Source organism: Silurus meridionalis, chromosome 21 (assembly GCF_014805685.1).
Source record: "Silurus meridionalis isolate SWU-2019-XX chromosome 21, ASM1480568v1, whole genome shotgun sequence".
In the NCBI taxonomy this organism is placed as follows: Eukaryota; Metazoa; Chordata; class Actinopteri; order Siluriformes; family Siluridae; genus Silurus; species Silurus meridionalis.
In genome coordinates, this window is record NC_060904.1 from 12928490 (window position 1) to 13213027 (window position 284538).

At 37.0% G+C, this 284538-nt stretch overlaps 2 protein-coding genes and 1 long non-coding RNA gene across 5 annotated transcripts; 2 read left to right on the forward strand and 1 right to left on the reverse strand.

The window, feature by feature from the left end:
- The first annotated feature begins 11456 nt into the window (after nucleotides 1-11456).
- LOC124375661 lies at nucleotides 11457-70930 on the forward strand. Its single transcript, XR_006923714.1, has 3 exons — nucleotides 11457-11574; nucleotides 42118-42225; nucleotides 70513-70930. It is a non-coding gene; the product is annotated as an uncharacterized LOC124375661 (long non-coding RNA).
- Nucleotides 53309-181764, reverse strand: LOC124375660 (zinc finger protein 804B). Of its 2 annotated transcripts, none has more exons than XM_046834202.1 (4): nucleotides 181490-181764; nucleotides 84408-84551; nucleotides 58862-58992; nucleotides 53309-57504 (listed from the first exon to the last, which is right to left on the reverse strand). In XM_046834202.1, exons 1-4 carry the CDS (start codon nucleotides 181601-181603, stop codon nucleotides 54174-54176), a joined length of 3720 nt encoding a protein of 1239 aa, XP_046690158.1. In that variant the 5' UTR covers nucleotides 181604-181764; the 3' UTR covers nucleotides 53309-54173. The 2 variants fall into 2 exon arrangements, with proteins under 2 accessions (XP_046690158.1, XP_046690157.1); XM_046834201.1 differs by having other exon boundaries at nucleotides 84408-84554.
- A 42370-nt stretch (nucleotides 181765-224134) lies between these two features.
- steap4 (STEAP family member 4) lies at nucleotides 224135-234199 on the forward strand. 2 transcript variants are annotated; one of them, XM_046833840.1, is made up of 6 exons: nucleotides 224135-224499; nucleotides 225075-225520; nucleotides 229025-229552; nucleotides 231065-231229; nucleotides 232587-232894; nucleotides 232988-234199. In XM_046833840.1, the coding sequence occupies exons 2-5, from the start codon at nucleotides 225077-225079 to the stop codon at nucleotides 232857-232859; spliced, it is 1410 nt and encodes a 469-aa protein (XP_046689796.1). In that variant the 5' UTR covers nucleotides 224135-224499; nucleotides 225075-225076; the 3' UTR covers nucleotides 232860-232894; nucleotides 232988-234199. The 2 variants fall into 2 exon arrangements, with proteins under 2 accessions (XP_046689796.1, XP_046689795.1); XM_046833839.1 differs by having other exon boundaries at nucleotides 232587-234199.
- The last annotated feature ends 50339 nt before the right edge of the window (nucleotides 234200-284538 follow it).

Below are 284538 nucleotides of genomic sequence, written 5' to 3' on the forward strand. Positions count from 1 at the left end.
GCAGTGTGTATGGTTTTAAAGTTGAAATATTAAATATTAAAGTGAAAAATATTAAGCCTAAGCTTGGCTCAGTGCACTGCTGTACAGTGTGATCGCTGTTGGAACCATCAATCTTCTGTAGCTCTTCTTTCTACAGCCAAGCTGAATGAGTCTTCTGCTAAGGAGCGGTGCTGTTTTTTGTCCAGAATGGCTGTATAGGGTGTCTTTGGATGTGGTAGCATTACATTTTCTCTTCAATTAAACTAATAGACCGAACCCTGTTCCAGCATGAATGCTACCGTGCACAAATCCACCTCCATGAAGATATGCTATTGATGGGTCTGTATGGAAGATCATCCTTGTGGCTGAATTATCACAAATCTTAACAAGCACACTGAAAAAAATACTAGTGAAACATATTCCCAAAAGAGTGAAGGTTATTAAAAAAGCTAATAAAACTAAATGGGAATTGGGATGTTTCAAAAGCACATATGACTTACAGTCAGATGTCCACAAATGTCTACCAATATAGTGTCTTTAATACTGTATATAAATGCAATAGACTGTTGGAAAAGAAAATCATGCATAGAAGATAATTTTTCTTTTAAATGCATTGCATTGGCAAGCATTCTATTCTTTAGCCATAAATATATATATATATATATATATATATATATATATATATATATATATATATATATATATATATATATATATATATATATATATATACATACAATTTTTATATTTCTATTTATTTATTTATTTATTTATTTATTTATTTATTTATTTATTTATTTATTTATTTATTTATTTATTTTTCTTTAGAAAATAATGTCTGAAATATATCAGTCATGGGTCGCCACAGCGGATCATCCGTCTCCATACCACCCTGTCCTCTACATCTGCCTCTTGATAATATGATGAGAGTAACAATGACTAATTATGGAAATTAGACTATTGTAGAAATTGAAATTGTAGACTGTTGTGAAAATAGGAAAAAAATACCAACAAGCCTGGAATAACCACAGATTGGACAGCTTCATCCCTAACGCTAATGGTAAACATTGGAAAAAAATGTACATGTCCCTCGGGCGGAGTAGTGCATGAGTACCCCCTGTTGAAAGTAATGAGCACCTTAATGCTCCTCTGCATCCATCTTCTTGAAAAGAGAACAAAAACCCGTACCGGCGTCCGCGAGGGAAACGAGCCGGCGTCAGGAACAGGCTAAGGGCACGCGCACACCGCGCTCCCTTACCTAGTATCCTGTTAGCCAACGTCCAGTCACTGGAGAACAAGTTCGATGACCTCAGGGCAAGAGTCAAGTTCCAGAGAGACATTCGGGACTGCGACCTTCTCTGCTTCACCGAGACATGGCTGAACCCAGCGGTACCGGACCACGCCATCCAGCCGGCCGAGTTTTTCTGGGTTTACCGCATGGACAGAACACTGGAGTCGGGGAACTCAAGAGGAGGTGGAGTGTGTCTGATGGTGAACAAACACTGGTGCGACAGCGCGAGCATTGTTCCTCTTTCACGCTCCTGCACACCAAACCTGGAACTACTGACCATCAAATGTCGGCCCTTCTATCTACCTCGGGAATTCAGCCCGTTTATATTCCACCTCAAGCGGACACGGACACTGCAGTATGGGACTTACATGAGTCACTAACGCAACACCAAACACAGCATCGGGACGCTGCGCTCATTGTGGTCGGAGATTTCAACAGTGCCAACCTCAAGCGCGCATTCCCGAACTTTTATCAGCACATCACCTTCCCCACCAGGGGCGAAAGAACACTGGACCACTGCTACACAACATTTAAGAACAGCTACAAGGCACAATCATGTCCACCGTTTGGGAAATCGGACCATGCTGCCATCTTCCTCATGCCTGTTTACAAACAAAGGCTGAAACAGGAAGCTCCGGTTCAGAGGGAGGTTGCGCGCTGGACTGACCAATCGGTGGCCGCTCTGCAGGACGCTTTGGATGACGCAGACTGGGACATGTTTCGGCGCAGCTCTGATGACGTCAACATGTTTATGGAAGCGGTTGTGGGATTCATCGGGAAACTAACGGATGATACGGTGCAAAAAAACACTATCAGAACGTTTCCCAACCAGAAGCCGTGGGTGGATAAAACCATCCGCGACGCTCTAAGATCCCGCTCCGCTGCCTACAACATGGGGCTCGCCACCGGGGACATGGATGAATACAAGGCTGCGTCTTACAGTGTTCGCAGAGCGGTGAAGGATGCAAAGCGGTGCTACGGGAGGAAACTAGAGTCACAGTTCCAACAAGGTGGCTCCAGGAGCCTGTGGCAGGGACTAAGGACAATAACGGACTATAAAACACCATCTTCCAGAATGGTGAATGCGGACGCTTCTCTGGCAGATGAGCTAAACACCTTTTACGCTCGTTTCTAGGCTGCAGCTAACCACGCTAGCGGGGCTAGTGGCACAACCAGCATGCACGCTGAGAGAGCCAGAGAGGTAAACACATTCACCATCTCGGAGCATGACGTGAGGAGGGCATTCAAGAGAGTGAATACCAGGAAGGCAGCAGGACCAGATGGAATCACAGGTCGGGTTCTGAAAGCCTGCGCTGACCAGCTAGCACCGGTGTTCACTGAGATATTCAACCTCTCTCTGGAACAGTCTGTTGTCCCCTCATGCTTCAAACAGTCCACCATTGTCCCTGTCCCGAAGAAACCCCAGCCCGCCTGCCTCAATGACTACCGCCCTGTAGCTCTGACCTCAGTAGTGATGAAGTGCTTTGAGAGACTGGTCAGAGACTTCATCACTGCCTCACTACCGGACACACTGGACCCACTACAGTTTGCGTACCGTCAGAACCGTTCGACTGAGGACGCAATTGCACATCTTCTCCACACTACAATCAGCCACCTGGACCAAAGAAACGGGAATTACACAAAGATGTTGTTCGTGGACTACAGTTCAGCGTTTAACACCATAATTCCCTCCACACTCACCTCTAGGTTGGAGGTCCTGGGCCTGCCGCTGTGTCAATGGATCTCAAACTTCCTGACGGACAGACCACAAGCTGTACGGGTGGGAAAACACACCTCATCCACCCTCACCCTCAGCACTGGAGCTCCCCAGGGTTGTGTTCTGAGCCCCCTGCTGTACTCACTGTACACATATGACTGTGTGGCCACTTCCAACTCCACAATCATCATCAAGTTTGCTGACGACACCGTTGTGGTGGGCCTGATCTCCAACAACAACGAGATGGCCTACCTACAGGAGGTTAAAAACCTGGAGAGATGGTGCCAGGAGAACAACCTTCTCCTGAACGTCAGCAAGACTAAGGAGTTGATCGTGGACTTCAGCACGAAGCAGGAGCGGTCATACCAACCGCTAAACATCTGCGGGACTCCAGTGGAAAGAGTGGACAGTTTCCGGTACCTGGGTGTTCACATCACACAGGACCTGTCTTGGTCCTGTCACATCAACACCCTGGTGAAGAAGGCCCGGCAGCGTCTGTACCATCTGAGACGCTTAAGGGACTTTAAACTACCCTCTCACACTTGCACCATTGAGAGTGTTCTGACGGGTAGCATCACTTCCTGGTTTGGGAACAGCACCATGCAGGACAGACGAGCCATCCAGAGGGTGGTGCGTTCAGCTGAACGTACCATCCACACCGAGCTCCCTGACCTGCAGGACATCTACGGCACGCGGTGCAGGACCAGAGCCAGGAAAATTGTGAAGGACCTCAGCCATCCCAACAATGGACTCTTTTCTCTGTTGCGTTCGGGGAAACGCTTCCGCTCCCTGAAGGCGAACACAGAGAGAATGAGGAGGAGCTTCTTCCCGCAGGCCATTCGGAGTTTAAACCAGGAAACACCCAGGATCTAAAAACTGGCCCACTCTCTCCATCATCACCCTTTTTTCCCCTGCACAATCACACTTTTCGTGCTACGGCACATTATACAATTATTCAATGTCATTTGACAGCGTTTTGGTCTTGCCCATGGTGGTGGAGAGGTTTGAATGGAAGAGGGTGATTATCTGACAGATGTCTTTTATACACATCATGAGTTGATATTAGAAGTACTTTCTTAAAAAGACAGGACTAATTTGGTTCTGTAGGAACCAGAATTCTTGCTGGTTGGTAGGGGATCAAATACTTATTTTACTTATTCAAATATAAATTAATTTATAGCCTTTTTTTAAAGTTTTTTTAATGGATCCTTTTAATATTCTGTCTCTCTCTGTTAAAATAAACATAGCATAATATATCTAAATTGTTCATTTTTTTGTAATGGGTTAACCCACAAAATCAGCAGGGGGATTAAATAATTATTTCCCCCACTGTATAGACTGAAAAATGTACACCTGTTGTGAACTTCAAAATCTCCCAATAGTTTTTTTTTTTTTTCATGCCTAAGAGCTTAAAGTAGAATTGCTGAAAAAATAAACTATAATGACCTGTACACTCTGAAATGGATGCAGTGACGATCAAGTCTTTTGTCTATATCCAAATAATGATAAGGCACCAGAAATTAATATTGTTTTGCTCCCACTTTATTCCATATTGAATATATGAAGACACTTTGTGAACTCACTCTGTTTTATTTGTATTTTTTTCTCTTTTTCTTTTCTCTCTTCTGTACTTGTTCATCTCTCACCTCCTCACTGTACAATCTGTCACGCTTTGTCCTTTGCTCCTTTGTCCTCATTCTGCCTCCTGTCTTTAGTTCTAAAGTAGAACTAAAGGATCTGCTACATTTTTGTCCTTCAGCTGGTCAGGAGTAATTGTTGGCACATACACACATACTTCTACACCTACACACAAACACACACACAAACACACACAAACACACACACACACACACACACACACACACACGCACACACACAAACACAAGCACACAAACACACAAACACACAAACACACACATGGTCTGGGTAGCTCTGTTCATTCGCTATTTTCTATATTATTCCTCCGCATTTGAAATTGTGTATAACTTAAGTGCTTCCTTTAAAGCACATATATTCATTAGTCACACCTGTAATTGCATCTGATATGAAAGAACTGCAATAGAAATTCTGCAAAAGAAACAAGTGGAAAGTTGGAAAGATCATCTGCTTGGTTAGACTTTCCAAATCCTTCTTAGAAAATGCCCAGAATTGATATATTAGTACTTTAAAGCAAAGCATTTTACATTTGTAGGGATTTGACTCATTTTGCTCATTGAGCATCTCAGTATATTTAGCAATTATTTTTAAATATACAGCGACCATAAAATCTTACTAGTGAATAGCAATATATAAATGTGGATTGCATAAGAATAAAATCAATGTTTATTTACTGCATATTTTGTCTAAAAGAGTGAAAATATCAAAATTGTACTCAAATTTATCTGGTATTTCATATTCCAAAAAAGAGTGCAGCTATAAGACGAGGTCACGGGTGGAAGAGAAGCTAGCTGGCTATCTCTCCCCAGGTGTAGCGTCGTCCCTTAAAGCCCCGGTATTGCCCACTAAACCGTTGCAAGTCACTTCGCATTTAGTGGCCAAGGCTTACGCGGCAGCGGGTCAGGCTGTGGGTTGCCTCCACACAATGGGTGTGTTGCAAGCATAACAGGCTGACCTACTCAACCTCATTACATGGTGCCCATCCCTCCTCAGCACCACCGGGAGGTCAGACTCCTAACCCTGCCACAGGCTGTGCTTCAGGTCGCAGCCACCTCTAGCGGCTGTCTTCCTCCACCTCCGCTCAGTTTCGTAGCGGATGGAGGAAACCCGCCGCCTTTCAGGAGGCCCCAACAGATGCAGGGCACTGCTCAAGCTCTGGATGGCTCAAGAGGCTGGTTCCCTTAAGAGACTTCCTGGCAGCCTGGGGAAGCCTGCCAGACGTGTCTCAGTGGGTCCTGCGCATGGTGGAGAAGGGCTACCCGATTCCGTTCGGGTCCTCTCTTCCCCATTTCAACAGGGTGTCCCCCACTCTGGTGGGTCCCAAGCAGGCTCTGATTCTGAAACAGGAAGTATGCACTCTCCTAAGGAAAGAGGCCATCGAGGTGGTCCCTCGTTAACTCAGAGAGTCCGGCTTCTACAGCCAGTACTTCGTGGTTCCGAAGAAGGATGGGGTGTTGCGTCTGATTCTAGATCTACGCTCCTTGAACCACTCGCTTATGAGGCTCAGGTTCAGGATGCTCACTCTCAAGCAGGTCATGTCTCATATCAAGTCAGAGGACTGGTTTGTCACGATAGATCTAAAGAACGCGTACTTCCACATGTCCATTCTTAATGCTCACAGGAGGATTGTGAGGTTTGCTTTCAGGGGCGAAGTTAACCAATATCGGGTCCTCCCATTTGGCTTGCCGCTCTTCAGAAAATATATGGATGCAACTTTGACTAAGGCTTCGGGGCATCCGCATCATGAACTATATCGACGATTGGTTGATATTAGCTTGATCAGAGCTTTTGGGAGTCCGGAATCGAGATGTCTCCCACCTGTATGAAGGAGCTGGGGTTAAGACTAAACACCAAGAAAAGTGTGCTTTCTCTGGTACAGAGAACCACCTTTTTAGATATGTGGATAGAACCTGCATTCCTGTCTCAAGGTCCCGTCCTGGGAGATCCTTATTGTAGCGTAATGCTAATGACGGATGAATCCCACACGGGGTGGGGAGCGCCATGTGCTGGTCTGTATGGACAACACATCAGTGGTCTCTTACATCAACCATCAGGGGGGTCTCTGATCTCGCCCCCTATATAGGCTGGCCCGGCAGATCCTCCTGTGGTCCCAGGGGAAACTTTTCTCATTGAGAGCAGTTTACATCCCGGGCCGGTTGAACTGGAGAGCAGACGCCCTTTAGAGGCAAGGGCCGAGGCCTGGGGAATGGAGGCTTTACCCCGAGACGGTAGAGCAGATATGGCAAAGATATTACAGAGCCCAGGTGGATCTGTTGCCGACTCAGTAAAGGAAATTGCACTGTCCCCTCTGGTTCTCTCTTACTCACCCAGCCCACTTGAGCTGGACACCATAGTGCAGACGTGACCAAGGCTATACCTGTATGCCTTTCCCCCTATAGCACTGCTCCCGGTAGTTCTGGAGAGAGTTTGCCAGGAAGGAGTCTGTCTCCTTTCGGTGGCACCTCCATGGCCGAGCAGACCATAGTTCACAGTCCTGGTGTGGCGTCCAAAAGCTGAAGCCTGGGACGTGACCCAGAGTGCCTGTATGGGACTTGGCCGTGGTGCTGGCAGCTCTGTCAGAGCCCCCCTTCGAGCCATTGGCTGAGGTGGCCCTTAGGTATCAGTCTATCAAGACTGCTTTCCTTCTAGCTATATCCTCCCTGAAGAGGGTTGGGGACCGTACAGGCTCTTTCCGTGGCCCCGTCTCTCCTGGGGTTTATCTCTGGCATGGCTAGTGCCTTCCGTTACCCTAAACCAGGTACCTACGGCTCCCCCACGACATGTCGTGCTGCAGGCATTTTAACTGCCTCCTTTTCAAGCCCCTATAGGTCCCTATAGGAAAGGGTTTCCTGCAAACAAGCAGACTTTTAGTAGGTGGATTGTGGATGCTATTTCATCTTCATATGAGTCCTCTGGTCTATACACTCTTAGAGTGTGGCAGCTTCTATGGCCTGGTCCGCTGGAGTCCCACTCCAGGACAGTTGCAACACTGCGGGCTGGTCCACCTTACTGACCTTTGTCAGGTTCTATGACCTCGACCATAGAGCCACTCACAGCTCCTCTGTCCTCTGCTTTATATGTGCTCTCACACACTAGACAAGGACTGGTCAGTGTGGCATGACTGGACACTCGTTCCCAAAGCTTTGTGACACAGCTCGAGTTCCTGAAAGGCTGTGCTTCCCTTCTCATTTGCAGAAGCTAGCGTCGGTTTTACTGCAAACGCATTTTGTAGCTTCCTGGTATGATGTCACACTGCCGGTGACATCGCGTCTTGCCATTGGCTGGATTACACATGTGATTCAGAGCATGAGCAACACGGAAGCATTCCCAAAGCGTTGTGACGCAGCGTATCGTTCCCTCAGGGAACAAAGATTACATACTTAACATAGAGATGTTTTGTTTTACTTCCTAAAATAGTTAGAAGATTGTATTTTTTTTATTTTATTATATCTGGCTTTGACAGAGCATAAGTTCAAGTGGACTTCTGACAATTCATTATTTGTAACTCCTTCATTTGTAAAATGGGGACAATTAGAAATAGTTTAACCTCTTTTTAAAACTATTGCAACATGATCACAGTGATTTTGAACACTTACTATGCAAACAAAAAGACCAAGCACAGCTGAATAGAATATGAAAAACAACAACAACAACAAAAACACTTCTGGCTTTTGGCTATATTCCAGCCCAATAAATATTTAATTAGATTTGGTAACTTTGCCACTCACTGCAGTTAGTATTGTCACCTCACAGCTCCAGGGTCCTCAATTCGATCCTGAGCTTGGTATTGTGTCTGTTTTTATAATGCTATGTCTGGATTTTCTTCTAGGTAACTCCAATCTCACAAGCACATACCTTGAGCTGAAATTAGTAGTCTAAATTACATCGAGACTTAGCAAAAAAGGGGCTTATTCCAGAGTTTAATGGACATTGAAAACAAGATAAATGTGTTTCAAGGTTATTTTTAACTTATATAGTGAGAAACTATGATTCTTAAAAAATTTATAAAATTATTATTATACAACATAAAAAAGTAACATTTTGCTTTTTCAGCAAAGAAATTACGCACACACTTGTTCACAATGTCCTTCCTTTAGTCAGATATATATAAAAAATAAAAAGTCGACCAAAAACTTTTTTTTATCACTAAACATTTGTTTTACTGTGCCAAGTCTCAAATCAAGCACCAAAATCCATAGATGCCTACATTTGGCAATTAAAACCATTTGTTTGGAAACATAGCAAAAGTTCTGTTTGGTGTCCTGATAATTTACATAGTTTAAAACACCAAAATTAATTTAAAACATTTACAAAGTATATTGTCTTCTACTTTTAAATATGTAACACCATTGAAAATATAAGTGGTCAAATAATATTAATGCTTATAGTTGTCTAATCATATAAATGTTGATATATTTTTAAAGAATTATAGTTTTTCACTATTATTATAATTATATAATACTTAAACATTATAACAGATTCATACTTACAATGTGACCCCAGTAAAAAAAAAAAAAAAAAGACATGCTCTTCTTTCTATGGTCTTCAAGAAATTTTGACCTCGAGCAAACACTGAACAAATATTCCAAACATTTCATAGGGGTAAAAGTGTTCAGGTAAGTCAATGTGTTTATTTTATTAAAAATCAAATCAAATGTAATCTATAATAAGATGATTATGAAAAAGGATATTTTAAGGATAGGATGCTATATTGACACACATTTATACAAAAATGACTGCATTTTAAGTCAAGTCACGTCATGTGGATTTTTATTGTCATTTCCCTTTATAGCTAGTATACACCTGATCAGAATGGCATTTCCACAGGGACCATGGTGCAACACAGAAGAGTACACAAGCCGACATAAAGTGCAAGTATACAATAGTGTGAGAGAAGTTCAGAACAACAAATACACCAAACATTAGATACACAGGGCAATAAATACCCATCACATGAGTAAAAACTGTATACTAGTTTGTAGTGTAGCAGCAAGAAAATGTGTTTCATAATAAAAAGGGAGTAGTAAAGATATGGGCTGGATACTGCAATCTTATCTGCTTTGAACTACCTTCTCAACGTTGCTGTTCCGCTTCTCTTACTTCTACCCCAATTCCTTTCCTATTTATAACTTTTCCATTTCTTGCTTTCACTCACCTGGCTTTTCTTACATTGCAATCCATCTGTCTTCTATCTGTGGCTCCAGATAAAACTTTGAATTCCACTGCAGCCGTTATTCATTATTGATTTTCTGTTTTCCATTCATAACAAGTGTTTCCCGAGTTCCTCTTAAGATGCCCATTAGGTGTCGATTTTGCATTTGCAGCATAAAAATGTTACTCAGCACATTTGTGGATGGATTGGATTTTGTCATTTTTGTATGAAACAAACATAGAAGATCACTTTTATGCAGATTTACATTTCCACTTACTGCATTAGGCATACTCTAAATAAATATCAACTAGCAATCATACTATCAGTAAAGATATCCTGATATGGGTTCACTAGGTCAGGGATAAAGAACATTATTATGCTAAATCTGTGGTAGGAAATATATTACAGAACAGCACAGACAATACAGAAAACAATTCAACTGCTAATTTAAGTACTTCAGGACAAGTTTGAAGACTGCAAAGGGCATCTAAGAAAGATTTATTCCATCACTTTGCCAAAACAAAGTAGAGTGTTGAGGCATGCCTTTCTTGCACCCTGTGCAATGGTGGGACTAGTTGAACAGTGCTAGAAGATCAGAGGGAGTGCTGTGCAGTGTGGGGTGTGATAAGTCTTTTAATGTCCTTTTTTGGCTTTGTAGACAGGCAATAATGTAGACAGGCAGCCACATGAAACCAGGAAGGAGGTTTAGCAATAAAATGATGAGGGAAAATTTAGGAAGGTTGAAAGCAATTCATGCAGCTGCATTCTAGATCAGTAGGCCAGTCGTGAAATGACAAAAGGACCAAGCAAGCATCAGAATGGACGGTGTGGATTTAAATGGACAAATCCATCTGTGTTCTTCCTTGCTGGAAAGATTTTTATCATATTCATTTAAATTATTTTATACTGAGCAGTTGAGGGTTAAGAGCCTTGCTCAGGAGCAGCAGTGGCAGCTTCGTGGTGCTGGGATATAAATACAACCTTTTGATTAGAAGGCAGACATCTTAACCACTGAGCTAAATCTTCCCATTATCACTTTTAGTACATTACATCAGTTATACACAATAGATTTTGTATAGAACTGTAGTTCAGTCAGTGTTGCATTTCATCCCAAAGGTGTTCAAAGGTTTAGATCAGAGCTTTATAGCAGGCCACTCAAGATCTTTCACTCAAACCCACATAACCATATCTTCATAGAGCTTGCTTTGTTAAAGGAGCATTGCCATGCTGAAACAGTTTTAGGTCTGCTAGAAATCATTTATCATTACTGCATCCAAGGACATCCTATGCAATTGTCTGCCTCTAAACTTTGTGTTAATAGTATGGAGAAAAACATATATATATATATATATATATATATATATATATATATATATATATATATATATATATATATATATATATATATATATATATATATAATACTTTCCCAATACTAAAAGAATAAAATGTTATTCAAATCTATACCAGTACAATTAAAGTTTCTCCCTTATCATAGTATATATACATAGTATATATTGACTCAGAGTAGGAATGTAAGATATCAGTGCAGCTTAATTTAAAGGGAGAGGGTGTGCAGAGTGTTCTGATATAAATGGCCATCTGTCACCTGGACATTAAGGTCACTTGTGGATCAGGCTACTCTAGCCCAGTAGTCTATCAGAGAAGGAGAATGCGAGACAAAAAAGGACAATATTGAAAGAGAGAGACAGCGAGACAGAAACAAAGTGATAAAGACTTGGAGAAGGTGATTTACGTGGGATATTACCTTCCCATGAGGTAAGGATGAGTCCTTGATTATCATCTGACTGATCAGAGTAAAGGACAGAGTAAAGAGAGAGTGACAGAAAGAGCGAGAGAGAGAGAGAGAGAGCGAGAGAGAGAGAAAGAGAGAAAGAGAGAGAGAGAAAGAGAGAGAGAAGAGTCAAAGATCAGACGATCATTTTATTCCTTAATATTAATAATAAGATTTGGAGTGTAGGTTGATGGATTTATCCAGTGTCCGAGAAACAGAAATTAAATCTATCTAAGTGATGAAACTATCAGATCAAGCGATCACATTTATTTATTTATCTATCACACATTTTGAACTATGCTTCAGGTCACTGTAGATCCACAGTGCAAAGCATGAATCTTAAGCAGTAATATAGCTTTAAACCTTTCATCATTCATCTTCTTGTTGTTTGTCAGTTCAGGGTAGGTTATATTTGGATCATAAGCAGTTCCTTGCCTTCTCAATAGTTTTTTTTATTTATTTTGATACAATATCATGTCTTAACTGCCACTGGATGTTGTTTGGAAAGTTTGTTTCAGAAACATTTTTTAAAAATGCGCTGCAGGCTGTAGGTGAAAATTCCATCCAACACATTGTGTTGGTATTAGTATTAGCAATATTAAAATTGGAGTGGTGTCAACCATTCTTTAAGCACACATACACACACATCGCAGCTCTAAATTCTTGTGTGGGTACATTTGTCTGCATGCCATATTACCTATAAATATTTGCTCTTTTAGCATGAACTGGCCTATTAATTTGTGCACTGGCTCTAGGCAGGTGTGACACCTTCTATCTTTCTGGCTAGCGGAGTGCCAAACAGTTTAAAGAGACATTTAGCTGAGCAGCTGAGCACCTGAGGGTCTGCAGGACCCAAATAGCAAAATCTTGCCTTTTATTTGCTATTAGCCATTCTGGACCCTGGTTCAAGGTTCCAGCATTTAAAGAAAATAAAAACAAACAGATACAGTTATAAAATTGATTAATCCTGATCACAATAGATATTCAAATCTGAGGTATTTTTTTTACCAAAATGCCACTTTCCTTATTAATTTTATCCATTACTAATGGCAACTGACTACTTGCCAATATTAATGCCTGTATAATTCAGTTTTTTATTTTGTCTCTACCTAGACATAGTGTGGTAGTGAATCTTTTTGGCTGGTCAGGTTCTCTAACCTCCATTTGTACAATTTGCTCAGACGGTTAAGGCTCCAACTTGCATGGCATCACTGCTATAACTGCATAAAAACCATGTTGCATTTCGAAACTGAGCCCATCATTTCCTTTCTGATGGATGCAAAAGTGAATAAAGCAGTCTTTGAAAAAATTCAAATCAGAAAGACTAATCCAAAATCATGAATCAAACTTTGTCAATAAATAGAACAGGGTCAGGCAATCTACAAGCAATCAACACTAGGCTTGGCAAGAATCGTTAAACGAGAAACAAAACAGGTCAATATAAAAATAACAATCAGAACAAAAAGGCTTGGTAATGTCAGGAGTACAAATTATGAGAACTAAGCAAATACTTTGCAGTTTCTTTTAATAGTGTTAGGTGAGTGTGTATTTGTGTAATTGCATGCAGGTATGAATTAGTAACTGAGTGATTTGAGTGCTGAGGAGTATGAGTTGCACAATATTTACTGGAAGGTAAAGTTTTGATTTGCTGTGACCTGACACCAATACTGCTATGCAGGATTTCTTATGAATTTGCTATTAAATGTTGCTGGAAAATGTTAAGTGAGAAAATAAGGTTCCCTTTCAGGAACTCTAGAAAAAAAAAGGTGTGTTTATGGGACGATCCACTGGGTTGTAGAGATGCCAGTTAGGTATCTCTCCCAGGTGCTGCATCATCCTTAAAAACCCCAGTGCTGCACACCAAATCCTTTCTTCACTGAGCTTCTCTGTGCAACAGCTCTCAGGACATCAAAAGACACTGCTAGGCTCTTATAGTCACTCTAATAGCTGTGCTCTCGAACCCATGGCTGCTTTTGTGTCTAGTGAAAGGCACCTGGTATCTCCCACGTGGCTCTCGTGGAGCTGCTAGGTGAGCGCAGTCCCAAACACAAAAACAAATAGCAGAGCATTACAACTCACACTCCCCCTGCTAGGGATCCTGTGTGACACTCAAGGCCGAACCCCTGTGAGCTGTGAGCGCTCAATAAAGGAGCTTTGGCCAAAAAGTCCTGATACTGGACCATCTGAGGCCTCCCCCGGGAAGAGGCGCTGTGCGCCTCAGTATACGGTGCCTTCCTCGCCTGGTGCCCTCAGGGAGCTGTTAACCCTGCCACTTTCAATGTTTCAGGGCATGGCCAGCTCCAGCTCCCTCCTTAATGGGGTGTGCCTCACCCTGGTGGGCACGAGCAAGTTTTGGTTATGGAACAAGAAGAAGATACTGTCTTGAGGAAGGAGGCCAGCAAAGGTGGTCCCTTTGTCAGACAGAGAGCACGGGTTCTACAGCCAGTACTTCATAGTTCCAAAAAAGGATGGAGGGTTGGACTGGTTTGTCACAATAGATCCGAAGGATGCATACTGTTATGCATCCATCCTTCCTGCAAGCTTGTCTGTTAACCATGCCACACTCAATGCTTCAGGGCATGGCAAGCTCCAAGCGAAAGCCCTCCCCATTTTTGCCCAGTACCGCAATGAATTTTAAGGGTTCGCCGCCTCTCAGGAGGCACCTAGAACTGCACCAGTGCATAGCTCTGGCTCTAGGCACACCAGAGGACAGTCTTGAGAGACTGATTCCTTTAACGGACTATCTAGCGATCTGCCAGGTGTGTCTTGATGGGTCCTGCAAGTCTCAACACTCTGGTCATGAAACAGGAAGATTCCTGAGGTTTGCTTTCGGGGCCAAAGCTTACCAATACCAGGTCCTTCCGTTTTGTCTTGCTCTCTCACCCGGCACCTTCACAAAGTGAGATAGTGACACTGACCCAGAGACTTTGGTGCGCCTGTTCATGGCATGGCGCGATCTGCACCAATTGGATCCAGTTAACTGCCCAGTTGGTTCAGAGCTGGAATTCCTTTAGGAACAGTTCACCAAAGAGTTGGCTCCTTCCACTCTAAAAGTCTACGTGTCCGCTATTGCGGCGTATCTTGGCAAAAACCGTTGGTGACACGTTTTCTCCGCGGTACCTAGAGTGCATGCATGTGATTTGGCTGTTGTCTTGGAGGCCCTATCGGATCTTCCCTTCGAGCTGTTGGCCGAGGTGCTTTGGAGGTTCCTCACAGTCAGGATTGTGTTCCTCCTGGCCATTTTTAGCCCCCTCTTTCCTGGAGTTTACTCCAGGCATGGCCAGTGCCTTCCTTTACCCTAGACAAGATTTCCCAAAGTACCCTTGGTTATGCCACGACCTGTTATGCTCCAGGCATTCTTCCTCCTCCATTCCAGGTCTAAGACCAGGGAAAGCTAAACCGAATGTGTCCAGTGCAAGCAAGTTGTAGCAACTGTTCGTTTGCTATGGCCCTCCGAGGAGAGGCCTACCTGCGAACCAGCAGATGCTCAGCAGATGGATTGTGAATGCTATTTCATCCTCCTACGAGTCCTCTGGTTGCCCCACTCTTTTTGTGTGGTAGCCTTTAAGGCTTTGTCCTCGAATGTTTCTCTTAAAGACATCTGCAATGCTGAGCGCCGGTTCACCCCACTGTCAGGATCTTAGCCTTGAACTTAGTGCCACTCCTGGCCCCTCAGTCCTTCAACATAGCTGTGCCCATTCACACTAGGGAGGGACTAGTCAGTCTGGCGTGATTGGACTCTCGTTCCCAAAACATTGTTAATGCAGCTCGAGTTCCTGAAAGAGAACGTCTGCAGTTTATGTATATAACCTTGGTTCCCTGAGGGAACGAGACGCTGTGTCTCCATGCCACAATGCCTGCATCCCTTCAGCAACCAAAGCATTGTTGAGGCAGCGTTTCATTCCCTCAACATAAGGAAGTTAGCATCTTCACAGAATCTGTAAAGAACACAAACATTGTCATAGAGACACAAAAATACTTTGAGAGAAATAATTTAAGGAAACCTACTCTGGGGCCTGTGTTTCAAAGTGGGGTTTTCCTATAGGATTTTGCGAGGTTTAGAAGCATGTAAACACAAAATATTAAAGTTGCATGATTTGGAAGGACAGAGAGAGTCTGTCTTGAGTGCACATGCCAAGTTTAAATAAAAAACCCAAGTTGGATTGTTTCCCCAAGTGTGCATTGATGTGTGGGCTGGTTGGGTTTCTGTGTTCTCAGTTTGTGTGCGTGTGTATGTGAAGGTTGGGCCTTTAGTCTGTGCTGAACTGTCAGACTCTCTGGAGTTTTTATCTTCATTCCATAAATGAGCTCCCTAGTGGCCCAATAAGGCCTGTCATCACTGACTGTCTCTGTGTGCGTCTCTGTGCAAGTGTGTATGTGTGTACACGTGTGCAGTGACCTGAATACTCGGAGCTGCTTCAGTCCCAGCAGACTTAAAAGCTTGTCCAGTACTTAATCTCAGTAATGAGAGATGCTGCAACTGTTGTGTCACTATCTGCAGCTTCTTACAGTATAAACAATCAGCCAAAAGCAGTTTTATGCCCACTGCTCTCTTGATTATTAGTGTGCAAACTGGCACTCCCCATTCATCAGCAAAGTATGTTAAATTATGCTTTGACCTTTAAGAGCTAATTGGTCATAACTCTGTTAGCCAGAAAGCAGATTATTGCATCTTTGCCATCCTTTTTTTTTATTGTCAGCCTTAAAACGGGTTATCAACTCAACGGCAATTTTTTTTTAATGATATCCATCACCACTTACCATGTTTTCAGTTTATAATTACTATGGAAATGTTCTTTCAGAACAATTACTCGACTTGAACTGTCTGGCTCTGGTGTAAATGTGCATGCTTATCTTTATCACGTAATTAACTTTCTGTGTAAGAAATGTAATTTATTTTTAGTTTAAACATATTTTATGGTAAACTATTTTCATTTTTGTTAAAGGTTTCTTTAGGTTTCAATGTCACACAAACTTGTACCTGCTTATACATTTAATACATTTACATTTAGGGCATGTGGCAGATGCCTCTATTCAGTGTGACTTACAAAGTGGTCTGAAGTCTCAATACTATACATTCTAATACTGGTTCATAGGACTCAAACTAAGAATACCATCAGTCTAAAGGTCTATTTAAAGAGAAAATGGTTTGCATTTTAAGCACCCAAGAACCGCTAATTTAAGAACATCATTTGCTAAGTATGTCTTCAAGCTAGCCACGAGTTCAATATACAGAGGTGGAAAGACTAATAAAATATTCAAATCAAGTAAGAGTACTGTCACTAAAAGGAAATTTAAATCACAAATACAGATTCAGAATTCACATTCAACATTTACCAACTTTTGATTCAACAGCGTTTTGCTTTTAGCTGGGTCTGCATCACTGGTGCTGTCTTGTCTGTCTCCATCTTTCTTTCTTGCGAATTTAGCATGTTTGTTACCCCACTAATCAATCAATCAGTGCAGTATTTTCAGGGGCCTGATTTTTTCCACTTTGCATTATTATTATTTTTTTTATTCAGTAACAGATATGATTTAATATGTAGTTAAGCACAATACTTCAAACAAAACATTCTTTAGTAGTAGTACATTTTTAAATTTTAAAAACTAAGCAAGCATCAGTATATTAAATCTGAAGACAGTTACAGGAAGCCAATGAAGGGAGCATAGACAAAAGCGTAGTGTGAAAGTACCTAGGAGGGTTGAAAACAAGTTGTGCAGCTTCATTCTGTATCAGTTACAGTAGTGGAATGTCTTTCAGAGGCAGACCTGCCAAGAACATGTTACAGTAGTCCAGTCTTGGGATTGTAAAAGAATTAATAAGCACCTGAGTCAACTGTGTAGATGTGTGACAAACTCCCTTGATATTGTCTAAGACAATGTAACATGAGTGGTTTAGTGTTTTTTCTAATCCCTTTAGGGGTCACCACAGCAGCCCATCCAGCTCAAAACCACCTTGACCTTTATGTCTGCCTGTTTCAAACCAACCACCTGCATGTCTTCCCTCACCACATCCATAAACCTTCTCCATAGTTTTTCTCTTTTCCTCCTTCCTGGCGGCTCCATCCTCAGCATTCTCATACCAATATACCCCCTTGTCCCTTCTCTGCACATGACCAAACCATCTCAATCGCGCCTCTCTTACCTTGTCTCCAAAATGTCTCTCTAATTAATTCATTGTTAATCGTCACTCCCAATGAAACTCTCAGCATCTTTAACTCGAGCTTCAGCTCCACTTCCTGTCTTTTGTCAAATTACTTATTCTCTATCCAAACTGATAAAATAACACATTTACAGCAATCACTTTCTTTAACCCACACACAGCTGAAGTATTATAGTATAGCTATAAGACAAGACACAATGTAAAAAAATAAATGAATTCACTCCCGTTATTGGCAGCGATTCTGTCACACATTGTGCTTTCCAACTAATGTGGAAGCAAATTCATTTCAGATAGGGAAACCAGGGGCTAATTTGTAAAGTTTGCCAACTTCTCCCTATGACTGGAAACTCTGAAAAAAGGGAACCGAGCTAGGGAATGAAAAAGGTATGGGAAATATGTGAGCCGTTTGATAGAAGGAGACAGAATGGAAGTCTGTGATACTATGTTCTTCCAAAATTCTGTACCTACACTGCAGTGGGGGTTTCTTGTGTTTATGTGAACGAAGGCGCGAATAAAAAAAGCAACAATTTGTGAAAGTGTCTTCATTTTTGAAATTTTAAGTGTTGTGGAAGACTAAAAACAGTTTGTGGTGTTCTGATGATGATGATGATGATGATAATGATGATGATGATGGTGGTGGTGGTAATGGTAAATTAACTATATAACTTAATCACTCATTTACTAACTCATTCTTGCATGTGTAATAGGGGAGTCTATTAAGAATCTCGTATAGAGATCTACATTATAAAGCGGGAGATGTAATAGTGCAGATTTCAGCAGATATCCACTAGAATGGGCACAAAATTTAATGGGGACTGAAAAATAAAAATAGGGATGAACTTTATGAGATTCCCATGGGGATGATAATAAAATGAATGCTAACATCACAGTAAATACAAGGAATTTATAAATACATGGCAGACAATGAAGCTCATTCTACACTAAAAGCAAACAGCACTGTCTCTTTTCATGTTCTTTGCATGTTCTTCCAGATGTTTTTGTCCAGTGCTGGGTCAGGTGAACTAGAGTCTTCACAACCTATTCATGGGTTTACAGATATTTGAGAAATAAATGATGTAACAGGTTTTGTTGCTGATCCCTGCAAAAGCTATGTTTTATAATTCGCTTAATCGCCTGACTGAAGAAGGCATTGAGCATTTCTTGCCATGTCTCCTTGTACACCTTTGTACCGTTCTAGTATTACAATAAATACCATATTGTCAGTATTGTCTGTATCTATAATCCTCTACAGACCACTGCTGAACTACTTTTTACATTGTAAATTTTTTACATTTTACTTTTTCTGTGTCTCCAGTACTGTGATAACAGCTTAGGATAGAACCGGTGGTGGACATTAACGAAGTAAATGCTATTCGTTACCATACTTAAGTAGCTTTTTTACATATCTGTACTTTCCTAAACTATTTCTATTTGGGGAAACTTACTTTAACTCAACTACATTTCAAAGTCAAATATCTCACTCTTACAATTTGTGATTTGTCTTTCTTTTTTATTCATGAGTGGATAAAAATCACAAGCATGCAGTTTAGCATCAGTTCAACAGCAAGCAGAACATTTTGAGAGTAATAAATGAAGAAACTCCTGACTCTAACTCACCACAACACCCCTGGGCTTATTTGCGTAATGTTTTTGAAGTAGTTGAAAAGAAGGTTTTGGGCTAATGATCATTTTATTAGATATCAATCAGTGGTTGACTCAATAATATCATTCTATTAATAGAGTGGTGTGCTAAAATGAACAGTTTAGAGTCTTTTCACATAAACTGAGTTTTTAAAGCAAGAGTCTTGTGATAAAAATGATAATAGGAACATTATAGCCATAATAAATCATTCTATTTTGAATTCTTAAGTACATTTGAAGGCAAATACTTTTGTATTTTTAATCAAGTGACAGTTTAAAGGGAGCCCTTTTACTGGAATATTTTACATTGAGTATCTCTACTTTCACTCAAGTACATATTTGGTGCACTTTGTCCACAACTGGAAAGAACCGCATATGACTGAAGAATTCATGTCTTCCAATACATTTGTCCATATAGTGTATGTTCCAACAAAGTCAGCAGTGGCATTGCTAATAAGCATTGAGAGAGAGCCCTTAGTGTGGCACAGTTTAACAGAGATCATCCCAAATATCTACCAATAGAATTGCACCTGCTTTTCTGGGAATCATGGATAATAATCAGAAAATCCACAGTTAACATAATTGGGTAAAGAAAAAAGTGGGTCAAGTATTATGAGAAAGTGCTTATTTATAATTCAGATGGCAGATTAAGTGGCCTTTAAGGCCTCTGTGACTCATTGTGAAGTGCTATCTTTACTGTAGGGTCTACTTTTCTACCATCTTGCAACAGTGGTCAAAAGCATTAACAGACAGATTTAAAGCGAGAGTAAAAAACATGACTCTGACATTTGATGAATGGAGTTCCAGGTAGATGAAAATCTAATTCTCACCTCAGAAATGTTTCAGACTTTTTGTGATTAAGTGGGTAAGGATTCCTGACCCCCTCATTCACTGGAACAGATGTGTTGCCATTAAAAATTTTGGGTAGGTTTTGGGGATCGTTTTTACCATGTTCATAAAATGCATAGATTATTGTTTTGATATTCAGTGATCTTTCTCCAAGCACAATAAACATGACACCAAGCATAACCTCATTCTCTTATGTCTTTAACAAAACAGGGTCATTACACATTAATAGAGTTTAAAATTCTCAGACAAACGATAGTATATATAAAAAAGGTTATGCGTGTCATGAGCAATTCTCCTATTTAATGCTTTATCATTCATGAGTTTGTGTAAACAGGTGTCCTAACAGTGATTGTCCTAACGTTAGACGTTATCGGTATGGTTTATGTGCTGGGAAAGGCTATACTTTAGGTGTTATGTTGCTTGCAAATTTCCAATATCTTCCTTACAATTTATTTGAAAAATGTTAATCAAATTTGGATTATATACACTATATGGACAAAAGTTTATGGACACCTGACTCTATGGACACCTGAACAGATTTGTATTTGGTTTTTGAATGCTCCATTCCATTGAATATTTAGTTACTATTTGCTTGTTGTATGACCTCCACTGTTCTGGAAAGATGTTGCACTAGATTTTGGAGTGTGGTTGTAGAGATTAGTACTCTTTCAGTCCCATAAGTCAGAATCAGTGTGGGCTGATGAAGTCTGGGGTGCAGTCAGGGTTCCAATTTATTGCAAAATAGTGTTCAGTAGGGTGTTCAAAATGTCAAATAATGTTGTTTTGAACAGTAATTTGGCAGTAATTGTGTGGTATAATGATGTTTTTAAAAGGCTAGCAGTGTCATTCATGAATACGATTCCTCTTTGTTCATCCACTCAATATTAAACAGATGCATCTGCAATACATATTTTACTGGTTCATCATGGTCATGGTTTTAAAAGCTACTAGCCAGCTAGCTACACTTAATAGAGGTCAGAGCCAAGAAAAGTATTAGATGTACTTTGCTAAATTGTAGTTGAAAAAAGGTAAACCTTTTTATACAGTATATGCAGGTACATGGCTCATTCCGGATGGGCGGTGTTGCTTCTTCTGTGCAGTTGTGTACCTTTGTATGAAAGACAAAGGATACACTTTTGAGGATGATAAAGTACACATCTTGGACAGAGAAAACAGATGGTTTGAGAAAGGAATGAAGGATGTCCACTATGTCCATGCGGAAATCCTTCTCTCAACAGAGGTGCTCTCATGCTGCTTTTTTATCCATGCCCAAGAAGATCAAGACCTCTTCACCATTCCACCAGGAAACCACACCTAAGAACCCTCTCATCTACTCTCGTATTCACTGATCGTTAACGCTCTATACTTCTATACACTCACCCTTACTTTCCTTCTTTGGGGTAGTTACAGTATATCCCAATGACCCCCTTACTCTTGACACCTCCCTCCCCACTTTCAGCTCTTCTTTGTCTCTTAACGAGGCTATCCAGGGAGGGGAGGATTCCTGATCCTGGAGAATACAAATTTGTGGAATACTGCCAACTTTGCCTAGACTGAAAAAGCTGCTCGGAGTAGTGAAACATTTCAATCCAACCAGATAGAAGTCCAGTTGACATGACTCAACTTTCAGATAAAGTAACATGGCCATTTCTAGAATATTATGTTAATCATTTCCTATATAACTGTCATAGAGATATTAAATGCTCTCCATATGGAAAGGTTTAAGGCAGAGCATGTCTTACATGATTACATTATAAATTCTGAATACCTGCGCTCCTGCTACTGTCAAGGGAAAATGAGCTGTGATGTGAGGCCCTCTGTGCTGGAACGCCCTTTCACTCCCGAGTTTCAGAGGGCTAGAAAACAAATGGATTTGTCATAGCACCAAGAAATACTGGCAGCAGAAATTGTTTTGTAAGAATGTTTTGAAGGCTGCACTTACACTGTATGACAGATTTAGACAATGCCAAGGTGTAGTACCCTGCCATCACTTAGAGCATGAGTCACGTTAATGTTCCTGATTCTCGCAGTAGCAACACATACAGGTGGGAGGGTCCTGAACCTCAGCTTTTTAGCTCTACTTTCATGTAGGTTTCTGCAAAAGTTGTTTAGCTCAGTGTGTCTGTTCACAAAGGAGATTATTAAGTTGAATTACCTTTTTATGAGCTTATTAAAGGTGTGGTGTTTATCTCTGTTGGTTAGCTGTACCAATTTATTTAAGTACATTCTGAAACATTTTAGCTTTTTTTTAATAAAAAGAAAAAAAAAAGAAAAAAATCATTTCATAACCACTCTGCAGTCATTTGCTCAAATGAGTCAAAGAAAGCAATTTAGCATTTTTGTAATTCTTGATGCCATTTTTAAGTTCTATTTGCTTATTCTGATGCTAATTTAGTCTCAAATCAAAAGATATTAGACATAGAGATACCAATAACAATTGCTTAGTCATATAGTTTATGGATATAAAATAAAAACATGGTGAATAGGACATGTGGCTTTGCATGGCTAAATTACGTACAGCTATTACTTTTGTTTCCAGCTATTACAACAATAAAGTTGTCCAACTTTAATTTCTATAGTATTGTCCCTTGAGAAGATATACTTAAATGGTTGCTGAAATGTGAGGGGTGTACTCACTTTTGTGAGATACTGTATATAACTCCTCCCTCTAAGGGTTAAATAGCCGCTCCTCTATATTAATGTTATACACTATAGATAATATATATATATATATATATATATATATATATATATATATATATATATATATATATATATATATATATAGTTATATTAATATGTTATATTTATAGATATTAATGCCAGACTTATATTGTTTAGACCTTGGGCAATTATATGCAATTATATAGACCACCAGGGAACCACTGTCAGTGCAAAAAAATAAAAATAAAAATAAAAATAATTATTATAATAATAATGATGATGATAATAATAATAATAATAATAATAATAATAATAATAATAATAATAATAATAATATATCTATTATTTTAGTCTGTTTTTTTCTGCCATCTGTTTATTCACTGCTTCTACAAAGTCCATTTCTTGCTGCCATACATTCATTTCTCTTAATATATATCTTAATATTTATAATTTATTATATTATTTTCATTTTTCTTATTGTTACTTGAATCTTCACTTGAGTTTTTCTTTTACTGTGAGCAACTGCAACTAAATAATTTTCTTATGGGATCAATAAAGGCTTCTGATTCTTTTTAGCTTACTTTGTATTATACAACTTCACAAAACAAGTAAATGTTGCGGTGTATATATACCTTATATATCTAATTTTCCTGAAACTATAAAATACTATAATTTATGTTTTTAACTTCTCTTTTAGTCAGGTAGGCTGCATTTTTCTGCCATTACATCCCCTGAGGTGGATTTCATTTTGACAGATCCTGCAAATCCAGCCAAGCGCAGCATTCATTTTAGAAAGATAAACAATTTTTGCATCCTTTAGCACCCTCAGTCCATCACATGTAAATTCTAAAAGACATTTTGAAAAATGGAAGCTGGCAGAAACAGCAGTGGAGACACATGGCCTATCAGCAGCTGAAGTTTTTATGTTGAGTTGTAGAAATTATGCACACTCATAGGGCTATTTACTTAGGAACACCTGTAGAGTTAAACAGACACAGATACAGATAGAATGCTGTTCATACAAATAAAATGCAGTTCAAGAGATTCAGTTCATATCAAACCTTATGTAGAAATTTGGAAAAATATCAAACCTTATCTTATTGAGTGGCCTGCAAGAGCTCTGACATCAATTCTACTGAACACCATTGGAATGAATTGGAATGCTGACTGCACCCTAGGCCTTCTCACCCTACATCAGTACCTGACTTTACTAACACTGAATAATAATTTGCTGGCTGTCTAAGCACAAATCACCACAACCATACTTCAAAATCTAGTAGAAGATCTTCCAAGAAGAGTGAAAATAAATGTAAATCAGGTCTAAAAGAGGATGTTCAAAAAGCACATATGAATTACAGTCAAGTCCACAAATGATTGTCCACATAGTTTTCACAGTACATTTAAAAAGTTTTCAGACCCCCTCTAATTATTTTTGGTTTTTTTTGATACTACAATCATTTAAATAGATTTTTTCCCATTAATCTACATGCAGTACTGCATGATAAAGTGAAAACAGAACATATACATACTAAAAGTATTGACTCTTTACTTAGTCAAAGCACCTTAAGTAGCAATTGAGTCTTACAGCTTGGAGACTTTTGGGGTATAATGCGAAAAACTTTGCAAAGTTCATGTTGTTGCAAAGAGTCTAAATATTTAGTAACGTAATATTCCGTTTTTGTTTTTTAATGAATGTACAGACATTTCTAGAATAGTTTTCACTTTGTCATAATGGGGAACATAGTATAGATTAATAAAAAAAAATCTATTTCAACAATTGTAATATAAGGAATTAACATAAAATTGAAAAAAGTAGGGCTTTGAATACTTTCTGAAAGCACTGTACTTCCATCATTATAATGTGTCAAACTTCTTAAGTAGTTCCATGAATATAGAACACCTTTGAGATGGAATAGAATAGTAGATTTACAGCATAAATGTGCATTTAAGAAACCTGCAGCAAATCGTATGGGCCAGAACTGCAAAGAAGAATTTCTATCACGTTGTAAAAGAATTCAATGAACGATTCAAACTGTTCCGAGAGCAATAAAGGTCCTTACCCACTAGCCAGTGAGTGTACTATAAAATTGGTCAAGTACAAATTTAGAAGTTAAAAGATATAATGGATACAATATGGAGAACACTACTTGGATGCTGTCTTTTTTTAATGATTATTATGATCATTTTAATATTTAAATAAATAGTTATTGTAATGACAGGATGCAAAGCTTGTGTTTTTTTCCATTTTGCTCAACTTTTGCACATTATCTATTTATCTATTCATTGCCTTTAATTAAGTCCAAAGACTGAATAATTAAAAAAAAGGTTGCTAAGAGAACAGGCTTTCGATTTCCAGCCCACGTAACACAATTAAAAGTCCAGACTTTCTGTGGGGTTACATTTGAACATAATCAAACTTTAATCTTATTTTCATCCACTGATCCCACCAATTCCACAGCTGCTGGTAAACTAACTACTCTCAAGAGAGCCAATAGATTAAGAGTGAAAAAAAGCTAATTTACTTGAATTATTGCCAACTTTGAAACTCTGTCAGCACTAAGCTGCTTTCAGAAGAATATAGCGGAAAAATATCTGGTCTGTCTGTTTAAAAGATTTTAAGAGTCAGTCAAATGAGAAAATCCCTAACTAAAGATGCATGGATTAATTAAAGCTCCAAGCTACTGGTTCCAGTGGGAGTGTGCTTCTTCTTTGCCTAAAGAGATGCAGCAGCCCTTTAATCCTTCGATATTGTACAGTTCTTTCACCTCTTCATCTTTACACTCTGCCCAGAGCTTCAGCTTTCATGTTAATACCAATATCAATGCAATCGTACTTTACATCTTAAAACATTAACTAGCTGAGTTGAGTCTTAGTCTCATATAGCAGCATTGCATTTTAAGACTTGGAATTAAACATTTGCTGTCTATCCAAACTCAAAATTCAAATCCAAATACAAAATTCCAAACGTCATTGCAACAGACATCACAAATATTTCAACATAAGCATATTTAAAGTCTTTCAGGGTGGAGTTATCCTTTAAGGCTTAAACCCAGTCTGAACTATAAGATGTGTGAAGATAGACTAGTGGCTAAATGTGTTCCAACAGTGCAAAATTATCTGATCTAGCTCTGTGTAAACAAAGTAAGCTCTGCCTTAAGTATCCCACAAGCTGATGTTAATCTCTTCATTGTGCCCTTAACCTTTAAGTTTCATGTTTTACAAGCTGTTTTTCTTCACTGAGAGGTTCAGATACGGGGCTGGTGCTAACAGTCTACTGGGAGCAACATTAAGGGTTCTTCAGTTATTAATTTGAATACATTATATTTAGGAGTTATTCCCAAACCACTGTGAAATTAAAAACAAAGTTACATGAGTGATTTGCGCAAATCAGAACTCAATGACGGCACATGGGACCTTAACCTGGGGGTTAATTGTAAGGAACAAACAAGTTTAATACATGTATAAACAGGGTTGGGCAAAGATACATTAAAAAAGTATTATTAAAAAAACTACCAAATACCCTAATTTTAAGTGTAAAAGAATTAGCTACAAAATAGAGCTGCCACATCATGTATCAAAATAACCTACTGTATAAATCTGACTTATGCAACCAGTAAACAGATCAAATATTCACATACAAAATCCCTGTGATCTCCAGGATGAAGCTTAGTTTTAAAGTAACCAACATTTTGTTTTTGCGAATGACTTGTAATTGTATCCTAATTTAGGTACTTAGTGTTTGAAGGGCTATTTTACATCAGCAACACTGAGTCAATGACAAACATGTCATTCATAAGCAGACAACTGATGGCACCTGTATTCATAGCAACTAGTTTCTAACTAATAATCATTTGATTGTTAATCATTAATATATTATTATATTATACCAGTAATTCATGCAATTATGTGCAATATCAAGCTCCTACTAAACAGCTACTTCAATTAGGCTACAATATTAAGGTATATCAAATATTTATTTATCAATCATTGGACACCTATTTGAATGCTGGCTGCCTGCATGTTTCTTACCTTCACCACCTTCTTCCATATGGATCAATTTTCTGTTCTGATCTCAAGAAGTGTGTGCAAACTACTAAGTATGTGCCAATCAGAAGCCGCATTTCTATGATGTCATCATGTAGACTTCTTACAAAGTATTTTACAGTATTTTAAAACTACAAAAATACAAATCACTAAAGTATTCTGATACAAAATATGACGCCATTTACATCGACTCTTGTAAATACAAATTACAAAATCCTATTTTAGATTTGAAATATGTAATTGTAATACATATATCAAAAATATTGCCTATCCTTGTGTACAGTATAAATAAGGGGTAAATAGTGCACAGAAAAGATTAATACTAACAGCAGTATTTCTTGCTGGCATTTATTAACACATTTTGAAGCAAGATGTGATTTAAGATTGTGTTATTTTTATCTCTTTTGACTTGGAACTGTAACCTCTATAATCAACATTGCTGATTAGATATTGCTGACTATATCTTTTAGAAAAGTCAGCAATATCTAATCAGCAATGTTGATTATAGAGGTTACAGTTCCAAGTCAAAAGAGATAAAAATAACACAATCTTAAATCACATCTTGCTTCAAAATGTGTTAATAAATGATCTATCTATCTATCTATCTATCTATCTATCTATCTATCTATCTATCTATCTGTCTGTCTGTCTGTCTGTCTGTCTGTCTGTCCGTCCGTCCGTCCGTCCGTCCGTCCGTCCGTCCGTCCGTCCGTCCGTCCGTCCGTCCATCCATCCATTTAACCAAATCTTATTAGGTGTAGCAACTAATTATAATAAATATTTTATTAAAATAAAATACAGCTTTTACAACTAGCATCTTTAGTCAACATGCTGATTCCCCAGAGCAGTCCATTACATGAACTGTACAGGAATTTACATTTTCTGAAGAAAATATGTGCATATTTTTGAAGAAAATGTGCATAGTGCCTGCCTGTGCAAAATTCAACACTGTCATGTTCCTGCACACGGTTAGTAGGGGAAGCTACATCGGTGCACATTTGTTGAAGCATGGCTAATTTGCAATTAGTTATGTGCTGAAGTGTTCCTGTGGAGATGGTAAATTGAAATAGTTTCTGTTTTTTGTCTTTATTTTTCTAGATTTATATTACATAACTATTGATTATAATCCTAATGTGAAATCCCACATGATATTGATGAAGGATCAGTTTGCAAATGGTGTCCTGTTTCTCTGGACCAAACCGAACTGTGTCACTATGACTGTCACTGACAATGAGAAGACAATGACAATGAGAGGTTCGTAAAAAGTCCTACGATTGACTATAGGGCCAGATTTATTCGATTTTCCATACAATTCTAAAATGTTATTTGTCTATGCTAGATTTATTCCTTTAGATATATGAGGGATAAGGCCATAAGAGCATGTCAGCCATACAAAACCAAACATCTAAACTCTGAAACCAATTTCCATTTATTCCCAATGGACCAAAAAACATGCAAAAACCTAAACAGACAATTAATACATTGCTGTCAGAGTAATAGAGTTGCATGTACACACACACATATATATATGCTCATGCGACAGGCTAATGCGCAATATATCCACGTCAGCGTTCGACTTTGAAGGATCTACTTCCACTTTGTTTTCATGTTTTCTTTGATTTGAATAGTCAAATCAAGGAAAACATGAAAACAAAGTGGAAGTAGATCCTTCAAAGTCGAACGCTGACGTGGATATATTGCGCATTAGCCTGTCAGCACTCCCAATACTGTTTTGATATATTGAATGATTCATTTTCTTTTTAATCCACAAATGCTGACTGGTTCTCTGATATGATCATTTCATTTCCTGAAAGTCTCATATTGGTCGTAATATTGGATCTGAAAACAAGACAAAAATCACCTTATGCATCTGATCTAGCACTCAACCAGCTGTCTTCTCTTGCTTTAACTGCTATTTCTGTGCTTCTTTCCTTCTTATTTTTGTTTTTATATTCTCTGGCTTTTCTTATAGTTTGATTTCAAAATACTTAGCAGTTTATTTCAGAGTAAGTTAATTTTACAGTGTTTTGTGGTTAATTCTAATATAAAATCCATCATGCACCAATCAATTACTAACAACAAATGTCACAAGATATGACTGGAAAAAAATGAAAGTAGTTTTTGTCAGTCTTTGCATGACTTCTAACTTATAAATAAAACACAAATAAATAAATTTAAGCAGTCAAGGAACATAAAAATCTTTTTAGTGATTTCTGGAACCATACTGTTCACTCCTGGGAATTTGCAAGGAGACATGATGGTTGAGCAGTAAATTGTAAAATGTAGAGAGAACTCTCTGTGAAGGCATAAGAAAGTAGCTTTCATTATTAATTAGTTCAAAGGAAACACATAAAACAAAAATAAAATGATGAGTAAGGGGAAATAACAGAGAAGACAGTGAGTCCATAATTTTTTTTTTACATGAACTGTGTAGTAATATATAATATTAATAGGAATACAGCTTTAAAAATTATGTTTTACTAACAGAAACTCTATATAAACATTTGGAAGGTTCTGGAAGCTCTGGACAGCGCCTTTATGGCTTGCTGTGCTGTCTGATAGAAAATCAGTGATAGGAAATACTACCCTGTGCACAGCAGAGTTTGGATTAAGAAGAACATCCTGGTGCGTGAAGAGAACAAAAGTGATTCCTGGAAGGTTACACACTGTAGGAAAGACACTAGAAAGGCGGAAACATTCGCCAATTGGACACATGCTGAAATGTAACAAACAGGAGATTGATCAAGTGTCCCCTTCACCGTAACTTCTCTATGGTATACCACTAAAACAAGAAAAGACTTCTGATGGATCACACTAATGCTTGGACCCACAGCTGTTTTGACTTGTGGAAATGGGTGACATCATTACAGCATTATTAAGCTTATTTTTAGTATGTATATATGTATATATACAGTATGCAAACTTGAAAATTTCTTCAAAAACAAAGAAAGAATCAGTCTCTATTTGTATCTGCATCTATTCTGAACTGTAATGAATTCCCCCTCTATGCATATGCCACGCTGCCCAAAGTGCGATTTATGCTTTGTTTTTTATAGGAGTCCTTGGCTACTAGCAATTTCCATCCATCTGCTCCTTTGTTTGCACTAATGTGTGCTTTGTTGTGATTCTAGTCCAGTCTCCACCCCTGTCCCTTCTCTGGTGTTTGTCCAACAGGCTTTACTTTCCAGTTCTCTCTTTTACCCTTCAATATAGTAGTTTGTCTATGCATACCCTATTGTATCTTTATCACACTTTAAAGTCTTGTTATTGTAGTTTTCCAGAGAATTGTTCAACCATAGTTTCTTGTGTATTGTTTGTTCTGTGTGCTTGTGCTTCTTGTTTTCAGAAATTGTGTTTTGAGCTTGATTTTTTTTCTCTTATAGTGTCTGTCTGTGCTGTAACCACTGCCTGAGATATGGTCACTGATTTGAGCTAAAAAAAAAATACTGATCTACATTTACTTGCTTTCTCCATCAATATGCAACTTATTTTAGTAGAAAACCTTATTAAACCTAACAACGCATTAATGTAATGTATGTAATGTAATATATGTAAGAATATGTATAAATTATGGCTGTCAATTGATCGAAACATTGGATTGCATGATTGTCGCAACTAAATAGCAAAATTATCTGTTATAACTGTACCTTAAATTAATACTTTTTAAGTTTTTAATACTACAATCAACATCGGCACAGACAACTGTGGATGCCTAATATAGGTTTATTATTAGAATAACCCTACTAAACATAAAACCTCAAAACTAGACATGTTTCAAAAGTCATAGATGTTTTTTAAAGTACCCTATTAGACACATAGAACATACACACAAAATATTAAAGATTTTTACAGTGTGCCTGAGAATAAGCAAAAAAAAAAAACTAGCTTAGTTTTAAAAATCCCAGCTAGACCATTTTCTACTTTCTGAAACCGTATAAGACAATAATGTGCTATGAAGGATTGTCTATAACTATAATTTTGCTGTTATTTCAGTTCAAGAGCTGTGGCCTCATTGTAGTTTTTAAAACTAATCTATCATGTGTAATACAATAATTTCTTTATTAAAACAAACAGGGAACAAGAATAAAATAGAGTTGACTGCGTTTATTATTTTATATAGGGAAATCGTAGTTTAGTAGCTAAGATGTTGGACTCCTGATCGAAAACTTCTTTCCTGGAGCAATAAGCAAAAGCCCAACATGCTATCATTGGCTCTACACCTACAGAAAAGAATGGGAAACAGACGGAGCATATCAAATGCTCAGCACATAAAAAAAAAAAATGCATCATGCACTTTGCACTGAAAACAAAAAGCAGGATGACTTTATGTTTTCTATAATTTTAGAGGTATAAAAGGTAATTAAAAAACCTTTTTTATTAATTATAACTTCACATCTAAGAAAAGTGAATATCCCTGTTTCGAGATTTTCCCCAAACAGATCACTGCACTAAAGGTTAATAAGCAAATGGTGGCATACAATGTTTTACAACTAGAAATTATTTGTTAAGAATATAAATTTTTTTATATTTTCAGTATTAATTTATAATGAATAATTATTTGGGTGTTTCTTTTAGAAGTTCCTCTCAACTGAGGTGTAAAGGGTAGTAAAATAGTCTACTCAAGTAAAAGTACTTTTTCTTCAATATAATTGTTACTTAATTACAGGTAAATTCATCAGTCTAAAAATCTACTCAAGTAAAAGTAAAAAGGAGCTTGTTTAAAATGTACTCCGTGTGGGGGTGGGGTGGGGATTCTAGTGTAGTTCAAAACGGAAAAAGGGATAGAAATGTCAAAGTAGTTGTTTTTAATTGGAGAAACACCTTTACAAATTAAAGTACAAAATTAAAAAATAAATAAAATAAAAATAAAAACACTACAGTCCATAACACTTCTAATGTGTTATGCACTTTCTCAGCAAAAAAAAAAAAAAAGACCACGAGAGTAAACGCAACTGCAAATTCAGAATTCGTACAGTGAGCGGATGCACTAAAAAAAACTTAAATTCGATGGCATTTCACTTTCAGGGTCTGTCCTGTCCATCTACATTTTTCTTTCTTGTGAGTTTAGTGCGTTTGTTCTCGACCCATAAGTCAATCAATGCAGGAGTTTCCAGGGCGTGATTTATTTCTCCCTTGCACTATTTATTTATTTTTTACTCAGTAACATAACGAAAATGATATAAAATGTAGTTAAGTACAATACTATAAACAAAACCATACTTAAGTAAAAGTAAAATTACAGGTTTTAGAAAACTGCTTTAAAAAGTAGAACACAAAAAAATCTACTGCAATATAATTCATTACTTTCCACCTCTGCCTTCAATATTATTCATTGGATATCATTGACAGATGCATTTCCATATACAATTATATGGATTGTAAATTTTGCCTGGGTGTCTTCAACTGCCACATTCATGATACTATGGAACACAGAATTGGCTAAAGACTGCGGCTTGCTCTCCACAATGACTGAAGGCTCTGGCCCATCATATTGTGTGCACAAAACCAGCTCCAGCTTCACATACAGTGTTGTGGAAGATCTTGAATGGCCTGTTATAGAGCTCTGACCTCAATCACCTGAACACCTTTGGGGTGAACAGGAACGCTGACTGCACCTCAGGCCTCGTCACCCTTCATCAAGTTAATGACTTCACTAACATACTTGTGGCTAAATTATCACAAATCTCTACTGCTGTCTCTCCACAATGACTGGAGGCACAGCGGCCTTTTTGGCGTGGTGGCCATTCTGGAACGTGGCTCTTGAACAGGGAGTGCTGAAAACACTGGCAAAGCTACCCTAATAACTGAACCTGTTGGTGATCTAACAGAGTTGTGCTCTTTCCACTGGAGCTTGGTGTGTTCTGCCCCAAAAACTTTTTTAGAGGCTTTTACACCATCCTCTGCCTCTCCCACAGTGAAAAGCGAACCACTTAGCCTCAGGACATAGACCATATAGTCCTCCAGTGTGCATTTGCACTTCCCTCCCGGTAACCATGATTTAATTGGCTCATTGAGTCCAAAGAAAACGTATTTTAAAGTGGTTCCGTTGAAAGGTATCTTGGTTTGATAACTCACAGAACCGGTGCACATATTCCTCTATGGATGAGCTTACTTGCCCAAGATGGAGTAGCTGGTGCACTGTGTCCATGGTGTCCTAGAGATCCGGAATTGGAGATTCTGTATTCTGTAAACTACGGTTTGACTTGATGTGCCAGGTGTGGGGACAGAGTAGGATCCAAATGTAGGCTTTAATAGAGGGAGTAGTCAAAACAGGAAGGTTGATTAACAGCAAACAAAACAGTCCGAGGTCAATACACATAAAGCCAACAGTACAGTGACCATGAAAACTGGGCAGATGTGGCAAGCCAAAATGTGACATGGACAGAACATAAGACCCGTTAATACGTCAATACACCAATACACAGCAATGTGTTTATTTGATTGTGCCCCATACATAGTCCTCCTGCTGTGAACTAGGTGGAGTCTGTAATTAGTTCCCAGGTGTAACACATTACTTGACAAACTGCCATTGTTCAAGGTGCCTTTTTTACTTTTTTGGAATACATTTAATAGTAAGCTTTATTATAAATCTAAATTTTAAAATATTACCTGTAAAAGTGTCACTGAAAAATTTTATATTGACGAGTGTATGAGTGGATGTTAGAAATATGTCCAATCACTTTAGCTATCCTCATTGAGTCCACTGATTTCACTTGAGCATAAATATCAAGGTTTAATTAAAACATGAATAAATACATTAGGGACTAATGCAGTATTACAACATTCAGATAACTAAATCTAGTTTCCCCAAACTTTATTCATGCTAGCTTGTGGTAATAAAATCAAAGAGCTAATTACCAAACTAATCACTGCAGCCGCTGCAGGGATTAGAAACTTGGATAGCAAATCCCCATTCAAATGAAAACCCAATACCTGATAAATGAAGAGCGGAGAGTAGAAATCAGCCTTCCTCCACACCATTATTAGTGTTGTAAGGAACTGGAAATTGGAGTTTGGAATTTACACTAAGCACACACACTTAGTCTCTGTCTCTGTAACCCTCGCTCTCTATTTCTTTCTCCTTTTTTTACACACAGTCACACACACACTGTGCATAATATAGAGTATATGACCCTTAATCTCATTGTAGTTAATGACATAATTACTTATTATAAATAACACTAATTAGGTTTATTAATGAAAGTGAACACTGAGGAAAAGATGTGATTGTGTAGCTGGTGGATTTTAGCCAGATCTTGAAAACAGCTTAAAATATTCATTTGAAGATATATATATAGTAGAATTATTATTTTAAAGGTTTTCAGGAATTGTTTCATACAGTACAAGAGAACCTATTGACTGTAGGTGGAAAAATGAGCTTTAAAATTCATCAGACATCTTGCTATTCTAAAGCAAAAATGCTGCATAAAGGTAAAGGTAACATTTTTCATTAAGTGGGTGTCGATATTGATACTGATAGAGCGTGAACTGATTCATGTCTGGTTCTTGTCATTGCTCTAGTGACTGAGATTTCTGAAGAACTGTCTACCAAGACAGAAACATGAACTGTGGAATGAGTTCCAGGATCATTTATAATATGTCAAAAATCCTCCATTTCTTGATGTCGCTTTGATTTGCAGAATAGCTGTATCAAACTGGCGTAAAATATGAGTCAAGCAGCTTATAGACCACAATATTAAAAATAGTGATATAATGTGCATTTTTGTTGGACTATCATTAATACTATTCTTAATACCATATAGTTTTACTTAAAATAAATTGCATCTCTAATTAGCTCACTTTGTTGTTGTACTGTACAACTGCTATAGCTCTGGTCATGTGAAATCTAAAGGGTTGATGGTAAAGGACAATCGACCACAATGTGTTATTTCCAACCCGCTAGTAATGTTTATTAGACATTTTAAGTAATAAGTGGATTATAAAAATCATCTTGTAAATTCATACAAATCAGAATAATAATAATTATCCAGTTACGATTAAACATGGTGGGTTTATGTTCAACGTTTGATTGCAATTGCATCAAGGTGTGAAATCATAATGACAGGGTTCATTATGTTGAACATAAACTGCACAATTGGGTGGTGCATTTGTGAAAGGAATTATAATTTCGTTTTTATAGTGATACTCTTGGTATTTTGTTAGTATACCATAGTTTGAGCATTTTAAGCATTTGCTTTTACTGTGCATGCTGCAATGATCATGTGTCAACATCTATTGTCTTAGAGTGTATTATTTAGTGTTACCTTTTTAAACTTGCTGCTGATGAAATTAATTCTTATTACATGATTCAACCACCACTAAGCTTTTTCCCATCCAATGGTGGTCCAATGATCATATACAATGTTGGGTTTGTATGTACTGTACTATGTACCACTTTTGTTCTCATCAGATAAATTAAAAAAATAAAAAAGATAATTGGTTTTCCTAAGTCCAGCATTGGATTGTCTGGGCTATGAATATCCTGTAAACTGCAGCTTCCATCTAAGCTGTGGAGCCTTTCTGTTCCTTCAGAATTACCCTCTTCTACTTTTACTTTTGATCAGCCTCATCTTGGCCAATAGCTTTGGCTATGCCATAATCTTTGCATCCTTAATAATCGATTAATTGGTGCTGTGTAGGACATTTTGAGACATGTTTATAACCAAACATTAGAAAAGATCTACTTTTTTTTATTGATGTGGTTTATTTAGATATGTTCTCTACCAAACTCTACGTGTTTCATGAAGCTAGGCTCTACCTAGAAAAGTGTGTACATTTTTATTTGTGAATGATTTTGGCTGCTATTATGAACATTTTTGTAAAGATTCAGAACATGGAATCCAATCCCACCAATTTCAGATCCATTGTTTTATCAGTAAAAACACTTTAACCACTTGTGTAAGTACTATCAGTTCTATACTATTTAATTATAAGTTTTTTTAAGCAATTTAATTGAGCAATGTGATTGAGCAGAGCACTTCCATTGCTGGCAGTCTTAGTAAACCATGGAAAATGACTGTTAGTCTGAGCAATTACATTAAATAAAGACTTCCCAGAATGCTACACCAAAAGTCTTCCGGTTTGTCCATTCTAAATATCCAAAGCAAAGCGATTTAAATGAATCATTACTAAATTACTATAATAAACAATGTTGGGCTCTGACAATATGCCCACTCTGAAAGAGCTCAGCTCTTTTTAAATTATCATCAATTCCTGAGTGAACACAATCATTTTTCCATCATGTGTTAGACTTTTAATGCCATTGCCCGAAGGCCAGCATTTTAATCCTTTAAATGCTTTGCTATAAGCCATTTAAACCAAGAAAAAAAAGCAGATGGAAAGAGGTCAAAGAATAGTCCTCGCTGACATTCAGGAGATCGGGAGAAAGTTTAAATGAGTTTTGTGGTTTCGAGTGAAACTTAGATGAGCTCAATTGATTGCAATAACTAAAACTATTGGAAAGGAATGTTCAGCATTGGTCATTTTATAAATATTGCAGGATTGCATGGTAGAAGGTGAAGCTTTACTTCTTTTTCTCATTATTGCCTCATTATTTTCATACACAATGGATCTGGAGTTGAATGTGCCTGGGGCTGAAATTGTAATTTATACCCTAAAAAAAATAGACGAAATTACTTAAATATGGCCATCAGTAACAAATTAACCAGGTTAACAAACAACTCAAAATGAGTCATTTAAATGCATTTTGAGCCAAAGCTACAATTAGTAGATGTCTAAATTGAATCAGTGAAATGTTATTTAGTCTAAGGTATAACTTAACAAACCTTTGGCTTCTTTTTCTTTTTCTTCTTCTCCCATTAGGGGTCGCTACAGCGAATTATCTGTCTCCATACCACCCTGTTATTATAATTATAACAGCTCATCACCTCATGGGAGTGTTGTCGTATACAAACAGAATTAAATCACAATATACACAATCTATACACAACCTTTTAAAAAAAAGGATTAAAAAGTGGTACCATTTCACTCCTAATCTCCTCAAGGCACCACCAAGGAGGGAATGTTCAACTTATTCTGGCTTCTTATGTCTTCTTTTTCAAAAGCCCAACTCCAGTTTTTGGCAGGTCCTAGATTTGGCCGATTCTTTATAAACTAAATGAACCTGTTCATTTAAACCATCACCTTAACAAAAAATTGCAAAATATCTAAACTATTAATGCAGCTATAGTAGTATCTCCCTTATCTCACATACATTGAGGTTTGACTTCTAAGACGATGCTTTCGAGGTCAGAGTTCTTATGTTCAAATCCTTACTAGTGGAATTGATGCTTCTGACTTTAGGAGACTGCCTTATTTGGACAACAGGTTCCTATACATCCCATTAAATAAGTACATTAATTGAGATATGTCTTGCTGACTTGTATATGTTATAGTTTTAGATCTCACTGAAAAATTAAAAAAGCTCTCTAACACCAAAGCAAGCCACATAATGTATTTATTTGAAGATAATTAAAATAATAATTAATAATAATTAAAAATGCTATCCACTCTGTCCCAATGTGCATTTTATACCAGACAACACATTTTAAGCAGCCAAAGCTATGACGGTATTTTTTAAAGGGCTTGCTGATATTTAAATGACAGAAGAGGGTTATCACTCAGTGGTTGTACCCCAAATAATATAAACAGAGAAATGTCTATAGCTTGCTGGATAATTAAAACTTTATTAACAAAATATCTTGTTGCCTATTGGAGTGAGGTAGTCTTTCACAGATCTGTTCTTTTAAGGCTGTGGAGGAGTGTGTCCTCACAAACTGCATAACACACAATAGATGAAATTGAGGGCAGTTCATGTGACCCTCAAGATTTAATTACTAGTTCTAAAAAATTGCCATAAGATGGTCCAATTGAAAAATCCACAACAGTGAGTTAAATCAATAGTCAAGGGGGCATGAGGTCAGGCAACTCTCTTCCCTTTGCTTTGAAGAATGATCTGTCCGTCCATGATTAGCCTCACAACTTACCTATGGAGTTAATGCAGTGTAGGACATTTGTAGTCAAGACAGTGTATATGCGCTAACAAGTGACAATAGCACCCAAAAGGCAGCTTCTTGGTCTGGGAAAGGTTTGTAGCAGACACAGGTGGATTGCATATGCCATGTAAACAGAATGACATTATGATTGTTTTGGTGATTTTTTGGTTGATGCACTGGCACACTCTTAGCCTTACCACCTCCTGCTTTACCTTTCCACATTTTTCTCTGCCCACATTAACCACAATTCAGCAGTTATAGACTCCTCCTGGTTGAAAACCATTGCTTGACTTTGCTAGTGGAAGTTCCTCATTGGGTATGACCTAGCAGTTAAAAAAATACTTCTGCATGTGAGAGATCCTTCTACAATATATATATATATATATATATATATATATATATATATATATATATATATATATATATATATATATATTGTTCAATTTCCTATTTATATAAGGGACAACTGGATAAAAGCCAGCTCTCGCAGCACCATGGATAGCAACTCTCTGTGGGCTTATAGAGTTATTCCGACTGCTCTGAAAAGGGGCAAGTTGCCTCAATTTAAAAATATTCCCAAAGTATGTGACTTTCTCCGTTATACCGAACTCTCCTGAGGCCCCTCCTTAAAAGCCCATGTAACACGAGATATAAAATGTATGTCTCTAAAGATCTTCTTTTCACTATAAATAATTTAAACAGACATAAATTGTAGAGTTTCTGCTTGAATAAACTGTTTTGCAGATAGTGTGACCTTATGACTACACCCAGGTCCACTTCACCAAACAAAACAAACCAAACCAACCTCACTAATAATTTTGTGTTTAAAATATCAAGGTTATTAGAAAAGAAAAGAAAAGAAAAGAAAAGAAAAGAAAAGAAAAGAAAAGAAAAGAAAAGAAAAGAAAAGAAAATACATAATCTAGAATGGCTATGTATGTTTTTTTATTTTAAACAAACATTTACAATCAATGCATTTCCCCTTTCACTAGCAAGACAAACATTATATCAGGTAAAATGGTATATCCATTCCTATAACCTAGATCGGTTGTCCCAAACTGTAATGTCTGACATTACTCGGTCCGTGGTGCAAAAAAAGGTTGGGGACCACTGACCTAGATCATTATCAGATCCTTATTATTTAAAATCACTGCAGACTTGGCAATAACTTGGCAAATCCTAAGTCATATGAAGGTTCTGGCATGCATGCCCTTGCAAACAACAAGGTAACAGGTCGTTCTTCCATCTCTGCTGGATATCTTGGGGTACATAGCACTTCAGTTACATATGTAATTATCATTCTATAGCATACTAATGTTTTTCAAATGCTATGGTTATATAGTGCCAGTATCAAAGGGACACATGCCCAACTGGCAACTGATTCCTTGAAACAACACTCCTGCATCTCACTGTTCCTTGGACATTTCTCAGAGCTTTTTGCTGAGATGTTAGATGAGTCCAAAATACACCCACAGCCATTAGTAGCACACAGAGCACACAAATTGTAAAGCCTGAGCACTCACTCATATTTTGTTTGAAGAGAACTGTAGCAGGGTCAGGCAATCATACCATAATTATGTCTGTGATGGCAGAAGATACACTAAATCAGTTCTCTGTTAAAGCCTGCATGGTCATCTGTCAAGACCAAAAAAGTGCACTGTGTGTGCATGTTTGTATTTGCCCATCTATCGATATTTTTGTATTTAAAATACAGATTCAAGTATTATAGGAAAATCCTTTTAGGGTCCCAAAGATTAACCATTTTGTAAATAAGTTTGTTTAGTTTCTTTAGTTTCTTTCTTTTTAACAAAATCTTCTCATGGAAATCTATAGTTTAGCCTTAGCATGAAAAAAACCCATCTCTTTGAAAAGAGAATACATGCAAGCTCTAGAAATTGGCTTTTCTGCTTTAGCTAAACAGCTCTTGCACCAAATCTGAATTAAACTCACCTGGTGAACAGGCAAATTCACTTAAGGGAAAACGGCACTGGCATGACAGATAAACATAATTATCATTTGACTGAAAAAAGATTGGATGTTGTGTAAAATAAAAAATAAAAACAGAAAGCAACAGAAATGTTAATAACCCATATTTTATTCACAATAAAACATAAACATCAAAATATTAAATTGAGGAAATCTTATGTACCATTTTAAGAAAATATGGCAGTTTTAATTTTGATGGCTGCACCACGTCCCACAAAATTTAAGACAGGGAGACAAAAAAATGGAAAAGTAGGTGTCAATAAAAAGAAACAGATGTAGGAACATTTAGCAACTAATTTTGTTTAATAAGCAACAAGACAGTAACATAAAAAAGCATCTTAGAGAGACAGAGTATCTTAGAAGTAAAGATAGTTGATAAAGGTTCACCAATCTGTGAACGACCAAATCTACAATTTGTGGAACAATTTCAAAATAATGTTTATCAACATACAATTGCAAAGACTTTGAATATGTCATAAATTACAGTACATAATATCATTAAAAGATTTAAATAATCTAAAAAAAATCGAAAATCAATATTGGAAGCCTGTGATCTTTTGACCCTCGGGCTGCACTGCATTATAAACAGATACAATTCAGTAATGGAAACCACTGCATGGGCTCAGAAACACCTCCAGAAATCACTGTCTTGAACACAGTCCACCGTGTCATCCACAAATATAGGTTGAAGCTCTAGGTCTTCTCCAGGTCAAAGCGCATTTAAAATGTCAACGTGGAAAACTGTTCTATGTTCAGACAAAACAAAATTAGAAATTATTTTTGGAAACCATGGGCGCTGTGCCCTCCCAGCTCCCAGAACTCATTTCAAAAACCTGCATCTCTGATAGTATGTGGGTGCATTATGTCTATTGAACGGGGAAGCTTGCACATCTAGAAAGGCATCATCAATGCTAAAAGATTATATATAGGGTATTAGATCAACATACTGTTCTGTATAGTCAATGTCAACAATGTATTTCTCAAGGAAGGCCTTGCATATTTCAGTAAGACAATGCTAAGTGTTATACTGCATTATTTACAACAGCATAGCTAGAGGAATCCAGGTAGTCCAGGTAACCAGCTGTCCAGACCTTTCATTAGGTGAAAAGATTTGGTGCATCATGAAATGAAAAAAGAAGTCCTAGGACTGCTAAGCAGCTGGAATCCTGTACCAGGTATGAATAAGACAACCTTGCTTTCCTAAAAGTCCAGCAAATGGCCTACTCAGTTCCCAGACATATACAGACTATATCTAGGGAAATGAGGGAATGCTATAAAGTGGTAAACATGGCCCCATCCCTTCGCTTTTGGGACCTATTGCCGCCATCAAATTCAAAATTACAGATTTTCTCCCTTGACATGGTATATTTACTCCCTTTAAACATTTGAAATGTCTTCTATTATGTATAAAATGTGTGTTTATAAGCCTTGCAAATCATTGCATTCTGTTTTTTATTTACATTGTGCACAGTGACCCAACTTTTTTGGTGTTGGGGTTGTAGAATCTTGTTGGCATTGCTGGCATATTTGAAACTGTAAGTGTATTTTTCCATTATTTAAAAAAAGAAAAATTAATAACACCTTAATTGTATATAATGGTGCCTGCATGTCCTTTAAACATTTAATAACATAGCCATTCATGAAAGCCCAGACCCTGAAAAAAAATATGAAAAGTATAATAATAATAAAAAGATATATTTTTAGTTATTTGAATTAAATGAGAGAATGAGAGAAAAGTCTGAGATTTTTTTCTAAAGTTGATCATCCAGAAGGTGCACAAAGCTAATATGTTCCCAGAACCTCATCTTTTATTTTTCGAGGCTTTGTGATGCATGAAAAAAAAAAAATCTATTTAGGTGCCAAGGATAAATCTGCCCAATCATGTACATGAGAAACAAGAAGTTATGCAGAGGATCATAAGTATGCAGTGAAAAGATTGCACTTGTGCTGAGGGGCCCATTGTGGTGTTTCCAAATATGATTTAATCAGTCATCTGCAGGCAGCAGGAAACTCATTGACAGCATAATTTATCTCTCTCTCGGCCCCTTACTCCCATATCCCTCCACCTATCCCACTTTCATTCTTTGTATTTCTTTATCTTTCAAGCATTTAAATGTTCTGCTCATCTTCTTTTGTCCTGATCTTTTTCTTTCCTTTTCACACTTGTTTTTTTGTCTTGCAACAAGCTGACAAGAAAAAAGTGAACAATGGCGAATGAGACAAACAGCGAAGCAGCAAGTGTGAAGAGTGACAGCAAGTCAAGCAAAACATGACAGGAAACACAGCAGCAAAAGGTAAAGAGACTGTAAACCGACAAGTAACAGAATAGAAACGATGATATAAATAACTTTGAGAAACGGTGTGGAGAAGGAAAAAAACGAACAAATAAACATTAGTACGAAATCCATAGAGGGATCACACAGTGAAGAAAAGATGAAAGGGGGAGTAGTGAGAAATAGAAGTGCCTACATGATGTGTGATTTATGTCACCGCAAAAGGCCCATTCCTGTGATTAGGCACTTTGGGCAGTAAATTGCTTCTGAAATTTAATGATGCAGAACTGAAGTTGGGTATGTGGCACATTGTCAAAAAAGAGTCAAGGAAAAGAAGATTGGTGTCTAATAGCATTTCCTTCTCTGCTCTCCACTGAAAAGTGCTGGGGTTTGCACCATTTTGTTTGTCACATTGAAATGTAAAATGTATAAAGAATAATTCTGGTGATATAAACGGATCTGAACCAAATGGCTGCTGGGAAAATATGACTTGACAAATGAGGTGAAGGAGGAAGTGTGTGTGTGTGTGTGTGTGTGTGTGTGTGTGTGTGTGTGTGTGTGTGTGTGTGTGTGTGTGTGTGTGTGTTCTTATGAAAGACAGACTCCAAAGTTAATTTAGCATTATAAGGATCGAAATGTGTGATCATCAGAAAATAATAAACAGCTGACAAGAAAGATGTGGGAAGAAAAAGGGGGTTGGAGTACAGTGGTACATTGGTCATGAGTTCAAATCCCAGCACCAAAAAGCTGCCTTTGTTGTGCTCTTAAACAAGGCACCTAACGCTCAACTGCTCATTTGTATTAATTAGACTATTTTATGTCCCTCTGGATTAGTGCATTTGCCAAGTGCCATAAATGTAAATATTTCTTGATATTAAAGAAATCAAGACCTCAATAAATGTGAAACTGTTATACTGAAACATTTGAAATGCGGTTTGTAGTTCTGGTCTTAATTTATTGATTTATGTATAGGTTATTTCCTTGAAAAAGTTCCTATTTGTCAGGGAACCACCGGCCACGCCTTCCCTCCACACCCAGCACGCTTGCAGCACCTCACTTACTAATCACCGTCACCTGTTTCCCATCATCCCTCCCCCTACTTAAGGCCCTCACTCTCATTCACTTATCGTCCATTCTACAGTGCATTCTGGAGATCATTCATGGACTACCCATGCTATGGACTTTACCCGTTTCTTGGTTCTATTACATACTACACCCGTTTTCCGGTACAGCTGCTTCCTGGCTGTTTGTATTCTGTTTAAAGACTAGTAAACCTCATTATAGTTACTTCGGTTTTGTCTGCTTGATACCAGCCTGTCACTATTACAGATACAATGTGTCATATTGTGTAATCTAACAAACACAATTTTATCTTAAAAATGGCCAACATGAACTTCAACTACCAGCATGTTGACCCAATCACTGGACTGGAATTCCCAATCACTGTACTGAAATATTGTTCACCTGTTTCCAAGTTATATATTTGTTTTGCATTTATAAGTTTGAGACATTTTTGCCAAAATTTTTAATATCCTTTTTTTTTACTTTCATTTTGCTTGTTTAGCTTCTTATCAATGTTTGCATTTTTCATGTCGTTTTGCTTTATCAGCTGAGCCTGTCTGTATGTCCCATTCCTTTTACATGTTTCAATACTTTTCAGTATTCCTAATATTGTGACTGTTCCTATTCTTTTGCCTTCCTTGTTATTGATACTGCTTCAACATTTCTGCCTGTGCCACCCTCTGTATCCATTTAGGTTTTTTCTTTTACGTCTTTTATGTCTATTTTTTACATCTAACAGGATACAATATATTCGATCATTATGGGAAAACAGTTGGATTTTAATTAATGCTCTTTAAAAAAATGACCCTATTTTCCACCTGCGTCGCATTTAAGACTCAGTTTGGCAAGTTAACAGTTTGATATGACAAGCACAACTGTGATCAAATCAGGTTGATCATTAAATATAAAGCTTTGTACAGCTGATAAGTAAGAGTGTATAGACGAAGAAGAGAGAGAGCTCAATAGTCTGCTAGAATAAAGCACTGCTGTATTACTCTCTTTAGACTGGTGCCAAAATCAGCACATAATCAAGAAGCATTATGGAAACTAACGTTCATGAAAGCGCTTTTGCATTTAATTACTGCTGTCTGAATAAACACCAATGAAAAGTAACTCTTAGTTCTGGCCCTGTGAGACCCTCTACTACTGTACATCATTTAATTGCTAATATGTCATGTTCACTAAATGGATAGAATGTTAATTAGGCATGCTTGAGCACAGAAACCACTAAACAACTCAAATAGAAGAATGTTTAAATGTCAGTGCTTTACAGGAAATGTAGCATGATGAAACATCTTTTAGGACGCACCTTAAAATGAACACTGCCGATTTCTGGTGTGATTTCTCATTTATACTTTTAAGAAAGACGTATGAACAAAGCATCCCAGAAAACATTATTTTTCTGATGAAAGGTTTTGCTTTGACAATTCAAAATATTCATCTTTGTCACTGATGCTTGTGCAGAGTTCCCTAAGACAAATATTAGATAAAAGATGTATTGGCATTAAAGATATATTTGGCTTTTGAGCTTTCCTCTGTGAAATGTATTAAACACTGTAGATACAGCACTGTGTACATGTTTTTTGTAGAAAAAATGCTAAAAAAAAAAAAAGTAACTGCTTCTTATTAAGAAAATGGAAAGTAAATAAACAGAAGAAATTTACAAATCAAATAAATATTTTGGTGTGATCAATTCTTCTAGGTAAATTTTTTTTGCACAGTTCTGCACAGTTTTTGAAGGAAATCAGCAGGTAGGTTGTTCCAAACATCTTGGAGAACTAACCACAAATCTTCTGTGGATATAGGGTGCCTAAAATTCTTTTGTCTTTTAATGTAATGCCAGACAGACTTAATAGACCAATATTTCATATTTTGATTTTTCATTCCAGCACATCTGCTGCTATTTTCTCTTCACCACATGTTTTCATGCATAGTCAAGTTGCTTAGCCTTGTTTCATTGCTGGAGTTATTTTTATGTTTGGGTTTTTTTTGTATCACAATTCTTCTGCTCGTTCTTTTGCCACAGCCAAATATTTCAGATTTTGACTAATCAGACCAGAGTGCCTACTGCCATTTTTCTTAACTGCAGGTTCTATGTTTGTGTGCATAGTTGAGTCGCTTAGCCTTTTTTCCATGTTGGAGGTATGGCTTTTTAGCCACTGTTCTTCCATAAAGACCACTTCTGTTCAGGTGTCTCCAGACAGTAATGGGTGTACCTAGGTCCCACTGGTTTCCACCAGTTCTTTGCAAATAGCACTACTAGCCATATTTTGATGTGAATGGGAAGTAAGCATGATGTGTCTTTTATGTGCTGGAAGTTAAACTTCCTTGACTGACCACTGCATCTACGGTCCTCAGCGTCCTTTTTATGTGCTGTTTCAAAATAGCTTGACCAGTACACTTTGAAACACCAGTCTGCTTTGAAAACTTCAAGACATACCTGATGCAATATAGCTACATTGTGTTTTGTTGCTGTGATATTGTGTATGACTTGTGACAAGAAACTGTCTTTCACAGCCTCACATTTGACTAAAACTTTTGTACAGTACTGTAGATGTCCATCATGCCAGAGGTTAATAATTATAGCACTAGTTGATAAGAATGAGACTTAAATGTAAGTGTTTCTGATATTTTTCCATATCAGTTATATCTATAAAAAATGTAACAGATAACAAAGAAATCGTCTTCCTTTCAGGAACTTGAGCTGCGTCGAAAAGCTTTGAGAACGCGATCTGCGATACCAAAGTTGATGATCTTATGGAGGTTGTAATACGCACCGTTGCCAAGCTCGATATAACTTGCCCGGTTTATGGGCAGAAATTGCCTTTATCCAGTAAACTAGATGAGCGCTTTCTGACACCCGTGTCGGAACCTCCACATTAGGGTCTCCTGTTCTTTCCCGACCTGCACACTGAGGTTTCCAGGTCATTGGCTAATGCTTTTTTGGCCTGCCCCTTTACCCCCTGCCTCGATGGTGTATTCTCAAGTCATTGGGTGGAAAGAACATGGGTACGGAGCGATGCCACAAGTTAAATAGACGTTTGCCAGCCTCCCTTAAGCCCTGACACTACCCATGAAGCCCTTACATAATATGTCGCCGTTCGTGGGTAAAGCTTGTGCTTCAGCAGGTTACAGATCAAGCTGACCGGCTGCATGAGCTGGATGTGGGAGGTGCCTTGTGCAGCCATGTTCACAAGCTCCATTGCATGGTGGATCTGACTCTCAGAGTCACCAAAGAGACCACTAGGGCCATTGGCCAGTCTATAGTTGCCTTGTTGTCTACAGAGAGGCACCTGTGGCTCACTCTATCAGATATGTCTGACTGAGACAGGGCCGTACTGCTAGATACCCCACTAACCTCTACTGGCCTCCTCGGTGATTCCGTATGCATGATGGTTAAGAGGTTTAAGGAAAATAAGAAACAGGCAGCAGCGTTCCATCAGTACCTCACATGGGGCTGATCAGCAAGCACAGCCCCAACCGCAACCCTCCACCACTCGTCGAGAGGTACAGAGACGTAGCATCGCAACTTGCACTCCACTGTGAGGGAACCTGCATGGCGATCAGTGTCAAAGCCCTGTGACGTGATAGATCTGAGGCCTGTCATCTTCAACAAGGCTTCAACAAAAAAGTCCTGACACGGGACTTTCTTGGGAACCGGCCGTGAAGCAGTGCATTGCACCGCTGTATCTGGTGCCCATCCTGTCCCGGCCCCCCCAGGGACCTGGACCATTAACCTTGCCACCTATGGTGCTTCAGGGCATAGCCAGATTCAGCGAGCTCTCTTCCGGTTTCCACACAACATCATAGTGGTCCAGGAGATCTCCTCCTTTGAGGCTCCTAGAGTCATTTCAGGGCACTGCCCTGGCTCTAGGCATCCCAGAGGTCAGTTTAGAGAGTCGGATACCCTTAAGGCACTTTCTGGCAGCTTGGAAAGCTTATCTAGAAGGGTCTAGACGTGACCTGTGCTGGGAGTCCCCAGTTGTCATGTCACGCTAAAGACGGATGCGTCCCTCATGGGGTGGGGATCAATCTTAAATGGTCGCTCCACCCAAGGTCTATGGGAAGGGCCCCATCTAAGTTGGCACATCAACTGCCTAGAGATGCTGGCTGTGCTGCTTCTAGCACTAAAGCATTTTCTCTTAGACCTCAAAAATCACCATGGCTGATCCGTACAGACAACACAACAGTGATCTCCTACATCAACCATCAAAAAGGTCTGCGCTCGTGCAGGCTTGGCCGAAGCTCCGTCTGTACGCCTTTTCCTCCATAGTGCTGATGCTTTTCCTGGAGTTTCCTGGCTGCATCAAAAGCTTGGTCCTCTGGAGTACCCTTCCAAGATATTTGCAACGCTGCGGGTTGGTCCACCCCGCTGACCTTTGTGCGGTTCTATCACCTGGACCTCAGTGCCACTCCTGGCTCCTCTGTCCTCCTATAACTATGCTTGAACATACACACTAGTCAGGGACTCTGGTGTGATGAGACACTTGTTCCTAAAGCGTTTCGACACAGCTCGAGTTCCTAAAAGGGTATGTCTCTGGGTTACGTAGAGGCGTCTCTACAGCGCTTTCCTATCTGTTACAGAAGCTGGCCCTGGCTTTACTCCATGTGTGTTTTATACTTCCTGGTCATGATGTCACCGCACCGGTGATGGCCAGCGTCCAATTTTTGACTGATTACACACATTATTTCAGTGCAAACACTCGTGAACATTCCTAAAGAGTTTCAGTATATTTGGAACAAGCTACCTGCTAAGTTTCTTCGAATTTTTTTGTGCAAGTCTACCTAGAAGAATTAATCCTGTTTCGCAGCAAAGGCTGGTCACACTAAATTTTCTCCTGTCCATTTACTTTCCAGTTTGTTCTATAGTAAAAATAAAAATTAGCATTTTTTAACTATTAACACATTTTAAAGAATTTAGCATTCTTACATTACAGCATTTTTCTCATCTGCATCTTTACACCCTGTACATCCAACACCAACTTCAATTAACTTTGGCATAATAGCACACAGCATCATAATGATCACTGACACCTGTACACAAACACATCCACAGTATTTTTTTTAAGAACTTCCACCCTACCAGATCACTACAAAGTATACATTCTGTGTCTGTTTCCAGTCAATATGACGCCTTGGTATTTTGTTATTCTGACACTCTGTTTTTGGTTTTGGTTTTCTGGCTTTTGATTCCTGTTTTCTGAATACTGTTTGCCGATTGCCTGACTTCTGCGGGATTCCTTTTTCTGATTTTTATACATGTTGTATTTGTTGCAAGCTTTTCAAATAATGCTTTTTGTGTACCTGCACTCCTATCCACCTTTGCTCCCTGACAAGTAAACAACCGAACAAAATAGGCACTTTTTTGTTGTTGTAAAGAAAGTTTAATAATAAAGTTTAAGTTTAGTAAAAGAGAAAATAGGACATTTCATCTAAAAGTAATATAGTATTATAACCTAAGAAATAGACCTTATATTCGGTTACAATATATTAATGAAGTCTGTAGATCTACAATATAATTGGCCTAGACAAAATCTGTGAAAGAACCCTTGCAAGTTTTCCAAGATACTTTGTCCAATTATTGTTTTCCAACTGCACAAGAATACACATAGGAAAATGTACTTTTGTTAATATAAAAACAAACATTTTATTAAATTCTTTCTCTTTATAGATTTACAAAGCAGCAAAAAGAACAGCAGAATATGTCCCCACCTTGCCAGAAAGCTCAACGCTAAAGAGGATGTTGCTATATTGAACAAGCTGCCACTCAGCCTGTCATGCGAAATAACCTTAGAACCGAAGTGTGAAGAAAAACTAGAAATCGCAACATTTGGCTGGGACTGAACTGAGTGAACTGCACAACACTGCATGCTGAGCTATCCTGAGCAACAATAATTTAACAAGCCTGTCAAGGTGTATATCTGTCTCAGGCAAATGTGTGATGCTGTAATGAATGGGTTAAATAAACATCTGATGTGATTGCTAAACATTTAATTAATTAGATAACAAGACCCTACTAGTATATAGTAAAAGCTTGTTTGTCTTTACATTCTAACTGGAAGTAGCAAAAGGAGACATTTGTAGTTTAATTCTTACACTAATCCAGAAGACATTAACTTAAAGGCCAAGGTGGGTAGCTCCTCTTCAAAATACATTGACTGAGTCATAAAATCAATTATAAATTCATGTTTCAATACAGCTTGCCCATTATCTTTTTATCTTTCAAGGTAGATACAATAACCACAAAAACAAAGTGATTCAACAGATTTAATACATTAAAATTGAAAAAAATCTAATATAGTGCATGCTAATTTTACACTATATAGCAAAAAGTGTAGCGAAGGAAATGTTATGCTACAACGTTTTTTTCTTCCAAATGTGATACCTGTTTGGGAGAGACCTATATATGGGTGTGAAGATTCGGTGCTTACATACTTCTGGCCATATAGTAAATATTAGAGATGCTAAGATTCACCAATATGCATCGGTGCATGGGCATAAAATTTAACAATGTGATGCATTGAATTTAAAAAAGTGTGCATCGGATATCCCTTGGCATTTGTATCATGATAATGACTTGTTTGTACATCTGTCAAAACATTATCTATTTATATACAATTATTAGGAGATGCACTACACTTTTATTATTTAGAAAGTGACCATTATTTTATACATAGATTGATTTCTACTCGCTAAAGAAATATGACATATTACAACACTTCAGAGACCAAGCTGTGTACTGAGAGTCACACAGAATGTAGATTAACATGGCAGAGGTAGAGTTGCATCTTCCTGGAGACAGAAAAGGAAATGTGAGGTTTATAAAATTAATTTTTCCTTTTTTTTGCACTACAAAAACCTGTCTGAACTAAAGAAATCAAACTATCTGTTCAATATTTATTTTTTTTTCCCATTGCATCGTAATGTATTGGATCCAATCGGAATCTGATCACACTGCATCATAACAGGGTTACATTTGTAGCGTGGCATGGAGACGCAGTGTGTCCTTCCTTCAGTTGACCATGGTTTCATACGTAACCTGGAAACGGTTCCTTTTCAGAGCTCGAGCTGCTTCAACAATGCTTTGGGAACAAGAGTCCAATACTGGCAGACTGACCAATTCCTGCCTAGTGTGTGTGCACAGCTAGGCCGAAGGAGAGATGGGCCAGGAGTGGAACTGAGGTCAAGGTTGCAGATGTCATGGAGTGAGACTCCAGAGGACTGGAGCATTACGTGACGTGAAGCGGACCGGAAACTCCCAACACGGAGCCCTGAGACAGGAACCCGGGATCTCTTCAAACATCTAAGACCGCGTGACCTTTATAGTACGGAGGGGATTGCCCTTCCATGAGAACCCTTGGGTCCTGAGCCACCACTGAAGGGGTCTCATGTGCAGGAGGCCAAGTGAAATCATATTGGATGCAGCTGCCATTAACCCGAGCAATCTTTGAAACTGTTTGACAGTGACTGCCCTTCTCTGATCCTCCTGAAGGCCGAATGGACACAATGCGGGTAGGCAATAGCTGCGCACGCATAATGGTCAAATCCCATTCGACACCCAAATAAGTGGCTCTCTGTAGTGGAAAAAGCACACTCTTTTTTTGTTGTTTAGCCGAAACCCGGGTCCTTCATGTGAGCAAGAACGACATCTTGTTGACGGACCTCTAACTGCTCTGATTAGGCTAATATCAACCAATCGTCGATATAGTTTAAGATACAGATGCCCTGAAGCCTCAGGGGAACCAGAGCCACATCGTGTAAAGATCTGCCATCTCCTGGGACTTCGGGCCAGAGTGTTGCACATGATCCCTCACGGGAAGTGCAAGTAGCCACACTCTGTTTTCTTTTTGGTAGCCTTTATTTTGGACAAAAAATTGACAAACCATTTAACAGCTCTCCATTGAACAGATTACACACGTGATTCAAAGTGTGGACAAAGCGTTGTTGACGCAACTCGAGTTCCTGAAAGGGAATCGGATTGCATCAGTAGCAGCTTCATATGTATCTTTAAAGTATCGTATTGTTGGCTATGCATCGAGATGTCAATCGCATTTGTCTTAGTTATAGAGATGCACATCTCTAGTAATATACCTTAATTTTAATTAAATACCAAAAATTGAGTATTACATTATTATATTTTGGTATTACAATTGTACCGAATAATTTTCCTAATACAATGGGATGAATGAACAGAGATTAGTAGAGTGAAGAGATACAGCAATGGTGGTTCATGTTGTTTAAAGAACATAAAGGACTTTTCTCAGGTGATGTGACCGACACTGATCTAGATACTGCTTGTTCTTGAAAATGTGTTTATGGAAATGTTTTCTACAAATTGTAAATATTTTTATTAGATAATTGTAAATGTAGATAGTGTGTTATAGAATAAGACCCTTAAATCGGATGGTCTCGCTTTTCACATTAGAGGTAACAGCATCTATCTGACATTATGAATGTTCTTCCCACTACAAATGAATGAGATCTTTTTTCTTTTATTAGGATAAAGCCAAGTGTGAATCTAATTGTATGTCAGTCATAGGAATGCACCTCTTGCTGTTCCAGCAACAGCTTCTTTATTTAATAAAACTTCATTCATTAACATTTCAATCTCTTAGTTACTCACATTTCCTTCCACACTCATATTTTGTCTCCAGCTTTCCATTGCCAACATCTCACACACTGTACTTTTCACTATGTGGTCCCGAGTACGGTATGAGTGATGAGCATCATTTTTACTAAATTGAACATCAATTTTAGACAGCGAACACATTTTGCACTGCAGCTTCTTTCATACATACAGTAGATGTGGCTCTTAATGTGGAGTACATCTTTATCTATGGATTTTCATTTGCTAAAATATGTGACTATTCTTTATATTATATATTTGCTAAAGCACAGCAACCTCGGTTCATGCTCTAAATAGACAAAGAGCTGTATGACTCTTATTTAGATTGGAGGGTGGAGGTTCGGTAGCTGGAAAAAAAATGAAGTGCTTTAGGGAAATTGCAGTCCCAGTAACTGTTTCAAAGAACTGGAGTGTGACTAAATTATGTTTTTACTAAAAGAGTGCTGACAGGATTCTCTAAAGCAGTGCCACCTGGTGACATCTAAAAAAAAGGCTGAGTGAGGGGAAAAAAATTTGTAGTGTTGCTGCTTCACTGGGCTCTGGTACAGTTCAGAGATTGTCGTACTGTCAGTGTGGAGTATTACATGTCCTGCCCATGTCTGTAGGGGTACTTCTCAGTGAATACATTCATCCATCTGCAATAATCACTATATACAGGACCAGGATAAAGTGATTACTGCAGATGGATGAATGTGTTCACTGACTCTGCAGTCAATGCCACCTTATCATCTCTGTTTATTGTAAATCATGAAAATAACCATTGTTTTTTATATTTAAATTCTATTTAATGTTTACATATCAGTTGCTCATGATAATCCAGTCGGTGAACATTTAGGTTTGACTAAAAGACAGGAGGTGAGCTGAAGGTAGAAGAGCTGAATATGTTAAGGTTTTTGTTGGGAGTGATGAGGATGGACAGGATTAAAAATGAGTTTATTAGAGGGACCAATGTAGGACCAATGTAGGACCATGTAGGACGTTTTAGAGACAAGGTGAGGGAGTCGCGATTGAGATGGTTTGGACATGTGCAGAGGAAGGACATGGAGTATATCAATAGGAGAATGCTGAGGATGGAGCCACCAGGAAGGAGGAAAAGAGGAAGGACAAGGAGGAGGTTTATGGATGTGGTGAGGGAAGACATGCAAGTGGTTGGGGTGAAAGGGCAGATGAAGAGGACAGGGGGGTATGGAGATGGATGATCCGCTGTGGCTACCCATAATAGGAGAAGCCAGAAGAAGAAGAAGAACAAGAGACATATTTATTCAGGTCTGTGGCATTTAGCCATGGTATGATAGGTTGGGCCATCATGACAAAACATTTGATTAAACAATTTATTTAATAAGGTGAACAATGAAAATCATATAATACAGTCATTCAGTCATATTTTTGAACAGCAGCAATGACAAGATACAGAGTTTTCTTCAAATTACATTAAATTTATTCTTAGGACATTATTGTACAGGTCACAAAATGTTTGGCTCTAACAAAATAAGAGTAAATACAAAGTCTCTGGAACATACATAATTCAGACAAGTGCAGGTTGTACACACCCTATGTTTGTTAAAATGTATATATATATATTTTTTTTTTTCGTTTTTTTCCCATTAGAAAGTACAGTACATCATAATATTTAAGACTTTAGACCTTTAAATAGATTGAAAAACGGTATTATTGCATTATAACAACTCTGTATTATAGTTTATTTAGTCAGTCTTTTGCCTCACTTGTACTGAAAGATAGAATAGAATATGCTTCCGTATCAGGACAAAACAAATCACTTGCAGCTTACATGTCAACGCACTGTATATCCCTCCTTTTTATTTTAATACATGCTCCAATTTTTACATTGGTGTTGGCGCTTGGACATCTCTAGATAAAAAAAATTACCCCTCAAAATAATTGCAGTGCATGAATAGAAAGGGACTTAAGTTCAATTACTAATTAACCAAAAGATAAATCTTAGATTAAGCCAGGTAAATATATTTTCCCATCATTTAAAGTTATCATTTACAGTAATGGAGGATAAGACTTTTGAAGAAGGCCAGTGCTTGACTGCACTGCCATTCACATAAATAGCAGACAGACATTCAAACAATTATAGTACAAAATAAATGAGAGGACAAGCAAGACATCAAAACCTTTGGCCAAGTCAAAAACAAACATCACAACGTGCTAGACTGTAGTCTACACTTCTGAGTATCAAGGATAGACTTTTCTCTATTTTCTCACATTATATTATTGTTCTTTCCCTTCCCAATTTGTTCTTATTTCTTCACCAAATCTAGCTCGCAATACCATGGTGGTGCTGAAGATCCTGATGTGGGAACAGGGGCTGCAGTGTGGGGTGGATTTGCAGACTCCTGCCAGCCACCATGGCTGATGGGGTAAGCACAGAGGGGAGCAATGAGGCGTGTGGTGGGGGGTGAAGTGTTAGGCCAGCAATGTGAGAATGAGGATGTGTATGGTGGAGGGGTGCTGCTGAAATAAGGTGTAGAGGGTGTGTTGCCAGCATTACTGCAGGGGAAGCTTGATAGAACACAGTAGGAAATGGAAGAGGGGTGAAGTGGGGCTGTGGGAGAGTGGGACGAAGAGAAGGATGGGCAGATGGGGAACCGCGGGATGCCAAGCAGGCTGATGGACAGGAGATGAAGGAAGAGAAAGCTGATAGTGCCCCATGCTGATGTATGGTGTATGAGAGACAGGGACCTGGGACAGCCTGGTTTGAAGGCTCAGGAACAGGAATAGGGAGTTGGTTCATTTCAGAAGCAAATGAATTTCTTGGCATGTTGTGTTGCTCTTGTAGATGTTTCTGCTGCATATGCTGCTGGGCCTGAAGTTGTAGGAATCTGTACTTGTCCATCTCTTCCTCAGTGAATGTTATAGGTTTCTCTGTTAAGGAAGAGATTGAACAACTCTGAGGCGGCTCATCGTGGGTTTTGTGTGACGTGTCCTCCAGAACACTGATGAAGTTTTCATGAGACATGGACCTATCTGTCTGTGTTTTTAAACTTGCACAAGAATTTGAAGTTCTCAGATCAGTTCCAGATGGACAATCTGGGGGAGAGGTTGACTTATGCTTGGCTATACTTGCAGTCTGAAAGTCCGCTTGTCTTTCACATTTTGATTGATCATTTAGAAATGTATTTACTTGGTTACCACAATTGCTACTGGTATGTTTCTCTTTGGGCATTCTTGCCTGTCTTATTCCTTTCCTCACTGAGGGTAGCTTGCCAATCAAGGGGAGTGATAGAGTACATATTCTGTTTGACACTTTTTTATCATTTGATGTGCTTTGCTTTGTCAAATCACTGGATTTGGCGGTTTGTGCAACAGGATCAAGTTTTCCTCTGGAATCAGAAATAACAGTTGGGGTGTCTGATTGCACAGCCTCTGACCTATCAATAGATGATGATGTTGGTGATGAACTCTTTTTTCTTGGTGTGTGTTTTCTTGAATGGACATTCTTGGCCCTAACTGAGCTCTCTGCTGGCCATTTTAAGTCACTTTGCCCCGAATCTCTACTAATGTCTGAAATACTGGTGATACTAGAGGAAGCAGGACTATGTCTGAACCTAGGACTGGACTGCTCATTCTCCCTCTCATGATTCACCACTGTTCTTAACCAGAACCTATTTCTTCGTTTTCTACTCCTAAGATCAGGACTTGGCCTCTTGCACCACCAGTCTTGTTTTGTGTCATGCGAATCATCACCATCCTTGTAGACTCTATAAAAACAAATTCTTTTTCTGGCAGGGTTATGGCAATCTCTATATCTGTTCTCCCTGATGTGTCCTTTATGTTTTCTTATACCATATTGTTGCTTTATGATACAGCGTTTGCCACAAGCCCCATAGTAATTCCTCTCCCTGTAGAGTTCTGAATCTTTGTAATTACAGTATTCCACTCTGGGTTCAGTGTTTTTATCTGGACTCTCTGACATGTGTGTGTAACTATAGCATGGGAAGCTGTAGCTAGAATTTCTGATGAAAGAACAAGGCTGGTTATATCCTCTCCTCCTAGGATAGTAGGAAGTTGACGCAGAAGAAGTATAATGCCTTTCCCATTGGCAATCGGGCCATTCCCGCTCAGTCCTCAATCCTGACAAGACACCCCATGAGTTTGCCTTGAGTGGGGTCACATTATCATCCTGCTTTGATGTGCAGAAGTTGCCACACCCCTGGTAATTACCTTCACTCCCAGCTTGAGACCGTATGGAAGCATGCAAAAGAGCTTTGCGCTTTGCCAGACGGAGAGCAGCAGGCAACCTCTGGCGCTTTCGTCTTCGACGTTTTGGGGCAGAGAAAGCACTTACAATTATACTTTTCAGGTTTAGTTGCTGTGTTACATCCTGTGATTTTTTTCTCTTTCTCAGTTTGTTCCTCTTCCCTTTGCAATTCTGCTTGGTGCGCAGTTTGCTGGCCAGAGAATTGAATTCAAATTGTCCTTCAGCAGGTGACTGGGCAAAATTACTGAGTGCACAGGCCACTCGATGTCTCCTAACAGCATCTATTTTACACATACGAATTCGTCCTCTCCTCTGGTGTTTGTGTTTCTTTGGTTTTAAAATGCCCAAGTTAACTTTATTAACATTTGGTGTTTGCTCCTCTTCTCTGTTGGGATTAAATGGGATGGTGCACACATCTGTTTTTTCTGCATCTGTGCTTTTATCTTTGCCTTCTGTGCATTTAGAATTCAAAAACAGTGGATTGCAGCTATAGGACACTCTGGGTTCATCTGAGGTGTACTGCACGAGCTCGCAAGGCCATTTTAGCTTAGTCCCATCTTTTCCAAGAACATCTAGGAAAGGTTTGCTGCTTAGGTCACCCACAGCTAAAAAGTTTCCAGCCACTAAATTATCCTGTTTGCTACTTTCTTGTAAGTCATGTTTCGAGTTCTGTGAATCGAGTTGCCCAGAAGCCATATTGTCATATCCATCTGTATGAGCAGTTGGACTTGGGTTCTTCGGGCTCCTTCTCTCCATCATTCTGTCATACATTCTTTCATGTCCAGATTTTTGGCCATTATTATCTGCCTTATCTTTTATACCATGGGTATTTGGACAACTTTGCCTTTGTGGCTCTATGGCACAATACATCACCTGCATCTCCAGACTACTTTCCTGATTGGACTGATCCGACTGTAGATCTCTCTGTGGTGAAGTGTTCAGTGGCATTGGATCCAGAGGGACATGGTGATCACTCTGTATGGGTGAAGGAGATCGGGACAGGAGGGCTTGCAATGCCAGTTTATGCTGCTGGTTCTGGATTTTCTGGTGGTCACTAGTTTCATCCAAGCTATCAGCAAACACTGATGCACAGGAGTCCAGCTTCAGGTGAGCCCGTTTTGAGAAACAGAATGAGATCCCTGTCTTAGCATGCCTGTGACCTTTTTGAGCTAGTAGTGAAGAACACTTAACCCGAAGAGAGCACTGATTTGTAAGCACTGGTGCAGGTGGAGGGATTTTAGTTGTAAAGTCTGGGGAGGCAGAGCTCTTATTTTGATCCTCACAAAGCGTGTTCCTGGATCTTTTTTGTTCATTGCCATTGATACTTGTTTTCTCTTGCTGATGCTCTTGAGCTGCTGCTGTTAACTTTGTCTTCTTTTCTCTGTCACTGTAAAAAAAAAATATATATATCAATTATTACCAAACATTATGTATATATTAGAGATGGTAAGATTAACTGATTTACAGTGATTGGCATAAAAGTTAACAATGTGATGCATCAGTGTAAAAAATGAGTAAAAAAGTTGGTATTTGTATCACTGAAACTAATGAACTTTACACAGGCTTTAATAAAAGACAGTGTCTGTTACACGGTGTAACGGGTGAAATATGTTGTGGCTCCTTTAAGAGCAGAGCGGCATTTTGGGAATAGCCTGCCGCCACATTTTTCCGCTATTACTGCATGTGTGCAAGACAGAGGAATATGTCCTTATTATTTTCTGATGCTCATTTCTAAGTTTCTTTGACTAACCCGTAACGCTGTTGCCAAGAGAAAAAAAAAGCACAAGTTTTGGAAACCTGTCTGTGCTTATATGATTTCTGTTGCAACTGGAGTTAGCGAGCTCTCCCTTCACCCAGACTCAACGCGTTACAACGGCTTGTATCTAAACAGTAGCCTACCAAGAAAGTCATTGTTTACTGTCTTTCTCCTTCATTTCACAACTATTTCTCTCGGGAGTTTATCTTTTGGCATCGTCGTGCGTTTAAAAAAAAACCGTTTTTAGAGTTACATCTTTCTTCAAACAGAACAGGAAAAGAATGTCTGGTTTTATTTAATATTTTTTCTTTCTCTTTTGCACTACAAAGGCCTGTTAATGAAAGTGCCATGTGTTTAAAGTCAGAAGGCACTTAAGAAAATGTATAATTTGCTGTCTGTCTGAACCAAAGAAATAAAAACCATCTGTACCATATTGAATTGCATAGCATATTTTTTCCAGTGCATCGTGCTGCATTGAATCTCATTGTGTTGAATCAAATTGAAATTGTATTGCACTGTATTGTAACAGGTTCATATGTATCTTTAATGTATCGCATCATTAGCTATGCATCAACATGCAAATTTCATCGGCCTCAGTTATGGAGATGCACATCCCTAAAAAATATATCGGTTTAGCAACCTACAGATTTGTAGGCACTTGCTTGCATGGTGATGGAACTTTTTATCTTCTATCCTATTTTATTTTCTGTGTACTACACCTAATCCTTTACTACATTCATATCAAACAAATTAAACTGCTTGAAAGGTAGAGGTAAAGTCACTATACTGTATGTAATCTTTATTAGAATATATTGTGTATTGTATTATATTCCTAAAATTATGTATTTTAAATATTGTTTAGCGGTTAAAAGTAAAAAAAAAAAAAAAAAGTTTATGAAGTTGAAGTGAACTGAAGTGTTGTATTATAAAGCTTTGTTCTTCAAATACTTTGAGAAGCATACTATATGGCAAATATTACGAGTCTCACCCATCCCTTTGCTGCTTGAGCAGGGCAATTTGATGGAGGCGTTTCAGTGCTTTCTCCTGTTTCCTTTCATCCTTCCAGTTCTTAGATGAGACATTGCGTGCAAATTCTCTTTGCTTAAGCTCCTTTAGTCTCTGCCAAGACAAACACATGAAGGACAAATTACACACAGAACGCAATGTCTGCAAAAAACTAAATATTAAGAAGACACCAAAAGAATGTGCTGTTTAACATTTCCTAACAAAATATATAGACGGATATCTATCTTGTTAATAGTTTCTTCCTCTGGGAAGAAAAAAGGGGAAAATGAATCAAAACAAAATAAACAAGATATCGACAATGCTTACACTTAATCAGAAACCAATAAAAATGTCAGCAGCATGTGGCTGACATGAAGGGGAGTTTTCAAATGCAATGACTTTATACAGTGGGGAAATAAAGAAATTTGACTATTTGATTAGACTTGGGAAATGACAAAAGAATAGCTTGCTCTCCAGCACTCCTTTCTTTTCAGGGCCGCTTTTTCATGTCAATCCACATCTCCCATGTCGCACTTCACACTAATGGTCCTAATTGGCATTTAATAGTAATGACACCTTCAGGCTTGCTATTTTGGCTGCATTCTCAGAATAAAGGAACAATACATAAAAAGGAACTTATTCAGAATATATTTAGAAAGCACACAGAAGAGACACAGGGAAACTGTATTACAATGTCAAATCCCCCTTTTTTTTCTGCCAATGCTCACCCACTCTCTCTCCTATAACATGACAGAGGGGAGGGTGAAGGAGAACCAGAGCTTCCTCTGAGATATGTGAATGCCAGCCACTGCATCGTTTTGAATGCTGCCGCTTATGCTATGTCACAGGTCATCTTAACCCACTTAAAAAAACACACTAACTATTCTATGCCATATAGAATAGTATACATTACCAGTTTAATTACATATCAAAGATATAAGCAACTTTTACACCCTACTCAACTACATTTATCATTTAGTATATGTACTTTTTACTCCATTATATTTTAAACAATTATGTTTTGCACCTCTGCTGCCCGTGAGTGACTTTTTTAGTACTGCATTTTTATCCAAACAGATCTAGAAAAAAATTCCAACAACTTTGAGACCCAGCTTTGGTTGAAGTTGAATAACAATATTGCCTTTGTTTGAGAGTGAGAGCTGCATCAAATCACAGTCAGCTCTAAATATTTGGTTTTCCTTCATCGAATGGTTTTAGTACTTTGTGATACTGTTATTTTATTTAGTAATTGAACTTTTGGAAGGTTTCATTCAGGCATTTTTAAGAAACTGTTGTGTTTATGGTTAATGCACTTCAGGTTTACAATTTGATTTGTAGTTTAGGCAATAAAACCTCACAAATCAACTGTTTTTAGCTTTTCACTAACATGTGTCTTGGTGTTGACTAATGCATCTTTGGGTCAAGTATGATTTTCATGTACTCTTTACACCTCTGGCTTATAGGCATCCATGATTTGTTAGTAAGAGAGAAAGAGTATGCCAATGTTGTGAGATTAAAGTAAAAAAATATATAAGAAAATTAATATAAAAATATTTTATATGGTTTTCATAAAAAAATTTTTAATTTTGTTCATACAGGTTAATATTATAATATTATAACTAATATTAGAATAATATATTATCAATCTATCCGGCTTCCCTTTTTACTAGTTTTGAACGCAAGTCAAACTATTCCGACCTTTTTCTTTACTGATGCTTGACGTCACTATGGTCCATCTATTTCCTGAACTTGATGAGCAAACATAAAAAGCAATATGTGTAATTATCTTGGAACACTGTCATATTCATGATTTTAGACTTTGTCCTTGAAAGACAATTTGAAATGTCATTGAAACAGCTGCCTCATGAATAATTGACAGATTTACAGAATGGTTTGAACTATTCAAAGGCACAGATTTACCACGTCCTTTTTTTCCCGTCGTTTTATTTCCTGACAAAACAAAAGGAACTCATGTTGGAATGGGAAACAGGAAACTAGGAAACCTATGACTTAAAAAAAACACTGAATCTGAACAAGAGTTTATGATTTCAGGAATGTTATGCAGTAATCTGTGCTGTACTTTACTTCCATATATGGGACAGGGGTCCTGCTTGAATAAGCAACGATAGAAGTACCTGTAGCACTTACTGAGCAAGATTAAATAGCAAACATACTGTTGCTTCACTATTCACCTTGTTCTGTTAAGCTATACAATAACTCTTATTTTGTGCTGAATGACAAGTATGGGATAAAGGTTTATGTCTTCATGGGTTGCATGAAGACATGGGAGAAAAAAACTATATAGTTCCCATTTAGGCAGATGTGCTTAGTCCAGGGATATTTAAAATGCAACAGAAAGGCAAATAAAAAAATTTATAAAAATGCTGTACATGAGAAAAAAAATTAATACTACAATATTAAATGGTTAAAGAAATGCCCCTGAACACTGCAAGTCTGTTACAAGTCTGTTTAGCTAGTTTATGAGTATTTAAAAATAATTTCTGACTAAATGTTAATTAGATTAAAAACTGATTTAGGCTATTTTATTAGTGTAGATAAATGCGGATAAACAACAGCAAAGAACATGTCCAACTGCATCTTAATTAACAATACAGGCTTTGGTGTTTTTGAGCACTGACAAGAAAAATAAATATGAATAAATACATAAATACAATTACAACTAAATATTACACACACACACACACACACACACACACACACACACACAAAACACACATCATTGAATCATCATTGAAGCATTTTTGTCAACAGCCAAGCTCAATCACTTGGCTTACAGAGTTCTACAACTGAAATGATTCTGACTCTAGAGTTAAACAACCATCATTAACTACATCCTAAAAAGTACCCCAAACCCAGATCAGCATCTTCACCTGTCACTTTAAACAAGCTAAGTGAGGTTGGTAGTTGTGTGCAACACACATGTTCAACTCGGTATTGTATTTAACACACACCTTCCAAATCACTATGCAGTCTGCCAGCTCTGCTTGTGATAGACATAAATTGCAGCATCCCCCCAAATGTACAGTTGTTTATTTTAATTGGATATTGTATTATGTTATGTTTTCTCTGGGCTGCCCTGCATTTTGAAAAGTGGAAGCTGAATTTCAATGGAAATTCAGGAGGCAGTATAAATGCTCTACTATTTATGCAATGAATCATCTGGACAACAAAGATGCTTAGTGACAAATGACTAATGAGGCACACATATAATATATAATACATATAGATAAAACTGTTCTAACAGAAATGTTCTTATTATTTTTCTTTCTTAAAAAACCCACAAATTATCACAAAAGGTAGTAGGAAGGTCCAAGGTAGCAGCTATTGTTTTTGGATTCGGGTCCCCTTAGTGGTTTTCTTTATGATGGAACTATCCTACATTGTGTGAAACCTGACTGAATTGCATGAGCACAAGCATGTTCCAAGCATGTTCCTGATCACCTGTTTTTTTAACAACCAGTCTTTGATTAACAATGTATCTCAACAACTAGTTGCTGATCACCATTGTTTCCAAACAACCAATCGCCAATCATTATTGTTTATTCATGATTAATCATTGATCATTATTCTCATGTCTAACATTGATACCATGAGCAATGGTATTTTTTTTTTTTTACTTAAAAAAAAAAAAAGATTTCTGTTTTTTTAGACCTTAAATTTCCATGCAACATTTTCAATGCAAACATTTCATGATGATTCAATCAGTGGTGAGCTGTAAGGGCCTTCTTTGCTGATCAGAATCACTAACTTACATTTTAATATTAATTTGTCTATGAATATTTATTACATTTCTCACAATAGTCTATTTTTTACATTTTATATCGTTTCTCTCAAGGATGCTTCTGCAAGAAGCAGTGACACCAAGTGAATTTTACGTTGGAGTGTCTATCCAATCAGATTTCAGCCATCATGTCTGATATTGCCATTAGGCCATCAGCTATAAACAGTACGATCTCTTAGTAGCTTCTAATCCATGTTGCTTGAAGCTGTTGCTTTAACCATATTTTAAGTTGGTCACTCCAATGCCCTCTAGAAGGCAGAGAATCTTGTCAATGTTTACCAATCAAGCATCTTTTAATTAGATGGTCAGAGAGCGCACTAGTCAGAGCTACCAAATCACATTTGTTGCAAAATGCACAAGCTCAAATGTAATTTGTGTGGATTTGATAGCTGTTTTTCTATTGAACAATGGCTGACAGAGGAGAAGAAATTAATTTAATCACAGAAACACTTTCAAAGAAATGTACAAAACAGACTTTTCACGAAAAGCTGGACATTGTGAGGAAAGGTAAGCCAAAATAGTTCTTAAGTTCCTAATAGTTCAAAAGAATTCTTAAGCTTTTTCATGAACCATTTATATTTTTGTGTTTTCTTTCCAGTAGAAATTGAACAAAAACACACACTTTGCCTTTATTTCAAATCCCCAGGAAAACTTTAATGCACAAAAAATGCACAAAATTGCACAGAAAAATGGGTTATTTTATGACTTTTTATGATTTTTTTTTTATTGATGCTTCTGCTTGAGATGATGTATGTGGGCGGTGCAGCTGTGGTTGCAGTCTAAGGAGACTTGTTGAATTGTGTTCATTGGGTTTCTTGCTTTAGTAATAACATTTATTCTCGCTGCATGAGTCTGTGATGCATCACTCAGTTATACTGTTTTTCTTTATAAAATAGTTGGTTTTTATAGCCAGGGTGTCAGAATGATGGTATTAAGAGGTGAATTTGTTTCATGCAGGACATGACTAGGACACGGCCTGCATCTGAATTCAATGAATGTACAAATGACTTGGTGAGTTCTAGTATCTTGAACATGTATTAGCTCACAAATTAAAAAAAGAAAAAATGGTTTAGTAGGAGAATCAGCTAAACAAATCTACCAAATTTTTCGGACTATATATTTTGAACCCGTGGCTTAAACAACGAAGCGGCTAATTTATGAATTTTCCTGGGTTTTTTCTGGTTTCACAAACTTCAAGCCAAAAAACTGAACCCCATAACATTAGACCAATGAAATTTCTGAACGGAAACGAAAAAACGCACCTCACCTGTGTTCTGAGCTGCACGGCATCGGGAGAAAAAACTTCCATCAGGTGATTTTTAAACGCACGACGATGCCGGACAATAAACTCCAGAGAGAAATAGTTGTGAATAATAATCTATCAGTAATAAGTGCATATTATATTTAATAAAAAACAGTAGTGATAATAGTGAACATGTACATGCACAGCACATATTGTGTCTTACAACATGTTACATTCGAAATGTACTGTGAATTTTGAACCATAATTTATTTAATATATATGTATTTTCCACTATAACCCATTATTGTTTAAATAGGTGCGGCCACTGCATTTCTATTTTTTTTTAATCTGTTGATTCTGTATAATTATACCTCGCGAACAGATTATGTATGGGTTGTGCTAAACCGGTGTTGTTAAAAATCAGCAAAGCGTATATACGATTTTGTCTACACCCACACACAGGGGCAGGTCAGTGTAAAATGTCATCTGACAGCAGAAAATAACCATGACCTCTGCCTTTCAGGAGACATTAGGAGCTTTTCGAACACATTAGCTCCAGGACGAAAACAGGCAACATCGAAATCAGCTTAAAAATGACTCAGAATATGTGACTAGGAGAGGATGTGTCATTCACCTGTACAGTATGCTTCACAATATTAAAAGATAAAGACCTGGGTTAGGAGGTATGTAAATTCGATCTTATCTTTAATGCTACTTAATGCTGTTCAAATGAATTCTAGCTGTGTGTTAGGGGTGTCACTAACCGTACCTACTGTATGTAGCATATAGATACATACAGTAGTATGTCTTTCTTTTTTTGTTTCTTTACCACTTCCAACCAGGTGGAAACAGCATCACTGTAAGCATCGTCTGTGAATTCAACACTTACAATTCTTCCAAGTCAGTAACACTTAGGAGACTGATATTCAATGGAATGCAATTAAAAAAAAATTTGTTTATAGTAGCCTAATTGAAACCTTGACCAGGCAGGGTGATGTAAGGATGAGTGAACACTACAGGCCCTTGCATGTTAATGAATGTTGTGTTTGTTTCCCACGTCTGACGCACACACACACACACACAATTCGCGACTGTATGAACCAAGACTCAATCCCTTGTTTCACCTTTCTAAAGCTTTCAAAATAAACAGAGCCAAGCAAGACAAAAAGATAACAGTGGCAAAAGTGATAGCGCCCCTCCGATTTGTTTCTGGTTTTATATCTGTTTAGAACACATTAGCTGTTCATTCTGAATAATTCATTTCCAGTTATATCCCCTGTGTGTGTGTGTGTGTGTGTGTGTGTGTGTGTGTGTGTGTGTGTGTGTGTGTGTCTAATTACACATGCTCTAGTTCTTCTGTTTTATCATACTCCTCTGTGACAGGCTGCTTTAAATCTAAGCCACAAAAGCTCAGGTGCACAAATGAACTCAGCTGACCCCCTAAACCCATATTCACTCAATCTACAGATGGGACTTCTTTCGCCATGTTCTTCGACTCTGCTCTATACGTATTTGAAATGATGCCCTATTTATTAAACAGTTCACTATTTTGGGCAGCAATTTGCAGTCATGTCATAAGGCATGTTCCAGAAATAGCTGTACTGCGATAACATATCAAATGTGACAAAGCACTGAAATAAGCCAAATAATGCACTTCAGAATGTTACTGGACCGAAGCAAACCAATATGCAAACCAGGTACTGTACAAAATCAGTTTCTTTAATCAAATATTTCATTAACGCTGACAATTCAGTGTAACTGGTTCAAATCCCGGTTCAAGTTTTTTAATTAATGCCATAAATCTTCCCCTATTAAAGATTCATCTATCAGGCAGACACACTATCCACAAAAACAAACTAAAAGAACCACAGATAGATTTTTTTTTACTTAACCCAAAGGACCAAGGAAATTGAATAAAGGGATCTGGTGTGTGAAGTGAGAAGAAGAGAGTGAATGTGCGTGTTTGTGTGCAAGGTGTCTTAACACGGTTCTTCCCTTAGGTATGGCTGATCCTTTGAGAGTCTAGCAATGAGTCACCTCTTTCTCTCGTTCCTTGTCTGCCTTTTTTTTTAAACGCCACACTCACTTGTCCTTTTGCCAGGCTCTGGCAGGTGCAGATAAATGGAGAGGCTCAGCTGGGCTACGGATGCTCTAGAGAACTCATAACTTTTGACAAGACCAGAAGACAAAAGGAAGCTTTTCAGGATCAGAGCTTGCATAGAAGAACTTTCTTTTTTTTTTCCATTTTCTTCTCTCTCTCTCTCTCTCTCTCTCTCTCTCTCTCTAAAATGAGAACACTGGTGAACATCAATATGTTTTCTTATTCTTTATTTTCAGGTCTATGCAATTATTTTATTTCTTATTATTATAATTGATATTTTGGCATCTTATAATATATTCTCTCTCTCTCTCTCTCTCTCTCTTTCTGTCTCTCTCTTTCTTTCTCTCTCTCTCTCTCTCTCTCTCTCTCTCTCTCTCTCTCTCTCTCTCTCTCCACTTCATCCACTTCATTCCAAAGATGTTGAGAATGGTTGAGGTCAGATCCACAAAGTTACCATTGCTCTCTCTCTCTCTTTTTTTTTTTTTAGTTAAATTTGTTTTACAATAATCACTATAGTCGGTGTTTGGCCCAACATGTGCACAAATAGTCCTGTAAAAAGAGGTCCTTTTAAAGGGTGCAATAAGTGCAAAAGAAGGCAATTTCATGCAAAAAAAGGAAAACTAATCGTGACGCAGTATTTAGGAAAATGAAATCCCATGGCTATATGATGGAGTGTGACAGCTTTTTTTAAACAAGTGGGGCAAAAATGTTGTTTCTAGGTGTCTCTAAGTAAAAAAAAAAAAAAGTAATTAATGATTTAAATTAATAGCCTAAAATATCAATACAAATAATAGACACTTTATCTATATTTAAAATGAATTTACATTTATTTAAGTATTATACTTACCAGCTACATTACCTATTGCTTTTGAAGAAAAAAATAAAAATAATAATAATAATTATTATTATATTTTTACAGTCTGTAAAAACTGTCAAGTTTTAGCGAGTCTGTGCCGACTATAATATCGTTTTCCAGTTTTCAGCTGACAGGAGTAGAACCTAATGTGGTCTTCTGCTATTGTTGCTGATCCTTCTCATGGTTCAGCATGCTGTGCTTTTAGCACACCACAGCTGTGAAGAGTGTTTATTTGAATTTTTTTATGCTTTCAGATGGCTCAACCAAGCATTATCCTCCAACCTTTCTTATTACCAAGTCATTTCTACTATCAGAAATTCCACTCACTGAAGTTTTATACTTTTTTTTTTCTAACCTTTTTCCCCCATTATTGTGAACCTTCTATAGACTATTGTGCAATAAAATCACAGGAGATGAGCTGTTGCTTAAATAGTTAAACTAAACCTGTCTAAACCTACCAACCATGTCATGCCATTGTCAAAGAAATCCAGATATATAACTGAAATTTAAATGTTAAATTTGTCCCTGATGATCAAACCAAATGCGACATTGTTAAGAAAAAAATATGGTGTTGCAAAAGGTCATGGATGACAAATTTGATTGAATAATTTTCCTGGATTCTAAGGGGTCCCTGGTAGTCTAGTGGTTAGGATGCGCCGCTCTCACCGCTGCGGCCCGGGTTTGATCCCTAGTCAGGGAACCAACCCTAGCCACTCTTAGTGCCAGTCCCAAGCCGGGATAAATGGGGAGGGTTGCGTTAGGAAGGGCATCCAGCGTAAAAACATGCCAAATCAAACATGTGGATGATCTGCTGTGGCGACCCCTAACAGTAGAAGCTGAAAGAAAGTTTTAATTTTTATGGATTCTAAATGCTAACATTTACAGTAATCTCAGGCATCACTAGGCTGTCCGTGTGGGGCTATCCTTAGCTCAGCATGTGGTTTCCAATTGATGTGATCTCTATCCAGAAGTAGTGCATCACAAAAGATCAGGTTAAAGGGTAAGGGGTAAAAAACGTATCTATTGTACATGATAATGCATATAATGTTAGATTTTTCTATTAGCTGAGGCAAACATTAGCATATTGCAGCAGAGAATGCCTATTTGATGTCTCCAAAGACATTCACATCTGTCCTGTAAGTAAGAAAGAAGGAAGTTCAAGGAAAAGTAAGACTTCTAAAAGCATACATATATTGACACAGTGCATAGAGTTGGTGTAGAAAAAAACCTTTCGGGAAACAGCTGAATACCAACATTGACAATGCTGTTTTAACCTTAGGAGCCAAAACAACAGGTCTATACAACTTCCACAGGCTATGCCACTAAAATGAAAAGAAATATATATATATATATGCTGTTGCAAATTCTTTTTATTTATTTATTTGTGAGTGCAAAGCTAAGGAGTGTAAAAGGAGGTCATGGGGTGGCGTAAAGTCACCATATGGGGTTTGAATTTGTTTAGATTTGTTCAAATACGAACACTTGAAACTGTAGTGAACTTGAACTGGGAGAATTTTTGTAAGTAAAACAGACACTGTGCTGACTATAGCTCTTCCTTACTGTTCTTATGGGATCATTTTGACAAATGGTGCTTACTGGCTGCAGCGACACCCCTGTTCTAGTGTACTTAATGACAATGCAAGCAGAGTGTCAGCAGGTTTTTTCATCTCCTCCCCTCCTCCAAACACATAAAGAAATTCTCATTATGCATCTTAAAGACACTGCTGTAACAACACTTGTAATCTGGTCCAATCAAACTTGGACTAAATCTCATCACAGAGTGAAATCCTTGGAGGAGGTAGGATGCAGCAATAAGCCTCAGGCATGTACTTGCAAAGCAAAATTAAAAGCTGTAACTTACTCCCTCGTCACTATAAACAGCACCTCCAAGGACTCAAACGCATATCCAGGTTCTATGTGTTAACCTTGTTTAATTCAATAAAAAAACAAGAATGCATTAAAAAATAAAAGTAAGATGTGTTAGTGTGGACAAGTAAACAGACAAATATGTTTTGTAGTTGTTGCTACTGAGTGATTCTTACACTATAAGGTCAAATGTATTAGAACACCTGACTTTTTCAGCCATATGTGAAAAAGTCCCCAAGTTATAATCACAAAGTAGGAGGCAAAAAATGTTATAGAATGTCTTAAGATGTGCTAGCATTTAATTCTTCCCTTGACCCAGACCAAACCTGTTTCAGCATGACAATAACCATGTGCACAAAGCCAGCGCCATGAAGATATGATTTACATGAGTTGGAGAGGAAGATCTTGATTGGCCTGCTTTAGTGGCCTGACCTCAACTCAAATGAACACCTTCGGGATGAATTGGAACGGTGAATGCACCCCAGGCCTCCTCTCCCTACCAGAGTACCTGATTTTACCAACACCCTTGTGGCTAAATGAGCATAAAACTCCACAAACACACTCCAAAATCTAGAGGAACGTCTTCCAAAAAAAGTGGATGTTATTAAAACAGCAAATGGGGAGGATATGTTATTGACAAAAGAACATATAAATCTTATAGTCAGGTGTCTACAAACTTTTGTCTATATAGTCGATCAATTACTGACTTGCTACAACTATGAAATATAATCTTGGCTTATTGGCTTCTTTATCATTCATCATAAGATGACCAAGTCCTATACAAAAGCCACAATCATCAGAGTCTACATTTATAAATACTTTTTAGGAATAGAAAGAATTATCTCTATTGTATACAATTTCATGCCTCAGGCATCCTCTCACCTCTCACTGACTTTCCACTCTTCATTCTCTGAATACTTGCTCTCACTTCCTCCTTACTAATCCTATCCACTTCTTGCTTCACCATCTCCACCTCATCCAACCTTCTTTCACTCTCATTTTCCTCATTCATTAGCTGCTCAAAATACTCCCTCCATCTTCTCAACACACTCTCCTCACTAGTAAACACATTTCCATCTCCATTCTTTATTGCTCTAACTTGTAGCCCATCCTTCCCAGCACGGCCACTCTGCCTGGCCAATCATAAAATCCTTCAGGTATAAATTATTTTCTCCTTCCTTCCAACAGTAGTGTCTCATATAGCTCCTTAAATGCCTTTTCCTTTGCTTTCGCCACAAACCCCTTTTCACCTGCTGCTGCATCTCCTTGTACTCCTGCCTACTTTTCTCAACACTCTGTCGATCCCAATTCTGTTTCGCCAACCTCTTTCTCCTTATGCTTTCCTGCACTTCCTCATGCCACCACCACCACGTCTCTTTGTCTTGCTTTCTATTTCCAAAAGTCACAGCAGGTACCTTTCTAACTGTCTCCCTTAACACTTCTGCAGTAGTTACCCATTCAACCAGCATCTCCTCACCAAAACTGAGCCCCTGTCTGACCCTTTTTCTAAATCTCACAATAGTCTTCCTTCTTCAGATCCACCATTTTTTTTATTTATTAATTTGCCGTCACCCTATGCTCCTCCGTCTTCTTAAAATAAGTATTTACCACTGCCATTTCCATCCTTTTATCAAAATCTACCACCATCTGCGTTTCCACATTCCTCTCCTTAAGGCCATACCTACCCATCACCTCCGCATCACCTCTGTTCCCTTCACCAACATGGCAATTGAAGTCTGCTCCAATCAACAATCTTTCTTTCCTAGGTACACCTTCTACCACTTTGTAAGGATGGTCAGATCCTTTTACGATCCCAGACCCCGAGAACTGCTATGCAACTTCATGAGGCCAGACCCCGAGAACTGCCTTGCAACAAAACAATAAACTTTGTAATCTGAGGAGAGGATCTCTTCAATCTGAGGAGAGAAAGCCATTTGTTTAGCTGCCTGCTCACCCATCCTTGAGCCCCCTCTGTCCCTCCTGGGGAGATGACCGGGTCATGGAAAGGTGACAGAAGTTCCCGAAATTCAAGCTACCATACTTGCATAATGTAATAATTACATTATAGGAATGTATGCATTTTTACCTCCACATGTTTGGTATCATTTTAAAGGTCTAAGTGTGATTGGAAATATGATTGTTCTATTATTTGTTTTAGATGTGACATTTGTTTATTGATTATTGCCTGGGAAATAAATGTAAAATTCTTGATTAACTCTGAAATTTCCTGAAATCATTTATATCTAGTTGATTATGTAGTCTGATGTTACCGCAAATCTATGACCAGGATGGTACAAACTGAAGGCTCATGAACAGATGGAGCATAGAGCACAACGTCTGGGACCTTCTGATTTCTGACTTTCACTGACTTAGCAAGTTATGACCAAGTAACTAAATCAAATATTCTTTATGAATGAGCAAGCATTGAGCGGTCCACTTAAAGAATATTAGTTTACCGTTATATCCTCTGACTAAGATTCTGACTGGCCCATGAGCCTCCGTGAGCAGGTATCGTTAACCAAGCACAAGGCTCTAAGCGACTCTGGGTCCATAATGAATGATTATTTGAACATAATTTTTCAAATTATTTTTGTGTTTAGAACAATCTATTAAAATGAAAGAAGAAATACAACCAATAAAGTGATCAGGTTGAATTAGATATATTCAAGTTAAATCTTTATTATAAATTCGAGTCAGATTAGAGGTAAAAAAAAATTGGATTCATGTAACAAAGTGCAATCCATTCTAGTAATCTTTTACAGCAGCTCAAGAAAGACTAACATGCAGCATACCTTCACCCACACCAGTGGATTCCGTCATTGGTCCATTGGGTGTACCCTTACAAACTTCATCTTACTCACTCCAGAATTTTTCCTTCTCCTCCATCTTACTACCCACTTATGAAGCATAGGCACTGAAGACATTTATCATCACCCCTTCAACTTCCAGCTTCATGTTCATCACACTATCAGAAACTCTCTTCACCTCCACTACACTCTAACTAAACTCTTTCTTCCAGATCACCCCTATACCATTTCTCTTCCCGTCCGCACCATGATAGAAAAGTTTAAAGCCTCCTTCAATGTTCCTGGCTCTACTCTCTTTCCAATGGTCTCCTGAACACACAACATATCTACCTTTCTCTTTTCCATCATATCAGCTACCTCTCTCTCTTTACCAGTCATAGTACCAACATTTAAACTGCCCACCCTAACTTCCACTCTGCTACACTTTGATCGACCCTATGGAGTCCTGTTCTGAGTGGAACCCCTCTTGGAAAACCGCTGTATGACCCTGGCCACTGCACTGTATCTCAGTTTTAGAGTGTTACCGATCTTCTTAAAGCCTTTGTGGAGAGCAACAATTTTCATTCTCAAATCATCAGAGAGTTCTTTGCCTTGAGGTGTCATGTTGAACATCAAGTGGTCAGTATAAGAATTGCACTCGAAGCACCAAACTTTAACTGCTCTAAAACAAGATTCACACATTTGTATGGTCCTGTCAAGCAGACAAAAGCATGAACATGATGGATAGGACATGTGGTTTTGCATGGTTAAACGATGTACAGCTGTTATCACTTTTCTTGACAGCTATTTTGACAAAAATGGCTATATGGTAAGTTATTTTCAGATGACAGTAAATCTGTGCTACTATACTATACACTATACACTATACACTATACTGCACATTCACTACTCTAAAATACACTGCCCATCCAAAAAAAGTCACCACCTGGTTTTTAAACAAGTGGGTAAGAGCCTCCCATTGAATATTTTACAACATGGATGATTATGTTTCAGCTGAAAACAAGTTATTTAACCCTAACTGATGCAGTGAGTAGCTTTTCATTTCTTTAACAACCATATCGGAAGACACGTCCTGTGGTCATGGAAAAGATGTTGATCTGTTTCAGAAATTACATTTCATGATTTCATTTTATTGGTATGCATCAAACAAAGAAAACATCTAAGAAGATTGCTGAAACTACTAAAGTTGGATTAAGAACTGTTTATTAAAAACTGGTAGGATAGTGGGGAACCATCATCTTCAATCACTTAAACATTTGGTGAAATCAAATCATAAAACAACAACAACAGTAAAACTCATGGATATGTTTGAAAGTAAGAGCACTTTCACACGCACAATGCAGAAGGAACTCAAGGGATTGGGACTAAATTGCTGTGTAGCCTTAAGAAAAACACTTATCAGTGAGGGTAATCAGAAGAAAAAAGACTTCAATTTGCTAGGGAGCATAAAGATTGGACTCTGGAGCAATGGAAGAAGGTCATCTGGTTTGATAGAGGCAGTTCATTTTAAATTTAATAATTCCACTAGTCCATTTGACATATTATTAGGGGTGCAAGCACAGAGTGTGTTTGCTTGTGTTTTCTTATTCTTTATCCCAAAATATGAACTGTGCAGGCACCAGTCTGTCAAATCTCTAAGTGATATGGGCAATTTGTTCATATGGAGGCACAATGTTTTAACCAATGTCATGCTGTTTACCAAATTCACCTAGCAAAAAATAATTCAAATAAATAAGCCATCCTGTAGTTCAGATGGCTATATTTATACCTTTACCAATTATGCGCATGCTGATCATTGGAAAAAAAAAAAAGATGATAAAATGTGGAGCCGTTTGTCCTAATGCTGTGGTGCGATCAAATACAACCCCTGAGCTAAATATGATTCATGAAGTCTGCTTGCATCGTACAGGAGTAATCGATCTCTCTGAGATGTGAGCTGAGGTTGGGGATGGGGAAGCAATTTCAGTGGCATCTGTCAACCGTTTGCACTTAGTGACACAGTGCTGCACAACTGAAATTTATAATAGAAGCTTTTATTAAAGGGTTACTAATCTATCTATCTATCTATCTATCTATCTATCTATCTATCTATCTATCTGTCTGTCTGTCTGTCTGTCTGTCTGTCTGTCTGTCTGTCTGTCTGTCTGTCTGTCTGTCTGTCTATCTATCTATCTATCTATCTATCTATCTATCTATCTATCTATCTATCTATGAGCACTTTATCAGATTGTTATTTTTTTGTATAAATTATTTATTGGTAAACTTTTAGAGCTCCATATGAATTTTCTATGCAGTCTCTTTTTTATCGTTATTTTCTTTTATCCTTTCCTGTATGTGACAACCTGCCACAAGATTTTGAAAACAATACAACTTTGTTCCATCTCCGTCCGAAACAAGCATTATTTCTTTTAATTACACTTTTTTTTAGGATTTTCAGGAAACTCAGGGTCATGCGTATTATGTGTCTTAGTTATTTAATGCTTAGTGTTGCTTGAATATGTTCTGAATAAGTTGCAGTACCCGTTGTTGTACTTTACTCATAAGGCAAATGAGTAATGTTTTTTATCGAACAGCCAATAATACTTAATGTTGCATATACAATTCTTAACATTTTGACATATAGGAGTTGGGAGAAGTTGCACAGCAGGCTAAATTATAATTATATTAAGAATTTCAACTATTGCGCATGTAGATTATTGTAGGATTTTTTGGGCCCTTTTCTTCCATTTATTACCTCAATTTCTTACTTTTTTCGCTTTGAGTTTAAGTTGATTATAAGTTGATTATAAATTTATAAGTAAATTAAGTTGTTTTTTTAGGATGTACCTCTTGACATTCACTGTACTGTATAAAACACTAGCATTTTCTCCCACCATCATGGTAAAATAACTATAACCTATCATTCTGAGCTCAGCATTTCCTTTCTCTCTCAGTCGGTCAGGGTTCTTAAAATGTTCAACAGCTCCAGCATTTCTGAGTAATGATCATGTATTAGGCACAGAGTCATGATTCCTGCTACCCATTTCAGATTTAAGCCTAGAGCAGCACGTCAAAAATTGAACATGTCCGTAAAGCAATTGATGTCTCACAGTAGGAAGAACCACAAGCCAAAGTTTCGTATTTTAATTTTGGCAGCAATGATAATGTTCCCTTTCTCTCTCACAACACACGCACACACACACACACATCAAAACACAGCAATGTTTAGAGCTCGCAAGGGGGAAAAAAGCACTCTAAACATTAAAATAGCAGCACCAAATCACGCAAGCAAAACAGTAACATATGTATATGGTGTGTATGTTGATCATTATTTTGAAACCATTAAAAAAACAGCATTGAGAAGTTACAAAGGACTTCAGTGAAAAACCTTTCATTTATAACAAATGTTTCAAATGAAAATCCATAAAGGTAGACATTTGTGAAATTTGGAATACTAAAATCCATTTGGACAGAAGGTCAGCTATTTTGTGAACACAGCAGCTGTAACTCCAGCAATAAAAAAAAGTGATAAAATATAAGTTTCTGTAATAAAAACATACAAAGGGATGCGCCACAAAAATGAGCTTTCAAAACCATGTAATCAGAGAAATGGTAAAGTCTATGAGGAGATGTTTACTCTGATTTTTAAAAGTTGTCACCTGTGTCAGCAACATTAGGAGATAAAGGATTAAATTTCCACACATGGGAAAGCCTTGAGGACTTTGGAGAGTTTCTTGGCAACATGAAAAACAATATTTTTTTGTCTTTATTAACTTCTCAAGAAAGAAGGGGGGGGGGGGGATGAGGTACTGGCGGTTTATAGCTTTTAGGCATGGGCTTCTTGTAGTTGTTTTAAGGAAGTACCTTTTGTGGATTTCAGGGCATATTTGAAAAGAGTGTAGCATTCAAATCTCATCTCAATTATAGCCTTCAAATTATCATATCTATGTGTTGGGAAAACCTGAGTACTTGGATTTGAGAGCTGCTTCTAAACACCCTACATGAAAGTTCTGTGAATGAATAGGCTATCATCATCTGACCTTTAACAAATGAAAAACAGCATGGGGTTATAGGGTGTAACCCATGATTTCAAAAATAATTATGAATTTCTGAATAATGATAATGAATCCATTATGAACGTCGGGATTATCTATGTTTCCCACAACCTTATCATCCTTAGCACTTACCCATGGTTCACTGTTCTCTTTTGTCAGTCTATCCATGCTCATTGTCTTTAACACTTGGTACCTGTTCGTGTTGCTCAGGCTTATGTTTATTTAGTTTTGGCTTTTAGTTCTTTGTCTTTGTTTGGACAAATTGATTCAACATCCTATTCTTAATATCATCAATCATAACTGTTATGATTTTTTTATGTGTACATGGTGAAAGAAAGGTGCTTTAAACTTGTCTATTTTACAACACAGTGAATTTTTTTCTTTGCATATCCCAGCAATGTTAGCAACCTGGGGTCAGAGTGCAGGGTCAGCCATGATAATACAGAGGATTAAGGGCCTTGCTCAAAGGCCCCAATAGTAGCAGCTTGGTGACACCTAGGCTTGAACGCCTGACCTTCTGATTAGTAACCCAACACCTTAACATTTGAGCTACTGTCAGGGAGAGGCAGGACACGATGCAAAGCCAGATTATTCTGTCAAAAAAGCAGGTGAGTTGAGACTGGATGGAAGGACCTAAATGCAGGATGTGACAGAGGGTAAGAAAATACAGGCTTTAATAAAAAGGCAAACTGAGCAATGGGGCAAGGCAAAAACAAAGTCCAATAAAACAGTCTAGGGTCAAAACACAGGCAAACAGGGCAATGCAGGCCGAGACACCAACAAATCCAAAAACAGTCCAAAAACAAAAACAGCGATTACAAATTAGAGCTGTTTTGCTCTACTTTTGGTTTCAACTCTGGACTGTGTTTTTGTTTCTGCTCTGCCCTTCCTAGTTCTGAGCAGAAACAAAAAACGAAAAAACTGTTCAGAGTCCAAACTAGAAGCAGAGCAGAACAGGGGTCAGGATCGGGATCAGGATCAGGATCCAGAGCAGGCAGGGTGGCAAGAATAATCTCAGGGGCAAGGGAGCCAGTAAGATAATGTGGCTTTGAGCTAGAGGAGTTGCGCACCATGTGCCCAGAAGATCCTGACAGCTACCACTTCACCTGAAAATGATTTGCCCATAATTCAAAATTTTGACTTTATCCAACTTGTTCTATGTTGTAGTTCAAGTTAAAGTTTATTTCTATAGCACTTTTCACAATGTACATTGTCTCAAAGCAGCTTTACAGAAACTAAGAATTAAAGGGAATGATGTTTGTTTATCCCTGATGATTAGCCTTGGGCCACTGTTGCAAGGAAAAACTCGATTACATAGTGTGACGAAGAAACCATGAGAGGAGCCAGACTCAAAAGGGGAACCAATTCTCATTTGTGTGATATCAAGAGTGTGATTATATATCATTAAAACAATACAAAACACTGGAGAGTGAGAATTTTGTACCATGCAATAGCATAGCCAGTCTTATTGCCATACTAGATTGGCAAAGTTTTGAGGACATCTGGTCATAAGTATGTTATGTACTATTTGAGCATCACATTCCACATTTAGTCCCAGTTTGCTCTTATAATTCAATCCACTCTTCTGTAAGGATGTTTCACTAGATTTTGGAACGTGCTTGTGGACATGTGTTCATTCAGCCACAAGCGTGTTAGTAGTCAGGTACTGATGTAAGGTGAGGAGGCCTGGTGTACATTGATGGTTTCAATTTATCCTAAAGGTGTTTAGTAGGGTTGAGATCAGAGCTCTATAAGAGGCCACCCAAGATCCTGTCCAAACCAAGTAAATCATATCATCATGTAGCTTTTTTGTCTACAGGGCCATTACTATGCAGGAACAGGTTTGGGTTTCCGAGTTCGAGTGAACACATTTTATTATACCACATCCAAAGACATCTAATACAATTGAGTGCCTCCAGCTTTGTGGTAACAGTTTGGAGAAGAAACACATATGGCAAGAAAGGTCAGGTGTCTCACTACGTTTGTCCATATATTGTACATAAAATGTTTTACCTTGATACTCAAAATTCAGTATCATATCATAAGTTTTGCACCCCTACAAAGCAGATTAAAGCCAGTATTAGAGATTAGAGCATGACAAAGGTATACGTGATAACGGATTTACAACACAACAGGAGCCTCCATTTTGGGATTGACACCCAAGTAGTTCTTCGAACTAAATGTGATTCCCAAAAAGCTTTTAGCTAAATGGCTGGTTAAAAATCCATTTCATTCAATCCCCATGCCTGGATTTTCTTATTCTTCCTTCTACGTAATGCTGATTGTACACTAAAGCTGCCAGTGTCACTTTTCTTCGTCTTCTTTCCAGAAGCCAAACGCCAACATGAGGATTATCCTAAACCCATCTGCTACAGCAAAGATAGGCACATGAAACACTTACCTTTTTTTTTCCACCTCTGCCTCACGCTAAAAGAAATGCACACTCACAAATATATATATATATATATATATATATATATATATATATATATATATATATATATATATATATATATATATATAGTGATCGCTTTGGAAAATGACAGCCTGTCAAGTTAAGTGTTTCACTTCTTTCGCTTCTTCATGGGAGGCCTGCTTGTGCTTTAATGAATTTGTGCGTTAGGGCCTGAGAGGATAATGACGTGCGGATGTTTAAAGCAGGTGACTGAGTGTGTGTGTGTGAGAGAAAGAGAGAGAGAGAGAGAGAGAGATTGTGTGTATATGTGTGTGTTAAGGAGATTTAGAGATTGCAGTAAGGTGCACTGAGCAGCTTTTCTCCAAGGCTTTGATCCAAGAGGACAGTCGGCGCCAGAGAAGCATCACTCGTGTTCAGTGATGTTGACAGGCTGAATAATTTAGGATTGAGGCCCTCTGCTGTATGTGCTGTTTCACCCAGAGGTGTTTGTTAACCTCCGTGCTATCTCCTGTTCTGCAGATTGAGGATCTGCAAGCTTTAGGCTAGGAGATTGATGGGGTGTGATAGGCAGAGGGGAACGAGAGGGAGAAAAACAGGAGTGTTGGTGGTTGCAACAAATTTGTGTCAACCTACATGCATAGTATATATGAGAAACAGGATTTTTTTTTTGACAATAGCATTTTTACACATATTATTGTGAAACCTATTGCATTTTAAGTTAACCTAGAGACCGGAAAGTCATGTCTGCTTCATAAAAAAAAATTAACAATTTTCATATAATCCTCAGTAAACATGAAATGATACACCCAGTCACATGACCATCACTATTTGCTGCATCCTTCCACATCCCCACCACAGACTTCTAATTAAAACCACCTGTTCCCAATTAGCACAATCCCCATAAATATCCCAGACATTAATTAAATCTATGCAAAAAACTCTCTGCTAACATTTCATCAATGATGATACTGAGATGTTTGTTTGTGTAAGCTTTTCCGGGTATTAAGCCTGTCTGATTGTTTATTGAGTTCTGTCTAACGTCATTAAATCTGTCTGCTGATCAGCTGATATTTTGCCTGTTTTTCTGTTCAACTTTTTATTGATTACATTCACATTTATGACATTTGGCTGATGCCCTTATCCAGAGCGACTTACAAAGTGCTTTGAGATCTCCATCAATCGATACATTTAGATGCTGGTTGATGAGGACACAGACCACCATCAATCTAAAACTCTTTTGGGAGATAAATAGATTTTTTTTAATAAAGAAAATGCTCATTTAAGAACCTTAGATATTTGGATATCAAATGAAACTCATCAGTGCCAGAACAGATATGAGTCTGGAAGCATGTCTACCCTGTATGCTAAGAGATGATGGGACCAGTTGAGTAATTGCTGAAAGGGTCCTTTTATTGGTTTTGTATCAAGCAAATCTGATACAGGCACCTACAGGAAGTAGGGGAACCTCTAATGGAGGACGGTTGAAAACAAGTCTTGCAGCTATCTTCCTTTTGTTTGTTTTTGGTTTGTCTTTTTGGTTGTGAAGCCAGGGACAAAACAAAATCCCTTGTGTTGGAAATGTTTTAATCTTCAAACTGTCAAAAAGTATAGGCTGGAATGCCATGTAAAATTCTTTTTAGATCACGCACTGTGTGGGCAGAGATATGTTTCTGTAAGTTCATGAAGTTGTGTTTATTTTGGTGGTGGAAGGACAAATTATGCAATCATGCATGTATAAAATGCTAGCTCACTTTCAGAGATAAAAAATAAATGAATATAAGGTTGTATTTCTGTCATGCAGGTTATATGCTCTTAATAAAGTACAGAATTATGGTGGATTTATTTAGATTTCTCTGAAACCAAGTGCAAAAAAAGTGACTGGCCAACAGGGACAGCAAGACCTTCTTTGCTGACATAAACACTAACAGACTTATATTTTAATATATTTTTGTCCAAGAATATGTATTATATTTTCCTCAATAGTCCAAATCTCTTCATTTCAAAGTGTTTCTCTTGGGTGTCTGTTTATGTTGGAGTTTCTCTCCAATCAAATTTCAGCCATCACATGTCGACAGGGTCAAAGGAATCGAGGCCTTCAGAATTAGCAGTGTGGGTGCCCACAGTGTTAAGTACAAGTTGCTTAAAGCTGTAGCTTTAACAAATCTGATTTTGAGTTGGCGACACCGAGGTCATCTAGCGTTCATACAGTAACAATGGCATTATCACATCTGTAATTGGATGTGTCTGTGATGCAGCTCTCTGTTATACTGAGTTTCTGTATAACATTGATGGTTTCTAAAGCTGTGGTGTTATAATAATGGTATCAAGAGGTGGACTGATTTAGGTAGGACAAAACTGAAGCTCTGGGTGTGAAATCCACTGCAAAGTGAGCCTTGGACTGATTTCTTTCTACCTTAGTCTGTAGTTTTGTGTAGTTTATTTGGGTCAGTCATGTTAAGTGCTTACATACCATCAAGATTTGAATTCAGTTTGCCTTAATTTGATGGCTGACTTTATATTTGGAGAAAATATGGTGTAGACTCAAATAATTTTAATGTGTTTATTAGTGTAGTTGGCTCTATATCTCACTGATCATTTCAATCAGTTATAGCATGTAATATAAGGCATTGTTTAACCCTAAGCGTAAAATGCATTTTATATTGCAAAGCTGTCTTGTTTAAAAAACTGAAAAAATTCTGTAGAAAAGGGGGTGTATGGGAAGGTTCATATAATGTACTTCAATGCCATGTTTATGCTGCATTATGACTACACTACCCATCATGCACATCACATGGCCTGAAACACATAACTATGCTTTTACACCTGCTCTGTTATCATCAATTTGCCCTCCTGCTTATGCTCTGATGTGTGTATGTCTCATTGTCAAGCATTTTTGTTTGTTTTGTGTATGTGTCGTTCATGTTCCATAATGTTTCTCGCCCACAGGTGCCTGTTTTGTTGCATTAATAGTTCTATTTCTTGCTTCATGGTTTATACATTTACATTTGGCAGATGCACTTATCCAGAGTGACATACAATTATCTCAGTCATATAACTGAGCATTTGAGGATTAAAAGACTTGCTCAATGGCTCAGCAGTGGCAGCTTAGTGGTGGTGGGATTCAAACTCATGACGTTCTAATCAGAAGTCGATCTTAACCAATGAGTTCCTGGGTTCTGTTTGATTGTTTGTTCTTGTTTACCCCTCCAGAGCTAAGTATAAGACAAAGTTCTCTCCAGGGATCAGAGACTTAGTTTGATAACATGCAATTTTATTGATTTTAGCCAATTTAATTTTCAATGTCTAAAGCTTTCTGGCACTACAGAGTGGGTGTCTGCCTGGTTGGCTAAAAAAACCTTGGAATTGCGAGAAATAAAGTCGGATTTGCGAAAAATAATATCAGAATTGCGAAAAAAAAAAAAAAAAAAAACTGGAACAAAGCAAAATTTTTATTTAATGTGGGGAAACAGGCTTACATATGAATCTTCTCCTCAACCCTCATTGTTTTCTCACGTATATATATATATATATATATATATATATATATATATATATATATATATATATATATATATATATATATATATATGGTGTGAGACTTTATACAAGAGATTGACAGAGCCACTCATCTCTGTCAGGCTTGCGCACACACATGCACATATGCATACATATTTCTGCATCTAGAAAGGGATTAGATTATATTTTCAGGGCTCACTCCAACAAGATATCACTCACTGGTGACAAGTCAAGACAAGAAAGTGTTTTACAATGTGCTTTAATAAAATCTTCTTACTAAGAGGGCACTGTGAAGCCCAAAGACAGAGCGTCGCAACTTGTACTCCCCCTGCACGGTGCTCTAGAGTCTAAACCGTGACGGGTCAGGGGTCTCCGTTGGGGGGGACAGAGTGTGGACCTCAGTATATGGTGCCCCTCCCTCCTCGGTGCCCCCAGGAGGTGGGCTCGTTAACCCTGCCACATATGGTGTTTCAATCTCCAGCTTCTGCCCAGGAATGAAAGAGGGAGGCTGACCACCTCTCAGGAGATCTCTAGAGCAGCTGCAGAGCACCGCCCCTGCTGCTCTAGGCATACCAGAAATCAGTCTAGAGAGACTCGTTGCTTGAAGAGACTATCTGGCAGCCTGGAAAGTCCTGCCGGACGTGTCTCAATGGGTCCAGCACACTGTTGATAGGGGCTACTCGATTCAGTTTGGGTCTCGTCCCGACCAGTTCAACAGGGTGTGTCCCACTCTGATGGGACCTGATCAGGCTCTGGTTAGGGAACAAGAAGTATACACTTTTTTAAGGAATGGGGCCTTTGAGATGGTCCCTCCGCTAGACAGAGAATCCCGGTTCTACAGCCGGTACTTCATAGTTCCCAAGAAGGATAGGGGGTTGCATACCATTTTGGATCTACGTCAGCTAAACCACTCACTAGTTTACCCCAGGCATGGCCAGTGCCCTCGGTCCCCCCATGACCCGTCGTGCTTCAAACATTCTATACCCCTTCCTTTCAGGCCCCTAAACAGAAGAAGCTTAGCCGTCTTCTAATACATCCATAGAACGGAGCTGTGGAGAAAGTCGGAGCATCTCTTCGTTTTCTACAGTCCCTTTAAAAAGGGCTTTCCTGAGAACAAGCAGATAGCTTGTAGCGCACCACTCCACTGCACCATTATAATTAATGGCAAGGGGTTCTAAACGAAGTTGCACCAGTTTAATACAATTGCCCAAGCCACAGGGTGGCCAACTCGTAGTTGCAAATTTTCTCATTTCCCTGTGCCACCCTGTACTTTGCTGTTATATTAACCTCCACTTTTCTGAAAAGATTTTTCACTAAATGTTGTGTTCTACTAGATTTCTGCCTGGGGTGCAGTCATTGCTTCTTTTCATCTTAAAGGTATTCAGTAGGGTTGCAGTCAGAGTTTTATAGTAGGTCAATAAAAAGCTTCCAATTCAATCAATGTAAACCATATCTTTATGACATTGTCATGATGGAACAGGTTTGGGTCTCCTACTTCAAATAAAGTGAAGATAGGATCTAGAGACCTCCTTTACAATTGTATGCCCGACCTACCCTAATTTGAGTTCTGTGTTGATGTTGAAAGCCAGTTTAAGCATCACACACATGAAAGGTCTGATGCAGGTTTTGGTTCTACAATGAAACTTTAAAACCCAAATTGACAAACCGATTAACTAATATACTGTAGCTTTTTTGTGTTTTCAACATAGCTTAACATAATAAATATTTTTCGAAAATCGCATACTACTTACAACCATACAAATCCACAGTGTTGTGCAGCTGATCTAGAGGCCTTTGTAAAAATAGATAGTATCATGAATATTGTTAAGTACCATAAAAAACATTGTAGGGTTGGGTCTGACAGGAGGCTACGAATTGGCCATAAATAGGCAGTTCAATATATGATATAATAATTCCAGTACACTGAAATCAACAGAAGAATGGCTGCAGGAAGACAGTATTAATGCCTGTAGGCATCTCAGCTTTGTATGTTAAGCTTGTAGCTTCTGAACGAAAAATCGAACAAGCTTGCTGCTTGGTCTAAAAATCATCAAGGCTTTGGATGCCTTCACAGCAGAATTTGGATATTCAAATATTAATTTTGGGTGCCGTTAATTTGAAAAGCAGCTATTTTGGGGAAAACGCACACCGACATGTCTGGATCCACAGGGAACGAGTAAAGGCAGCCATCCGTAATGAGCGCTCTCCTCCTATTTTTCTCGTTTCAAACTTTGGAAAATCTCTTCCACTTCTCTCCCCCACTTACTTTTCAGTTCTGTCAATCTGTTTCTCTCATTTTTTTTGCATATGTGTGTGTGTGTGTCATTCAGTAGCTAAAATACCACATGTCACATTAACGCTGTGCTTATATAACTTTTTAATTTATACGGCAATGACTCAGCAGCCCCAATTCCTGTCAGAAAGAAGAAATGTGACACAGCAGAGTGTGTCAATTCACATTTCTAATGTTAATGCTTCTGCTGACTGGAGCACATTCTATACACGTTGGGATTTCTATGGGGTTTAACCGCTTTGCCTCTGGACTGTATATGGTAAATAAGTGAAGTTGTAGGTGTTGCTCACAAAAAAGCACAAGAAGATCACCTTTATACCCACAAAAATAACCTGGAAGCAAAACAAACACAAAATCTAACATAAGATAAAAACTCAGAAATGCGACAAATCGAGTGCAGGCAAAAGAGTATTTTATTAAACACTGGGGATTTAAAAACAAACTATACCAGGCTAAGCCAGAATCAAGAACTTAAAAGAAATCCAAGTCAGTATTAACAAGGCATTTAGAATAACAAGGCTTTGTATTGTTGAAACAAGAATTCGGCATTTACTTACTAGTTTCTCTTACATTTCCCCAGTCTTTTTAGACTTACCTGTTTGTGTGCATGGTCATATGAGTTGATGTGGTTGTCGAACTCTTGATGCTTGTGGTACTGTTTGTCGCAAAGCTCACAATAGAAGTTAGCCTTCAGATGCTCTAGAGCTTTAGTTATGGCTTGCTCCTTTTCGGCATAGTCCTGCTTAGATAGAAAAAAAGAGAAAGAAAAAGAGATTGTCTTTAAGTATGTGAGTATTCTTATATCCTTATACTATACTTATTATGCTTTCAGTTAGACACTTTAATCAAAATGCACTGCTCAATCTCAAAAGATTGACTATGGAGTTATTGCTATATATTACATTTTAGCTCCCATCTGGAGTAGTGTCACAAGTAGCCATCTACTGCACAAGTGCATCGTAAAACTGATTAAATAATGTCAGTAATGTCTGCTTACATTGTGGGTGTTGTCTTTTATTTTACAGTATTTGTTATACTGTTTAATAAGTTCATGTTTACGTTACTGTAATTACTGTACAGTAAAACCCTGTTGTACAAGCAATAGTACGATAGCACTAATAGTACGAGCAAACAGAGATACAAGCAACCTTGCTCGCTAAATTTTACCCTATTTTGCGAGCAAATTTCAAAGGCACGAGCAAACCCACGCTGCCGGTTCCCCACTTTCAGCCGAGGGTAGCATCAGTCACTTAGTTGATGACGTATCGTTCGGTCCCTCTTGTTGTTCAATGCAGCAAAAACTTAACTTTTTTAGTGTTATATTTTTATTTAACTAGAAATCTTGAAAATGTCTCCCAAGAAAATCAGTGATGGTGCTGGGAAAAAGAAAGTAAATAGAATGACCATTGAAACCAAGAAGGAAATAGTCGAAAAGTACGAGCGTGGTGCACGTCTCACACTCGCAATCAACCACTACCACATGAGTAAGTGTTAGATTATGTTTACATTATGGTAATTTACGGTGAATTTGTTTGTTAAAATAGGCTACAAATACTTTTTAAGTGCAGAAATAAGCAATTGAATGAGATCTCGGAATGGATTAACCCGTTTTACATTCATTCTTATGGGGGAAATTAGTTCAAAGGTACGAGCAAATGGACCTACAAGCAATTTTCAAGAATGAATTATTCTCGTCCAATGTGGTTTTACTGTATATCAGTGGCAGGCCATCAGTGCCAGTATGGCCTTCTGTGTTGGCCAAAACTCAATCAAAATTAGTGACTTACTTTTAAATATTTTTTTTGTCCATGAATATGTGTTAAATTATACCCAATAGTCTATTCACTCCATATCACAGCGTTTCTGTGTAAGTTCAGGTTGGAGTTTCTATCCACTCAGATTGCAGCTGTCACACCACGATGTTGCCGAGGTCAAATGTATGTGTCTGATGTTGTTCCTTTCAAATACCTACTTGCTTTTTTAGCATAAATGTCGAAAGTTGAAGACTGCGATCTGGCCACTCTGAGGCCCTATAGAAGGCATTTAAAAACGTCTGCATTTTCACGTCCTTTAATTGGATAGTCAGAGCGCACACTAGCCAGAGCTAGCAAATTGCATCTGTAGCAAACTACACAAGCTCAAAGATATTTGGTGAATTTAATAGCTGTTTTTTCATTCCACAATGACTGACAAAAGCGATTTGTTCACAAATACACTTACAAGGATATTTTTCAAGAAAAGCTGGACATCGGGAAGAAAGGTTGGCCAAAACAGTTCAAAACAGCTGTTAAGCTTTTTAATGAACCATTTATTTACCGTTTTTTTCCAGTAGAATTTGACAAAAATATATTAATTGCTTTAATTTCAAAGTGGGAAAAAATGCAAAAGAATGCATAGAAAACCAGGGGTCATTTTATAAGGTTAATATTACTGCTTCGACTAGAGATGATCTACAGTATGTGGGGGTGCAGCTGTGGCTGCAGTGAAACGAGACTTGTTCTATTGTGTTCACTGGGTTTCCTGCTTTAGTAATGCCATTTATTCTGTTATGCAGCACTCTGTTATACTGCATTTCTATATAATATGAATTGTTTCTATAGCCGTCGCATGATAATGATGGTATTAAGTGGTGAATTGATTCAGAAAGGACACCACTGAAGGTGTGAAATGCACAGCCCATCACTGCTGTATATAATATGCTTTACCTCTATATAACGAGTGCATTTTAAGAAACAGGCTCTTGAGTTGAGCAGGTCATACTCTGTTACTATCAACTCAACACTTCAAGCTTAAACACGTAGATCTGCGGTTTTTCAGCACACAGCAACTATTTTTGCCACACATAAACAAGCTTGATATACACATGTATTGAGAAAGAAACTCTCTGAGGAAGTGAGGTTAATTGATTTTCTTTAAGGTTAATTGAGTCTTTTGCAGTTAAGCTGTGATTCATTATTGCAAATACAAACACAGACAATTTTCTGTATTTTTTTTTTAACCAAAAAAGAATTTAGAATTAAACAGACACGAGTGTTTATACTGTAAATACACTCACACACCTATTTTTGGCCCCACTGGCACACTAGAAACAGCATTGTATTTGCATTTTGGCCTCTCATTTACACATAAATGGTGTCACTGTGTGAATAAACAACAAATTTATGTGCTAACAGTATCATGACTATTAAAAACAGTTTTCACTTTGTGGTCAGTAATTTCTTATTCAATAATGTGTTCGTAATTTAATTTTAACATGTACAATATACAATATGCATTATGATGATGCAAACTACAATGCAAAAGGTAATTCTGCAAAAGGAAATTTCATATACTACAGTATATTGTTTTATTTAAATCTTTTTTTTTAGAACCTTCAGCCAATCCTGATGATGACCAGGATAACCAACTATTTTAGAATTATATGTGTCAACTGAGACATCCAGTTTTGACATATCAGTTTTGGACACATGTTTGGGCTGGGGTGGTGCTGGCAACTTCACAGATGCTGTTGTAGACATAGCATCCTCCTGCAGACATGACATAGCTGCACATATAGCATGCATAGCAAAGCATGCATAGCAAAAGGCCACTCATTGAGCTTTTAGGTTGAGTTTTGGAAATATTTTGTTTGTAGACATGAGCATCCATACTGTACACACTCACTTCCAAAATCTATTTCAACCAATAAATCTATTTTAACCAGTAAGGAATGGACAGTTCATTAAATTTTCTAAACATTCTGTAATTATACAGTGAATTTTTTTTTAGGGGGACATTTATTTTGCATTGATTTCCTTATATCTAGGTTTTACTGTAGCTAAAAATGTTAAATGATATGCAATTATTCATCAGCATTTAACTGATCTTAAAAAAATAATTAAAAACATAACATTCTTTCATTTTTTTTTACTTCATCTACAGTGCCGGCCAAAAGAAACACATTAATGTTCCTTTTGTTCATATGCAACAGATATAACAGTTTGAAGATTTACTTTGATATAAATTTACAAATGTTTTACAAATGTAACTTTATTATCATTCAGAAATATTCCATTTTAATGAATAACAGCTTTACAGGCTCTTGACATTTCATTTCTCCAAACATTCAGCTGAAATACTTAGCCTTTTTTAAAAAAATAAATAAATAACACAATATTGTCCCTCACTAGTTGGAGATTTCATTCTGACCTTGTGATCCAGTTTATCCCAGAGCAGTTCAATACAATTGACATTGCATCTGGAAAGTATTTACAGCAATTCAATTTTTCCACATTTTGTTATGTTACAGCCTTATTCCAAAACTAATTAAATGAATTGTTTTAATTAGAATTCTACAAACAATACTGACAACGTCAAATACGTTTGTTTTTAATTTTTGCAAATTTACTGTATTAAAAATCACATACATAAGTATTCACAGCCATTGCCATGACACTCAAAATTTAGCTCCGTTTCCACTAATCATCCTTGAGATGTTTCTACAACTTGTTCGAAGTCCACCTGTGATAAATTTAGTTGATTGGACATGATTTAAAAAGGCACACACCTGTCTATATAAGTGTCCACAGTTAACAGTGCATGTCAGTGCAAAAACCAAGCCATGAAGTCCAAGAAATTGTCTGTAGACATCCAAGACGTGATTGTATCGAAGCACAGAAAATATTTTGCAGCATTAAAGGCCCAAATAAGTACAATGGCCTTAATCATCAATGAACAAGAACCTGATGGTCACTCTGAAAGAGTTCCAGCATTTCTCTGTGGAGGGAGAAGAACCCACCAGAAGAACAACCATATCTGCAGCACTCTACCAATCAGGCCTGTATGGTAGCGTGGCCAGACAGAAGCCACTCCTCAGTAAAATGCACATGACAGCTCACCTGGAAGGCTCTCAGATCATGAGAAACAAAATTCTCTAATCTGATGAAACTCTTTGGCCTGGATGCCAAGCATCATGTCTGGAGGAAACCAGGCTGTAACATTATAAAATGTGTAAAAAGTGAAGCACGGTGAATACTTTCAGGATGCACTGTAGGTGCAGTGACCGGGCACTCTATTTTATGATAGATAACGCTCAAGCTGACTGGTAACTCTCTAAGAGCTTGCATGTATGCTTCATTTTATTGTTTTGTTGTATGATGTAGTTGGTTCCAATTAGACGCAATCCAGCATGGTGCTAAAGTATGAAATGGTTCAATATTCCTTTTACCTGGATTAAGTCTCCAACCTTCCCTGCTCCCAAACTATTAAGTTTTTACCTCCATGTTTGACTGTGGGTGTGAGGCGGTCAGAGTGTTTTCTGTCCTACATTAGTTCTTCCATTTGTGCAAAAAATGTCAAATCTATCAACATAATTTTCTTCCAGTCAATCACCTTCCTATTCTTACCTGTTTTTACCTTTTACTTTTTGTTTGGTGTATTTAAACAAAAGGAACATGCATGTGTCTCAAAGAATAAAAAACTATGTTTCCATACTTTTGACAGGTTCTGTATGTACCTGAGTCTGGAAAAGATTCAATTCGTAAGGAAAAAGTCATGCAACCTAATAAAAGTTGGCATATCTAGTCAGACAAACAGTCTGCATTTAGAGTATTTCCGAAATATTTTCGCAAATACGTTACTGTAAGATGGGACATTCGATTTGATTGTGAGAAATATAATAGATAAGAAACACGTAACTGACGGTGAGGGCTGGTCCATGTGAGCAGATTATATGTCAAAGAGCCTATAAATCTCCATTTGTGCCCCCAACCATTAACCTGAGTGATTTCACGTGTATACCAACATGCACGTGTGCGCTCACACACACATATACACACAGCAGACCTAAGGGCTTCATCACTTATCCTCTTTTCATGGAGCATGTCATCTCCTTCCTCCTTGCTATCCACTGCTCTCCTCCACTTGATCACAAATCTAAATTTAGCTTTGCAGATGTATGAGAGTCTGAGAATATGGAGGTCGATTTGTCACTTTAACACATCCCCATGGCTCAAAACAACAGATGTTAGCTCTTAGCATCTCCCCATGGTTTCTTGAAAATATATGACCAACAGACATGTTGCCAGGGTTATTTAATAATGCCGCAATGCTCCATAACTATGCAGCCTTCGTTATGACTGATTCATAATTTAGCTATTGGGGGAAAGGACAGAGTGGCAGACATTTAAACACAGAGCCGTGTATTAAATATTGGAGCCTGTAGCCTTGTCAAGGTGTCTGTTAATGATTTGCTTTGGTGTCATATGCCTCTACCTACTTCTGCATAATTGAATTTTAATCCATATAAAATGAATACATGCTCATAGTTAGTAGTGCAGCAAACCTGTTGGGAATAATTTGTGTAGTGATACCTAATCTGGCAAAGAGTGAAAAGGAATGGACGGACTTCAAGCCTGCGGTTGTTTGGGTAGCGTATGAAGGACAAGACTGAAGACTCCACAAAACCAGGTTACTCCATCCACATGCAGTTCAGTTGCTGCAGGGCTCTAACCCCATTTCCCATACGATATTACAACCTTCAAACATGGTTGCCCTGGACTCAAACTCCCAAAACACACTTGCACACTTGCAATCACCCTTGTACTGATTATTATTTACAATTGAATTGAATTCAGTTTTATTTGTATGCCGCTTTTCGCAAAACATTTTCACAAACCAGCTTTACATAAATAGAGAGGTTATACAGTAAACATTTTATATTTATATGTTTGTTCCTATAGGTTTATCCTTAATCAGCAAGCCAGCCAGGGAAAAAATTCCTGAGATGGAATGAGGAAAAAAAACTTGGAAAAAAAACCTTGAGAGGAACCAGACTCAAAAGGGAAACTGTAGTCTTAAGCCATTGTGGCAGACTTTTTATGTTAATTACAGTCCAAATCCATATATGCTTTTTTTGAGCTGCTCATTAACGTATGGATCTATAGGTTGTGTAACCATCTTCAGCTGCACAGAGTGGTTTTCAAGTGAAGAGAACTCCATCCAGAGAAAGACAGAAACACTGGTCATTGGTACCTCAGGAGCATGTTAAACCTTGACAGATAGGAAAAGAGTTAGACCTGATTCTTCACTCACTCACAGCCACAGTTTAAAACAACTTTGATTCCTTTTGCTCACTACAAAGTAGTACCCTCAGTAGCTTTAGTTCTTGCTATTTACCAAGCCTTAGTTCTTAAGGTTTACTCCCAGTTCAAATTTCAGGTGTTGTTTTACTCTTGCATTGCCTTGTTTGTGTTGTTCGCCTGTTTTCTGTTCAAGATTTTGGAACCTGATTGGCATGTAGCCACCATGGACATTAAGTCACTTCCTTATACTGCAGTTGCATCCATGTCTACTTATATTAAATAGAACTGGGCATAGGTTCTATACCTCGGAGTGGGCACAAGGTAAATATCTGAGAGCTTTGATGAAAAAAGTGCTCTTTCTATCAGCAAAAACATGCAGGGGGGTTTAGAGTGGACCAGGAAATTAACATATTTTTTTCCCTTTGCTTTTCAGTGCCTGTGCAAACATTCAGGGAGATGGGGCACCATTCCAGTGGAGCTGAGAGTTGACAGCAAAGAAAGAGAGAAAGAGCATGAGAAAGAAAAAGCAAGAGAGAGAGAGGGAAAGAGAGAGAGAGATCCCTATGGCTCTTAAATTAAATTCCTATCGTGTCCGTGCAGAAACAGAATCCAGTGGTGCTTATTGGCATCCTCCAACAAGAGGGAAATTAAATTTCCCTGGCCTGTTTCATGTCCGCTTCTGTTTCATTTTACTTTACCCCTTTTACTCTGTTTTCAGATTGTGCCTTTTTTTTATTGGTGGGTTAAGTACCCTCCATTGCCTCTAATTTGCTTTGGTATAAAGTGAGAATATAACAATCCTGATGTCAAGAGCTTTTCTCAAAGGCTTACCTGACAGATTGGAGCATAAATGCTTTATTTCACTTTTTATTAAGAAATATCTTTCGATATATAATAATATCTTTTTTTGGCTATATGTACGGTTCCTGTCAAGAGTTTCGGAAACGCCTAGTCCTTTTTGTTTGTATGCAACAAACTAGGTAATTTTACAGTATAAATATTACAAGATGGTTAACACAGATGTTAAACTTAATATTTTTTTAAATCCTCACTTAGCATGAATAAAAGCTTCAAAATCTCATGGCATGCTGAGAATTTGTTTCTTCAGACATTCAGCTGAAATTTTTTACATTTATGCCATTTGGCAGATGCCCTTATACAGAGCGATTTTTTATTTCATTCATACAACTGAGAATTTATGGCGATAAGGGCCTTGCTCTGGGGCTTTGCTGGGGCTGGGATTCAAACTCACAAACTTGAGATTCAAAGTCTAATGCCTTAACCACTAAGCTACCATCTCAATATAATTGCTATGCTTCTTGTAAATCTTTCCGAAGGTATTTTATGATAATTGGAGATTATCCTTCTTTTTTTCCTGATAGGATTTAGGGTGTTACTGGGCAGGCCATTCCATGAAAGATACAACACAACACTTCAGTCAGATGGAGTGGAACTTAGCAGTTTAAGTTTGATTAAACTTCCAAATCAACAAATTATTTTTTAAGCATTTTGTGCATTTTTTTTATCATGTTTCTTTTGCCTGTGTGCAGTGTAAATCACGAGTACAATAATCCAATGGCAAAAACAAACAAACAAACAAACAAACAAACATAGCAAAGAAAACAGCGGCCTCAAATTGTACTTAGCAATAGATGTTAAAGTGCATTGTCGTTAGGTTTGATGCTCAATGCCGTTCGAGTGCATTTGCGTAATTATGCAAGTAATTATGTTTTATATAAAAAATGGCACATCAGCCTTTCAAACCTTTAAGCACAGTGTACATACGTACGCCAAATTCCTCCATCACCCTCTGTGTACATTATTTTATAGCGACAAGTAATTTTTTTTCTGGCTCATATTTTTTGTTACATAACTTTAACTGACATTTTATGCAGTGCTAAAGTGAATTTCATGCCTTCTGCATAAATTAGCACAATGCTAATATACCCTCATCCATAGCAAGTTCCAGAGCAAGTAACTGCTGTATAAAGACAAGACTGCAGGGCAACACGTAAAGATAAATGCAAAACTGAAAAATACGTGTGTTACCTGCAAAAGTGTGTTCTATCACTGAGCTGACGTGGAGTTCAGCTTACTTCTGATACAGACTTACTTTAAGATGGAGTTCGAGTGGGAAAAGTTCGTCACAGGAAGAAAGAGAGAGTGGTGTAAGTATGGCGCGGCAGTGTGTTCGGCCCATATGCGTCCTCGATGATGTTGTTTATCTTTCTCACTGGGTTGAAGAGCCAAGCCATCTGGTCTCAGCTATGGACAAGCTGATGACTACAGCAATAACACACACCCAGATGGGGCAACACCTGTTAGACTCAAACACACACTTTGTCGTTTGAGCGCAGAGCCACATTGAAGGAAAGTTGATATTAAGTGTTATACATAGCAAATTAAACCAGAGATGCACCTTGTGGCGATGAACACCATAGGATAAAAGCTCGCCTAATAATCTGTTCTATCAAAAAACCTGGCAGATTTCTCCTACTGTGGTTGTCAATGCCCCTGATTCATCCTGATTTGAGCTTGAGTTTTGGATGCTCCTAAATCTGCATTTTTCAAATAAAGTAAGCAATGAAGTAACATCCCTTATTCAGTGCTAAATTTTTAAATCGAGTCTTGTTTTTATTGCATCATACTACATTTGATATTACAGAGAAAAATAATGCTATTTCATACTTCAGGCCTAAACCTTTTTTGTTCAAACCCTAAACTTTGAAAAAAGGTTTGGGATTTAAACAAAAAAAAAAAAATCAGTAGTGACCTTTTACCCTCCCCTATAACATATTGACCCATACTTGATTATGGTGGTACACACACTATATTAATATATATGCTATAAAATCCATTATCATTGTTAATTTTTTATGCTAAGCTGAACCGTGCAACACTGAACCTTAAAGCAACGCTCAAACGGATACTGTTTTATTTATAATATATATCTGCATGCGGCTTGCTACCCAATTATGTCTTCTATTTTTCCTGTTAAAAAAAATGGACATTAGAATTTTAAATTGAATGCCTCAAACTTGGCGCTCTCTTCGCTGGTTAGATTTATGGCAATAACTTTGAATCGAGCAATACTAGACATTGCTTCTGCAATATGTGATTGTATCACCACAGTATGAACTTGTTTCTATTGTCACAATGTTTCTTTGTGCCTTTTGCTGCCTTCTTGTCCAGGTCATTGATTATTAACTAATATACTAACCTCAGCAGTATAACTACATATTGGTGATTTGAATAATGTGAATAGGAAACCTAAAGACCCAACTCTGACACATTCCCAACCCAACACTTACTGTGTTTCATTTTTCTGCACATCATATATTTTTATAAGTTGGTTTTCTATTGTTAAAGGCACACAGTGAGGGAACCCCCTACTTCACACAAAACTGTGAAGAAAGTGTTGGGTTATGCTTGTAGTCTCATGACGGATTCTCATTTAGAATACTCGATTTATGTATTTAATTTAAAGTAGCAAGGAACAGCATATATTTCTGAAATGTACTGAAAAGAAAGATATTATACATAATATTGTAATGAGAAAAAAATTCCCAAAATTAAAAATTGCACAGAAAAATTAACAAAAGTACAGATATTTAAAAACAGTTACATAAATACCAATAAGTAACCCACGGATTCGTCCCCAGACCCAGGGCCTTACTCTCAAACAACTCATAATAGCCTGATTTGGCTTTACAAAAAATATTTTCAGGTTGTAAACCAGTCCAAACTAAGATAAAAATGCTTACATGATTGTGTAAATGTAAACTAACTGCATTAGCTATATTGACAGTTTGTTAAACATTATGATTATTTGGACCGTGTTTGTTTGGGACTTGGGATTAAAGATTTAGCTACTGAAAAATGAATGAATGAATGAGTGAATAAAATCATCAATTACTAGATTCATTTTATTTATCAATTAAACGCATTTTTTGATCCGTGTTAATACTACATTTGTAGTCAAGGGTGGACAAAGTACACGGTTCTTTCATTTGAGTAATTGTCCAAAAGTAAAAGTATTGATCTGTCATAGTTATATTTTAATTAATAATACAATTCAGTATGCACATCATGCCTTTTTTAAAAAATGGGTTTTGTATTGTTTAATGCATACAATAAGAGAATCCTTACTCTTCACAGAACTCTAAGGAAAGTGTATGGCTTTAGTTGTGGTCTCATGACAGATTCTCATTTAGAGATGCAATTTATGGATTTAATTCAAAGTAGCAAGAAAAAGCTTTTTTTCTTAAATATAGTGAAGTACAAAGGAAGATATTATGTATTTTTAAAAAATTTGAAAAATATACAGAAAAATGAAGAAAAGAACAGATATTTTAAAAGATTTACATAAATACAGGTAAATATGTATTGCCTCAATTCACCACTGTCTTAACACTGTCATTTTTAACTTTGGAAAGTTTTCATTTTCTTTTTGCACCCTTTTAATACATTCTACAATGGCACGTTATGCTAGAAACTTTGAAAGCGCCTCAGAAGAACTCTTAATAGAGAGACAAATGTTCAGACAGAATGTGTGAAGAGATAAGGATAAGGGTCCTTATCTGAAAAGGCTTCATTTCAAACCATTGTTATTGATGGCGTATTTTTTTAAATAAATGCCTTGATTAATAATAATCCCTTTCCTAAAGATCAGCACGCATTAGAAGGCAATAATAATTGAATATGAGCATACACTACTACACCTACAACTACAACTACAAGGTGTGAAAAAAGAAATACTGATTGCTATAGTGTACACAAAGGAAAGGGTGTATAACCGGTCAAATGCAACCTGATCAAACTGGACATGTTTATATCAAATGACACATTAACTTAAGGTGTGAGAACGAGAGGCTTCTAGCGCTACTATTTATATCATGAGATTTTTGTATGGCAGTTTAAGTAGATAAAGTGGTGACTATGTAGGTGAGAATAACCTGATATTCTAAATTTTCTTCATTCTGGCAAAAGCTTAACATTTTAAAAAAGACTTTTCTTCCATATGACTACTTTATATAAGTAATCTTTTAGCTGTCCAAGCATTTACGCCTCATAAGATTTATACAACCTTTCATTTATTTAGTTTTATATATAAAACTGATCTCTTATTGCCTTTCATATTGCAGCTGATCTTTTTAATCTTTCTGTGTGTTTGTGTGTGTCTGGCTGTCTGTGAAGGAACTACAGCTGGATTTGCTCATTGTCTTGGGTTTTAAGGGGCAATCGATCACCGAAAGAAGCACAAGACCCAGGAAATGAGCCAGTTATCCAACAGCATAAGTTGTCTCCCAGGAATGCATTGTGTTTGTGTGGAGCATACCACTAGACTGTGACCTTTACCTCTACAAAATATATGCCAGAACAAAAGTAACAGCAAACAAATACTACAACAAGAAAACCTGGGCAGTGTTAATTCTATATCAGCAAATTATGCTTGCTATTTAATGCATGATGATCTGTGCAGACATGCTAGCAGTACCTGTTAGTATTTAATGTGCAGTGTTTCAGTAATGAGTTGAATATGAAGTTCAGCCAAATATGAAGTATGGAGGATATTCTAAATATATAGCGTGGAGTGTAAAAATTCAATGCTTGTAGCTGTAAAATATCTGTATGTGAATTTTGACTTAAACTTAATTCCCACTCACTCTTTTCTATTGCATGAAAGCTACCAACCAGGGAGGATCAAGGCTGAGTTGCTTCCTCTAAAACACACACACGAAGCCAGCAAAACCTTTTAGGGCAGCATAATATGAATAAAAGAGTTATTTGCCATCTGCTGCATACATGAGCTTGCATAAGCCCATGATTGGACAAGTCTCTTACCTAGAGATTAAGGCCATTTTTGCCATTATCATCAGATTGTACATTGAACATCAGATTGTGTATGCTAATATTCTGATTGTACCTTTCATTAAACAAATGCAGTAGGCAATATGTACATATAGTAGGCAGGATGTCTTGGAAGCAGGAAAAAAGTTGGCAAGAGTAAAACTGTGTGACTTTGATCTAAGAAAGTTTTTCCTTCCCATAGTCGCCCCAGGCTTGCTCATCAGGGATAATTACACATCATTCACCTTGATTCTTTAACTCTGTAAAGCTGCTTTGAGACAATGTTCATTGTGATAAGCGCTATAGAAAAAAACTTGACTTGACTTTACTTTGAGAAGGGAAAATTGTGATTTGAGAATGGGCAAATTTTACAAAGAGGAAAACAAATATGAAAGTTTTACTGATTTCATACTACATGAAATAATCTCAATAATATACAATTGCTTACATGGTTACTGTGAACGTAAATTAAAATACAAACCATGTGCATGAGCTATATTGACTGTTTGCCAAATTTAAAGTTTATACCAATCATTTTTGTATGATTCTTAATAGGGATTGAGAATTTTGGTTACTGAAAATGAATGAATGACTAAATAAATGGAAAAGTCTGTATTATCTATGCATATTTTCTAGCAGTTCAAAACACATGTAGCTGTTCATCCCATGTGTTTATACACTATTTCCTTACTTCCTTGATCACATATCAAAGGAAGAGAAATACCCATATACTAGTGGCGGGCCTTGCATTTGGTACCTGGGCCTTCAGTGGGGACTTACACGACTTAATCCAACACTTAATACCACCACTATCACGTCGCAATTGTAGAAACAAAAACACAATTTAACAACGCGTGGCATTACAGATAGAGAGACATTTTACATATGGAGGGTGAATACCATTTAACTAAAGCAGTGGTTGTGCTCGTATTCACTGGTCTGGAAGTGGTGAACGAACCCTTCTTGAGGTGACTATGGTAAAAGGGCCAGCAGTACAGACTTTGAAGGCCCTGGGCAGATTAGATTTACATGGCAGCAAATAGAGGCTGAAATCTGATTGGACCAAGTACAGTTACAATTGTACATTCTATGTAAAGATCAATTGAAGGGGTTCTAGTGGCTGATCCAGAATTAATAATTCAGTTATACCCTTTGGTTTTTTTTAAATTTGCTTTTAAACTGTATTTTCATGCTTTTCAGTAATTGTTTATTGGTCTTTTTCATCTACCAATTTCAAAAGATAATAGCCCCTAAAATAATAGAATGTATGCTTTCTTTTTATGGTAATGTGTGTATCCATGTGTGTGTGTGGATGCTGTGTATGTGTGGGCATGTACAATAAAGCTGTAACACTTTCTATTCACCATTAACACCCACATGTATCTGTTCTAGGGGTGGAATGTTATGAAAGATTCATTGCATAATCTGTGTATAAACAAGTTGTTGGTATATTGCGATATCTCCTTATAAGTTAAAAACCGTTAACCACATCTAAAACATGTATGAAGTCTTTTTTACATTTTGGCATTCCTATTTATTTATTTAAGTGTGAGAAACATGTCATGAAAATTTGGGGTATTTCTGAGAGTGCTGCCTCTATTACATTGTTTATATTGATTTGGTTTGGCAGTCTGGAAAAAACCTGCCATTGTGGATGAATTCTGAAAGATGATGTAATTGGAAAAAAAAAAACTTTGACTCTAAGGAAAAAAAAATACACTTTATGGACAAACATTTGTTGATACTTAACCATGAGATGCTTTTTGAGACTCCAATTTAAAATTTCGTCTCCATTCACTATTATAATAACCTCCACTCTTCGGGGGAATATGTTCCACTAGAATTTGGAGTGTGCTTATGGAAATCTTCTTCTTCTTCCATATAATCATTACATTTAAAATTTACATTTATGAAAATTGCCAGGTGACCTACAACTAAGAAGACTTGGCCCAGGAGTGGAAGTTTGGCAGTTCTGGGATTTGACTATGTGACCTTCAAATCCAGAGTCCAATGCATTAACCACTGAGCTACATGTACCACCTACCAAATGAGTAAAGTCAGGGTACTGATTTACTGCAGTGCAGTCAACAATTTAATTCATCCTTGAAGTGTTCAATAGGGTTTAGTTTAGAGTTCTATATTGGCGTACTCAAGATATATGGTAACAATTTGGGAAAGAAGCACATGAGGGTTGAAAAGTCTGGTGTCTGGAAATGTTTGTCCATATACTGTTATTTATCGCTGTAGTAATATTTTATTTACTTTCTAATTGTCCCTATTAATGCTTTCCCACTTGATCCTAAACTATTATGTAGTGTATTTTTAGAGTAACCCTGGAACAGGAAATTCAGAGTAGGCAGTATACAGTCATCAAGCATACAGTCTAGTTTTAGATGTACCTTTTGTTCAACTGTGTTCAACATTGGATACAAATCCCAACCATAGTATATCTCAAAAACAACACCAATGACTTGAAACTAGCCCAAAAGATTTGGCCAATAAAAATATTGGAAGTGAAAAACATTTTTCTTTTAGTTTTTCACAATCTTTGTGGGTGGGAAACAAGGTCACCGTGGTGCACACACATGTCTGATGTACAGCCATTATTCAATTCCTTATACCATTTCCCCTTTACTTCTCACAATCTTTGTAATAAATCTAACAATAGAAATGATTTTGGTCTTCACAGACACGCTGACTACACTTTCGGCAAAAAGTTTTAACTTTCCTAAATTCGGTTTAACTTATAAAAAAAAAAAAAAGAAAGAATATTGGGGTATTTTTAAACTATCCCAATCTGGCAACTCCATTATCTATCTTGTCCACTGCTACTCTCCCAAGCATGGGCAATGTTATTCATTTATTAATGGGCCCCTATTAGAACTATTATAAAAACTCTATGCAATATAATTGGAGTAGCATCTGTACTGGCCCACTACTGTGCATCATGTAGAACAGGGGTGTCAAACTCAATTGCACAGGGGGCAAAAACTCAAAGCACACTTTAGGTTGCGGCCCCGAACAGGATAAACATTTATTGAAAAATAAGTGTTTTTTTTTTTGTACATAAATATGAATAAAAACAGACAGAAATATTATTCCAGAGTAAATAAACTTTAAATAACTTAAAATATTTTGTTCTCCATAAAAATATATCATGTCAAAATAATACAAATTTAAAATATGAACATGCTGCAAAAAACCCTGAACATATAAAATTACAGTTTGTGCTTTTCAGCAAAAATTAAAATAACAACATATTAAGACATTCAGTTTTCTTTGCTCTTATGCCATTTTGTCAAAGCTGGATGCTTGGCATCTTTTTTGGCAATTTCACAGCAGCTTCACTTTGTGATTTTGCTCTGGTAAAAACATCTGCTGAAATGTCACATTCTTTTTTAACTCTTCTATTTTCTGTATCTTCCACTCTGCATTCAGGTTTTTCAGATTATCCTGATGTTTTGTCTCGTAGTGCCGTCTTATATTCAATTCCTTAATTACAGCCACATTCGCTCCACTAATAAGACACACGGGTTTACTGGCAATGTCAGTAAACATATACTCAGAATCCCATTGGTTTTGAAAAGCTCTGTTTTCAAAATCAACTTTTCTCTTCGCCATTGTAAGGGGCTAGCTTTGCAATAACTTTACAATAGGGTTGTATACTTCAACAGAAGCTCGACTTGATTGATGCAGGAATGTTCCCAGGTAGCCTAGCGTTCAGCAAGTGAGCTGAAGCACTGCATTATGGGATCTGTAGTTTGTGTGTTATCAGCGCTTCATATCGCCGGGCCATTAATAACAATAATAATAGATCTACATTAAATGATCTCGCCTTAAGTTTGACACATATGATCTAGAAAGACAAGACGATCGACTAAACGTTGTTATATTTGTCAAATAGCAATGTTCTGTAAAATTCTGTACATTTGTAATCACTCAAACAAGGTATTTACTATTTTAAAGAAATTAAACTGTTAAATACTTGGCTTCAATAATTGCTCTTACTGTGATTTGCTAGATCCTGGCATGATTTATTTTGTCAGACAGGTTCTGTTTAAGTGATTTCTTGATTCAACAGGTCTGGCAGTAATCAGGCCTATGTGTGACAGTTGAAATTTAACTCAGCTTTCCAGAAAATCCAGGTTAATCACAGTTTATTCATTATCTAGCAAGAGGGCAGTTTCTTTTTCACAAAGGGACAGCCAGGTTTGGACAGCTTTTTTTCCCATAATAATTTAAATCATCATTTAAAAACTGTATTTTGTATTTACTAATGTTTTCTATATGTAATATTACAATTTAGTTAGATGATCTGAATCATTTAAGTATAACATGCGAAAAAATAAAAAAATCAGAAATGGGAAAATGATTTTTCACAGCACTTTAATGGATGCTCTGTGGGCCTTTTTGACAACTTTTCTGAACTCAATTAATACATTTAGTAATAAAAAAAGAGCACATTCTGCCTCATATCTATATTTGCATTTGTTGAGAATACAGCCTAGAAAAATATTTGTGTTTAATTACATTTTAATAAAAAGACAATAATTTTGTACGAACAGCTGAAGGCTAAGAATAAAGGCGAGTATAAAGATGTAACATAGCTTTCATGATGAAATTATTTTAGATCATATTTTATTTAAGACCATCTGTGTGGCTTTCAATGGAATGAAAGCATTATGTGAAATTTGGTCCCCTTTCACTATTATTTTCTGCTTATATAGTAGTCACTTATACAGTGAGCCCTGCGAGGTTATTACTTATTTCATATATTTAATGCTGGGTCCTTCTTGGTTCCTTCAGCCCTTTTTTATACTGGCTCATTATTAGAAAAATGGCTGCGTCTGACATCTATAGGAAAATTATTAATCAAGTAGAAAGACTCCATAATAATCCTAACTTTTTTCATTTAATGAAAGGATTATGGGAGATCAGAGAAAATTACAAATTAGAGGTAGGAGTCATTTTATTTGGGCTGACAGTAATAAGGGTCTGTGGCATACAGACGGTGTAATTGACAGGAGAAAAATGAATTTAAAAGTTTTCCTGGAGTGAAATACCCCATGGTTCAAAGTTCTTCTTTTTTTTTTTTTAATCATTTAGTTAAATATGGGGTCATTCAGTTTGTGTTGTATACCCTTGCACACCAGATGGTATGTATTAAGTGTTACGGGGGTCAGCTCACAGGTAGACTCAGCAGTCAAAGGCATGTTGCTATTCAAAGTCAAATACATATTCAGACAGAGGTCAAAACAGGAAAGCATGTGACTAGAGAACATTAAAGGGAAAAAAATCCAACCTGTATAATAACCTTGGTAATTCACTTCAATGTGATCTGCAACGACGTCCAAGATTTTCTTTTCAACAACATGTTGAGACATGTTGAGAGCTAGACCGACTAGTGGGTAAAAGTATCCTGTGTTACACACAATGCATTTCACCTGTTGGAAAGTAGCCTTAAAGGAATTATTCTTTAATCTATATAATAAATAGTAATTTAATCTAGCTCTCAAAATCATCATAAACTTTATCCTAATACACTGATTGTGTACAACCTGATTTTACCAACATTTTACAAAGCTTTCTTAAGGCCAACATCTTCATGTCAAAAACTTCAAGTCAATTCAAGTCAAGTCAAGATTTCGAACTAAAGGTTCAACCAGCACCAGCTAAAAAACATGCTATATTATTATTATATATAAACATATATAGACATCAACAGAAGCCTTCATTCATCCCTTGTGGATTTATGTGACGTAACATAATCTGCAATGTTGTCTGCATATGTTACAATTTTATTTAGTATAATTTTTTTATTATTATTCAACCAATCTGGTTATAGAAACTGTAGGTTGCTGTTATTATAACTTGCACTTACTTTAAAATTGTGCGCTATAAGAATTATTGAATATAATGTAACTACTAGGTGGTATTAAATAGTTTCGACACTGGCTTGGTATACAAGAAATTACTTTTTTTTTTACTTTATCAGCTTCAAAATAATTCAATGGCACAGCACTACAGTGCTCCCAGTGTTTCTGCCACTTCTGGAATATGTCCTGGAAGTGTCAAGCACTTTCTGCGATTCTCAATGGTGTCAAAATGGCGACCTTGGAGCCGGACCTTCATCTTCGGGAATCGAGCGAATTTCGCAGCCAAATCTGGCAAATAGGGTGGGTGCGAAAGTGAGATCATGTGGGTTGTTCTCCCTGGTTTTGATATTTTCAGGGGTTAAGCTCATTAAAGGTCTTCCTGATGTTCTTCTGCTCTTGAAGTGCGTGTCACTCAAAACACCTTGAACGACTCTTTGGAGCATCGCCGTGTGCCAAACGTATGTCATGTCAAACGTCTCTTTCGCAGATTTGCCCAGTTTCATGCAGAATATCAGGTTTGCTCTTTGTTCTAATTTGCTGTCCATAATGAAATCGCAGACACAGTAAGGCACGTAGTAAGAATAGCACCAGTTACAGTAGCACAATTAGTCTTGAAACTTTTTAATAGCACCTCCTAGCTAGGATTAGCAACTAGTTTATGTTGCCTTACCTGAAATTACTGACTGAATGTCTCCATAAGAACACTCCTAATCTAGTGTAACATCTTCCCAGAAGAGTGGAGGATATCGTAACAGCAATTGGGGACTAAATGTGTAATAGGATATTCAAAAAGAACATCCAAACCTCATGGTGAGGTGTCCCTAAACTTTTTTTCCATATAGTGTAGCAAGCTATGAAAGTCAGACATATTATGTGTCTGCTTGTTTTTTTGTTTTTTGTTTTTTAAACCAGACAAAATTAAGGAGTAAATATACAGAAGTTAATGAGACATACATTCTTCTACTTTTTCTTCTTCTCCTTCTTCTTCTTGTTTTGGCTGCTCCAATCCCTGCCAGCCCTATCCTCAGCATTCATCTTCCTATATACCCCATGTACTTCCTCTGCACATGTCCAAACCATTTTAATCTAGCCTCCCTCACCTCGTTCCCAAAATGCCCTACATGCGCTGTCACTCTAATAAACTTGTTTCTAATCCTGTCCATTCTCATCACTTCCAATGAAAATCTCAACATCTTCAGCTCTGCTACCTCCAGCTCCACTTCCTGTCTTTTACTCAATGCCACGGTCTCTAAACCATACAACATAGCATGTCTCACCAGAGTCCTATAAACTTTCCCTTTCACTCATGCAGATACCCTTCTATCACAAATCACTCCTGCCACTCTTCTCCACCCACTCCACCCTGCATGCACTCTTTTCCTCACTTCTCTAACACACTCTCCATTACTTTACACTACTTGGCTCTTCTCAACTTGCTCCCTACTCTCACCACAAATCTCAATATCAATATCTCGATATCTTACCTTGTCCGTCAACCTGTCTGTGGTGCTCTTCCTCAGCATGAAACCATACTGTTGCTTACTGTTGGTCACCTCATCCCTTAGCCTGGCTTCCACTACTCTTTCCCATAACTTCATGGTGTGACTGATCAACTTTATTTCGCTGTAGTTACTGCAGATCTGCACATTATTCTTAAAAATCGGTACCAGCACACTCCTTCTCCATTTCTTAGGCAAAATTAGACATACAGTATTGAGACTTATTACAAAAAAAGAAGTTCAAAAGAAGATCTGAGCCATGATCAAAATGTAACTACCGAAAAGTTGAGGGGAAAAAAATAGGAAAAACTAATTTGTTGTATTGAATAACATCTTTCAATGTACTGAGCTGATTTTGAGGTCTTTAAACAAAAGTATATCAGCACCAGTGAGAATATGTGAGAGTGAGAGTGAAAGGTGAATGACCCGACCCAAGGCTGAATTTGTTTTTCCTCCAAGAGTTCATACATGACATCCAAATGAAGAACACCCAGTTCTCACTGAAGAAAAAAATAGTTAATTAAAGTAGGCAAAAATCATGTAAATACTGTATTTTTTCAAAAAGGTTTTGAATTTGGACAGCATGCCCCATGCGATCAATGTCATTAGATCATAATATATGCATAGAATGTATAATACTTTCATCAGACTGTGAATTTGATAATGGCATAATGCCAATATTCCTTGCTCGTAAGAGCAGTGTGCTCCCAAAGCAAAAATGCTACTTCTAATTCAACCCATCGTTTTATTGGTTAAAAAGAAAAGAAATCAGTTCTCGAGATAAGCCATGTCTCTGATTAAGATCAGCCTCTTCCCATTTGCTCAAGGAACATCTAAATCCAGTTATGTCTGAGTTCTGAATACAGATGCAAGCCATTTTGGTATTAAATCCTTAACACAACTCAGAATACAAATCATGACGTATTGATCAATTGCAAGACCTTTTCCTTACATTAAAAACAGAAAAGAAATGTTGCATTTCTGCAAATTCTAAGCTAGAGATCTGATATCTCATCCTAAAAAGAAGTAAAAAGTGCTACTGCTACTTTTCTACTAAACTACTAAAGTCATCTGATCTAGTGTATTGCTAAGAGTTAGCGTATTACAGAAGCATCTGTCACCTAAATATGTCACAACAGTATTTTTGTTTTTTTAACTTTTTCTCAGTTCTATGATTTTGTTTATCAAATTTGGCTTTACTCGCCCAACACTAATTATCTGGCTGTATACTTTTTATTTTCTATATTTTACAAACACCTTTACAACAAAGTAACATATCTGGTGTGTGGTCATGTTGTTTTATGATATGATATAGGAACCAACCCCAGCCATTAGGGTTGCACAAGCCTTAGTGCCGGTCCCAAGCCCGGATAAATGGGGAGGGTTGCGTTAGGAAGGGCATCCAGCGTTAGGAAGGGCATCCAGCGTAAAAAAATGCCAAATCAAACATGCGGATGGTCCGCTGTGGCGACCCCTAATGGGAGAAGCCGAAAGAAAGTTTTGTAACAGGTTGCATGATTCAGCAACAGGTCGCTCGTGGAATATTTCCTGTGAATAAATCAGTGTTTTCTCACCTCACTGATTATAAACACTTTCTTTAGTTCAACCCCATGATGGCAGAATGAAATATCACATAAAAAGGTGTACGGTTTAGAACAAGCAAGGATTGTGTTAGGAAAAGCTTCCAGTGAACTTTACGCATTTAACAGATGGCTTTTGTTCACCTCATCTACATAGAGCCATAAAAATGCGGCGCTAGACACTTGGGGTCCCATTTATCAAACTCGTGCTCTGAACAAGTTAGAATTCTCTGCATAAGAATGACTAGTATGCACTACAATATAGCAGCCAATTTTTGTTTTTAAATAACTCCAAATTTGCATATATGGTTAAATTTTTATGGCTCTGTATATGCAATCTATTAACCTCTGTTACATTTGGAGAGTGTGCAGTGGTGGGAAAATGTCTCATTATTGTCTTCTCCACTACTGTACTAATGTACTGTGTTCAGAGTGATACGAATGGATGTAAGACATGTCATTATTCGGCTCATAGCTGGTTGGGAAATGCCAGACTTGTCTCCAATGCCTCGTTGAAATGTGCCTGTGGCTAAAAACCATTGTGTAGGAAAGACTTCAGTGTGCACACAGATGCTATTGCTGCTTTTTGTCCAGCTTTCCAAAAGTTGCCCAAGTTTCTGGCAGAGGTTGACATAAAATTGCAGTAAGGCAGAAATCGGAAATCAGGCCCAAAACTTGAATCAGGTACAAAATCTGGAATCTGATTGAATGTTATCACATTCAAAGAAATGTTTTCTTTCCTAAGTGTGAATCATTCCTCCATACTCTGTGCATCCTTTTTATGATTTCATAGTTTGCCAACATTACTATTTCTATTAGTTTAAAAAGATAAGTGCAGAAGAACAGCACTTTTGGAATGGCAGGCATTTCATTGTGCAGTAATACTTTTTAGTAATAATTGCTTCTAATCCTATAAAAGCCTAATATTCAATTGTTAATAACGAAAATAACATTTTTAACAATCGGTAATAAGGAATCAAAATGACAAACTGAATTATTTATGCGACCGTCACTTGATGTACAGAATACTTTGCATACAAACAGCTGACATTTCTTGATATTTTCTACAAAACAATTTACATAAGCAAATGATATCCCAATGACATCTATCTATGATACATATTTTCGATGATCAAGCAAACTAAACTTCAAATCATGCTTTGTTCACTAAATTACTGTATCTCTCATTTAGTAGAACAAGAACAACAGAAAATCCAGTGTGCTGGTTCAAAGGTGTACCCTTGTAGCCCTTGAAATACCAAAATGCATTGGGTTGTTTGGTTTGATTTAAACTCTCCTTTACCTCTCTCATAGGAAGATGAAGTTACTATAGCAACATCCCTTTAGACATCTCTCTTAAAAAAATTTACAAACAAAAGGAGTGGATTAAATGCTTTGGTCTTCGATCAAACCCACAAAATGTGTATGAAATCATTCACTTTAATTAAATAGTGTTTGAAATGTTCCAGTGTACAGTAAAGACCATTCATGACATTGGAATAAAATGTTTTTCTTCATAGATAAGTAAGTCCTAAGGCATAAATATTTGAAGTTATCTTGTATTTTAACAATAGGATATAACACGTGCAATCCCAGCTCAATGTAACTATTCTACGAATGGTCCCTGAGGTATGATGGTTCGGCTTACAATAATGAGAGTGATACGAAAAATATACAGTATATATATATTTTTTTTATTTCGCGCAACAGGCAGAGGCAGCAGCGTCCGACGTTGGACGCGCAGCTGGGATAAGCGTATCTCTCACCCTGTGAGATGCCCCACTCACGCTAGGGGTCGACAGAGTAAAGTTGTCTCAGTGTGTACTTTTCTCTGTTTCAAACTGCAATTTTAGTGATAAAAGAATGTCTTCCAAGCGCCCAAGTATGTCTCCTGCTTGTAGTGAAAAAAAGAAAAGGAAATCCATCAGTTTAGAGCAGAAAAATTATAAATCAACATGAAGCAGGAAAGGCTGTCACAGTGATAGTACCATCTTCGACTTACGATATTTTTGACTTATGATGGGGTCGTCGTAACATATCTCCATCGTAAGTAGAGGACTACCTGTATATTCAACTAATACAATTGGTCTTTGGACTAATATGGGACTTTATTGTCATTGCCCTCAATGGATCAGTTATTTTCAAATCAATAAAGTTTGCAATGTTGAAGCGCATTTATTTTGCCTTTACATATTGCTGCAAGTAAATAATAGTAAACTGTGTAGAAGAAATACTTATTAATTAAATATTTCTTAAGGCAGTAATGATTCCAGTTCTGTACCCATATTGTTAAAAACAAATTGACCAAATTGGACCCTATGCTGGATGGTTAGTGATGGACTCGAGCGGGCCGCTTGAATCAAGCCGGTGCCAGGCAATCATTTAAAATGGTTTTGGGCCAAGTCTGTCAACTAGATGATTAATTTTTGTCCTGTAGGCAGCAATCAGATTGGGTATGGACAAATAAGTTTTCGCTATCTGGCTATATGGATTGCATCATTTGGGCCTTCGAATTTCTTGTTTAATATCTTACTATTTTAAGCACTTGTGGATTTTATTTGACTTATTTATGGCATGCTTGGTACTTGCTGCCATACTTAGTATAAAGTTATGTGTAATTACACTATGACCTGACTGTAAGATTGTGCCATGTGCTATCCCTGTAGCTGTTATATTAACATCCACTCTTCTGGGAAGATCTTGCACTGAATTTCTTTTCAGTGCTTGTGGAGAGTTATGCTCATTCATTCGCAAGGATGTCGGGTACTGATGTAGGATGAGGGGGCCTGAGGTGCACTCAGTGTGTGTCCTCTGGCTGGTCTTTCTCAGACAAATTCAGCAGCTTAATGTGATTTGGATGTCTAAGGTCAAATTCAGTCTGCTGCATTAACATAGGGAAAACACACACATAGACAAGCACAGGTGGGCTTAAGTCTATTAGGATTCAGCACCTGTCAGTATTTTAAAGACGGTGATTATCACAGCAGGTGTGATGGCGATGGTCTCAGTGGGAGACAGACTTGCGAGCCAGGCTGAATTCCCCCAGAATGCTTTGCTAGAGTATTATTGTCAGCATAAATAATCAGTGCTCATTGTTATTATATATATATTATTCCCCCTGGAAACCCAGGTGTCCAATTAAACAGGCTTTTTACAGCTAGCTAAACATTACCCTGCCAGGGCTTGAGGGTTTTATTGTTTGTGTGTTTGTGTAGGTGAGAAGTGTGTGGTCATGTAATGTGTTCTTTATTTTCAGCAATGAAAGTCACGCTGGTAACACTACCAGATGTTTCACCATTGTTTCAGCAACGGTGATCAGCAGCTTTTTCTACTGCTCACGGATTCATTAGTAGATGCTGGATTATGTTTGTTTTGTATAAAAGTATTGGGACATCTGACTTTTCCAGCCATATGAGGTTCTATCCCAAACTATTACCACAATGTTAAAGGCACACAGTTGTATATGATGTCTTTGGATACAGTAGCATTAGAGTTTCCCTTCACCAGAAGACCCATGAAGACATTGAGACAAAGCGAGCTCCCTAAAAAAGATGCTTTAGTTGGAGTGAAACATTTTGAATTGCCTGCTGTAAAGCTCTGACCTCAACTCTATTGAACACCTTTGGGATGAATTGGAACGCTGACTGCAACCAAGCCTCCTCACTTGACATCAGTACCGGACTTTACTAACAACCTTGTGGCACAACACAAATCTTCACAAGCGCACTCTAAAATCTAGCATTCTCCCAGAAGAATGGAGGTTATTATAACAGCAAATAGAGCTAAATGTGGAATAAGAGGTTAAAAAAACACATGCAAGTGTCCATTAACTCTTTCTATATAGTGTATCTCACCTCACATTTGAAGCCTTAGCATCATGTTGGATGCTGTTCTTTAAATCGTTTGTAGTGCACATTCAGCAGCTACTAAATGTAGAAAGTAGCTATGGTTGTCACCTGCACAAGACAAATGAGACATATCATACTCATACCACAAAATAGTTCTGGCCCTACCTACTTTTCTTACTTTCTCCCATACACACACTTGCTAGTTGTGTCCTCTTGTGTCTGCAATGCAGGAGTTCCCCATTTGGGAACTCGAGCTGCGTCGCAACGCTTTGGGAACGCCTCGCTTTGTCCACGCTCTGCACAACGTGTGAAATCTGGCCAATAGGCAAGTCGTGACGTAATAGGCAGGCGACGTCGCATCAACCAGGAGCTACAAAATGGCTGCGCGGTGGTAGCGACATTAGCTTCTGTTTGTTCAGGTAAGCACTTTGTGTGGGAGATTCTGTTCAAGCATGGCTAACAAACAAAAATTTTGGCTGTGTATTCATCCTTGCCCCCGTTTCATTTACGGGAAAGGATACGCATGACCGTTGCGTTGTTTGAGAGGAGAGCATGCTCAATCGGCTCAAGGTGCTCCACATCTTAGAGCCACCAAAAACACGGTGCGGGCCGTTGGTCAGTCCATGGCAGCTCTAGTAGCCACAGAAAGGCATCGGCCATGGTGCTTAAGTACTGATGGCTTACATCAAGTAGCGCAGTGTACACCTCATGCTACAGTGCCTGTCCCTCTGCAGCACGGATGGGGGAGACCCGCCGCCTCTCAGAAGGCTTAAACGGCTGCAGGGCAATGCTCCAGCTGCTCTGGGAGGGTCGGAGGCCACCTCGAGAGGCTGGTTCCCTTAAGAGACTTAGTGAAGGCTTGGGGAAGGCTGCCAGATGTTTCTCAATGGGTCCTGCGTACTATAGAGAGGGGCTCCTCGATTCAATTCGGGTCCTCTTCTCCCCAAATCAATGTGATGTGTCCCACCATGGTGGGACCTGAACAGGCTCTGGTCCTGGAACAGGAGGTGTGCGCTCTCCTGAGGAAAGGAGCCATCAAGGTGGTTCCCCCTTCGGTCAGAGAGTCAGGCTATTACAGCCCATCTCTTCCCATCCCGAAACATCCTGAGGTTGCTCCAGCCCCAGTCACGCCACCTTATGAAAATTGTGGACCTTTAAAGAAGTAGATGCCGACCCCGGAAACATCCCAAAGCATCTAGAGATGTACCAGTGCCAATTGCATCCCACTTCATGTTGAGTTTGGACACTGGACCTCCCAATTGCGCCCTCTCAATTCCTCCCAGGAGGGATCTCCTCTCGCATAGTTATGGAAGCTATGGCTTTGGCCCCAGAGGTAGCACAGTTTGTAGCAGCTGGTCTCTCTACTGAGGTAGTAAAGACCATCCTCCATTCCAGAACTCCCTCCACGAGGAGGCCGTATGCTGCAAGGTGGCGCCTGTTCATGTGGTGTGAGCATCACCAGTTAGATACAGTTAACTGCCCGTTTGGTTCAGTTCTGGAGTTCTTGCAGGAACAGTTTGCCACAGGGTTGACTCCTTTAACCCCGAAGGTTAACGTGTCCGTTATCGCAGCTTATTTTATCCCTGCCTGTGGGTCAGTCGCTGGGTAGGCACCTTCTGGTGACACGTTTCCTTTGCGGTGCCCGGAGGCTGAGGCCCGGGACGTGACCCAGAGTGCCTGTCTGGGACTTGGCCGTTGTGTTGGCGGCTCTATCGGAGCCTGTTCCCAAAGCGTTGCGACGCAGCGTCTCATTCCCTCTGGGAACTAGGGTTACATACGTAACCCAGAGACGTTTTAAAGGCATTCTAGTATATCTGACAAATTTTGCATTTCCTTACACCCAGTGACTATAGAATTTGAACTTATTTTTCTAGTTATACTGTTATGTTTTGGTCAATTTTATGGACAAGTATGCATTTTTTTCACATTTAAAGTATATTCTTTGTATCCTTTTTTATGTTGATTGTTGACTGTTTTATTTTAAATATTTAATTTGAATTTTAATTTGACTTGATCTGCACATTGTACATAAACTAAAACATTGCAATATATATATAATATACAATAGATATATAAAAACATATAATGCTAATGATAGTAATAATGACAAGAATTTTATAAAAATATTTTCGACATTATTATTATTGCTGTTGGTGGTGATGGGGTGATGTTGCTGATTTAATATACAAATATACTTGATTTATGATATATAAAACATAGTTTAAAATAACTACTATAAAGCTTGATAAAAGATCTATTATTTCCTATACCCTAGGCTTTTCTGAGCAAGGTCACATGACATATAGGTATAATATCTCACAGTGAAGGGCACGGCCTTACATCGTCCTTGTTATTTTTAATTAAAACCTTTTCACACCATAGAACAATTGTTTAAATTAATTGACCCTGGGTGGTGTGATGGATTTAAAAGTGTATTCATTTGGTTTTGCTGAGGGTTATCCAAATATCAGTGCCAAGGCACATAGCAAGGCTCGAGGCAGGCAAGGTCATTCACCGATAATTCATAATTGTAAGCTGACTAAACAAGCAGAACGCAGCAGGTACAAGTTCCATGAAAAACAAAAACAAGACTAGGATTATACTAGACACCCAGCTCAAACCTGTCACAGAGACCGTAGAGACCTGAAAGCCCGAATCGACAAGAATAACGAAGTAGTACAGATGAGCGCTTAAGGGCAATCTGTTGCATCACATGTTTTGCTCTCATCTCAGACAGAAGAAAGCAATCATTAAATCTTCCTGGGGCTTTTCATCAAAGACCTGTTCAGGTACTAGCGTCAGCTGGTGCAGCGTGCTTTTATCGGGCTCTGGCAATGGCGTATGAGCCAGTTAAAGTTGACTTCTTATCCACGTTAACAACCCTGTTGCTATGACTTCCACAGATTGAAGTTCAGTCTGCACAATATAATATAGGTACCCCTTGCTCATCTTATTGCAGTGCGTTACTATATTGGCTATACAATTCACAAGTGCATGCTTTTCACACAAACATACAAGATCGATTTTCAGTCCACTCACTCTTAAAGATAAATGAGACATTGCCCTTAAGTATTTTGGGAGCTGCTGTTCCATTTCCTGTTACAACTTCTGCATTTGGCATCTGCCCTCTTTCCTGCACAAGATTTCTACAGTCAACTTCCGTTCTTGCTGCTGCAACAATGGGGCTTACCTTAAATTTTGGCTGTACACACACTTCTACCAATTTGTATTTTACACATACGAGTATACAGTGTACTACACATTTACTTTCTACGAAATACTCTCTACAGAACTTACTTTATGAATTCGGGGATAAACTGGATCGTAAGCTCAGAAAGACATATTAATAACTAGTGAAGGACACCTTTGGTAAATTATACAAGAGACATGGCAAAGATGTTTTGAGAAACAAACTGTCCAGGTGCCAAGAGTGTGTAAATCTGTTATTCATACTAGGGTTTTTCTACAAAGTTTAACATCGGTACATTTATATACTCAAAGTCAATCTTCATACTGTTTAATTACCTAGTTTGTTGCATAGAAACATAAGGAACAAAAGGAACGTGCATGCATCTTTTAATCACAAAAAAACGACTAGGAGTTAGCAAAAATTTGCCAGGCATTGTATAGTTTGCAGGCTATGTTTCAGAAGAGTAATTCTAGATACAGCACAAATTTACAATATAATTCTAGATTTTATTGTACCTTCTGTATTCACCTCCATTAATTATACCTGCATAAGCTGCAATTTATGGCATCCAAGCATCCTTTGCAATAAGAACCCCCAGTTGCCAGTTCGTGCCAAGTTTCATAAGGCACTATTCAGAAAACAGATGAACATAACATTTTTGCTATCATACCTCAATTCAACCAGTCAAAGGCCTGCAGAATTTAAATAGTCTCTATCAGCCATGTTTTTTACGTTACTGAATTATTATCAGACAGGCATTTATAGACTATGACCAAGCAGCAATTTACTAATTTTATTATAATCTACGCTACTTTTTACATTTTTTGTAAATTAAGTTAACTTTGTGAAGTCCTAGAACTAGTCAGACTTGCTAAATGGTTTAAATAGCAAATATGATTGCTTTTAGTCAAAGAAGTCAGGAATCCGAGAGAAACAAAAACAAATTAAATGAAAATAATGTAAAGAAAAAAGTATATTATTCATGTTTTTTTCTCTTTGGCTGCTCCTGTTAGGGGTCATCACCTTAGCAGATCATTAGTCTAAATATATTTGATTTGGTACAGGATTTACAAGGGATGCGCATCTCCATAATGTGATACGCATCTTGATGCATAGCCAACAATGCGATACATTAAAGATACTTATAAACAGTTACCGATGCAATATGTTAAAATTCATCCTGGGACACGCCTTAGCCTCCGTAGTGTTGTTATACGTCATATCACGTAGTAGCAGAAGTGCTGAGAGAAAGCACGTGAGAAACAGTTTGGAGACATGCAGTGGGAGTGTGCTGTTGGTTTTGTGGCTAGTAAATCGAACCCCAATGAAACCATTAGTCCTACATGGACCCCCAGGTGAAACCCTTGTGTGGTACTGAAGCAAACAAAAAGTGATTTAGATCAATTGGATTCATTTTTAAAGTGCATCTCTCTCTAAAAAATGCATTCCACTTATTAAACAGCTTCTGCATTATTTACAAAGCTTGTAATTTTCTAAAGAAATTTAGAGTGCCTATTTCATATGAAAGTATCATTCATCATTTAAATGACTTCAAAAATATAACTGCTTTTGAAAGGATTTATGAAACAATCATTCACTTGTTGTTGTGCACACAGGCTACTAGAAACTTCTCAGAATGCTATGTTGGATTTGATTGATCACAAGTACTCTATTTATGTGCTGGATCGTTGCATAACAGATTTTTTCTATTGTGTTTCTATTGTTTCCTGCCACGAATGTTTGTTCTGCAATCAACTTTTGAACCACCCATTGTCTCTTTTCTTGAATTCTTGTTATTCAGAAGTTGCTAAGGATGTGCTGTCGCAATAAAGCGTATCATTATCATTAACAAGCTGCATTTTCAATACATAATTGGGAATGTGTGGGGGTTTTGGTTCTCTGAAGGAGAGCCACTGTTGTTTTCTCTGTAATTGCTGTATCCAAGCTAAATAATAAAATAAAAAGAGTTTAAGACAAATAATAAAAAGTCATAAAACCTTTCTAGGATAATTAATTTCATAATGATTTCAAATTTTTAATGAAAAAGCAAAAATTGCCACCTAAATGACTTACAAAGTAACATGGTTTTTATTATTAAAGCAGTACCAACAGTAACAACAACTTCCTGTTAAGTTTTTGTAGGAAATGAAACAAGGCATGTTTATTTTATTTTGTTGCTTTATTCCTCTTATACTAACACAATTTAAACAACAATGATGCTCAAACAAAGGTTTGTACATACCAGAACATAAGATTCATGTGTGCATCACTTTCCACATTTAGTCCCCATTTGCTGTTATAATAACCTCCACTCTTCTGGGAAGATGTTCCACTCAATTTCGAAGTGTGCTTGTGGAGTTCCCTTTCAGTAACTTAAGCTGCGTCAACAACGCTTTGGGAACACTTCCGTGTTGTCTACTTCCTGGGGCTCACAAATGGACTTCGCAGAGGGTTTCAAGACGGGCTTGGCCCTTTCTCCCACATCACCTGCCTGGTCCAGCACTCATTTGCATGCTCCACCTCTATCCCTTTGAGGAGGTAGGGTGCTCTTTGCGAGTCAGAAGTCAGAAGCTTATGGAGGTTGTAACCCGGGCCGTTGCCAAGCTGGATCTGGCTTTCTGCAAACCATATCGCAACCTCCATGTCGGAGTCTGCCGTTCTTTCTAGGCCTCTTTAGTGCCAAAGCAGCGTTGTACTCCAAAGTTATGGGACTGAAAGAACTAGGTTATGAGTCGGTGCACCGGGTTGAAGAGACGCTGACCAGCTATCTTTCCCCAGGTGTTGCATTATCCCTCAAGACCCTGACATTGCCCACCAAGTACCTACGTAATATGCCGGTGCTGGTGGGTAAGGCTTACGTCTCAGCGGGTCAAGGTGCAGGCATCACCGCCATGAGACAGGGCCGTGCTGCTAGACGAACCTCTATTGCTGACTGGCCTGTTGGCGACTCCGTGAACAACAAGTAAATTCCAGGAGGCCAAGAAACAGGCGGCGGCATTTCAGCGGTTTCTCCCACGTTGCTCTCATGGGGCTGCTCGGCGTGTGCAGCCTCAAGTACAACCCAGCATCTGCCATCATTGGGAGGTACAGAAACAGAGCCTTGAGATGACAGATCTGAGGACTGTCATTTTCAATGAGAGGGTCAAGGCCAAGAAGTCCGGACATAGGACGTTCTGGGGATCATGCCAGGAAAGAGGCGTGGTGCACCTTATTACACTGTGCCCGTTCTGCCACGACACCCCAGGGACCTGGTTTGTCAACCCTGGCACGGCCAGCTCCAGCTAGCACTCTCCTCAATTTCCGCCCCGCATCGCAGAGGACCTGGAGAACTTGCTGCCGCTTTTGGTGTAGCCCTGGCTCTAGGCATACCAGAGAAATAGACTACCTAGAAGCCTTAGAAGCTCTGCCAGATGTGTCTAGATGGGTCCTGCATACTGTAGACAAAGACTACACGATTCAGTTCAGACATAGAGTCCAGGTTCTACAACAGGTACTTCATAGTTCCCACAAAGAACTTAGGGTTGCGTCCTATTCTAGATCTACATCAACTGAAATGCTCACTAATGAGACTCAGTTTCAAGATGCTGACCCAAAAGTAGATCATTTCTCAGATCAGATCCGAGGACTGGTTTGTCGTGATAGATCTAAAGGATGCATACTTTCATGTATCTATCCTCCCTTCTCACAAGAAGTTCCTGAGGTTTGCTTTCAGGGCCGAAGTGTACAATTCCATGTCCTTCCGTTTGGTCTTGCCCTTTTACCCTGCACCTTCACAAAGTCTGTGGATGCGGCTCAAGCTCCCCTAAGACTTCAAGGCATCTGCATCTTAAACTATTATGACAATTGGTAGATATTAGCTCAATTAGAGCATTCAGCGGTCCGGCATCAAGATGTTGTTCTCATTCACATGAAGGAGCAGTGTGTGGCTGCTCCGCCCAAGGTCTAGGGGAATGGCCTGCTGTGGCATATCAATTGCCTAGAGATGTTGGCCGTGCTTCTAGCTCTGATGCATTTCCTCTCAGACCTCAGAGCTTACCATGTGTTAAACCGGTCAGACAACACCTCGGTGGTCTGTTACATCAACCACCAGGGGGGTCTGTGCTCATGCCTCCTGTACAGGCTGACATGCCAGATCCTCCTGTGGGCCCAAGAGAAGCTGCTCTCCTTTCAGGAGGCATCTCCTCTCTCAAGCTGGGAGCACAATAGTACACTCCCACCGAGAGTTGTGGAGGCTGTGGCCCCTAAGGGGGCACAGCGCCAAGATTCCGGTCTCTCCACTGAGGTTTTAGAGACCATACTCCCATCCAGAGATCCCTCTAAGAGGAGGTCAGCACCGATTGGATCCAGTTAACTGCCCGATTGGTCCAGTGCTGAAATTCCATTAGGAACAATTTGTCAAAGGTTTGGCTTCACCCCAAATTTACGCGTCCACTATTTCGGCGTATCATGCCCCTGTGGTGGGGCAATCACTAGGCAGAGACCAGCTAGTGACATGCTTTTTCTGCAGCACATGGAGTTTACTCCAGGCATACCCAGTGCCTTCCTGTATCCTACAACAGGTTACATTTCTAAGGTTTGCATCCTCCATCCTCCTACAAGTCCTCTGGTCACCCCGCTTCCTTCGGGGTCAGAGCACACTCGACCCATAGTATGGCAGCCTCTAAGGCTTGGTCCTCACGAGTTTCACTTCATGACATCTGCAACGCTGCGGGTTGGTCTACCCCGCTGACCTTTGTCAGGTTCTATAACCTTGACCTCAATGCCGCTCCTGGCCCTTATGTCCTTTAACCTAGCTGTACCCCCACATACTTGGCAGGGACTGGTCTGTCTGGTGGTATTGAACACTCGTTCCCAAAGTGTTGTTGACACAGCTTGAGTTCCTGAAAGGGAATGTCTCCAGATTAAGTATGTAACTCTTATGTAAGGTGTGCATACTTTTATATAAGTATGTAAGGTTAAGTATGTGACCCTGCCACCCTGCCAGCATCCCTGCAGCGCATCCTTCTCCTTACAGAAGCTAGTGCCGGCTTCACTCCATGTGCTTTTTATAGCTTCCTGGACACCCCGCCGTTGACACCGCATTTTCCATTGGATGAACTGTTGTATGTTTTATAAACCAGCACAGTAGATCCCAGCTGTAAACTATGCTTAAGGAAGCAACAAGATCACAGCTCTAACTTTGATGTGTGTCTGTCGGTATGTGTCTATGTTTGTAAGTGTGTGAAGCTCACACAGCAGCACAGATACTTTCACTTTAATAACTCCAACCGGCACAATCGCAATAGGAAATATTTCAACCTGCCAAGATGAATATGAATAATAATAATTTAAAAAACTGTCTTTATGACCAATTTCAATTTGTAATTATGTGTGGAATCGTTTCCTGCTGTATATTGGTTTGAAATGATCATCATAGCTCGAGCAGATTGGGTGAATTTCTCGACAAGCTGTGATAATTACACATTAAGTCAAAGAGAGAGGGCTAATGCACAAAGCGTCACGATTATCCACTTAAAAATACCAATCTTATTCACCATGTGATCCTTTTAAAAAAAGCGCCAGTCCATTTGGGACCGGTGATTAAAAATGACTGCGTAAGTAAAAGTAAGACAAAAGATCGTTATAATAAAGAATATTAATCTGAAGCACTCAAATATCCTCGAGCAAATGTGTTCTTAACTGAGTGTCTAATAAAACTACTGAATCTTCATATAATAGTCATATTAAAAAACAAAAGGAAATAAGTTGGCTTTGAAAAAGGACCCCAGTGATTCTTGAGTAATACTGCCTGGATTCCTGTAATAGAACAGAGAATAAGGAAGGGCACAAATGCATAATTTTACCATAGGCTTCCTTTATAAAAATCCATAAATGTCTATGGCCTAAAATAAAATGCAGGCAGGTAAAATTGTCTTTGGATAATCCGTAATTGAAACAGAATACAGCGTAGATTTGGAAAAACAAAATGCACACGAAACAGAAAACCATGAGATCCATGAATCAAGAGCACAACATTTTACAAAGATGCTGAGACACACAAAGCATCCTTTAGCAGAGCATAGTAGTATATATCGTATATCAATTTTTTCTTGAGGGAATCATTTACCTGATGAATTTTTCTACCATCTTTAAATGTTCCATTCTTCAGGTACAGTATAAGTAGTAGTAATTATAATTTTGTAGAAATTTCTCTAAAGCCACGTGTTCCCAAGTTCTGACATTAACTTCTGACAATAAGTTCTGACATTAAGAAAGAAATAAGTGAAAACAAAACTTGTAAAAAATATAACATTGAAGAACATTACATATTTAATTTGTCAGCAACTCTATGCTTTCAGACAGTCAGTTTGTTTTCTGCTTGTTTTTTGTATATTGTTTTCTGCTACTTGCATAATGTTTTCAAATTCTTTATAACCTTCGAACAATAACTTTTGCTCTATAGCAGTAAAAAGCTGTGCACACTCTTTGTCCATTGTACCACTGAAGAGTCAGTTGTGTTGATATATATAAATACACTATACATTACATTATATTTTTTTTTTGTCTCCGGCTCGCACATTTAGTGCACTGTGAATTTAGTCACTGTGGCTCCTGGATCTGTACCGGAAAACATGATTTGTAAAACACCCTACAAGAGCTGCAGTTTTAGAGATGCCCTGATGCCAGTCATCTAGCCATCACAGTCATCTCTTTTCAATCAAAAAATGGTCATAAAAAATGTCACACAAGTTTAGTGCCTTTTTTAAAATATTATTGTGACAAAAACTGAATCCTTTATTATCTGCCTATATATATATACATCTTTCCTCAATATCACTCAAGTTGAAAGGAAGTTAAGCTTATATTAGGATTAAAATTGATGCTATTGTGCACTTTTATTATACAGTATGTAACATCCAACAATTTCCCTGTTGGGACAAATTTCTCATGAAATCACATCAAACGCCGTTTTTTTTACAATTACAGATGTATTTTTTATTTTGTAAATGTGTATACAGAGGCATTCTCGCTCAAACAATAAAAGTAGGATTTTAAACTTGTGCAAATTGTCTTTTACAAGCACTGTTATATCGTAATAAAGTGCCACCATGTGCTTCATAAAGTGCTTAGGAGAAGCATTTGCATTTATAGCCAGTTTAAAGCTTTGTCTGAGTATAAAACCACTGACAATCTCCATCTTCCGAAATCTCTTAAAAGTCCTCCAGGCATCATTCAAGAGGTTTATAATAAAATGTTTATACTTAAACACACAATGTTGATGCTGGGCACGTACTTATTAAGTTTATACTCATTAGTGAACTTTCCTTTACGAATTTAGAACTGTAACTTATAGCTGGGTTTGTTCATATGTGAGATTATATACTGTACTATACAGTATATCACATGTACTGTATGTGTGTATATATATATATATATATATATATATATATATATATATATATATATATATATATACTGTACATACTGTTGAGTTCTTGAGTCCGATTGGTCAGAAGATGTTATTTCAATTTCTTTTGACAGCAGCTCTGACAGAAGATCCATAATGGGGGATGTGTCACATAATAATAAAGAAATGTATTAATGTAAAGATTTTTCTTCAAATTTTCCAGTAATGACAGAGTGTGGTGATCGACTAGCACCCCACTCACCAGCACAATATTTATACATAATATTACATAAAACAACAGGAAGTAAAGTAATTTGCATATGTTCCACAACATTAAACAAAACTACATGCTTGAATAAATAAAAGAACAACAATAAATTGCAGTAGTCAGAACACTGTCTAATAATCTAATAGGGACATGTTGTTTTTGGAAATTAATTCTTCAGCATTAGAGAGCCAGTCAAATTAGATGCTTTTCTAGGCTATTATTTTGATTTTCTTTTCAGCAAATTGAATTAGTACTGCATTAACAGACAATAATTATCTTATTGGCAGCATGTCTAAACACAAAACTATTATTTGCTAATTACATAAATTAGTAAAACCAACATTGATTGCAGTGTGTACCAGGAATTTTGAGTTGGACCTGAGTGGGTGTTCGAAAGTGATACACAACCTGAAACACTGAATGCTCTGTCTTACTACAATGCCAGCCTAAACAGAATTTGTTGTGCCTCAGTGCAAGAACTGTATTATTATAAGCCATGAAACACGCATTGGTGCACATTCTAGCTCATATGATGAACCCCTAGCAGGTCAGATTAGTCCACGTGTCAGATGTGCACTAAATTCAGATACACTAATGTCATTATATTAAGGACTTTAGCATATAACATTGCTTTGTGTGTGCACTAGAAGTACTGGTTTAATCTGCAGAAGTTGAATGCCCTGATATCTGTATATATATCTACAGTGGAACCCGGTTTTGTCGATGTCCTAGGGGGTTGCCAAAAAGCATCGAGATAACCGATGATCGAGATAAACGAAAATCAATATGGCGGCAATATATTAACGTGCTTAAAATTTCTTTATGTACATGATGTGCGTTAATAAATGAGAATGTGCATGCACATGTTTTTGGAGGATTTTTTACACAACAGCGTTGCCGAGATTTGTTTGATGAAGGCATGCTATAAAAATTACATGTTTGTTAACTGTCAGGAATCCACCTGCCACACCCCCTTCGGCTCCCGGCTTCAATCGCGCACATATGGTGCTCATTTAGCACTCATCACCAGCTCCTATTTAAACTTCCACACTCTCACCCTCCGTTATTGTTGGTATATGTTGGTTCACGGCGGTCGTTGTTATCGCTCATGCATATCCCGGTACGTGCCTTCCCACCGGCACTCTCTCAACGGCTGCGCTTTTCTTCCCAAAGCACATCGCGGATTCCCCCCGATCCTGCTGTTGTTAATTCTATGCTTTTGCTGCTCATCCCACGTTCCGCGCCGCGCTCTTACCAAGCGCCGCGCTCCTACCAAGCGCGGCTTTCGCCTCCCGTTCATCGCATAACATTTAACAACAAAAGGCATATGTGCACTAACTAACAGCAGAGATTCACCAGTATACAATACAACACCTGTAGCATCTGTAAGGCTTGATTTTTCCGCCACTTTCGCAAGTTCTTCTGCGGCTGCACAGTGCCGATCGAGATAACCGACATTAAATGGCAAATTTTCCCCCTCTTGTGCTCGAGATATTAGGGTTCGGCGACATAAAAAAGTCGACAAAACCGATAAAAAATGCTTAGACAAAGCGAGAATTTGGCGGTTCCACTTCAATAACGTCGACTTAATAGGGTTGCCGAGTTAACCGAGGTCGAGATAAGTGGGTTCCACTGTATATATATATTATTTGAGTCTTGATTTGAGAGGTTGATCAGGTTCATGATCCCCAATTATTCATATACTTTTTAATGTTTACCTTTCAAGAAAAGGTATTCCAATGCAAAGCCCTAACTTTTGGCTACTCTCTAGAGCCATGTCTGCTTTCCAGACTTTCAGGTAGCAGAAGTCATCAAGATATTAATGATTATGCATGCCAGTAAGATTCAGCCTGGTCGCTAGGTGCACAATTGTTGTTGAGGATGATAGTATTGTTGGTGGAAGGTGCAGCGGTGATTTCTCAAGGCTTACTGGAATGTCAAGCTTTTCAGAAGGTAACTGCCTATGGTTAGTTTCCATATATGACAACCAGAGATGTTCTTGTTAAATTAGGAGGAATGCATGCTGTAACTTGCTGAGAGGCAAGGCTTTACTTACTCATTTTTGCTTAGAAGCACCATCAGAGACAGATAGAAACTTTAAGGGGTTTCAAATCTAATCTTTCTTTTTCTAAGATGCTAGGTTGCAAAATAATTTATAGTCTGTCTAAATATATGAGATCTGAAATAAAAAAACGTAACCTCAGTACCAAGAGGAAAGCTAAAATAAGTGAAAACCACACTGTTACTATAATTTTGCTGAATATGTTTTAAAGACTAGCCCTATGCCCTTAAATGTGTACATTTTAGCAGTATTTCCTTGCCAAAGCCTCAATCCCATTACTGTCCCCTTTCTGTAGCATTTCCCAGGTGATACACATCATAATCCATCATTTCTTAGACTTGTCCCAATAAACGGCAGGGTTGGGACTCAGGGTTGGGAACTTTATAATTGACGTTACACAAGAGAGAAGGGTCAGCTTAGTTGTCTATCATTTCATGACCCAGGAGAGACAAGAGTGAGCGTTAAGGAAACAGATGGCTGGCTATTGATCCAGACCAGGCAAAGAAAAAACATATTCTTGCAAGAGAGTAATAGAAGAAGAAGAAAACCAATCATATCTGAACAGCATTCTGTTGGAATACTGCCGTGATGCAGACAAGGGCTGATCTATTCGTCTAATCCTCTGCACTGCTCGTGTATACTGTAAATAGAAGCTTTTTCTATCAGGTAAGCAAATAAATCATGCGTTGATGGCTTTGTTCCGGCATCAAACTCCCTTCAACACCTACAGGATCCAAACCACAGAGCACAAAACAAACCAACAGAAACAAAACGATTTTATGACTTCAATTTAAGTATTCATAACTCATGAATGAGACTAGGAGAGCATGAAACTGACAAATGGATTGGGTCAGCGGAGACGGTGTTATAGCCTGGCATGATGGTCTGCAGTGGGGAAACACAAGTTCAGTTTGTGAATAAAGCTCTCTGTTTACCAGTAAATCTACATTTCTGTTCTCATGTATGGGTAATGATCAGGAGAATTGGTTTGTGAGTACAGGAGATAGAAATTGCCTTACTAGACAGGATTACTGATTTTATTCTCTATGATGAGCTCCAAAATCTGTTGGAGCCTCTGAATAGAGCTCCTGTACAGCTGTATAAGGCAGTAGCGGGCCATGCATTTCTCACCCAGGCCTTCAGTGGTGTCCTACCTGAATTATTTCACCTCCCAATACCAAATTACGGCTATAAAAACAATCAGTATAATAGAGAAAAGCAGCACAACTGAGCATTAATATTAAACTCATTAAATAAAACCAAGTTTTCCATGCATTTTTGTGCATTTTTCTGTGCATTACAGTTTTCCAGGGAGATTTAAAAAATTGCAAATTGTGTATTTGCATCAATTCCACGGAAAAGAAAACGCAAAAGTATAAATGCTCCATGAAAAATCTTAACAAGTGTTTTGAATTGATTTGGCTGACCTTTCTTCACAATGGCCAGCTTTTCTTGAAAAGTCCACCTTGTAAACATCCTTGTAAGTGTATCTGCAACCAAATCAAATTCTTCTCCTCTGTCAGCCAGTGTGGAATGATAAAACAACAATCAAATCCACACAAATATATTGAGCTTGTGCCGTTTGCTACAGATGCGCAGCTCAGACTACTGCGCTCTCTGACCATCCAGTCAATGTACTTGTAAATGCCAAGGTGATTAGATGCCTTCTAGGGGGCGCTAAAGTGGCAAGATTGCAATCTGATTAACTAAATTCAACAGCGTCAAACAACATGGATTGTAAGCAATAGGACACCTGCAGTGTTCACAATGATGGCTCAAGGCAGACAGATAACTTTTACTCCAGCAACACGTGATGTAATTGCTTTTCTGATTGAATAGAAACTCAAACTGAAACGTACACTCAGAGATGCTGCTCCTTGTAGCAGCACACCCAAGAGAAAGCAGTGAAATGAAGAGAACAGACTAATGGGAATTTTATACACATTTGTGGACAAAAATTGATTAAAACATAAGTCACTGATTCTGGTAGAGTTTAGGCCAGCAGAGAAGAACTTGCTGGCCGTAATGGCCTGCCACGCATATAAGGCATGTTCTTCCAGTTGAAGATCCTGGGGCAGACCCAGAACCCTCTGGGGAGATAATATCTTGCAACTTGTTTGGGAGTCTGTAGCTGAGTAATAAGATGCAAGGAAATGATCTTCTTCACCTGTAGCCACAATGACCCCCACCAGGAAACTGAATAAAATGAAAATACTCTACTATTATATATATGTAGATATACAATGTTAGTTAAATGATTGCACCACCACATATGGTGAAATTCCAAGGGCCTCTAAACAAGCAGTACATAAACATTGTGCAATAAATGTGTATGCAAAATCATAGTTTCAGTGAAAACAATGACTACATCACAATACAATAAATCGAAAGTCGAGTGCAGGTAATAACTCAGTACACAGGAAATAGTCAGCAGGACAGCTCAAGCAGCATCATGATATATTGCCTGGAATAAATGCATCCCCAAATAAAACCATGCAAATTATTTGACATTGAACCTTACAGACCTTGGAAGCAATCACTTATTCCACCATTATCAACTGCACTATATTCAGCTACACCACCACAGGGGGTAGTTTAAACATTTTTAGATCATTTAGTATTTAATATTGTTTAATGCTCACCTAGTTATGGCTTATTCATACTTTTAAAAGAGGTATTACTTATCCTTTTGTTGTAAGGGTTCTACATAACCCTACATTCACATTAGCAAGCAAAATTAAATAAAAAAGCGACCTTTGAAAAGGGTTTGAGACAGAACCACAATTTTGGCAGCAGCAATATTTAATTATGGAAAATGAAAATAACGCATGATACGAAAAAGCAAAAAAACAGTTTACTGATATTGTGCATGGGGTCTGATGTTTTGTCAATTGCTTGCTTATAACTTCGGCAGAAACTGAAAGAAAAATTATATATTGTCAAATTCATACATCACAACTTAATAGGGAAAAGTAAACCTTGGAAACAAGTATTATTGATCAGTGGTGCCTCAGTTTAATGTACTTGACTTGTATGTTAAAGATTTGTGAACAGACCACACCGATAAGCCCTTTAATGTACTAGATTTATACTGCATGTGGAACCTTTTGACCACCACAAACGAAAATTCTACATGGGGTAGTGCACATAGGGATTTATCAATGATTACTACATTTCACTGACATTTATATCACATCGTGGTGATTAAACCAAGTGCACAAATGTTAATGAAATTCATGAAGCAGTCCTTCCATTTCCTTCATGAAGTATAAAGCATTATTGATCAGGAGGTCTTGGGTTTAAACCCGAGCCCTGCCAAGCTGCCACTGTTAGGCCCTTGAGCAAAGCCCTTAAACTTTCTGCTCCAAAGGCACCATATCAGGGCTGACTCTGTGCTCTGACCCAAACTACACTGGATTTTACAGTATAACACAATGTAATGTATATGTGACAAACAACAGTTCTTCTACTTCTCCTAAGATTATCCATACCGCAAAGGATTTTTAGCTAGATTGGTAAAATACTGGAGATGAAAGGAATATTGCGATTGAGCTTTGTCTAAGTTTTCTGCTACCATCACCATATTATATCACTAACACCAACATTATACTCGGTCTTAGTCTTCAGATGTAAATGCAATTTGTAAGACGTCATTCGTCTTAAGTGGCAGCAGATGGTACACTTCAGGATTCGGAGAGGATTGGCCATGTTTCAGTGAGCACTCAGAAATGTAGAAAGAACATATCGATTTACCTCGCATAACCTTCACTGCAGACATCTCTCTCATTCGTGTCTTCGCTCTCTCTCTTACTCTCTATCTCTCTCTCTTTTTTCCCCACCTTTTTTTGTAATGGAGTGGAAAGTGGTTGACAGGAAATATGGCCGAGCTTCTCCAATCCCTTGGTTCCATTTAATTTGGCAGACTGAAAAGAGGAGGACGGCTGACAGATCATTCGTCTCGAGCACTCTTCCTCTGTGGAAATCATTACAAGCCAGTTTACTCCTCGGACTTACGCTCTGCCTCCCAACCATATGCTGTTTATATGCGTTCACACAGTTGAGCAATAGCACACACACACACACACACACACATACACACACATGCACACACAAACACACACTTCTGTCTGTGCATCATCCTTTCTAAATAGGAATTCTGTTACAGCCTTTCTCGTGTTGGACAGCAGTGCTTTGTTACCAGTCAGCACAAGGACACATCTGAATTTCAAAGGTAGACAAGTGATAAGTACATTGTTGAGTGTGTGTTGGTAGCGCTCCTTCATTTTTCACTTTTTATTTTATGGATCTTTTACTTACCACCCAGTAAAATCCCTCATTTTGCCATGAAATCATTTTGGTTAAAAAAAATATTAAGACTCATTTTATGTGTCGATATTTAAACTTATATATTACATTTCTTAATCAAATGCTTTTAAAAGCAACTATGAAAAGTCCATTGCACTATATTTAGTTAAATCTTGTTATAATCTATCATGCTTCATGGTGCAATTCCATGTTGCTGCAGAAACACTTTCTTCAAAGTGTAATTCTAGAAAGTTTTTGTTAGACGCTGCTTTCCAATCTTATAAAACATACAAGGATGTTTCAATAAATGTTTTGTATTCTTATGCCCCTGGAACGTCAAGAGAACCAGACATCCCAAAACAATATACAAGACAAACAAATAGTACCAAATATAAAGGTTTAAAATGCAGTGTATGTGCTAAAGATTTGTGGATACCTGCCCATAAGATTGATATGTGCTTTTAAAATATCAAATTCCACATGTAGTCCCTATTTGCTGTTACAATAACCTCAACTCTTGCAGTCAGCGTTCCAATTCATCCTAAAGGTAATAAGGTTGAGGTCAGAGCTTTATAGCAGGCCACTCAAGATCTTCCACTTCATCCCATGTAAACCATATCTTCATGGAGCTCAATCTGTCATGCTGGAACAGATTTGGGTCTCCTAGTTCAAGTGAAGGGAAAATCCATTGCTTCCACATCTAAAACCACCCATTTATAATTGTGTGCCTCCAACTTTAGGGTAATAGTCTGGGGAAGAGTGTGTGTGTGTGTGTGTGTGTGTGTGTGTGTGTGTGTGTGTGTGTGTGTGTGTGTGTGTGTGTGTGTGTGTTTGTGTGTGTGTGTGTGAAAAATCAGCCATTCCAATATTTTTGTCCAATTGCTCCATTTAAAAAGCTCTTTTTCAATCCCAGTCTTACTTTTTCTAAAATGCTAAAATACAGCACTTCACCAGCATAACACACACACACACACACACACACACACACACACACAAAATTAGGATAAGCATAAGCATTACATATCTAAATCATCTAAATCTAAGTACCTCTTCTCCTCTCACCATTACAGAGGGGTGTATAACTTCCCAACCCTTTTTTTTATTCTTTCATACAGCTCTCTTTATTTATAAGTCCATATCGGAATATTGTGTATGGGCCATCGAGTTATTCATGTTTTAATGAGTAAAGGAGAAATTAAGCACAATGGAATCCAGACCTCAGATATTACTACTGACTTTCACACTGCATAGACGTTCTTGTGTAGGAGTTTCTGTCCTTGGATTCAAAGAATTTATTCAGAATTATTGTCTGAAGGATGAGCAGTTTAAGTCCAGTGTCATTGTCTTCAGAATAACCACGGTATATCAAGCTGAATACAATTTAAAACTATAACATGTCTTTATAAATAAAATGTCAATATATTGTAAAATATTTGAAATATCAAAGTATTGATTCATTTATTCTATTCATTTAAGTTCATTGAACGTTTCAGGTTTTTTTTTTACATACATCATATTAAAACAAACAAAACCATGCAAAACAACAAAACTGACATGCTACTTCAGTCGATTTTTTCTATCCCATTTTTTTGGCAAGTGGTTAACATTAAGGCCTTGAATCTAGACGCAGAAACACATCAGCTCTGACACCTCTAATCAATAAAATCCTGCAACCTTGGAGGCGTGAAATGCCTGCATGTAGCACAGACTGTAAATACTGAAACTGGATATATAATACTGGAAATACTGGAGTAAATAACTCCAAATAATAAATGCTGAAATAATGCAATAGCATGGCCCACACTAGATAATAATTATTATTATTATTTTTTTTACAATTTACTATCATATTCACCTTTATATGTTTAATTCAGTGATTATCACCTTAATAGCACAGACTCCCCTCCCCCATACACACACTGCCGAATTCCTCTCATTCCCGTTCTTGTGCATGTGAGCACTCAACAACTATTGGTGTTTTGCAATAAATAGATTTTTCTCTCACTGAATCTTTGACAGGATTCAAGTCCATATCTTACTGCCTCAGCCAGCACATTTCCAAAGGCGCAGCTGCCTTCGCTTTCTATTGAATGAAAAATGAAGCTTAAATTGCATGAACCCATGACTTTGCATTTGCTTTTATACTGCACCCACTAAATCGCATACAAATCATTATGTCTGTCATTAATAGTAGCACTGTGTTAAATAGATTACGTCACTCGGGCCATATGAAGAAAAGTTTTCAGCAAATGTTATTGGTTGATGGAGCTTTTGACAGACAGACAGACAGACAGACAGACAGACAGACAGATGGACGGACAGATAGATAGATAGATAGATAGATAGATAGATAGATAGATAGATAGATAGATAGATAGATAGATAGATAGATAGATAGATAGATAGATAGATAGATAGATAGATAGATAGATAGATAGATAGAGACAAAACACACAGAAAAACAGAGATGATTTCCAGCTGGCTACCTTTTGAGATGATCTGTATAATGTCTAATAATGGATTTATTTTTAATACATTACACATGCAAATACTAGTTTGCATAGTTGACTATTGAAATACAAAAAATATATAAATATTTAAATAGATACATTTTTGTGTATTTAGAGTAGGCTTATGCAGGTACTTAAGTTGATTATCTATTATGGATTATTAAAAAAAAAGTAAACACTGCTGACTATAGATTTGTGATTGAAATGTATTATTATTTAAAAAATTGGAATCGGATTATAGATTGTAGGCCATTTTGGCCCTACTGCGCAAACCTAGGAAACTAAAATGTGGGGTTTATGGCTGATTTGTTGAAAGTCTGATCATCAACCACCACTAAAATCAGTTTTAAGTCACATGCCAACTGTCAATACTGAGGTTGCATCCCTGCAAAATCTATCCAAAGCACCCACTCAACACAATTTTTTATTTTAAATTATTTGTTAAGTGCATATGCACTATAATACTGCTATTATACTATTATACTATTACTACACATTATTATACAACTTATACTGCTACTGCTGAAATATAGAATGAGGTACAGCACAGCAACTTGTAATCATGGTTCAAATACATGTGTTCTTGTTAAAACGCCTTTCTATGCTTTTTTTCCTTCCTTAGTCAAGACAAAAAGGAGAAGAGAAACAACAAAGGCTGGGCCTAATTTAGGTCATGGTGCTTGCAGAAGAGTGCTTTAGAGAAAGAGACTGACAGGTAAGCTAGTGTTAAGGATAATTATGAAAGACGTGTGTGAGTGTGAGGAGGCGAATCCCACAACACAACAGGCGGCTTTACCAAATGCGGCACTCGGATAAACAGACGAGAAGAGGGAAAAATTGAGCAGAAGTGTTTAACAGCTGTCCACTGCGTGTTTATGAGGAGTGCTGCAAAACAGTCCGGATTGTAATGCGTGATTATTACAATGCATAAGATAGTAACAAGTCCATGGAATAGGTCTCAAAAGAAAATGTAATTATATAACAAAAAAAATGTAGGGAATCATAAATAATGTAAACCTTTTATTTTAAGATAATATAAGTTAGTATAATGCAATCAAGGTATGTATTTTTTTTACTCTTCATTAAAAAAAAAAAGTTTTGACACCTCTGGTATACACTAATGGGTAAAGGGACTTTTCACTTGTTACATGTTAAGGGTCAGCCATGATACAGCAGCCCAAGAATGGCAGATTCACAATACTGGGTTTAAAACCTCAACCTTCTGATCAGTAACTCAATGCCTTAACTACTAAGCTACCAATTGTAAGTAGATGTGAGTAACACTGATTATCCTGTTACAGTGACATCTGTCCAGGGGTGAGAACTATTTATTGGCAAGTAAGCTGTAAGATCTTCAAGTTGATGTCTTGGAAGCAGCAAAAATGGTCAAGCGTAAGCATCTAAGGAACTTATATATATATATATATGGATAAACTGTGAGGACTAAATGACTGGTTCAGTGCATCTCCCACATGACAGGGTAAGATTGTGAGGGTGTTTGTGAGTAGTACCTACTAAAAGTGGTCCATAAAAGGACAATTGGTAAACTAGCCACAGGCTCATGGGCACCCAATGGTCACTGATACACACAGGGAGTGAAGGCTAGTAGATAATGTTGGCTATGATGGAAAGGTACCAGAACACACAGTGCATAACAGCCTTTTTGTGTGGGTCTTCGTAGCTGCAGGCTTGTCAGAGTGCCCATATTGACCTAAACCCAGCACCAAACATGTCTACAATGGGGATGTGAACATCAGAACTAGACCATTGAAGAAGGGATTAAGGTGGCCTGGTCTAATGAATCCCATTTTCTTTTACATAATACAGACAGCCAGATGTTCATGTGACACTTAACTGGAGCAGAGCTGGCACTATGGGAAAGAACATGTACCATTTACCTAAACACCAAATACACCTATCCATGGTAACAATACTTCCTTGATGGCAAATGCCTATTTAACAAGATAATACATCCTGCCACACTGTGGGATGTGCTTTGACAAACACATTTAATCAGTATCTGCTGATAATGTCTTATCAGCAGTGCCAGATATCAGAGCACACCTTAAGAGGTCAGAGCTTTGATAAGTCAGAGCTCAATGGGGCCCCTTAACAAAATAAGACTGGTGGTTTGAATGTTATGGCTGATATGTTATATATTACAAGAATAATTAGGGAAAAAATAAATAAAGCGATTTATATTGTTTTCCCTTTTTGCCCTTTTCTAGATTGACATACAGATGTGCTTTGTTGTCTTCTTTAAAAACATATAATCATAAGAATACCTGATTTGAAAAAATGGTGTTAAGGTAGTACAGCAGCAGTTAATGCGTTTTAACAGTTATTTAAATCTATAATAAGGAAGTTATTCCTCTATAAATAATATGTTTAAGAATAAATAAAGGTTATTTGAAATATTTGTAGTATTGAATTATATCATATTACATTTTAACATTATAAATTTACAATAATAGCATTTAGCCTTATTCAGAGCAACTTATAATTATCTCATAAATAAAAACTAAGCGGTTGGGGGTTAATGACATTGCTCAAGGCCCCTGCTGTTGCAGCCTGGTGGTGCTCGGATTTGAACTCAAAACTTTCTGCAGTGCTCGAATTGTGTTAAAGCTCTTGGGGGTCCCCCTAAAACATGCCCTCCCCCCAGCCCTGCTCACATACCCCAGCTCTTTTAGAAGCATTCAATAATAGAAAATAAAACATTTTGCAGGGCAGCACGATAACTCGAATGTATCTAATGTCCTAGTTTTAATGAAAACCAGAGGAACCACCTTAGTAAAAATTTTTTTTGCACTTTGAGCAGGGGTCCCTTATTGCTTCTGGAAGGTCTGGACCCCCAATCATAAAGTTCATTTTAACATTCATACTTACAGGAACATAAACAGATACTTTCTTTTGCATAATAAATTTATAATATAAATAGTAGGTACAAACAGTAGATAAATACAGTATACAGTACATCAAACCTTTGCTTATACAACAAAGTGTACTGTTCAAGCTCAAGTTTCTCTCCTGGCAGTAAGGAAGTCCAGAGAATTATAATGTTCATTGAAGTCATATCGATAATGCCTCTCATGTCACCAAACCTCCATTTTACAAGATTAAAAAACATCCGGGAATTTAATATTGAAGATTTTATAAAAAAGAAAAAAAAAAAAAAAAGGCCCTTGGCAGCCACTGGAATCAGATCTTCTTTCATTCATTCAGAAAGAGAGAGAAAGAGAAAGAGAGAGAGAGAGAGAGAGAGAGAGAGAGAGAGAGAGAGAGAGAAATACAGTATGGTAATATAATATAATTATGGTTATTCACCATTGGCCTGATTCAGATTTGGCTTCTCAAATGGGTGACTTGCATTCAAAAGATATATCCGTTTTCACATGGGGAAAGGTCTGTGTTTTCAGAGATGAGTTTAAATCACGTGTGTGCTAATATGCATCTCAGCTAATTCTGCCCTTTATTGGCTCATTCAACACAGTCACTCATCAAAACCAACACTGATAAATAACCAAAATAATCTGCATAGCATTAAACAAACAGGGGAGCTCCATAATAATATTCACGATGTTACAGCATTCAATCAGCAAGTATAGTCGTTAAAAATGGGTACAAGGTGCCATTAATTTTTCTCTCACTAATAGGCATAGACCATAAACTCCAAACTGTGCACTGATCAGTGCTTGCTGATGAGAGCTGCTCTCATATTATCTGCTTGTCCAGAGCGACTTACAATTATCTCAACTGACCAGATGATTGTTAAGAGCCTTGCTCAAGGGCCTAGCAATTGCAGCTTGGTGTTAGGGCATTGGACTTTGCATCCGAAGGTTGTGTAGTCAAATCCCAGCCACTCCTAAGCCCTTAAACAGGGCCCTTCACCTTCAACTGCTAAGTTGTATGAATGAGATCATTGCAAGCCAAATGCTATGAATAGAAATGGTGCTGGGATTTAAACTTACAACCTTCTAAGCAAATGGCCGACATCATTACCACTGAGCTACCACCTTCACTTCCATGCTTGTGACATCTTAGTCTCATTTTATTGACCATCTGATATTGCTGCAAGCTCAGCTCAGGGGTCCTCATGCTCTCATAAGCAGGTTATTTGTTTGGTAGAAAGAGGCCATATTATTATTATTATTATTATTATTATTATTATTATTATTATTATTATTATTATTATTATTATTGTTGTTATTATGTGTATTAATATTATTATTATTATTATTATTATTATTATTATTATTATTATTATTATTATTATTATTGTTATTTGTATTATTATTATTATTATTTTTATTATTATTATTGATATTACTATAGCTTGTTCTTTATTATATTATTATACCAGGAGGTATTTTGATTTTATTTAGCAGTAGTAAGGAAAACATGGGCTGTATGGAAGACTGTGATGTTCTGCAGTTAACTAAATAATAAATAAATAAATAAATAAATAAATAAATAAATAAAATTGTTCTTCTTTTTTCTATCATCAGCGTAAATTTTTCCTCTTCTTCTTATAATGATGATGGTGGTGGTTATTATTATTGTTAATATCATCATCATCCTTCTTTATTTTCTTCATCTTCTTTAAATTATTAATTACCAAGCATTATATAAAGAATTATGTGCAAAAACTTCAATCAAAGTTTCTTAAATTATACTGTAAGAGGAGTAGCAGAGGGCAAATTTATAGCTAAATAAACAATATAAAAATAACAGTGTGTCCTTCGAGTGCTGCCTGCCTAATGCACTGGATACAAATTGCAGTCCCGGAGGGCTGGATCCATGCAGAGATTTGTGTTCTGCATTATTTAACACACCATTCTCATCCCATGAAGACCTCATTAGCGGATTAACTGATTGGATTGAGTTGAATCAGGTGTGTTGCGTGAGGTGGAACGATAAACCGCAGCGCTGCTCGTTTCTAAAACATGCTACAACTTTTTAATGACGCAAAAAAAAAAAAAAAAAGTCGTCTAACGAAGCCAAGAAATCGTTGAGAATCAGTGTTTCATGCGTAGCTTTGTAAAGAACAGACAATGAAAGATAAACATCAATGGAAAAATGTGTGTAGGTGAGAAATATTCCATGGTAAAATGAATAATAAAACATAAGAATGTGAAAATGTGTAAAAAGGAAAAAAAAAAAAAAAACAGTGTCAGAGGGTAAAAAATAGAAGAGGGACATCAGAGATATGTCTGATCTATATTCTGGACCAGTTTCTCCACTTCTCTGTGGGTAAGAAAAAAAGAAGGAACTCAAAGAACATTTTGGTAAGCAGGCAGAGAAAGAGTAAAGAATATGTGAAGAAAAGTAGATTGATGGTGAAAGACGGAGAGGTGTTTTGCTGTCACTCTTCTGTATATGCAGTGCATGCGGCTGTGTCTAAAACCAGTATTACAATATTAATGGACATTTAAATTGGATGCAAATTTTGAACTGTGTGATGCAATGATCTCAGTTAGGTTAGGTTATGTATATTGAGGACACATGCCACCCTGGGGCGATAAGTAACGCTGCTGCCTCGCACGTCCCCGGGTTTTTGTCCTGACATCCTCCAGCACAGTCTGCTATAACAATCCTGAATGGAATAGATTGCATGCAGGGCCTGTAGATATTCAGACAAGAACTCCCATCAGTGCAATCTCAGTACATCAAATCTATTCTGAAAGCGGTTTTAAGAAAGTCCTCTGTTCTCTCCTACCCAGAACACCTCATATTTCAGCACCTTCCCTCCAGCAAAACATAAAGACAAGAACAAGCTGCTTTAGAAACATTGCTTGAGTCATCAGGGAGTTCGGCTCGTAACTGCTCTTCTGAGGCAAACGCACAAAGCCCTGACGCTTGAAGTCTGAACTGTCATAATGTTTACAGACTATATTTATCACCCTGGTGCATTAATGGGTAGTCATCACCGTTACACATCGACTTCAATCCAGGTTGCGCTGCTACTGCAAGTTCTATTTTTACTTATACTATGTAAAGGGGGTGAGAGTGGTTAAGGCATTGGACTTTGAATCAAAAGGTCAAGTTTCCAGCACCACCAAGTTTCCACTGCTGGACCCTTGAGCAAGGCCCCTAACCCTCAGTTGTAAGTGGCTTTGGTTAAGGGTGTATGCACACATGCCATAATTATAATATAATCTGCATAATAAAGTGTATAATCTGCTTTACCTTAAACAAACAAAATCTAAATCAATAGCAAAGTCATAGACAGTGGACACAGCATAAGCATTTCTGGCCTAATGAAGTATCTTCGGTTATAAATGTTTCAAAGGAAACACCATGATAATGATAACATCATGCTTTCCCCCAGCTGATTTTACAGCTGAACATCTGACCTGCAAAAAACGTCTATAGGTAATAGTAAGCTAGATGATACAAAATGACAGCTCTGCACAGCCTATACAGTCTGTAAAAGTCAAAATAATTTGCAAAGTGGAATATTTGCTAGCATGCTATGTAGAAATAAACACGCATTAAAAAGCTCCAACAAGAGCTTATGAACCTAAAAGATGATACTACAACTGCATTGGGCTACATTAGCTAGCAATTTAATATGTGCCTTTCTTCTTTTGTGCATAACTCACTGTATATTGTGTTTCAACAATGCATTTGACAGACACAGAATTTTCACATTTTTAGATTAGTCAGCTGTAGACGTGAGAAAAAAGCAGTTTGCAAAGCAAGTCATCAAGCTGTTTTTCACCAGGCACCTTATGTAATCTTACTTGAGTACTTTTCTTGGCAATACAAAAAGCTTTGATTTTGATTGATAGCTAGAGGTGGGCATGGGAATTTATTTCATTTATTTTTTATAATATTCCTGCCTGTTCCCAAAAGAACTCTGACTAATCCCTTACTCGCCCGTGGATACTCTTAGACAATCCTCCCCCTGGTAACTATTATTTCCACTTGCGGGCTATATTTTCTGAGCTATTTTCTGATGAATGGCAACAAATTATTCATTTAAACCACCATGACCTTTAGCAGGATAAATCAGTTACTGAAGATAAATGAATGTAAACAGTTACTACATCATGTAAAGCCTTGAAAGCACAAAATATAGACCATGTTTATTTCCAGGCTGCATGTATGGACAGGGGTTTAAACCCAGTGATTTTGGAATAGAATCTGGAGGCAACATATCCATAACTAAGACACCGGTATTACTTAAGATGAGTCAAGAAATATGTACACTAAATGGAAAAAAGGTTAGTCCCTATTTGCTGTTATAACACTGTTGTTGGGAATTTACCATTGTAAATTGCAAACTGTAAATTATGATCTATCTATCTATCTATCTATCTATCTATCTATCTATCTATCTATCTATCTATCTATCTATCTATCTATCCATCCATCCATCCATCCATCCATCCATCCATCCATCCATCCATCCATCATCTTCCACTAAATGTTCGAATGTGATTGTGGACATTTGTGTTTATTCAAATTCATAAAAAGGATACATTTAATGCTTCCATATCCAAACGCATACAATTGTGTGCCATCAATAATGTGATAACAACATGGGGAAGAAGCACATATCCTTCGAAAAAATGTGAAATGTACAAATACACTTGTCTATACAGTGTATTTGCTTTATTCAGTGTCATTATTCAGTAATCAGCTTTACAAATGCCACATAACACCACAAAGTCATCTAAAATTGCTTTAAATCTTACAACACATATGTGGAACACTGCAATTACAGACCATCGTTTCTAGGCCAGTGCTAGAGACTATATTGTTTTGACATTATATACACTTCACGATGCAAGCCTGACGATATATGGAGAGAAACCTATGACAAACGACCTGGTACCCATGGTATTGGTAGCACGGAGAGAATGTCAGGCACCTTTTCTATATAAAACATAATAAGCAGTGGAGTATTTATCACCAGTTCTGAACCGTCTTGAATAATAAACAGCTTTCAGAGAAGGTAGCCTGCCTATAAATTACCATCACCATCGTCAATAAAAGGAAAGAGGAACAAAGGCTCAGTAACCTTGTTGAGATTTTAGACAAAAAAATGCTTTGTTTTTGGATCCATTGTTGACCCTTAAATAAAAATCTCAAAGTTTAATTAAAAGAAACAAAATAGTGAAAAATCACAAAAAAGTGATTAATGTGTGCATGTTTATTTTCATCTGTAGTTAGTAAAGTATATCTCTGTAAATCTCCGGCACATCAATATGAATCAGTGTGATCCACTGGTTTCCAAATAGATTCAGGAGCAAGCATTAATTAATTAGCAATTTGATTCACTTAAATAAAAGAAAAGTCACAGAAGTTAATTCTGTGATTCAGGCTTCTTGAGGCATACAGTATTATATAAGAAATAACTCAAAGCAGGGTATTATTTTTCAGAAAGAGCACATTCTGCACAAGCCGAAGCTGCTTCCTATACCACAGTATTTAGTCAACAATTTAAATTATATAAATAAAGACAAACCGTGTTTTTCGGACTATAAGCTGCTACTTTTTTCCCACGTTTTGAACCCCGCGGCTTAAACAAAGAAGTGGCAAATTTATGAATTTTTCCCGGGTTTTTCCCGGTTTCACAAACTTCAAGCCAAAAAACTGAACCCCATAACATTAGACCAATGAAATTTCCGAACGGAAACGAAAAAACGCACTTCACCTGTGTTCTGAGCTGCACGGCTTCGGGAGAAAAAACTTCCATCGGGTGATTTTTAAACGCACGACGATTTCAAAAGATAAACTCCCGAGAGAAATAGTTGTGAAAGGAAGGAGGAAGAGAGTAAACAATGACTTTCTTGGTAGGCTACTGTTTAGATACAAGCCGTTGTAGCGCTTTGAGTCTGGGTGAAGGGAGAGCTTGCTAACTCCAGTTGCAACAGAAATCATATAAGCACAGACAGGTTTCCAAAACTCGTGCTTTTCTATTTTTTCTTGGCAACAGCGTTACGGGTTAGTCAAAGAAACTTAGAAATGAGCATCAGAAAATAATAAGGACATATTCCTCGATCTCCACACATGCAGTAATAGCGGAAAAATGCAGTGGCATGCTATTCCCAAAATACCGCTCTGCTCTTAAAGGAAGCGCAACATAACACCGTGTGTAACGTGTCTTTCGTTAAAGCCTGTGTAAAGTACATTAGTGTAGACACCTGTGGCTTATTTATGTTAAAAATAAAAATATTTTTAAAATTCAGTGGGTGCGGCAATTACGGTACTCTCAAAATGTTATGTTATGACACTGAACTATACTAGGTGGTTTAAAAAAAATTCCAAAATAGCTCTGTGTACAAGAAAGTACTTAATTCATCTACATATACACACAATCACCTTCAAAATAGTCTGACTGATTTTGCAGAAAAAAAGAGTAAAAATAAAATATATTTGACTTTGAAATGTAGTGAAGTTAAAGTAAAAGCCTCCCTGAATAGAAATACTACATTAAAGTACAGATACACGAAAAACTACTCAAGATCAGTAACAAATTACATTAAGTTCGTTACTCTCTGCCACTGCTGCAAATCAATAGCTTAAAACTTCGTTACTAGTTGTAAAGTGACGTTCTGCAATCAGCAACAGAAGCTTGAAATGAGATGCAAAAAAAAAAATTCTGTTTTACCCACAAGAGCGTTTAAGGGCAAAAAAATTCACTTATGTTGTGAAATAAAACACCTGAACAATATCTTGAGGTACATCGTGGCTGCATTACTGTTTTGGTAGTGTAGTACTTTTGGATAATTCACGAAGGTAAATGATTCCTAAGGTAAACAATTAAATTTTACATGCTTTTTTACTTCTCAAAACAGAAAAAGCAGTCTGTCAAGAAAATAAAGAATAACATTGTCCTGTAGAAATGAATGTAGAAAATAAATCAGAATCAGAATCATCTTTATTGCCAAGTATTACGGGTTGCATGTACAATGATTTTGTAATGGAAAACTATATAAAAAAACTAGGACAAAAAATATATATACATATAAATAAAGATTAAGAAATTAACTATACAGTACTTGAAGGGTATGTAAAGTGAGGCAGTGCAGAGAAACAACCTTCAACCGTTTGACCAGTCAAAATTTCCATGCTATTTGTTACCATTGTCCATGAGAACGCAACAACAAAACCTTCAATATTAATACAATATTTCATGCAGTATATCACATAGTGTTTAGGCAGTTTCTCAGCAGGAGATTACTCTGACAAAATACCCAATGCAATCGGAATTTAGTCCCCAATAACAAGCAAGCACTATGTAATCACAGGTCTCTTTCAGAAAATGCACTTAAACCTACAATAATCATCCTTTCCCCACAGTCTTTACAACAGCTGAACTATTCCATATAAATAAATCACACACAGCAAACACTTTTCCCCCCCAAACACCTGGTTTATAAATCCTGATAAGAAAATGGAAATGGAAATGGAAATAGTGGGAAGTAGATGTATAATAATATTTATATTTATATACATAATTAAAGCATTACCTCTGCATAAAAAAGATTTTAATAGAAACTTGACAGGTTGTCCCCAAAAGCTGAGGATGCTTTTTTCTTTATTTAGTGAATACTGATGACGCAGAATAGTGTCTCGGTTTTAACAACCTATCGTTTCACAGAATGCAGCAGGCTGCGATTTTTTTTTCTCTCCAGTAATGGAGGTTGTTGGTTATTGAGCACATGCTATGTTCAATTTTTCCTGATATTTTTACAAAGTTAGAGGACAGTGGTGTATTAAACAGTGTCAATAGTTTTAGGGAAAATAAAAATGCATCTTGTACTTCAAAATTCATGAAAGTTAATAAGATGATATTAAGAGCATGTTGTAAAAGAAATCATGTTATGGCTTTAGTCTTATATCCATATTAAACAATATAGGAGCAAACAGTTAGTACTGTACAGACAGACAAACAGACAGACAGACAGACAGACAGACAGACAGACAGACAGACAGACAGACAGACAGACAGACAGACAGATAGATAGATAGATAGATAGATAGATAGATAGATAGATAGATAGATAGATAGATAGAATGTTAGCAACTGTTAGTGCCAAACTGTGTGGCTATACAGAGCATCTCCAAAACTGCAGCATTAGTGAAGTGTTCCTGGTCTGCAGTGGTCAGTGTCTATCAAATGTGGTCCATTCACATAATGATCAGTCACACCTATTTCCAATTACACACTAATCACAGCCAGGGTTTAAATGGGCTTTCATTCATTCAGCAAGCTTCAGTTAAAAAGAAATAATCTAAGCATGTTGTAAAAAAAAAATTAGTGTTTTAACTTTAGTCTCATTGCCATATTAACCTATATAGAAGTAAACAATTAGCACAGTGACATCTGAAAATAAATGAATTAATATGTTGTTGCCTCAAGGCCATTAATGTTGGTAAAACCCAATTTTGTTCTTGTAGATGAGGTGTCAGCTAACAATGCAGAAAAAAGTAAGCAATACCGGTAGGTTAAACTATAGCCTTCTACAACAGACTCTAAAAGCTTGTGTAACTATTGTATGTGTGTGTGTTAGCACTGAGCAGACACGTTAAACTTTGTTGTTAGCTATAAACCTGAATCCATTACAGCCATTGTGCACATTTCTCTCTGACCTCCTGCTTTTAAGCTCATCGCTATATGAATGCTCACTCACTGCCCTGTGCTTCCTCACACACTTGCTCATAAAATGCTTAGTCTTGTTCAAATGTATTCCATTTTAATGTCTCTTTAATATAGTGTTCAATTTTTCCTTGGTCCCTCATCCTTTTGTTCTCATACTACAGGTTCAGCATAGTACATACTACAGGTAGAGTTTGGTGGGGGTGACTGGGGGCTTGGTGATATAGGAAATTGATCAGTAATAGTCTTGTTTGATGCCATACATCAAATTATTATTTTTTTTCCTCATCACAGCACACCTGGTCATATTTTATTATTCTTATACCACAATCAAGTCAATGATTATAACATGTAATTTATTAAGGTACAATTACAGTGTACAGTATCGCAGCTAAAAACCTTTGTTTCCTTACCACTTCTAATTTTACTGCGTTAACAAAAATTTATGGAAATTTCTAGAAAAGTCCTGGGAAAATAAATAAATAAGTCTTACGATTACCATTGACAGCACATACTAATTCAATAAAATCCTTCAAATTAAGCGTTAGTTTATTTTGTATTTAGAGTTTTTGATGTTTTTTTTCATTGTGCGTCAATATTTTAATTGCTTAAATAAAAAGTGTTACAGCAAAAAACAAACAAAAATTGGAAATTTGTACCAATTCATTCAATCTACAGGCTACTGGAAAAAGAGGTGAAGAACGCATCATGTTTGTCATTTCAGATTTTTTTTCATTTTTATAATTTTTTTGCCACCTCCTTCCTGTGTTTTGAGGAGTAATCATCCAGAAGACTGTACAAAAAAAACCTGTTAACAGACACACATACATACACACACATACACAGTATTTCATAGCCTGAGAACACTGCATCCGAGCAATCAGACCTGACTGGATTGCTTAACTAAACCAGAATATACTGACTTGTACAGTTGTGTGTGTGTGTGTGTGTGTGTGTGTGTGTGTGTGTGTGTGTGTGTGTGTGTGTGTGAGTGCTGGCGTGTGTCTCAGCATTTTAAAAGACCTCCTGTTGCGTTTATATCTGACTGTGTGAGGTTGGCTGAGTGTGTAATTTAACACTCTTATCGCTTGTAAGCAACAAGAACAAAACGGAAATGAAAAAGTCAGGAGGGGTTCGCACATTCGGGAGAGATAAAGATTCAACAGTCGACTTTTGTAAACCTTTCATTAATCACAGAGGTTGGTGTGGGGATGATTTTTTTTTCTCTCTTTCAAAATTTCTTGCACATACACACGACTTTTATCAGTCTGTTGAAAGATTAAATATATTTGCAGACATACAGTACTGAGGGGAGTCTTTGTTTCAAATCCATCATTGTATGTCTTTTTGTGTGTGTGTATATATAAATATATTATGGTCACATAGACCTTGAGGTTGTTGGTTATTACATAACGTCATTTTCCAGCAAACACTTTCAATCCTTCAAACATGACTCCACCCTTCACTTCAACTCCCAACATATTCACAATCACCCACATACTGATCAGTCACACCTATTTCCAATTACACACTCATCACAGCCACAGTTTAAAACGGCTTTCATTCAGCTCACTACAGAGGTTTAAATTCAGTTGACTTTGTTTACTCTCGCTGCTTTCCCAGTTGTTGATCTCGTTTTGGTTTTGTGTTCTCGTTGCCTAGTTTATGTTGTTTGCCGATCGGCTGACCCATGCTGGTTTTACATTTGGGTTACCATTAGTTTTATTTAATAAACATGCTCTTCATCTGCATTTGCATATGTCATATTCTTTATTATACGACAAAGTGTGTGCTTGGGAAATGCCATTCAGATGTCACTGTGATTTATAGCCAAATAAGGGCCGAGCAAGAGCAATACATAGTTTATTTTTCTGCATTTCACATGCTTTGACACACTAAGAAGATACATTTTACCAAAACAATCTGGCCCTCCAGCAGAAAATCGTATTGGGTAAGGAGACAGTTTAACAAAATCAGTGGTAAATTCTGTGTCTGCTTTGTGATTACATAAGCTGCTTCAATTCTGATTTGGACTGTCAAAATTTCCATGATGCTCCTGTGGCACAGTCAAGCCAAAATCTTTAAATGCAATTTTCTCACTTTTCTCACAAGGAGAAGTAATGCTAGGAAAATCCTTCTAGCTAATATACATGCCAAAAAGGAAAAAACACTGAGTTTAGGAAAGTAATTAAACACATATCAATACAGCTTATCTTGATTATGTACCAAAGTTAACCTATAACATGACATTCATACTGTACATGGCCAAAATTCAGATCTGGGAGAAAAGATTAGTGTACATGGCCTTAATCCATTTCAATGTTGTCAGTGCACCACCTCAAATTAGAGTCCTATTAGCTCTGAATGCTAGCTACAGTTTAACCTTCAGCCCTGCACTCAAGCGGTACATCCTGTGAATTTAGACATTGCAGGAAAATTATACTGGATGCTTGCCACGATTCGGTTTAGTGACTAGGTAGCTATTAGATATGCCAAAGTCATAATCAAATCTTAAATGGGCTTTTAGGCACATTTTCATGATGTAATAGAAATCAAATTCAACCAAATGGAGAAAAAAATAGGAATTCGAATCAATTAGAAAAGGATAGAATAGGATATGATATGAAAGAACAGATCACATTAAAGGGTTAAGTAAGGGGCTTGGTTAAACAATTACATTGGTTGCTGGATTACAAATCCAAATATACATGTGTAATCTACTTTTGTTGCCCAGTTAAACCTACCTTCAGTAGAAATATGGCTGAATCAATCATGTATCAGTGCTAGTCATAAGGAAAACATCAGCAAGACAAGAAAAACAAAGCACTAATGGTGTAACTGTTTTACTACCATTTTCAAAAGTCTGATTTTCCACTTATTTTATCACCTTAATAGGTATTGTTCAGTCACATATAGTGCAATAGAGTTGTTAGTTTGGCCAAATATAGGAATGAAAGTTAATAGAGGCCTACCGAGGCAGGATAGACACTGCCCCATTATCAGCACAGAAGGTGCAGCAATAGGACAGTTAAACAGGTTCTCAGGGGAATGTTTTTTTGTGCCAAACTGGGCTAGTTTAAAAATACCACCAAGATCCTGTTTCATAGCAAATAACCAATATAAAAAAAGGAATTTCCTATAAAAAAAGGCAAAGTAAAAGTAAATTTGTGTCCACATGTCCAGAACAATTTATATTAAGATATAAATAAATATCTAAAATATATTATATTTGTAAACTGGGGATTATGCAGTACAGATGCATCACAGTGAACTTGTTTTTGGTGCAGTCAAAGGAAAGGCAAATCTGAGGAAATGATTTTCAATGCACAAATATTCTGTGTTAGTTTCAAGTCATTTGTGTGATTTTTGTGAAGTAATTGGGCTGGAACTTGATTAATGACAATAGCTCTGTTGTGTGTGCTCAGATAGTCTAAAACTGCTCAAGAAGTTGTTTGACATTGCAGTGGATGACTGCTTATTAGTCTAATCATTTGCCTAATACACAACTGTATATGGAAAAAAGTTTGTGGACACCTAACCAAAAGATTAGTTTGTGCTTTTTTAACATCCCATTCCACACTTAGTGATTCTTTTCTGTTATAAAAACCACCACTCTTCTGAGAAGATGTTCCACTAGACTTTAAAGTGAATTTGTGCTCATTCAGCCATAAAGGTGTTAGTAGAGTCAGGTACTGATGTAGAGTAAGGAAGCCTGCGGTTCTGTCAGTGTTCCAATTCATCCAAAAGATGTTTAATTGGGTTGAGGTCAGAGCTCTATAGCAGGCCTCTCAAGGTCTTCCACTCCAAATCATGTACAACATAACTTCATGGAGCTGGCTTTGAGCACAGGGGCATTGTCTTGCTAGAACACGTTTGGGCCTCCTAGTACAAGTGAAGGGAAAATTAATGCCACCACTTTTAAAGATGTCCTATACAATTATTTGTCTTGAACTTTGAGGTAACAGTTAAAGGAAGAATCACATATGGCTGGAAAAGTCTGGTGTCCCAATAGTTTTGAAAGATAATCAATTGTCAAAAACTGAGGAATTCTAGTCAAGAGAGAAATGCTGTCCTTTCCACTCAGAGAGCATGGACAGCTTCGCCTTTGACTCCTATGCATAGGTGGCTGTAGCATTATTGAGATATGAATTTGTGATTTACCAAGAATAGGTCTGGTGTTATTATCAGGAGCTATATAGGGTTTATTTTTCAAACTAGAAAAATTTAATTTCAAGCTTTTATCCATAATTTGAATTGTCACGATCTTTAACTTTTCTCTATAAGCGATTTCCCCATTTGGAAGATATGCTTGGCTCCATCTGAAAGCTGTCACATTCTTGATGAGGAAAGCATTCTGAATGAATAGAAAGTGTTTTTTTCTGACAGTGAAAGCATCAAATCACCCAGGAAATTGTCAGTTTTCCCCTGTATGTGGCAAAATAATATCTTTCTCGTTCTGGATTCGCTGTAGTCTTGGAAAGTGCAGACTATGCCTTTGAAGATTAATTTGAAAAACTTTAGATTTCCTGAAAAGCATGGACAGCTGTTATCTGATCACAGATTGTCGGATTCTTTGACTGTAGCTTGACACTGAGTGCAGCGAGATGTGATGACAGCCAAAAAGCAGACAGTTTCAATTTAGCTTTTTCATACTTAAATAACTTGCTTTCTGACTTGTTTGTTGTGATAGATAAAATGTATTCTTAAACAATCCAAAAGTTAGCAAGAACTCAAGATGTTGCATAACCGTCTTACATTGTCATACCGCCACAAGATATCTGGATCAGCATTGACTTTTTAAAGAACAGCTTTTCAGATAAGGCTGGAGAGAAAAGCCTTATCTGTTCTTCTACACCAAACTCACGCATCCATGTCCTTATAGGTCTTGCTTTGTACACTGGTGCACTGTCATGTTGCAACAGGAACGGGCCATCCCCAAACTGTTCCCACAACATTGAGAGCATGAAATTGTCCAAAATGTTTTGGTATGCTGAAACATTGGGAGTTCCTTTCATTGGAACTAAGAGGCTGAGCCCAACACCTTAAAAACAACCCCACATCCTAATCCCCCTCCACCAAACCTTCTACTTTCCACAATGCAGTCAGACAAGCACCGTTCTCCTGCACAGTGAAGAGTGATTCGTCACTCCAGAGAACACGTCTTCACTGCTTTACACCACTGCATCCGATGCTTTGATGATGTACTGCTTGGATGCAGCTGCTCAACCATGATAACCCATTTTATGAAGCTCTCTATATACTGTGCTTGAGCTAATCTGAAGCCCACATTAAGTTTGGAGGTTTGTAGCTATTGACACTGCAGAAAGTTGGCAACCCCTGTGCACTGTGTGTCTGTAATTTTACGTTGTCTAACACTTAGTGGCTGAGTTGCTGTCGTTCCCAATTGCTTCCACTTTACTATAACACCACTAACAGTCGACTGTCAAACATTTAGTAGCGAGGAAATTTCAGGACTGGACTTATTGCACAGGTGGCATCCTGTCACTGGAATTCACTGAGTTTCTGAGAATGCATGCCCAGGTGCTTGATTTTATACACCTGTAACCATGAAAGTGATTGAAACACCTGCATTTAATGATTTGGATGGGTGAGGGAACACTTTTGGCAATATAGTGTATATGGCATCATTAAATATGATACCCTTGATTTTCATTATTTTCAATAAAAATAAATTTTATTTGTATAGCACTATTTACAATAGGGATTGTACCTTGCGCACAGAAATTACACCAGATTTTTTCAAAAGTTTTGATGATATTAAACTTTTTTTCGGCTTCTCCCGTTAGGGGTCACCACAGCGGATCATCAGCATATTTGATTTGGCACATGTTTTTACGCTGGATGCCCTTCCTAACGCAACCCTCCCCATTTATCCGGGCTTGGGACCGGCACTAAGGTTTATGCAACCCTAATGGCTGGGGTTGGTTTCTTGACCGGGGATCGAACCCGGGCCGCAGGGGTGAGAGCGCCGCAGCCTAACCACTAGACCACCAGGGAACCCAAAAGTTTTGATAATGTGTACTGTAAATCAGTGGTCCCCAACCCCTGGACCGCAGACTGGCACTGGTCCGTTGGTCAATTGGTAGCAGGCCACACAGAAAGAATACATAACTTACATTATTTTTGTTTTCTTTATTATCTGATTCTAAACGTTTTTTTTTTTTGGAAAATTACCGGATTCTCTCCGCCACATCTGTCTCTGATTTACTCTTGGTGCATGTCATGACTCCTCGGTCACATGTCTTACCAACATCCACTACCTTCTTAAAGGGGCTGCTCCGGCCGCTAACACGTAATACATTACCGCTAAATTGAAACCCCCAAAGCTAGCAAAATGAACAAAAAGCAACACAGTGGATTCATGTTTATTATTAGTTTATTATTGTTGCTTAGTTAATACATTTTATATGTTTTCTATGTCTATTGTGATTAAAATTTTACATTTGCAAATAATTGCATTCTGTTTTGATTAAAATTTTACAGAGTCCCAACTTTTTTGGAATTGGGGTTGTAAAAAGATTTAGTATTTAGGTTTTAAATGTATACATTTCTCCCTATAACTTTCTCTCTATCCATTTATCCCAAAGAAATGATCAATGATGAGTGAGCCAGAAGTGAAGGTGGTAAAAAGTAAAAAAATGTTAATTATGTGAGAAACCCATCCTCATCTGACTGACACCAGATATCCATCATTATCGTTTCATCATTGTACTCAACGGTTCACTGATTGGAGACTTGATTGTAAAACCGTATGTATTGTTTAAAACTACATTAATGGATTCTAAGTGGTACAATCCATAGACGTTCACAATAATGTTTATATCCTTTCTAGCAAAATTGACTTGAAATGAATTCGAATATACGTCTTGATCAATATAAATCCTTTTCAATCTCTTTGGGGCCACATTAGCTTACTTCATAGATTCCCAAATGAAGTACAAGATAGTTGAAATCAATTTCCTACAGTACATTACACCATTGCCAATATATTGCTACATGAATAATTCTAGTTGTATAGTTATAATCACTCCAAATTTGGGTTATAATTGAGCACTTAATGCTCTTGCAATCTTTAATCTTCTGCATATTATGTGCAATTTTGGCATTACTCACTGCATGCTTAATTCCACTCTTAATACAAGCATTTGTGCAATTATCTTTACTCTGCTTTCCAAACATATACATTATACCATTATGCATGATTTTCCCCCTTTTTCTCCATAAGTTAAAGTAAATTGATATGTAGATTACACTGAAAAGTGTCATTCATCTTTCAATGAAGGTTATGTGAACAACATATTAAATAAAGCAATGGACCCCCAGTGTATATAGATGATGAAGAGAGGATACACTGTGAATATGATAAATGAAATGAATGATTTTTTTTTTATCTAGCAACCTCACCGAGCCATTTTTACTTGACTGACAGATGAGCTAGATTCATGGCTATGTTTGTCTTCCTTGGCACATTGCAAGAAGCCATTTGACCAATCAAGTGACAGTCAACAACAGATCTAATCAGGGACAAACAGCCTTTCTGATACTGGCCTGCGAATGCCTCCATCATATGGTGGTGTGTAATGATTGGCGGAATGTCAACACGCTTACAGTTTTTTTTTTTTTTTCCCCCAATCCTTGGTTGTGAATTTTTATTCTTATATGCACAGTTTTCTGCTACTTTCCATTCGAATTTTTCGCCGTCTTTATGGTCATGCCAAGTAGCTGTCACAGGGATGAGGGCAGCCAGCATGCTTTCACAATCAATTTGCAGGATTCTGCATAAAGTAGAGCTAAATGAAGAAAGAAAGCCAAAAGTGTCATGGGTCACTGAAAAGATTTTGTTGTGTGCTGTCAAGAGTCCTGATGTTCATGGTCATGAGGTGAGGGTAGAACAAGGAACAATTTGGTGAACATATTTTTTTTTTTGCAAGCTTATTTGAAATAAAACATTCAACTGTTTTGTTCTTCAAATAATGTAATGTTCTGGATGTTGTTCTGGACTATTTGCTACCTAATTTCTGTTTGCTGTCTTGTTTCATATTCTTAAAATTGCCTATAAAGGCTTGTGCAATTCTCTTCCCAAACTGTCTCAGAGCCATGTAGGAGAGATGATCCACCATGTTAAAAAAAGAAAATACATTTGTATTATTTTTTTTTTTTTAAATGGGCTTTGTAATTAATTTTCTAATGTATAATCGGTATAAAGTATTTGTACACCTAATTCTTTCAGCCATATGTGATCCTTTTCTACAAGGTTACCACAAAGTTTAAGGCACACAATTGGATGCCTTTGGGTTCGGTACCATTAATTTTTTACCTCACTTGATCTAGGAGACCCAAATCTGTTCCAGCATGACATTGTCCCTGTACACAGGCCAGCTTCATAAAGACATGCTTTACAAAATTTAAAATGGAAGATCTTGAGTAGCCTGTTATAGAGCTCTGACCTAGACCCTATTAAACATCTGGCATGATTTGGAGTGCCTGCTGCACCCTAGACTTCCTCACCTTACATACATAAGTACCTGACTTTAATTACACCCATGTGTCCTAATGTCAAAATCTAGTGGAACATCTTCCCAGAAGAGGTTATCAAAACAGCAAACTAGGTCTAAATGTGGAATGTTCAAAAAGCACATATTAATCTTATGGTCATAGCCACAAATGTTCATCCATATAGTCTATATAGCCTCATACATACTGTATGTTTCCTTGTTTTACTGTCCAATTTTTCCATCACGTACATGTGTTATTTCGATTATGGACTCTCTTTTTGATCGTGCCTGCATGTTTATTGACTCCTGCATTGAACTATGACTACTTTCCTTGGATTGCCCACAATAAAGCCCACGCTGAATACACACACTTGTGTCACGCCTCATTACACAGCACAATGTGAAAACTCACAATGTGAACATCTCATACAAATCAAACCAAATGCAATCTTTTTTTCCTCTCTCTCTCTTTCTATATCTTTACTCTTATACTTCTGTATAGTGCATTATTTTCTTACTCTTTTTCTTTCTTCATCCATGTATCAGACAAACCTTGGATTTTTTTAAAGCAAATAATTCAAAAATCAATACAAGATAGTTATTTGCACTATGCTCATTTAACTGAATCTAGGATTGTTCTACTTTTATCCTATTTAGTTGGCTTACTTCCAGGAAACACTTTCACAGAATTTACTCCGATTTACCAATGGTAGAAAGAAAGGAATGGCAATACACATTGTGGACCAGTTAAAATGTTTAAAATCACTACCAAGTTGAAACTTTTTTTTTTGGCTTATCTAGAATTATTTTTTCTATATTTTTTAATTTCTCAAAAGTTAGTAGGTAGTAAAAATCCTTATATGAAAGTACAGTGCTTTGCATCTTATCTTATCTTATCTCATTCATCTTATCTCATAGAGATGCTGAGAGTCAAGGGCAGGATGGATGGAGCCCAATAAAGGAAATCCTAAAAGAAATCCTACAAAAAGGTTCACCTTTCAACAGGACACTGTCTTTAAGCAAACAATGTCATTCTAGAGTCGTTTAGAACCAAGGACGCAAATGTGTTAGAATGGTCCAATCAAATCCTAGATCTCAATCTGATTGGGAATCTGTGGCAAGATTTAGGGAAATTGCTGCACAGCGATGGTCTCCATGCAATCTGACAGAGCAATTTTGCCAAAAAGAATGGGCAAAGGATTTCAGCATCCAAATGTGACAATGTCCCAAAAAGACTTGCCAAAAAGGGCTTTTTTTTCCTTCTTGGATACGCAACAAAAATATTTGTCAAAATAATGATATATAAAGCACTAATAAATTAGACTTTGTTTAGGCCGAAAGTAAAAATCCCAAACAGTGTTTATTTTTATGCATGATTTTATGCACACTTTAGTAATGTAGTATTCCACCTACTTTCATAATATTATATTTGATTACTTAATAGATTAATTGTTTAAAGGTCATTAAACAAGAACCTTTGTGGACTCCATTTTTGGCACACTGCATCGTTTTATTGTCTTCTATGGCAGGATAAAACATGGACTGCTATTTTAATCAATTCCTGATCAGTGATTGATCATTCACTCTAAATGTCTGTGTAAGAAAAAAATCTTTATTTCTATTAGCCTGGACAAATATTTAATATAATGCAACATAATATACTAGCTAATCAATACCCTCATTATTTATTGAGTTGAGAGTAAAATAAAACATCTGGTTTTGAGGTGCTTAAGCATATTTCACATTGAGGAATAATTAACAAATTAGTTTGAACCCAGAGTCTGATGGTAATGAATATAAATGGGTAATTCTCAAGCAAATGGCTGGCACTAATGCCACCAATTTTGCAAGGCTTGATTTGCCAGAAATCTTGTATAAGCTACAAAGCTACACCCTATACAACATTTATATTAGTACTTTGATTAGGGCTATGTTTGGATGGATTTGGATCTCAAAAAAGACTTAAAGTGTGTTTCTTGAAGAGCTGACATTTTTGCCTCTCTTTGTACATGTCCTTGATTTGTCGCTTTGGGCCGATTGATTATCTATGGATTTTTTTTTCTTTAGCTATAAACACATACCTAGAATCTAAACAAAAATGCAAACCCAAGTGGGTAGTGTTAGTTGGGTCCCCTGAGTTTGCAATTAAATCTTTTTATAGACAAGTAACATTTATTGGCACTGCCTGCAGCAAGAAATATGGACTATTCAACAGCAAATGTAGAGATTCAGAACTGTAGAAAATCCGCACATAATAGTGTATGTATGTATGCATGTGTGTATAAGTGATTATCGATTGTCTTTCATCATTAAACCTTTTATAGCTGTCTGCATCATAAAAAAACCTACCCCAAAATTCCATGATTTGAAATTTTCTCCAGCTTCACTTGATTGAAAATAATTACTGTGTGTGAGGTGTGATGAGTTTAAGATCCAGTCCTTGATTAAAATCAGAAATTCCTTTTAAAAATGGTCACATTGCTCAATACATTCAAGGCAGCATAAATTAGTAAAAAAAAATCATTCTGGCAATTAGAGTTCTTCTTGCTGGAAAATCTATATAGAACTCCATATTCGACCTCCGTCTTATAGAGTCAAATCCTTTTCTTAGATTAACTTACTACAATAATAGAAATTATAAGATTTGTTTGTAATGCTTTTTTTTAGAAAGATTTATTAGATCAAATAATGCCTCCAAACTCCAATAAGGTTACAGCAATTAGAGTTTAGGAAGCATTTTATTGTATACAATGTTAATTAAAATACTTGCAAAGTACTGGCTCTAGTGAAAACGTTACTGATATTTGTTTTGATATATTGGATTCCAGTGGTGGGCCGTGCATTTGGTACCTGGGCCTTCAGTGGGGACTTACCTGACTTAATCCACCTCTTAATATCACCACTTTGCAATTATAGAAACCATCAATAAAATACAAAAACGCAATATAACAACGCATGGCATTACAGAGAGAGAGAGAGAGACATTTAACATATGGAGGTAAATACCATTTTATTAAAGCAAGCTCCAAACCTCTTTACTACAACCGCAACTGTGCCACCTACATCATCTGGAGCAGTTCAGAATCAATATTTGTATAATAACATGACTAAAACATTAAAATTGGAAATAAAATACCGCCTACTCATCAGAAAAAGCATACTCATAATTTCCAACGCTCTTCAGGGGCTGTAAGTCAGTGGTACCGCTCGTATTCACTGGTCTGGAAGTGGCAAACAAACCCTTACCCAGGCTGAGACAAGCTAGCTAGCTTCGGGGGTTGGCCGACCTCTCCTCATGATGTCTAGCTTTTCTTCAAAATTTATTTTTAAAATATCCGAGACAAAATCAATTTCTCTTCCTCTGTAGGCATAAAAAAGTCTAACTCAGATGTATTCATGTGTGCAGCGTGCTACAGATGTGCTTTGAAAGTCGAACTTAGCTTTAACAGGTTCCCTCTGACCAACCAATCAGAGGACAGAAAAATGCTGACGCTATTCTGGGCCAGCTAGCTGCCCTGTGAGGCGAATTTAAAATCTGATTGGTTAAAGAAACAGATCCATTGCTAATAGAGACTAAGGTAAAAAGGCCAGCAGTACAGACTTTGAAGGCCCTGGGCAGATATGGCAGCACATTGGGGGTTGAAATCTGATTGGACAAAAAATCTAATATTTTTCAGCAAAGCAGAGAAGGCTTTGCTGGCCCTGACCGCCCACTATTGTCGGATACTACATACAGTAAATTAGTGTAATAAAGAATTCAACTTTCATGTCTTTTTAAAATCAAAATATAAAACATAAGCAAATCAATCATAGCAAGAACCTCTACTGATATGTACGCTTGTTTATCCTAACAGATCTAGTTTCGATTCTTGACATATTCGCACGGGGAAGTCGACATGACATAAAAAGGAAAAAGTGAAAGGAAGTGAAGCCAAAATCAACCTCCATTGAACTGCCAACTGCTGTAGGATCACGAACATGGCAGGAAAAAGAGAGGAAAACAGATTAGCAAAGCATGTGTTGGCTCAGCCAAGTGCCCGGTAGTGCTTGCTTTGACAGGGATGACCAGCAAATAGGATTAAAATGTCTCATCGCAGCACACTGTGACATCATTATCTCCACAGCTTGTCATAGATCCTTCCGGTTTTTCTCAGTCGCACATGGCCACAAAATACGCTCACACGCTAATTTGTAAGGTTCTGTCTGGCTCGAGTGTGAGAATATTAACATTATCACTAGGACAGGGTTTGTCCATTTTTGCATAATTGTAAGTTTTGCTTGCATATTATTAAAAGCTTTAACATGAATATCACCTTCTTCGAACACAGATACGCAATCATGAATTACGTTTTATGTAAGCATATATACAATAAAAAAAATAATAAAATAAAACATTTTATTAATTTGATTGGTATACCACTCTTAACAATAAAAATTATCACAAAATATCACAAAGGAAAAAAATAATATATAAACATAACTTTTACATGTATTAGTTCATTCCTAATGAGCAAACCAGAGTAGCATTGATGCTCTTACAGCAGTGTGAATAATTTATTTGAATGTAAATAAGAAGAGTCACTGCAGTGTTTCCCTTTACATCAAAACAAAATTAAAGTCTACACTCGGAATGTATTTGAATATTATTTTATTTAGAATTTAATTGAAAATTTGTTTTGTTTAGTCATTCTGCGTTTTCAGGACCAGGATCGTGCAAGATGCAGGTTTTATACAATGTATATAAACTAATCAAACTAAATAAAATTTTGCTTTGTTTCTTATTTTGTGCATTGTTTTTTTATATATATTATCGAAAATATATTCACTGCCATTCGCCTCCTCATTACATGTCAATTATTATTATTTATAAGGAATCAAAACATCATTTATTCCCAATGATTTGAATTTATATACATAATACAAAACCTGCATCATGCAAGATCCTGGTCTTGATAACTTAGAATGACTGAATTCTAGAATGAAAAATTGCTCCTTCAATTCAATTCTGAATAAAATATTTATTTTTGGTTACATTCAGAGTGTAGAATATAATCTTGTATTGTTGTAAAAGGAAACACTCTAGAGTCTCCTCTTATCTACATTCAATTAAATTATTCGCATTGAGTTCGAAGATCATCTATGCTACTTTCTCTAGGTTTGTATTTTCATAGTGCCACGTTCAAAGCCCGAATGCTAATTTGCATGTCTGTAAGCCCAGGTGGCTGCCTTGTTATTTTGATTTGAAATTACTTTGGAATGTTTTTTAGCCTAAAAGTGTTTGCTGTGAATGGGCAGACGTGTTTACGGGTTGTCCGTGCCGACATCATGTCGCTTTTTAACAATTCTAGCACTTCTGTGGCTAATTAGAGAGCCTGCGTTGGTGTGAGTTAGCAAAAAAAGCTAAATCTTTGTTTTAATGATGCTTCTGGATCGAGACGACACACAATTTCTCCCTTCAGAGGTCTGTATGTGACATCTTGCAGTTTAGATGTTGAGGAATCTCATTAACATTTTTTTTGCATCCACTGCACCCTTAATGCTATCTCTGATCTCAGCCATAGTGGGAGATGTAATTCAGTTTGATAGCATATTGTATAAAATATATATGAATACATCATTAATACATGAATGTCTTTTTTTGGTTATTGAATAAAACTGGATTGTTAATATGTCTAGTGTTAAATGTATCCTACCAATGTAATCCAGATTAATTGGGAGTATTAGATAATAATCACCAGCCTAGCATTAACACTGTATGTTTTGAATTCACTGGGTTTTCTGGTTATAGTTTGTGGTCTTTTTCTTTAGGTTTTCTATTGTTTTTAGTATTTTTGTTATAAGAGCATCTTTGTAGAATGTTCTGAAATGGTTTTGAAAATTAAATAAATTAATAAAATAAAATACATGAAAGTATCCATCACATTTGGTACATAAGGGATAATCCACATTGTGTTTTTTGTTTGTTTGTTTTTTTCGTGGCGGTGAAAAAACCATCTGGCATGAAACAGAATGTATTAAAATTGCGTAAAGCCTTGGTCATTTGCCAGCATTGAGAAATTAAAACCTGTCTTTGATGTTTGCAGTATAAAACTGACTGAATGGATACTGATAACAAACTTTTTTTTTTTACTGTATATACAGATCTACATCTTATTAAATCTAGAAATCCCACTCTAAATCATTCACAGAAATTAAATAGTTCCAAAAAATTTGTGACTGTGTACAATTTAAACAAAAACAATGTAATGATTTGCGAATTTCATAAACCCATCTTTTATTCACAATAGAACATAAAAACATGTTTTTATGATTGTTTAACTGAGGAAATGTACAATAAAAAAAAGGCAATTTTAAATGTCATAGCCGCAACACATCTCAAAAACGTTAGGACAGGGCAACAAAAGTCTAAAAATGTAACAGTTGGAGAAAAAATTGCAACTAATTAGACTAATTGACAACAGGTCAGTAAGATGATTGGGTATAAATAGTGGCTCTTATAGAGGCAGAGTCTCGCAGAAGTAAAGATGGTAAAGATTCACCAATCTGTGAAACAATTTCAGAATAATGTTCCTCAACATAAGATTACAAAATAGTTGAATATATCATCATTTACAGAACATAATATTATCAAAGATTCTGGAGAAATTTCTGTGCAAAATAAGAGTCCAGGTGCTGTACTGGCCAGTCAGTCTAGAACGTTCAACATTTGAAAACATTTGCCATATAATTAAACAGAAAAATACAACAATGGAGACCCAGAACTGCTGAGCAGCTAGAATCCTGTATCAGACACATATAGGACAACATTCCCAAAACGTCAGCAACTGACCTCCTCAGTTCCCAAATGTATTTGGATAGAAGACTTTATGCTTTGTGATGCCCTGTCCCAACTTTTAGACCTGTTTCGCCATCAAATTTAAAATTACCTGATGTTTTCTTAAAAATGGTATATACATTAAACATTTGACGTTTTTCGTTGTTGTTGTTGTGAATAGAATATGTTCTGTTTTTAATTTACTTTTTGCGTTTGTATTAGCATTTATAATGGAGCTGTTGGTGTTGCTGTTAAGCTGTTTTTTTCTAATATTTCTCATTTTAATGTTATATTCTCCAGCGCATCAAATTCATCTTGTAAATATCAACCATTTACTATAGTAATAGTAATTACTAATTAGTTTGCAATCGCTGTCTCACAATGTATGCAACTGTGAATGTATGTTATTTGGATTCGAGTGTTCAAGTATTTAAACTGTATCAGTATGTCATAGCAGCTTATTTTCACAATAATCCCCATTATTTACATTGTTCCACATTCCACAGGATGTAAAAGAACAAATCAAAACACATGTGCATGTGGAAACAACCATTTTTCACTGAATTGGATGTAGATAAATAATTCTAGGACTAGATTTATCACTTATATAAACTATTGCTCTTCAGCATGGCATACTTTTTTAGTGTGGTGCCAGAAGGTTTCATCTTGATACATGTTGACTACATCCCACTAAGTATGGGACAAATATTAAGACATTCAGCAAGGGCCAAATGAAAACATTTGATGATTTGGAGCCTATCAAAATATATGCTAAATCAACTGTACATATGTTGACTAATATTCTCTCAAAACAAACACAAATAAATACAGCAAAATAAAAAAGAGATTACACTTGGTGTAACCGATACCATTGTATTAACTGTATTCAGTTTTGTTCATGATTTCAGAATACTTCATTGTATTATTTATGTATGTATGAGTTTTCCTTTTAAGCTTTTCTAAGATTATTCCTTTATTCAATAATTAAATCAATGTCTTGCATTTTTTAGTTCTTTGCAGAATACTTAAGTAGTTGAAATACAATGTAATATGAACTACAAAAAAAATTTCCAATGTTCAATAGTTTGAGCCACAGTAATGACAGCTGTTCACCATTTTCACTGGGGAGATCCCAGACCTGTCAAGTTCAACTGCTTGTTGATTCATCAGACCAGATGCTATGGCATTGCTAATGGATTGGAGAGGCATAATGTTCGAGATAAGAGTAAGTGATTGAAAGAATGAGTTTGGGGAGATCGAGAGTGTGGAAAAGCAATAATCAGTAGCTTAGCTAGTAAAGCTAAAATAGTTTCTACATACAGGTTTGGATAATTATTCATGTTGTTCTCCCCAAAAGTGTCAAATGTAAGTAAGCTAATATAGATAGAGAAGCATGGCTAAGTCCATTCCGACCTTGCAATAATATCTATTGTGTCTTAATAGTTTCATAGTTGAACTCTTTGTTTTTACGTTGGTTTACACGAACGTGTTCTGTCCAACATTTATATTTCCTACACAAATGCCTCCACTGTAGTAATTATGGCAAAGATATCTAAATGTTTTATTAACCAAATTGACAAAACAAGTTACTGTTCTGTACTGTGCACACTGAGAACAGAGACGTTCCTGATCACCTGATCATCATCATCTTTGCTCTGCTTGTGTTCTATATGGTGTTTTTTTTTACATTCATTATATAACAAGATTTAAAATTTTTTTTTTATTAATATATTAATAATATGAGGTACAGTTACCCAGCATGATCGCCTCTTGTGTCATACACACACACACACACACACACACACAGACACACACACACACACACACATACACTCTTAACATTGATTACACTTGCGGAGTTAACTAAAGGCATTGTTGTTGAAAGAACAGATGACTGTAAGGCAGAGGCAACTTGCTGTCCAATTTTCTTCATTCTGAATGAAGAGACCCAATCAGTACACCAATCAGGATGTGCTTTCTCTCTCTCTCTCTCTCTCTCTCTCTCTCTCTCTCTCTCTCTCTCTCTCTCAATCTCTTTTTCAATCCCGGTCTCTCTCTTTCTCTCTTAAAAACACAAGCCAAGATATTCAAATGTCACATCAGATGCATTATAAAGCTACACAGGATTCATCAATACTCTTCACCAATCTGTACAAATAAAAACAGTAGCATGCATCCATCTAGGAATAAATTATTTTCTCTGAGTAAAAGTCCCTTGCCCTAATCCATGTGGAATGATTTAAAATCAAATCTATCTATCAAATATATAAGGATCTATCAAATACCAAAAACCGTATGTAAATTGCTGAGAGAAGTCTACTAGTATCTATTACAGTTTTAGACTTGCTGAATCTACACCAAGGTGTATTAAAACATACAGTAAGAACAGCAGCCCCAATACTATAAGACTTTTTTCCCTTTAATTCGTCTTTCAACATGCTCCTGTGATGAAGAGAAAGATATAATTTAATTGTTAGGCAAGTGTACTTTCACATCTATATGTAGTTTCAGAGGCAATACAGTCGGAAATAACTACACCGTGTAATCAAGGTGGAGGTGGATGCGAGTTCAGGCTTTTTTATTGACAGTGGAAACGTGAAAAGAAAAAGCAATAAACAATAAATAACAAAGCAAAGGGAACAAGAAAACTATAAATTGCATCTTGGATAACATTCATGAAGACAATGAGTGAGGTGCAACTCAATACTGGTGCTTCTAATCAGGAAACCTGACACAGGTATGATACAGATGTATGATTAGAGTTGGTGAGGTGCAATGGCTGATGGGAAACATAGTCGAGTGCCGATTTCAGCATATTCCTGACTAATTGTATAATTGTACCTCTGTGTAAAATTTACACACAAACAATATGTTACAGTATGTAGTTAATGCTCAAGGTAATGAGCTTAATAGGTTTAATGAGCTTAAGGTAAAGGCTTGATTGTAGGTTTGCCAGTGATGTTGTATCATAATTATATATAATGATGTGCATAATAATTTAATGTTATCTTGCTAATAAAAATAAACAAATATTATATCATATTATGGCAATATTTTAGAAATAAAGACAGAAAAATAAAATAATGTATTAAAAATGTTTTTTGTTCTATTGTGATCTCATCATTCAAATGATCTGAATTTGCATGTGTATAATATGTTTTCATCTGCTTAAAATAAAATATAATTTTTGGTTACTTCAACAGGACATTTCTCCTCCACACCACAACCAGGTGTGACCAAGGCAAATAGTTCAGAGGTTGCTTTAGTACTGTTGAACACTACTTCTGCATATATTCTCTGTATAATTTATTTTATTTTATATTTAATGCTGTGTGTGTGTGTGTGTGTGTGTGTGTGTGTGTGTGTGTGTGTGTGTGTGTGTGTATACAGTATCTGTTTTGTTAAGTATTTAGCTGCCAATAACATGATCACAGCAATGGCTCAGTTAAGGGAACACACCCACAAACACACACACATACACACACACACACACACACACACACACAGACACACACATACACACTAATGATAAGGCACTTGCACTCAGAGGATGTCATCAGAAGCTGCTGGAGGCTGTAAACAGGAGAAAATCAATTTGTCCCGATGTCCAATCTGAATGCTAAATCTGACCACACGTCGAAAGTCACAAACTGAATCACAAATACTGACCCTCTGTGTGGGTGCATTTGTGTGTGTGTCTGGGTGTGTGTGTGTGTGTGTGTGTAGCTTAGGTTCGACAGCTTGCCTGAGGCAAAACATAGCTGAACAGCAACAAGAACACAAGTGAAGATTTTTAGACTTTGGTCGCATAATATGCAAAGACACACACACACACACACACACACACACACACACACACACACACACACACACACCACTCGCAAGAGACTTTAGGAGTTTGCTCAGTGTAATCCCTGTGACTTTTGCTACAAAGATCAGAAGCCTCAGACCTGTGCCAGGCATTATTTGTTCACAAAATCGGTTTAAACAGTCACATGCATATAATTAGACAAACATCTTGTTTTCCTACATATTATTTTCAGTAAACAATCTTATGAGTTCGTTTATACCAAGAATATCGCATATTGCATTATACATAAATCCTGCATCATTTTATATGTATGTGCAATTATTATGTAGAGGTTATCAAAATAACCACATTCACCATATGGATATCAATTTCCTGACATACACCCATCTGTTACTATGCTGATGAAGGGTTAAAGGTCATTTACCACAAATTGTTCAAGAAAAAAATCTGTGCACTAGTCTCTGTGTATAATGCATGACTAAGTTTGTTGCCTCTAACGAAGCATGAAGTGTACAAGTGAATATATATATATATATATATATATATATATATATATATATATATATATATATAAAAGCATTTTAACAAAAACGATTAACATCACAAATTTTAAATTTGAATTTTTTTATTGCTGTTGAAAAAATAAAAAGCAGCGATTTATTTGTGAAACATGATTTAATTAACAGCCCAAAACAGACCACAGGTTATATTTTATGTTTCAATGCTTTATCAGGCTGCATTCTTAATGACAAACAATTTAGGGTGCTCGATGTGTAAAACTATAATTTTGTATCATATCCTACTATTTAAGGATGTACCCTGCCATTTAATGTGCTCCCTGAATATGCTCATTTAGTGGCGGCTCAGGTGAAGTTCGTGTTTCTGAAATTGTTCACACTTGGTTTGAATTTGCATTATTAATGGAATTTCAGACTTACGTGATTTCTATCTAATTCCACTGCAGTGTTCATTTTTACATTATCATAAATGTGCATGAAAAACACGACTTTTTTTTTTTTGCTTTTTAAGTGTTTAGGGGCTGATGTGACATTTCAAAGAACTCAGGCCAGCGTGGGGAATTGCATTGTGGGTAATATAAAAACATGACGTGTGGTCACATGCTCATTAACGGACAAAATATGCAAAAAATAAACAAGCTCGGACATGGGTATGTGACATGCCCAACCACCCTACACAGTGAGTCGATTGTTGATAGAGTGACATCACATGGTGAATTTGGACATATCAAAATAGCAACACAGACATGACATCTCAAAATGCTCAGCACACTAATAGGTGATTTAAACTTTACATCACTGGCAAAGATTGACGTTTGACCTATCAAAAAAATGCTCGTTTTGCCAAGGAGAATCACGTCGTGCTTTGTGGAGGCACATCCGGTGACAACTTTTGCACCATCAAGCAACTCATCTCCTTAGGAAATATTAGATTCTAGCTGTGTTCATGCTGTTATGTGCAGCAGAGTGCCGGAGACTTGCACTTATATTTGTCGCATAGCTCAATTCATCACATGTACACGAGAGAGCGGCCAGCTCCTGCTAGCAAATTGTGTGTTTATTAAAGAAAAAGGCTAATGGCAAAGTATTCATGGCGTATGTGTGTGGTGGAAACTAATGAAGTCATTATCAGCTAAAATGCATGCAAGTTATGCAGGGAAATGGCAGTTCAGTGGTTAAGATATTGAACTTCTGAGCAGAAGGTTATAGGTTCAAATCCCAGCACCACCATGCCACCCCTGCTGGGCCCTTGAATAAGACCTTAATGCTCATTTATATGAATTAGATTTCAGAACTGTATGTTTCTCTGGATGAGGATGTCTGCCAGATGTTATACATTTAAGTGCTACTTTACTTTCTGGGCACAAGTTATGCACACAGGCATCCGACATGGTTTAGTACCACTACATTACCTACTTTTCATGCAAATTATCCTCTGTTTTAGACTATAAAACCAGATTAAAAACCACCTAAGAGTGCACAGAATGATCCCAAACAATACAGCCCTTCTTATTATGTAAATGGAGAATTCTGTTGCTCTATCATCTGGGATGTTTCTAATTTGACCAAGTGATGCAGCCCTTCTAATTAATTGTAATGACCATATGGAAGCAGATTAATTAAAAACTAAAAACTATCCATATAAATATTCTAACAAGATCCTGTCCAAACGATTAATCGCCATACCAATGCTGTGTATTATTTGTCATTCTCTTAAAAAAAGTGAAGGTGGCACCAAATAGCAAAAACACAATAGGCATTTAATATTATTTAATATATAATATATTATTATTATTGAAAGCAAGCAAAAAAGCGTCATTTAGTATTAATCAGATAGTTCAACAGGAAGCATCAGTCTACCGATGACAACTGATTGTCTGCTGTCTTCTATCGTGTTATGTTATTAACCCAATGATTTTGTTATATCGATAAGTGTGATAATCATGTGTGACAATGCCGCCAGTGCCGATTTCACAATACACCCTCACACGTGTGCGTGTGATTCACACAGGCTGCGCTCTTGTCAGTCTCACACACACCTACGCACTCTATAATTACAGTACACATCAGCTGTGTTTCAGGTTTACAGTTTAAGAATTGTGTACATGTGAGGGAGTGTATGTGCTCAGGGTCCAATCTGATTTGCTTAATGAGCTGAGTAGATAAAAAAAAAAAGAGGCAATTATTTTTGCAATTTTCTTATCACGTCACTGTCGACCTGCCAGTCATTCCAGTAAAGAATAGCATCCATTAAACAGAATTTAATATTAAATAAGTGGCAGATTTCCTTTACATGCAAATATATTAAACTGAAGCAACTTAGTCTTAACTCAACTTAGATTAAACTGAACCATCATTTGCTTCTGCATGTTGCTGATGTTCAGTAATAGTGAAATATTTAGAAATGTTTTCTTATTCAATTATATTGAATATTTTTTTCTTCTTCTCCTTCCTCTTCCTTGCTATATACAAAAGTGGACAAAAGTATTGGGACACCCATCTTTTCCGGCCTATGTGCTTATTCCCCAAATTGCTACCACAATGTTTACATTTTATAGGATGGTTTTGGACTTGTGTGTACTACCATATGATGTACAAGGTGATATGGCTGGTTTAGGGTTTAACCGAACACAATTGTCTTCCTGACTGTTTATGTTTGAAACTTTCACTTTGGTTAATATCTTCTTATGATTCTCACAATGCCATAAACCCACTTACTTGTGCCAACAGGAGGTTCTAGGTGGTGGTAGCTCAATGGTTAAGACTTCAGATTTGAAGATCATTTTTAACTCCTTAAACCGCTACTTTTAGGCACTTGAGCAATGCCATTTAACCTTCAACTGTTCCGTGATATAAAGATAATAAATGTACATCACTCTATATAAGGACAGCTTACAAATGTTGTAAATGTAGCTCTACCTAAAGAGAACACTGGTTTATTCCTTTAGTCTGTCCAGCATTCCCACTTCCTCATCTACACACTCTACACAAGCAGATCAGCTTCCAAAGCTCCAATCAAGAATCATGCTAATCTACCCATCTTGTTGCATGCGAACTAACCAAGCCCAACTCTATCTGCATTCTGGATCTTTGAGTCCAACATTTGCCTTCTCCACTACTACTATGTTAGATTTATATTTTCAGTTATGTTCAATGTTGACTGAAAAAGAAGTTTGTGAGCTAATTGCTCTATCAACACAGTTTCAACCTGCAAATTAGAATTAGAGTTGCTAAACACACAAAAAGTTATTAAAATATAAACGTGGCATATCTTCTAGGGTGAAGGCTTACATTTAGTCAGTTTTGTCATATTTCATCATGTATATTATTATCACTACAGGGAGTGCAGAATTATTAGGCAAATTAGTATTTTGACCACATCATCCTCGTTATGCATGTTGTCTTACTCCAAGCTGTATAGGCTGGAAAGCCTACTACCAATTAAGCATATTAGGTGATGTGCATCTCTGTAATGAGAAGGGGTGTGGTCTAATGACATCAACACCCTATATCAGGTGTGCATAATTATTAGGCAACTTCCTTTCCTTTGGCAAAATGGGTCAAAAGAAGGACTTGACAGGCTCAGAAAAGTCAAAAATAGTGAGATATATTGCAGAGGGATGCAGCAGTCTTAAAATAGCCAAGCTTCTGAAGCGTGATCATCGAACAATCAAGCGTTTCATTCAAAATAGTCGACAGGGTCGCAAGAAGCGTGTGGAAAACCAAGGCGCAAAATAACTGCCCGTGAACTGAGAAAAGTCAAGCGTGCAGCTGCCAAGATGCCACTTGCCACCAGTTTGGCCATATTTCAGAGCTGCAACATCACTGAGTGCCCAAAAGCACAAGGTGTGCAATACTCAGAGACATGGCCAAGGTAAGAAAGGCAGAAAGTCGACCACCACTGAACAAGACACACAAGCTGAAACGTCAAGACTGGGCCAAGAAATATCTCAAGACTGATTTTTCTAAGGTTTTATGGACTGATGAAATGAGAGTGAGTCTTGATGGGCCAGATGGATGGGCCCGTGGCTGGATTGGTAAAGGGCAGAGAGCTCCAGTCCGACTCAGACGCCAGCAAGGTGGAGGTGGAGTACTGGTTTGGGCTGGTATCATCAAAGATGAGCTTGTGGGGCCTTTTCGGGTTGAGGATGGAGTCAAGCTGAACTCCCAGTCCTACTGCCAGTTTCTGGAAGACACCTTCTTCAAGCAGTGGTACAGGAAGAAGTCTGCATCCTTCAAGAAAACATGATTTTCATGCAGGACAATGCTCCATCACACACGTCCAAGTACTCCACAGCGTGGCTGGCAAGAAAGGGTATAAAAGAAGAAAATCTAATGATATGGCCTCCTTGTTCACCTGATCTGAACCCCATTGAGAACCTGTGGTCCATCATCAAATGTGCGATTTACAAGGAGGGAAAACAGTACACCTCTCTGAACAGTGTCTGGGAGGCTGTGGTTGCTGCTGCACGCAATGTTGATGGTGAACAGATCAAAACACTGACAGAATCCATGGATGGCAGGCTTTTGAGTGTCCTTGCAAAGAAAGGTGGCTATATTGGTCACTGATTTGTTTTTGTTTGGTTTTTGAATGTCAGAAATGTATATTTGTGAATGTTGAGATGTTATATTGGTTTCACTGGTAAAAATAAATAATTGAAATGGGTATGAATTTGTTTTTGTTGTTGCCTAATAATTATGCACAGTAATAGTCACCTGCACACACAGATATCCCCTAAAATAGCTAAAACTAAAAACTACTTCCAAAAATATTCAGCTTTGATATTAATGAGTTTTTTGTGTTCATTGAGAACATGGTTGTTGTTCAAATTAAATCCTCAAATAAAATTAATCCTCAAAAATACAACTTGCCTAATAATTCTGCACTCCCTGTATTATGTCAATCAAGGATTTGAATTTATTTAAAATTATAGTTTCTTATCTAAACTCTTTTGGCAAGTTACATAATCTAGAGTTGTTGGAGCGTAGGCACTCCTACCTTCGCTAAAATGTAACCCTTTTATGTACGTTTTAATGTACTTGTACACAAAGTATATTATTTGATAAGTTAATTGAACACCGTCAGACATTGACTACTGCAAAATTAGTTTAAATGTGCACATTGGGTTTTTTATGTACACAACTTAACATGGATACAAATAAAAATGCAAGACCATGAACAAACTATACCCTGATACCAATAGGAGACTTTAGGCATGTCTTTACATTCTCTCTGATTTAAATCTTTACACTTAACTTGACATGTAGAGAGAGAGCTAGCCCAAAAAATCAGAGGCCGAATGGTGGTTGATGACTGATGATATATCTGCATCTTATGAGGTGAATTTAAAGTGTTCACTCACTAAACTTATCCTGGCCCATCTCAATGACAGTGCACCTCAGCATGAAGTATTTTAGTGGGCACAATTTATCCATCAGCAGGTGTTTTTTTTTGCCAGAGATGATCCCCCTGGTGCAAGTTTTCAGCCCTATGGCCCTAGCTATGTGTGTCTTTGTTCTATATCATGCCCTGCCCCTGTTTTGTTTTTTGGTTATTTCCCTTGTGTGTCCTAATTGTCTGTATAAAGTATTGTTCAGTGTTTGCTGCCTGTCCATATCAATCCCGTTTTCATTTATCATCTTTGATTTTCCCTTAGTTATGGAGCTTGTTGATTGCTTGACCCACACCTAAATTACATTTATGATTGTGGAGTTCAATTTGAACTTTCTGGATTTTATATACATTATATGGATAAAAGTGTGTAGACACCTTGGTATTTGCTTTTTCAAATCTAGTTCTTATTTGCAGATATAATAATAACCTCAACTCTTCTGGGAAAATGTTCCAGTAGATTTTGAAGTGTGCTTGTGGAGATTTGTGCTCATTTGGCCACAAGGTTATTCGTAAAGTTAGGTACTGATGTAGACTAAGGAGGCATGGGGTCCATTCTAATGCATCCTAAAGGTGTTCAATAGGTTTCAGGTCACAGCTCTATAACAAGCTCTATAACAGGCCACTCAACTTCATGGAGCTTGCTTTGAGCACCATAGCAGTGTTATGCTACAACAGGTTTCGGTCTCCTAGTTCAAGTAAAGGAAAAATAAATAGCATCCACAAAGACATTGTATACAATTGTGTGCCTCTAATTTTGTGGTAACAGTTTGGGGAAGACCGACATATGGCTGGAAAAGTCAGGTGTCATTTCTTTTGTCCATAAAGTTTACATAAAATGTTCATTTACTGCACTTGCATCCTCCTGTACCTCCATTACATGACAGTGTTATGATGATGATGGTGGAGAACATTTAAACTTCAATACAGTATGTGTTAATGGGTTGGGGTTGTTGTGTGTCTGGTCTGTCAAGGATATGATTACATATGATTTTCACACTCATCAAACCACTCCGAGTGCCCTCATCAAACTGGGGACATAGTTGTCCTGGAAAGAGCCCACTCCCATTAAATGGAAATATTTAATCATGGGGTATAGATGTTCACTGAGAACTAAGAACTTTGTACTGATTTACACTGACATTTCATTACATGTCTTTCTGCTTGCATCATCAAACGGCATAAGCCAGGCTTGTGCAGAAAATGCAGTCGGATAAACTTAAATATTCTTCAAAGTGAGCTTTAGGGCAAAAGCATTTTTTTTTGTCTGTTACCAACACACTATCCTGAGTTTTGTTTTTAAAGCTGATTTTTTAAATTTTCAGTATGAGTAGTGGTCACAGGCAGATTGTGCCAGTGCCAGTGAATATCCAGAATCAGGAATATGCCCCTCTGGTTGATTAGTCTGTGTGTCTTAACAAAGTATACAATCTATTTGCTTGTGCTTTTAGTCAACCTTGTTATTACTATGCTTGATTCTCTGGTTTTGATTCGTGCTGATTGCCTGGCCCTATATTTTCTTATCATTGACTTTGATGGTTTTGTTTTGTCTATTGTTGTCTCATTAAACTGCCTTCACTTCATTTGTCTGAACCCTCATCAAATGAAAAAACGTAAGTTCTCTTTGGTCGCAATTACTATAAATGAGTCTTCATTGGATACCAACTCATGACCAAAGACAACTTTTTTGCGAGTTTGTTTTTTTCAGCCTAAAGGAACAGTGGATCCAAATCAATGTGAGCAAAATAAATGCCTACTACAGCAAACAAAATTCTCTGGACCTGCTCACTCAGGGGTCAAGCACTGAGCCTTGGATTGTTCTCTTGATGTATGCCACACTTGCACTCCCCTACTTATTGAGAATGTAATGAAAGGTAAGTCATGGATGCGCAGATCACATTTTTTCTGCAGACCAGACCAGAGCTTACAGCTTTTTTATTTGCATTGCAGAGCTCTCGAACACACATTTGTCTTTTCAACTCAAGGTTTATGCACTCCTACCCTATAATATTCCTCTCTGAGACATGGACAGTCATTTCTCTTCTTTTTACAGTCTGATCATGTCCTGCATTTGTATTCTAAGCCACCTGGAGAACAGCTGCCCTTTTGTTTTGTTTTTTTCTTAAGATAAAGTGTTTCAATGATATTTACTGATGGCTTTTCCCATAGATCTAAATTCAAAACTCACTTAAGTCACTGTTCCTTTCAAACACTGCCCGGTGACTGAGCAGTCTTTATGACCGAAGCCCCTGCCATCTGTGTTCTGATAATGAACCCATAGTCACTTAGATACTGTAATTTCCTCGTACTAGCATGTCTAAGATGCTAAATGCGCAAAGTCTACAGTAGCTCATGCTTCACAATTTTAGCTCTGAATTCCCAGTCGCTGACTAATTTTTGGGCATAGACAATTCACACTTCAGCACTACTCACTGCACTTACTCTTGTTTGTCAGATCAGAGGCTCTCAATTTTGTTTTGCATATTTGGCCTTTTCATTGGCCAACAGTTCATTGTGAACTTATTTTTTGCTTTAAGAAACAGCTGATTGAGAGGAAATCAAATTTCTTCATATTGGCATGCATAGCAGACCCCTGTAGCCAGTTTAGCCACCTATTTTTGTGGGAGGGCAAGGATAAAATGTAAGCACAATAATATAATAATGGTTCTGTAAGAACTTGTATGTGATCCCCAAATCTTTATTAGGTACAGCATAAAAAGAAAACTAACATGATTTCCCCAGTGTAAAGTATTTTGTATTGCAGCTATTACTGTCTGTACTATATCTCCTCGACAAATATGTTCAGTTCAATTCATTTTTATTTGTATAGCCCTTTCACCACTGGACATTGTCTCAATACAGCTTTACAAAGAATGTACAAGTTTAGTGCCTAAAAGTTTGTCCCTTGCAATCTTAATGTCCCTAATAAGTGAGCCAGTGGCAACTGTGGCAAAAAAACCTCCCTGAGATGGCATGAGGAAGAAACCTTGAGAGGAATCAGACTCAAAAGGGAACCATACCTAGCTGCACAACCCTAGTAGTCTCCATATGTTAATCACATGTGCCCTTATTGCTCTTTCTTCCTATAAAAACAGCGCAAATCGCATAGCCCATCATCAACAAGTCAGATGATTACCAGCTATCGTTTTTTTCAACCAGAGAAATTTGACAATTAGCTGTGCTTGGTTGTGTATATAATTATAAGTATATTTTGACTTGTTCTTATAGATTTAAGTTAATTAATTTCCACTTAAATATTGAATTAACTCTAATTGCTTTTCGTCATATATTGTGTATTAATCTTGTGAGTGGATACTTTCTTCTTCCCTAAAATGTGTTTCATGTTCTCCTTACCAGTTCCTCATTTCCCCCTTTCTGTTTGTAGATATTCATAGCTCCTGCCATTAAAACATACTTTCCTGCTCATATGATATGACCTGGCACTTATGCTGCCACTACAGGGAGTGCAGAATTATTAGGCAAGTTGTATTTTTGAGGATTAATTTTATTTGAGGATTTAATTTGAACAACAACCATGTTCTCAATGAACACAAAAAACTCATTAATATCAAAGCTGAATATTTTTGGAAGTAGTTTTTAGTTTTAGCTATTTTAGGGGGATATCTGTGTGTGCAGGTGACTATTACTGTGCATAATTATTAGGCAACTTAACAAAAAACAAATTCATACCCATTTCAATTATTTATTTTTACCAGTGAAACCAATATAACATCTCAACATTCACAAATATACATGTCTGACATTCAAAACCAAACAAAACAAATCAGTGACCAATATAGCCACCTTTCTTTGCAAGGACACTCAAAAGCCTGCCATCCATGGATTCTGTCAGTGTTTTGATCTGTTCACCATCAACATTGCGTGCAGCAGCAACCACAGCCTCCCAGACACTGTTCAGAGAGGTGTACTGTTTTCCTCCTTGTAAATCGCACATTTGATGATGGACCACAGGTTCTCAATGGGGTTCAGATCAGGTGAACAAGGAGGCCATATCATTAGATTTTCTTCTTTATACCCTTTCTTGCCAGCCACGCTGTGGAGTACTTGGACGTGTGTGATGGAGCATTGTCCTGCATGAAAATCATGTTTTTCTTGAAGGATGCAGACTTCTTCCTGTACCACTGCTTGAAGAAGGTGTCTTCCAGAAACTGGCAGTAGGACTGGGAGTTCAGCTTGACTCCATCCTCAACCCGAAAAGGCCCCACAAGCTCATCTTTGATGATACCAGCCCAAACCAGTACTCCACCTCCACCTTGCTGGCGCCTGAGTCGGACTGGAGCTCTCTGCCCTTTACCAATCCAGCCACGGGCCCATCCATCTGGCCCATCAAGACTCACTCTCATTTCATCAGTCCATAAAACCTTAGAAAATCAGTCTTGAGATATTTCTTGGCCCAGTCTTGACGTTTCAGCTTGTGTGTCTTGTTCAGTGGTGGTCGACTTTCTGCCTTTCTTACCTTGGCCATGTCTCTGAGTATTGCACACCTTGTGCTTTTGGGCACTCCAGTGATGTTGCAGCTCTGAAATATGGCCAAACTGGTGGCAAGTGGCATCTTGGCAGCTGCACGCTTGACTTTTCTCAGTTCACGGGCAGTTATTTTGCGCCTTGGTTTTTCCACACGCTTCTTGCGACCCTGTCGACTATTTTGAATGAAACGCTTGATTGTTCGATGATCACGCTTCAGAAGCTTGGCTATTTTAAGACTGCTGCATCCCTCTGCAATATATCTCACTATTTTTGACTTTTCTGAGCCTGTCAAGTCCTTCTTTTGACCCATTTTGCCAAAGGAAAGGAAGTTGCCTAATAATTATGCACACCTGATATAGGGTGTTGATGTCATTAGACCACACCCCTTCTCATTACAGAGATGCACATCACCTAATATGCTTAATTGGTAGTAGGCTTTCCAGCCTATACAGCTTGGAGTAAGACAACATGCATAACGAGGATGATGTGGTCAAAATACTCATTTGCCTAATAATTCTGCACTCCCTGTATATAGCTCTTGTTTTTATCTGGGTTTTGTCTGTCTGCACGAAATGAATTCAACATGACCACGGAACATTCTTGAATTTACCCATCAGTCTGGTGGAAAGGTGAAACAGTAATAAAATCATCTGCCTGCGGGAATATCGTGTGTACCAGGGCATCGGGCCGTATTCGAGTGAATATCCAAGAGAACTGAATGCTTAGCTTTATATGAATTCCGCTATTATCTATTGGAATGGCTCTGCTGTGAGTGGAATCCGATATCATGTTTTACTCTACGTTCACACTATAGCGAGCGACAAAGTGAAAGATAACTGGTTATTTTTAAGCTACATGCACAATGCAAAGATGGGATTTTAGCTAAAATGGTGCAGGCCATTAACCAAAAGAAAAAAAAAAGACCAGCTGAGGTTTTGCTCATTAAAACGTAATAAAGCTGTATACATTTCAGTCTCAGATCCGGTTTTGGGCTGACAGGAATAGTATTCTGCCCCATTTTGTACCTACAGGCCAGCAGGCTTATCAATGACACCTTTCCACTGCCTCTCTACCATCAATACAGACACAGATTACCCTCTGATCATGAGAGGCATCACATGCACACACCAAAGCAATGCAAATAACAGCATAGGCTACACACTACCTCTGCATGCTTTGCACACACACACACACACACACACACACACACACACACACACACACACACACACACACACACACACATACAGACCTTTTTATAAATGTGAATAACAATATAGACCCAATCTATCCCTGCATAACTTTGCATATGCACCTACACTTCTGATTTTTGCATTTGCAAAGTCGATTATTTTCTTTTCTTTTCTTTTCTCTCATCTCAGTGTTTATGTCCCAGATTGCTGGAGGATTCACATAGTAAGGGTTTCATTGCATAGAGTAACAGACTGTTTCCTGTACACTTAAATCTCAAAGTTCAATAATCTTGATTACCATCCAAGCTGTTTTTCTGCCTAACATCATTATAAATAGACTTTTTGTGTACCTTCTGTGGATTACAATCTATAAATGTAAATGATGTCAATTCTATTTATAGGCCTCAGACAACGCTACAGTATTTGTGGTAAAAAAAAAAGACCATCAAGACCATATCATATCACATCCATATCATCATATACATATTTTGACATAATATATATTTTTTATTCTAAATATATTTTGCCTCTATAACAAACTATTTAAAGAAATGCCACTCTAAATGTCATAACTTGTCCATTTCAGATATTTTATCATTTTACTGGTTTTAAAACATTATTTAAAGGTATTTTATTATTTAGACTACATAATTCCTTTCTATAATATTATGTTGTTGCATATTTAATTAATACTTAATTATTTCTTTCACGATATGTCATTATTTGAAGACAGACTGTAAAGAAATGCAATGATTATTAATGGCAAGTCATTAACTGTGCTCTGGCCATTAATTATATTTTATTTGGCCTGTCAGTTGTTGTTTCGCTGATGTCCAAAATCACAGTGTGAGTATTAGCCTGCTTTTAAGTAATGGAAAAATAAAGGAAGCATTCGAAGGAAATTATTTTACATTTTCAGGTTATTTTATTTAAAGGGTCCGCAAAAGAGTTCTGAAAATATAATAATGTGAGGTATTTTTGGACAAATCTCTCACAACGTGTGCACACAGATGCACACAGCCAGCATCATGATCCATCATAATTTAGCTGGTTTTAGAGCTCATCCTGTCAACAGAATTCTGCACTTCACACCCATCGTGTCTACACACATTTGTTTACTTCAGTTGCTCAGAGGTCATGGTGTGGATCGAGCCATCATTCGAGCAATATTGCACTTGTATACGAAGACTTAGATATTCTTGATTAAAGTTGGACCACAAGAAGTGAGTGACCTAACCTCCATTTAGCCCTCTTCCTCTTTTTCCGTGCTATTTGGCAGCACTTTAATGCCATTAGCAATCATTTCCCATAATAATAATGCCTTTGGAAAAGTTCAGACAAACTGCTTTTAAACATCCGAAAAAGAAAACCTTCTCATGTTCGGTACCGCAAACAGATTGAGTAAGCTTCCTCTTTGCTCTCTCTCTTTTTCGCTGAGTGCCATTCCCTCTTTTCCATTCTTGCTCTCTCTCTCTCTCTCTCTCTCTCTCTCTCTCTCTCTCTCTCTCTCTCTCTCTCTCTCTCTCTGAGTGCATAATTAGCATAAGTGGGGGCAATTACTGGTGGCCGGTCTCTGCAAAAAGCCTTGAAAACCGCATTCGTTTTTGCAGGCTTTTTATTTTTTATCTTTTCCTACCTTTCCTTTTCGTTTCATTCCTATTCTATACGATTATAGCCTTTTTTGTTTTGTATATATATATATTAAAAAAATGCATGGTGTGTGTGTTTTTTTTTTGTTTTGTTGTTATTGCACCTAAAGTAAAGACTGATTCATTAGCCTACTCGTGCAATTAGTGTGCAGACACCATGTTAACGTCAGGACCTGAGCACAAAGACTTTCAGACAGACGACCTCAGAGGACAGCTGTGGCCTGGAGCGGAATATTAAACGACGCCCGCTTGGTCTCAGTGCAGATCCAAAAGTGCTGATCTCAGCGTGCCTGTTATGGCTAAAACACTTACTGGAAACAGGGAGATGAACCTTATCAATTAGTATCAATTAGTGCGATGTGAACAGAGTGAGCTGTTCAGACTCTCACTCTCCAGATCATTAAAGAAAAGAATGGGTGTAATGATAGCCCTGAGCCACGAATGACACCACAATACACTGGATGTTTAACGGAAAGCCTGAACTGCACAAGTGCAGTGTTTCAATTGAATAACTTATCATTTCAACGTATTACATTCAGATTTCATGCTGTGATTTCAATCCCATATTTATAATATAGTTTCATTTTCAAAATTTCATGTCATTATTTAAAAGTATGACCTCAGAAGATGTCTTCGAGATATTATGCCATAACTGAAGACATACAATAATATAGACATAATTAGTTGAATTCATAATGTCTAATTGCTTCACTATTTATATATAATCATTCCTTATTTCAAATTATGTAACCATTATGATGTAACAACAAGCCAGGTCCTTTCTTGACCTGTAAACTCACTGTTTTGCGAGATTTTTCCTTTTTTTTTAAACAAGATGATATTATTTCAATTTAATTTAATTCCACAGATATACAGAATAAAATAGATATTCAATTCAGACATAAATTAGTCCCTATATATTTATCCCTAATGAGTGAGCCTAATGGAGACTGTGAAAAGGAAACTCTCTTTGAGATAGCATGAGGAGGAAACCTTGAGAGGAACCAGACTCAAAAGGGAAGCTTTTCTCATATGGGTGGCCATGTCTATTTATTTTCATCATTGTTAAAGTTAACTGTTCTCTGATGGACACTTGCCTGCAAAATTGTTCATGCCAATTGTAGCCAGCTGTACCTACTAATTATATTAATCTAAGTTCAAATCAATCATCTTGAGTTCTTGAGTTTAACCTTCCACAGTAACCTAATTCTGATCTCTGGGATGTTCAAATGGAATCTTCCTCAGCTGCAGCGATTATTTCAATTCAATTATTTTTTATTTTTTATTGAACACTGGACATTGTATGTATATACAGTACAGACCAAAAGTTTGGACACACCTTCTCATTCAAAGAGTTTTCTTTATTTTCATGACTATGAAAATTGTAGAGTCACACTGAAGGCATCAAGGGCTATTTGACCAAGAAGGAGAGTGATGGGGTGCTGCGCCAGATGACCTGGCCTCCACAGTCACCGGACCTGAACCCAATCGAGATGGTTTAGGGGTGAGCTGGACCACAGAGTGAAGGCAAAAGGGCCAACAAGTGCCAAGCATCTCTCGGGGAACTCCTTCAAGACTGTTGGAAGACCATTTCAGGTGACTACCTCTTGAAGCTCATCAAGAGAATGCCAAGAGTGTGCAAAGCAGTAATCAAAGCAAAAGGTGGCTACTTTGAAGAACCTAGAATATGACATTTTTCAGTTGTTTCACACTTTTTTGTTATTTATATAATTCCATATATAATTCCACGTGTTCATTCATAGTTTTGATGCCTTCAGTCTGAATGTACAATTTTCATAGTCATGAAAATAAAGAAAACTAATAAGTTTTTTCATTATAATCTTAAATGTATCGCTAATAAGCAAGCAAGTGCAAATCTCCCTGAGATGGCATGAGGAACTTCATAACGACTTCATCAACTTCATAACCTTTGTTTTATACACATTAAGTTATTGTTTTTTCTTAAAATGTAATTATTTCATGATGTTCTTGTTATTTTATCTACTAGTGGTATCCCAGTGGTTTGTGGTGCTGGACTTTGGATCAGAAGATCGTGAGTTAAGATTCTAGCACCACTAAGCTGTCAATGCTGGGCCCCTGAGCAAGGCCCTTAACCCTCAGGTGCTCAGTTAAATAAAAATAAGATTGTAAGTCGCTTTTGATAAGGGCATCTACCACATTGTGTAAAAGTACCATGCTATTTATGTATTTATTTATTTATTTTTGACACCATGTTATGTTTCACATCTTTTTCACAGATACACTTCTTCGCATTTATTGTGTTTACATTTTTTCGATTTATTTCTTTATTTGTTTGTTTGTTTGATCTTGCATCTTGATTAATTTATAATTGTTCACATTCAATAGGTCATTTTCAAAATTTCACATGAATCACATTTTCTTTGTATTTATTAATTTTTACTTATGATCACATATTTTACTGTACACACAATGGTACATGCTTACTTGAATTCAGATGTCAGGGCATATCATGTTTTTCACCTATGTCACTCACATAATGGCATGTAAAAAACACACGATGGTGTAAAAATCATATGTAAACTATGGTCATTCATATAGTTCATTGACTGGTGGCTCTTCAAGACACAAATAAATAATCTGTGAATAAATGATATAATAATTTATATCCAAAATTGAAAAGTGCACCCTCTGTTGCACATGTGAGGAAATACAGCACTTTATTTTGCATGTGCGTGGTGGCTAAAGAGACAAGGAACGAAGAGGAAGAAGAGAAATGAGAAAGCTTCTTCCAATGAGCATGATATCTATTTTACAATCAGGGCCCAGGTTGTGTTTATTGTGTGTATTACGCTATTGGTTCAATCTGAAACACTAGATTAATAACCTTTGAGCCGTCTAATCATAATGCGTTTTCAATACGTCCTAATGAAATGCACACTAAGAACTTGAAATGCATTCCTGAAGTGTATTAATGTCACAACTAGACATTTATGCAGTGCTAGGTTGGCATCATTGTAGAAAATCCATTACATGCGAAAATGCTAATGAAGAAAGGAAATGAGCGGCTGTTAACTGTCGCTCAGAACTCTGCTTGAGAAACCAAGCTGGTGTGTGTGTGTGTGAGTGTGTGTGTGTGTGTGTGTGTGTGTGTGTGTGTGTGTGTGTGTGTGTGTGTTAGCGCGCATGATGTATTCATGTTTCTTTGAGTCAAAGAGAACATGACACCCCGATTTAGGATGCAGCAAAACCCACATTTCACAACAGCTGCTCTCAAATTACCCATCAAACTTGTCAGCAGACAGGCCAGCTCCGCCCCACTCAGCCTGCTAGGACTGTCAATCCTGTGGGACTAACACACACATACGCATACACACACTCTCACACACACAAAAATGGCATCAGTGCACATACTCACACACATGCTGAGAGGTCTAAACGCAATTTGCACGGTCTGAGCACATGCTACAGTATAATTTTGGAGGGATGAAGACGTTCACTCAAGTGAGAACAGACGCTGGTGTGAGAACGGAATAACATGCAGAGTAATAGGCCGACACACACACACACACACACACACACACACACACACAAACACACACACACACACAAAGGCTACAAATATAGACCAAGGAACATTTCTTTCAGAGGTAAGAAAATAATCCTGATGTTCAATATAAATTAGATTAGCTTAATTAGATTTTTCATTAAAAATAGGTTCACTGACCACAAAATCGAGGTTCTCCTATGACCATCCCGGTCCCCTGACTGGAACCCCATAGAAAACTTGTGAAGTGAACTAAACCGGGACAGTACTCCAGCAGAGATTCTGTATGGAAAAATGGCCACAGATCCCTTGCGATGTGTTCTCCAAGTATTCAATAAAAGGGTGCCAATAACATCACATATACGTATATTACATATATATTTAACAAAGATCAATTTCATACAACTTTACACTGTTTGCAATTGTTTGATATGCTTTAAAGCAGCCTATTTTTGTGAATTTTTTAACAAAATCTTAGCCTTCTTTGCTCATATTTACAGAGAGTGTCAATATTAATAGAGAGCACTGCATATATCACTGATTTCTATGCCTTTCTAGATGTTGTGCAAATGTGAACTAGTGAGTTCATTGTCCCATTTAGCTCCACAGAGATATTATTACATTTAGTGCCCACTGACTTTCTTTTAGACCACCCTGCAACTCCATGTTTTCTTGCTGTAAACTGTATACAGTTATACAGTTAGTTTGTTAATTGTCTACTCTCAGCAGATTTCAGGGTTAATTTCATCATTTCACTTCACCTTTCATGAAAAAAGTATTGAGATGCCTGACTTCCCCAAACTGTTACCACAAAGTTGAAGGCACACAATTATAAAGGACGTCCTTAGATGTGGTTTGGATGCGTAGCATTACCAAGAATTTCGCCTTCACTTTTTTACTTACTTACAGTAGCCCCATGCACATTTGCTTTACATGGGTTGGGGTGAAAGATCTTGAATGGCCTGCTATAGAGCTTTGACCTCAACCCTATTTACAACATTTGGGATAAATTGAAATGCTGGCTGCCCCTCAGGACTCCGCACCTCATCTACTTCAGTTCCTGACTTCACCAATACCCTTGTAGCTAAATGAACACAAATCTCCACAAGCACACTCTAAAATCTAGTGGAACATCTTCCCATAATAGTGGAGGTTAACAGCAAATGGGGAATAAATGTGGAATCGGATTAAAAAAAAGAACACATACAGATCTTATGGCCAGGTGTCCACACACCTTTGTCCATAACAATAACATTTTAAATTTCTTGTAGATATTTGAATAGAAATTTTTGGATATTTTGTATAAATTCTAAAATGCCACCATTATGATTAGATTTTTTTCTTTGTCTGGGCTAGAATCTTTACAAAAAAAGGACAGAGCAAAGCAGACCCTCAATGTTTAGTCCTCTTCTTATTTTTACTGCAGTATGCTGTTCTCCTCTGAGACAATGACATGGCAAATGACTGTGGTCATGCTCTACTTTATAATATGGGACAAAAGCAGGTAGTCAATCAGGAATACACGGTGAGACCTGGGCCATTCAGGACCTGGTGCAAAGTCTCTATGGCATACACAGTCTGAGACTGGGACACACAAACACCTGCACTTGTTTGTCTATAAGGAGACGCCTCAAAACCACATAAATACAATATAATATTCTAGTTAATTTTAATTTATTTTATGAAATGAAATTAAATGAAATGAAGGTAAAAAGGGTGAAGTATCAGGTAGCTTCTTTCTCTTCTTTATTTTTGAATGCAGAATGTATTAGTCGATGTGTGCTTGTGTGTGCCGCAAATGTTTGATGAAGCAGCAATGAGTGACAATGTTTTACAAAAAGATAAACTATTCCAATGGCCTCCTACAAATTTAAATCCGAACCTTTCTAATACCTGCGTCAGAGATGTTGAAATTTGTTTGTGTTAGCGTCCCGCTCACCTGTTGCCTTGGTGTCACATTGTAATAAGGCTTCTGATGGAACACTTCATTGGCACACTGAATGCTGGTATAACAGCCAGCTAAGCTTATAATGTAATCTAATTCTGAAGGTCATGTTTCCAGGTGGTTCTCTGACAGTATTAAACAGCATGTGCTGAGTATTCAAATGCACTTCGTAACACTGTCAGGGAGTTATTCCATATATTTTCTTTGCATTTTCAGACAAATGGCCATTTCTGATGGACTCTCTATTACTTTTCCAGCCATCTGAGGTTCTTTTCCAAACAGCACACAATTGTATAGGATGTCTTTGGGTGCAATATGATCATTTTCTATTGTCACCTAAACTAAAAGACCCAAACCTGTTCCATCATGGTTATGCCCCTGAGAAGAAAGCGAGCTCCATTATTATATGGTTTTACATGGGCCACAGTAAAAGATCTTGAGTGGCTTGATATAGAGCTCTGACCTCAATCTAATCTAACACCTTTGGGATGAACTGGAACACTGACTGCACTTCAGGCCTCCTCAGCCTACATCAGTATCTTTACTAACACCCTTAAGGCTGAATGACTGCAAACCTCCACAATCACACTCCAACATTTAGTGGAACATCTTCCCAGAAAAGAGGAGCTTATCATAACAGCAAATCAGGTTTGAATGTGAAATAAGATTTTCAAGATGATATAATATTCAAATCGTATGGTCAGGGGTCTACAACTATTATCCAATCAGTGTACAAAACAGATTTTGCTGGTTAAGCTAAAATCTAAAATCAAAGCTATGTCTGTAATTAGTGCCTCATATCTCTTTTTATGGCAAGTCTTGGTCAAACACATCTACAAAATCTGTTAACATGGGCACTCCTTGTTTTTAGAGTCGATACTTTTAAAAGATTTTATTCATATTAATAAATCCATGCACAGAGACTAGTAAAGTGTGACTCAACTTAAGTGGTGTATAAGTTTCATTAGCACTGAAATGAAGACGGACACTGTACTGTAAGAGTGTTTAAAATATATCTTTAAAACTCAACTCGACAGGATATCTACACCGTAAGGAGCAATTCCTATAGGAGGTAATCCAACCAGTTTATTGCAGTTTTGCTTGTAATCGAATATGAACATATGGCTATTTCTTACTGTGTGCAAAAATGTTTGTTTTTCGGTACATTATTTGATCTATGATGATGAACTCACAGTAAGAAAAGGTTCTCAATGAAATGCATTTCTACCATTTTAAACCTCAGATTTCACTTTTTTTTTCATGAATCCCAGACAGCACATTGTGCTTCAATCAATTGAGAACAAACACAGCTTGGTGTCTGTGTCATATTCGAGTTTGGCTGTTTAGAACATTTTTGCCATCCACAACAGCATTTTGCCACAATCTTTGATAACAATTCGATTTTAGAGCCAAGCACTCTGATAATTTGAGCCGCTGATGTCGGCTACAGTTTGTTACTTTTTACTTCGGTGCCAAAGCAAAAACAGAAAAAGGCAGCATAACTGTTTACCAGTGTTAACCTGCCTGGATCAGCAATCAATAACATCTTTAATATCATGAATATCACTCATCCATGTACTGTACCTCCATATCACTACTTGCAATACACTGCATCCTTTATATCACACTATACATTTATGCACATTTCATGTACAATCTCATAATATATCTATCTTTTATTGTGTCTTGTTTGCTATTAGCTGAATTCCATTGCACCCAGTATACTTATTAACAAAATACTGCGAAACTGCAATGTTTTAGTGACTGACTAAAACTCCCTCATTTGTTATACTCTAGAAACAATGGGTACATTTCTTTCATTTTAGGGGGCTTTTTGCACTCATATATTTCAAGTACTGATATACCAATTTTTACAGGAGACACCGGGGAGAACCCCCAGATATAAAAATAATAATAATAATAAATAAATAAATCAAAAAAGCTAGAATACTTTATTGATAGATACAGTATTAGTATTTCATCATCATTATTATTATTATTATTATTATTATTATTATTATTATTATTACTGTCATGCATTGCAGCCAATTGTTTTGAAGTGAATGTCCTTGTCATTTCTTCGACAATTTCTTGGTCCTTGTGGATGCAGCGTTTTACCGATCCTGAATGCTAAAGGGCTAGAAAAGAGTTTTTCATATGCTTTTTTTCGGTTATAAAGTTTTCTTTGATTGGGCATTCTCCCTTGAGCTGTACTTACGAAGCATTTAAAAATGTAAAAAGCAGATTCCCCAAAGTGTGTACAGTACTGTATGTCTATGTGTGTGTATGTACAGTAGGTCTGTTTTCAAGGCTCAACCCTTAAATGATCTTCGAGAAAGGTTTTTTTTTTTTTGGCTGTGTTTACTCTCAGAGAAAGTGCTTCTCGCAGTAGTAGCACCGAGGATGCACTTAATACACAGCACCAAACTAACCCAAATCCTAACACAGCACAAAACAGCTGAGAAAGTAGGAGAAGAGAAGGTGGCATGCGCCACTTGCTGATCATCAAAGGTAGCGTTATGCTTAGGCATGCATTGGAAACATTTGGGATTATATATATATATATATATATATATATATATATATATATATATATATATCACCTGAAACTCTTTGACAAAGGGAACGCAAGAAAATAACAAATAAAAGACAGATTCCAGCGTTACCACGCACGTGCCTTTGCATGCACACTTCTATTCGAAAAAAGTGATAAAAGGGTGCAAAGGCAAGGCGCGCGTGCATCGTGTGTACGTGTGTAAGCAAGGTCAGCATTACCGGAGACTCTGCACCGCCGCTCGCGCACAGCGGACCGCGGAAAACTCCCTTGATACTCCGGAGATGTCCGTTGCTGAGGTGCGTGGAGCTAATCACTAGGTAGTAGCACGCCATCCGCCCTCTCGCTCATGAGCTTCAGAGCAACAGTGTTAGACAGAAGACTAGATCCTGCACGAGCCCAAGCTTGGTTCGGTGAATGCAGGAGCCACAGGAGCGCGCGCAGGACGCAGGATGAACCATGCGACTTTTTATTTCAAACGCGAGCTCGAACTCTTCTTTTCCCTCCTCCTCCTTCTCCTCCTTCTTCTCTTCCTCCTCCCTTTCGGCTTCTCCTCTTCCTCCCTGAGGTATACTCAAACCTCTCTCTCTCTCTCTCTCTCTCTCTCTCTCTCTCTCCAGATGTACCAGTCAGTGTTTTTCAGGCTGCAAATTTGGGATTGAATTTATTCGCAAAACTGGCGACGCAGGCAACTCTTGGATACCGCTCCAGACCTCATCCAGGCAGTAACTGCTGGAGCCATAAATGCATTTGTATTTATAATAAAAAAAGAAAGAAAGAAAAAAAGAAAAGAAAAATGCAGATTCCTGCCCACAGCTCGTCACTCACGGTGGTCATGGAATGATGTTATGTTTCTTAACACTGAAGGAAGTTAAATGAAATGCAGGACATCCTGCTAATTTTCGGGTCGTTTCAAGATTTGCAGAGGCATTCGTCTTGTGTTTCTCTCTCTCTCTCTCTCTCTCTCTCTCTCTCTCTCTCTCTCTCTCTCTCTCTCTCTCTTTCTCGGGATCAAAAGAGAATAAATGTCACTTGGCACTGCAGTTTTAAGTGGAAAAGACAAACCCTCTCGTATTTACCATGTATAAAAGTCACTTTTCGGACTACATTGATGATAAATCTGTGTGCTCATGTCAGACCTTTTTACAGATTTTAACACACCTGCAGCGTCCAATGCAAATAACCGATTTTTCTTAAACTCCCGCGGTTAAAACTGAATTGATTGAACACGCTTGCCGGTCGCTGTTCACAACCCGTAGTGCTGAAACTCCAAAAGCCCCATACTTAAACGCTTGAAAAAAAGAAAAAAAACTGGACTGCAGTGGACAGACACTTAACCCTGGTGTTCGGTTCATTACATAGCAATGGCTTTTCAAATGACCCAGACCAACACTTTAGATTTTACGGCAATAAAACTCTGACATTTGCCAATATGTTGTGTCTATTAAATTCCTATAAAGTATTTTTGAAAGAAACAAATAAAAGATTGATTGTATTTATAAAACGTGAGGTGTAAATGACTGTGTGAATCTGTTCAGTGTTCTGTTATGGGCTAGTGGTGTGTTTCAGCCTAAAACCCAACCAACCCCACTAACCCAACACCACGCTAGGTAGATGTCTTTAGATAAAGTAGCATAAAATGAAGAACCCAAACATGTTCCAGTTGACAAAACACAAAGCTGGCTTAATGAAGATATGCTTTAAAAAGGTAGGAGTAGAAGATTTTAAGTGACCTGCTATAGAACTCTGACCTCAACACCTTTTGGATGAATTGGAACTGTGACTGCACCGCAGACCACCTCAGCCTACATCAGCACAGTGACTTTACTACTGCTTTTGTGACTATATAAGCACATCTCCAGAAACACACACTGAGATCTAATGGAACACCTTCACAGAAGAGTGGAAAATATTATCACAGGATATGGAGACTAAATGTGGAATGGGATGCTAAAAAACCATATAAATCTAAATGTCTATAGAAGTAACCCTTCAAAAGAATTCATTGGATTGAGAAACTCTTCATGGTTAAACATTTTGTATTTTACTCTTATTATTATTACATAAAGAGAGTAACACAAACAAGAACACAAACAGTTCAATAATGCCAGATTTCATTACTTTTCAAAATGATAGATTTAGTGGTTTCTTTATTTTTATAAGAAAAGTCAAGAAAAGAGTGGAGTGGATGGAGAAGTGTGGCAGTAGTGATCTGTTATAGAATGGTATCTGAGTGTAAGAGAAAGGTTTATAAATCTGTGGTGAGACCTGCTATGTTGTATGGTTTAGGGAGAGTTTCATTGGGAGTGATGAGTATGGACAGGTTCAGAAATTAGTTTATTAGAGTGACTTTGCAGGTAGGACATTTTGGAGTCAATGTGAGAGAGGTGCAATTGAGATGGTTTGGTCATGTGTAGAGGAGGGTCTCATGGGGTACATCGGTAGAAGAATGCTGAGAATGAACCCTCAAGGCAGGTTGAAAAGAGAAAGACCAAAGACAAGTTTTGTGAATAAATCGATGGAACACATGCAGGTGGTTGAAGTGAAAGCAGCAGATGTAGATGTCAGAGTAATAGTGAGAATATGATGTGGATGATCCACTGTGGCAACCCCTAATGGGAACAACCAAAAGAATAAGATGAAGAAGCATTTAATATATGCATCTAAATCCAGGTTTATTTACTGTCCTGCTAGGATTTTAACTATATTAGTTGGCTTGGAAATCTTATATGGAGTATAAGTTATTTAGGGCTGTTTACAAATCACTGAGTGATCTATTAATAATACAAGTGATACTGCTCTGGGAAATAATAATTGAATGTTGTTTTTTTGCCAACAACATCTAAATAAGCAGTTAAAGTTCAGAAGACATGAATGGATTTCATGGGTTATGTTTATCAGAACATCTAATAAAGCTCTAATAAAGTCTAGTTAGTATTCAGTGTCAGACATGTGAGGAACATGCTAAATGCTAGAACATATTAAATCGATTGAAAATCAATCAATTAATAAAAAGACTTTTCATACATATATCTTTTTTTCTTTAGAATTGTTTGTATTTCCACACAAAAAAAACAACGATCATTTAAAGCATGAACGAGTAAAATGTCCTCGTCATTTATTGCATGCTTTCTGGGTCCTTGTGGAAGAAAGATTTTTATGCTGAAGGCTTAGCAATTAGTTTTCTTTTTTTTTTTGCATGCTTTTTTAAACTGAATGCTTTGAATGCTTCTTTGATTAGGCATCCTCCCAAGGGTGCTTAACTTATGAAGCATTTAAAAATAAGGAAGCAAATTTCCCAATGGGTGTGTATGGTGTGTGTGTGTGTGTGTTGGGGGTTGGGGGGTTATTTGTGTGTGTGGGTGTGTGTTCGTTTTTGAGCTGCCTTTTCACTACTTTAACGGTTTTCTCTCGTAAAAGCTAAATGAACAGACAAGAAAGTGTCTCTTAGTTTGTTTAATCACATTTCAGTGACTATTAGGACCAGATCTGATTAAAATGGTTTAGTTGTACTGACAGATTCAAAGTCCAAAGCAAAAAACAAAGGTCTGAGCCAAGAAAAGGCATTTGGTTAGATGATATAGGAAAGGTTTAAGGATCACAAAATGGGAAAACAAACAAGAGTTGAAAGCCAATGGGTCAAGGATGTGATAAGCTAGGATACATCACTTTTTACAGCATAGTCCTCCTAATCAGCCAGGTTTTTTTTAGTCATCAAACAGATTGCAGAAATACTGCATATTTCTTGGTAAGCTAGCTTCAGTTGACTGTTGGCCTGGGGGGTAATAGCCAAAGGTGAGGCTGACATCACTTTAAGTTTCTCTATGAAATTGTTCCACATTTAAGCGATGAATTGTACCTTGGTCACTTTTGGCAAACCATATTATAAGAAGACATTATTCAAAATTAGTTCTGCAGCTTCACAGACTGCAAGTATCTTAGGCAGTGAAATCAGGCAGATGGGTTTGAAAAATATAATTATAATCCCCAGGTTGACAGTCTAATCTTGGGAGGCCTGGAGATGAGTCTAGAGGTTACTTTAACCCTTAAAGTTGCTCTGGATAAGGGCACCTGCCAAATGTTGCTATAATTGTTTTGCTGTGGTAAGAATGGTTGATGTAGTTGTCGTCTCAAAAATAATAAAAAAAAAAAATTCTGAATACAACAATGTAATCCAAAACACACTCAAAATGCTTGGGCACAATAATATGTCTATTTAAGTGTACAAATAATGCAGTTATTTTTTATTTATTTAAACTTTTTTTTAAAGTAAATAATGGATCTGGGTGGTCCAATTCAAATCTAAATCTTTGTGGAACTTATTGACTGTTTCCCCTCAGATCATAATGGGACTGTAAATGAGTATTTTATTAAAGCCAGGATCTCTCGGAGGGTTAGGTCGTAAAGCCAATAAGACTATAGATAAAGGACTACTTGACAGTGCTTGCATGAACTGTAAGACAAAATACATGTGGTGTGATACAGGTAATTACATTAACGTTGTAAAAATATTGACCTTTCCTCAAGAGATTATATCTAGACCTAGTGATTTCCAATATTCGCCATGTTGCCTTGGACTTTATTGGATTTAAGTAGACAGTGTCACATTGGTAGTATTGTTGCCTCCTTGGATCAATTATGACCTTGGGTCTATGTGGAAATTTGCATGTATACCCAGTGTATGTGTGCGTTTTTTCCTGATTCACCAGTTTCCACCGAAATCCCAAAGACAAGTTAGAAGGTTTTTTGAATACCAGTGGATTGCTTATGATAAATTGCTTCCAGTTGTGAATGAGTGTGTGTGCACGGTGCTTTGGTATGTAGTGATGTCCTATCAGTGGTGTGTTTTCCCCTCATCCCTTAGTGTTCCTTCGAAAGACTCTTGATCTATCATGACCCTGACCAGAAAAGCAGAAAGGTCATAGTGTGACTGAACTGACAATCAATGAGTACACATAAGAATTGAAAGAACGAATAAAATGTCAATAATTGAATGTGGAGAGACTGAAATGAGACACATTTATTATGTTCATTCAACAATTTCAGGATGGTGTTAGAACAAAATCTGGCAAGCAGAAAGTAACACATTGAGGCATTGACTTTCAGTCAAAAAAAAGTCATAGCATTAGATTAACCCTTTCTACTACAAATATAACATCGTACACACTGAATGTCTGAGAAAATTTCCCAAGGACAATATGTGGCAGAAAGGGCTTGGCTTATAGACTCTCTCCTGGTACTTTGAGCTGTCTTAATAGAACTAGTGATATGTCCTGGGGCTTTCAGAAAACTCAAGACACCTCATGCCACTAAAGAAAGCTTTTTCCTCTGGTGATTCATACGTGACACACCAACTTTATAAATCTACGAGCAGTAAAATCATCTGCAGTATTTGTCATCATTACACAGACCAAGTCTAAACCTTTTCTATAGATTTTATAATTCATACAGTTGTAAATGTTTTTATATATTAGGGCTGTCAATCAATTCAAATATTTATTCGCGATTAATCGCCTGATTTGCATTGCAACTTAATCGCACATTTTTATCTGTCCTAAATGTACATTAAATTAATACTTTTCAAGTTTTTAATACTCTAATCAACATGGGCATTGGCAAATATGGATGCTTTATGCAAATGTATGTTTATTATTGAAACCATACTCATTATTAATTGTATTTCTATTTAATCTACACTCAGTACCCTATAATCATAAAGTGAAAACTAAATTCTAAAAATGTCTGTAAAATCTAAAAATATTTGAGATAATATTTCAGAGACCTGAAAGTGGATGACCACTGTTAGTCCTAATCCAACCTGTCCCAGCTTGAGAGGATTTGCCTTAAAGAAGAGAGGTTACATTATGGTATAGTGTTTTGTACTTATGGTTCTTTGCAACAAACGTTCGGGGTGAAAGGTATATTGAATCCACATGGCTACCATTCAATATTTCCATCTTGTTCCACTTTTAAATATGGCTAATTTCAACCAACTTTATTATACAACAAGACAGTGAGCTAAAGCATATGTACAACCTCTATAAGTGATATGTAGAGAAAAAATGGCTGGAGTGTTTTTATTATGGAATGGCCTGCCCAGTCACCGCACCCAAATCCTATCAAACTGCTCTGGGATGAACTACATCGCAACAGCCATGGCAAGTATTTTAGCAGAATGTTGGATATTTAATGTGTAGCACATAGGTTTTTAACCAGGGGTCCACAGCACTACTGCAGTGGGTCTGCTAAATAATGTTGAATCACAAATAATTTTTTTATTATACAAAATAAACATGGGTAATAACAACAAAGATAAAATATTAAATAAAATCAAAAAATTATAATTACATTAACGTTCTATTCAACTTTAAGTTAAAGTGCATGTTAATGTATAATAGTCCACCTGATAGTAAAAGAAAAGTTTATAGAACTGCAAATCAATTAAAATAAAAGACAAACATGAACAACTTAATACATTTAGATTTTGATCGCAAAATATTTGTTTTTTATGAATAAATCCTTTCGAAAGATTTTAAATCATATAAAAATATACAGACAAGGATGCATGTGACGGAAATGCATTGGCATGGTGGCTCAGTAGTAAGGTGCTGGGTTACTGATTGGAAGGTTGGGGGTTCAAGCCCCGGTTTTGCCAAGATGCCACTTTTGGGCTTTTGCGCTCTGACCTCAGCTTTCCAAGCAAGCTGGGATATGCGAAGAATTAATTTCACTGTGCTGTAATGTATATGTGACAATTAAAGGCTATTCTATTATATGTACAATAACAATATAGCTCTAATTGTCTTAACATAATATAACTAGCGTAATATGATTATGAACATACATGTCGACCAAGGTGGCAGCACGTGCACAGCTATCAGCAAACAACAGTCTGCACTCCTGTAGGAGCTTTCATCATTGCTGGAGACTTCAACCACTCCAACCTGAGATCTGTACTATCAAAATCTTTTTATAATGTCTCCTGCTGTACCAAAAGGGATAACACACTGGATCAGGAATATACAAACATACCCAAGGCTTACAAGACCATTCCCCCTCCCCCATTTGGGTCAGTCTGATCACCTCTGTTTGTTTCACGCTACCAAAATACACACCACTGATTAAACGAGTAAAATCAGCTGTGAGGACAGTGAAGGTAAGGACAGAAGGGGCCATTTCTTCTCTACAGCAACAGCTTCAGGATACTGACTGAAACATATCTGTCTCACAGGCTCACACAGACATGGACATCTACACATCATCTGTTTTGGACCATATCAGCACGTGCATTAACAATGTCATAGGATATAGGACGTTGCACCTCAATTGCTGACTCTTCTACTGCTCACAGACCACTATCACTCTTAACAACAGGTGTCTATTTAGCATTTAGCAAAGTGGGCGCATGCAAGGTAGCTGGTTCGGATGGCATACCGGGATGTGTGCCCAGTTCATGTGCTGTTCAACTGGCTCAGGTCTTCATTGACATTTTCAACCTGTCACTGGCCCAAGCCATGGTTCCTACATGCCTAAAGACTACAACCATCATACCAGTGCCTAAGCAGTCAGCTGCAGAATGTCTGAATGATGTTTGCCAGGTTGCACTCACCCCTATTGTTATGAAGTGCTTTCAGAAACTGGTTCTGAATCACCTCACTGTGGGCCTACCACCTTCAATGGACCCACACCAGTTTGCAGGATGCAGTTTCCACGGCTCTTCATTCAGCCCTTCTGGATAAAAACAACACATACATCAGAATGCTGTTCATTGATTTTAGTTCTGCATTCAATAAAGTCATAGCCACAATACTGATCACCAAGATCACTTACCTGGGTATCTGCACCTCCACATGCAGATGGATTCTACACTTTTACCAACAGACCTTAATATGATAGGTTGGGCAAATAGGTATCCTCAACCCTAATTCTGAACACCAACGAAAGAGCTTATTGTGAACTTTCAGAAATCTAACAGCAGGAAACACTCCCCAGTCTACATCAATTAAACTGTTGTAAAGAGGGTCTCCAACTTTAAGTTCTTGGGAGTTTACATCGCTAAGGATCTGTCCTGGCACCAGAACACTTCAGCTCTGGTTAAGAACTGTACTTCTTGAGGAGTCTTTAGAAAGCTTATCTGTCCCCAGGGATTCTAGCGAGTTTTTACTGCTGCATCATCGAGAGCCTCCTGACCAACTCCATCACTGTATGGTATGAAGGCTCCACTGTGTGTAAATGTAAAGCCCTGCAAATGGTCGTCAAAACAGCCCAACGGATCACTGGCACCCAACTACCTGCCACTGAAGACCTTCACCACAGCAGATGTCTGCGCAGAGCTCACAACATCATCAAGGACTCTTCATATCCCAGTCAAACTGTGTAACCTCCTTCCATCAAGAAGGACATACAGGAACATACGCACCAGAACCAGCCGGTTCAGGGTTAATTTTTTTTCCATCCACCATTACACTACTGAACTCTACACTACACTGTTAGAATATTTTATAAACACTGTGTATAACTTTTGTACAGTTGTACTTACAATGTACAAAATTGCATATTGTAAATTTATATACTACTTATTCTCTACACATATTGTGCCTTACATGGATAATATTTAACATATAATGTATGTGAATTTATCTACTCATTACATACATCCTAGCTAATATTTTAGATACTGTATATGTATATATACTTGGTGTACTTACTTATCAGCTTTCGCACATTTTTCACTGTCTTAGACTTATAACTATTTATTTTTAGTACTTTCTTAACATTGTCTGCTGCTATTGCTTTTTGATTGGTTTCTGTTAATATCAGTGGCTGTGTTTGACACATTTTGCATCAGGGGTCCCTGCCCCATGCCAATCTCTCCTAAGGGATCCTTGACCTAAAAAAATGTTGAAGACTCCTGGTGTAGCATGTTTTTAAAAAAAATTCTTACATTAACTATGTTGGCTTTTCTAGCTTTCTGGCTTAATTAACCACTTACATTTAGCTTTGTTTACCCTATTTTTTCTCGCTACTACTCACAATTTAATGTCTCATTTGCAGGTGAGAAAAAAAGTCTTTCTTTTTTACTTTTAATGGTTGACATACTGTATGGCCTTATATGAAATCGACACTTTTTGCTGCTTACATATCATGTGCAGATGCATAAAGGTTCGCCTTAAATTAGCAAAAGCATATTTTAACTGGATTTTAATCATGAAACAAACTGAGCCTGGAGTGAACTGTTTGGCTAAATAAGCAAACTATTTCAAATAAACCTGGATTTTATTAGCACACTCTGTGGAATACCTCCCAGACTGGGGTCAGAACACAGAGCCTGGGGTAATTTATAATGCAAAACAGGGACAATTTGTAGACAACAGCGATAGAGGAAGCACACACATTGCTACATCAGCCTTTTAAAGGTTCTACAATGCATCAATGAGACAAGGTACAAGTAGGAGCTATCGGACCACAGACACCTAGCCCTGGCCCTGATTAAAACCAGTCACCCGAGGCCCACTAGCAGAAGATGTTCTACCCTTTCCTTTTTCATCAATGTAGGTGGACAGTTGCAAATATTGTCAGGAAAAATTTCAACTTGCATTACAAGAAAGTCACACTTTAGTATTTTATTCAATAGGAGAGAGAGAGCACCCAGCACTCAGCACCACCCCCCCATTTTCACTCACTCCCCGTCCGATCTTCAGTTCACTGGACTTCCCATGTTCCGGATTATACCTGTTTTCCGGTTTGTGCTTCTACCTAAGCTCCTGTTTTGTGTACTAAGCCAAATAAAGCGTGTTGACTGCATTCTGGTCTCCGACTCCTGATCTGAGCCTGACACAGTGGTTCTCTCATACCTATAGCAGACACTGCAACAGATTCTATTTCCCATCTGTAACAACATTATATTCCAGCTCCTCCAACTTTTAAATGAGCACACCTGATTTCAATCACCCACATTATTAAAAAAATAGACTCCGATATCACACAAACTGCCAAGAATTGCTTTACGAACTTTTTCCTGACGTGCCAAGACCTTTAGTTAATGCTATTTCAGATTTGACCTTAGATTCACAGATTTTAGTCTTAATCTAGACTAATTTTTGTTTGCTGATTGCCTAAACATTCTCTGTTTTTTGTTATTTTTTGGCATTGCACATGCCTGACATTTTTCACCCTGATTTGATATTCCTGTTTTTGATAATATAAGGATTTCATTTGCAACTGCATCTATTTTCTGCTCATGACATCTTGTTTATTATCATAATATGATTTTATATTGTGCAGACTACTAAACTTTGACATTGGGAAGTTTTTTTTTTTTTTTTTTGTAGATATGCTAAATGAAAATATACAAAAAAAAAATACAGTATTCAGAAAATGATGAAACCCTGTATGAAATTGGTTAATGTATAACATAGTAATAATATGTGCATTGAAAAATGAAGGTGAACATTGTTTGCGTCCATTGTTTGTTCCTTTATAGAAGTTGATTCCTTTATATAAAGACTAAAGTATGTTATGCATGATTACTTGTATCTAAGTTTTATTAAATAATTTCAATGAAATTTTAATGGAATATGTTTCAAATATTATTTTTAGACATTAACTCTGTTGGCTCTTCCACCTTTCCTTCTTAATTAACGACAGAGAGTTTGCTTTTCCTTATAGTTGCTTCGTACTATTCACAATTTAACGAGCCATTCTTATTTGCAGGTGAGAAAAAAAGTCCTTCTTTTCTTACTTTTAATGGCTGACATATGGCCCCATATGCGGTCGACACTCGCCGCTGATTACATATCGCATGAACTAGTGTCTTGAATTAGCAGAAGCAGATTGTAACTAGATTTAATTCATGGAACACACTGAGCTCGGAGTGAACCGTTGAGCTAAATAAGGCATGCTATTTCAAATAAATCTAGATTTTATTAGCACACTCTATGGAATACCTCCCAGACTAGGGGTCAGAACACAGATACCAGGGTAATTCATAATTCAGAAACAGGGACAGCTTATAAACGGCACAGATGGATTTACTGTTGACAAAGTCACAGAGTTTGCACTGATAACAGCAACACAAAGAAGCATAAAAGGTCTGATTGTTTAAATTAATGAGGGTACAGGAAACCAGGGAAGCAGCAACAAGATGTTTAAAGAGACGGCCAAACCACACACCTAAAATAAGAACACACAACACTTGTCGCAGTTGCGATTGAAGTCTTGCATAAACACCAACAAGAAAATTTAAACAGGAATGTATTTGTTTTTAACAGTCTGATCGTCTGTCTTTCATTAAAAATAATACTAATAATTTAATGTTGAAACAAAAATGGTAAAAATTCATAATAAACTAATATATATAATATATTAAAGACTTTTTCCAGAGGTTGAGAATTATGGAGGTCACTGTACTCTTGGGAATCTTCAGTGCTGTACAAAAAGGTTTTTGCCTTCCCCAGATCTGTGTCTTGCAACTGTCAAAATGGACCTGAACTGTTGCCCATTAACAGCTTTATCTTCTTCAGCAATTTCAGTTACAGGAGCTCGTCTGTTGGATTGGACCACATGGGCCAGCAATTGCTCCCCACGTACAACAATGAGCCTTGGCTGCCCATGACCCTGTTGCCGGTTCACCGATGTTCCTTCCTTGGATCACTTTTGATAGATATTGACCACTTTAGACCGTGAAACAGCACACAAAAGCTGCACTTTTGGAAATACTCTGACATCTAGGCATCTAGCCATCACCTTTTAGCCCTTGTCAAAATAACTAAATCTATATGCCTGCCTATTTTTCCTGCTTCTAACACAAACTTTAAGCATTTCACTGCATGTCGTACCCTGTATGCATGTGTATGTGACAAATAAAATTAGATTTGATTTGATTTGACATTAAGGACAAAATGTTCATTTAAACATAGGAAATTTCATAATAATAAATACTCATGCTTTACACTGCATAAACAAAGGAGGAAATGGATGTTAAAAAATCCCAGCACGCCTCCCTGTCGCTTGACATTAAAACTGATGATCTAACAAGTGCTGCATAAGTGAGGAGAGCAAAACAGATTACAGGTTGAACACTAGCTGAGCCACAGCAAGAACTGATCTGAAGACGCTGAGTTCAGAGGAAAAGTAAAAAAAAAGTTGAAGAAAAAGATAGATTCTAATGCAATGCCAAAGTTGTCTTTTTTATTTTATTCTATTTTTTTTACATCATTGCGTTTTAAGTCAATTTGACATGCTCATAAAGATGATGACAACACAGGATTGGCAAAGATCTCTATAATCAGTAGTAAATAGGTATAGGTTTGCCCCATTGTAACAATAAATAAATGGATTTATCATCTGAATGTGATACACTGTATATTCTAGAGCAGTAAAATCATATCTATTCTGGCAATTCATTGTGAGCATCCATTAAGAAAAAAAAAAAAAAAATTATAAAATCTAATAATTTGCCCCAGCATACATTTTTAACCATATGCAATAATGACTAATACGCTTATGAGAAAATATCTTTGGCATGTAATATTACCGAGAAACTATAAAGTTCTCGGAGCTGAAAAAAACAACAAAATATTTTTTACTTTGATTGTTATAAAATGCTGACACCAAAAATGTTAAATAAAATGTGTTGTTACAGGGAACCTGTATCTTATATCAGTAACAATAACAATAACAGTAATTAATAAAAATTATGTTTTCCATGCTATATAAAAAGTTATTAGTACAAATCCCTGTTACTACACTACTGGGTTTAAACAATGAATCATGTTGATCACAAAAATAATCAAATATAAAACAAATATCGCAAATCTCTTCCAGCTCTATTCAACTTGGTTCTATTTATAAATGTTATCAAGCCCTTAATGATTGTAATCGTGTATAATATATAAGCATATAATAACTCATATATGAAAAACAACCAGCCCATATAATATTTTGAAAAAGATTCTTACACCTAGATGTTTGTTTGTTTTAATTTCATCTTTGTCCAAAGTGAACTTTTTTGTTTCTCCCCAAGCAGACAGTGATCTCACGAGTACATTTGTTTAATTCTTGCAAATTTTCTAAAACAATTAAAAGCTTCAAATTTGCCTTTATTGTCCAGATATGTATGAAAACCCTGATACTTTATCCCAGTAAGCATTAATGGCACTAATGTCTGAATTTCTGTTCTAGAAATTTAATCAACAGCTTCTGCCCAATCGGAATCAAGAATTCAACCGCGCTGCGATATAACCACGTAACAACAAAATGCACTTATTTAAAGGATGAATGCACGTTTACAAAGCTTTTGGCAGAATTTGTACATTTTAAGTCAAGCAAAGCGAAAAGCTATGCGCCTGTAAGCAGTGATAGTGATGAAATATTCCGCAATCTAAATGGAAATGCATGGGAAATTTACTGCTCAGTACTTTGTACTGCTCCCACACAATTACAGGATTCACGATTTATTAGCTGTTTGCATTGCCCGTTTGTGCAATGGGGGTCCTTCTGACATACGAGGCTTTCTGTTCACAATACAGATCCATTTCTAACATATATATATATATATATATATATATATATATATATATATGTGCGTGTGTTTGCACTTTTACACAATAGAAATACACATGATTTATTCAAGAAAAATAAAAATAAATAAATATAGTGATAAAATATACTGGCATAATAAGAGCTCCTGAACTTTTGTCCTGTGGCATACAAACACTATTTTAAGTTTATTTAAACAGAATATCATATGTTATGTGGTGCAATGAGCTTTACACTACATACACAATATAAGTATGATACATAGTGTGTGTTTTACAGTTATACAAAAATACATTCTGAGTAAGCCCCTTGATCTCACTCACACACACATATACACACACACACACAGTTCCTTGACAAAGTACCTGGGTTATAATGTTTCATTATACAACAGTATTCAGTTATGCAGAGACGCACAGAGACCTGCTGAGACGAAATCCATTAATAACAGGAGAAGAACACCTGCAGGCCTCCCAGAACAGGCCATATTTTCTAACACACACATAGACACACACATGAGCGCATAAAAGGCAGCAGGCTTAAGTGAAGCTCTAAGATGAAAGGTTGGGATTCCAGCAGGTGAATTTCATTCCGCTAGCCTTTATGTGGCCTGACACTGACTGGGAATTTCATTATAGACAACCAGTCCTACATTATGTGTGTGTGTGTGTGTGTGTGTGTGTGTGTGTGTGTGTGTGTGTGTGTGTGAGCGTGCAACAAGCGCAGGTTAAACTCCCAATAAGACCTAAGCATGTGTGTGTGTGGGAGAGAGAGAGAGAGAGAGAGAGAGAGAGAGAGAGAGAGAGAGAGATAGAGAAAGAGAGAGACTCTGTGTTTAGTTATACCTCACTGAAAATACATAAAGTGAAGGTCAGATGATAGTAAACCCCATTCATTCTAGTAAACACTTGGAATAAAGTATTTTACAATCATGCCGCACATGTACAGCAGTCAGAGGTAGATGCACGCGTACACACATACACACTCTCCACCGTAAATGAATATGTTAATTCTTTCCCAGACACGTTCTTCCTTTCATCTCTACTTCCAAAATGTGTTTCAAAATGAGTTCTAAAATAATCATAACCTTTCTCCTACAAGTGAGTTGTGGGGTGGAATGGGGGGGTTGAGGGATTATATTTTCACCCTTTTCATAGTTTTTTTTCTTCCCAATATTAAGTCATCTATTTTAATGAACTAGGAATTAGAGGATTGAGACTGAATCTGATTTTAATTGCATTTTCCCCCATGTCTCACACTGTTCACATCTTACATTGATTTTTATTTTATTTTTTTTTACAAATCATGCATCTTTAAAAGTCCAGTTGTATAATGTATAAAAAGGTTTTAATGGACATGTTCAACAAGAGTTAAACCCTATATATGGTATGGTCTTGTGCATTCAAAGATGGTTTTTAGCTGTTTTTAAACAGTAATCACTTAAGTTACTAAAGCTCAAACAAGTCTCGCCATATTTCGTTGATCTCTCTCATAAAATAAGGTGATACACAACTGCTGGATGTTTTTTGTTTTTCACGCCAGACGAGATCAACAATTTCTGATCTACTCATATCAAGAGTCAAGAAGCTTTTATTGTCATTTTACCCATATAAAGCTGACGCAGTACACAGTGAAATGAGACAATGTTTCTCCAGAACCCTGTTGCTACATAAAACAACATAGCGCTACATCACACAACATAGAGCTACATAACAGAAAACAGAACAAAGGACTTAAGTAAGTTGTCCTAGCCACATAAAGGACATCGTGTGCAGACAGTGCAAGACAAAAGACAATAGAGGACAGTGTAGGACAGATACACAAAACACATAAAAGTGTTGACCAGAAAACCTACTGTATAATATGTTATACAGTACAATGTGCAAAAGAGAACTATAAATAAGTGTATTTGTAAACTTAAACAGCACTATATCAGATTGTCTGTCACTGACAACTCTAGTCACTAAGATCACAATTTCTCAATTCTAATATTTGATGCGAACATTAAATTAAGCTCCTAAACTGTATTTTTCGTGAATTTATGCATTACACTGCTTTTACATTATTGGCTGGATATTTGCATGAATGTCCACATACACTGATGTTACAACTAAAGACGACAGAAATAGTTAAATAGCAAAGTGTTGCTACCTTGGGTTTTTACAAAGTTTGCAAGATTCTTGCAAGATGTAGCAATTTCAAGAACAACTGCAGAATAACAACTATAAAGTTAATAAAGTACTGTAGCTGTTAATAAAAACAAGCACTTAAAGCAAGTAACCCATTTAGTTATGATCCAGAGGTCTTTTTTTTTATTGTAAATCAGAATCTAAATCCATTTGGTGGACCTGATTCAAATATATACTTGGGCAGTTCAATACCTTTAACTTTATTGCTATATGCTGATATTTACTTGCATTCATTTGGCAAACCAAAACAATGATGGACTTTGTTTCATTTTATCTGATTGTAAGTAACTTTTCAAGATCTCACTGTAAATATAACATTTCTATATTTCCATACAAAAAGTCACAAATACTAAGAAAAGTCTAATAATCAAAAAGGTTTTCAGGAAACTAGAAATCTACTAGAAATAAGATATTAAAAGAGCACCGAACCCAGTGTGCAAAATAATTTATGCAGTGTGAGGATTGTGATCATGAAAAATGAATCCAAATCCATTTCTTCACAATTTAGAATACATAATACTCACACATACAATATGGAAAAGTCTAACTACTAACTAATTACTAACCACTCCATGCTAGGAACACCCTACAAGCTACAATTTTGGAGATCGTTTGAACCCGTCTTCTAGACATCATCCAGATCCTTACACTTGCACTTCAAGACTTCAAGAATGCTCACTTGCTCCCACCCCTTTGACAGGTCCTATTGTATTGAGCTAATTAATGTTATTCTGCTCACTTGTCAGTTGTTTTAATGTTTAATGTTTAGGCTGATCATTGCATACATTAGTACTTGCTTTAGATCAATCAAAATAGAGACATTCTTTAATTAAATGCAAAAAAATTAAATATATGGATGTACATATACATCACTTAGCCCTGGTTTGCATGAACATAGAGGCAGCTATGTTTTTCCCCATTTTTGGGGTCAAATGTACAGCAGCCAAATAAAGACTGTTCAAATAAATGCAGCATAAATATCAAGAGTTCAAACACAAGTGTATCTGTCAGCCATTACAGATTCAAATGTGAACTGGTGCATCTGCCTTTTTGGATGGCCTCAATTTGGATCAGCCTAAAAGGTAAAAAATTTAAGCAACTTCTAGTTCTAAATTATTTGTTGAAACTTTTCCTATCAGTGTACAAGCCTATTCAATTTGTATGTATGTGTGTGTTTTTGTGCTTCCCTCTGCATGTGAGGTCATCTTTTTTTTCTTAAAGATTTATTATAAAGTCAAAATCAATTATAATGTCAATTTCGCTACACCAGAGCTTACAAACCCAAATGTTGTTCTCATTTTTTTTTATTTGTAATCACCATCCAATACTCATTTGTGCAGTCAAAGTAGGATTTGAAATAATAATTATTTATGGGCAATCAGCATGAGATGTTGCACATTTCCTGGAATAACTGTTAGCGGTTAATGTAATCCCATGGAACTGGTGACTCACCCCATATTCAAATGATCCTCCATTAAAGCTGTTGTTCTGGTTTTATTAGGGTAATAGAAGCCAGTAATTGTGTAAGTATAAAGAATGCGAAATGAAAATGCATATGGAATGGAAAAACTGTGTTTGTTCGGATAGAGGCATAAAGCAGGTCCCGCTGCATTCTGCACACTTTAAAAATCCACATGAATCACATTAAGCTTTTAGTCTAATCACCGTTATTCATCACAATCTCTGAAACTGCAGCCCTTCATTTCCCCTGTGGTGAAGGCAGATCAGATAATGACAGAGCTCCGATAATCTTGTAACATGACTTTATTGTATATAATGCCATATTACTATTTTGACAATATATAATATTTTACAATGTTTTAAGGTTTGCTTTTTTAGTGTTAGAACAAATTCGATTTACTTTCTCCAAACTGACCCTCAAACAATAAGCATTTGACTACAATATTATAGAGAAAGTTCTGACAAAATTTTATTGTGTGTGTAATGCAGTTGGTCATGGCCATGGGTTGCATTGTATACGTGCATACCATTTGTAAAGAGTCACAAAGGTTCTTCATATTCAGAAAATGACAAGTACAAAGTTAATCTTTTTTAATTGACTTATTATGGCTGCATTTATTCACCTTCATGTCCTGCTTTGTCCTGGACTGCGGCCACATAAATAGCAACACCCAGATTAAAATTTGCGTGAATTATTCGGAAATAATTGTGATAAATTTTGATGATTTTGATACGTTTTTTTTCTTGCATCTTTATAAATAAAATGCAACACTTAATATTATTAAATAAATATAATAAGTGGTCAAAAATATCATCAGGCACAATCCCTGACTGTCACTTCTTGTTTACTTCCTGATTGTTCACTATATGAGAACATGGTTTCTATGCACTCTTAGTCTTGCTATTTAAAGACATGGTGTGCATTTTTGGCCTTTTTGACTGTAAAGTAAGACTAAGGTTCACTTAGATCCTTACTGAAGTTCAAAACTAAAGAACTATATACAATATTCATTATACAATTATTTAGTAATTGTTACTGTACATTTAGTGGGTGATTAAATGCAAAACCATATTCACAGAATTGCAATATAGTCTAACATTTGTGAAAAAGTTATGTTATGAGTAAATTGAAGATTACAGTACAGCTGATGAAATAAAAAAAATAATAAAGAAGATTGATGATGGCGATGACGATGGTTATTATATTTTAATTCAATTCAGATTTATCTGTAAAGCACTCTTAAAAATAGACATTGTCCTAAAGCATCTTTACAAAGATAAAGCGGTCATTAAATTCTATAAAAGAATGTATACATAGTGCTTATAAGTTTGTTTCTTGTCATTGTAAATTTGCCCCTAATGAGCAAGCCAGTGGCAATATAACTTCCATGGAATTGTATGATGAAGAAACCGTGAGAGAAACTGCATTTAAAAAGAAACTCATCTTTATTTTGATGACATGGAATGTCCATTCATGACACTTTCTTTATTGCTCAGGTCTACTGTTCTGTGATAAGCACTTAAATGCATAAGCACTTGATTCATACAAATTGTATGTTAAACTGCAATTGTAGTATACTGTTAGTATTAATTACAGTCCAAATCCATCCTCAGAGTTCTTAAGTTGTTCTTAAGTTTAGATTTGTATACATTTTTTATACTTGTGTAAAAGATACTATAAATGTTTATATTTACATACAATAATAATCATTCAAATAAAACAAATAATTTTTTATAAATTTCAAAACTAAATCTAAAAACAAGTGTAGATATGAATTGGTGTTCTGATCATAAAAAAAAAAAAAAAAATTAAATACTTTTTAGAGGCTTCTTTGTATAATATTTGCATGTGGGGAATCAGAAATTAATATGACATACCAAGCTCTGATTTTAAGAATACTTTGCATTATTACTTGAAGTGGCAAAAACATACTTTGGCCAATTTAATACCTGGCCTTAGTGGTATTAATGTGCACATTCACCTGTATTAAAAAAGAAATACATTAATAAATCAGTTAATAGGCTTGCAAGCAAGCATTCACAAGCAACAATCAAAATTGTCGAAGGACCCAGATGTTGTTTGGTCTCTGCTTTAATCGGGACATGATTTAGACTTAGACGAATCCTGTTAGCATAACCCCATGAATATGGAAATATGGTGTAGTTCAAAGTGGATAAGAACTTTGTTCCCTTTGCAAACCTAATTAAAGTTTGATACATGGCTCATATAATATTTTAGCACCAAAAAGGTCAAACTCATAAACCCCATGCACCAAGTTCCCTACACTCCCCTTACACTAAATGTCAGGTTTGTTTAAAAAGGGACATGCATATATTCAAATACAAATATTAGATTCACACATCTTAAAGTGTAAACGAAATTTTGATATAACTCTCCACAGAACTTGCTCTTTAGATAGTCATTGCTGGATTTTTAACATAGCTGTTGGGCTACTACAGTTACCACAGGTACTGGCCACTTTATTATGAACGATTACTTCTGCAACAATCCAATCAGCTAATTATGTGAATCACCATTACACTGTATAAGATCATGCATAAACAAGTCTTTAGTTAATGTTAATGATACATGGAAATGATGAACAATCATTTCTTTGACTTTGACTAAAATTCAGTGCAATAAAGACTGACCTTTAACTCAAAGTTAACCATTTTACTGTAAATGAAATTCTGTATTTACTGCCTTTATATTCTCTCCTCTCCTTACTCTATATATCTTATATAGGGCTTGGGACAGGCAATGTGTTTTTGTTGTTTGTGAAATTTGTTTAGGTTGAAGTCATTCCACTCCATCAGCCAGTTGTGAAGGGCAAACCTACTGATTAAGGCACATTGACAAAAAGAGGGAGCAAGAGAGAGAGAGAGAGAGAGAGAGAGAGAGAGAGAGAGAGAGAGAGAAAGGTAAGGACTTAAGTTACTGCTTGCTGATAAAGCAAGAATGAGCTGTACTTGAACTGTAACATATTAGATTGAATAATAGGATTTATTGCAACGGTACAAACTAAATTTCCAAATTCAAGATTTGTGTTCCTAACTGACAGTTACACATTAAATCACATTGAAGGCTTTCAATCTCAAATTAATCAATAGCTGGACTATGAATAAAATATTAGCAATGTACAGTATGGTATCACAAGGTCTACTCGATGGCATAGACACATACATTTAATGACAGATAGCAGCTGCATTCACAATGTTGGAGACCTTCAGCTCCTGCTGGGACATTTATACCAGCCAGCTCTGCTGCCACTAGTGTTTATGCTCTCTCTTCTTTCCAGAATCTGGTACTTCATTCTGATTTAATTTGAGCTACAGCATGTGCCAATTCAGTAAATGCAGTAATCTAAAATGTCATGAGCCCAGAATGAAATGGTTCAGCAGAATTGCTTTCAAAAGCCATTTCTTCACAATGAAATCTCTACACTAGCATCTTCTGGATTAGCAATGCAGATGCACTGTGTGTTATTTTACACAGTAACTGACAAATGCACAAACAACAACAAAGGAAACGTATGTGTTTGTGGGTATGATGTGAGTGTGATGCATGCCAGAGGAGTAGCTCAGGAAAGAAGCTGTTTGGCTCTAATGTATTCAGATATACCGACACCTTTTTTGGCATTCGACACACTTCAGCTGCTGCATCAGCCACTACTTTAGGCTTAGTTGTTGTGTTTGTACAAAAATGAAGAAAGGTTGTGTATCTCAGTTTGAAATGTGACTGTTTATGTTTACAAAAATGTTCGTAAAGATTTTTCCACAGCTTTTTTACTTTTATTTTCGGCTCCTTTCTTTTATTTACCCAATTCTCCAATAACTGAAGCTTTGCTTATTTGCAAAAGAAAAAGAATTGTCTAAATGTTACAAATTACTATTTTCTGTGCTAGTTCTTGCTCTCAAATGAACAAAAAAAAAGATAAAAATGCATTATTAGATAGATAGATAGATAGATAGATAGATAGATAGATAGATAGATAGATAGATAGATAGATAGATATAGATAGATAGATAGATAGATAGATACTTATGTCTATGACAGTAAAAAATATGAGACACAGACACTGTTGTAAAGGTACAAGTAGAAAGTTATAAGGCTGTGGCATTGAAAAAGAAAGGTGCAAAATCTGAATTAACAAGTACACTACATATATATATATATATATATATATATATATATATATATATATATATATATATATATATATATATATATACACACAGTGGAACCTCGGGTTACGAACGCCCAGGCATACGTATAATTCAGGTTACGAATCGCAGTTCATCAAAATTTTGCCCTGGTTACGAACAATATATCGGGATACGAACGTCGCTCACCAAAAATCGCAGGCAAGTTGGTTGTTTTGCTCTATCCACGCAGCTCGTCACATCAGTTAGCGTCCTGTGTCCCTTGCGAGAGCATCGTGTTACTTATCCGCTTGAACTTTTCCCGGCGGCAGCGTAACAACTCGTTAGTTGATGCTCGTGGAATGATGAGATGGACAACATTAGCCGATGCATAACCACTTTACTTGTTTTTATGAAGATAGATTAGCAGGGTTACAGTCTTTTCCGAAGTACAATACCCATAATGAATTTCACTCTGGACTTCAATACCAACTGATAGTAGCCTTAAAGAAACAGCTCTCATTTTCCCTCTAATGCAACAATTGTCTCAGCGTTCGTGTTAATAACACTGTCTTTAATATTCTATAATATAATATATAATAATATATAAATAATATAATATAATAAGATTCTCCTTCCAAACAATAACTCTCCCTCCTCCCCCTTCTACGAACGTCGTCTCCTGCAGCGAGTCTTCTCAAAGGGAAAGTACCCGGTAAAGATCTTTTCCTCTTTTGTATGTTTTTATGTGGTATGATTTTAATATAACATGTTAAAAGTAAATAATATTAGTGAATATTGGCTTTATTTTTATTTAAGTAATATTTTTGGTTGTCCAGAACGAATTACCGAAGTTTCTGTTCATTATTATGGGGAAATTTGTATCGGGATACGAACTTTTCAGGTTACGAATAAAGTACCGGAACGAATTAAATTCGTAACCCGAGGTTCCACTGTATATATACAGTATATACTTAATGTAAAATATTAGGCAGGATGTACAGTAAGTTATGAATTGATAAACATAAATAAAACAGTAGTGTAGATATTAGTAGATAGTAGTGTAGAAGTTATATACAGTGTTTTTACAGTGATCTAACAGTGTAGTGTAGAGTTCAGTAGGGTGATGGTGGATTGAAAAAACCTGGCCCTAAACCTACTGGTTTTGGTGTGAATGTTTTTGTATCTCCTTCTGGATGGAACAGTTTGTGACTGGCATGTGGTGAAGGTGTTCAATGGCAGGCAGTTGGGTGCCAGTGATCCATTAGGCGATTTTGACCACCCTTTGCAGGCCTTTACTTTTACACACAGTGGAGCCTCTGTATCATACAGTGATGGAGTTGGTCTGGTCATTGATGCAGCAGTAAAAACTCGTTAGAATCCCTGAGGACAGGTGAGCTTTCTTAAGACTTCTCAAGAAGTACAGGTGTTGTTGTGACTTTCTAACCAAAGGCTGAGGTGTTCCCCTAGTGACAGGACAAATCCTTTAGAGATATGAACTCCCAAGAACTTAAAGCTGGAGACCCTCTCTACCTCAGTTTCATTGATGTAGACTGGAAAAAAGACTCCTGCTGTTAGATTTCTATAAGTCCACAATGAGCTCTTTAGTCTTTTAAAGTTTTGGCACCTAGGTGGTGGAATAAAGTTCCCTTAGCTTTCCAAACATTGGGGTCACTAGCAGCCTTCAAACAACATCTAAAAATCGACCTCTTCCAGAAGTACTTAAATCAGCACTTGGTAGTATTCTTAGCCAGTGACCTAGTGGACTAGTTTCAGTTTTATTGATAGAGGCTTCAAAGGCTTCTGTAAATAACTAGAATAAGGGGGTCTGCCAAAAGCCATAAATGCAAATGTAAATGTAACATACTAGACAACATAGTATGTTAACCTATGACATTACTGTACAGTCTTTTTTATCGTGGGAAGATAATGCATAAATCATTCTTCTCCAAACTTCTAAACTGCACCTGTAAAATACAAGGATGTTTTAAACATATTTAGACAAGAATCTTGGGATGAACACAGGACAGTCTTCGGTAAATAAATCTCTGCAAGGAATGAATAGGATGCTAACTTAGATTTATTTCCCAGTACGCAGGATGGGCAGTGAGAAGGCAGAAAGAATCAGTGACAGAAAAACATCTGTCTTACCATATTAAACCTGAAATGAAAGGTGTTGTATAGACAGGAACAAGTGGGTGACTTTCGCATTGGCACCTTTAAAGGGGGTGAGGGTTAGGGGTTTTTCATGCTATTTCATGCACTCTAAATTATTTACATTAGTAAAGGATTGGTTTTCTTCCATTCAAAGTCCAGTGAGAGTGCTACCTATAGTGTTTTATCTGAATCATTTGTCTGCAGAATATAAATGGGTTTTGGGAGAACAAGCAAGCTTCAGTTGTTGGAAAATAAACTCCATGGCTGCTGTCCACTTTACTTCTTATGGCTTCCCTTTCATGGTCAGACCACTGATGTGGGACACTATGTGAAGATGAGGAAGTGTATGGTAGAGCAGCAGCTGTAGGCAAAAGGGTTGCAGGCTGAACCAGCAGGCAATTTGTTATGAATGATTGCTGTGAGCCTACTTACAACACACTCAAACCCACACCCAGAACATGATCTTAACCTGAAAAAAGATAAAAGACAGAAGTAAGTGACTGCCCTTTGTTGAGGTGCATTTACATTAGCTTTGTCTTTATTTTTTTATTATTAAGCTTTTGAAACTCACTGTTAAGATATAAAAAAGTACTGAAATTTCACTCGCCTCCTAAATATTCCTCTGTGCCATAAACGGTTCTACATTGGGGCCAGCATCTTAGATGAAGAACTCAGACACCACCATAAGTCAGAACCCCCATTCAGCAGCATAATTTTTTTTTTCTAGCCCCAGCCAAACAGATCAACAAGTGTGTCTTGACTTGTACAGCCCATCACTGTGTCCCCTGCCACTATCCCACACATGATGCTTACCAAGATCCACTGATGATCTGAAGGAATTCGGTGAGCTTTTTGTGTGTGCAGAAGATGTACAGGAATTTTATGGGGATTCATGGGCTTTTGAATGCCTTCCCTCACTTCTTCTGCATAACATTGGGAGGGTGTTCATACTGACTAACATCATATGTCTTTCAGCAGGTGATAGATTCCTGTTGTTGGATGGATGCTAGGACAGGAATAGCACGAAGAAAGAATAAATGACTTCTAACCCAAATAAGGATGGGTTCCCCTTTTGAGTCTGGTTCATCTCAAGGTTTCTTCCTCATAACATCTAAGGGAGATTTTCCTTGCCAAAGTCACCATGGCTGTTTATAAGAGATAAAAACACATTGTTCACCTAAACTGTTAAATTCGGTAAAGCTGCTTTGAGACAATGTCTGTTGTGAAAAGCGCTATAGAAATAAACTTGACTTAACTAACAAGAACAGTAGAGTGTGTACAGTGCCACTGGCCTCATCCTTAGCTGAAACCTTTCAGTTGACAAAGGTCGACCTGGCAGTGATCCTAGGTGCAGGTGTCTTTCTTTTTCCTTGTTCTGTCTGCCTTTGCCTTTCTCTGTCACAGCATAGTCATGGTGTGTGTCCTGTTGTGAATGTCACCTGTTAAGCACCATTACTTTCTTCTGCTGGGGGTGGGAAGTCTGCAAAACGGTCTAAACCAGTCCATCTAAGTATTTGGCAGTCTGGGCATGGTAAAATGGATGGATGAGATGAGGCAGGTTAAATGGTGAAAAATGCATACACACTAACATGTGCAAAGGAAATATAACAAAAAAATAATAATACAGATGGTCTCCATATTAAGATTGTTTGATTTACGATTTATCCCACATGTTGGGAAAACTAACATTCCAGAAATTCAGCTTGGGAGTTTGCATTTCCACTGGGAATCAGTCATCTGGAGTGGTGCCAAGCACAGCTGGACTTTCCCAATAACTGGGGTACCATGTTGGGAGGTAAATTAGGTAAATTCAGTGCAGATGTCATGCTCATTAGTGTACTAGTGCACTAAAAGAATATAAACATGACTGAGGATGTTTGTTCATTATCTTGCATGGAAGTTACAAGTGAATTGTCTAAAAAGCTATGCAGTTAATTAACGTTTTTTGACCTAGTTTCTCACTGCTCTCTGCTTTGCTTTTGATGAGCCGCTGCACCTCACCCACCATGTCTCACGTTTTTTGAGTACCTGTTTCAAGTTCACTGGTAGTTAGCACTTGGGTTTAAAAGCACAGTTCACGGCATTTTTTGCTTCGGTTTGTCTTTCCATTTTGTGCATGTTTCCTGTTCAGGCCTTGATATTTATTGTTCATGTTCATGGTTGTTTTATGTGTTGTTACATGTGTTTATTGTGTTGTTTCTTGTTAGTTCTTTGTATGTCTTATTTTTTTCAGTTTCTATTTTGTTAATTAATCTCTGCACATGCAACTGTTCCTGTTGTTGTTTTATTATGTGACAAATACAAGCAAATAACTTTTTTTAGAATTTAATGAAAAAAGAAGGTTGCAGATTTCCATACACATTATGGGTTATTTAAAATCAGCATTTAAACTAATTTAGGAGGCTGTTAAAGAATTTCTCTAGGTTACGTATGTAACTCTAGTTCCCTGAAGGAACGAGGCGCTGCGTCGGAACGCTTTGGGAACGCGACTGCGTTGTCCATGCTCTGAGTAATGAGTCTAATCAGTCAAAATTGAAGACAGGCTGTCACCGGTGGGTTGACGTGACGACCAGGGAGTATAAAGCGCACCTGAAGAGAAAACTGCTTCAGCTTCTGTAACTGTAAAGGAAGTGCTGAAGGGGTGCCGGAGGTATGGCTAGAGATGCAGCGTCTCGTTCCCTGTGGGAACTAGGGTTACATACGTAACCTAGAGACGTTCCCTTTCAAGAACTTGAGCTGCGTCGGAACTGCTTATGAGCAGAAAGGCCTCTCCTTGGAGGGCCGTAGCAGATGAAAAGTTGTTCCGACTTTCTCCAGGGACTCGAATGGTGGATGTAACAGTCCAGCGCTCTGATCGGGCACAGCCGGTTCAACCTCTCCTAGTCTGGGGTCAGGAATGGAGGAGGGTTGAATGCATGGTTGAATGCCTGACAGGTCATTGGATGACCGAGGGCAACTTGGGGACGTAACCCGCTCTAGGGTGCAGGAAGGCTCTGGTCATGCCTGGAGTAAACTCCAGGAAAGAAGGGGCCACAGAGAGGGCCTGTAAATCACCCACTGTCCTCAGGGAGCAGATGGCCAGCAAGGAAGCGGTCTTGTTTGAAAGTGCCTCCATGAAGTCTTGGCACGGGGGCGTGATATGCAGAAACAGTGGATGCGTAGACTTTTTCAGCATTGAACCAACCGGGCAGTGGACTGGGTCCAATCGGTGCAGAGAGCACCCTGCAGTGAACAGATGCCATCTCGCGGCATACAACCATCTTGTGGAGAGAGCTTTAGATTGGAGAAAGGTCTGTACCACCTCGGTGGAGAGACCCCCGCAGGGCTACCAGGAGGAGACGGACTCGGTCCCAGCGAACTCCAGCACTCCCAGAAGCAGCGAGATCGGGGGGGAAGTCCTAACAGGGCTGGTGGATATAGGGAGAACCATAGGACTTTTGCCAAAATCTCTAAAACCGCTCCACTACATGGGGGTGGAGGCACCACTCCACGGGCTTAGACCCCTGTCTCGAAATGGTGTCGCTGCCTCATTCAAGTGCCCTGGGATATAAGCTGCTCTGAAGGAGATTAGCTTCCCCTGGGCCCACAGGAGGATCTGGCGTGCCAGCCTGTACAGGCGCGCAAACGCAGACCCACCAGGGGACCACTGAGGTGTTGTCTGAGCGAACCAACACGTGATGGCCTCTGAGGTTCGGAAGGAAGTGCTTTAAAGCCAGAAGCACGGCCAGCATTTCTAGGCAATTGATGTGCCAACCTCAAATGGACACTGTCCAATAGACCTTGTGCAGAGCGGCCCATCATGACCGCTTCCCATCCCGTGAGGGATGCATCTGTCGTAAGCACAATGCAAAAACCATGAACTTTGGAGTAGGTATTGCCATGTGACCTTAAACGTGCAGAGGGGATTGCCCTTCTAAAATAACCCCAGGGCTCTGAACCACCACTAAAGGGGTCTCATGTACAGGAGGCCAAGTGGAATGACACTAGACGCTGCTGCCATGAGCCAGAGCAGTCTCTGAAACTGCTTGACAGTGAGTGACTGCCCTTCTCTGACCTTCCTGACCGCTGTGAGGATGGACGCTATGCGGGCAGGCGAAAACTGCGCATGCATGGTCACGAATCCCAAATGACACAGAGATGGAGAAAGCACACTCTTCCCGGTACTCAGCCGAAACCCCAGCTCCTTTATGTGAGAACGACATCTTGATGCCGGACCGCTAACTGCTCTGATTGAGCTAATATCAACCAATCATTGATATAATTGAGGGCACCGATACCCTGAAGTCTCAGGGAAGGCAGCGCTGCATCAACATACTTTGTGAAGGTGCGGGGTGACAGGGCAAGCCCGAATGCAAGAACCCGATATTGGAATGCTTTGACCCCAAAAGAAAACTTCCTGTGGGAAGGGAGGATGGGTAAGTGAAAGTATGCATCCTTTAGATCCACTGTGATGAACCAATTCTCGGATTTTCAAGATGGGTCAGGTTAAGTGGGGACCATCAATGGACAGCCACTTTTAAGTCTAAGAGATCTTCAATAGGGTTTAAGTCAAAGATGTCACATGACTCTAGGATATTCACAGAGTTTCCCTAAGTAACTCCTGGATTGTCTTCGCTGTGGGCTTAGGTTTATTATCATGTAGAAATCTTTGGCACAGACTAAGGTCCTGAGTGCTTTAGAACAGGTTTTTATTTAGGATATCTTTGTACTTGCTCCCTTCAGCTTTTCCTCATCCCTGACCAGTTGCCAAGTCCCTGCTGCAGAAAAACTGGGGATGATGGAAAAAAGGGATGCTGCCACCACCATGCTCCACTATTAGATGATTTTAAGCAGGCGATGAGAGGTGCCTAATTGCCTCCAGACATAATGTTCAGAATTGAGGTCAAACAGTCCAATCTTGGTTCCATCAAACCAGAGAATCTTGTTCTACGCAGTCTGACTGTCCTTCAGCAGGCTTCCATGGGTTTTGCACTAATTAGAGGTTCTAGTCTAGCCACTGTGCCATAAAGCCAAGATCAGTGTAGGGCTGAAGATATAGTTGTCCTTCTGGAACTTTGTCTTTCTCCACACAGGATCTCCGGAGCTCAGTAAGAGTGTCCATCAGGTTCTTGGTCACCTCTCTTTCTAAGACCCTCCTCCTCTGATTGTTCAGCTTGGTTGGGCAGCAAGTTCTTGGAAATGTCCTGGTTGTGCCAGATTAATTAAGATAATAGATTAATAATCATTTTAATAATGTGAATGATTGTCGTATTAGGCTGCAACATAACACACACACACACACACACACACACACACACACGCACACACACACACACACACACACACACACACACACACACACACAAAGTGTCAGGCGTAGGCAGGTTTCTGTTAATGAGCACCAATATTTAAGTCTGAGCTCAAAGTCTGTCTAACATTTGTGGTTAATGGACATTATGGTTCAACATCATGTTGAGGTCCTTCTTCTTGCCATTGTCTAGTTATTTAGTGTATTGTACAGTATATTTGCCTTGGAAAAAAAAAAAAAAAAAAAAAAATATATATATATATATATATATATATATATATATATATATATATATATATATATATATGTGCACATCCATCTGCTTATTATATGACAAAAGTACATAACTATATCCTTTTTTCTCTTTAAAAAAATTAAGGATGACTTTCACTGAATAAGCAGCAATGTTAAGATTTTTTGAATAACCAAAGTATGACTTTTTAATAACTGAAGGATGTTATAGAGACTATTTCCTTTAACCTCTGCCTGACATTTGTTTTTCAGCCATCTTGAAAGACATTGTCATAAATCATATGAAAAAGAAGAATAATTGTGTCTATATTATTATTATTATTTTCTGCAGTGGAATCACTTTAAAACAGATGAACGTTTGAAAAAAAAATAATATGGTGCAGGTCTTCAGCACAGAGTCTGCAGCTAGCTAACAATCACAAACAGTAGCACATTATCTATCTCTGGGTAGCACTAATCAAGCTATTACACCTTTCTCTGAGGGTCAGGCTCCATAATGGTCGCATGATTAAAAACACTTCGACATCATCAGTTAAATCTAGGCAGCATGAGAAATGAGAAGAAAATGAATGCAATCTGCAATATATCATGTTCACTAATTATTACTTTTTTTGTACAAATGAAGATTGGCCATAGAGAAAGAAATGTGCAGGTACTCTAATTATGCTAATGAAAAGGATTCTGATCAGCCATGGTTAGCAGCAGAAGCTAAATGATTGCACTAACTAGATTTGAAATAATTTGTCTATTATTCCACCATTTTGCTCTGTGAATACATTTTGTCCTGTATAATTGAACCTTTGTGTTCTGAAATAAATTGTGGCATGGTTGTGTATAAAATGCAGTTCATTTGTAATCAAGAATAATCAGTAAATCATGTTACCAATTATACCACAACAGTTACTTAAATGAGGTGATTATTATTGTCAATGTTTTGCTTTCACTCAAATGCACACACATGAATACAGACTTGATAAATCGGTTCTCAGTGCCTGTAATAAAACTTTGTAGAGATATTAAATTAAATTTCATTCACATTGTGTTTGTCCTTACACCATGGCAAGTGTTACGGTGACTTTTTAGTATCCTAGCTACAAAAGTACTTCTTGTTCTCATAGTGTATTAAATGAACTAGTGATCACTGTTAAGTTTTGAAAGTGTGCATGTTCTCAGCCTTTGCAAATTACTTAAGAGAGACATTCCCGAGGAAAAGGCCTTAGAGGCCGCCACACTTTGGGTTGAGTAAGCTCTGACCCTGAAAGGGGCATCGAGACCAGGGGACTCATAAGAGGTTTGGATAAAATCCACAATCCACCTGCTAAGGGTCTGCTTATCTGTAGGGAGATCCTTCTTACACAGACCATACCTTCCTCCACAAGGCAGTTTTGTGGATGTATGTGTCCAGTGCTCACACCGGACACACCCAGTTAAGCTTTTAAAGGAAGGCAATGGCCATGCCTTGGGTGAACTCAAGACAGGAGGAGCTCACAGAAAGGGTGTGAAAGTCCCCAACACTCTTTAGAAATGAGACGGCCAGTAGAAAAACAGTCTTGACTGTTAGAAATCTCAAGGGCACCATGGGCAAGCGCTCAAAGATTGGGCCTCCAGTACTTTGTCCAGGTTCCACAAAGGCACTCTTGGTCACACCTGGGGTGTTTGAGAAAGTTTTCCAGGAGAACTAACAGAAGCTAACAGGAGAAAATGGACTCTCTCCAGAACTTCCAGGAGCAGTAGAATGGAAGTGTACAGGCATAGCCTCGGCTACACCTGCACCATAGCTCCCAGTCTGAAAGGAACTGGGTAAGGGAAAACCAGAGGGGACAATGAGAGGTCTCTCATATCACAAAGAGGTCCACTGTGCTCTGTAAAACTTCCTCCATATCTACGCCACCACATCCGGGTGTAGCCTCTACTCAGTCAGCCTCTGCCTCTGCCTCAAAAGGCTGTCTGCTCCTTGGTTCAAGCACCCTGGGATGTATACTGCCCTCAGTGAGAGCAATGTTCCTTTGGCCAGCAGGAGGATCTGTCATGCCAGCTAAAGCAAATGCCTCACTGGTGGTTGATGTAAGAGAGTGTTTTTTCATACGGATCAGCACATGATGGCCCCTTAGGTCAGAGAGGAAATGCTTTAATGGTAGAAGCATGGCCAGCATCTCAAGGCAGTTGATGTGCCACAAGAGATGGGGCCCTTCTCATAGACCTTGAGCAGAGCAGCCACTCGTGACCACTTCCCAACCGGTAAGTTAGGCATCTGTCATTAATATTACACGACGACAAGGATGGGTACATGAAAGTACGCATCCTTCAGGAATATCGTGGCAAACCAGTCCTTGGGACTGATTTGAGACATGATTTGTTTCTACGCGAACACCTTTGAACTTTAGCCTCATACGTGAGGCTTCTTGGGAACTATGAAGTACCGGCTGTAAAACCTGGATTCTGTCAGGTGAAGGGGTTCCTACTTCTTGTTCCAAACCAAAGAGGGATATGACCTTAAATGAATTCTGTAGCCTCTTTGTAGCCTCTACAGTGCACAGGACCCATGAAGACATGTTTGGCAGGAGTTTTCAGGCTGTCAGATAATCTCTGAAGGGAATCAGTCATACCTCTGGTATGCCAAGAGCAGCTTAAACAGTGCCCTGAAACTGTTCTAGAAGCCTGAGCCTGAGGTTTACAAAGACACCCCCATTTGGGAGTGACGACGCTAAGCTTCTTGACTTCCAGATGCCCACTCGTACTGGGCGGGGCTGCACACGCCAACGAGGGCGAAAGTGCTGAAATGCCACTGACTGTCTTTTTTGCATCCTGAAACCCGCCAAACCGGCAAGTCGGAAAGACGGGGGCATCCAGGAGAACCGCTCTGTCCCTGTCAGAGAGATCGGACAGAGTCAGCCAAAGGTGCCTTTTATGATCAGAGAATTTACTGCCTATGTAACAATACTGATTTTGCCTTATGCATGCCTTATGCAACAGTGCCATATTGATGTTATTGTCATCAAATTCTGCCACAAAATCTGAGTTTGTGCTCAGGTTTGTTCATGTTTTCCTATTTTGATTCTCATTTGACAAAATATATCACTACCAAGTTCTCAAAAATGCGTGTTACTTGATAGTGTGCCCAATTCGATAATACATTTTGCAACCTCAAACCGCTCACAAGTACTAAATGTTACAACAAGGGTGAATTATTTTTAAAATCTTATAAGTCTAACAAATTAGCTAACAAATAATACTTGGTAGACCTTGCAATTTTATGAAAATAATCCATCTAAATGTGGATTATTTTGTACAATAGCACAGCCTGGAGTGCATTATTCCACTTACAGCAGCACCTACAGTAAAGCACTTTGCCAGTATGTTCAAACTTTTTATTAATAAACATGTTTTACTGTTGATAGTTACAGTTAATAGTACAATTTAATGTTTTCCAATGTCTGTTGCTAATAAAATGTGTTTGTAAGTTTCCTTCACATCTCTTTTTCTCTCTTTCTCTTGGCTTAAGTTTAGGGTTAACACATTGTTATTTTAGAGTGAAACCGGAAGGTGTTATTGTCTAAGGCCATTGCCATGATGTAATTATATATTTTTTTGTTTGTTACACAACATTCTTATATACTTATTTTTTAGCTTAGATTATGCCGAGTGTCATGTCTAAGAGATGTTACTAAAGAAACAACTTAAAATAGGTCTATTGATATTACATTATAGTGATAATATTTCAGCCAGAACTATTCCATATCACACTATATGGGCAAAGGTATTGGCACACCTGACTTTACCAGCCATAAGTGGTTCTTCTCCAAACTGCTACCACCTTTAGTTCCACCTTTACCCTAATCAAAAACAAAGCTGAAAATAAAGAAATAAATGAATGAAAGAGTGAATGTAGAAATTCAATCAAAAAGGGTTTAGACTGAACAACTGCATTTCCAGTAATAGTTATAGTATAGTATTTTTAAGACCTACAGTGCTGTGAAAAAGTATTTGCCTGATTTTTTTTTTGTTTTTGTCACAGTAAAATCATTTAGATCATTAAACAAATTGTAATATTAAACCTGCATACACACTTTATTTTACAAAGGGCCAGGTAGATTTGTAAAGCTTTTTTGCCTTAACAATGGAATCATAATTTAAAAACTGATTTAAACTGATCATTTAAAAAAAAGTATTTATTCAAGTTATCTTTGTGTAATATAAATATTTGCTTGAGGATTCAAACCACCAATCATCAAGTGTGACAAATATGCAAAAGACAAGCTTTTTTACAGCACTGCATATGACAAAAGAAGTGTATGTGATACAAGAAATAGTGAAAGCTCTTTGTACTGCTGTTTCTGTCTCTCATTCTCAAATACACAGATGTTTAATGCTAGCAACAATAGAGTATGTGTGTGTGTGTGTGTGTGTGTGTGTGTGTGTGTGTGTGTGTGTGTGTGTGTGTGTCTCATATCATAAAAATTCATGACTCCTCATACACACTGACTGCTACTTTGTCTTATTATTCATGTCCTCTGCCAATTTCCAAAAAAAAAACGTTCTCAATCAATGCACCTTTAAACATATTCTGAAACTGTTTTTTAACCGTTTACCATAATTTACACCCCCATAGACATAGACCATTATTCTTAAATATATCCTGTTTAAAATACAAATATTTATAACAAATACTCTTTTGTGCATGCTAATTTCATGCCCAGGGATAGTTGTCAAAATAAATTGCACTAAAATTCATTCAGTATCTCTATATCATTGCCTTTCAAGTAATGATTTGCATGCTTTGTAGAATTGTAATTGTGAAAATATATTTCTTAGTTGTAAATGCAGGTTTCCTCACTATAATGAGAGATTTGTTTTTGCTAGCACATTTCCTGCAATTAGAAAAGACTATGCTGAGAGAAAAACACCTGGTCAGAGACAATCTGCTATTTTCTTCCATCAAAACCAACCCACCATCTCTGAATCAGCATAGTAATGTTCTGTTTTATTATATGTACACTTAACGTGTGTCAGTGTGTGCCATGACCTGCCCATGACCAAGACCATATATCATTATGAACACCACTGTGGAGTTAAAGTAATGTGTTTGTTTTTGTGTGATGATGCCTTAGTCATGTTTATCTCTGCTCAAAGACTTATAATCAGGGTATAAATGAAGGCTGTCAGTGATACATTTTTGTTGTTTTGGCTTAGAAATGACCACAATGGATTTAAAAAAGAAATGACTACAAGGTAATAAACTATCAACATAAATTCCACTAAATAGACCAGAGATGGTTAACAAAATATTATTATTATTATAATATTATAAAAATGTCAAAATGACATGCTTAGATAAGTAGCATGACTGAACAAATGCCAGGAAACACCCTTTAGCCATTAGTTAATGGCTATAAAGCAAAGGTGCCCAATTTTTTTCTACTGTATATACTGTATATACTCAAATTGACTTCAGTATTAAAAAATCACCTTGTCATTTTTTTCTTGTCTGTGTGCCACTGCCTCGATCTCTCTATAATTAGCTCTTTGTTGAGTGTCACAAAGAATGCTGTACCTGTACCTCAAAGTATGTACATTAAAAAAGTACATTCACTTATTTTCTCTATAGTTAATTTTAATTTGCATTTTCACAGCTTATAACTATATTTAACATTAAAAGAGAAATAAAATTCTGTGTCAGTGCTATTTTCTTTTTCTTTTTGAATCCTATTTTTTACCTATAGTCATACTGTATATGCCAAATCCAAATATTGGTTTTACATAGCAAAGATTCACAACTGCTTATAACTAATCACATGAAATAAGCCAATCAACATTGTGAATTTTCTACTTGAAAGCTAAACTGATGTAGTGCCCTTGTTTTTTATATGATAAAGTTTTTGATGAATATATACAGTATATCTTCTGTGTATATTTCTTGGCTTGGCGAATACTTGGCTAATGTTGGACTAAGTTTAAATAGTGATCATTAACCCTGATTGTTAATGTTGTTGTTAATTATATTTATTAGGGATGTTACTAAAATAAAATAAAAAAAAAAAACAGATTAAAAGGTATAATGTCATCCAATGTCACGAATCCTTTTAATTTATAAATATATTTATTAAAATGTGATTAAAATTGCTGCACCAATTTTCTGCTGATTATGTGGCAATGTTCCTATAACCACCTGCTGTGCACATTATGCTATGTATTGTAACTATATAGACAAATGTATTAGGGCACCTGATTTTCCAGCCATATATTATTCCCCCAAAGATGGGGGGCAAACAATTGCATAAAATGTCCACTTAACTTGAACTAGAAAACCTGTTCTTGGCAATGCCCCTGTGCACAAAGACAGCTCTATGAATTTACAGTTTGCATAGATTGGAGTGGAAGATCTGGAGTGACCTGCTATAGAGCTCTGACCTCTACCCTATTGAACACATTTAGGATGAATAAAATGCTGACTGCACCCCAGGCCTTCTTACCTAACATCAGAACCTGCCTCTACTAATGACTGAATAGGCACAAATCTCCACAAGCACACAGAATTTAGTGGAACATCTTCCCAGAAGAGTGGAGGTTATTATATTAGCAAATGAAGATTAAATATGATCACAATATGGTCACAAATCTTTTTGTGTATACTCAGAGAGGTAAAAACTGGAGTCTGCATATAGTCTGGGTTTTATATTAACCAGCAGGCAAGTAATAGCTTGCCCACCTTTCAAACATGTGCTCAGTGTTTACCTTAAAGCCCTGTATATATGTTCAATATGTTTTCTGCCTCATGAAAACGAACAGTTAAAAGCAGTGGTGGGCGGCCAGGGCCAGCAAAGCCTTCTCTGCTGGCCTAAACACTACCAGAAGCACTGACCTACATTTACAACCTAATTTCTAATATTTGTTTCATGAAATTGTATTAATTTATTCCCAACAGTTTATTCTCTTCATTTCGTAGCATTTCTCTTGGCCGCACTGGTACCAGTTCATGTTTGTGGATGTTAGATTTTGTGTCCAATCATATTTCAGCCTCTATGTGCTGCCATGTCAATCTAATCTCGAAAGTCTGTTCTGCAGGACAGTCTCCTTAATAAATAGCTCTGTTTCTTTAAACCATCAGATTTGATATTCGCCTCACAGCTAGCTAGCTGGCCCAGAGTAGCGTCAGCATTTTTCCATCCTCTGATTGGTTGGTCAGAGGGAACCTGTTACAGCCAAGTTCGACTGGCAAAACACGTGTGTAGCATTCTGCACACATGAATACATCTAAGTTAGATTTTTATGCCTACGGAGGAAGAGTAATTTATTTGGTTAGGACATACTTGATACATTTTTTAAAAATTAACTAAAACTAAAATACATTTTCAAGAAAAGCTAGACGGCTATTAGAGGTCGTTCAACCCCAAAGCTAGCTAGCTTGTCTCAGCCCGGGAAAGGGTTTGTTCACCACTTCCAGACCAGTGAATACAAGCCCACCACTGGTTAAAATTAAATATCCAATAATTACAATCACAGGGCAGACAGACAGAACATGTTCAGAGGAAAGCACATCTCTAGGGATAAACAAGAGCCTTCCCAGTCAGAAAGTAGAACCAGCTTTGGTTTCTGCAACACAAATTCTAACTATGGCCTCAAACTCAAAATAATTAAGATTTCTGTGTTGTAACTGATGCAGAAATAATGAGCACATAACTCCTTGTCTAGTCTAATATTGTCTAATGCTAGTACAACTTTTTTTCATACATAGTAATGCAAGAACAAAAAAACACTGCTGCCTGCCGAATCGTGGCTCCTCTAATGTGTCATTCGGTAGGATGTGGGATTTGGAAGTTTGCACAATAGTTACAGCATTGAGGTACGTCACATATTATTATGTGACAGTCGGTAAGAAGTTTTTTTAATCTTAAAGCAACTTGTCCATCAGGCAAATATAAATAATACTATTACATAATATTATCTCACATGTTTCCCACATATCCCAGGATCCAGAGTGGATGCAATTCATAAGTAAGCATGTCTTCTATGATAGGCTGTGTGAACATGAAGAGTAAACTGTTTTCATTTTGTTATTAAATTTGTATTCAACTCCATTTACCACCAATGGTAACAGTTAATTCAAAGCATGTGGATTGCTGTGCAGCCTGGATTGTCCTTGGCTTCTCTTCAAATTCAGTTGAACACATTGTGCCGGTTGCTGAAAGGAAAAGCCTGGAATTCCCAAAACCCTCCCTTGTGTGAGATTAAATTGGCGAGTCTATCTGTACTTCTGAGAAGAAAATGGTGTATTAATGCAATGAGTCATCACAATAAAATGCAGTTACGTTTCCAGAATTGTGTATATCAAGAAATTGTTTATGCGAAAGTTAAAAAGAAGCAAATAAATAAATAAAAATCTTTTAGTAACAGGCATACGGCTGACCTAAATTTGATCAAGTAAAGCATGATTCTCTGCAGCAGCATTTCCTGTGAGCGCTCGAATCGTCTGAGGAAGGATGAGGCGGTTTATCTAAAATCAAAACGACAAAGCCCGCTAGGCATTAGAACACAACAAATGGCGCATTCTCAAGGTACTCACTCTAGATACATAAAACTATGGTGTTCGAGAAAACATGTCAATCAAGCTGTGAGACACGAGGATATTCCAGCTGGACATATGTTTATGTTTTTGTGCTGTTAAACCTTTGTGTCATTGTTTATGGTGATTATCTGACAATGGCATGTAATTACAGCATTTCCCTGAGTGACAAAAATGTAAAAGAGAGAGAGAGAAAAAAAAAAAATATTGCAGTATTTTGGTGCTGGTGTTATTGTGTAATATGCCGCAGGGCATTTGAGGATTTTGCAAGAGTTTCAGTAGATAAAAAAAAATAGGTTGTGGTGCGGTCAAGGACCATCTGTGTTTGACAGTCGGGGGTGTGGGGGAGTTGTTGGGTATGAAAACAAACATTCTTGCAAATGAACACCATGTGGACAAAGCCTGATCAGGAACAAAAATGCAACTTCAAGGGTCTTGTTTAAGTTTGATGTGGTAATAAAACCAAAAAACTATTCCTCGAGTGAACGCTAAGGGATCATTTCTTATGTTTTAGTCATTAACACTGGAAAGAATACACTCTTACATTTAAAAATACACAAAAGGCAGAAAATCCTTATCTCTCTGTTACTGCAAAAGTAAAGTGCACTATACCTGTGCTTGAGTAAAAGTACACATGCTTGAACTTTAGTATAATAAGTACTACTTTAACATTTCTACTATAGTAAAAGTATAAAAGTGCTGGCATTTGAATGTATTTCAGTATTCAACAAGTAAAGGTAGGGTTCCTCACTGTTCTCCCTGCTGCTATTAGACTTTAAAATTAGAGCAGTCACCAAAATATACTGTTATTGTGTTTAAGTGTGCAATAATAACTATAACAAAGTTTTTTTGTGCAATATTACCTATGTGCAATATGTTTGATAGCGTAACTACATAATGGTGGTCTCCTTTCCTTCTTTTGTATTTATACATTGTTTTGTATATACTGTATTATGTTTCTACTTTATATATATATATATATATAAATCTTATCTTATCTTTTTTTTTTTTGCATAGGCAACACAGGATTTATATATTGGCACTGCGCTCAGATTTTACACAAATTCAACATCGACCTGGTTTATATGAACCATTCCAAAGCATTACAACCTGTGACAATGAAGGCATAGCTAAAGCTGTGTTTTGCATGTTCACTGTGATCACTTACTTATTGCTTAATGTACAAAAGTAGGCAGAGTTGCATTCTTTTTCAGAATGCCATGTCTTTAACGTTATACTAATTATCTTTGTACATAATTGGCTATATTATAATATAGCCAATTATGTCATATTATATCATAATTGGTTTCACTCAGTTTCTGTTATAATAACCTATAACTCTATTCTGGGAAGATGTTACACTTCTTTTCAGACTATGCTTGTAGAGACTTGTGCTTATTTAAGGTAACCGTATGGGGAAGAAACACATATGGGTGAAAAAGTCAAGCACCCAATACTTGTTCATATAGTGTAGTTACATTTTGAAAAGGTCAGTGTGAATCAAGTCAATGTTGAATTTGGGTGAACTTTAAGCATAGTGCCAATGTGTTAAACACAGCAAGGCAATTGGGAACAAATCTTATATATAAGTAGATATTATTTATACAAGGAATTATGCTGGAAATTATTGGTAATGCTGGGATGATAGCGAAAGAAAAAGGTGGAGCTGGGAGCTCAGTGGTTGACATTGGACTTTGGATCGGAAGTTCACAATTTAAAATCCCTACACCACCAAGCTGTTACTGCTGGGCCCTTAAGCAAGGCCCTTAACTCTCAACTGCTCAGTTGTAAGTTGCTCTGGATAAGGGGGTCTTCCAAATGTTGTGAATGTAGGTTTAAAGAAATAGATTTCAAATCAAAACAAAGGTCCTTGAACTTATTGCGTTATCAGGGTTAGTTGTGCTTCAGACATATGTGTCATATGAAATAACATTAACCTTGATTTTTTCTGTGTAAGAAACCTGCTTATTGTGCTTTAAAATATTTGCTTGCACACAAATGGATTCATCATTAATAATGAAAAAAAATACATAAAATTCCTGAATATTATTGCTATAATTTTTTTTTCGTTTAATTTTTCTTATAAACCTGAAAAAACTAGCTTAAAAAGTGGTAGCTACTATTATTTAATATCATTCTTTGTTCATGATACAACACCCTTTATTTGAATGCCATGTGTTCAAGTAAATGATCAAAATGTTCTGACAGTGTGAGTGCTTGAATCCATGAGTTAGAGGATTAGAATGTTTCCTAGCCACAGGAAAAAAAGCATTGTTATTGTAGTTTATTATGAACACATGTCTGATGTCTGAAAAACAAAAAAATCTGCAATTTCACTGGCAAATTTCCTTTAGCCCATCACTTCAGCATTATGACTCATATTTCAGCATACTTAATGCATAGTATGTTATATATTAAATATATATAATATACATAATATGTATACAGTTCCTTGATCAAAGTTCATTTTTAAAATATAGAAATCTAAGCCCAAGGCTTGACGCACCAAAAATGATCATAATAGTCTCACGTCTCATACATATGTCGGCTCAGACAATAGAGTTTTCGATAGGATCACAGTGTCATTCTTAATAACAATTTTCAAATGTCATTGCTACCAATAATTTCTCTCTCTCCATGGCTATTTGACATTACAACCAGGCTCGTAATGCATTTCTGATATTTTATTACACACATCAATCCAAGTGCTCTCAAATTCGCAAGCCGAGAAGGGCATGGATGTGTTATTTGTCACTGCTAACAATATGAGCAATATGTACATGGAATTTGGACACACACACACACACACACACACACACACACACACACAAAATGTTGATGTGCACCACAGCTTAATACTTTTATTCATCTGGTATGAATGAATAAGTACGGGAAGATACAGGCAGTTATAATTACAGGTGGTGATGACCTAAGGTTGAGCCAACCTACCATTATCAGCTCATATACAAGAATAGTCACCCACACACATTGGGCTAACATGCATTCTCTGTGAGGTCACATCACATCTTAGGCTTCTTTGTAGGAGACCGCGAAAGTGGCTAATTATCAACGAAGACGAGGCCTCTATTTTGGGGTTGCGGTTGCCAAGCGTGGAGATAAGAGGATCACTATGTTCCAAATTCTATTCATCGTGACCTCTCAGGTCGAGGAAAAAGAATCCTTTAAAAAAATTTGCACAAATGTGGGGGAAAGAAAAATCTAGATGTCATTTTCTGAAACGAAAAACATATTTGCAGTTAACTCTAGATTTGCTGGAATGACTATGAGAAAAATGTATATTATCAATAAAAGAATGCATTAATATTATATTAATATATTAAAAAGAGGAAATGAATTATGCAGAAAGTATCTGTGCCACCTCATAACTTCAGAGTTCTGAGTTTGTCTACTCAGCCTCTCCATGTGCGTTTCCTCCCAGTAATGTGGTTTCTTACAAGCTTATGAAATTCTGGAAGGATACTTTGCTGAAATGCTCTTAAGAGGTGAAGGTGTCTGCACAGGGTGTGCACCATGTGTTTTGTGTTTTTGTTGATGTTCCTTTAGATTTAAGCTTTTCATATGTTTTTAAGGACCTATGTTTTTTCCTTGTGTACAACCTCAAATACAGTGTATACTGCAGAAAAACAAATTATGTGCATAAGCTACTATAAAAGTATTCCTGAAGTTGGCCTTATTTAACAAACGGGTAATAAATAGATGTATATTTACCGTAATTTCAGGACTATTAAGCGCAACCAATTATAAGCCACACCCACTGAATTTTACAAAGATTTTTATTTTGAACATAAATAAGCCGCAGGTTCCTACATTGAAACTAATGAACTTTACACAGGCTTTAACGAAAGACAGCGACTGTTACACAGCTTGTATCTAAACAGTAGCCTACCAAGAAAGTCATTGTTCACTGTCTTCCTTCTTCCTTTCACAACAATTTCTCTCGAGAATCTTTTTTTGGCATCGTCGTGCGTTTAAAAATCACCATTGGCGTGACGAATGATTCGCATTTCCTGTTGCCAGTCCGAGTGAGCGGCAGGTCAAACATCAGAGGAACCACATACATATTTATGATGTGCTGCGGCCCGATTCAGTGGGAGCGCATTTAATTTAATATAAAGAGTTTAATTGGTTCACCTGAACCCGTTCGGCAATTTTATTGGTCTAATGTTATGGGGCTCAGTTTATTGGCTTGAAGTTTGTGAAACCGGGAAAAACCCTGGAAAAATCCATAAATTAGCCCCTTCGTTGTTTAAGCCACAGGGTTCAAAGCATGAGAAAAAGTAGAGGCTTATAGTCCGGAAAATACGGTACATGTTTCATATTAGTGTTTATACAAAAAATGTATCCATAAAATTCTTTTGGAAAAACTTTTATAGAACACTTTTATATTGAAAAACTTACTGTTGCTCCTGAGTGCATGTTTCAAATCACCTTTTCAGGTGCTGTTGCTCTGCTGAATATGTTGATTACTAATGTTATTATGGTAGTTATTATTATTTTTCATTGGCATGAGTCGCATGCACCTCTTCAGAGATATTCTTCTTTTTGGGATTTTTTTTTTTTTTTACTTTTCCACTGTGAACCTGGTCATATGATCATTTCCTATCCCCAAATCAGCAATTCATATGGTCTGCATGTAGAGGTACCTGTAATTTATCTGGTGATTGGCTTTTCTCACCACACTAAGTGTGTTGTAAACTCTGCAAAAAATGTTTAACTTGGATTGCCTTATGCAAATATTTGCACGCAACTCAAAGATTGATGAATGTGGCCTGTTGTGTTCAAGGGGCATTTGCTGACCTGCTGTTTTGAGTGCCATACTGTACTTGCTATATAATAATCTTGAAAGATCACATTCAAATTTCATCCATGTCTCATTAACAGTACGGGCATGCATTACTTATACTGCTTTTAGTACAGCTGCTCAATTGGAGGTAATGCGAACCATACTGTCCTGAAACCAAAGTATTTGCAGAGAAATACAATGACTGCCAAGGTACACATGATCAAAAAATAATATAACTTTTCCAAAGTTGTGTAATATTTGGAAGTCTTGGGTGCTGCAGAAATTCCGTGGTTGCACAATGTACCTTCCGGTACATACACACACACACACACACACACACACACACACACACACACACACACACACAGGACAGTACTTTCCGTAGATCCAGAGTTTCCTGGTAGCCTCATGTCTGTGCCTCAACCCTGTGCCTTAATCCCACCCTCTTAAACTGTGGGAGGTACAAGAACAAAAATAAAAATACCCACAGACACAGAGACACAAACATGTACACCTTCTCACACATAACATTCTCACTCAAATTCTTAAGGCTGCAAAAAGTCTGCTTTGAGCAGTAATTTAGCTTTGGAGCATTGATTCAGGACACGAATGTTTTAAGGCAATCAGTGCATAAAGAAGAGTGCTGGAACTACATCCTGAAGAGATTATTTGATCTCTTGAATGACTTCAAGGTTCTGCGTCAAGAAGACAACATCTTGAGTTGATAATTACCAGTGTTCGGAGTTCTGTAAGGTGCAAATTGAAAGAGTTGCAGGAAAGCTTTAAAGGAAGCTCTTCATCGTTTAACATTGAGAAGTTGAAGAGTTGTTTCGCAGCAGGTAAGTGGTACAATTTCACGCAGTGCAATTTTTATCAGGTTTCAATCAAAAAACAGTTCAATCTGTCTTTTTTAATAGCGTATAAAAAAGACTTTCGTTTCAACTTAATGAGTAAGAATGAAGGTATTCTGTATTTCACAATCATTGGTACCATGGACGTTTGTGAAAAACGCATTAACAAACTAAAAACACAACAGCAATTGAAAAAAAAAAAAGTCCTTATTATAAGGACACACTTGCTGATTGGACATTTATTTATTTCGCAGGCTGTTTAAAGCGTTGACTTTAAACTTGAGCTGAGCAGATGTTCAGGCCATTGCTTAAGCACAAATAAAACCACCGTTAGAGCCGGAGGTTAATTTACTCTTACATTTTTTCCCTCTCTTACTGTAAACATCCTCCAGGTCTCAAGTGGTCTCTCAGACAGTCATTACATCAGCTTTTTATTTTTGATGATGCTTTTGTAAATTTGTTGTGGTGGCTTTTTTTTTTTTTTTTTTTTTTTGTGGTTTTGATGCCAACGGTTTGCATATGCATTTCAGCCCACTCTAATCTTCCCCTGTATTTCTGTGTAGCAATGAAGCCAGACAGCTTGCCTATGACAGCACTAAACAGCAAACAAGGTACAGTGTGTATCTTCGGCACAGGGGACTTTGGAAGGTCTTTGGGGCTACGCTTGTTACAAGCAGGATACGAAGTTGTCTATGGATCACGGAACCCCAAAAATTCAGACCTGCTGCCTAAGGGGGCAAAGGTAATGCCACACGAGGAGGCATCTCAAAAAGCAAGTGTGATAATTGTCGCTGTACATCGAGAGAACTACGAATTCCTGGCCAGTCTGACCCAAGCTCTTGAAGGGAAGATCCTGGTGGACATCAGTAATAATCTGAAGAAGCATCAGTACACAGAATCTAATGCTGAGTATTTGAGCATGCTGGTACCTCGAGCAGTTGTAGTCAAAGCTTTCAACACTATCTCAGCCTGGGCTCTGCAATCAGGGAGGCTGGATGCCAACAGACAGGTAAGATGTGTGCAAGATATAAATGTAAAATCATATGATACACAAACAAAAGCATTTATAAAAAATGTTGTGTTGAGATGGAATGCAAGATTTTACACAAAACACTATACACACACATAAAACATTCAAAAACAATGTAACAATTAAGATATACTTTACATGGGTTGTAATGGAAGATCTTGGGTGGCCTGCTATGGAGCTTTGACCTTAACCCTATTCAACACATTTAGGATAAATTACAGTGCTGAATGCACCCCAGGCCTCCTCACCCTACATCAGTACCTGACCTTACTAATGCCCTTGTTGTTGAATGAGCACAAATCTTTACAGGCACACTCCAAAATCTAGTCTTCCCAGTAGAGTGGAGCTATTATAACAGGATATTGGGACTAAATGTGGAATGGGGTGTTAATTTGATGAATTTAATGATCAGGTGTCCACAAAACTTTGTCTATATATTGTATTTAAAGGCCACAAATGTATTTCATTGACAACATGTTGAAAGGTTAAAATGAATATGTGGCCTTCCATTTTTTTTTTAGTATTTGTGCCAGTGACTTCAGTATACATGAAAAATTATTGGCCCCCTAACCTATTGCAAGTTGTGAACGATATAAGCCCATGACTTGCTTTGCAGCTACCATCATTATTAGAGTTACTGTTATGGAAAAGTCTTACTGTTCAGAATTGAGACATTTTGTCATTAACATTTTTACACTTTATTAACTACAGTACATATTTACTAGTTACATTGAAGATTTACCTCATAATGTAAAGAAAACGATATGTAAGGATTAATATTGTAGGGAGTTGGGGGTTGTTGTTGGTTGGCCAGGTACATTCTACAACCCCCTGAAGTGCAGTATTTTCTTATAACGGCTTGATTGTCATTGAAATTGTCGAATTTCACACACGTTGATATTTAAACACATCAATGATTACAGGTTTTACTTAGTAACAAGACACTTTTTATCATTTCTTATTATCGGTCATAGATTTTATTTGACATGTCTCCAATTTGTTCCATCCTGTGTACTACAGAAACACTAAGATATTAGAATGAGCACATTGGTGTTATTCAGGTGTTCATAGTACAGCTGAACCTACCATCAGAGTTAATAAGATTAGATCTCAAAGCTTGCTAAATTATAGTGGATATGTTAGTGATTATTTGTTTATATTTTACTCACAACCTACAACCTATTCACTTTAATCTGTACAAACCTCTAATGCTATGGATACAGTTATACTCCAGCAGCAGCACTGCTATAAGTGACAGATAGGGGAGAATAAGTGCAAAGCACATTTCAGAAACCAAAATCACAGAAACATAATGAGTGTCTTCTTATTAGGCTTAATTTCCATTGTCCAACTATGTGTGATTCTTACAGGGAAAAAGAACTGCCTTTATTGAGGTACCGTTTTAATACACTACAGTATATGGACAAAAGTACTAGGACACCTGACCTTTCCACCCATATGCGGTTCTTCCCCAATTGTCAAAAAGACAGGAGGCAGAGCTGGAGTTGACAGAGTTGTTGAGATTTTCATCGGGAGCGATAAAAATAACCAGGATTAGAAATGAATTTATTAGAGGGACCGCACAGATAGGGTGTTTTGAAGACAAGGTAAGAGAGGCTAGATTGAGATGGTTTGGTCATGCTCAGAGGAGAGACATGGGGTACATTGGTAGAAGAATCCTGAGAATGGAGCTGCCAGGCAGGAGGAAAAGATGAAGGCCAAGTTGGAGATTTATGAATGTGGTGAGGGAAGATATGCAGGTGGTTCATTTGAAAGAATTAGATTTAGAGGACAAAGTGATTTGGAGCTGGATGATCTTTTTTCCCAAACTGTTACCACAGCCTGCAACAAATCCACTACACACTAAGAGATCCAAACCTGCTAAATTAAATAGCCTTGGAATAGGATTTGTTGTAGGCTGCTTGGTGATCACAATAATGTCAACAGGCATTATGACACATGACTCATAGCTAATGTTGTGTTGGAATTTCTTTGTTAATTTCCTAATGTTTTATGAAAGGACAGTGAATGTAGTGTGTGAACTCTAAATGGACTAATATGAAAGAAGACTTAAATGCTGATCTGCATTTAATATGTCAACTAAGCAATGAGCAAAGTGCAAAGTATCCACTGAGTTACAGAACTGCCATAATTTTGCAGACTTTAACCCAAAATATCACACACAACATTCTCCTGGTATGTTTCTTAAACTTTGTTTTATTGATCATATTATGCTTAAAATGAACTTCAGCAGCATGCTACTTCACTTTCATGAAAAAAAAAAAAATGAAATGACATTTGGTGTTGGTTGTCAGAAAGCTTCCTGCTTCAGTGTCCATTTCATCAACCCAATGTGTGTGCAGAATCAAAGCAAGGAAGTCACAGCGAGATGAAGCGCTCTCACCAGGGAATGTGTGTGCCATGATTGTTATTGCTTATTATCTAAAAGTCAAGGCCGCTGCAAATGCAAAATCACGCTGGTCACCAGAGGATTTTTTAGGATCAGGTTCATAGAGTCTGAATCCAACCCTAGGTTAAAGTTTACCAACGGGTTATGGGTTAATGTTAACAAAAAATATGACATTCATAGTGATGACTCAAATCAATGTTTCAATGGTATGGTATCTATTTTTAAGCATTTTGGAGAATGGGACGATGTTTTAATTTAAAATTGAATGTTACTGTCTTTTTAAATACATAAAAAATTGCTGACACAGTGTGTGAACATTTCTTTTAATTACTCTGCCATTATTTTGACTTATTACATTATTATATTGTAATCTAGACTAATTATTGACTTCATGTCCATGCTAGAGGCCAACAGGGTGGCCTGTACACCCATGATCCAGTTAGACCCTTGGCACAAGCCAGATCATTATTTCATACCTGTCTCACACCAAGGGTCGACAGTGCAGCCTCCTTCAATGGCCTACTGATGACATGGGCCAGCAGCACTAGCTCTTATTATCTGTCCCATCAACCTGTCCCCAGATTTAATTTAGGGACTCTGGGAGTAGTGCATTTGGGTGTGGATGGAAGAGGCTTGCAGTTATATAAAGACATATTTAGCCTTGTAGAGGAAACAGAATACCTAGGGGAAACCAAAATGTCATTTCTAAAGGGATTTGATTCTAATTGTGCATGTATTTGTATCTGGTTAGAAGATATTATCAGTTCATTCTGGATAAATGTATTGATATTCAGTCAAATGCTTATGTTTTTGTTGTTGAGTCAGTGAGCAGTGGGCAGGTGGGAAAGGTGTGTATCAGTGGGTTTTGCAACTGATATTTGCCTCCTGAACAGAAGAGGATTCTAAAAATAATAAACTACACATTGTACAGAACTGAGGAAACAGAACTGAACTTTTGCTGCCACCCAAGTGTGTTGCACTGCTAAACCTTTGCACCCTGACCCTAACCTCTTTTCAGGTCTGTGATATTCGGCATAAAATACAAACGATATAAAATATAAATATCTTTCCAGGTATTGATTTGTGGAAACCATGCAGAGGCCAAGCAGGCATTAGTGGACATGTCCCACAGTTTGGGTCTTACCCCTGTCGACCGAGGATCTTTGAGAGTGGCATCTGAGTTGGAGGATCTCCCGCATCAACTCTTTCCACTTTGGAGGCTTCCTTTATGGATCAGTGCAGGACTCCTAGGTGCCTTCTTCCTTTACGTTCTCATTCGGGATGTTGTCTATGCAGGAGTTGTCGACAACAAGGACACTTCCTTCCGCATCATGATCTCGCTGGCTAACAAGGTGTTTCCTATGGTCGCACTGGTGATGCTGGCATTGTGCTATCTACCTGGTATCATTGCTGCTTTTCTGCAGCTCTACAATGGCACTAAATACCGACGTTTTCCTGACTGGCTGGATCGATGGATGTTGTGCAGGAAACAACTGGGATTGCTGGCACTGGCTTTTGCTTTTCTGCACGTGCTGTATACACTGGTGATCCCTATCAGATACTTCGTTTTCTATAAAAGGGCCAACACTTATATTTCACTGGTAAGCATGTTTGAGCATTTATAGAAGTGGACAAGTCTGTTGTTACTCCTCCAAAAAAAAAAAAAGTAATATGTAGTGTAAAACTGCAATGAGGTAAAAACGGCAAACTCAAGAACCGTTACAATTTTCAAGCTAAAAATTGGTCTTGTCTTGTGAATAAAACAGTTTAGATAAAGTAAAGTTAAAAGTTATTATAGATTCTAAAGGGATTCATCTAAAAATGTTAATTATTATTATAAATTATTTGTTTAATGAAACCTTGTTGATAGAGAGCAATAAACCCACATTGCAAACATGATTGGTGGAAACAGCTATGTATTAGAAAAAATTATCACCTTACTATCTGAAATATATGAAATTCCATTTTAACTGTGGACACGCATAGACTGGCCACACACGTGTCCCACAATTCTATATTTTACATATGGGCCAAAAAATACACTTAATAACTGGCCCATATCATGTTTGCCACGTTAAAGATGGTTCCATATCCACCATTACTGGGCCATGTTTGGTTCACATGCCTCATGCCAGTGCTGACTGAATGCCAAATCTGGACCCAAAGTCTTTGCTACCTGGGTTTGTTCTCTGCACATATTCAAGGCTCCCTGTAACAAACTCAGCACAGCAGCTCCAAACTACTGTATAATCAAGTCTCCTCTAATTTTTTACAGTAGATATTGTGGTCCTGTTTATGAAAGCTTCATTTTTGCATCAATCAAGTGAACATACAGCTGATCTTCCCCACCAACATCTGTTATCTGTTCAATATTTTCCTATTAGTTTTATTGTGGCTTGTTGTGGCTGTTATGTGTGAATCCAAACATGAATGAAAAATGTTTTTTCAAATTCTTTTAACCTTTTTACCTGAACACATTCATCTTAATTGAAATATTTGAAATATTCCACAATATATTCAATGGGATGTTGTATCCTCCAAATTCCCAGAAAATTACAGAAAATAGGGAAATAAAATTAATCTTTATATATTTTTCTCATTACCTTTTCACCCAATTTACAAAGTAAAAAATTAATTAAAAACAAAAATGTAATGTATTACATTAATGTATTAGATGTATGCTAGCTGGATGCAAGATCAAATAAATTATATTTTTTGTATTTGCTACAATAATAAAGAAAATCCTCCACACTGTTAGTTTTAACCATTTAAATAAATGGTTTTCACACATTCTGTGTTAAAAAATATTTTTATAGGTTTACAAGGGATAAATAGCATTAGCTTATATGGCTAAATCACCCATATACATTTATTTCAGACAAAAATTGCCATTATTGAATGTGGGTTTTATGGGTAGTAAATGCTAAATCTAACAACAAAAAAAGCAACAAATTATTAGGTTCATTTCATTCTCCATGCCACAGCCTGCTAATAGCAAATCAAATGAACAAAAAAACATTTTTACATATTTCTTACAAATTACCATGTGCATAAACTGTTTCCAAAGTTGTTACGGTTCACAAAGGTTAACTTTCTTAACGACTATGTTCCAGATCAAAGAAAACAAAACGTACGAATTTAACGCAATGTGGGCATGGCGCTCCGACTCCTACCTGTCCATGGGAATAATAGGATTTGTGCTGTTTGTTTTACTCGGAATCACATCGCTCCCATCGGTCAGCAACTCACTCAACTGGAGAGAATTCAACTTTATACAGGTAGGAAACACAGAACTTTAGTGTTGATCATTTTTTATTGCTATATATAAAATTGTAAGTGGTAATTTAATGATGTCATTACCTACCGCAGTGCATTTGACATCCAAAGTGGGGAAAAAAGGGCTATTGTTTGCTCTGTCAGAGCATGTCAGGCTCATAAAAAGCTCAATGAACTGCACTTTTACAGATGCAGGTCTGACTGTTGATACTTGTGTTATTATAGTGAACTTCAAACATACAAGTAACATTTTGGATGGAAATTATAGCAATTACATATAATGATTAATGAATGACATTTTATAACATTAAAAGTTAGCCATCTCACTCCTCACCTGATATGAGTTTTTTTTTCCAGAAAAACCTGTGCTAAAACAAGCCATACCAGTGAAAAGTCTGTAACACAATACGATACAATACAATACAATACAATACATGCATACAATGTTTTTAATTAGCTACATGCAGAAAACACCCCAAACTAGAAAGCTACATTTTAATTGCATCTCTTGATTTCTTTAATGCAAAACAAACAATAGAGGACTGCTTTCTGAGAAGAACCCACAATTTTTTAGGAAATAACTTCCAATAAAATTGCTGTCCATTATTGTTTATTAAATATTTAATAAAAATTGGACTTTGTGTTTGATTTAGGATTAAACAGAATATTTTGAATAATAAAACAAATAACGATTTATGAAATAATTGGATTCTTAAACTAATGAAAGTTGCACAACTTTAGATTCAATCATTTAAAATAATTAAATGTTGCAGCTCTCACTGAGACCTCTGCACCCATCAACAGGTAGTTTGTCTCTCTCTTTTATAAGTCAAACATAAAATGCTTTAACGCAAAAACTTTGTTTGTGTACTTTACGGCTCTTTGAAACGTCCACAGTCACATGAAAAAAAAATGCATCATTGTTTTCAAAAGCTGAAAGACAGAGGGCGAAAACAGAAAGAAAAAGAAAAATTTTTCAATAAATATGTTTTAGTGTGGCCATAGCCTCTCTCCACTTAAAACCTTTTGCCAAGTTTTTCACACGTGTTGGAGGATCCATGAGCTTTGACTAAGACAGAGCTTTCTAAAGCTGGGTATTAGGTTTTGCTCCAGAATGGCTTGACAGTCTTGAGATTTCAGTATGCCCTGCACAGATCCAAGGATCCCTGTTTCAGATGCAGAAAAGCAGCGTCAAAACATAATCAAGTCTGAACTCATGAATCATTATGTGTTTAGAGTTTCTAATTACTGAATACTGAACCCATGATTGTAATTTGCTCTGCCAGTGAATCTTCTCCATACAGATAAACCACAGCTGTAAATAAGTGTACTCATGTTTGCACTTTCTTATCTTTTCAGTCGAAACTGGGCTATTTGACATTGTTGCTGTGCACTGCTCATGCCGTCCTGTATGGATGGGACAAGTTCCTGCACGCGTCGGGCTTCAAATGGTGGATGCCTTCAAGCTACATGGTTTCTCTGGTGGTTCCCTGCATTGTTTTGGTTTTAAAAACAGTTTTGATCATGCCGTGCTTGGACCGTACGATCACTCGCATACGCCAGGGATGGGAGAGACAAGGCAAACGTGGAAAGGACAAAAATGCAAAGAGCAGCCAGCCACTCATTCTATAAGCAACGTGGCTTTATACTTCATGACATGAGTTGCCCCAATGCCCATGTTTGGCATGACTTTTATTTTGTTGCTGATGTGCTTGTGCAGTGCAGTCAGCCTGCCTGCTTTGAAAATATTGAAAAATATGAGGTTTTAAACTCTTGTAGGCTCTTGTGTAACTATACATAATACACCATTTATTCATTTATATCAATAACTTGAAAAACAGTAGAGGCTAAGGCACACTGTTTTTAAGGTGCTGGTTTGCTTGCACAGTATAACAGCTCCTCACTGTAGGTTTGAGGTAACAGTATACTATTAATAAAACCTGGCAGGGTGTGCAATTATAATACTGTACTTTTTATTCATTTACGGTTATGTTAACTGAAATTTTGTTTGCAGAACAAGTTAGTTTCTGCTATTATTTACATTATAGGTTCTCAGTCACTAAATTTCTTTTTCCTTCAAGTTACTGAAGACATAGTGAAAAAACTTAGGTTGTAGCTTTAACTCTGTCTGTGACTGAGCACTGACACTGGTTACTCATTCAAATAGTTCCTGAACTATTTTTCCACAAACATCTCCCTGCTGGCCCAGCCACTTTCTGTTTTGTTTGTTTGAAGTTTGCTTTCTGACTTCAGAGAGACTTTCTCCTTTCACATTCCTGCAAATGTACTATATGCACAAAAGTTTGTAGACACCTGACCATACATACTGTATATTCTTTTTTTTGAACATTTCATTACACAATTATTGACAATTTATTGTTATACCAACCTCCACTCTTCTGGGAAGGTGCTCCACTAGATTTAGGAGTGTGATTGTGGGGATTTTTGCTCTTTCAGACACAAGGGTGCTAATACAGTCAGGTGCTGATGCAGGGTAAGGAGGCCTGGGATATTCCATTTCATTTAAAACATTTTCAGTATGGTTGAATAAAAAGCTCTACAGCAGGCCACTCAAGATCTTCCACTTCAACCCATGTAAAACAAAGCACCTGGGGAATTATCATGCTGAAACATGTTTGCATCTTCTAGTTCAAGTGAAGTGAAAATTTTATGCTACCACATACAAAGACCCCCTATACAATTGTGTGCCTTAAAATGTTTGTTAAGGGAAGACCCACGTATGTCTGGATAAGTCAGTTGTCCCCTGACAGCAACCTGACATTACTTCAGAAGGATCTTTGTGTAGTTGAGTTCCTAATTATGTTCAAGACTGGAAAGCCTTTCAGATTGTACTGATTAACTCTTTTAGGTTTTTTATTTGAAATATTCAACTTTTTTTGTGCAGCAGTTTTTTGAAAACATATCAAGATTCATGACATTTGTATAAATAAATTACATTTATTCAAATTTCAGGCTGTGTACATTGTTATAAATATCATTACTTTATGGTTGGAAAAAATCGAGCATAGTGTAGGAATATCATGAGTCACCTAAACAAATACATTTATGGCATTCACAGAAGCCCTAATCCAAAGCGACTTACAGTTATCTTAGTTACAGTATATAGTCAAACAAATTGAGGGCCCTGCAGTAGCAGCTTGACATAGCTGAGATTTAAACACATGACCTTCATAGCAGATGTCCAACATCTTATCCATTAAGCTACAGTTTCACAAAACGAAAAAGTCTGAATATTCGCACGAGGGTCGCAATTCTGAATTAATGCACTGAATTAAAATGTATTGTAACCATAGCAACAAATAGATAAACTGTAGGTGAATACAAAATCAGATAATTGACATAAGACAGACATGGGTAATTCACATACACACAATTTCTCTCTTGCTCAATATTTCTTTATATCAGCTGCATATAACAACTCATTCAAACAAATGTAATCTTTATCTCTGTATATCATTTATAGTAGGCACAACTGTAGATCTAACAACCAGCAATTAAAATAAATAACAAAATCTACTGTTATTTATATATTTTTAGTCAGCATTTACACTGCAAACACCAATGGCAGTTTTAACTTGACTGTGTCTTGTGTATGAACAAATATGCACAAAAGTTGATAATATACAAGAAAGTGTTTGTTGCTGTGACAGAAGTTTCAGGCAAGGATGTGATGTATATTTTGGAAATAATTTTAGCTGGGCTGCACCCCATTTCTAAGTAGAATCAAGGATTCACCAACCTCTCTGAACCCTGTTTGATATTGAATTTGTGGAAAAAACAACAGCCACCACACACACATACACACACTTCCATAAATTTCATGTTCTTTATTTCAAAGATTGTTAATACACCCTGAGGCAATCAACTGCCATAGAATTACTTTAGAAGTACCATAGAGCAGATTATACTCATAGATAGACAGACTTCTAACCCTGAATGAGATTTCACAAATACATGCCATTATGAAGCTTATTTTCTTTTCATTTGCTCCAGGACTGGGAAACCTCTCCATAAAAAGTGTTTTTTTCCTTTAATTTAAATGCACCAAACACAACTTCCATGTGTTTTCGTAACAGCTACAGAGATGACAAAAGTACACAAATCCTTGGCTCAAGTACAAGTTCAGATACTCGTGTTTTAAAAGGTAAAAGTTCAATTACTGACTACACTTTTTCACTCGAGTTAAAGTATTAGTGTATTACTGTATTAGGGCCATGCTGGTAACCGGATCTCACATCATATTTATATATTAAAACAAAAGAATGTCAAATGTTGTTATCTAATGAATGTATACAGGATGAACAACTATATAGAACACAAGCAGAGCAAACAAGATGATGATCAGGTGATCAGGAATGTCTCAGTTCTCAGTCATGTTTACATTGCTGACTCCCTCTGTCTCATCCACGTCAGCTATACTTCTTGTTGCCTTCTGCCTGGCTTGTTGTTTGTGGGCTTCATAGCTTCATATGCTAGCCTACATCTGTGGTGTATGATAGCCAGGAAATGATACACCAGTGGTAGGTTGAAAAGCCATGCAATAACAAGAAATAGGTTCATGGACTAAAAACAGCATGCAATGAGAAGAAAAAATATTGATCATGTCACCAAACAGAAGAAACGAGCCTGGTTTAAAAATGCAATAAAATAAATAATGAAGTGAAGTGTTGATACAAGAAAAATCTTCTTAAGTACATTAACAAAATATTTGTATTTTTATTACTTTCTATCGCTGAACTCTGAAATTCTGAAATCAGGCTAGAAAAAAGCTTATAAGATTTTAAATAAATAAATAATACACACACTGAACGTGACCAGACATGAGAGTTTAGTTTTCATGCAGGGTTTTGCTGCTGAAAATTCAAGCTTAATCTACCAGCTTGCCAAACCACAAGCTAAGCCGGTCAAGCTGGTAGACCATTGTTGCCAGTTGATAGACAGGAAACACAGACTTGCCAGACTCTATGGATTTTGTCTGGAACTTCTGCATTTTTTACAGCGATGTTTGCTAATACAAGTTATATGTCAAATTATTTCAAAACCATAGTCATTTGGAACAAAAAGTCCCTAATAAAAATGGCAGATGAACCATTTGATATATGCATTTGGAAAGAGTGACAATTGTGTAATTGCTCTAGAAGGCTTGCACTTTTTCCCATATTTAAATCTAATAAAAATGGTAGTTAAAGTTATTGTTAGATGCATCTGGAATATGTGACTTTGGAAGCCCCGCCCACATTTAAACTGTCTAAAGCTTCCCACATGCAGTAAATCACAACTGCTGACTTCTGGCAACATGATTTACAGTTACCACAGACCAATAGAAGTGGGTGTCTCCAGTAATGCAAAACAAAGTTAAGAAAAGGTTAACTTTAGGCAATTATAAGGTGACTTGGCCAAATACTAATAGGAGTGAAGACAGTAGAAAGCATGTGATCCAACCTTTAATTTCTTCTCAGAAGTGGAAAGTTGGTTGCACCAGATACTGATAAAAGTGACTATGGCAGTCAGTAGCTACACCTACTGCCGCCATTATTTGGCCCTTTCTTTCTCTCAAGATCATTTAAATGTGAAATGTATGTTTAATACATAATATTACAAATTCTATTCTTGATAAACGTGAAAATCAAGTGAAAATTGCAGCAATTTTGTAATTCTGACCATGATAACTTTTGTAACTTGCTCCAAAGTTTCAGAAATTATGAAACATACTTTTTCTTTTGAAACATGTTCAAACATTAACATACATTTCTTAGTTTTGGGTATGTCTTCTTTTTTTGCTTTAATGACAGTGTGAACTCAAGGTGGCATGAACTCCACAAGTTGCAGTTTAAGTACTTTTGCTCAATCAAATAGAGACCTATAACTATTAAACATATTGAAAATTTACCAGGTTCTCCAGTAGACTAGAAACATATCCTTTCCACTGAAAACATTTTCAGATGTAACATGGCACCTTGAAAAGGGATACCAAAAATTCATTTCTAGGCTTCTAATATATATATTTATAAATGGATCAAATAATTTTGAAAGCAAATAAGAGCATTGAGGATTTTAGAATTTCAAATTAGATGACTGCATGTACTATACATCATGTATACAGTACAGGCTGACAGTGTGACATAGATATGCTTTGTTTTGATCTTGAGCTTGGGTTACTGTCAGTGCCGAATTTGATGTTTGTCTGTGTCTGTATAGGTTTTCTCCAAGTTCTCCAGTTTTCTCCCACATTTTGAAAACTTGGCAAGAGGTATGCTGACAACTCTAAATTGCACCTAGGACTGGCTAAATGTGTCATTGTGAGTGTGCATGATGTCCTGTGATGGATGTCTTCCCATCCGTGGTGTTTCAGCCTCATGCCTTTCCGCCACAGTTCTGACCAGGATCAATCTGTTCCTGGATGTCAGTTGACAAGACAGAATAGACTTGAATTGAAAATAAGAAAGACGGACACTAGAAAACAAGGAAAGTACATCTGCACACAGGCAAATTATGGATGCTGGAACAAATCATAAGACATAATTTTTTAATAAATCAGACAAATAAAATACACTTTATTACTATTAAACCTGGACCATTAAATGAGTGTTATTTGGCAACACCAGTTGATAATTATTGCTACATTTGGCTTTGAAATGATCTGGTACCTATTGTATGTGTCTGCTTGTAGCAGTCTTCTAGCTGTAGATGCTGACTGAAACTATTTTTATAATTATAGAACTTTTGTTGTATTCAAAACAAAATGGTGTTGTTTGTTCTGCCACACTGAAGTGGAGTTGGATGATGGACAATGGTGTTCAAATTATTCAGTGCTTAAGCCTGTTTGTGAGGCATAGCAGCATGTGAAATCTTCCATATGGGCTCTGGAAATGCTGCTGATTATTAATCAACTTTCGTCTGATGCTAATGCCAAAAACTGAAAGATATTAGCAACAATAAAAGGCATAGCACAGAACTTGCTTAATACTACAGCCCATGATATGGTGACAGATTCTGATATATTTTAAAGGTTGTTGCTGAGTGTGTGAACTTGAGATATGAGTTCACTGAAATCGATACTAAAAGAACAGCAGTGCTGGACAGTAATAAAGTAAATGTAACTGTACTTTACTGAAGTTTTACTTTAACTTTACTTAATTTCAAAGTCAAATATCTTACTTTTACTCAACTACATTTTGCAAAATCAGTCATACCTTTTTATTTATGAGTGGATAAAAATGTAACTGGTCAAGCACCAGTGGCGGGCAGTCAGGGCCAGCAAAGCCATCTCTGCTGGCCTAAACACTATCAGAAGCACTGACCTACATTTACAACCTAAATTCTAATATTTGTTCCATTAAATTGTATACATTGTTCTCTCAACAGTTTATTCTCAACATTTCGTAGCATTTCTCTTGGCTGCACTGCTTCCAATACGTGTATGTGGATGTTAGATTTTTTGTCCAATCAGATTTCAGCCTCTATGTGCCGCCATGTCAATCTAATCTGCCGAGGGCCTTTAAAGTCTATACTGCTGGCCCTTCTCCCATAGAGAATATTATGAATGGGTCTGAAGCTAGCGCCGGCTTCACTCCATGTGCTTTTTATAGCTTCCTGGTTGTGACATCACCCCGCCAGTGACACAGCACTTTCCATTGGACTGATTGCACTCGTGATTTGGAGCGTGGACACCGCGGAATCGTTCCCAAAGCGCTGTTGATGCAGCTCAAGTTCCTGAAAAGGAATCTTAGTTCTTTGAATACTTAAGTATATTTGAAAGCAAGTACATTTCTACTTTTACTCAAGTGAAAGTGTAAAGGGAGCACCTTTACCCTTACTGGAGTAGCTAGTGTATCTCTACTTTAACTCAAGTACATGGTTTGTGTACTTCGTCCACCACTCCAGAACAGATCACATATCATCAAAATGTTTGTCTGGCCCCTGGACATGACTCTTGCTTTGCATGTCCACTATGACCAGTCTGACTCATACTAAAACTGTCTTGCAGTACAATCTGTACTTAGTAGTAGGTTGTTTGTAAACATTTAATCAATGAAAATTATATGAAAATGCATACTTGAATGCTGAAGCTCCTTATTTCTTTATTTGCCATTCAGTGTGTGTTATTTAAAATTTTATATCCCTATATTCCGGCATTATTTTCAAACATTTACAAAATTGTGACATGGCATATCCTGATTGAATTTTTTTTGCTAAATGCTGCCTTATATGTTTTTTGGTTGCCATAAAACTGCACATGACGAATTCCCATACTGTATGTTGCATAATGTTCTATTAGTGGTTTGTTGTAATATTCAATGTGCAGTATATACGAGTGCTGTATATAGTTCTGTACCGTTGACACAGCAAATTTGAACCGGCATACACTACATACATTTTAGAGCAAATTTTGGGAATTGCAATCTCTATATACTGTATACTGTTGTCAAAGAATGAAATGTGAAATGTGGAACACTTGATAAGATGGAGTAAAAAAATATTTTAAATTATTTTTTTAATTTTACTTTACTGCAAAACTTACTCCATTACAAGTTACGGTTAAAGTCACCAAATCCAATATGACTTGAAATGGAAAAGTCTACGAGAATTTGATATTAACAGCACTTGAGTATTTTACTCATTTTGAATGTAGACTCAAAGATGCACCAGTCCGGCTAGTGAAAAGCCAAAACCAATTCATTTGTGAGATTGTATTTTCCAAATTACAAATAAAAATGTACACAACTTAACACTGCATCTTCAAAAAAGGGATCTTAAATGAACAAAATTACAGTACCATGTCACAAAGTAAAAAAAACACTAGTATTAAATGGATAAATAAAATAAAAGTAAATCCAAAAGCACGGTTCTCAAAGATCTTTTCAGACTGAATATAAGGTCAGCAGTGTTAATAAAAAAAAAAGACACTCATAGGCAGCAGATGCAGGTAGGGGTAACGGTCATTGTCAATTAAAATATAATGGAGTAAAAAGTACATATATTGAATCATAAATGTAGTTGCTTATATCTTTGCCAAAAAACTGAGATATGAGATATTGTGTGCTTGTTCTTTAGTCTATTAAACTTAGCCCTTTCTTTGGGATCGATATTCCAGATTCCAGCTCTGTACAACAGTAAGAGAATAATTGTCTTTGGCATGAATATCCAGGAAGCAAAATTGAAAATGAAAAACCTCAAAAATAATGAAGAGGTCACAAAAAATGGCCCGAGCCACTGGAATGTTTGCTGCTAAATAGCGAGCAGAATTACAGATTTGCAATAATTTGCCAATTTGTTTTCTTGCTCTTAGACAGATGGTGTCTTGGTGCTTCATTCCCAATATTCTCTAACTGACCACCTGCAATAAACTTCGGATCCAATTACATGCTGAAAATGAGCCACGCTAATAAATAAGAATGGTCCTGGATTGCGGTGTCAGACACTAATCACCACTGGCTAACATCAGAGAAATGCCGCTTTTCATCCAGAATGCTGTCATAAAGCAAGCGCCAACTCTCACATCTATTATGAATGAGCAGTTAATAATGCAGCAGGAGTTTTGTTGTAGAGCAGAAGAAAATGTGCAGAAAAAGAGAGAGGAACTACTAAATATGGAAATGTAGTAGAAATAAGGTGCAAGGTGTTGCGTCGCTGTGGGAACGGCAGGACGTTATCTCTTTCATGTCTCTCTGTCAAACAAAATGCTTGACCGGTGTTAATGCATAGTTGACTGAATGTTAAAGGCAGAGGTGAGCACTATTAACCCCAGCTTGTCTTTCAGATGACAGATCAGTATGTAGGAAACGGAGTTCTTCTGAGGCCTGGGCAGAGATTTAATTAAACACAGTAGTTCAGGAAGACAGGAAGACTGGCATATTACCCAGAATATATTTTCAGAGTGCAATATGCCAAGATGTATTGGTGTATGCAGTAGCAACCCTATTGAATATTGTGCCATATTTTATTCACACACCTTTCCTGTAGTATAATCAGTTACTGTTTGGGCCGAATAGCCACTGATTCATAGGCAAAGTGTTGCAGATTTAAATACTACTGGACCTGATTTATTAACATGGTGTAAACCTACTATTTGGTCTGTAGACTATAACAATCCCCAAGTGCTTCTCTGGTTGGAGTGTTGCCAAGTCTTGGAGAAAGTGATTTTTTTTAACTGCTGAAGAGGATGATTTTTTTTTGCAAGCTTAGTGCATATTGTACTACATTTCAGTTCTTAGATTCTTTACACTACACTATAAATAAATTTGTGTCAGTGAATTATTTATAGGCATTGATATTTATGACATATTTATGACAGTGTATGCAATGGGAAGCACAATGGCTTGTCAGGTGCCCTCCCCTAGGTGTAAATGATGCTCTGTGATTGTGTGTATATTTCTGCCTTTGTTTTGTTTTACTGGCATAGAATGTAGATCCACCATGATCTGGGTGGTTACTAAAAAGGAATGAATGAATCAGTTAATACAGACCATAAAAGAATGATTAAAGGAAACAGTTGAGTTGAAACTGAGGTTGGTTTTAAATAAACTTTCTTTCAGCTTTTCCCATTAGGGGTCGCCACAGCGGATCATCCGCATGTTTGATTTGGCACATGTTTTTACACTGGATGCCCATCCTAACACAACCCCCCCATTTATCAGGGCTTGGGAGCGGCACTAAGGCTTGTGCAACCCTAATGGCTTGACCAAGGATCGAACCCGGGCCGCAGCGTTGAGAGCGCCACCAGACCACCAGGATTTTGCTAACAGCCAAAATTAAAAAAATTAATAAACAATGTCACTAATCTCAAATTTCACAATAACGACAGAAGCTTTTTAAAACGTATTTAATTGTAGTATTTTCAACTCATTCTGTGTTTGCTGCAGTGTACGAGCTCACACTTATCACACTCACTTATAAATCTAGGCTGTATTGTGTCTTTGAGTTAATTACACATAAATGATTAGATAATCCAATGTCTTTAAAAGTTTTCAAGCTTTTTATAAGCAAGCAGTTCTTCTTTTGTTTTGCCTTGTGAAAGCGGCTTCTTGAGCACGATAATGAGTAGTTTGTTTTGCTAAACCATAATGGTGTTAGATGATGAAAATGACCAATGCTCTAATTGCTTGAGACTAGCAAGTCCTTACACAGCTTTTTTGAACTGTGGAATAACGCAAATATTGATGTGAAAGGCACATATTGCTGGCTATGGAAGAAATTTTTCCAGAGCTGCAGGATTGCAATAAGTATTAAAGCAGGCAACTGATTTGACTGTAGGGCCTACTTGGCAAAAAAAGGTGAGCTCTTCTGGGTAAGAATTATTGGAAGAACAGCATCCGAAAGGAGGACTGTTTACTCAGCCTTGTGGAAAAACAATACATGTACTTTACTGTGTTGGAATGCAGGCTCGAGAAACTGCCACTGGGTTTGACTGTTATTGTCAGTGCAGCATTGCGGGGTCCAGTGAAGAAATAGATCCTAATGTATTTTTAGTTTTCATTGTCTACATTAGAGGCCCACCCAGGTCCAGACAGATTGCCAAAGGGACATTTTGAAGGCTAACCCCCAAACACATCAGAGCAGCAGCTAATGAGATGGAAGCATCAAGGGCGCCTTGCAAATCTAACGCTTGATCATTCACTTTGCAATGAATTGAACAACTGATCTATGTTGTGTTGTATCATCTCAAGCAAATGCCTGAGCAAATCCACAATGTAGCATTTTCATAAAAAAGGGCTTGAATAAATTCAAGAATTCAGCCAATCCTCTATAAGAGTATGCATGGCATGGCAGTGACAGATGTGGGCAGCATAGGATTAATGTAATTTATAATACATTTAGATTATTTTATTTCATGTATTTTAAGTAATATTTGTTCCAGTTACTGTTTAATTCTTCATCTTTTAAAGTCTGTGTTTGTTTAATGTTCTGTCCTTTTCCATACTCTTTTTGCACAGTATGTGTAATGGGTGTCTGTGACTTTAAGAAAGCTGAAGGATGTAAGGATGTAAGGATGGTCAGATCTCTTCATGAGGTCATACCCCGAGAACTGCCATGCAACTTCATGAGGCCAGACCATGAGAACTGCCATGCAACAAAACAATCAACTTTCTAATCTCAGGAGAGGATCTCTTTAATCTGAGGAGAGAAAGACATTTGTTCAGCTGCCCTCATCCTTGGGCCAAATGCTTTCCCTCCTGGGGATATGGCCGGGACATGGAAAGATGACAGAAGTTTCCAGATTTCAAGCTACTATACTTGCATACTGTAATTATTACATTTTATGAATGTATGTATTTTACCTTTACATGTTTTGTATCATTTTAAAAGTCTCTGTGCGATTGGAAATATGATCTCAGTCCCATATCAGTAGAACAGACCAAAAATAAAGATCTCAGGTTTAAGGAAAATTCTGTCCTACTGATGTATGAATTGTCCTGGAGAAGATCTTTATTTTTACTCTAGGTGGTATTTGGTTTTAAGGATTGCAAAGCTTTTATTACTTTGAATTTACAAGTGTTTATGGTGGTTTGGGTATTTAAGGAGATTTGGTGAAACACTCAGGAAAGCATTCTGTAGTCAGATCTGCCCACACAGTCTCTGTGTGTCTCTGTTGCCAGGTACAGTAACTCTTTACCAATTCTTTTGTAAACTGTTTTGCTAAAATATTTGGTTTTATGCTGATCATGTTAAACCTTTTAACTTTTTTTCTATTATTTGTTCTAGATTTGACATTTGTTTATTCCTTATTGTCTGGCAAATAAATATAAACTTCTTGATAAATTCAAAACAAGGAATTAGGTATTTTTTTTTAGGAGCATGCGTTTTTCTTTTATCGGTATGTCCTTTTCTTTTATCATTGTAGAAGTTTTCTTAAAAAATTAACAGACCTAAAATCTAAAACAAACGAACATTACCATCAGTTTGGCACAAATCTCTGCTGCATGTATCCCGCTGCAACACTTACGAGTGTAATTGTAATACCATGACATGCCTCTTTGCAATAAGTAAGACTAACGAGAGAACATTTTATGGGTACTGGAGGTACTCCACCTTACTGGAAGTACTCCAAATTTGTGGTTTATTAACACAAGTGAGATTTTTTAGATTGGCTGCCTTAAATGCAATTGACAAAACTGGTGAAAAAATCCGCACCAACTGCAATTGGTGCCTAGGCAGGTTTTTAGTGCAGGTTCAGAAGACACTGGATAATTGCCTTTCCTTGAATAAGTCTTCTTGGAAGTCTGGGAACACAGTATAAATTATAATTTATATATCTATAAATCACTTTTAAGCTAGAAATATCTGCCTGGATATATTCTAAAGATGTACAGATAGCCCCTCAATTACAAGGGTTTGACTTTTGATTTTTTGATCTTCCGATGTTACAACAAAATTGTAATTTTAAGTTTTGTGTGGGAGGCAAACGTAGCAGCATTCGCAAACCGACGCCTCCTGCCACAGACATATATACTGTATATTTTATACAATATGGTACTGTGAATTGCTCTGTTTTGCGAAATTATGAACTGTAGTTTAAGTTATTAACAAATTATTGTATACTACTATTCTCGATCGTTAGTCAGGGACTACCTGTGTATTGCAGCAGTGTCTATACACTGGGGACTGACAGTTTGTTACTAAAATCACATAACCTATTAAGAGCAATTCTTAAAGGTGTGGGGTACCTCTGCCCCTCACAAAACAATGGACCCACAGTAGGACTTCACATAACATCATGGAGATAAAGTGTCTTTTATTTAAACATTTTTTTTTTGCTGGCCATGCAGGTTGGCAGACAGCACACAGTGTCTGCACTTGGGACTCGAATTTGTGCTGTGGCTGAACCCAGAATTACTGCCAAAGATACTGCTGTACATTAATACACTTCAACCTCTCTACCTTAAGAAGCAAAAAAACAAACTTTTAGAAACACCAGCAAGATTTTGGCTGGGGTTTTTGAAAGAGCTAGTAAAAGTAGCTATATTTTTAGTAGTATATTTTGAAGCAAAGACAAAGAGAGAAATGGCAGCAATAGCTAACATTGCCAGAGCTATAGCTTCAGGGTAAGACAGTTTCAGAACTAGTAAAAGCAGATTGAGTGACTGAAGTAACAAGAAAAGGTTGGGCCGTATGCCAATGCTCAGGAGAGTAAGAACCCACTAAGGCCATTCTTCAATCAAATTCTTCTTCTTGATTTGTTTTCTCAATGCAGGATCAAATTTACTTCTGTAAAAAACTGTTTTCAACTACCACCATGTTTTAGGGGTCTATTCCGCATTGACTTTCATTGCACATTCACAAGGTCTCCCAGGGTAGCCATGAGAGCATAACGATCTTGTTCTTCTCTCACAGGGGTCTTTTTTTTTTTTTTTTTACAGCCCATTCTGTATCTATTGAAAACAAACAAAAAAAGTTAAGACTTCTGCTACCCTGGCTGCTTCATTCACACTACAGAAGAAGAAAAAAACATTTATTCTTACTTTATCCTTTTCAAACATTTCAAAGAAAATAAAGAAAATATGTTGATTTAAAAAATGAAGGTGTAGAAAATAGGTCTCTAAATGTAATGTTTAGTTGCCATAACTATCATCAATTTCTAATAGGACAGGTGTGTACAGGAAATCTGAGATCTGTACAAACCAGAATGAAACAAATAAATAGAGGGTACAAAAAAAGGAAAAAAAAATAAAAGAAAAAACAGATAATTGGAAACAGGAACCATATAGGAAACAGGGTCACAACTAAGTTCACCAAAGCAAGGTTGCCCAAAACAGGTATACATTGCCCATCATTTAAACATTTAAATAACAACATATAGCTACTGCTTAGTGGTTATAACTTATTTAACAACATATAAATAGATGTCAGGTTTATTTTACTGTAATTTGCTAATATTAATTAATATATCAATATAAATTAATAAAAATGTCAGCTGTTGGTTGTTAACAATGGACATGCACCATGTGACATTACAACACAGTGTAATGGTCTTTATATATTATATATGCTGACATACATTAAGATTCACGATATATATCAAAGTATAGGGACACCAGACTTTTCCAGGCAAATGTTACCACGAATTTGGAGGCACTAGCATTTAATTTTCCCTTTATTCAAACTAGGAGACCCAAACCTGTTCTGTCATGACAATGCCCCGTGCACAAAACAAGCTCCATGGAAATATGCTTTAAATGGGTTGAAGCTAAAGAGCATGAGTGGCTGCTGTAAAGCTCTGTCCTCAACCCTGTTGAAAACCTATGGGATGAATTTGAATGTTAACAGCACCCCAGGGCTCCTTATCTTACATATTACCTGATTTTATTAACACCTTTACTAGAAGTTGAATCTACAGAAATTTCAACAACCACACTTCAAGATCTAGTGGAACATCTTCTCAAAAAAGTGGAAGTTATTATAACAGCAAATAGGGCAAGATGTGTAATGGGATATTCAAAAAAAAACTTGTACAAATCTTACGGTCAGGTGTCTACATAAATTTGTCTATATAGTGTATATTGTTAATTTCTAGTGTTCATTAGATTGAAAGCACAACTCAGTGGTGGAGATAGGGGGTGGCCAGGGGTGACCGCAGCCACCATGGACTTAATCATGTCCACCCCACTGGCCATCCCACTTGTAATTATCAAGTCTATACAATAATGTTTGGACCATGAAACACTCACTGGTAATCACTGATCACTGTTCACTGAAAAACACTATTAGTACTACTAATGTCTTGGATTTTGGAAACTGAATGCTGAAGTTTTATTGTTTGCACTTGAAATTAATTTCTGTTTTAGTAGCCTACATAATTTACATGATTTTCTGGTCTTTATTGACATGATTTTCTGGTCTATCTGTATAAGGCTGCTTTAAAACAATGTCCATTGTAAAAAGCATAATACAAATAAAATTGGATTTAATTACATTTAATTTCATAAGTTTAATTTGATCAAATGGTTTTAAATAACAAATTAGGACTTTTAGAATTTAGAGTTTCATATTCATTTTAATACAATTAAAATATTGTAGCAATTGCACATTATACATCATTGTGATTTGGACACCTACAATACTTTTAAAATGAAATAAATTAGATTAAAACAAAAATTTCTAGGCAACATCACAAGATCAGATCACTGCCTACAACAAAATAAAATGGCAATAACATTAAAATGTACATAACACCAGTACTCCTGAACCCAATGGTTTCTAAACAGATTAAACTTAATACAACATAATACTGTAAATAATGTACAATAATATGGTGGACTCCTTAGAATAGAACAACAGTAAATAAATAGTTGGCCATTTCACCTTTTACTTGACCCATAAAAGCATTTTAGCTGTGAAACAATATTGCATCTACTGTAGTAATATTAACTTATTTAAACTTGGTACCTGGAAGAAACATATTTCACAGTGGTAATACTAAATTAAGCGTAGTTGAATATTAGATTGCTGTGTTTTTATTTCATTTGGTATATTATATGTTTTCCAAAAGTAGAAAGAAGTGTATGAATACCATATCATAGCCATCATCTGTATCATTTAAACTCGAAAAATCAGTCTATGCAGTATTTCTGGATGTGATTTTGGAAGAGGTCAGACAGGGGCTCGGTGGTGTTAAAGAGCTGCTGGATGATTGGGCAACTACTAGAGACAGCTAGAAAGGTACTTGCTGTTGCAGCTGGAAAAAAAGGGAGACAAAGAGACGAGGCGGTGAAATAGGGAAGTGCAGGAGAGCATAAGGAGAAAGAGGTTGGCAAAACAGGATTGGGATTAGAGTAATGAGAAAAGTAGGCAGGAGTACAAGGGGATGCAGCAGCAGGTAAAAAGGGACAAATGGAGTGAGGCATGATTGAAATGGGGTATATCGGCAGGAGAATGCTGAGGATGGAGCCACCAGGAAGGAGGAGAAGAGGAAGGACAAGGAGAAGGTTTACGAATGTGGTAAGGGAAGACATAAAGGCAGTTAGTTTAAAAGAGGCAGATGTAGAAGACAGGGGGTATGGAGATGGATGATCCGCTGTGGCGACCCCTAATGGGAGCAGCCAAAAGAAGAAGAAGATTTTTTCCCACTAGGCACTTCTGAACATTTGATCAGATACTCTCAATGAGCAGTTGCTTCGTTATGTATTACTTAGCCAAAAGATCAACCTGTCATCACCTGTACAGTGATAGGAACTAAAAATTCTGAGGTCATCATACTTTGTGAGACCAGTTTAAGTAGAGAAAACATTCATATAAACAAGAACATTGCTTGTACTAAGTACATATTAGTCATCACTTTTACAGGAACTCTGGCTTAGTCTATTTGGTTAATTTAATTTCTATTTCAAAAAACAAAAATTATATTACTATACTATTTAACTATTTAAGTAACATAAGAAAAAAAAACACTGTTTCAAATTCCAGTAAATGTAGGCATGAAGGAACAAGCCTCTATTTAAAGATTGGCCGCTCAAAAACAACTTAGTGGCTAATTGCCACATATTAAGGCTTTTATAAGGTATAATCTACATATACCTTATAAAAGTGCATTTCAGGGTTCTTTTTTCAGCATTTAATATTGGTAGATTTACAGTTTGTAATGATCAAAATGATTATTGACTTTGGATTGTTTACTATTTTGCATTTGATTGGACACTGAAATTGAATGAGTTTGGTCTAAGAAAATAAATTGTCACCTTGGACTTAATGTAAAAAACGCAGAAAAAGGGACGCGCAGACTTTAATGGTGGACTGAGCCAACCTTTTTGCTTCAACTACTTCTGCAGAAACTCCAGCACTAAACCAACCAGGCGGTGGACTGGGTCCGAATGGTGCCGAGAACACCATACAGTGAACAGACGCCATCTCGCGGCATACAACCTCTTCGTGGAGAGAGCTCTGGGTTGGAGAATGGTCTCTACCACCTCGGTGAAAAGACCTGAGCCTCTGAGCTGTGCCCCAGCCACAGCTTCCACAACTCGAGGCAGGGGTGAACTATTGTGCCCTCTGATTGCTCAGCGGAATCTCCCATGGAGGCTGTTCGAGGAGGGCCAACAAGTCCGTGAACCATGGATGACCCGGGCACCGCCGGGCTTTCCAGGAGGAGACGGACCCCATTGTGTCTGCTGCTTCATTTAAGCAGCACCATGAGAGTTGGAACACCGCCAGTTGTCTTTTGGACTCATGGAACCTGTCGACTACCAAATCAACAGCATCGCCGAACAAGCTCGAAGGAGAGAGTGGGGCGTCCAGCAGCACGATATTTTCCTTCAAATCTCTTAAAATGATGATAATGGTGATGATAATCCATCAAGGTGCATCACAGCACTCCATTGTGTCCATATGTTTGTCAAGACTAGAAGCTGTCATACACACAGAGACCAAGCCTTCTAGAAATCGCTCTACCCAGTCACATTGCTTTTCCACCTGTTACACATTCATCTGTATGCCCATGTTATTGTTGTGTTCATCTTCTTCATGCTTTTTATTATTTTCCTGTTTCCTGTGTTTAGCATTTGCGTGTTTGAAATGTTTGTGTTTTTGGTTTTACATCTATACACAAAAGATATGTGGTTCATATGAGGAGAGACCTGACTTCAACCCTGCTGAAAACATTTGGGATGAATTAAAATGCTGACTGAACCCCAGGCCCCCTCACCAACACCAGTGCCTGGTATTACTAATGCTCTTGTGATTGAATGACTCTCTAAAATCTAGTAAAAGATCTTCCCAGAAGAGTGGAGATTTCTATAACAGCAAATGGGAACTAAATTTGTAATTGGATGATCGAAAAGCACAAATTATGGCCAGTTGTCCACAAACTTTTGTCAATTTGTTGGACTTTACTTACAAATTAGTAAACTTTATAATAAGATTATGATTGCATACTAAATTAAAGAGATCAAGTGAGCTCATATTTAATAATTAAGAAATAACTCACTGAAACCCAATATCATTTCTGCTGTAAAACAAATACTTTAGTTTGGTCTTTGTGCATGTGTGGGACTTAGTAAAGAAGTGCGGCACATGCAGACAACGTGAGCTTATTTTCTTTCTGAAATAAGGCCAGCGTCTTTTAGCTCAATAGATTTTTTTTTAAAGAGCCATGCATTGCCATGCACATTGTGTGCTCCTGCTAGACGAAGTCTAAATCTTAGCACCAGATCTCCAGGAGAGAGTGATGGCAATCATCATACCACAGTAATGTCTTCTATCTCCTAAGAGACATTTTGAGCGCTCTCTCTCTCTCTCTCTCTCTCTCTCTCTCTCTCTCTCTCTCTCTCTCTCCCTCTCTCTCTCTTTCTCTGTTTTATGTCTGTTGTGTCTCTGCATGCTGGATTATTGATTGGAATCCCACGGGCCTTCACATGACAGCTCTATTAAAAAAAAAAAGCCATTCTCTCACTACCTCAGTGTTTATTGTCTGTAAATAAATGACAATAAAAATGCAATTAAAAGAGAATTCTTGCAAAAGGCATTTCCCTTCAATTTAGCCCTTGACTTGACAGGGCTCGACTGTTTAAGTAGAAATCAAAAGCTCAATTAGGTTATGTTTTTAAATAGCAAATAGAATAGCAAAGTCCACTAAAGGTGGTAGAGCGTTTTCACATTTAGCTCCTAAACTCTGGAATAGTCTTCCTGACAGTGTTCGGGGCTCAGACACACTCACCCAGTTTAAGTGCTGTTTAAAAACATATCTTTTTAGCAAAGCCTACACATAACACACATCGCATCATAACCTTGTGCTCCAGAACATCTGATCACATGCACATTATCAACTTGTGCTGTTAATATCATGAACAGCAGCTACGCTAACTACTCTCCACTGCTTCTCTTTCTCTCCCCATCTCGAGGCTTCCTGAGGTTTGGCCAGCTCCAGTCACGTCCCTCCTCATGAAGATTATGGACTTTAAAGAAGTAGATGCCAAACTCGCAAACATCCTGAACCATCTAGAGACGTACCAGTGCCAATTGGATCCCACTGCATGTGTGGAGTTTGACATTGGACTTCCTGAAGTGTTTAAAGGCTCTGGCATGGAGAAGCTGATGCTGGATCTGTGATGATCACAAATGTTGAGCTCAGTAGCTCCTACTTTTATACCAAAGACTGTTGAAAGAACATTTACTTATAATCTTATACTCCAGTGCTCATGTTAGTTCTCACTCTCCAGTGTTCTGTATTGTTGAAAGATTTATGATCAAACTCTTGATGTCACCCAAATGAGGATGGGTTCCCCTTTTGAGTCTGGTTCCTCTCAAGGTTTCTTCCTCATTACATCTAAGGGAGTTTTTCCTTGCCACAGTCGCCATGGCTTGCTCATCAGGGATAAATGCACACCATTCACCTTGACTGTTGATTTCTGTAAAGCTGCTTTGAGACAATGTCTGTTGTGAAAAGCGCTATAGAAATAAACTTGACTTGACTTCACTTGACTTTTTGCTAATATTTTCATGTGTATTGTTTATGAAGTCCAAAAGGTAGCAGTTTAAGATTAACCAGAGCTAATGACACATAATCGCCTATATGTATGATTAGAATCTGAGATCAAAAGTATGTGACTCATACTTTCTATGTTAAACAATGACAAACTCACACTTGAACATAGAAAAGATAAATAATAGGTAAAAATTAATTTGCTTTATCCCTAGACCCCATACATTGTAAATTAAAATCAAATTTAACTGGCTAGAAAGAAAAAACCTGTATAATAGTAACATAGTTTCACTATAGTAACATAGTTTCAACATGGTGAGACCTGCAATGTTGTATGGTTTAGAGAGATATTGACTAAAAGACAGGAGGTGAAGTTGGAGGTAGCAGAGCTGAAGATGTTGAGGTTTTCGTTGGGAGTGACGACGATGGACAGGACTAGAAACGAGTTTATTAGAGGGACAGCGCATGTAGGACATCTTGGATACAAGGTTTGGATACGAGATTGAGATGGTTTGGACATGTGCAGAGAAGGGACATGGGGTATATCAGTAGGAGAATGATGAGGATGGAGCCACCAGGACGGAGGAATAGAGGAAGACCTAGGAGGAGGTTTATGGATGTGGTGAGGGAAGATATGCAGGTAGTTGGTTTAAAAGAGGCAGATGTAGAGGACAGTGGGGTATGGAGATGGATGATCAGCTGTGGCGACCCCTAAGGGGAGAAGCCGAAAGAAGAAGAAGAACATAGTTTCAACATGACTATTACTACTAAAGTTTATCTGTGGCCTCTCAAAATGATGTTTTTGCCATGGCGGAAAAAATAGAGTACAAGTAAGATCCAGCATTTTAATCACTTTGCATTTAAATTATTTTGTAACATCATAGTTTTGCCACTTGTTAGAAATAAGTGGTTAATGGGGTGGAATTTTTTTGTTTCATTTCTAATAAATATAGATTTTTTTCAGATTTTTCAAGCCATACGGTAAATTGGTTCTTCCCCAAAGTGTAACCACAAATTGGATAGCATATATTGTATAGGATGTATTTGGATGCGGGAGGATTTAATGTTCCCTTCACTTTAAAAGTTCCAATCCTGTTCCAGCATTACAATATCCCTGTACACAACGCCAGCTCCATGAAGATATGCTTTACATGGGTTAGAGAGGAAGATCTTGAGTGGCCTGCTATATAGCTCTGACCTCAACCCTACTGAACAACCTTGAATAGAATGCTGATGGTGCCTCAGGCCACTACAGTATACTAATGCCCTTGCAGTTAAATGAGCACAAATCATTACAAGCACACTATAAAATCTAGTGGAACATTTTCCCAAAAGAGTGGAGAATATTATAACAGTAAATGGGGACCTAATGTAGAATAGTTTTCAAAAAGCACAGACAAATCTTATGTTTAGGCGTCTACAAACTTTTGTCCGTATAGTATATGAGTAATTCATCCTTCTTATTGAACATGTGTAACCCTTAGTTTGCAGTCAAATAAAACCAAAACAGCAATACTCTTCTGTCCTCATATTTAATAGCCAATCTAGAAGTCATAACAAAAGAATTCAAAACTCAGCTTCCTCTCGCTACATGAAAGCAAGCTTCAAAATGATCATACACATGGGTTCCTTTTCTAACCAGACAATATTCTTTAATGCAGACAAATTGCTTTTTGTGCGTATCAGAGCTTCAAACACGCACACTGCATTTGGAGTAAACCTACATATAAACACACTCGCACACACACATACATGTAGTGCAAATGACAGTGCAAATCAAAGCTGCTGTCTGCTATGATGTAGCCGCGTAAGCATCACGGCTTCATGCAAATGAGGGGGAAAGTCATGTTTTATTCATTCTTTTTGCACTCTGCACTTCATTCAGGTTTATTTTGCTTGGATATCCTTCACTATGATCTTGTCCTGCCCTCTCTCAGGAACAAACGCTCACAGATACACACATAAATGTCAGCTGATTAATTTTACTCTATGTGCTGTTTTGTGTGGAATAAGCACAATGAATGTGCAAAAGAGGGAACGAGAGAATAAAAGAGATGGAGAGAGAATGGATGTTCACTTTAAAAGATGACACAACACAGGTTTGTACCAGGTGGCAAGCACTCGATGGATCAAATCATGATGAAAAAGATGAAGAAATGAAAGAGCAAAGGTAAAAACATGAAACTTACAGACGCACTTAAGCATAAACCAATGGAACTCAATGAACATGGCAGTGTCTCTCTGTGTTAGAGGATGTCTCACTTTCTGCTAGAGCTGAGCTGAGAACTGAGCACCTGAGCAAACTCATAGAAAACAACCAAAACAATCCCAGGTTCCTTTTCAGTACAGTAGCTAAATTAACAACAAATCGATATCTGAAAAATGTATTTCATCACAGTTCAGTAGTGAGGACTTTATGAATTTCTTCACTGGAAAAATTTAAAGTATTAGAAAAACAATTATGGAGATCCAACCTCTGACCGGATCTCCTGATCCGATCTCACCTAAAATTTCACAATTACAATTACACTGCTCTACAAGTGTAGGACATGAAGAGCTGTATGATGTTATTGCCAAAGCCAAATCAACAACATGTCTGTTAGATCACGTTCCAACCACTGAAAGAAGTGTTTCATACAGTTGGTGAGCCTCTTCTGAATATGATTAACTCATCACTATCTTTAGGTCACGTCCCTAAGCCCCTCATTAGGAAACCTAATTTAGATCCAAATAAACAATCAAATTACAGACACATTTTAAATCTTCAGTTTATGTCTAATATTTAAAAAAGATTGTGTTTGCCCAGTTCTGTTCCTTCTTACAAAAAACAATATCTTTGAAGAATTCCAGTCAGGTTTCAGGCCCCATTATAGCACAGAAACTGCTTTAGTTAAAATCACAAATGACCTATTTTTAGCTTCTGACCAAGGCTACATCTCTCTGTTAGTTTTACTAGATCTTAGTGCTGCATTAAACACAATAGACCATGACTTTCTCCTGGATCACCTACAGAATGACATCGGCATTTAGGGACAGGTATTAAGCTGCTTTAAATCCTACCTGTCTGATCGTTGCCATTTTGTAGATTTAATTGGAGAACTATCCAGGTTAATGCAAGTAAACTATGGGGTGCCACAAGGTTTGGTCCTGGGACCCCTGCTTTTCACAGTATACATGCCCTTGTGAAATATTATTACAAGGCATGGGATTAGCTTCCACTACTATGCTGATTATACCCAGCTATATATCTCATCAATACCACACGTTACAGCTCAATTGGCTCGGTTAACTAGGTGTGTTAAAGAATTAAAAGATTGGATGATGCATAACTTTCTTTTATTAAATTCTGATAAGACAGAGATTTTGCTAATCGGCCCAAAAACCAGTAGACAGAAGCTCCAGCATTTTAAACTGCTTTTAGAAGCATTTACTGTAACTACTAGTTTAACAGTAAAAGACCTGGGAGTTATTTTAGACCGCAAACTATCTTTGGAAAATCATATCACCCATATTACAAAAACAGCCTTCTTCCAGCTTCGAAATATTGCCAAGCTAAGAAACATGTTGTCTATATCTGATGCAGAGAAGCTCGTCCATGCATTCATGACCTCCAGACTGGTCTATTGTTATGCATTACAAGGTGCTTCAATAATAAACAAGCTACAGTTAGACCAGAATGCAGAAGCCAGAGTTCTCACAAGGTCGAGAAAATATGACTATATAACCCCAATCTTATCATCCCAACACTGGCTACCTGTTAAGTTTCAGATCAACTACAAAATATTACAAAACCTAAATGGTTTAGCTCCAATGTATCTATCCAGTCTTTTAACCTCCTTGAGATCCAAAAACTCTGGACTTCTAGTAGTTCCTAGAATAGCAAAGTCCACTTAGCTCCTAAACTTTGGAGTAGTCTACATGACTCCCACTTTCTTCCACTCCCCGCTTAAAGAGCAAATTTAAAACATATTTTTAGCAAGTCCTACACATAACACCTTGTGCTCCAGTACATCTGATCACATGCATATTATCAACCTGTGCTTTTTAATATTATGAACAGCAGCTACGCTAATTTCTCTCCACTGCTTCTCTTTCTCTACCCATCCCGAGGCATCATGCGGTTGCGCCAGTTGCAACAGCCAGTCACGTCCCACCTCATGAAGATTGTGGACCTTTAAAGAAGTAGATACCAACCCCTCAAACACCCCAAACCATCTAGAGAAGTACCAGCACCAATTGGATTTCACTTCATGTAGAGTTTGGACATTGGACCTCTTTGAGTGTTTAAAGGCTCTGGCATGGAGAAGCTGGTGAGCTATTTTATGAGTTGCTAAGTAGGTCCTGGTTATATAACCTCAAATGACTGTATAAGACTGTAGAAAGGACAATACTCATAATCTTACATTCCAGTGCTCATGTTAGTTCTCACTCTCCAGTGTTCTGTATTGTTTAAAGACTATAATCACTTTTGAGTCTGGTTCCCATCAGGGTTTCTTCCTCATAACATCTAAGGGAGTTGACTTGACTTTCAGCCAGACATTGAAATCTGACATATTTTGAAGATTCATGTACAATCAGTAGATGGTTTACCATGTGTAGTAAAATAAAGTTTTACATTTCTGAATATGAGGTATAACAGTATTTGCAATCAATTTTATGGTCATACACTCTTTTTATGAATAGCTTATATACATATCAAAAGATATTGTGATCAGTAAAAGCGTCCACTACATAACAACAGAATTGTAAGACACTTTAGGGTATCCATTCAACCTTTTATTTCCCTTGGACCTCTCTTACATGTAAATTTTTTTGTACCATCTTGGTTTGGAAAGAGCTCAGAGAAAATGAGGGCTGCAGTTGCTGTTGCTTTGAGGACTGTTGGCTGCTTTTTATTTAAAAAAAAAAATAATTTGTTCATCTGCTACCCAGTATCCCTTTCACGTTTTACATTTTATTTCCTACAGCTGTCATACACACACACACACACACACACATACATATATATACAGTATATATATATACACACACACACACACACACACACACACACACACACACACACACACTGTATTTTTCAGACTATAAGCGGCTACTTTTTTCCCATGTTTTGAACCACGCGGCTTAAACAGCGAAGCGGCTAATTTATGATTTTTTTCCTGCATTTTTCCTGGTTTCACAAACTCCAAGCCAAAAAACTGAACCCTATAACATTAGACCAATGACATTTCCGAACGGAAACGAAAAAACGCACCTCACCTGTATTCTGATCTGCACGGCATCGGGAGAAAAAACTTCCATCGGGTGATTTTTAAACACACGACGATGCCAAAAGATAAACTTCCGAGAGAAATAGTTGTGAAAAGAAGGAGGAAGACAGTGAACAATGACTGTGCCAGGCTATTCCCAAAATACCGCTATGCTCCTAAAGGAAGCGCAACATATTTCACCCGTTACACCGTGTGTAACGTGTCTTTTGTTAAAGCCTGTGTAAAGTACATTAGTGTAGACACTGCGGCTTAGACTTATTTATGTTAAAAATAAAAAATATTTGTCAAATTTAGTGGGTGTATCTTATATATGGGTGCGCTTTATAGTCCGGAAATTACGGTACATACAGACAAGGTACCCTGGTCTAATGATTTACAATCTCTCCAGATATCAATCTAGTTTATTATCTGTGATTTCAAATCCGAACCACCTTAAAAATTATAGGACTCTGATTCCAAATACCAGTGTTGATAGTACTGCAAAATTGACTAGGGACTAAGTCTTCCATCAGCCTCTGAAAGTCACCTGGCCTACTCATATGTCACTGATCACTTTTACCTGATTTCAGTGTAAAACTGATTAATTTTTCTTACCTTGAAAAATCGTTGAGATTCTTGTTCCATGGTTTAGAGTTTTGTCTTCCCTTTTCTTGAGTCATCATGTTGTGCTTGGTTTTCAATTAGTTGATTTTGTACTTTGGCACTTGCATTAAATATTATCTGCACTTTCAACACATTTCTATTGAATTATATGACAGTGTGTGTATATAAAGCTAATACACGTAGCTTAGTTCACAATTTATCTCCACCATCTGTTTTATCTGTGACAGGAAAATTTGGTTAAACTGTTTGAAAGAGAGATGATTTATATGTGAGTTTTAGAAAGCTATCCTTAATAAGAAGCGCTCACTATTTTTCTCTTTTTTCTCCTTATTTTGTTTTGTCGTATAAAAATAGCTCTGTCATTTCTGCTAGTTTACCTGATGTTCAGTGCTTCACAGTGCTTGACAGTTGCCCTTTGATAACACAACAGCCTTGAGTGTGCTAATGAAATTGTATTTCTATTTCATTTTTTATTAATATCCCAGAGCTTTGGCTTCCAAGAATGTTACTATATATACTGTACATATATTTGGCCTGTCAAAATTAACGTTATACGTTTTAACTTTATAATGCGTTAACGCAAATTAATTTAAATGGCGCTAATTTTATTTTTTTTATTTTTTTTTATTAATGGTGTTATGTAATGCAACACGCATTTCTGTTTGACCATTTTTAATAAAAATATTAATAAATAAATATAAAAGAGGTGAAATTTAAACCTTTAATGCAACACAATGTCCTTTCTTCACTCAGATAAACCTTTCATTCCATCACTAAATCTCAAATCAAGCACCAAAAACTGCCATAATGCTCACATCCGGCAATTAAAACCGTCTGTGTGGAAACATAGCAAAAGTTCCGCTTGGTGTCCTTATGAATTCCGGATTTAAACACCATAATTAATTTAAAACGCTTGAAAACTGGCGTGCCGTGCATTTGGTACCTGGCCCTTCAGTGGGGATTTACCAGACTTAATCCACCTCTTAATATCACTACTATCACGTCGCAATTATAGAAATGCATTATAACAATGCGTGGCATTACATAGAGAGAGGAATTTCGCATATGGAAGGTGAATACCATTTTATTGAAGCACGCTCCAAACCTCTACACTACAACCGCAACTGTGCACCTACATCATCCGGAGCAGTTCAGAATCAATATTTGTCTAATAACATGACAAAAACATAAAAATGTAAATAAAATACAACCTTCTCACCAGAGATGCAGACTTATTTGCACCGCTCCTCAGATGCTGTAAGTCAGTGGTACCCCTCATATTCACTGGTCTGGAAGTGGCGAACAAACCCTTTCCAGGGCTTCGGGGTTGGTCGACCTCCTCACAATGCCTAGCTTGTGGAAAATGGATTTTTAAGAATATCCAAGAACAAATCAATTTCTCTTTCTCCGTAGGAAAAAAAAAATTCTAACTCAGATGTATTCATGTGTGCAGAGAGCTTCACACGTGTTTTGCCAGTCGAACTTGGCTGTAACAGTTTCCCTTTGACCAACCAATCAGAGAACAGAAAAATGCTGACGCTATTCTGGGCCAGCTAGCTGGCCCTGTGAGGCAAATTTAAAACCTGATTGGTTAAAGAAACAGACCCATTGTTAATAGAAACTAAGGTATAAAGGCCAGCAGTATAGACTTTGAAGGCCCTGGGCAGATTAGATTGACATGGCAGCACATAGAGGCTAAAATCTGTTTGGGCAAAAAATCTAACACCCACATGCACGTACTGGAAGCAGTGCAGCCAAGAGAAACGATACAAAATGAAGAGAATGTTGGGAAAAAATGATTACAATTTCATGGAACGAATATTAGAATTCAGGTTGTAAATGTAGGTCAGTGCTTCTGATAGTGTTTTGGCCAGCAGAGAAGGCTTTGCTGGCCCTGACTGCCCACCACCGATATATAGTAGAATTTATTTTATTCAATATGATGCTTCATATGATTATATGATTGGAATAAATGTCTCTTAATTTGTTTATGTATAGAAATAAAATCTTTAAATTAAAAAAATGAAATAATTATATACTCATTGATATACAGAACCATTGGAGGTTTCTAGCTAAAAATGTTTTAGAAATGGATACATTGTAGTTTATAAAGAGATGTTCAGAAAAGATAAACTTATTTATAAATTGTCTATACAGTTTTAAAAGATATTTTTTTTTAAAATGCCCAGCTTAAAATGTTAAATATATAAATGTATAAAGTGTAAAATATACAAAGGCATAAATCTTAAAAAGAAGCTTGTGACTTTAATTGAAAACAGATTTAATCAAGAAAAAAGCATTTGAAAACAACATGCATTTATCTTACATTCAATGCATGTACTACACTACAGTCTTAACTGGTTTATCCTCCACATGAGCATGCATTTAATTAAGTTCTTATTTAGAGTCCCATTAGGACCTTAAAGCAGCCAGTTAATAAGTCCTTAATTACAATGAATTAGGTGTTTAGTGCAAAACTTGTTCATTGTTCTTTTTTATTTATTTTTTTTGTCTGACTTTTTAATGACTAAGTTGTGTTTACTTGGGTACCTACAGTATCTACACTATACAAACAAAGGTTTTGGACACAGAACTATAAGGTTCATATGTGAACATCGTATTCCTAGTTGCTTGTGGTCCAGTGTAAAAGTTGTACAGTCAGTGGTGGTTTGGGGAGTCATGTCATCTGCTGGTGTTGGTCCACAGTGTTTTATCAAGTCCAAGGTCAGCACAGCCGTCTACCAGGAAGTTTTAGAGCACTTCATGCTTCCCTCTGCTGACCAGATTTATAAAGATGCTGATTTCATTTTCCAGCAGGATGTGGCACCTGCCCACACTGACAAAAGCATCAAAAGTTGGTTAAATGACCATGGTGTTGGTGTGCTTGACTGGTCGGCAAACTCACCAGACCTGACCTGGTATTGTCAAGAGGAAAATGAGAAACAAGAGACCAAAAAATGCAAATGAGCTGAAGGCCACTGTCAAAGAAACTTGTGCTTCCATACCACCTCAGCAGTTTCACAGACTGATCACGTCCATGCCCACCTCCATTGAGGCAGTAATTAAAGCAAAATGATTGGTCTTGCGAAATGATTGGTCTTATAAGGTATTCACATTTTTTTAGATTGGTGGGCCAAAATCATCAAAATTAAAAGAAATAAACACTTAAAATATATCAGTTTGTGTGTGATGAATCTATATAATATACGAGTTCTTAAATAGTGATTGCAGTTTTTTAGTTTAGTTCAGATTGACAGGATTCAGAGATTCTTGGTAACTCTTAGTGAAAGTTAATGTAATATATATTAATAATGTATGAATTATTTGTCTTGGAGTCTTGTTTTAATTTTCTACAGAGATCAGTGGCTTAACTTTGGAAAAAAAAAATCAGGATTGCAAATCCACTCACAGTTTTATTTTTTTAGCGATGGGATTTTGTTATTATGTTTAAATCATAAGTAAGCACTGTGCAAACTCTATTTTTATTTATTTGCTGCTTGAAAGTGCTATAAACAGCAGGCCTACAGCTTTCACACAAGACCATTTGGACCAATTTATATGCAATCATATTCAGCCCCAAACTCCAAATTTGGTCATTTAGAATGAGATGAATGACAGGTGAGGGGTCTTCACAAATCTCAAACACCCTATTTTATTTATTTATTTATTTATTAAAGAGTTATAGATGTTGTTATGGATATTTATTGTTATGAATTCTGCACTATTAAGTAGGGAAATGCAACAACCAATGTCTCAAGAAGAATTGTGACAAACTGTGTCACCAAATGTTTTTTTTATTTTTTAAGTATAAATAATTAATTAAATTATATTGACATCAACTTCACAGCATAATTTTTGCATGTGCATTGCACACATTTTCACAATACTATAGTCTGATCAGCCATTTCAACACAATGGCACCTGTCAGGATTTGGGATATATTTGGCAACTTTTGAAAAATCAGTTCTTAAAGCTGATGCAGAAGAAAATGAAGTGCCTGAGTGACTCTGACAAGGGCAAAATTGTGATCAGAGTCAGAGTATCTCTAAAATAGCAGGTATTTTGGGCTGTTTCCAGCATGCAGTGTTTTGTATGTCCCAAAACTGCTCAAACATACATACATAAACCAATGAAAAGGTCAAGGGCACTCAAGACTTGTATAATGCTCCAGGTCTTAATCCACTTTTATCTGTAAAAATATGATGGACCAACAAGTTTGATCCAAGAAGGCTCCAAATTACAACTTGCAGGTCATGTTGCTAACATTTTGCTGTCAAACACCATAGCACATCATCTGAGGTCTGGTGGACTCATGCCTTGATGGGTCAGAGCTGTTTATGTAGGTTTATTTATGACCAAATCTTCACATATACACAAATGAAAAAAACTTTTTTCTTCTGTCAGCTATTGTGTAATGAATAATGTATGCACAATATTAGGCAGGTGGTTTTAATGTTATGGCTGATTGGCATATATATGTCGCATGAACAACAAGTATATTGAGGCTCTTATTCTAACATTATCTCTCAATCACAAGGATTTAGAATCTATCAATAAACACAACCATTTGATTTTTTAAATCTGACCAGTTCATTAAAATCTTGGATGTTATTCTGCTGTCTTTTTGTCTCTCCTCACATATATATATATATATATATATATATATATATATATATATATATATATATATATATATATATATATTTTTTTTTTTTTTTCTTTTCTTTTCTTTTTTCTTAATTCAAGTGCACACTAGCACTGTGCCAAAAAGCACCTAAGCTGCAATCTTAAGAAGAAGTAATAATAAACAAAAAATTCTAAATGAATGCAGATAAACAATCAAATATTTATATGAACAGTTTGTTTCTAATATTGCTCTTGCATTTAAAATTATTCAACTAAATAATATATTAGTCCCTTATGTTAGTCCCTAAATAAGATATAAATTAGTCTGTATAAATTGTTAATAAGCAAGCCAGAGGATACAGCGGCAAAGAAAAACCCCCTGAGAAAAAAACATGAAAGAAACCAGGTTTAAATGGGAACCCATACTCATTTGGGTAATGCGTTTAAGTTTGAGATGTCAGTCATAGTCATTCTCTGATTATTGCATTGACAGGAGGTTATCAAATGTAACCCCTTTGGGGCATGGCTCAAAATGAAGTGTTAAAAGCCAGATTTAAAAAACCATGTAAAACATCAAGACATAATACAAAGAAATCAGCACCAGCTTCAGTAACTGTGTAACAGCAACATGTTCAGGGCTGCAAAGGAGACTTTAATGATTAATGTAGATGAGTATAAGTCTTAAAGATTAAAAAGTGCTTTGTTGTGTTTTTATTCTTACTTATTGGGTAAAATATTCATTATTGTTCCTCCTGATTATGTTTAAAAAATACATTATATATAAAGTTCCTCAGGGTTATATATTTGGCTCCTTTTCGGTTTTCTTTGTAATTGCTCTCACTGGGTCAATTCTTGGAGAAATAAGACTTTAGTTCTGGCTCATATCCATATTCATATTTATTTCAAGTATTAATACAGAAATGCATTTTTTATGTATCTACATTAACAAAAATCCTTTTGCTGTACAATTTAAATCTGTGGTAAGAAACTTGGGTGTTTTTCTTGGCTTGGTTTCAGTTTAAAAATCTTCTCAAATTTGTGACCAGTAACAATATAATGCATACTTTTGAACAGTCTCACATTATAATATTAGACAAATTAGAATGTGTTGTACCACATTACTCTGGCTTCCAATGTCTAGTATGGCAAATTTTGTGTACAGCTACTTGTTTGAACAATGAAAGGATGATCTGTTTTCCCACATGTTCCAATTAAAATCCTGTGATGCAGGTTTGTTTAGAATAAAACAAGAATATGTGGTATAGCAGCTTTCTTGTTTTGTGTACCCAAAATTCATGATTTACTAATAATTTTATCTATTGCATTTATTTTTATGATATATTTATTTATTTATTTAAATGTTAGTTATTGTTGTTAATATTATGTCTATATTGCATTCTTATTAGAGGCTTTTTTTTTCATTATTTCCTTGTCTATTTAAGATTGCATGTAATGTATGAAAAGTTTTATAAAATCAAATTAATAATAATAATAATAATAATAATAATAATAATAATAATAAATCAAAAAAATAATATTAGTTTCTTCTATTTCCTTCTTTGCATCAGGTCTTTGCCCCAAAAAGATGTTATGCAAGAACATATTTATGAACCTTCATAACAATCATAAGCACAAACACAAACACACACACACACACACACACACACACACACACACACACACACACACACACACACACATAAACCATAAATAAACATGGAGAATTTTACTCCCAAACACCAGGTTGCTGGTAACTCGGGAATTGTTGTCTGATAAGATGGACATCGGAATAAATAAGGCTATGTACTTTAATGTAATTTAATCTATAAAAAACAAATAAGATCATTTTTTTCCAACTGCTAACACCAACATGCAAAACTTCAATTCTTTAAAATGATATGAAATGATGTAATATTTAGGAAAGGCATCAGTAAACCCTCACCAGTGTTACATAGCAAAGTCTCTCTAGCAGTCTCCAATCTGTATTTGTTTTTATTATCATAAATAGCCATGGATTCATTTCAATATAAATGAATCCTTGTTGCATTATTCAATTATACAATTATTTTCATTTGAATCTTAACAATAAATACAGTCCTCTGCTAAAAAATGTATTGAGCATTTATTTAAAACACTTAGTCCTTCAGCTATACCATGATTTCTTAATTACAGAAATGACAGAATGACAGAAATGAATACTGTCTTTTCATTAGACATGGTGAGTGCAAAGTAGCTGTGGATACACACTTCTTCTCCCATCCCTTGCTTTCTTTAAATCTGAGTAGAAATATTGTAGATGCATATATGTATGTATGTATGTATACATATATATATATATATATATATATATATATATATATATATATATATATATATATATATATATATATATATATATACATATATAGTGCATGTATCTACAATATTTCTACTCAGAATTGAATAGGAAGGTTTTTTACAAGGTAAAAACATTCTGATCCCCTGAGCTACACACTGCAATAATTGTTTGTAGCCATTTATAAGACTTATGTTTACTAAAATGTTGATGTCTTGTGGAAGGTAAAAGAAAGACCAATGTGTTAATGTGTGTGTTAAGGATGGTGGAGAATATGCTGAAGGAGCAAGCATTCTTCTATTCTATTCTATTCTATTCTATTCTATTCTATTCTATTCTATTCTATTCTATTTAATATTAAAATGATTGATGATTAAAACTGCTGTTAGATTGGAATGACCATTTACACCAATGGAAGGTCGTACATTTGCTGCAGAACATTACCTTACACAGTATGTCAGTCTCAAGCTCTAATTCACAACCAATGCATTTTAAATTCAAATACTATTTACCTTTTTCGAAGGAACAATGTTCCATTGGTTTGCTTGCCCTTTTAGTACAATCGTGAGAAAGCTCATTTATTGGCTGATTTTCACCGCTGAGTTTCTTTTGCACCTCATGTTAAAAACTGCAATAATTGCTAATTGATGCCTACTAAGGCAAAGACCACTCTGCCCCATGCTCATTCTCAGATGAGAGAAAGGACAGGACAGTTAATGGCATAGTTGCCATGTTTTATATCAAATTGGGCTAATTCAAATTTTTTTCAAAAGTAACATTTTATTATACTTCTTTTTGTAAATTTGAAATGCATGTGCACTATAGTGATAATTTATTTTTTATGCAATAGCTGAAAAAAAGAATGAAATTACCAAAATTCCTAGGCTAGTTTAAAATATTTGGTGTGGGTTTTGAGATGTATTCGGACTGGAATCGTAGCCCAAGGTTGGCCACTCTATTTGCCAACTACATACAGTACACTACTAGATACATTAGTATTGACAAATGTATTGAGACACCTAACATTTCCTGCCATGTGTTTTTTTTTACACAATTTTTACCACAAAGGCACAATTCCATAGGGCGCCTTTGGATACTCAAAAGTTGTTTTGTTAGTAAGGAGTCGGATTGGGCATAGCTTTTGCTCTCATTCTGTCATCTTGTCAGTAAGTACAGCTGTGAACTTTGCTAGATAGCATTATTAGAAATAGTTTTAGTCTCAAAGCCTCATTAGCGAGTACTTCAAAGCCTAGAGACGGCTTCCCTGACACTTTTTAGTCAGCGTTGTGAATAAAAGATGGCGTTTGGACACGTATACTCTGAGCATAGGCATCCTTCTTAAATATATTTTTTTAAACATTATTTCAGCCATTATCTGAGTGTGTTAATGACAGCTAAAGGAGCCAGAGATTTATTTGTTACAAAGGGGATAAGTACAGAAGTCTTTAAAAGCTTTGAAGGTTTCTGTGTCTTTCTGCAACCGACATCAACAGATTCCCTTAGCTGTGATCTCCTGGGTTGCACTGAGATGACGGTTGCTCGTTGCTTTTCCTATGAATGTAGAACCTTGTGTGAGAGGCTGATTTCCATGTCAGAGGTTGTTTGGAGGAAAAAAAAGATTGTGGTTCCTTCCTGGAGATGTGTTCTATCTAAATTACGAGTTATGATGTACTACAAAGAACATTTCAAGCATGAAATGTTTAGCTTCCTTTCAAGCAGCTTTCTTTACGCTCTTAAATACATTCTCTCTTGTGTGTGCTATAAAGGTAAGAAGGAGGTCAGCTTTTTAAAGACCATATTTTCAGATTGAACAAAAAAAAAATAATAACGAATGAACTGAATTTCTAAGAGGTTTCATTTACAGACACTTGATTGTAATAAACTCACTGGGTCTTGGTTATAAACTGAGCTGAATCTTGACCTACTTGCTTACTTGTATAAATTGTGTCTTCTGTAGACAGTATGTATAAAAGTCATCTGTAGACAGTATTCATGATAAATGTATTTCAAATCTAAAATAGGATTTTGTAAGTTGTATTTGACAGGGTTGATGAAAATTACATATTTTGTATCAAAATACTTTAGTGTATTATTGTAGTTTTAAAATACTGTAAAACACTTTGTAGGAAGTCTACATGATGACATCATAAAAATACGACCTCTGATTGGAGCCTACTTGAAAGTTTGCACCGAGTTATTGAGATCAGAACAGAAAATTGATCAATATGGAAGAAGGTGAGAAATGTGCAGGCTTCCAGCTTTTAAGTTGGTTTTCAATGATTGGTTAATAAATATTTGATTGCCGAATATTGTAGCCTAATTGAAGTAGCTCTTTAGGAGGATCGTGATTCTGCACACCATTGCATGAATGAACTATATGACACATAATATATTATTATATTAATGATTAAAAATCAAATGATTATTAGTTAGAAAATATTTATCTGTTAACTTGTTGCATATGTCAGATTTATTGCGGGATTGCATGGTGTTGAAGTATGGAATAGTAGCCATGTTGCTTCAGTATTTCTTTCACCCTGAATGTGTCTCCAACCTTCCTCGCTCCAAAACGACCCCAAACCATTAAGCTTCCACCTCCATGTTTGACTGTGGCTGTGAGGTAGTCTTCTCTTCTTTACTGTTCTCTGCCTTCAGAATCAAGTATGTACGGTACATGCACTAGTACATGTGGATTGTTCTTAAAACCTCAAGGAAAGCTACAGGGAGAACTCATTTCAAATGGCACGTCCCTGCTATCTTCAGAGTATAATGGAACGTTCTGGCACGTGTGAAAAAAAACAAGTAGGGGGTCAGTACATTTCAAGTTGGACTGAGAGACACCACATGGGCAAAGGAAGAAAAAAAGATAGGAGATGGGTAATAGAAGCTGAATAGATGGATTTGCTCTGTTGGAGTTGTATACATTACCCAGCAAAAGCAATCTAAGAGTGTGGAGGTATATTGGGCCAATACGACTGAGAGCACAATGTAATAAAGCAACACATACATGCACAATTCCAGTATAGGAACCCCAGAAACCTCAGTGTGTATTCGGGAAAAAATGCTACCCAAGCACATTTAGGTGCATATAGGAGATATTGTAATATGTGTAGTGAAATATATAAAACTAATAATGTAAAAAAACTGCTGCAGCAGAATCTAGTAGTATTTATTGTATTATTATTATTATTATTATTATTATTATTATTATTATTATTATTATTATTATAATACTGTTAATGATCATTTTCTTCTTCATTGTAATTGTTGTGCTGCTGTATTTTACATATAGATCATCTATATGTGCTTTTTTGAGTCACAATGTATTATGCAATCAGAAATGCTTTCCTGCTTATTATGTTTGTAAAGAGTGATTATTATATTAACTCCTGTCCTTTTTAACCTGACATTGTCTCCTCTGACTGTCCTCATGAGGACATCAACAAGGTGTTTCCACCCACAGAGCAGCATCTTGTGTTCCTAAAAAAATGTCACAGGACATTTCTTCAAATACTTAATCCATCTGACTCCAGAAACCATGTCACTGAAATTCAAACTGTTCCAAGCTGATGTTTGATGTAAACATTGAGCAAATTAAGTTCTTTACTTGTATATGCATGGTTTTATAAATTGGCTGATTCCTGATCGGGAAATTGCATGAATGTTCAGATGTACACATTTTCCTAATAAAGTATCCAGTAAGCGTCCAGTAAGCATATAGGATGCTTTTCCTTAATGGGCCACCTGTCATTATGGGTAAACTGCCAGTTGGCATGAACATCCTAACCAGAAACATACCACCTCCTACCACTATATTCTATGCTAAGAGAAAAAGACACAGCATGGTGCATATCAGTAGTTCAGGATTGTTCATATATATATATATATATCACATATATTCATATATATATATTATAAAGCACTAAATCAGGTCAAGTTTAATAAAATATAGGATTCTTTGGGTTTTTAGACACTGAGTAGCATGTTGTCCACTTTTTTTCCCACTTTTCTCTGGCACGTATAGTGCATTACAAATAATTACACATAGGCTAATTAAATTTAAGCCACAAAATGCAGAAGTCAGGCAGGTTTTCATTAAGCACATTATCTGTCCTTCACTTGGGTGCAGTTCACTTCAAGTTATTTAGAGTTTCATTAATGCCTGCAGGCTAATTATGCTCTTACTGATTTACTGATTTAACCCCTCAGGCTAATCCGTAGCTGTCCCTTGACATAAATAAATTCTCAGAGACTTTACTGTCTTCTTTCACAGCTTGGCCGCTCTTAAAAAAAAAAAGAAAATCTAAAGGGCTCACAGAAATTCCTGCTACATTTTAAAGGAAGTCAATTTCACTCCATCACTGTTGAATCGTCAAGTGTGACTGGCAGGTACTTAACTCCCTCTTAACCTGTTTTTCCGAAGGATCGCTTCATTCCAAAGCTTAATGTCCGTTCCGAGGATGTGCTTACGGAAAAGCAGACGAGATTAGACGCCGCCCGTGTATTAAGAGTTTTGTAAATTTGTTTAAAATTGAAAATATGAAATATGTTTTTTTTTAAACACAGTGAACAGACGAATAGAATAGAGGAGTTTGATCAATTCAACCATATTCTGGGAGGATGGCCAACCCAGGCAATTCCTGCATAGTTTAATTATAAACTGTATCAAAAGTAAATATAATTTTGCGTAATTAATGTACATTATGGATTCATCCGGACAAGTGTTTAGACAGCGAGGCATAAATCATATTGAATATGTGAATAATATCTCTTGCACTTTTTTTTTCTTTCACTACCTCACACTTCTTTATCAATACATTTCTACAAAAGAGCAGAAAACACCTAATGTACTTCATTCCAATATTATTACTTTTACTCTATATACTGTATTATTTTGTGGCATTTATACTTCTAATGCTAATGTTATAATTCCAATTCTCTGATGTCTCTTTTAGGTTACTTTAATTAATGATGAGAAGCTGTTATGAGACAAATGGACTCCTGGATTTAGAATACAATCAAGAAAATTAGCGACCAAGTCATTCAATATTATTGCCATGAATTACATCTTATAAAAAATAAAGAACATGCCAAAAGTATTTCATAAATAAAAACAAAAAATTAATTATGACAATTGACTAAAGAAATGCTGCTGTATAGACAATGGAAGGCATATAGGTGTAGTCATAATCCATAAACAAACACCTTGGCTGACAAATTAAGATGTTTATGCCACAATTATAAAAGAAAGGACATTTAAAGACTGGTAAATATTTTAGGCTGAAGCCTGGCTCATAAATCGGTTTCATTTGCCATGGAATCTTCTTTTAACACTATGCAACATTACAGCATGTTAGCCAAAACATATAAAATCCCTTTGAGATAGTGATGTGCTTAGTGAGCATGATCCTAAGGATAACGTGGGTCTGTTTTCCATCTATTTATATAACAATTTTCTGGTCACATAACTTAACTTACGATCTAAATCAAATTTTCAGGTGCTGTTTCAGTGTTTTTACACTGTTCATACTGTAATATTTTACTGGCAAAGAGGCAGGTCCCACTTCTGTCTTTTTTTACTTAGCTTTCTGTATGTTTGGTCTTATGGAGCTTTGTGGGCTTCAATAAATGCAAATGTGCTATGTGGTGAAAAGGCTTAGTGCTTAATGGGTGACTATATACACAGGTGAGTGAGACAAAAATCAGCATTATGAAACATTTATAAATCTGGAGAAAAATGTTGTCTGGTTTTGCTGACACATTTAAAGCCACCTTCTCTATGTAAGCAAACCTGTGAGTGCTTCACAATAATTTAATTTCATCTTAATGTTTCAGGATTTGAACAAATTCTGTTGGGTCTGGTCTATGAAATTTGACTGAACAAGCAGTGTTTCAAGTATATAAAATCAGGTTAAATGATTATATTTTATTACATTGTATGATATTATATATTAATTATTTGAAATTTTTGTCACATACATGACCACATAAAGTACAACATGTAGTGAAATGTTTAAAATGTCTGTGATATAAAATATAAATTAATTAATGAATTAAAACATAAAAAAGAGGTATAAAATAGAATTTGCAAAATATTATCGCCATTTATTACTAAGCCGTTGTAAAGTGTGTGTTAAATTGAGCTTTATGATTAGTAAGAAGGCGTTCACTATTATACCATTCTATATCCTTATTAATCTCAATTAGCACACAGCATCTCATGGCTCATTGCTTTAGGCTACACTTTGAATGTACTTTTTCTACCTGTATTCTGCACAAATACAATACACACAATTTACACCCAGCATTTCACTGTATTACTGCTTAAGGTTTGCCCCATTATTCAACTCAAATAGTTATACCAAACTATAAACTTTACCTCTATACTCTGTTTTTCTTTTGTACAAGAAATAACCCTACAACTGAGCTCTAAATGTCAATAAAGCTAAAACACAGTTGGGAAATCCTGTCTCTATAAACCAAAGTGTTTCTTTATTTTGCAGCATTACGATTTCTGGCTGAAAAAACATATGTTGCCTCTAGTTGTAAACGGCTGTATCTTTTTCTACCAGAGATGTGAAATAAATTTGACACAGCAAATCAATGTCAGATCACCAAAAATATTTGTATATTATGAAAATAATAAGGACATATTCCTCGGCCTTGCACACATGCAGTAATGCCGGAAAATGCTCGTTCACCCGTTACACCGTGTAACAGACACTGTCTTTCGTTAAAGCCTGTGTAAAGTTAATTAGTTTCAGTGTAGACACCTGCGGCTTATTTATGTTTAAAATAAAAATCCTTGTCAAATTCAGTGGGTGTGGCTTATATTTGGGTGCGCTTAATAGTCCGGAAATTACAGTAATATGCAAAAACTGTATATCTTAGATATATTAGATTCTGTGAACTTTTAATAAAATAATAACAGGATAATAATAGAAGTATTTATAGAGTAAAAGTGATTCTGTATGTGGGGTATTGATGCTCATGAACAGTCACTGAGAGTGAACTACAAACAAGTTTTCACTGTTTTAAGTTTGAATAAAATCAATATAACGTTTAGCATTTGTGCTCATATTCATTAAAACAGCTCTCTTGCTTTTGTCATATTGCATTATTATATTAGATATTATACAAAACAAGATCTCATGCAAGTGCTTTTTTTGCAATTAGTATTTATAGCATTTGTATTCATTTCGGTGATACTGTTAACACAATTAATTTTTGATCCAGCACAACAGAAACAAAATAAATTGAATTCAAAATTATTGATTGCATTTTGAAGCAGAAAGCTTTAGTTCTAATCACATTAACAATGTTAGTAAAAAATAAACAATTAAATCAACATTAAAATAACAAATAATGAAATGAAATTAAATTAAATTAAAACTTGAAATTAAAATAACATATTAACAAATAAATCACACATTGTACCGGCAATTTAGTGACATACCTGTAGTTGTTATTTTAACAGGCTTTAAAATAAAATCCAGAGTCCTTGTAGTCTAAGACTGATATGTAAGTACAAATATGGTCACAACTGAGACAAGACCAAGACCTTCAGAAAATGGTCTTGAGTGGTACATTTTACTCTGATTGTCTGTGTTTACTATGTAAAATTACATTGACACCGTTAATATATTTTCGGTTGGTCCATGAGTTGAATGGCAACACACATTATTCTATCTATCTGTGGTTTCTTTGGGATACGAAGTTTGTCAAGGATTTGAAAATGGCACACATTTTGTCTGAAATATCAAGTAAATGGTATTTAATTTTACAGTTTACAGAACTGTTGTATAAATGCAATAACATGCTAATGTCACAATCCTGCTGCTGAACATCAGCATGGCTGTGATTAATTGAAAATGATATTATAACAGCACTGATGCTGTGTTTGCGTTCATTTTCTCATTGTTCTGTGCACCCTAATCATTGTACATTGCTTAGCAATAGGAGGTTACTGCTATCAAACCACATGATGTATGGGAAAAATCATTAATTCGATTATAATATCGCAAATTATTATTGTATTCTATTATATAGTTTTTGTCGCCATTTATTATCAACACTAAGCCGTTGTAAAGTGTGTGTTAAATTGAGCTCTATGATTAGTAAGAAGGCGTTCACTATTATACCATTCTATATCCTTATTAATCTCAATTAGCACACAGCATCTCATGGCTCATTGCTTTAGGCTACACTTTGAATGTACTTTTTCTACCTGTATTCTGCACAAATACAATACACACAATTTGCACCCAGCATTTCACTGTATTACTGGTTAAGGTTTGCCCCATTATTCAACTCAAATAGTTATACCAAACTATAAACTTTACCTCTATACTCTGTTTTTCTTTTGTACAAGAAATAACCCTACAACTGAGCTCTAAATGTCAATAAAGCTAAAACACAGTTGGGAAATTCTGTCTCTATAAACCAAAGTGTTTCTTTATTTTGCAGCATTACGATTTCTGGCTGAAAAAACATATGTTGCCTCTAGTTGTAAACGGCTGTATCTTTTTCTACCAAAGATGTGAAATAAATTTGACACAGCAAATCAATGTCAGATCACCAAAAATATTTGTATTCAGTACCAGTCGACAATGATTTTAAAGCCAGTGCGCTGCACTAATGTGCATCTTCATGCGATGGAAAGTATTGACTGTATAAGTTACAACATTACATTTTGTTCACTGCACAGCCTAAAATCGGATAGATACAACTTTAGCACTATAAAGATCGATAGATATAACTTTATAGATAGATAACACAAAATCACCACTTTGAGGTTACTTTTTATGGACTAGAGATGTTACAGCAAGTTTTTTCTTTTTCCACTTTGCTAGGAAAAAATAAAAATTGAAATATGGCTGGATTTTTTTTTACATTACATTGACATCTATGGCATTTGGCAGATTATGTAATTAGAGTGACAAAGTGCAGTTTCGATAAATCAATAAATACATTATAATGCTGGTTCACTGGGACACAGATTAGGAAGACCATCAGCCGAAAACTCTTTTAGAAGAGAAAGTAATAGACACTTTTAGACACTAGAGATTCAGATGTTCCTACATCAGGTGGAGGTTACTTCCAACACCTTGGTGCCAAAACAAAGAGACTTTCTTGTACCCTGAGAAATAGTGGGGCAAAGGATATGGTGTTCTCTTCAGCAACTTAGTGAGCTGTGATTGTCTTTGAAATATATTTCTTAAATCAGTAAACCCAGCATGTCCTTTGTGTAGCAAGAGATGAATAACAGGTAAGTCAATAATAATAATAAAAAAACAGAATGCAAGAAAGTGGCCCTAAAAATTGCATTTCTCTTTATTTTACTCATAATCTCGACATACCAAAAGTTGTTAACTATAAAAAAAATCACAAACCCAATTAGTTAATGTTTCCTACTTGTCTATTTGTCTACCCTGTGCTATATAGCTCAACCTTAATGGCTTCATTATATTAATGTAGATGTAGTGGTAGACAGTTTCATTGACTAAAACAGTATCTTTTGCAGCTGTCTTTTAATAGATTTTTAGAAAAACAGCAGAAGACGTGTGGAAGGAGGAACACATCTGTGCACCGTTAAAGTCAGTAAGTGCTACGTCTTTCAGAGGATATGCTTTTGTGACTTATTGTGATGAGGTTTTTTTTGAGTCTTGATATGACCATCAATTAACACAAAAAGTATTAAAAATGCATAGAAATGTGAGATTCATCATATTGCAAGATTTATTCCACAGACCTGCAAATTCTCCTTTCTGATTGGTTGGCTACATTCATTTGCTATAAGAAAAGCACTGATGGACATTTTGTTGTAATAATGTTTTTTGGTGAGAACTTACACAGAGACTTGGATGGTGGACACAGCTCATAAATGGATTTTAACATGTGTGAATATTCTTAGCATGCAGCTGTACAGATTTTTAAATCTCTACATTAAATTAAATTTTACTTAGAACAGTACTGTACAGCAAGACTTCTCAAAGCTTTTATCATCAGGGACTCTTTAAACTGTAAAAATGAATTAATAAATTTACATAATTAAAAAAAATTATGATAATACCAATGCAAATCCAGTCAGCACAGACACACTGTATATATACTGCATATATACTGTATATAATATTATTTTATTTTATATATTTTGTCTTTATAGCACTTTTTACAATGGACATTGTCTCAAAGAAGATTTTAAAAAATGTAAGAATTATAGGACAAAGTTCACTTATAGTTAAATGTTTATCCCTGATGAACAGGCCTAGGGTGACTGTGGCAAAGAAAAAAAATCCTAGGATGGTATAAGGAGAAACCTCAGACTCAAAGGGAAACCCATCCTCATTATACTTTTATATTGGGATTACAGGGAAATTCATTCTAAATCAGGAAGGGGAAAATTTTTGTTGATACCAAGAAAAAATTATTGTTATGTCTAGATCACGAGAACATTATTTGGTTATGTTTAGATCACAATAAAACTTGCGATGTGAAGATCCAGAGAAAAAAAGAAAGAACAAATAATAACACTGCATGACCTCGTAGCATTTGTGCACAATAGAGATTTTATGCCACAACTTATATACCCTCTTCCAAATCTCCTAATGGATTAGCTATCCAACAGTCTCTTTTGTGGAACATGAATACTGGGTGTCTCATTTGAAAAATTTAGCCTGTTCCAATTTCTGGTCATTTGAATTGGAATTTTGGAAAAAGCACTCAAGAAGTGTACAGGTTCCTCTCTATAAGGCAGATGCTAGTAGGAAATCTAATGCTTCTCTATTCTGCAAGGCAAGCTTTGTAAATGCAAGTAGCTCTTTAGAGAGTTTGCCAATTTCCCAAAGAAGTTCTATTAGCCAGTAATTCATCTTCACTATACAGGTCATTAATCTGTTTTAATGCTGACATTATTCTAGAACTTGGAAGAAGAACACATAGAGCTTCCACCCATGTGGATTTGTGTGTATATATATATATATATATATATATAAAATATATAAATAAAATATATTTTAGATTCAGTGATCCCCTTCATTTTTATAAAAAAAAAAAAAAAAAAAAAAAAAGTTAGTACTGTTCTGCATCTTAAAGAAGTAAACAAACCAGAGGACCTTCAACCTCAGCAACACCCAGCCATATACAGTAGATAATAGGTTACTTCCTCCCTCTGCATAACTTTTAGACAGAAGTCCATTGCAGAAACAATGCAAACAAGAACTACTGCCTGTCTTGAAAATATGTTTTTAGATGGAGTCTTGTTTTCTTCTTCTTTTTTTTTTTACTAATGTCTTTGCCCAGCATGTAACATTTTTACAGTCACAAAAAAACAATTTCAAAACCTGAACCACTTCTTATAAATACAATTACTTTTTGGCAGTCCATTAGTAGAGATCTGAATAAACCAGGATGGATGCCAAAATATCTAATAGACTAGGCTAAAAAAAAAACAAAAAAAAAACTAACAAGCCTGTGAACAAAAAATGGTAATGGTAATGATTTTAGGATGCTTCAAAAAATTTCAGAAAAATACTGTTTATGAGATAATACATTGCAGTCGAACAGAAATGTATCTTTACTCACATATAAAAAATATCATACAAGCTTTATTTTTTTCCTCAAAATAATTAAGCGCAGTGTGACTACATGTTGTCTTAGCAGGAGAATTCTGACAGCTTTAAACTGCAATTTATTTTGCTCAGTTTCGACCTGCATGCTCCCAATTCTGAAAGATCATCTGTCAAACGTTTTGCAAATAGCGGTAGGCTTTTTTTTTCTCTGACTTTTGAATAAAAACCAAAAATTACTCTGATGACAGCTAGCTTACTGAGACTTCTTGTACGCAGCAAACTATGAATAAAAAACTAATAGTTCTGATATAAAAAAAACTTATCACCAGCGACTGGGTGCTAATATGTCCACCTTTGCTGCTAAATGTTGTTTGAGTTTGTTTGTTTTTTAAGATTATTTACTATTTAAACTTCAAATGTTCTCTCGTCAGAAATTGATTGGATTTTTTATCCCATCTGCTCAGTTTTTTCCTTTTTTTGCGGTACTGTGTGCATTGGGATTGGGGGAAAAAATGGGATTTTTGTTTGCATGAATGGCATGAATGCATAAAATGTTTGAGAATTCCTATTTGATATTTGATCCATTACTGGATTGACACCACATTTGCCTTCAGAACTGGGATGTAGCCTAAAGCCACGTGAGCCTGTTTTCCTGAGTAATAACCAACAGGTCTTTGTTTACCCCAAAGTTCTTTATTCAGCACTGATGTCACGAACCTGTTCAATTTGTTCATGAACAAGGGGAATGCTTTAAAGATTGTGGGGATTCCCATAGCCTTAAATCAAATGTTATTTATTATGCATTCACACTAGGCATTTTGTTTATTTACCTGAAATGAGTCAGCTCACATGATAATATCCATGACAACACTGCTAGTCCTAGTTGGTATGGAAAAACTAACCCCAATAGGCTTCATTTATTATTAGATTAGAAGTTGGATTGCTGCAACACTTAAACCAATCTGGATGTTTTCATCTATCAATGATTGTCTCGAAATTTTACTTATACTGTAATGAAATCTACCAAGCCCAGCACTTTGACCTCTGTAGTTGTTTGTCTTGCCTTAGATCATGCTCATGCTTCAATAATTATACATGCACTTCATGTATCATTAACATTCAGTTCATTTGCAACATCTGTCTTTAAAAAAGAATCGAATTAACTTAAAAAGTATGAACATTGCTATTCCTTAGTGTATGCATGTCTTTCTAAATATCAAAATGGATTGTGCAATGTTGTGCAAATTTTTCCATGAGATCCCCACCATAAACTGGAAAACTTACTGGAGTGTGACAATTCAGATATTAGATTCAGAAGATCTTCCGAATAGCTTCTAGCACAAATAAAACCATGCACCCCAGAAATCTCATTGCTCTGCCCTTGGGTGCATTGTAGCAACTGTAGGAATTAACTCTCACAGCAGCAAAACACAAAACTCAGACATTAATAAAGATAGTGTTCTCTTTCTTTCTTACACACATACATACTGGAGTATATTACAGCAATAAATCAAAAAGCCAAACCCGAAATAACAAATGAGTTCAAACACAGCAGCAAATAAACTAAAAATATCACAACCCTTTAAATAGCTAGTAAAGTATGTGTAATTGTTTTATTGTTTTATTGTTGTTTTATTATATAATATTCAAGATGTTTCTTTCCTTCCTAATGACTACTAAATTACTTTAAGACAATTTTGGAGGGTCACAACTACAGTTATTAGTGCTGTAATGTATTTGATTACAGTATCACAGCATGTACTGAACTGTACTATACTGTACTGTAATCACTTTTATTGCAGTATCACAGCATGAGGTTGATGTAACTGTATGATATAGAACAAAAAAAACGTATTATTTGGTGTATTACACTGAAAAATAGAAAACAAAACATTTCCACTCAGAGAACAGCAGTACAGCTACAGCGATATTCAGATGTTGAGTTGTGTGTGCTTAGTCTGGCTTTAATACAATAATTTACTTTGAAAGTAATCATAGTTGTTCATTAAGTTGGAATTTGCGCAGTTGAGTTAAAGAATAAGTATAATAGAGGTGTGTCTCAGTTATGCACTATTTCACTTTTAAGCAAAAAAAAAAAAATAGAGTTTTTTTTCCTCTTTGTCTTCAAGAAGGTATAGACAAGACATGATCTAGGAAAATCCAGATCCAGTTCTGAACTTCTCTCCTGTACCATGTACAGCTCATAGTAATGATACCCAGTTTAATTAAAATCATCAAATAAACCCTGGCTAAGAGATTACAATATCTTACTGAGATTTCTAAAACTAACACTGAAATGAAATGATAGACAGACCTCATCTTCTTAGCACATAAATGTTTGGCATCGATGTGCCATTTCAAATGAGGTGGTGTCCTGAAGCGGTGCTGTTTAAACCCGTTGACCTCACTGATGCAAGGTTAAGGCCTGGAAGCAGATCCATCCTGGTCTTGGTTCGAAATTAAACCGTCAATATAGATAATGCTATAATAAACCAAGCTCGATATCCTGATTCCAGCCTTATGCCTTTCTTATAACCACTGTTCTAAATTGATTCTATTAGACCTGCGAATCCAAAGGACTCTTAGAAGCCCACATTGCAGAACGAATAAAATGTAACATGAATTGACAGCGAGACAGAAAGTCGATATGGTCTCGCGGACCATTTTCATTATGAAACTCGATCAATGGCTGATTTTGAAAGAAGGGAACATTCTGGGTTCTTTGTAAGCACGATAATGCCACTGCTGCGTTCAGACTAGTTCGGCAAGCTCCCTCCAACTAACTCATAGTTAGCGAATAATAAATCTTCTCTTTGTGTGATGTGATGAGTGCATCTGAATCGCATGATGCTAGTTTTAAAATGGTTAACAACAGTGTTTACTGAGAAATCATTGAACTGACATCATTTGTGTGCATGTGTGGTGGTCTGGGAAAACGAATTGGATGACCCAGTAGATTCATTCCATCAAAATGAAAAACCAAAATAAAAAAAACTACTTAAAAATACTGAAATAATGGATTCACCGATGTCAGTTTCAGGTCACTGACGGACTCGAGACAAATGCTGCAGCCTTCAAACATGGCCAACCTGGACTCAAACACCCAGAACACACTTTTCCCGCTCTGACTCTTCCTTTTACTGATTAAACACAGGGTTGTCCAGTGACACACAAAAATCCACACACACAATTTAAAAGACCTTTATTCAGGAAAACAGTGACACAATACACTCACTGACTTGTAACTAATCCCAGACCATGAGCACCTTCGTTTGACCTTGCACAAACTGTATAGTTAATGTCTTTATCTACATTTGTCCTCTACTTACGATGAAGATACGTTACAACTTTTTTATTTTTTTTACTACCAGCAGGGGGCATACATGGGCGTTTTTAGGACATGCTTTTATAACTAAAATTGCTGTTTGAAACATTTGAAACAGAAAAAAATACACACTAACACAGAGACAACTTTACTCAGTCGATAGCTAGCGAGAGTGAGGCATCTCACAGGGCGAGAGATACGCTGGGCATCTAGCGTATCGTACACCGTACGCTGCTACCTGTGCCTGTTGAGTGAAATGTAAAATATTTGTACAATTTAGTCGTATCGGTTCCCTGGTGGTCTAGTCGTTAGGATGCGGCGCTCTCACCGCTGCGGCCCAGGTTCGATCCCCGGTCAGGGAACCAACCCCAGCCACTCTTAGTGCCGGTCCCAAGCCTGAATAAATGGGGAGGGTTGCGTTAGGAAGGGCATCCAGCGTAAAAACATGTGCCAAATCAAACATGAGGATGGTCCGCTGTGGCAACCCCTAACGGAGGGGCCGAAAGAAAGAAAGTCGCATCGAAATCATCATTGTAAGGTTGAAAAATCTCATATTTTTATTGCACCAGCACACCATGAGAAATTCCTTAATTCCTTAATGCTTGGAATGTTGCTTATACTCACAATTGTGTTACGGAACAAGATGTCAGTTACTGTATGTGAGTGGTCTACATCTCTGAATACGGCCCTAAAAACGATTCCCTCACTTCATTGAATGTCATTCTCTGCTCACGTTTTCTCGGAACAGAGCTGACGTGACCCTAATAAACACAATCTGTAGTCTTATGAGCTGTCAAAAGCATCCATGTGCTGTCTCTTAGACTATAGTGATGACAGTGGATAAATTGTTCTGGTTGAATACTAATCAGAAATACCAGCTGAAGCCACTACTTTCTGAGTTAAATGGAGATTTTACCAAACAGCTTCCGAGTGCAGAGTGATGATGTCGAATGCCACATGTGACATGTAGCTATTTAGCCATCAAGAAAAATGAAAATAGTATACTTCTTTTTAATAAAAATGTCATTAATGTTGTGTACTATATGATAAAAGGGCTAATATTGTGGGAATGTCATCTAAGCAGCCAATACATGTGGCTTCTATATGCAGCCCAAAAGAGATTTGTATTCATAATGTCATGTTACAATAGCAACCATACATAAAAGTAAAGTGCAAGATTTTATTAAAGAGGCCACTTCATTTATATTGCGATTAAGCTAACCTATAACAATTTCCATTCATCAATATCCAAACCCCAAACAGAACGTCATTAGAAGATGAAGAAATAATAGGCACCCTGAAATTTGTAGCTTGTCCAGCTATAAGTTTTCCATTATGTTAAGCAGTAGAGTATCTACTATGACTTTTTCTCTGCGTATAATTAGCATTTAAATTATTCGCTGAGACGGTCACATTACAGCTACATCGCCATAATCTATTCTTGTTGGTATCGCATAGAAAAATTTTTTTCCTTTTTTTTTGCTTTCTATAGTGATTAAAGACTAAGAAGTCTCTCTAGTCTAAAAGTAAACCAATGCATTTGTCATGTGACTAGCCTGGAATCAGTCCACCAATTAAGGATTCTCTTGCTTAGTCAATGTAGAATCGGTAGTCATCCCTTTTCAGGCATTTCATCCATGTACACTGGATCCTCCTTTGGGACAAGTCAAAGAATTTTAGCCTTCCTAGATCCTCCCCTCGGTCAGCTGTAAATACTATTATTGTGAAATGGAAGACCCTAGGAGCAATAACCGCTCTGACATGAAGCAAACTGTGGCCAATAAGTTGGAAGCAACACTAGCAAAACATCAGTACTGCACTTCAGCACTTCTTCCTGAAATGGTTTCCTGTGGCTTTCGACAAACAGATGAAGTGCACCTGTATGGCAGGTGTACAAAGAAGGTATGTACAAGATGAACTCCATGTGGTGTCGAGGTCGCTAAAGGTTCCGGAAGGGGGCTGGGCCACAGCTGCAGTGTGGAGGGGAGTTAAGCGCAGGTGGAAAGTTGAGCTGGAGAAAAAGCACAGCTGTACAGGGTTTTGCTGCTGTTCCTGCAGTTCCGTATGAGGAGGAAGCGCGATGAGTCGACATAGTTTTTCCTCACATCTTACATAGAATCATTTTTTTTACATTGCTATATTGCGAATTTCCCAATGTTTTAGATAGGTAATACAAGTTGCTTTATATGAAAACATTATTGTGGACTTATTTTCTTTCATAATGAACTGGATGGTTTTTCATATTGTACTGGATTGTACTGGATATTGTTTTGCTTATGGGCTTGATCGTTTCGCCAAGCTGCCTCTCTTGGGCCCTTTAGCAAGGCCCTTAACCCTCTCCGCTCCATTGGCGCTATATCAACTCTGACTTTGACCCCAGCTTCCTAACGTCGCTGGTATATCTGTAAAAGGATTTCACTGTGCTGTAATGTACATATGACAAGCAAATGCATTTATTCTATGTAGAACATATTACATTTCTAGATGAATAAAGTCTAAGTTTGTAACAAATGTGTGTAAAAAAAAAAAGTGTGTTTTTCTCTTGAAAAGGATTCAATTACATCAACTCAATTTTGATCAATACATAGAAACAAAGTAAATTTGCTCAAGCATTTCTCCCCATGATGCTTAAAAAATTAAGACAAATACAGCAACACTTTTTCCACTTGAGATTCTCTGAATTTGCATTGCTAAACTTGTGTTCTATCTTTTAACTTTGTGTTGTTGCTGTTTGACTGAGATCTGTGCTCAATGAGGGCCCTCTTGTGGCCGGGGTTTATGGTAATATGCTACAGGAAACGTTCACTTCAGCTTCCAGCTCCTCTGCGACTGCATTAGGTTATGCTTTGCACTGCATCTTCTCATTTTCCTACATCTTCTCCAAAAACTGAAAATTGTTAGGGCAGAGATGATGATTGATATTATAGGTTACTGAAGGTCTCCTCGTTTAGAGCTCAAGGCCACTGGTGCTGCAGTGCTCTGCTGTTACCTAATATCCTGTGAAAATCATCCATCCCTCTCTCCCTTTCTTCACCCCTCTATCTTTTTATCTCTCCCTCTTTTCTCTTCATTCTTCCTTCTCCAAACCCATTCTCTATATCTATCTACAACTTGCTCTTAATCCCACTCTCTATCAACATCTCTTCCTCTGCCCCTCTCTGCTCATCCATCCATACATTTCCATCCATCACTCTCTCTACCCCCTCTCCTCATTCCAATCTCCATCTTGTCTCACAATTCCTTTTTACTGCACCCCCTATCCACCCATCATTCTACATCCATCTCTCATCCCTGGTTTTCTATCTATTCCACTCTACCTTTCTGTGTTTCTCCCTTTCTGTCCATTCTTTCACAACTTTGTATCCTTTCCTCGTCTCTCTTTTACATTCTTATCATTTAACAAATATCGTTCTCTGTCTCTAAATATATATCTCTTGATACCCCTTTCTGGCTATCAGTTTCTATCCAACCCTTTCTACCCCCAACCTCTCTTTTCTTCCTGCTAATAAATGAATTGTGACTAATGACATTTAAATACAAATGTTTGACATTTATGACACAGTGGAAATATATTTAACCTGCTCAATATTATATTACATCATATTCGCCACATTTGGTGCTTTATATTCCAATTCAATAGCTGGATATTGGATTGTTTTAACTCACTGGTTGCTTTTAAAGTGTCTTCGACACTTCATATTGCTTCAGACAATAATACACCAGTGCAGTAATGCTGCTATTGTTACCTTTGAGGATGACGCCATCTCTTGGTGTTTACGTAACATTGTTCTTCTTGGTCAGACTGCTTGAATTTTGCTGATACAAATTTTGACAATAAATGGCACCAAATAAATTTCTATAAAAAGAAAATAATAGTATTAGCCTTTTAAAAGGCTTCTCTTGTTGCAAGTGAATGTCCAACACTGTACATGGATCTTGGATTCCACACAGAATGTTTTAACTTCCACATACCTGCAGCTCAGGCATGGTGGACACATTTTCCCAGTATCCCTACTTGCACACTGATTTCTTTCTTTTTTTTCTCTATGTCAAGTTAAACATTGTATCAGTGACAAATGGTCCTGTTCCTTTCTTCTATTCGGATTTGCCTGATTTATCCTGATGCCCTACCTCTGGATGGAGTTCTCTCCAATTAGAGACCACTCTGTGCAGTTGAGGATCCCACTTCATGTAGAGTTTGGACATTGGACCTCCTTGAGTGTTTAAAGGCTCTGGCATGGAGAAGCTGGTGTTGGATCTGTGATGATCGCAAATGTTGAGCTATTTCATGAGTTGCTCAGTAGCTCCTAGTTTTATAACCACAAATGACTGTAAAAGACTGTAGAAAGAACATTACTTATAATCTTACATTCCCATGCTCATGTTAGTTCTCACTCTCCAGTGTTCTGTATTGTTTAAAGACTATAATCACACTCTTGATATCACCCAAATGAGGATGGGTTCCCCTTTTGAGTCTGGTTCCTTTCAAGGTTTCTTCCTCATAACATCTGAGGGAGTTTTTCCTTGCCACAGTCCCGTGGCTGCTCATCAGGGATAAACACACACCCTTTATCTTAACTCTTAAAATTCTGTAAAGCTGCTCTGAGACAATGTCTGTTGTGAAAATCGCTATAGAAACTTGACTTGACTTGAGGATGGTTCCACATGAACAGCTTAAAGATCCACGGAGTTACTGAGTAACTCAAGAACTTTGAGGATGGATTCGGACTGTAATAAATATTAACACTCTGCTTCAATGTTTAGGACCCCAGTTTGCATGAACAGCATTTAAGTTCCCATCACTAAACAGAACCTCAACAATGATGAAACTATATTTAATGGACATTTGGTGCCACCCAGATGAGAATGGGCTCCCTTTTGAGTATGGTTCCATCAAAAGTTTCTTCCTCATGCCACCTCAGGGAGATTCTCCTTGCCACTGTCATCACTGACATGCTCATTAGGGATAAACGTAAAGGCAAGAATATATACATAAATTCAAACTTCATAACCCCTTTTCTTTTTAAAGATGCTTTCTGACAATGTCTTTTGTTAAAAGTGCTCTACCAATAAAACTGAATTGAAATAAAACTGAGAAATTTTAATTGAGACTGAGATGAAGCTATGCTTGAGGCTTAGGGAACTGAGTTT

Excerpts from the sequence above, each read along its gene's own strand:
- LOC124375660 (XM_046834201.1), bottom strand. The coding sequence starts at position 181,603 with ATGGCGTGCTACTACCTAGTGATTAGCTCCACGCACCTCAGCAACGGA. Across the intron at positions 58,993-84,407 it reads ATGACCATGCACACAAACAG|AGACTAAAGGAGCTTAAGCA; the intron begins GTAAGTCTAAAA and ends TTGTCTTGGCAG. Across the intron at positions 57,505-58,861 it reads CTCAAGCAGCAAAGGGATGG|TGACAGAGAAAAGAAGACAA; the intron begins GTGAGACTCGTA and ends TTTTTTTTACAG.
- steap4 (XM_046833839.1), top strand. The coding sequence starts at position 225,077 with ATGAAGCCAGACAGCTTGCCTATGACAGCACTAAACAGCAAACAAGGT. Across the intron at positions 225,521-229,024 it reads GGCTGGATGCCAACAGACAG|GTATTGATTTGTGGAAACCA; the intron begins GTAAGATGTGTG and ends ATATCTTTCCAG. Across the intron at positions 231,230-232,586 it reads GAGAATTCAACTTTATACAG|TCGAAACTGGGCTATTTGAC; the intron begins GTAGGAAACACA and ends TTATCTTTTCAG.